Consider the following 286562-nt stretch of genomic DNA (forward strand, 5'->3'; position numbering starts at 1 on the left):
GCACCACCCAGGGATCCCTGTTCTTAGGAATTAAAAAGCAGCACGGGGCACCTGGGTGGCTCAGTTGGTAAAGTACCCGACTCTTGGTTTTGGCTCAGGTCATGATCTCAGGGTCATGAGATCAAGCCCTGGGTCAGGCTCCACGCTCAGCAGTGGAGTCTGTTGTCTCTCTCCCTCTGTTCCTCCCACCACCACCCCCCAATCCCTGCCTCTCTCTCTCTCAAATAAATAACTAAATAAAGTATTTCAAAAAATTAAAAAAAATGAATAAATAAAAGGCAGCATAACTAAGTGGCTACACACATAGAATTTAATGTGCCAAATGGAAATGGTGGTGGTGGTGTAAATCGTGTCATTATTTATCAAGTGCTTACAACCAAGCCCCCTGCCAGGCAGCAAGCTATCAAATACTCATAAAACCTTATGGATGTAGTTATGGTTACCATCCCCATTTTATAGACAATGAAACCAAGGCACAGAGAGGCAGCATAGTCATAGAATTCACTTACTAGGCTCGTGGAGAGTAATGAGATAGTGCATATAAAGCCCACATCCTAGTGCCTTCATGATACTGGTTAAGAACTCATTAAACTAGTTAATAATAATGACAATGTTGGCATTATAAGGGCCTAAGAGAGCGTCTAAATCAAGAATTCAGGGCAGCCCAGGTGACTCAGCGGTTTAGCACCGCCTTCAGACCAGGGCATGATCCTGGAGACCCGGGATCAAGTTGAGTCCCATGTCAGACTCCCTGCATGAGGGTTTATTTTATTATTTTTTATTTTTTAAGATTTTATTTATTTATGAGAGAGAGAGAGAGAGAGAGAGAGAGAGAGGCATAGACACAGGCAGAGGGAGAAGCAGGCTCCATGCAAGGAGCCCGACGTGGGACTTGATCCTGGGTTTCCAGGATCAGGCCCTGGGCTGAAGGCGGCGCTAAACTGCTGAGCCACCCGGGCTGCCCAGGCTCCCTGCATAGAGCCTGCTTCTCCCTCTGCCTGTGCCTCTGCCTCCCTCTCTGTGTCTCTCATGATTAAATAAATAAAATCTTAAAAAAAAAAAAAACAGGAATTCTAAAACTTTTTTCTCTTAAAAACTAAAATGTAATAAGGGAAGAAGGGGAAACTGAGTGGGGAAAAATTAGAGGAAGACAAACCCTGAGAGACTCCTGGCTCTGGGAAACAAACAAAGGTGGTGGAAGGAGAGGTGGGTGGGGGCCTGGGGTAACTAGGTGACTGGCATTAAGGAGGGTGTGTGATGTGATGAGAACTGGGTGTTATACTATATGTTGGCAAATTGAATTTAAATTAAAAAATAGGGGCAGCCCCGGTGGCGCAGCAGTTTGGCGCCGCCCGCAGCCTGGGGTGTGATCCTGGGGACCCGGGATCGAGTCCCACATCGGGTTCCCTGCATGGAGCCTGCTTCTCCTTCTGCCTGTGTCTCTGCCTCTCTCTCTCTGTCTGTGTGTCTATGAATAAATAAATAAATAAAATCTTTTAAAAAATAAAAGTTTCTTTTTATAACCAAAAACAAAACAAAACAAAACAAACAAAAACCCTAAAATGTGGGCCCAATAGTGGATGTTTGTGATGGGTGCCCAGCATCTTTGAACACCTGTGTCATGTGAAAGCAAGAAACAGACTTTCCCAGACTCCCTTGCAGCCAGGATGTGTGAGTATGACCCAGGTTCTCTCAGGCTAATCTGAAGGCAATGAGAACCAGCTAATATTATAAATGTGACTCTAGGTGCTCCTGGGGGGCTCAGTCAGTGAAGTATCTGCCTTTGGCTCAGGTCATGATCTCAGGGTCCTGGGATCGAGTCTCACATTGGGCTCCCTGCTTCTCCCTCTCCCTCTGCCCTTCACCCCCTGTTTGTGCACTCTCGCTCTCTCTCTCAAATAAATAAACAAAATCTTAAAAAAGAAAAAAAGTGACTCTAGTCACTGGTGTATAGTGGTGGTGTATATTGGTGGTGTATAGTGGTGTATGGTGGTGGGATAGTCATTAATTAAATTATTACCTGTTATCAACTGGAATGAATTCCCCCCCCCATTTTTTTAAAGATTTTATTTATTTATACATGAGAGACACAGAGAGAGGCAGAGACATAAGCAGAGGGAGAAGCAGGCTCCTTGCAGAGCAGGGAGCAGAGGTGGGACTTGACCCTGTGACCCTGGGATCATGCCCTGAGCTGAAGGCAGACGCTCAACCACCGAGCCATCCAGGTGCCCTGAAATGAAGTTCACATTGAAAGTACGGGACCCAATGTTCTCTGCTGTGGCATGGCACAAAAGGCACGAGGAATACAAGGATTAGGAGTGGAGTAACTTCTAATCGACTAGAGAATTTACAGAAATAAAATGGAAAGCTCAGAGTTGTTGTTTGTTGGCACAAGACATGGCCAGAGAGTCAGGCTTTTCTATGACTAAACTATAAAGAATCTCTCATCTCTTGCAGCCAAAGAGATAAAGGAGCCAATAATCAAAATAAAAATTTGGGTATACAAGTTGCCACATTACAATGCCGGTTAAATGTACAACCTTACTCCACACGCACACAGACACACATGAAAGGTATCTAAATAACCAACAAACACTTGAAAAGCGCGCACCACCACTAGTTATCAAAGAAATGAAAATTAGAACCACATGGGAGTCTAATAATCCTCCCTAGTGTGGCTAAAATTAAAGAGGCTGGCAATGCCAAGTGTTTTTGAGGATATAAAACAGCTGGAATTCCTATTCTTTCTAGTGGGGGTGTAATTGGTAAAATCACTTGGAAAACCTCTTTGGCAGTATTTAGTAAAGCTAAACATACACTGACCCTATGACACAGTATTTCCCCTTCTGAGTATGTATTCAACAGAAATAAGAAATAGCTAACAGAAATATGTCTACCAAAGACATGTAGGGGTGCCTGGTTGGCTCCGTTGGTGGAACATGCGGCTCTTGATCATGGGGTCATGAGTTCAAGCCCCATGTGGGGCATAAACTTACTTTAAAAAAAAGGAAACATGTACAAAATGTTCATAGAAGTTTCTTTACAGTATGCCAAAACTGGGAACATTCCAAAAATCTATCAACCATAGAAATGATAAGTAAATTCATGTATATTCTGTGGAATGCTACCCAGCAATGAAAAGAGCAAACTAATGCTAGAGAAATGTGAATGAATCTCATATATGTAACGTTGAGCAAAAGAAGCCAGACCCAAAATAATACTATATACGTATTTTATGATTCCATTTACATGAAGTTCAAAAACAAGCAAAATTAATCCATGCTGTTAGTCAGGAGAATCATTACCTCTGGGTAGGGAACTATTGCCTGAGAGGAGGTGTGAAGGAGCCTTCTGGGGTGCTGGAGATGTTCTACCTTCGATCTTGTTCTGGGCCATAGTAATAAAGAACACACACATTTACAGATATCCCCTGCTTTTTGAGAGTTTGCCTTAAATCACTTTGCTGTCATGAAAGGTGTATTAGTACCTATTTTTGCTAACTGAAGGAAATCCAAAGAGGATTTTTGCTTTTATGGGGAAAAAAAAGTCATTCAGTGTTTGTTCTGCAGAGGCTATTAGTTACAGAGGCAGAAATCTCCCGGAGCAGCCCCACCAAGCTCTTTTCCCTGGTGCTACACTCAGCATCTCAGCATCAAGATGCCATAGCTCTGAACTGTGTCTGGGATCATGTGTGCTTGATCTCTATTTAATGTGTACATCTGCTAGCAAGATGTGTCCTAAGGTATCAGAAAAGCCACAGAAATGTTATTTTTTTGGGTCTGGGAATGCTCAAAAATTTTTTCCATATAAATGAACAGTAATTGTTTCCTCTTTTTTTTTTGTATATTTTTTTTATTGGAGTTCGAATTGCCGTGTTTCTTCGATTTGTACCATTTCAGCTTAGGAACAGTCTGCTTCCTACTTTCAAATAGTGGGGCAAACCTATATGTTCTTTTTTTTATATGTACATATCTTCCTACATGCATACAGACATATATATTTTTGTATATATTCTGTGTGTATATATGTACAGTATATGTGTGTGTGTGTGTGTGTATTCATTTATTGAGCTATACACTTAAGATACAAAATATTATGGCCATGGTCTCTTATTTGAAAGTCAAGAGTTTATTTGGAAAGAGTGCATCCTAAAAGTTGTAATAAAGACATATGGGAAGATTGAGACATCTCAAATTACCTCAAACCCACAGAATACACCACACTTCTCTTGTCAGCATGATGAACCCTTTTTTCCTGGACTGCAAAAGCTCTTTCTCTCTAATGATCCCTATTATAAACTTATCCCAAGGTTATAAAGCAAGAGCCAAACTCTGCACCCTTACCAGTGCTTCTTCAACAGCACACCCCAATAGGACTGTGGGTTCTCTTGAGCTATGACTCGGTTCCACAGGGTAACCCTGCAGGGAGGCTGGAGAGAGAGCCATCCCAGAGGGATCATCCTACACTCACTCCTGCCTGAGGACACCCCAGGGGAGCAGAGTTTGCCTGTCCAGCCCCACCCCAAGCAAGACTTGTGTCTTGGGTTTCTGGGGCATGTTCCTACATAATTCAAAATTAGCAAAGAGGTAACTTCATGAACACAGACAATGGGGAAGAAGGAAGTCCCTACTTTGTGGATGAGGAAGTTGAAATTCAAAGAGGAGAAAAGGCTTGCTCAAGACACATCACTGATACAGGGCTGGGACTGACTCCAGGGCCTGCGTTCTTAGGTCACTGGGGCAAAGCGTTGCAACCCGGGTTTGAACGTGTGGGCCAAGTGGCAACTGCTTCCCTTGGGTTATTGTGAAGGTCAAAGGAGATGTCAACACACAGAACCCTTGGCATGTTTGCTGGCACATCACAAACACCTCACACATTTTAGCCCTGATGGGGACACCGGTGTCAGAGCTGTGAGGTCTAGGAAGATGCTCCAAGGCAGGGTTCCAGGTTTGACCTGTTGAGGCTGCTTTTAATTTGATATTCTTGAAAATTGAAAGGTTAAAAAAAAAATCATAAATGTCATCCAGCACTCTGTTCTCTAATGAACGTTGAAAGCTAATGACCCTTCAGAAGGCAGTGTCAAGGCAATGTTTTGGGGCACCCCTAAGGTGCCCCAGTACCTTTGATTTTCATAGATGGGGTGATGAGGCCATTGGCTGATACTTTCCAGGTCTTTTCTCTGACTGGAACAGGTCTTCCAGAGACGCTGAAGCAGGGGTCTGGAGCTCACAACTCAATGGCTACCTCCCTTGGAAAGCAAAAAGATCCTGGTTGCCTTCTGGAAAAAAGAGCACAGAAAATATTCCCAGTGATTTAGGATTCTCCACATGGCTGACTAGATCCTGTTTAATCTTGTCCTGTCATGGTCTTTCTTGCCTCAACGTGTGTCCTGGATCTCTCATCTCCTCCCCTGCAGTGCTGGTCTTCTTTCCAATAGATGTATTCCCCATGCCCCCTCTCATCTCACTGTCTTCATACCCATTCTTCCCTCTCTCTGTCCAAGTCAGGTTTCTTCCCTCTCTTTTCCCAGACAATGTTTCCCCATCATTCATCTTCTGGCTGCTAAGATACCAAATCATATGAAGGGTTAAAATCTGGGAAAATAAAGAAAATGTTGGGGTGCCTGGCTGGCTCAGTCAGCAGAGCGTGCAACTCTTGGTCTCTAAGTTGTGAGTTCGACCCCCACATTGGGTATAGAGATTACTTTAAAAAAATTTTTTTATTATAAAAAGAAACATTGGAAGCACTATTTGATAAACTACTCAGGGCGGGAGTTGTCTAAGAGGCATGCCTCAATGAGAATGACTGGTGGTAGGCTGCTTTCCTGGGGGACTAAGTCTGGGTAACTCCTAGACTTCCGCTTTGTATTTAATTAGGGTGTGCAAATGTGGGTCAGAGCTAAATTGTTCAGGACAGGAAAGGTGAAGCTGAGGGCCATCAACTTCTAAATTACCCTTCTAAATTACTCCATTCAGGGATGCTTGCGTGGCTCAGTGGTTGAGCATCTGCCTTTGGCTCAGGGCGTGACCCCAGGTTCAGGATCAAGTCCTACATCGGGCTCCCCACAGGGAGCCTGGTTCTCCCTCTGTCTATGTCTCTGCCTCTCTCTCTGAGTCTTTCGTGAATAAATAAATAAAATCTTAAACAATAAAAATAAAAAATACGTTACTCCATGCAATGCTTAGTCAGTCCTCCAAATAAGTGTTAAGTTAGAGTTTTAGTTGAAATTGAGAGCATACCCAACAAATGACAAAAAGGAACTCAGAAGAAACAGGAGAAAAATGCAAAGAATGGGTCATAAAAAGTTAAATGGCATCAGATGAATAAGAGATGTTGGATGTATATAGCAAGAATGTTGTGCTGTGGAAAAGAAAGAAAAGACAAGAAAGAGCTCTTAGAAACTAAATTGTTGGAACAGCTGTATTCATCATCATAGGCTCGCGCTATAAGAAACCACAGGATCTCAGTGGCTTGTCACAATGTTATTGTTTCCGTGACAGCTTCATTTTTCCTGAAGTCACAGGGAGGCATCTGCTCCATGCAGTCACTCAGGGCCCCAGACAACTTCTTTCACGAGGCCTTGCCATCTACCAGGTCACCAAAGCCCTCCACTGGCTCTTCAGCATCTAGCCAACAGGTGCGAGAGAGGACAAGAGGAGGTCCAGAAAGAAAACAAATTGATTGGCCACCACTGAGGAATCAAGGGCATTGACTCATTTCTCTGAAAATTGATAATTAAAAGGAAACCATGGAGCACAAAAGAACCAAAATGAACGAGGAAAATTCTTCTCTATGAAGGAATTCCAGCTATTAAATGCAGGAGGAAAGAGTACTAGAAATTCATCTTTTTTTTTTTTTTAACCCCCAGTGACATAACTGATTCAGGTAAGAGTTCTTCATGGTGCCTCCAGACAAGGACACTTTAATATAGGTTAGATATTACACTATATTAAGCAATTTTAAATCATGTTGGGTATGAGGATGGTATGGCAGTTACGTAAAAAATTATCCTCTGTTGAAATATACTTGAAAGTGTTTATGGTGGAATGTCTGGGTGGCTCAGTTGGTTAAGCATCTGCCTTTGGATCAGGTCATGATCTCAGGATCCTGGGATCGAGCCCCTCATTGGGCTTCCCGCAAGGAGCCTGCTTCTCTGGGACATAGGCTTCTCTGCCTATGTCTCTGCCTCTCTCTCTGTGTGTCTCTCATGAGTAAATAAATAAGTCTTTAAACATAAAATGAAACAAAATAAGAATAAAAAAATAAAGTATTTCAGGTAAAATAACATCTTTAGTTTACTTTCAAATGTTTTGGATAAAAAAAAGCAAAGTGTATGTGGGGAGAGTGGACGGGTGAAATAAATTTGGCAAACTGTTATGGCTGTTGAAATGGATGATGGGTTTATGAAGGTTTATTATACCCTCTACTTTTCTGTATGTTTGGAAATCTTTATTATAAAGAGTTTAAAGATCACTGGGACCATAACCATATGTACTCTGTATTATCATGAACACCTTTTCAAATAAACCTTTTTTTTTTTTGTCATCCCCTCACCATTCCTCTCTCTTCTTCCCATACCCCACCCCTCCCAGCCACCCATATAACTTACTTTAACCAACCTCCATAAGAAAAATGTCTTTTTTTTGCCTTTTATTTATTTATTTATTTTAAAGATTGTATTCATTTATTTATTTATGAGAGCCACAGGGATAAGGCCGGGACATAGGCAGAGGGAGAAGCAGACTCCATGCAGGGAACCCGACGTGGGACTGATCCCAGGAATCTGGGATCACGCCCTGAGCCAAAGGCAGGCGCTCAACTGCTAAGCCACCTAGGCGTCCCTGGCCTTTCATTAAATAATAGGATTGTAGGGATCCCTGGGTGGCTCAGCGGTTGGGCATCTGCCTTCAGCCCAGGGTGTGATCCTGGAGACCCAAGATCAAGTCCCATGTCGGGCTCCCTGCATAGAGCCTGCTTCTCCCTCTGCCTCTTTCTCTCTCTGTGTCTCTCATGAATAAATAAATAAAATCTTTAAAAAATAATAATAATAATAGGATTGTATTAAAAATACACATTTCTCTGTGTCTTGCAATTCTTACAACGCAGCATGAGAAATCCCTCCAAATCAACAGATCTGTCTGATTTATTATTTGTAATGCCTGCATCATATTCCGTGCCAAAGTGGCGCTACAACTTATTTAGCTATTAACTCTTTCTCTCTAGATGGGCATGCATTTTGTTTCTAGTGTTGTTACTATGAACAACGCTACTAACCAAAGATCTTCGCGCTTAAATGCTTCCATGTCTGTGTTTTAATTCCTTTTTTATGTAAATATTTGATTTATTTACTTGAGAGACAGTGAAAGCACAGAGGGAGAAAGAGAAGCAGACCCCCCACTGAGCAGGGAGCTTGCCGCAGAGACTGGATCACAGGACCCTGAGATCATGACCTGAGCCAAAGGCAGAGCTGGGCCACCCAGGCGCCCTTTATGTGATTTTAATTCTAGTAAGTGTTGCCAAATGGTATCGACCCCCAGTTCCAGCAGGTGCCACTTGACAATGTGCACAGTTTCCCTTGCACTTCTCACCCTGAACATCCCTCCCCAAGGGTTCTTACTTACACATTTTTGGTTGATGTGATGGATGAGGGGCCAGCTCAAACCAGCCTGCGTCTCTCAAACAGTGAAAATTGGTCCAAACCTGCCTAAACCTGCCTCTGCCTGCTGGTCTATAGCAGTTGGGTCCAGACAGAGAAAGCCGGGTGAAACTGGCTTCCAAACCAAATCAAACTGGAGTAGGTCAATCTAAGTTCGCAAATCCTTTTAAGATTTCAACTTTCTTCCAGTCCCGCTTCTGCTTTCCTAGAGCCACTGCTTGAACAGTCGGCACGCATGACCAAGCCTGAGCACGGAGCAGCCCCACTCAGGAGGGCTCCGCGCTGCACACTCTGCCAAAGGGTTCTGTATTCCTTTAATCTGTTCCTAGTTCTTCTGGTTAAGGAGAGCCACCTGCCCACTAACTGAAAGGGGGATTTCTTGGAAAGTGAGAGCCCAGGAAAGACAGAATCTGGAGTGGAAAGCAGTAGGGAGCTGAGGTGGTCTCCCTTTTCTCATTCATACATTTCTTCCGGCTTTGCTTTGAAGTGGAAGCCAAGGCCCAGGCAGAAAAATGGCTTGTCCAGGGCCCCCAGGCCGTTAGGAGCCTGGCCACATCAAGGATGCAGGGGCTGTCGGGGTCAGAGGTGAATGTTGGCTGGTGGGTTCTGGCTGTGGCGAGTGCCCTGACCTTCCCGGAAGCCCCCCAGGCCTTCACCAGCAACCCTGCAGCCACACGGTGACCTGACTTTCCTCCCGAGGCCTCCAGAACTCTGAGAGGTTTTGTGGGATCTGAAGCTGTACTGATTGGGGGCGCTCTTTATGATTCAAGGGAGGAAATACTAATGCCAGGAAAGTGCCAGTTATAAACCCAGACAAGCTGTTCACCCTGGGTCCCCAGGCTCTGCTCCTTCTGTTTCTCATCTCTGTTATGACCAGTCACCTGTTCTCCGGCCGATGCTTATTCTCATTCCTCTCTGCCCTTCACCGGAGCTGTTCCTATAGCCTGAACCACCCTTTCTTCCTGCTCTTCCCTCCCTGATTCTGCTGTCTTCAAGTTCCAATGCTCTCCCTCCAAGAAGCCCTCTGATCCTCCCAATGGCTGTGCTACACCTGCCCTGCCCTTGAAGAATAGCCCATGCTCCACCCTGAACTGCAGCCAGCTGGACCTGGTCTTTCTCATGACCTCGACGATCCTCCAGGTCTGGGTCTACACCTGCCTCAGAGGTCCCCCAGTGGCCAGCACACACCCTGGCATAGAAGAGGTGGGCTGGCCGGGGACACCCTACCCCATGCTCTGAAAAGGTTCAGAATGTGGAGGGGGTCGCAGAGACACTGAGAGCCCAGGATGAGAGCTAGCAAGAAGAGGGATGCCTAAGAAAAAGCTAATGCTAAGTGAGACATTCATCTGACTCCCAACACCCCAGGGGGGGAAGTTATTTTTATCTCTATTTTACAAAAGAGAAATGAGGGTTCAAGTAAGTTAGTTAGACTGTCCCATGTTGAGAGCTAGGAGTAAGCAGCGGTGTAACTCCAAAGCCTCTAGAAAACTGAAGTTCCCCACGAAAGTGATTAATGACAAAGGAACGAATAATGCCATTATTAAAAGGAAAATTGTCAAAATGGTTTCAAATAGAAAGATGGAGATACAGAACACAAGGTTCATGTTTTTGGCCCATGAAAATTTTTTAAATGAAAAAAAGCTTTAGACAAAACTTCTAGTCTGTTATCTTCCCTTTCGTGGCTATGCTCTGCGGATCTAGTGTGAGGAGACTATTGGCAATGCCAGGTGCCCTTGCTTCCCCATCTTCTCGGGGGTTCCCCACAAGTCTCTCTCCTGCACACAACAGTTCAGCTCCTCCCCACACTTGCATTTGTCAGAGCAAAACTCCGCAGCTACCTGTGCGCAATCATGCCTTTGAGGGCTCACCTCTCTCCCATGACTGAGCCACAGAATGTGAACTCTGTGAACAAGATTGATGTGCTCACTGCTCTGTCCTCAGGACTCACATCACTCTAGGCCTACAGTACATGCTTTATAGATATCTGTTGGATGAATGAACTGGATTCGAGGTGCACTGTCCCTCCCCTGCTGGGAAGGAGGGGGTGTGTTGGCCCCCAGAGACCATGCCCTCCCTGCCTATTAGTGTACACGTAGACACATACATGCACACAGGCTGGAGTATCTGCAGCAGTGGTTGCCAGGGGGCTACTGGGCCCCATCAGGCAGCGTGGATGGCCACTAGGATGTGGCTGTTTTCCAGAATATTAAAACCCTCCTCTGCTGGGTTTGTTTGTTTTTAAGATTTTAGGTGGGTTTGTTTGTTTGTTTGTTTGTTTTTTGAGACACAGAGAGAGAGAGAGAGAAAACGAGCAAGTGCATGATCAGGAACGGTGGATGGAGGAGCAGAGACAGAGGGAGAAACAGACTCCCCACTGAGCAGGGACCCTGACACGGGGCTCCATCCCAGGAACCTGAAATCATGACCTGAGCCAAAGGCAAATGCTTAACTGACTGAGCCACCCAGGTGCCCTTCTGCTGGTTGTTAAATATCTGTTCCCTTGAGTCCCCCAGGAGACTTGGTCTATCCTATGATCCAGCAACCAGAGGGGGTTCACTGTTCCAGTGTCCTTCCTCCCCACCCAGGTCCCCCTGACAGATGCCCTCTGGCCACAGCCAAGCTTGCTGTACTTTCAGGGAAAGTGCCTGTTTGCAGTTTCATAACCCAGTCTGCTCACTGAGATCCCGCTTTGCATCCATTAGGGTGGCTACTAGCCAAGCAACAGAAAGTAACAAGTGTTGGTGAGGAGAAACTGGAATTCCATGTGTGGCTGGTGGAAATGTGAAATGATGCAGCTGGTGTAGAAAGCACTATGGCAGTTCCTCAAAAATAAACACAATCAAGCAATTCCTGAGTATGTATTCCGCTCCCCCAAACTGACAGCAGGCACTTGAACAGATATCTGTAGGGCCGTGTTTCTAGCAGTATAATTCACAATAACCCAAAGTAGAAATAACCCAAATGTTTATCCTCAGTTTATCCAATCGGGATAAACAAACTATGGCATAGCCATATGGTAGAATATTATTCAGCCATAAAAGGAACAAAGCACCAACACACACTACACTACGGATGAACCTTGAAGATATCATGTTCAGTAAAATCGGTCAGACACAAAAACACAAATATTGTATAATTCCACTTATATGAAGTACCTACGGTAGTCAAATTCACAGGCACAGAAAGTAGTGGTTACTGGGTGTGGGCAGGGGTGGGGTGGAAAGGGTTGGAGAATCGACATTTAAAAAAAAAGATTTTTATTTATTTATTCATGAGAGAGAGAGAGAGAGAGAGATTGAAAGAGAGAGGCAGAGACACAGGCAGTGGGAGAAGCAGGCTCCATGCAGGGAGCCCGATGTGGGACTGGATCCCCGGTCCCCGGGATCACGCCCTGGGCCAAAGGCAGGTGCCAAACCGCTGAGCTACCCAGGGATCCCCAGAATCAACATTTGTTGATTAATAGGTACAAAGTTTTAATTTGGGATGATAGAAAAGTTTCAGAGATGGACAGTGGTGAGAGTTACACCCCAACCTGGAGGTACTTCATACCACTGCGCTGTACACTCCAAAAGGGTTAAAATAGTCAATTCCGTGTTATACATATTTTACCACAACTTTTCTTAAAGAATTTATTTATTTATTTATTTATTTATTTATTTATTTATTTATTTATTATGAGAGAACGAGAAAGAGAGAGTACTAGTGGGAAGAGGGGCAGAGGGAGAAGCAGACACCCGCCCCACTGAGCAGGGAGCCCGATGTGGGGCTCAATCCCAAGACTCTGGGATCATGACCTGAGCTGAAGGCAGATGCTTAACGGGCTGAGCCACCCATGTGCCCCACTACAACTTTTTTTCAAAGGTCCATTTGGGGCTACCAGGCTCACCAAGGGCAGTCTCTCATAAGCTGGAGACTTGCTGCCGCTGTCTCCCTGCCTTGGACCGACTCCTAGGCTCTTCTTCTCCAACACCTGCTTCAGCTACTGGCAGCAGAAAAGGGAAGGAGCCCCATTCCCCACTGATGCAGCCCAGAATGCCACCAGGGACCTGGGCTGGGGGGCACCTGGGTGCTCTTGATTTTGGTTCAGTGTGATCTCACGGTGGTGAGATCCAGCCCCACACTGGGCTCTGAGCTCAGCATGGAGTCTCCTGGAGAGTCTCTTCCTCTCCCTCTGCTCCTCCCCCGGCTCACGCAAATGGGCACACACATGCTCTCTCTCTAAATAAATAAATAAATAAATAAATAAATAAATAAATAAATAAAACCTTTAAAAAAAAAAGAATCTGAGCTTGGTGGTCTTCCCCCCCCCCCCCGACACACCATGATGCAAATGATGCAAGATCTATTGGGATCCCAGATCCAGCAAATGAAATTCCAAATGTTTTAGAGTTGATACCAGACCATACTATGTTTTTTATTCCAGTGAACCAGAAATCGTGAGATATGAGGAGTCTTTTAGATCCTGTTACTTACAATGCGAACTGCTCCCACATTTTCTTATTCCTTGTCTGAAGGAGATGGTCTTCAGTCACACAAAAGCAATGCATCCCCAGAGCTGGTATAGCCCACTTGCCAGCAGAAGCCAGCCAGGGCTCCCAGCACCCACAACCAAATCTGGGCTGAAGAGCTTGGGGGCAGGGCCACCCACCGTTCATTGTTTCATCTCAGAGGTGAAGTCAGGGCCTTTGGTGACAATAGCAGATTCCTTTTACTGGGACACTGATGTGCAAGCTCTTGAAAGGTGCCATGGATATTGACAGAGCACTTAGCAAGGCGAGCAGATGACTTAACTCAAGGGAGTGGATGAAGGTCCTCTATACGCCACATAATTATCCAGCAAGAAGATAATTGTCAACAAGGGGCCTCAAAACTATATAATTCCCTTTGTCATCGTAAATCTTCACAGAAGAGGTGCAGCAGTGCTTGTGTGGGGAACTCAACAATAGTCGCTCACAATCTTTTAATTCCAGCTGCTTCCCTCCCAGAGGGGAAAAGTGTCACTTGACAGTGACAGCGACAGGGGATCTCAGGTCACGTGTAAGGGCTTCCCTACTTGTGTTCTCAGTTTCCTTATCTTCAGAATAAGGGTAAAGAAAAGTGACCTGGCAGTTAAGTAAGTGCTTATAATCAAAGACACTTAGAATCACGGAAGCTTACGGCCAGACTTTCAGAGTCAGCAAGGACTGTGGAGGGTCCCTGGGAGGTTAGCGACGTCTCCCAGGACAGGAACTCCCTCTCCAACGTCTTCCCCACGTGTCCATCTTGCTGCCTCTGTTTGCACACTCCCAAAGACAGAGAGCTCACTTCCTTTCAGTTCTTGAGTGGTAGTTTTGGCTGATAGCAGTTTAGTTTCAAATCTCCACTTCTCGCTTCCAATTCTGTTCTTTTTTTTTTTTTTAAGATTTTATTTATTTTACTTATTTGACAGAGAGAGAGCACAAGCAGCGGGAGTGGCAGGCAGAGGGAGGAGTAGGTTCCCTGCTGAGCAGGAAGCCCAATGCAGAACTTGATCCAGGACCCTAAGTTCATGACCTGAGCCAAAGGCAGATACTTCACCAACTGAGCCCCCCCAGACACCCCCCAACTCTGTTCTTTGAAGCCATACAGTACAAATCAGTCTAAACCCCATCTGTCCATGGCAAGCTTCTGACAACATGAACGTCAAGACTGAGTTCACCTGAGCCTCCTGTTCTCTATAGCATGCACCTTGAGTTTATTTCACAGATGGGAAAACTAAGATCCCAAGAAGTCCTAGGATTTGCAGAGGTTCACAAACCCAAATTCATGCCTGACAGAGAGCAGAATGAGGGTCCTCTGCGAGTCTGACTCATTCCCAACAGAAATGAGGAGGAACCTTCTCCCCATGCTCAACACCCAGTCCTGATTAAGGGTGCAGCTTAGGTGTGGCCAGGACCCCTCCCTTCTCTCTTCTTCCCCACAGGGAAATCTTTAAATTGGTGGGCATCATTGCCATGCATGATTTGTACTTATGCATGTACTGCAGACAATGCAGAGTGTTATTTTTGTGCCTTAAAAAAAATGTTAACATAAATGGTATCACATATCATTTTGCAACTTGATGTTTTTCAATCTTTCATGTATTCTTAGGTTATCATTATTGGTTCATGGAGCTCTCCTGAAATTGTTTCTAATCCTATAGAGTGGTCCTTTATCTGTGTAAACTTCAGGTTGTTTACCCATCCTGAACTGAGTGCTAAGTTTTTCACACTTTTTACCATTAGGAACAGAGCTTCGATAACCATCTGGGGACACATCACCTATGCATCTGGGTAAGGAGTCTCGGGGGCAAACCTCCATCAAAGGAATTGCTAGATCATAGACATGTTCATCATCAAGGTGACCAGTGTTGCCTCATTTCTCTTCAAAGCAATGGCCCCAGGACACATGCAGCTATGTGACTTCCGACTCTCTGCATCTTGCCAACAACATAAAATGCCATCTGCCTTCATGATTAATTTTTAAGGAGTCTATTTTCCCACCTCTATCTCCATAAATTGTTGTATATGCCAGTCAGGTTTTCGTATTCGTACATTTTATTGTCTGAGATATCACTTACTGTGCAAGACATATCTAAAAACCCCATCTTAATTGTACATTTGTAGATTTCTCCTTGTATGTCTATTGATTTTTGCTTTATATAATTTCAGTCTACATTGTTAGAGCTGTAAAGGTTTAGGTTCATTATAATTTCCAGATAAACTTTTTAAAAATCATTAAATGATGAGTCTTAGACCTCTACTAAAGACTTTTGCCTGTAAATCTACTTTGTTTACACCAATACCAAGACACCGGCTTTCTCTAGGCTAACATCTGCCCATTGTGTCTTTTCCCATCCATTTACTTTCCTCTTTTACATCATTGTGTTTTACGTGTGACTTTTGCAAATGATATGTAGATGCATATTCCTTTTTTATTTTTTAGAGAGACAGAGAAAGAGCACTTGAGCAGGGGTGGGGGGAGGGACAGAGGGAGAGAGAGAATCCCAAGCAAGCTCCACATTCATAGAGGAGCTCCACCTAGGGCTTGATCTCAGGATCCTGAAATCATGATCGGAGCCAAAATCAAGAGTCAGACGCTTAACTGACAACTGAGCTATCCAGGTGTCCCGATGTATCTTTCTTTCTTTTTTTTTTTGTTTTTGTTTTTGTTTTTTGTTTTTTTTTAAGATTTTATCTATTTATTCATGAAAGACACAGAGAGGCAGAGACACTGGCAGAGGGAGAAGCAGGCTCCTCACAGGGAGCCCGATGTGGGAGTCGATTCCGGGACCCCAGGATCATGCCCCAAGCCAAAGGCAAACACCCAACCACTGAGCCACCCAGGCGTCCCATCTTTCATTTTTAATCCTATATGAGAAACTACTAAATTTTATCTATTTGCATCCATTGTGATGACTGACAAACATGTGTTTATATCTCCTATCTTATTTTTTTGTTTCTCGTATTTACTTAGTGAGATACCTTTTCCATACAATAAAATATACCAAATTACTCATCATTTTGTTGTCCACCCTTTTTCTTTGCTCTTTTTTGTTTATATATAATGTAGTAAATGAAACCTGAAGTGACTTGATATATGCAAAGTGCTTAGAAAAAGCCTAGCACAAAGTAAGGGCTCTAGTCTTTCTATTATGTAATAAATATTATAATAATTACAGCTGACCCGTAAACAACACAGTTAGGGGATACTGACCCCGCACACAGTTGAAAATCCATGTATAACTCTTGACTCCTTAGAAACTTTACTAGTGGCCTACTGTTGACCAGAAGCCTTACCAACAACAGAAAAAATCAATTAGAACATATTTTGCATGTGTATTATATACTATATTCTTACAATAAAGTAAGCTAGAGAAAAGAAAATATTATTATCAAATCATAAGGAAAATACGTTTACAGTCTTGTTCTGTATTTATTGAAAAAATCCACATATAAGTGGATCCACGTAGTTCAAAACTGTGTTGTTCAAGGGTCAACTGTATTGTTATTTACAGATGCTTCTTCTATATATATTAGTCTCTTGAGTGAGGTGGAAAGACAGAGGAAAATAAACAAAATGAATGCTTCCCTCAAGCATCCTGAAATCCAGCGCTAGAGGCAAAGATGTACAACAGGGAGCAAGAGGAAGGTATTAGGAATGGAAAAAAGAAGAAGAAAAAGAAGCCTCAAGGGGGCAAATGGACTTGCTGAGCTTTGCCAATGATGATAGAAGTGGGATTTAAAGCCAGGACTGTGACATTCCTAAACCTGGGTTCTTGAGAACAAGTCCTGACTTTATTGCATCAAAATGAAATTATGAGACAATGATGACCGTAACGATGGTGGTAGTGATAGTGATGGCGCTTAGGGTGACCAATCATCCCCCAATTTGCCCAGGACTGTCTTGGTTTAGCGCTGAAAGTCCTGCATCCCAGGATATATAGTTAAAATATAGTTCATAAAACTATAGTTTTACCTCTTTATTTGTACCAGCCTCCCACTTAAATTTATCATTTTCTCAACGAGGTATATAGGTAGCAAAGCACAGCCACATGAGCAGCACCTGAGTCATGGTCACCAATGGAAATCAGATACTCGTATCACATTACGATTGTTGCAGACGTCTCAAAATATCACCTGTTTGTCATTACTTCTAAATTAAGGTAATTATTAAACTTGCTGAACACACGTGATCAAAATCTTCTCATCTGATCTCCTGCAGCCCTGCTGGCCAATGTCAGGCAGCCAGACAGCGACGTCCCATGTTCTCACAATGGTGACCTGGATATGACAACTGGTTTCCATGACTCCCTGTCTACATAATTTGTTGATAACGAAGCGAAAGGAGGTGGGTCCAACATCACCTCTCACCTCTCTCTCTCTCTCTCAAATGTAAACAAAACAAAACAAAACAAAAAAACTTTTATCACTAGGTGTCACTAGACTGTCAGAGGTTTATAGCACAGAAGCTATTAAGAACCATTGGTTTGGGTGCCTGGGTGGCTATTCAGTTAAGCATCTCCCTTCAGCTCAGGTCATGATCCAGGGTCTTGGGATGGAGCCCCATGTCGGGCTTCCTGCTCAGCAAGGAGTCTGCTTCTCCCTCTGCACTCCCCCAAAATAAATAAATAAATCTTTTTAAAAAGAAAGAATGAAAAAACCCCCGCATGAATGAATATACCTGCTGTTAGCTCTCCAGGTCAGTTCCCTTAGTGAGGAAGACCTACAGACTGGTAAAACACTTGTGAAGTTTTGTAATTCTAAATATTCCTGAAGATCTCTGTTCCCTGGTGTATACAAGAGAAAGTCACGTAATATCTATTTAACAAAGCGTTATGTGAGGATTTAATGAGTTAAGTTACCTAAAGAGCTTAATCATAGTGTCTGACACTTAGAAGTTACTCAGTAAGTGGTAGTGGTTAGTACGCAGAATCATATTGGGTATATACGGTGTTTGTTATAGGTAGTCTACAGATGTAGTCATGCCAAACTGAATTTAAAACTAAGTGAAAAAAATGAAGCCAACATCAGAGAAGTCAAACCAGAGAGATGACAAGAAATCAGGCTCTTGGTGCCATTGTCGGGTAGCTTGATCAAGCCTCACCTGCAGGGAGACCTACCTCTAACCTTAGTTACATGAACCAATAGATTCTCTTTATTTTGTAAACCAGTTTGAACTGGGCTTTCTCTTGGCGATAATTGAAAGTATCCTAAATGAGGGGCACCCAGCTGGCTCAGTTGGAATAGCGAGCAAGGTGGGTAATGATGTGATCTCCCTCGCTTAGTGGACATTAAGATTTAGGGGGCACCTGGGTGGCTCAGGGGTTGAGCATCTGCCTTTGGCTCAGGCCATAATCCTGGGGTCCTAGGATCAAGTCTTGCAGGGAGCCTACTTCTCCCTCTGCCTGTGTCTCTGCCTCTCTCTGTGTATCTCTCATGAATAAATAAATAAAATCTTTAAAAAAAAAGAATAAGATTCAGATATTCATGCATTCTGCTACCAAAGACTGTGGCAGGCATGGTGTGCTATGTTAGTAGCAACCTCCCGATGATGGTGACTTCCTGGCTGGGGCAGTGATTCTGGAGCTGGTGGCTTTTTTGATTAGAGCAGTTCTCTTGATGGCCTAGTTCTGGGAGTCGTTCCTAAAACTTCAGCCCGTTTCTTCAGCTGTTTGCTCTGCTGGCCCAGGCATTCTGTGAGCCGCTGAACAGCCTGATAAGTTATTTCCTGCTTAAACTGAGCAAGCCTGCCCCTGAACCCTGACCGAATGACTGTGTGCTCAGTGAGATAGCTGCATTTTCTAGTAAGTCTAGAGAGGTCATAGGGAGTTCCAAAGAAAAGCCAATTATGGAACTGGACACTGGGGGCACCTGGGTGGCTCAGTTGGTTAAGTGTCTGCCTTCAACTCAGGTCATGATCCCAGGGTTCCTGGGATCGAGCCCCACATTGGGCTCCCTGCTCAGTGGGAAATCTGCTTCTCTCTCCCTACTTGTGCTCTGTTTCTGTCTCTCTCTCTCTCTCTCTCTCTCAAATAAATAAATAAAATCTTAAAAAAATAGAACTGGACACTGAATGAAGAGTAGAGGTTAAGACAAATAATAGCAGTCACCATGTATCACACACCTGTGGGTGCCACGCTCAATGTTTCAGGCACTTTATATACATTACGTTGATGTGTCCAAAAAGAAACTCTTGATCATGCCATACAAACCTGGACACCCACTGCTGCTTATTTCAAAGAATGACCCCACCATCGAACCCTTCCACAAACCACAAGTCTTTGAGAAATTTTTGACAACCACTCTTGCCAGCCCCACCCCATTTCCATCCCACCACCAAGCCCTGTTGATTTTATCTCCTAAATACCTCCATGCAGCCACTTCTCTTCACCTCTATTGCCACCACCCTTGTCTGGGTAACTGTCATCACTCTCTGGACTGCCACATCGTGTCCTATTCCTGAATCCATTCTGCCACCAATCCATCATCCACAATGCAGCCGGGGTAAGCATTTCTGAAATACGGATCTGAACATGTCACTGCCTTGTTTAAAACTCTTCAAACCAGAACAGAGAGCCCAGAAGCAGAATGACATATGGCTTATGGCAGTTCAATGGAGGGAAAATGATGTTTTCAATAAGTAGCACTGAGTCATTGGATTTCTTTCTTTCTTTTTTTTTTTTTAAGATTTTATTTATTTATTCATGAGAGACACAGAGAGAGAGGCAGAGACACAGGCAGAAGAAGAAGCAGGCTCCATGCAGGGAGCCTGATGTGGGACTTGATCCCAGGTCTCCAGGATCATGCCCTGGGCTGAAGGAGGCGCTAAACTGCTGAGCCACCAGAGCTGCCGTCATTGGATTTCCATATGAAAAAAAACAACAATGAACTTTGACTTCTATTCACACCACACACAAACAGCAGGACGAACTGGATCAGAGACCTAAATCTGACAGGTAAAACAATAAAGCTTCCAAAAAATAAAAAGTACATATTTATGAACTTGAGGGAGGCAAAAAGGTCATAAGGAGGGCAAAATAAACACCATAAAAGAAACAATTAGTGAATCAGATTCCACTGAAATCAAGAACCACTGTTCATCAGAAGACACCAGTGAGAGCATGAAAGAAATAAGGTAAAGATTAGGTGGAGGGGATCCCTGGGTGGCTTAGTGGTTTAGCCCCTGCCTTTGGCCCAGGGCCTGATCCTGAAGTCCCGGGATCGAGTCCCACATCGGGCTCCCTGCATGGAGCCTGCTTCTCCCTCTGCCTGTGTCTCTGCCTTTCTGTCTCTGTGTCTTTCATGAATAAATAAATAAATAAATAAATAAATAAATAAATAAATAAATAAATAAAATATTGTTTAAAAATAATGGAAAAAAAAGATTAGGTGGAAATGTTTGCAAAATACATACCAAAAAAAAAAAAAAGAAAAGAAAAGAAAATCTTACTCCCAAGTAGCTTCTACAAGTTGACAAGATAAAGATCAATCACCATGGGATGCCACAGAGTGGCACTCTTGATTTTGGCTCAGGTCCCAATCTCAGAGTCATGAGAGGGAGTCTCACGTTGGGCTCCACGCTTAGCACAGAATCTACTGGAGACTCTCTCTGCCCCTCTTCCCTGTGTGCTCTCTCTCTAAAATAAGTGAATAAATCTTAAAAAAAAAAAAAAAAAAGGCATTCCTGCCGTTTGTGGCAACATGGATGAAACTGGAGAGCGTCATGCTAAGTGAAACAAGCCAAAGAAAGACAAACACTGTATGGTAGGGTGTTGCTTACACATGGAATCTAAAAACGAAAGTCAAGGGGCACCTGGGTGGCTCAGTGGTTGAACATCTGCCTTTGGGTCAGGGTGTGATCCCCAGGTCCTGGGATCGAGTCCCACATCAGGCTCCCTACAGGGGAGCCTGCTTCTCCTTCTGCCTATGCCTCTGCCTCTCTCCCTGTGTCTCTTGTGAATAAATAAAAATCTTTTTAAAAATTTAAAAGAAAAAAGAAAGTCAAACTCCTAAAAGTGGCTGTCAGGAGCTGGGGGCTGGGGACTGGGGGGAGAGGCTGCCCAAGAAGTACAAACTTTCAGCTATAGGATGAGTAAATTCTGATGATCCTGTGCGCACTAGTGTATGGCATGGTGACTACGGTTAACAATGCTGTATTCTTGAAATTTGCTAAGTGAGTAGATCTTACATGTTCTCACCAAAGAAAGAAACAATGAAACTGTGCAAGGTAGATGCAGGTGTTCATTAACTTAATGTGGGAATCATTTTACATATATATTTGTATCCAATCGTCACCTTAGCAAATATATGTATTATTGTATGCATATCAACTATCACTTTATCAAAGGTACACTTGAAATATATTACAATTTTATTTGTCAATTATACTTCAATAAAACTGGGGGGAAATAGAGTTAAATAAGCACTTCACACACACACACACACACACACACACAGGTGTCAATAAGTTTATTCAACTGTCCAATAAGCACATAAAGCAGTGCCCTACGTCACCGGTGATCAAGGAAATGTAAATTAAGATCACAGGATACCTCTACACTCCTGCTTCAGCCCTCAGCTCAAGGATCACTTCCTCAGAGAAGCCTTCCATTCCCTTCCAGGCAGACTGGATCTTCCTGTCATGGAAGCTCCCGGCCCTAGACACAATTCATGTGGTTCACATGTGGTTGTGCAGCTATTGGGTGTATGACCACCCACCTCCTCCATCAGACTGTCAGCCCCACAATGACAGGTACGATGTCTCCTCCTGACCATTGCATTCTCAGTGCCTAGAACGAGGCCTGGCATGGAACAGGTGCATAATATATGGCTGGTGAATGAATGAAGAAGGTATTATCACTGCCATTTTATGGGTGAGGAACCTGAGTCTCCATTTGCTCAACAAATGTGTTCAGAGTCACCTTCTTAACCTGTAGCACCTCAGGGTTCATGCCTTACTGGTGAGTGGATCCATTGTCCCGTCTTGGTCACTAAATGTTTTAAAGACACCTAGCTGGGTGGAGGCATCCTTTTCAGAATCATAGGTAGTCCGATAAGATAAGGCCATGGCTCAGGCTGGTCTGTCTCCAGGCACTAGTTAAGATGTTGTCAGAGAAGAGATCTACACAGTGCACATTCCAATTTATCACCCTGAGGAGAGGCAGGGTACAGCGAGTGGTGATCCCCTACCTTGCCTCTCTCTGGGCAGCCAGGTGCATGACACAGCCTATCGGTGTGGGACAGCCACAACATTCACAAATGCACAAGTTTCACACCCGTTCCTAGGTATGTACGTGCCCAAGAGAAATGGAAGCAGGTGTTCAAACACACACTCGTACGTGAACATTCATGGCAGCATTATTCATAACAGCTTTAAAGTGCAAACAACCCAAATATTCATCAACTGGTTAAACAAAATGTGGTGTATTCATACAATGGAACATTATCTGTAAAAAGGAGTGAAGCATTGACACCTGCTACCACATGGATGAACCTCAAAATCACGAGGCTAAGTGAAAGAAGACAGACACAAAAATCACATACCATAGGATTCCATTTACGTGAAATGTCTGGAACAGGTAAATTTACAGACATGAGAGCAGATTAGTGGTTGCCATGGACTGAGAGGATGGAGGAATAGGGAGTGACTGCATGATGGATAGGGGGCTTCCTTTGGGGTAATGAATGTTCTGGAACTAGAGAGAGGTGATGGCTGTGCAATACTATGAATATATTACATGCCACTGAATTGTATACCTTAAAATTGTTAATTTCACATCATGTGAATTTTACCTCAGTTTTAAGAATTTGTTTTCAATATCTAAAATCTGACCGTGAACTTGTTGCAGAATAGTCAATGAGCTAATATATTTGAAGCATTTAGAAAAGTATCTATTCTATTTCATACACTCAATAGGCACTTATTATTATTATTATTATTACGACTTAATTCTATACCCATTTAACTGATGGAAAAATGGAGGCAAAGGATGGTGGGGTGACTTGCTCATGCTTACAGAGCTGAAGAAACAGACAAGCTCGCACGACAATTCAACCTGGCCTGGCTCCAGAGTCTCTGCTGTTTCTGCAACGCAAGTGTCACTCTCTGTAGGTGGCTTTATCAACAGCATTCCATCAAGAAAACGAAAGCCACTCCCCAGGAACTTCAAACAGGGAGGAATTTAACACGAAGAATTAGCTATTTCCAAAGAGGGAATCTGAAGTAAATTAGGAGATGCCATCAGCTTCTAGGAGCAAGAGTCAACACAGCTAGGTGTGAAGAGTCGGTGTGTGCTGCTGCCACCTGGAGTCAAGAAACTACTGGACAGGGGCACCTGGGGGGCTCAGGTGGTGAAGCCTCTGCCTCTGCCTTCGGCTCAGGTCTTGATATCAGGGTCCTGGGGTGGAGCCCCTCATTGGGCTCCCTGCTCAGCGGGGAGCCTGTTCTCCCTCTCTCTCCACCTGCCACTCCCCCTGCTTGTGCTCTCTCTCTGTCAAATAAAATCAAAGAAAGAAAAGAAGAAAGAAAGAAAGAAAGAAAGAAAGAAAGAAAGAAAGAAAGAAAAGAAAAGAAAGAAAGAAAGAAAAAAGAAAGAAAGAAGAAAGAAAAGAAGAAAGAAAGAAAGAAAGAAAGAAAGAAAGAAAGAAAGAAAGAAAGAAGCTATAGGATATCATGAGCCCTGTTGCCATCAGCACTGTCCTGCAGGTCCCCAGCAAGTGACTGGCAGTGGGACAGCGTCATCCAGTCACTGCAAAAACTCCCATCTGCAGAGGCCCACACAGCTACCACTGCAGCCATAGGATGAAGAGTGGCTTCTACCCCTCTTCCACCTTCCAAATTGATGTGAAAACATTTCTTCAGGACGCTCTGACCTCTATCTGTAAACTTGCCGGTAAAAAAAAGCCTGGAAAAAGTGGTTCCTGAATGTCCGGCCCCCACCCACGATGAGAACACAGAAGGGGGAGGTGTGGCGGCTTGGTGACCATCCCCGAGTTAGGCACACATTCTTTCATCCTTTCCACTACTGTTCACATTTACGGAGGGTCTGCTATGTGCCAGGCCCTGTGCTGAGCCCTGAGAACATTGCAGCGAGTGGGCCAAAGCCCTGGCAAAGTCTGTGGCGGAGGGAGACGGAAGCTCTGGGGGACCAACATGGTCAGATGTGGTCAGTCTGGCCACTAGAGGGGAGCCTTCTGCGGAGGGAAATTCATCCACTCAGCACACATTCCTTAGGCACCTACTGTATACAGACTGTGTGAGGCACTTGGGACACAGCGGTGTATTCAACAATATGCATGTCCACATGCCTTTCGATATTCTCTCCCAGAAAGAATTCATCCAATCTGGGAACTGTACATGTGTCTTCATAAGTCAGCGCCTCCAGCCCTGGCCTCCATCCTAAGCTCTAGACTCTTGATTCCAACTGCCTACGTGGCCTCATCGACAGTATCATCATCATCAACCAACAACACGTAGAATACACGCACTTGAACCAAGCCCTGTTCTATGCACTGTATGTAAATCAACTCATTTTATCCTTGTTCATCCTGTGACATGAGAACCAATTATTATTTTCATTTTACAGATGGTAAAACTAAGGCATTAGTTGAAAGTAGATTAACTTGCCCAGTTATTAGGTGGCCAAAAATCCAACCCAACGAGGTCTGGCTGCCGAGCTCTTGCTCAGGATCTCCCCCCACCCCCCACCCCCGATGTTCTCACAGGCATCCCAACGGAAAATATGATCACCTCTCTGAAACCAACTCGTCTTCTGCATTGTGATGATGACATCTGCCCAGTGGCTCTGTCCAAAAGTCAGGAGTCATCCTCGACTCTTCCCTTTTATTCATGCCTGCCTGTCGAACTCACCAGCAATTTCTAGTGGTTTTGCCTCCAAAATATTCCCCAGCTCTGTCCACATCCCACCATCTCCACTGCTACTAAGCCAGACTCCTTCATGATGTGCTAGTCACCTCCCAAACAGCCATTGTGCCCCCTCTCTGATCTCCCTCCACCCCTGACATCCTAAGGGTCTCTTAGAATCTAAATTGGGCACTTCCTGTCCCTCCTCAAGGGCCTCTGACAGCCTCTTGTTGTACTTAGAATATAATCTGACTCCTCACCGTAGCCTCCGAGGCCCTACATGGTGTGACCCAGCCTACATCTGCCTCCTAGCCCTTACTCTATCCCAGCCACATGTCCTGTCCACAGTTCCTCAAACATTCCAAGCTCCTTCTGCCCCGGGGCCTCTGCACTTGCCTGGAATAATCTTCCCCAGCCCCTCCCCGGCTGGCTCCCTCTTGGCCTCAGCTCAAATATCACCCCCTCTCCAAGAGGCTTCCCCAAACCACCCTTGCTCGAGTAGAAGTTATTCCAACTCTAAGTCCCTCTGCTCCTTTCTATTTTCATAATGCTTCTCATGATCTGCGGTTACCTTATTTATGAATTTGTTGACCTGTTTAGTGTGTTGTATGTGTGTTTCTGGGTTTCTGTTGTTGTTGTTTTAGTGCACGTTTCCTTAATATTTACTAAGCCTCTGCTTTGGGCTACCTTGTGAATGGCTATTCTCTCCAGCACCAAGAAAAGAGTCCACATGTGTCCAGTATCTGTTTGCTGCAAGGACGTGAATACAGTCCAGGCTCTGAGAGCATGGACATTTGTGTAGCTACACCCTGGCAGATGCTCAGCTGTGGGCGGGTGAGGCCCCAGCAAGACTGAAGGAATGACCCTACCCAGAGGAAGTGATGGAGCCCTGGCTTCATTAGGGGTACTTACCTCCGGGGAGCGGGATTGGCCACCTGGACAAAGCATTCAGGGCTGGGACGTGCATGCAGCAAGCCTTTAGAGTGTAGCAACTAGCCTGGCATCCATTCGGAGCCCTTCCCTTCCCTGCGCAGCCAGCCCTCCAAAGAGATCGAGGCCTGGCACCCAGACATGCTTCATCCCCAGATTGGCAACTTCCCGGAGCCCTGGATCTTGAATGCTGAACAACACGTTTTTCTACGTACTCTGATGAGAATGTAAAGGGGAGATGAGATCTGTACATTCCTAATATGGTGACATGATGGGGGGCATTCAGGGTGTGCTTGTACAAAGCAGCCGTCCCATAGGCACCATACAACCTGGGTCGATGTCAAAAGGCAGGTGTGACCGGAGAACGAGGAGCCCATAATGGAGGATTCTAGCTCAGGAGTCGGGGCATGGGAGCCAAAACCAGGAGGATTTAGGTAGAGAGGACACAAAGTGCTCTAGCTAGTTGAAATAGAAAATATGGTTATTACAGAGTATTACATGTTGTAAATAGTCAGCAGACCTGAAAGAAACAAATTTAACACTGAGCTTTCAGGGACGCCTGGGTGGCTTAGCAGTTGAGTGTCTGCCTCTGGCCCAGGGTGTGACCCCAGTATCCAGGATCAAGTTCCACATCAGGCTCCTTGCCTGGAGCCTGCTTCTCCCCTCTGCCTATGTCTCTGCCTCTCTGTCTTTCATGAATAAATAAAATATTTTTTTAATACTTAAAAAAAAATAAAATGCCTCCTGTGCTTTAAAAAAACAACAACAACATTGAGCTTTCAGGCTCCCATAATCACACGTGGAAGTGGGCCACTGAGGGAGCTGCCTCTGTCTCTAGACCCTCACTCACCACCCCTGCTAAAGCCACCAGGTTGAGAGAGCCCCTGCTGCTGCTGCTGCCACTGCAGGGCCACACTGCTCCTGCCAAGATCAATTAACTGATCAGAAGGACCGGCATACGCACCAGCACACAGCCCAGTCCCACCTCCCACCTGCCTGGACCTGGTGCCCATGTACTGGAAATGGCCACAGAAAAAAACATCTGGAGACAATTCTTATCTGCAAAAACTCATTTCCACCTTCTAAAGGCCATGTGTCTTCAACTGGCTGAAACTAAGTCACCCAGAACTGCAGCTCCAGCTGAAAGGGGCTGTGGGAAATGTGTTTTCAGCTTTTGAGCTCCTACTGGAGGGGCAGGGCCGAGAGGTAGGGTGGACAGATATTGAGCGACAGTTCGCTGTGTGCATGCACATGTGCTGTGTACCTGTTTGTATGCTTGTGCTTGTGGATCACGTATGCACACGTGTGCTTGCATATATGCATCTGTGTGATCGGGGGCTGCTAGGGGAGTAACAGACCATCCAGACCAGAGAAGGAAGCAGTAATCCAAAGACCATCACAGGTGTTTCCTCAGGGAGGACCTGGACCAGAGCTCCTGAGGGCCATTCAGCCAACGTAGGAAAACAGGCTGTAAACTGTCCAATGGTATAGTCCTAATGCATATTTTCCTAATGGGAAAAGCAAAGGCCAAAGGAGTTACGTCCTGTGCCCAAGGTCACACTGCAAGTCGTGGCATTGACCGAAACCCTGCTAAGTCCCCTGGGGGTCTAAGGCCCATGTTTCCCACTTGAGGTGTGACCAGGTTCCCAGGGAGGGTTTTACCTGTGGGTTCCTTCCACACTGGGCACCCAGCCCTGAGGACACCCGGCAGGACCTGCTTCTGTCTGCTTAGCAGGACTTGCAGAACTTGACATTGCTGCTGGCCTTTTGGGGGCACACTCTGATGTGTTTCAGTAACAGCACACCAGCAGCGTGGCAGGTGGGGCATGAGGTGAATGAGTAAGTAAGCTGCAATTCCTCCCCTCCGGCATCCCCTGGTCTCATGGGGAAGTCGGGTAAATATCTCACAGAGTCAGAAGACCAGCAGGAGGGAGAGGACACTGTAGGGACGTCCAGCAGCTATGTTGTCAATAAGGAAATTGAGACTCAGAATCCCTGACCTGGCCAAGATCACACAGCCTATTAGTGTCTGGGCCCAGAATCTGAACCTAATACATTTGACTCCAAATGCGTAGTTTTATAATCTATGAGGCAGAACAGCGAGAAGGTGGACTTGAGTGTCACCCAGACCAGTGTGCAAATCTTAGGCTCTCCCCTTACTAGCTGTGTGCCTTGGGTGAGTTGTAAACCTCTCTTTGCCTTGGTTTTCTCATACACAGAATGATGCCATGAATATTTCCTGCTCATGGAGAAGATAAGAGGGGTAGATGATGTAGGCTCAAAAAGGTTGAGCCTGTGCTGGCCTGTAGGAAATCCTCATTAAGTGTTTGCTGTGTTTCCTCATAAGTCCTCAACCTGCCAGCCCCAGACTGCTCAGGCTGTAAGTGTGGGCAGAGGCAAGGTGGCTCCTCGGGGTCTCCAAAGTTCCAAAAGTCACATCATTTTTCCAGACTGATCTTGTAAGTAATAAAGAATTTAATGGTAGCAGGGATTGACACTTGGGGAGATGGGATGATACTAGTCAAAGGGAACAGCTTCCAGTACAGGATTAACAAGTTTGGGGGATCTAATTTACAGCCTGGTAATTATAGCTAATAATACAGCATCATATAATTGAATGCTGCTAAGAGAGTAGATCTTAAAAGTTCTCACCACAAAAGAGCAATGGCAACTATGAGATGGGGTGGACATGGTAACTAGTAGTATGGTGGTAATCATTTTGCAATTGATAAATGTATCAAATCAACACACTGTACACCTCAAACATCTACAATGTTATAGGTCAATTAGATCTCAATAAAGCTGGAAAAAATAGACACTAACCTTGCAAAAAGAGGTCTGACCTTTGCCCTCAGCTCCTGGCCAGTAATCTTTGCTTTCTTGGGCCTTTTGGACTAGCCAGATAGTAACAATGCAATTTAGGGTGGGGGCTGGCCACACCAGAAAGACCAACCACATGATTTAGGGTAGGGGCTTTGAGTCGCACATCATTTGACCCGGAGACTGGGATTAATCAGTCATCAATCAACCATGCCTACATAATGGAGGCCAATCAAAACTCTGCCAAAGTTCAGGTGAGCTGCCCTCGTTGGCAGTCTTCCACGCAAATTGTGGCTCGTGGACGGGGACGCAGGGAAATGAATGCAACCTGGCTTCATGGGGAGAAGACAATGGAAGCTTAGCATCTGATGCTTCCTCGGATTCCACCCTACATGTTGCTGACCTTGAAAATAAAATAGTTATTTTACTCTTTGGGAGTATCAGAGAATTACAATTCAGGACAAGCAAGTTGTGGCACATACCATAGGCTAGGCCAACAAACAAGAGACGAATGTTATTTTACAGAGCAGAAGGAAGTTAGGAGAGATGGGGTTTGTTTTGTTTTGTTTTTGTTTTTTAGAGAAAGAGAAGGGGGGCAGCAGTGGGAGTGGGAGAGAGAATCTTAAGCAGACTCCATGCTGAGCTTTGCAAAGCCCAATGTGAGGCTCAATCTCAGACCCTAAGACTCACACCCTGAGCCAAAATCAATCAGAGGCTTACCCAACTGTGCCACCCAGGTGCCCCAGGAGAGATGGTTTTGAACAAAAGTCCACTGGAGGAAAGCAAGAGTTCAGAGTGATGATGGTTTCTCATCGGCTGAGTTGCTGGGGTAGTCGATTTCTTGTAGGAAAGTACATGTACAGCTTTTCCTTTTGGGGCCTATAATTAATTATTCTTTTTTTCTTAAGATGATTGATTTAGCATGAGTGGGGGATGGGGGAGAGGGAGAGAGAGAGAGAGAGAGAGTCCCAAGCAGGCTCCATGCCAAGCATAGAGCCCAATTTAGGGCTCTATCCCATGGCCCAGGGATCATGACCCGAGCCCGAACAAAGAGTCAGCTGCTCAACCCAATGAGCCACCCAGGCGCCCCTCTTTCCTGTTGACTCTTCTGTTGGGGTCAGTAATTGACAATTCCCCCGGGATGGACACTGACTGGTAGGTGGCCCATGAAGGCTCCCCCTTCCTTCTGGCCTCCTGACTCCACTTCAGTGAGATTTCCTTTGATTCTTTTCACAGTATCTTCCTTTGGCTGATTTTTTTTTTTTAAGATTTTATTTACTTATTCATGAGAGAGAGAGAGGCAGAGACACAGGCAGAGGGAGAAGCAGGCTCCATGCAGGGAGCCCGACGTGGGACTCGTGGGACTCCGTCCCAGGTCTACAGGATTACACCCCGGGCCGAAGGCGGGGCTAAGCCGCAGAGCCACCCGGGCTGCCCTCTTTGGCTGATTTTAATCTTTGCCCTTTATCTACAATAAACCATAACCACGAATATAATAGCTTTCACTAAGTTCTGTGAGTCTTTCTAGTGAATTTTCAAACTTAAGGAAGGTTTTGGAAACCCCCAAACTTGCCTTTGGTATTGGAAGTGGAGAGGTCTTGCGGGCTGCGATCCTTCTAAACTATCCAGTTGGCTGAACTCTCACCTCCTGGCACATTGGACGGATGACTAAGTGAGCAGGTTGCCCAGAACAGCTCTCAGCTGAGTTCAACAAGACTTACCCCAAACCCTTCAGGGCAGGGACTTTTGTTTACAGGCAAGGAAGCTGAGGCTCAGAGAGGGAAGGCAGTGGAGGGGCTGGGCCGGGAGCCAGGCCTGCCAGACTCCAGACTCAGGATCTGGCCACCACAGGGTGCCGCCCCTCCCAAGGGCCCTTGTACCCTCACCAGCCTGGGACCTCTGGGGAAGCAGAACCCATAATGTCTGAGGCCAAAGCCCATCATCCTTGAGCCATTTCAGAGGAGGAAGGGCAGGTCTAGGCCTCTCCGGTACCCCAGCCACAGTTCCCTCACCCCCGAATCAGGCTGGAAACGGAGGTCTTTGTGGGCCAGGCTGGGCACTTACATGATGCACAGGTCGACACAGAAGAGGAGCAGCAGGGATGGGGTGAGAGAGGGTGAGCTCTGTAGCAAGACACCATAATCTTTGTGATTTTTTTTTTCCTTAAAGATTTTATTTATTCATTCATGAGAGACACAGAGAAAGAGGCAGAGACATAGGTAGGAGGAGAACCAGGCTCCCAGCAGGGAGCCCAATATGGGACTCGATCCCAGGACCCCGAGATCACACCCTGAGCCAAAGTCAGATGCTCAACCACTGAGCCACCCAGGTGCCTCGTCAATGGTTCTTGTTTTAAAGGCAACAAGGCTGAACCAGATGCACTTTCTCCAGTCTGCAGTCTCAAAACACCGTAGCCTGGGCCTTCCCAGCTTGGCTATGCACCCCTCATCATGAGGCTGCAGCTCCTCAGCGCCTGAGCTGGCCACCCTGTCACCGCAGAGCCCCTGCCATGCCCTGCTGTCAGGAGACTGCCCCTCTTCTGTAAGTCTCAAATCTAGAGCTCTGCCTTGGAGTTTGCTTCTGGCCCCCGCACATCTCTGTAACCCTGCGCACCTCTCAACCCAGCCCATCCTCCTACTCAGCTGCACATCCTCCAGCCCCCGGGCTTTCCTGTGGCTGTTCCAGAACCAACTAATATTCATTGCAATGGTTGGTCAGTCAGTCAACTAATATGGCTTTGGCCTGTTGTCTCAGGTCCTGAGGACTGACAGCCACAGAAAGGAAAGAGCCACTGTTCCTGTGGCTCCCACTCTGGGCCCAAAATGGTAGCCAGCCCTTTGTGGAGATGCTTTCACTGACTGTGACAACATCCCACGGGGTGGGTGCTACTACAATCCCCATTGTGCAGATGGGGAAACTGAGGCCCAAGGAGGCCACACCAGCTGGGGGCAAAGCCAAGGTAAGAAGTTAAAGGCTTTTGGCTCTGGAGTCCATGCTCTTCCTGCAACCCAGCAAGCTGCCCTAATAGACACAATGGCAGCAAAGGCGAAATACAGGGGAACGGAAAAAAGAAAACCGCTGAAAACAAGGTAAATGCCCATTAAGAGAAGATTAATGAACGAAATGATAGAATGTCCATTCAACAGGATCCTCCGCTGCTGCTTGCAAAAGTGAAGCAGATGAGTGCTTTTCACACTCTTGTACTGTTTGCCATGAACATACCTTGTATCTAAAATGATCTGGAAGTGGGTATGAAGCTCAGTTCACAGGTGTGCAGGACAGGGCATCTGTTCATTTGTTTCTTTCTTTCTTGTTCATTTGTTTCACGTCATCTTTCCTTCTATCCAAAGCCCCATCCCCTCAGGCTGGTGGGAAAATCAACCTCAGCCATCCTTCACTGTCCTCCCCACCACATTCGGGGGCTCCTCCAAGGTAGTGCAAAAGTCCTGGGGTCACGTAGCAGTGAGGCAGTGAGCAGAATGGGAGAGACGTCCTGCTGCCAGGTGGAAACTGGACTTCCACCCCCCAACACACACACACTTCCCTCCCCAGGTCTGAGCAGCTCCCCCAGGCTCTGCCCGGCTCCCCCAGCCCAGCAGAAACTGGGACCCCCACCCTTGCTCAGGGACTCCACTGCCTTCTCTCTCCTCTTCCAGCACAGAGAACATCTTAGGGTCTCGGAGAAACGGCCCCATCTCTCATCAGGTTCCTGCAGGGCACCCCCCCACAACCTCAGCTGCCCCCTTACTGCCCCACCCCCACTGCCCAGAAGCTTCTCAACAGACTGGGCTTTTGGTTACCAAAGCTAGGAGGGGAAGTGTTATTTTGCAAGTAACCTCCCTCTCCTGCTTCCCACACTTCCTCATACCTCCCCCAAGGCAGGGAGATCTAGAACTTTCTTCTCCAGTGTATTTCATAGGGGAGAAAAAACTTATTATCTCAAAAAACTATTTTGTCACAGTTTCTCTCCTGCTACTCAACACAGATGTAGGTTATACAAGCACATATAACATACAGTTATCTATAAATACATACATAGACGCGAGTGTGCGCTACACTAGCACCACCCGACAGTCCGGAACCATGGAGAGCAAATTCTCCTGTTTATTTTTATTATTATCACTGATCTGAATGATCGTCTTGCATGTTCTATCAGAAATACATTCAGCTGCAAGGAACTTAATACCCAACTAACAGGGCCTTTCACACGTTGGCGTGTGTTTTCCTTGCACAATGCAACGCAAGGAAGAGCGAAGACAAGTGCAGTGGGGCTGATGCGGTGGCTCATCGGCGCGGGGAGGACCCGGGGCCCCTCCAATTCTCTGATCCGCGAACCATGAGCCTCACCTTGCTGGTTTCTCATCCTCGGGCTTGTGCCTCAGTGTCCCAAGATAGCTGCTGTAGCCCCAGCCATCTCATTCATGTTCAGACAGGAAAAGGGGAGAATCAGCAGTGCCTTGTCAAGGAGAAGCAGCAGCTCTTCTAGAACTGCTCCTGAGCCTTCTCCCCTTGGGTATCACCAGCCAGCATGTTGTCAGGTGCCCACTTCTCTCAGGGAAGCTGCAAAGCGATCAGCTGATTTTTGCAGGCTTCGTGATGGTGGCCGGAAGGGGAGAAGGGGATTGGGAATGTCTGTGGGTGAAGCACCCTGTCTGGCTCACCCCGGCACCACGCCTCGTGATTTACAAAACTGCTACTGTTGCCATTTTACAGACGCTGCAGTTGAGGCTCAGAGACAGGACCCAGGTGCCCAAGATGACTTGGGGAGGGGGAAGGGGCGGAGTGGATGGGGGGCAGGACCAGAGCTCAGCCCAGAGAGCTTTCCAGTCCACCACACTGCCTGTTTCCCCTTCACACTCGCCCTGCCCAGGTGGTCATCCTACAGGCAGGTCCAGGGCTGCTCCCCAGTGGAGGTGGCCCTTCCCCATCACAGTCTGGTCTGTCGGGGGCTGGCAGACAAAAAGGGCCGGTGTCCTCTGGGCCTGGCCCACAGACCCACGAAGGGCAGGAGGTGACAGTATGAGAGGAGAAAGGCGACAGAGAGGATTTGAAGGAAAAGATGAGAATTGAGAAAGGAAGCAGGTGGGGGTGGAGGAGGGAGGGGACTGAGGGGAGGGAGGAGGGCAGGAGAGAAAGGGAGGAAGGGAGAGAGGACATGTGGAAGCCACAGGTGCTGGGCAGCAGTCAGCCCTGGCATCCGCCCCCCAACCCCACCACACCGCCCACAGGTGAGTGAGTGTGACCACCAAAGGGCAGAACGGGTCCTGGGGGAAATATGGCTGGGGGAGGCCCTTCGCCCTCTGTGGGAGGCGCTCAGAGGACTTCTCAGAGGTAGCGCCCTCCGAGTGGGAACCTTAAACTCCATAGCCAGGCATTCAGACTCTTGGGCCTGGCCTCTGCCTCCTTCCCCACCAGGCCCACCCTGGCCCAGACACTGGCCCAGAACTCATACTCAGTGCATGTTTGTTGAGTGAATAATTTGAAAACTATAGAGCAACGCGATACAAAGGCAGGACAAAATGGTCCACTTCCTCAAATTGGTTAAAAAAAAAAAAAAAAGGTTATCGGGAGCACAGTGTGGCCTTTTTTCTCCCAAAGGTGAAAGGAGGAAAGAAATGAAATCTTAGGGGGACAGGGAGTGGGAGAGGTTCAGATTGTTCCATGGAGAGGGTTTCCTTGGGCTGGAAGGCATCCAGGAATGTCCCAGAGTTGAGAGATGCCATCCTCCGTCCCTGCCCCAGTCTGCACACCACCCCCTCCCTTCATTCCCGGGCCCTGGCACCTGTCCCAGCTACACGGCCTCCGTGTCATCCAGGGAAATCCTTCTAAAATAACAACCTGGCCATGTCACTGCTCTGCTCGAAGCCTTTCAGGGCTTCCCCCATGACCTCATCTTCACTGCTTCTACCCTGCTCCAAAACCCTCCATGGTTCCCCTCTCCACTGAGGATAACACCTGGTCTCTTCACAATGGCCCTCAAGGGCCTGTGTGATTGCGGCCCAGCCCGCCCCACCCCCAGCTCACACCAACTCCTGAGCCCCAGGGCTCCCAGGAAGCAGGCTGTGTCTCTGACCACTGCACCCCCAGCACCCAGAAAACCCAGTCATGTCCATATCTAATTGTTATACTCACAAATGGAGATGGCACATGGCCTGTGATCAGTCATCATGTCTAGACCAGGCTCTGGGGTCACAGCCAGGAGCCTGTCACCGCTGCATCACCTTCAGAGATGGAAACTATCGAGCACCTGCCGGGCACTTCACACAGGCTGCTTCTTCCAAGCTTCACAACAGCCTGGGAGTGGGGGGCACTTTCCCGGCCAATGAATGAGGAGCTAGGGCCTGGAGCAGGACTTGCCTGGAGCCCCGTGGCTTCCAAGATTCACCAGATCCACACCTGCTTGGCTGACTCAGTGTATGCTCTTCCCACCGTGCCCTGGGTGTGGGTGTGGCTCAGATTCTTCTCTGCATTCCCCAAGGCACCCAGCCCAGAGCAGGTGACAAGGACGATGGCTATGGCGGGAAGAAGGGGTAGAACCCTGGTAGCAGGCCAGAGATGGGCAGAAGCTTAGGAAAGGACACCGGTGGGATGATGAAGATGGCCCCCTCAGTCACCCCCCAAAAACTCTCCTCTCCATCTTGACTCTGGCCTCACCACCCCTCATGTGGACACTGCTCCAGGGCCTTTCCTGGCCCCCAGATTCCCTTTTCCCAAAGCCCCTCCTTCCCCTATCACCTCCCCCACCCACCCCAAGGCTCTCCATGCCCTACAAAACAGAGCCCAGTTCTCATGTCTGGCCTTCCCAGCCCTGACCATCCGTTTCCACCCCAACAGTGGCCTCAGATGGCAGGAGGGCCATGCCCAGGGTGCGGAGCACAGAACATGGAAAGGCACATGTACTGGCTTGTTTATTGCGCAAAGTCGCGAAGACCCAGTAAGGCACGGAGTCCAGGAAGGGGGCGGGGTGCCCTGAGGGATGTGGTCAGGAACACCCCGGGCTCAGTGCTGGGCACCCCATCCTGGGGAGTGCTCCCACTCTCAGAGTGGCTCTGAGTGCTTCTCTCCTTCAGGTCCCTCCCAGGGAGCATGAGAATAAAGGGGCCTTTTTTTCCCCAGAGGATGAGTGCAGGTGATGGGGGACAAGGGCAAGGAAGAGGCAGCTCTGTGGTTTGGGGGCAATGGGAAGGTAGGGCTCAGGCCAGGGACCTGATGCTCCCCCCCATCCCCGAAGGCACTAAGAACAAGGGGCCCAGCTCAGGGGCAAGTCCTGGAAGTGGGTGCAGGCAGAGGCTCAGCGTGGCTGACTCCCTGAGCCCGGAGGCACCAAGAGGGCAGGCTGCCGGGGGCCGCCTCAGCTAAAGTCGCGGTTTGGCAGGAGGAGCGGGGCCACCAGAGTCCACAGGTAAAGGAGCAGCCCCGCCCAGCTGGCACAGATCTTCACCCACACAGCCGTCCACGTGCTGATCATCTTCCGGGTCTCGCCAGGTCTGGAACACACCGTCATCCCAGTGAGCCTGGCTTCCACCCCGTGTTGTGATGTCAGTTCTGGTCCTGCCCTGATGACCTGGTCGTGAGCCCTGACTTTGACTCCTGGCTCTAGCCCATCTCTGATACTTTTGACACTTGGCCTTAGCTGTGCCTTTGACCCTAGATGTAGCTTTAGATTAACACCACAGATCTGACCCTGACCTCAATTTCAACACTGACCCCGGTCCTAGACTATAATATTATAACCTGACTCCTGGTCCCTGACTTTGGGGACCCTGGGGCTCCTGACTGTAGTCCTGACCTCCAACCTTGACGCTGACCATCAATTCTGTAACTCCATCCCTGACCCCTGACCTCAGGACCAAGTTCCCATATCTCTGACCTTAATTCTAACCCTTAACCCTCTAACCCTAGCCCTAGGCCCTGACCTTGTTACTCTGATCTTACTTCCTTGACCCGGCAACTTCAATCCTGGCTTTATGACCTGCTAACCCCAATTATAACCAAATGACCCAATCTGTGACTTTATATGGCCCCAATCCCAACCCTTGAGCTCATGACTCCTATTCTTGACCCTGTGACTTTGACTCTAACCCCATACCTTAAATCCAAAAGCTCCAACCAGGAATCCCAACTCTGACCTTAAAATCCAAATTGCCACTCCTGATCTGTAGGCCCCGTCTGCCCTGCACAGGCCCAGTGGCACCTCCTATGACCCCCACTTCTCAGGCACTTACTCCTGAGCAGACTAAGGCACTGGCTGGGAAGCCGGGAGGCATGGATGGACAGGCTCCATGGAGGGTCCTGGACAGACACCTCTATGCCCAAGCCTTCAGCAGTTATCAGGATAAACCAGGGGCAGGGTGGGGTGGGGGCAGAGGAGAGGAGGCATGCCCTCCATGCCCTCCATGCCCGGCCAGGCTGCACGCACCTGTACCAGTTGGTGAGTGTCATCATTATGTGCAAGGATGCGAGCACCAGGCAAAAGTGGAAGAAAGAGTAGCTGTAGGTGACACCATCCTGCTCATTGTCGAAGGCCCGGCCCTGGCCGACCACCACCTGCTGCTGCTGTGGGGCCTCCAGTGCGGACGGGCACTCTTCCGTCTGCATCAGGTTGTTCACCTGCCGGTGGTCCGAGGAGCGCAGACTGTAGGGGAGGGAAGAGGAAGACAGGTAGGAAGCTCCAGGGGGCCCCTGGAGCCACAGCATTGGTCATAACAATAGGCACGATGGTTCCAGAACCTTGAGGCCTGGTGACCCACTGCTTAGGCTCTGGGCCCAGGGATTAACTAACTGTTTTGACTCCGAACTCCACCCCTACTTGCTGTGTGGCTTTATAGTCAAGACACTTAACCTCTCTGAGCCTCTGTAAAATTGGGGATTATAGTACCTCCCTTGAAGAGTTGTCAGGAGGATTAGTAACGTAAAGCTCCCAACACTGTGTCCGGCACAGAGTATAAACTCAAGAAACAGGCACTATTATTCAGGTTGCCCATCTGCCATTTCCATAAACATGTACTAAGTACCTAGTACTGCAAAAGACCATACCAGAGATGACGTTCATTGATAATATTAATGATTAAAAATACCCATTTGCCATTAAGTTTGTTTTCCTTCTATTAGGTGAGTAGTTTTACCAACGACATCTCCTTTGTTCAAGGTTTATTATAGAAAAATACTAACAGTGAAGAGATTTTGGTCATTTCTGTAATGAAGTCTTGATGTTTTTAACAGTATTTAAAAGTTTGAGACACAGAGTCAATTTTGAAAATCCAATTTGCATTTGGGGAAAATGTGACTGAGAAGGAGATCTGGACCCCAGCTCCCACTACCTCCATCAAGCTGAGGAGTCACCCACTGAGCTTCTGCTGCCCCTAATCACCAAACATCAGGCCAATATCCAATGCGTGGGAGCCCAGATCCCGGTGACATAGCTGGGCATGGGGGCCATTCTCAGGGGTCCCTGCCCTTGTGGCTGCTCCTGCTTCTTTGCCTCCTGGGTTTTAAGAACTGTGCTCAGGGGGCACCTGGATGGCTCAGTCAGCTGGCATCCAACTCTAGATTTCAGCTCCGATCATGATCTCAGGGTCATGGGGTTGAGCCCTGCATTGGGCTCTGCACTCAACAAGGAATCTGAGATTCTCTCTCCCTCTCCCTCTGCCCCTCCTACTGCTCATGCTCTCTCTCTCAAATAAATAAATAAAACTTAAAAAAAAAAAAAAAAAGGAACTGTGCTAAGAACAGACAGGCCCTTGGGCTCTCAGAGGCCCTGCCCAGGGACTGCAGGCCAGGGAGGCATGCGTCTGGGGAGCAGCAGAAGGCACAGCTCTCAGCCTGCGTCAGGGGGGCCGGGAATGTGTGCTCAAGCTCTGCGGCCACCATGTGCACATGGTCTCAGACAAGCGGCGGCCCCTCCTGAACCTCTAGTTTCCTTATCTGTAAAATAGACATAATACAGACCTTTCCAGGTTGAAAAAGGGATCAGATGAGGTGACAAAGAGAGATGTCTGTGAACTGCCCAGGCTTGACTTGGAGGAAGTGTTTTGGAAACGGTCAAAACAAAATGTGAAACAGCCTCAAAATGTTCAGAGGCAGGTGTGCTGCTCTTAAGAAAAGAGGCGCTGCTAGGGAGGGACCACTTGGGGAGGCCAGAGGAGCAGGAAAGAGGCTCCCTCCTGGCAGTCAAGGAGAGACATAGAAAGTGGCACTTGGAGCAATGCTGGGCCACGCAGAGTCAGTCATCGGTCTGCCAGATTTAGTGTAAACAGCAATTATACTCAGTATTATCATCTGGTGACTCTTACACAATGGCCAGTCACTGCCACCCAGCTGTGCAAATGTCCACAGTTACTTGCAATAAAAGCAAACGCTTATTTGGTGCCTACAACTTGCCAAGTTCTTTTCTAAGTGCCTCCAATGAAGTAGGTACTTTTTTTATCCTTATTCTACAGATAAGCTAACCAAGGCACAGAAAGGTTAAGCGACCTGCCCAAGGCTGCACTGCTGGTCAGTGGCAGTGCCAGGTTCAAACACAGTTTGGTTCCAAAGTCCACACTGATAAGACCTGCTAAGATGTCTCTTAAAAAAACATTGCGGCAGGATCCCTGGGTGGCACAGCAGTTTGGCGCCTGCCTTTGGCCCAGGGCAGGATCCTGGAGACCCGAGATCGAATCCCACATCGGGCTCCCGGTGCATGGAGCCTGCTTCTCCCTCTGCCTATGTTTCTGCCTCTCTCTCTCTCTGTGACTATCATTAAAAAAAAAAAAAAAAACAACATTGCGGGCGCCTGGCTGGCTCAGTGGTTGAGCGTCTGCCTTTGGCTCAGGTCATGATCCTAGGGTCTTGGGATCGAGTCCCTACATCAGGCTCCCTGCATGGAGCCTGCTTCTCCCTCTGCCTATGTCTCTGCCTCAGTGTGTGTGTGTGTGTGTCTCTCATGAATAAATAAAATCTTAAAAAAAAAAAAACATTGCTATGTGACCTTAGATCTAAGCTGCCCTCTCTCAGATGAGACTATGGGGTCCCCACTGCCCCAAGCATTGAAGGTTACCATCCTCCTTTTATGAGGAGGAAATTGAAACTCAGAAAGGTTAACCCACTTGCCCCAAGACCACACAGCCGGTGAGTGACAGAGCCTGCACCTGCTGACCCCCATCCATGCTTCTGCCCTGCTCCCACAGGTGCCTGCACCGCACCAAGCCGGACACAGCCAACCTGATGTGCAGGAAAGGGCTTCGGGCCAGGAGGCAGTGTCCAGCCATGCCTCTGCTACCCTGTCACACTGTTCCCTCAGAGGGACTCAGTTTTCCACCATCAAAGGGCTAGACATGTCCTTGCCAAGGGCGCCTCCCAGCTTAGTGTCCAGACTCCAGACCCTCTCCTCTCCCTTCACTTGTGCCTTCAGGCCCCCAGTAACGATCCCTCCCCAGAAGTCAGCCCCCCACCATACCCGATGAAGAGGGTGCAGAGGATAAAGATGATGAGTCCCACGATGTTCGGTGCATCCCACCAGTGGGTCTCGTAGCCATCAGGGCCTGCCAGGACCGTCTCGTTGCTGAAGCGGATCAGCAGGTGGGGGTTGCATTTCTGGTCTGGGGATGGGAGCACAGTCACCCTCAGCCCCTGTGGGCCAGATCTGAGGAAGGGCAGAGAGCCAACCCCAGTGGACAGATAGACATACAACTGACCATTCGACTCCCAGCAACAGACAGAACTTAGCAGACAAATGACAGAGAAGGAGATCCAGGAACAGACAGGGTCCTCTTACCTTCCCGAAGGACTAAGAAGGATAACAGGCTGGGCTAAGATGTCCCTGTCACCTGTGAGGGTCCCCAGCACTCCCCAGAAGGCTGCTGCAGACCCAGAAATGAGCCAGTCTTCCTTGAACCCAGGCCTATACTCACCGGGGACACTGGACAGGGCCAACCAGGTGACAAACATGGTGTAGAGCGTGATGACAGAGGCCTGCAGCAGACCTGAGTTGGGCTGGGCATCCTGGCAAGAGCAGTCCATCAGCAAGACCCTCATCTGCCCTGGGGGATACCCCACCTGCACCTAGCCCACCAGAGACCTCAGGGACCCCCACCACCCTAGGGCCATCCCACCCCCTACCCTCTAGGAAAATACAGTACCAGGATCATCGACCACCCACCCTGCCCATTAAAGGTGGAATCCTCATTCTTTCTCCTAACAGATAATTCCAGCCTCTCCCCTGCTGGGAACGCTCCCAGGGCAGCATCCCTTCACATTCGGAATTAAAGCCCTCCCTAGTTTGCCCCTGCCTTTGTCTCCTGCCCCCTCCCCCACAAGCTCCTGCTGACGACTGCCCTCCAGCCAAGGTGGCCTCCCCTCTGTCCACAGAACCTACCAAACCCTCTCCTACCTCAGGGCCTTTGCACTTGCTGTGCCCTCTCTCTGACACGGTCCTCCCCAAAATCTCCACACAGCCAGCCTCTCCTTAGCATTCAGGCCTCAGCTCAGAGTTCCCAATGAGGCCCCGAAACCCTGACCCCAGCAGCAGCTCCCCACCCATCCACTCACCTACCTTTTGTCCACTCTCTTTAATTTCCCACATAGCATGTATTATCCCAAGTTATCTTACTTGGCCTCATCTCGTAGCAGTTGTTCTTTCCCACCCTCACCACACACACGCTTGGAATTAAGAATCTAAGCTCCATGATTGAGAGCACAGGCTCCAGAGCCAGTTGGCCAGCTCTGCCCCTAGCTGGGCCCCCACTAGTTGTGTGACCTCAGGCGTGTCTCTTTCTTCCTCTAAGCCTCCCTTTACTCATCTGGAAAGTGGGGATGATGGCAATGCATGGACTACATGACAGGACAGGTGCTATCAATGGGCAGCTCTTGTCACTCGTCCTCTCTTTCTCACAGCTGCATCCCCAACAACCCCACGAGGGCCTGGTACACTGTCGGCACTCTGGAAGTACTCACTGAATGAATACTGATTGCTGTGTGAGCTGAGACAGAGGCATCACCCTCTCTGGGCTTTAATCTTCTCCGGGAAATAGAGGCTCAGACTAGATGGGAGGTTCCCCACCTTTCTGCTAAAGACTCTCAAAGGCTCCCCAAGCTACCTGTGAAACCTCTGGTGAGCTGACATCCCCAGTCGCAAAGCACCCCTGGGCTCATAGGGCTTTCTTTCTGAATAGCATGTGATGACCTGGGGAGCTGTACCCATTACCCCAGACGGTCTGGGACTGAAAATTGTGCAATTGCACTTCCCATCACCACTTGTTGAGGGGTCTAGGAGTCATGACTCAGTGGTCCTCCCTAGCGGTCTCCAATAACAACAGTTAATGTCTGATGAATATCTATATGCCAGGCCCTTTTCTCTACACTCACAAACACTCGTGCCATCCTGCGAGTAACTCCAAAGAGTAGGTATCACTCTCATTTTACATGACACAGAGAGGTTAAGGCACTTTCCCAAAGACACCCAGCAAGTAGACGTGAAAGCTGTGACTCCAACCTAGGGAGGCTGACTTGGGAACGCACACTCTTAGCCCAAGCCTCTGTGACTGATGGCCCTGCCCCAGGACCCCAAGGCTCCTACCAGCAGTCCCCCACACCCCGGGGCCTGGCATCAGGATGGACAGGCTCACCTGGACCTTGGGCAGGACGGCGACAATGGAGACACAGACACAGAGAGTGAGGTTGAGGCCGATGAAGATCTTGCCCTCGTAGCAGGTGCCGGGCTGGGTGTAGTAGATGAACAGCAGTGTCACGGCCGCAATGGACAGCGTGTAGAAGAGGAGGGTGAAGAAGAAGAGGCCTGGGCAGGAGGGGTGGCAAGCGCTGGGTCAGGAGGCACGGGGACCCTGCCCCAACCCTTGAGGGGGCTGGTCGGGCAGGCCCCTGTGTGGGCCCTCGGCTTCCTCGGAGGAGGAAGGATACCCCGTGTGCCTCCGTGAGTTTCTGCCCCATCCTGAACCAAGATGACTCACTTGCCACAAATAAGTTAACCATGAAAAGACAAACAAGGAATACAAAACAGTCTTTCTAAAAGTCAACTGGAGGCACAGTGACCTGCTGAAGCACCACCCTCTCATCAGAGAGACCAGCCACTTCCGAGAGGTGTGGAAACCAAACCAACACCTACATGAGCCTTTCACCTCGATCGACTCAGGACTGAAAGAGAGCCAGACAGGGATCTGTTCAGCCACTGGGGCTTCAGGGACCCACTGTCATTGGGTTTGGTCTGGACTGGCTGTGCGTGGCCCATTCTGTAGGAACCGCCAAGGCCTCTCTGGTCCGGCTCTCCTCTGAACCCCCCCACCAAAGTCCCCCCAGAACCAGCCACCCCTCCCCACACACACACCTTTCCCTCTATCTGCCTGGGACAGTCCCCTGTTGCCCTAAGGCAGGGGACTGCTCGAGAAGCCCCCCATGCTCTCCTTAAGCTTTAAGGACCCCCTGCTGTCAGCAAGCCCCAGGCCCACCTGGAGGCTGACCTGGCTGACCCGAGGGCACTCACCAGCATACCAGGCCCGGGAGTCACATTCCTCAGCCTTGCCCAGCCACCGCTGGTTCCAGGAGTGTGCAAAGTCGATGAACAGCACCAGCTGGATGAGGATGAAGAGGAAGGAGCCCACGACACCAAAGTAGAACCAGACTGGGTGGGGAGAGGGGAGAGGCGTGAAGGGTGAGGGGACAAGGCCATAGGGGAGCAGCCTGAGTGCCAGGCTCCCTGGGATTCGTGCGGCAGGCATACCCCGTGCTGTCTCCCTTGCACACGCATTTACTCATTCAACAGTCGTTGATGCCATGCCCTGCAATGGTGACACTGAGAAGAAGCAAAGTCCCTGCCCCCTAGCTATGTACAGAGATGCAGTATGGCAGGGTATGGGGCAGAGGTGAGGCATGTTTCACCTGCCTGCCCCCTACCCCCACCCTGGATGTTGTCCAGACAAGGCCATGTGACCAAGCACCAGAACTCTATCTCCTTGGGTGGGGGTGGTGGGGGCTGAGGACCCGGCCAGCAGCCCAGGGTCTGTGTGCCAAAGCAAAGAGCAACCCCCACCAGGGCTCCTCCCTCCAGAGACCCCACTTCCCTCCCGGTAGCCCCCATCCCTCCCACCAAGGCCACCTACTGTCAGAGAAGGAGCCGTCGGGGATGTAAAACGCGCCCACGGTGATGCCCACAAGTATCAGGAACTTGAAGAACCAAAATCTATTGGGAGTGGGGGGGACAGACCAGGGAGCTAAGTTGGGGGAGGGGACCAGGCCCGGCTCCTAGGACCCCCACCCTCAAAGAGCAGGTATAAGTGAAGATGGTCTGATGGCCATAGAAAGTCTTTCCTGGCTCTAGAAAAAACCCTAAGGGAAGGACTTAGTCGGAGTGATGGTGGTCACCCAGGTTCTTGTCCCAACTGTGTCACTAAAGACCTGTGTGGTCTTAGGCATGTTCTCACCCTTTCTGACTTCTATTTCTTCCTCTGAAAAGTGAGAAGAACTAAATGAGCTGATCTCTGTGCTTGGGTGGCTCCGGAGTCTGGGAGCAGGGCCCGGAGACGGTTGGAGGCCGGCAGGGGGCAGAAACCACAGTGTGAGGGGGTCCCAGCTGCAGGCGGGGGTGCCCTCACCCGTTCTGGATGGCAGCCCTGGGGTCCCGGCTGCTGCGCACGCAGATCATAAACAGGGTGAAGAGGAAGAAAAAGGCTGCTGTCGCAAAGCACATGCGGTAGACAGCGCGGTGGCCGAGCAGGGAGCCACAGTCGATGTGTCCCTGCAGGATGATGGAGGTCCCGGCCCCCTCCTCGCACACCCATGGCAGCTATGGGGAGAGAGAGCAGTGTGAAGGCCCCCAGAACCCTGGGCTGACTTTGCCAAGGCTGGCCAGGAGGAAAGCTCCCTCCTACCCCTCCATCCTCACCCCCACCCACCCTTGGGGCTGAAGTCCTGTGAGTGAACCTGGGACTGATGGGGACACATGGTTCAGTGACAGATCCTTACTCTCTGCTTATTTCCTAGAACCCCCAGGGACTCTGGGGGAAGGAGAGATTCCAAGAGGACCTTCTTGGACAGAACCAGAGTCTCTGAGGTGGGGGCTGAGAATCTGCATTTCTAGCACACTCCTCAGGACATCCATACCTTCTCACACATTCAAATGTCAGAACCATTGGCCTAAATGTCACACTGGGTCTGTGCCAGGCTCTGAAACGCTGGGATGAAGGGAAGAGTGAGGACCCCAAACAAGGTTTGAGCACTAAGATAGGGAAAGCATGGCCTGGGGCTAGTGTCCTGGAGACAATGATGATTCATCAGATTCTCCAAGGGGCCCACAGCCTATGAGGGACAAGAATTCCCATGTGAGGTTCGAACTCTCCTCCCCATGTGAAGAAACGCCCCCATCACCAACCCTGGATAGTGGGCACGCCAGGATATGCCCACCCAGCCTTCTTGATTAGCTGGGGCCTCAAGCCCAGGCCCCCCAGCCTGGAGCAGCAGGGCCTTTGCTGTGGGCCGGGGTCCCTCAGGTTGGCCCCCTCCCCTGCCTGTCCCCGGGCCACTTACCTTGTAGAGCTGGCTCTCCACGCCAGGGCTCAGCATGATGACGGACACCAGCACTCCCAGGAAGAGAAAGGCCGTGAAGATGAGGCGGGTCACGGTGGAGTTGGGGCTGGAGGGGCAGCAGCCGCACAGGATGCAGGGGGCAGAGCCGCAGAGGCAGGACGCCTGTGGAAGGGCAGGACGGCGCCCTGACTCCCTGCCTCCTCTCCCCACCCCCGCCCAAGCAGGAGCACCCACCACCCACCCATTCCATGTCTCCAAATCCTTGCCAAGCCTGCCCTCCCTGTCCCGGGCAAGAGCACATCTCCTCCTCAGACATTATCCCATTGCACTTTCAAGCCCCAAAGGGCACTGCAGAAACCAAGCTGCAAAAAGGTCAGGTCTCAGTTTCTTACATAAGAGGAGGCAGAGTGGTAAAAAAAAAAAAAAAAAAAAAAAAAAAAAGATAGATAGATAGATAGATCCAGAAGACCAGTTCCAACACGGATAAGCTGTGTGGCCCTATACAACTCACTCAACCTCTCCGAACCTCAGCTTCCTCATCTATAAGATGGGAAGCATAATGGTCCCTAATTCTCATAGGAATTTTACATTGTAACGCCCTTCCTTTTCCCCCTCCGTGTTTGGCTCTTCTCCACAGGACTTACTATCATCTGACAGGCTTTCTATTTTGCTCATGTTTGTCAGCCCCCCTTTTCTAGCATGTAAGTTCTGCCAGGGCAGGGGTTTTGTTCACTGCGGTAGACCCAGGAATTGGAATGGTGCTTGACTCACAGCAGGGGCCTAGTGACTATTGACTGAACAAAGGTAAAGTGTCTGGCATGGCCCCAGACATATGTTAAGACTGCAAGAAACAGCAAGCACATGATAAACATCCACTGAACGAACAGAATGCGGAGTTGTGATTTCCTGCTCTGGGGCCAGACCTGTCCTAGACAGCAGGGGCCGTCTCATCCTCTCCCTCTCCTGGCTCCTCTGCCCAAGCCGGTGTCAGCCCCTGCACTCCCTGGGCTGGCCGAAATTATTTGGGGGCTGGTGGTGCCACTCTATTCACAGCTGGCATCCCGAAAGAGGACTCACCCCTCTGGGAACTGGGCCTACATCCGGATACATCGGGTCATCAGTTTTCTCCCGCCCAAGACAGCCCAGCCCTTCACTCAAGTGTTTAAGAGTCAAGAACAAGAAAGATAGTGGCTCTGCCCTCCCTCAAGAAAGACACTCAACAATCATTCCACCTGTCATGGTCACTGCCGCCCGGAGAGTCACAGACAGGGGCTGACTTCAGACGGGGGGTAGTGGGTCCCTTCCAGGAAGAAGTGACAACTCTGCTTCCCTTCTTCCCAAGAGTGGAAACGCCCCTGGAAATGCTCCTTGTTACCCATCTCTCTCATCCATGAAGCCAAGGACCAGTTTGCTAAATGAAATGCCTGCAGAATGAATTTCCTCTTCATGGTCCAATCATAACTGGTCCAGCAATGTCTGGTTACATCTTGCGCCCCCACCCCAAACCCTGCCTCCTACCCGACTGCCTTTTGTGGGAGAAGGGATAAGAAACGTATTTTAGAAACCATAAAGAACACTCTGGCAGACAGACAGACTAGCTATTAGTCCCATTTTACAGATAAGGAAACTGAGATTAAAGCAGTCAAGAATGTGCCAGAGTCATCCAGCAAGCAGACAGCAGTGCTGAGATTCAAGAAGTAACCAGACGGCATTCCTTTAGGAGTTGCTCCGTCCCAGGCACCACGGAAAGCACCTTATCTACGTTAAGTGTCACTGACACTGTGCAATAAGTGTGTTATCACCTCCCACTCACAAATCGGGAAAATAACTCAGAGAGGTGACACGACCAAGGTCATAGCAGGTAAGCTGAGGAGCTGGGGTCTGAACCCATTCTGTCTGTACCAAGGGCCCACTAACTCATTGATGGCAGCTTCATTTAATTTCAAAACACCCCAGGGATGGAAGCAATCCCTCTGATGCCAGACAGAAACAGTGGAGGCCCACAAGCACTGATCTCGGGAACCACGTGTGGACGAGCCCAAGTCAGGACCGGGCTCTGGCTTGTTACCACTTCAATTTGAGACATCTGAGACACAGGAAAAGCTGTCTCACTGCAGTCAGGGAGCCTGGTCTTTCAACTCGCTCTAATTCTTGGAGGTCAAAATCCAGGTGTTCCTGACACCCGAAACTTCTGCATTTCCAAGGGCTGGTAGCCAGAAAGACCAGGTCAGGGAGAGAAAAGCACACGCCGGCCCCACCACCAGCTGCTTCTGGTGCATCCTCAGAATCCATCTTCGGTTCTGACCCAGTCACTCCACCCCTGAGGCATCGCTCCTGCAAGAATCTCTTTCTGCAGAAATACCAGCTCACAGGAGTAAGGGCAGCTGCGTGTACAGACACACGCGCGCGCACGCGCCAGTTCATAGTGGCACTGTTCACACCCCAGGAAGGTAATGGAGGGAAATTTAAAATGACTAAATGCTCATCCATACATTGTGGTCCTCCCCTAAGAGTGCTCTCTGCTAAATGCAGCCGATATGTAATACTTAAAGGGGTACATGTAACTAAATATAATTAAATATAAATTATATCTCAATAAAGCTAATTTTATTACTAAAAGAGAAAAAATTTAAATTAAGACCAAAAACTATAAAGCACAAAGCTTTAGGTTTTTTCGAGCTTAGTAGAATCTCAAGAAACTGGGCATCTGGGTGGCTCAGTGGTTGAGCGTCTGCCTTTGGCTCAGGTCGTGATTCCCAGGGTCCTGGATCGAGTCCCGCATCGGGTTCCCCACAGGGAGCCTGCTTCTCCCTCTGTCTATGTCTCTGTGTGTCCCTCATGCATTAATAAATAAAATCTTTAAAAAAAAAGAATCTCAAGAGACTGCATGCAAATCACCTAAAGGTCCTGCACCAGGGACCAGTGGTAGTCCATTTATCCCATGGAACGTTACAGGGGCAGGAAAGAAAGTCACCAGGCTGCAGAGCAACATGAACTAACTTTTATGACACAATGTGAAAAGCCAAGGCACACATAACATTGCTCCTGTGCTAAGATTACAACCACCTCCCACCTCCACGTGCCCACAGGGGAGCGGCAGCAACAGAGAAGCACCAAAACTCTGGCTGTGTTTTAGCAGCAGCCAGGTTCTTGGAATGGCAAATCAGAACTTCTAAGCTCTGCAAGCTGAAGCTTCTAGCTTTCAGGCTGCGAGGCTCCTAGACATTCAACTGGTCTGACTTCTCTCTCTGAGGAAGAATCACCCGGAAGGCAGCCTCTGCTGCTTACGCACTGCCAACGACAAGGAGCTCACTACCTCCTAGGGCAAGCTGAACTGCTCTGGAAGCATGTGTGGTTTGGCATGGTGGCAAGAGGCTGTCACTGATCATTCATACTCTCTCCTGGCTGTCCCTAAAGCCAGGGACGTGGGTTCTCTGGACCATTCCTGGGGCACTGGGGAGGCGGGAGGGGGGTAGGCAACTAGGGTTGTTTTGTTTAAAATTAACTGACCCTCCACTTCTGGATATTTGTCAAAAGCAAGTACTCAAGCAGATATCTGCACACCCAAGTTTATAACAGCATTATTCACAATAGCCAAAGGGTAGAGGCAACCCGGGTGCCCATGACTGATGAATGACTAAACCCCATGTGGAATATACATACAAGGGAATATTATTGAGCCTTAAAAAGGAAGAACATTCTGACACCTGCTACAACACAGACTACCACACAGACAAACCTTGGGGACATTGTAGTGAATGAAATACACCAGACACAAAAGGACAAATGCATACGATTCCACTGATAGGAGGACCTAGAGCAGTCAAATTCAAATTCACAGAGACAGAAGTAGACTGGGGGTTCCCAGGGGCTCGGGGAAAGGAGAATACTACTATTGAATGGGTAGAGAGTTTCATTTGGGGAGGATTAAAAAGTTCTGAAGATGGATGGTGGGGATGGGTGCACAACAACGAGAATGTAGGTAATGCCACTAAACCGTATAAAACTTTAAAATGGTTAAAATGGTCAGTTTTATATATTATGTGCATTTTACCACTATAAGGAAAAAGGAGGGGGCAGTTTTCAAGGATGAGTAAGAAGTTAGCCAGATGAGGAAGGGAAAGGTGTTCCTACAAAGGGAACAGCACGTGCGAAGCTGCCACAAACACTATCTTTGGAGCAGCTGTCAAAGGAAGAAGCAAGAAGGATGATGTAAGTGATGACCAGGGTCCCTGTGGGCCATGCCAAGGCTTCTGCTCTTTATCCTGAAGGCAATGAGCAACTACTGCTCCAGGAGAAGCAGAGCATCAGATCTGTGTTACAGAAATACCACTTTGGCCGCAGATGGAAGACAGATCCGGGGGGTGGTGTGCAGTACCTCCGGGAACAGAGAGAGCAAGCTAGGGGAACAGATTGCAAGGGAAAAAAGACAGATCCTAGAATTTTTGCTGTGTGTTTCAACCCACCATATTTCCCCCTTCAGACACTACACTTCATTTGGGATGATATCATAAAAATAGATATCCATTTTAAATATATATATATATCATATTTCTGTAAGATAAATTACAAACTCCTTAAAAACAAAAAAAAATGTTCAATTGAAATTTTAAAAAAGATTTTTAAAAAAAATTTTTAAAGATTTATTTATTTATTTATGGTAGACATAGAGAGAGAGAGAGAGAGAGAGAGAGGCAGAAACACTGGAGGAGGGAGAAGCAGGTCCATGCCAGGAGCCCGACGTGGGACTCGATCCTGGGTCTCCAGAATCGCGCCCTGGGCCAAAGGCAGGCGCCAAACCGCTGAGCCACCCAGGGATCCCAAAAGATTTTATTTTTAAGTAATCTCTACTAGACCCAACATGGGGCTCAAACTCACATCCTTGAGATCAAGAGTCATGGGCTCCCGACTGAGCCAGCCAGGAGCCTCTAGAATGGTAATTTTTTATGTTATTTACATTTGCCACGGTGAAATTTTTAAAATTCCCCATAAGGATGGGGTGCACCCTGTAGACTTCACGAATAGCCCCAATACCAGCTGAGCTGCCCTAGGACTAGACCAAACTACTCGTGCACACCTACTTCCCCATGCAGCACAAAGAATAGAAGGCCGAGTCTTGGCTCTGCCACGAACTTGCAGTATGACCTTAGACAAATCCCTTTTCTCTGCAGGGCTCAGTTTCTTCAGCCATAAAATGGGCTCCTGGGAAGGACAGTGCAGTGGCTCAGAGCCCAGGCTCTGCAGAAAGTCCCAGTGTCAGTAGCTTCACCAATTCCCCAAATGTGGTCTTGAGCACTTTCCCATCCTGGGATGCTTAGAGTGGCCACTGCGCACCAGCTTCGTGCTCATCTCTACTTATTCCCTCAGTCCCAGAGAAAAGAGGAAGAGATTGCCTGCTGACTTCCGGGGGGTGGGGGGAGGCCATGCCAAGATTGGAGTCCCATCGTCTGACCCTTTCACCTGCCCTCGCATGTAGTTCACAGAGAATTTGATTCGGCGGCATGCAGATAGTACAGAAGGCCCTCCCTAAACATCTGCTGACTGTCCAGCCCACCAAGTACTGGCTGGGCCTGGGGACTCCCACCCCATTGTGGGCCCATCTGATCTCCGAGGCAGGGCTTACCCTCTGCCCAATACAAACACCAACTTTAAGGCATGATGAGCAGATGCAAATGCATCATGGCTGGAAGTCTCCTCCATGAATCCACAAACTCCAGAATGTTCCCCCCAAGATGCCCAGGAACTCCCTATTAGCACTTTCCTCCAGTGCAGCAAATCTCCATTGAAACCGGTTGTTTTTAGTTTGTTTTTTGTTTTAAGTAGGCTCCACGCCAGGCATGGAGCCCAATGCAGGGCTTGAATTAACAACCCTGAGATCAAGACCTGAATTGAGATCAAGAGTTGGACACTTAATCGACTGAGCCACCCAGCCACCCCTGAAACAGGTTATTATCGGTGCCCAGTAACACCCAATTGCACCACCTAATACTGTGTGGCTGTGGGGAAATCACTTTCCCTCTCTGATCCAGATTTGTCATCTGTGAAATAGGAATAATATTAACTGCTTCACTGGGGTCATAGTGAGGACTGAATGAGAGGACACATCCAGAGTACCACCACTGGGCAGCGCTGGGCCCTGAGTGAGGGCACAGTGATGGTGGCTGTTGTTGGTGTCTTTATCTGAAATAGGAGAACTATGTCACAGGGCTGGAGGGAGAACCAAGAAGACAGCATGGTGAGGGGCTGAGCACAGCGCCTGGCATGTGGTAGGAACTCAGTAAATATCAGAGGTCAGAACCCCAAGGGGAGGCCACCGAAAGGAGGGACAGGTCTCCTGCAGATATTAGATACCCAGTTCTACCCTAGACCCACCCTGTCCCTCGGGCACCCTGGATGTGAAGGGAGGGAAGGTGCAGGCCCGGACCAGGAATCAGATTTTAATCTTGACTGTGCAGTTCCCTATCCGTTCTCTGTGCAACCTTTGGAAAGTTGGCTAACCTCTCTGAGCCTCAGTTTGCTGAGGGTTTCAGCAAGCCTGTCAGGTGCCTCTGGCCTCAGCATTGTCAGGTTTAGTGACTCAGCCGCCAGCTTAGGCTCCAGAGGGAGTTCTCCGCCCACCTTTCCAAGAAGGTAACAACAATAGGGCCACTCACAGTCGCCAGGAAGTAGGTGGGGCACTTTTCCATCTTCCTCAAACAGAATTATGAAGGAGGCAGATGGGGAGACCGAGGCACGAGGGGGGTTGGTGGGGGGCTTGGCGGGTCACCCCTCAACATGTGCCACTCCCAGGCCAGCCCGGCCAAATGGAAACCTGGTCAACGTGGAGGAAGCTCTCCCTCCTGCACCAGGAAGCAAACCTTTCTTGGCCAGAGACCAGCCCAAGCCTAGAATTCGCCGGGCAGAAAGGGATCTCAGAAACCAATTCTTGATTCCTGGGATCGTGGGCCCACACACGCGGGTGCACACACACAGTTCACAGGCGGGTAAATGGAGGCCCAGAGAGGACAAGAGACTGTCCAGGGACCCTGTCTACAGCCTCTCTGTGCAGCCAGCATTCTCAGAAAATGGTTGTAAAGTACATCTCTAGATCCCGAAGCCTCCACTCCTCCGCCCCATCCTAACACACCCGCACACGCACAAATCAGGAACAAAGGAAAGCAAGTCCTGAGATTCAGCAGCCACCAGACCACCCCCCCTTTCTCTCCGCTTCTTTGTGTAGAGCAGAGGGGGAGGGAGCTGCCTGAATGAACCTCAGATTTAATGAGGGGAAGAGGGAAAGGAGAAAGGGCCTCCCAGCCGGGGTCTGGCTGAAGCTCCTCCCCTTTGCTGGCTGCGGCCCCAAAACAGAGGCTGGTGCCCCCGAGGTCCCTGCGCCCCAGCACCAGATGCTCTCCCCACCCACGCACTCCAACCTCCCCCAGTTCCTGGGTCTCCAACCCGGAGTTGGGCCCGGGGCTGTGGCGACCCCAGCCGACCTCACTCAAGGGGGCCTCCCCCACGCCCATTTCAGGCTCCGGGGGCCCAGAGCGGAAGGGTCTGGGGTCGCCGGGGAAGGGTCCAGGGTCTAGTGTGCGCCAGCCTGAAAGGGGCGGACACAGGATGCAGACAGACAGACAGACTGGACGGCAGGCGAGACGGGCAGACAGACAATGACTGATGGAGAAGCCGCGGACCCACGAAGACAAGTGGGATAAAGAGACGTCGGACAAACACAAGTGGACCAACTGGGGCCGGCGGGCGGGCGACGGACTGACGCACGGACTGCCGGAGGGACAGAGAGACACCGGCAGAGTGGGGCTGGGGCAGGGCCAGGCGGGCCACACAGAGTCCGCGTCCCAGAGGGAGGACGGGGACGGGCGCGCCAGGACGGGCGAGGGGCGCCGCGCGCACGCCCAGCCCCGGCTCCGGCCTCAGTCTCCCCGGGGCCCGGGGGCGCCCGCCCGGGCCCGCCCCTCCCCCGCGCCCGCGCCCGCGCCCGCGCCCGCGCCCGCGCCCAGCCCCAGCCCCAGCCCCTCCCCCGCGTAACCCGAGCCCCGACGCCAGTTGTCCCCGGCGCCCGCGGGTCCGGGATGGGGGGGCCCGGGGACGGGGGGCCCGAGGGCGAGCGGCGGGGCGCGGGCCCAGAACACAAGTTTAGAGGAAGGGGAACGGAGACACTATTCGGAGGAAGACGACGGGACAGAAGTGCGGGGCCGAAGGAGGAGCCGGCGGCGCGGGGGGTCGGGACTCACGCAGCTAAGCAGCGAGCAGGCGCCCAGGCAGGCCCCCATGGCGGCGGCGCGGGCGCGGGCGCGGGCGCGGGGCGCGGGGCGCGGGGCGCGGGCGGCGGGATCGCTCGGCTCCGGGGCGCCCGGTCCTGGCGCCGCCCCCGCCCCGCCCCCGCCCCGCCCCGCCCCGCCCCGCCCCGGCGGCCCCGCCCCGCCCGCCCCGCCCCGCCTGCCGAAGCCGCTCGCCGCTTTCCGGCGGCGCTCGGAGCCTCCCGAGGGGCACCTGCGGCAGGTGCGCGGGGCCGGACAGGTAGGGAATGTGAGGGGACCCGGGACTCCCGCGGCCCGGCGAGCCGTGCAGCCGCACCCGACCCTGCCCCGGTTCGAGTCCTGGTCCAAAGTTAGGGTTCGGAAAATCCCGAGCTCCAACGAGGCCACCGTGTGACCTTACAACACTGTCCCCCTCCACGGCGGGGCAGAGACCGAGTGCCGGGCACTCCAAACGCCTGGTGTAGAGCCTCTACCCAGTGCATCGCTGTTGAATGGTGCACGATCGGATAAAGAAACCTGGGCAAGTCACTTCACCTCTCTGAGCCTCAGTTTCCCCATCTGTAAAGTGTAGATACCCACGTCATGGGGCTGTTACAACACATAGTAGATGCTCACAAATGTGAGCTCCTCGTCATCCTTGTTTCTCCTAAGACCGCGGACTCACACTCTTTCAGCCATCCTTCCCTCCCTCCACCTGTTCTTCAAGCTCTACTGACTCCTGTCTTGGGCCACGAGTTCCCCTGAGCCTTCTTGCTGGCTGGCTCATTGTTCCCGAGAGATGCCCAAACTCTGGCCCCCAGCTAAGGAGGTCAGAAGGGGTGGGTGGGTCACATTCCCAGCCAACCGTGCTGCAAGGGTAGGTGAGAGAGACCCAGAAGCAGGGCTCTGTAATTACTCTCAGTTTACCCCCTGGCTCTCTCCTCCTCGCACAACCCTAGATACATAATGTTAGGGCAGGAAGTCCAAGTGCCTCACAGCTGGCCCTGGAGCCAAAGTTCCGCCCTGACTGCCTCCTTGGGTGATTCATGGAGTGCCAGGCTATTCACTGCTACCAGGACAGTTCCACAAACACACCCTACAGCTTCCCTCCTCTTCACTTTTGTCCACATGATGCCCTCCCCCTGGAAAGTCCTTTTTTCCCCCTCACCCCCTCTCTCTGCCCTTGGAAACCTTGCTCACATCCTGGATCTTCAGTAAAGAGAACCACCACCACCCCTAAGCCACTACCAAGCCCCATTAGGAATGAATATCCTCCAGCTTCCCTGTGTTTCTACCATGTGGGCTTCTGTTTTGGCCTCACAAATAACTCAAGTTGCCACAAAGCCCAAGCAGGTACCAAAGTCTTTTCACCTACATGGGCTCGTCCAAGCTTCACAATCACCCTAAGAAGTAGATTCATTCCCCGCCCCACCCAATTTACAGATCAGAAAACTGAGGCTCAAAGTAAAGTGCTGTGCCATCTGTAAACCGAGCCCTGAAGGAGCAATGGCTGTGACTATTCTGATTGTTGTTATTGTTGCTCTAAGGCCACACAGGTCAGAAGGACAGAGCTAGAAGACCACCGGGCCTGGCCTTGACCTTGGAACCCAAGGCCTGTCCTGACACCTCATTGCCTCTCTTCCCTGGTCAGAGACCCTCAGGAGACTCTGAGCCATGAAGGGACTGTCCAAGTCATGTGTGGCCACCCGTCCCCTGACCTGCGCCCAGCACCAGGCCTGGCATAGTAAGCGGCTGGTGCTTGCTGAATGAAGGTGCATCTGAACTTCCACCAGGAACACAGTTTCTTCAATTGGTGGTGATCGATGCTCTGATCCCCAAACAGCCCATTCACAGTCCTCTTCTCCTCAGCAATCCTCTGTGTCTGCGATGCCACCAAGCAGTCTGAGGGGAGCCCTTCCCACAGCCACCCCCCACCCCAGGGTCAGCACCTTTGACATCAGTGCCCCAAGGGTGTAATTCACCCTTCTTCTCCCTCTTCCATGGCCTGATCCAGGAGGAAGAGCCCAAGACCAAGACAAGCAACAGCTGAGACTCTTCATAGCCTGTGTCACCCTCTGCCATCCTGGGGCTCACTTCACCTCCCTCCCTTCCCCTGAAATGGGGATGCTTATCCTGCTTAACCTCACAGAGCAGTTGTGAACATCTAGAAAGCATTCAAAGAAATAGGCAGTTGTCTGAAAGGAGGGAGGGATTAGTGAAACCACAAGTACCTGACCCTATCTGGTTTTAGATTGCAATTTTCCAGAGCACTGCTGTTATCCTGGCCCAACCCTGCCCAAGATCCCCAAGACTTAAGCTAGCAGCCCCCTGGGCCCCCATGGCACCCTACACAGAAGGGCCAACAGTGCTGCAGACAACTCACCGGGCTGACTCGTTCCGGTGACTCCTCCTCTTTCAGCCTCATGCTTCTCATCTGTAAAACGGAGACCATCATTTTTGCTTGTGCTGTCTCAGGGGATTATTGAGAGATAAAATTTGGAGGAAGATAAAGAGGCCTCATTTCTTGTATCTTGCTCAGCCCGCCCGCCCACCTGTCTCCCGGCCTTGAACCTCCTTTGTGGGCCAGAGTCACTCTGTCTCTCACATCTCCAGAGGTAAGATCACAGTCAGCAGCTGTGTGACTATGGCAAGTCACCCAGCCTCCCTGAGCCTCACTGGAGGGTGGGATTTAGGATCATCACAACTCTTCCAACTACACCGTATCATGTAAACTCTGCCCATTGAGAGAAATATGCAAGAGTCGTTTTGTCCATCCTCTGTGCCCATCACCCGGCCTCCAGATCCCAAAGGAAACAGCCTCTAACTTCTTGGCCACTCATCCCAAGGGTTCTCCAATCTGATCTCATTTGGGTCCCAGTTTTCAATCCTCAATACACCGATAATCCCTTGCTCCAGCTCCCACTGCCCCTCAGGGTTTCCCCAGCCCGTTCTTGCCCCATCCCTGCTCACCATCCTCCCGTCCATGAGGACTCAGAATCACTCTGGCTTTGAGCCTCCTCTCCACTGGGACTCCCTCTCCACACTGGCCTCCACTTCCTGCTTCTGATCCATTTACAGAGTGGGGCTGAGGCTATCTCTTATGAATATGCATGTGGGATAATGAGGGCTTGGGATCAGGGGAGGACCGAGGAGAGGCGTTCACTAGGCGCCATCCACCTGCCCTCCCCATACACAGCCCCCCACCAAGGCTGCCCTCCCTCCCAAAGGGCACATGGGAGTTTGGGGCAAAGAATGAAATGACAATAATAATAGCACCCCCAGAAATCATCTTTTAGTGCCTACAATATGCCAGGCACCCTGCTAAGAGTATCTCCTATAAGATGCTTTTAAGGTGGAAACTATTCTTCCCATTTAACAGATAAGGAAACTGATGCTTCAAGAAGTTAAGTAATGCACACACAAACCAGAAGTAGAATGTACACAGTGATTACATGCAGAGCAAGGATGGAACACAGATTTCATAGGACTCCAGCTGGTACTCCTAACCCCTGCCACACAGATGCACAAGACCAAGCCAGGAGCCCTGAGCACATGGTCATGGGGTCACATCTGGACCTCACACCCCAGCACATGAGCTCATAGTGATCTTAGGTGACCAAGGCTTTGGGAAAGGACCCAAGTACGGGAATTGACTCCATCCAGAGAGTACAGAAACAGGGAAACAGACAGACAGGTGTGTGCACACAGTGCATATCCACACGCGTGCAGATGCATGCATGGTGCACGTGTGAGCACAGATGAACTCAGTGTGCTGTGTGTGCATGGATGTGGGTGTGATGGGGTGCCCCCGAGGCTGCTTGGTGTATGTACTGCTATGCTGTTTGTTCCTTTTCAAACCAACACTTGGAGGGGGTCTGCTGTGTGCCAGGTGCTGAGGATGTGCTGTGAACAAAACCAACACAGTCCCTGTCCTCCTGGATGGACAGGCTGGTGGGCTTTGCCTCCATACTCAGTAACACTTGGAAGGAATCTTTATGGGAGATAGTCTCTGTGGGATGTGGCTAGGAGGTGAGAGGGGAGGTGGAGGAAAGCAGGAAAGATGGAACGTGGCAGGGTGGGGACTGCAGGGGAGCCCCTGACACTTGCTGGAAATGAGGAGTGGGGAGTCAGTGAGGACCTGGCATGGACTCCATGAGAGTTACAGGTCTAGGGATTCTAAAAGGTCTTTGGATGCTTCCCTCACAGACATCAAGGGCCTGCCATGAATGCACATGTGGGCACTGTGTGTGTGTGTGTGTGTGTGTGTGTGTGTGTGTAGCTCTACACGTGTGTACATGGGTGATTATATGTGGTGTTTGCACATGTGGATACGTGTGTGGAGTAGACAAGTGTGAATGGGGGACATGGATGAATCATACATGGTGTGTACACATGGGCGATTCACATGTAGGTGTGTGTGGCATACAGCTATGTATGTGGCAGGGCCTGTTCCTGTAGGGAGACGGAGAAGAGAAGAATGTCATTTGGCCCAGGCCTCACATTCATGAGCCTCAAAAATGCATCCAAAAATGGATGAATGGAAGGATAAAGAGATGAGTAGATGGAAGGATGGTTTCAGATGGATTGATGGTCAAATGGAAAGGAAGGGATAGAGCGACAAAAATGTCATAAAGCAAATATTGCAAAGTGCTCATTGGAGATTCTGGATGGTGAGTGTATGGGTATTCACTGTGCGATTCTTTCAACCTTTCTGGATCCTTGACCTATTTCTCAAAAACGTGTTAGGAAACAATGCACATGCCAAGGGGGCTGGATGTCTAGTCCCAGAGAGCCATGCAGGAGATGGAAAGAACAGGATGCTCATAATACAATTTAAACTCACCCCCCAAAAAATAAAAATAAACTCATACCCCTCGGCTGGACTGTGCAGTGCTGAACTCGTATCTTTCATAATTCCTGCAATGATCTTATGAATCTCTCAATTGCACTGCGCTAGGTTTGTGAGTGAGTGTGTGTGTGTGTGTGTATGTGTGTGTTAAAGAGGTTAATTCATTAAATAAAAGCATGCAAAACACCACCAGCCTGATTAGGCATTTCTTCATTTTTAACTTATGGGGGTCCTCAAAAAACCAGAACTGCCCAGGCCTCTCAGACCACGGGAGGCCCAGCTGCATGAGGGGTATGTGCGTTCAAGCATAAGTGCATTTGAAGTGATGTGAGCATATGTGGGTGGTTGAGACCAATGCCCGTGTGAGATCCCCCACCCAGGAGCTCAGCCTCCTCCAAGCTCCTATGAGCCCAGCACTATTTCCGGGGCGAGGGGATGTCTTGGGGATGAGGAAGGGCAGCCGCCGGCCCCAGGGTAGCCTTGGGCATGGAGAGCTCTGTCATCTGAAGCTTGGACACGCTCAGGCCAAGCAGCGTCCTCTGGCCAGCAGTGGCAGTGTGGGCGGCCAAAACCAGGTATTTCCCGGAGGAGATGGGGCACAGGTAGTGTGTCCTGGGGCTCTGCAGCTCCTCCCTTCCTCCCCACACATGCGTTCTCTCCTGTCTGGCCATTCCTCTTCCCCTGCCCAGGGGCTATAGGCCCAACTGTCAGCACCTACCCACTCATTGTACAGATAGAGAAACTGAGGCCTGAAGAGAATAGAGTCACCCAGGTCACACAGAAAATCAGCAGCAGAGTCAGAAAAGAGACCCAGCCAGGGCGCTATATTCTCTGCACCCACTGCCTACCATCTCTCTGTGCCCCTCCTTCAGTGATTGAAAGAGGGGCTTCCGGGCCCAACAGACCCAGCAGGTAAGGCCCCAGAGTGCCCTCCTGCCTGTGCCGGTCACATATGGGATCCAGGAGCCATGTGGGCACTAGAAACAGCGTGCAGCTGGGAGGCAGGACCTAGGTTCTAATCCTAGCTCTGCCATGAACCCTGTCAGAGTGACCCTGGACAGCTCCCTGTCTCTCTCCAGGCCTCAGTTTCTCCATCTGTTAAATGTGAACTATAGCAGTGGCTTTCACAAGTGCTTTGAAGCAAAACCCCCAAGCAACTTGGAGAGCCGCTGCCCTGGTCACGTAGGGAAGGCAAGGAGATCTTCATCCACCAGGCCGCTCATCTCCCCTACCCCAAGAAATTTGCCAAAGAAAGTCCCACCTGAATAAGAGACAGGGCTTCAGCACAGAACCAGGGACCAATCCTGACTGTACCATTTACCAGCTGTGTGGTCTCAGGCAAGGCTCTCCAGGCCTCAGTTTGTTCCTCTGTAACATAGGGGTAATGATACCACCCTCCTAGGGCTAAGAGTAAAGATTCATGGTCAGTGCTTACACATAATGAACATATTAAAACTTTGAGCAACAGTGTCTGTTACCCCAGATGGGAATCTCACACGAGCCCACTGTCTTCACCATGAGTTGTATCTGTTGTTCTGGACCCCAAAGCCAATGCACTTGCCAAATGCTGTTATCCTAAATTCCTCAGCCCATCTGTCTCCACAGCTGTTCTAGAACAGCTGGGCATGCAGAGGTTGCTTCGAGGTCAGGCCCAGGCCCAGGCCCTGGGGAGGAGAAGCGCAGGGCTCCCTGTAATCAGGCCAGGCTGTGGAGCAGGGTCCATTTCATCTGGACAACCAAGTCCCCAGTAGGCCATCATTAGCTTCCCCCACCCCTGCCCTGCCCCAGGCCCAACCTGGCTGCAGAAGCCCCAGAGAGAAGACAGCATGTATTTAGCCAAAGCCTTTCATTCCCATGGCCCTCCCCCAGGGAGGGTGAGAAAGTCTGCCCAGAGGCAGGGCCCCCACCCCACCAAGCAGCAATCTTCCCTGCAAGAGGACAGAGACCTGGCATTGAGAATCCTACCATGTCGGATCTGCAGGAAGCTCAAATGCCACTTAATGTACATACGATGTACATACAATGGACTATTATTCCATCTTTGAAAGGAAGGAAATTCAGCCCCATGCTGTAACATGGATAAAGCATGAGCACATCAGGCTAAATGAAATCAGCCAGTCACAAAAGGACGAACACTGTGTGATTCCACTTATATGGGGCACTTAGAGTAGTCAAACTAACAGAAGCAGAAAAAAATAGAAGGGTAGTGGCCAGGGGCTGGTGGGGGAAGGGGATAGGGAGGTATAAAAAAAACAGAAGCCATATCTCATGTCTCTTCTTTAATAGATGGGGAAGCTGCAGCCAAGACAGGGGAAGGGACTTACAGAGGGGGTGTCGGGAGGTGTTCCTTGGCTTTCTGCTCCTTCCCAAGGAGGGCCATCCCCACACCCTGGTCAGCCCAGCTGCCACATGGCCTCCTGACAGGACTCCAGGCTTCCAGCTGCTTCCTTGGCACACCTTCCAGCATCATTTTACTTGTTTTCTTTTTAAATAACTTTTCTTCTTTACTCTGGGTTACATTTCTCCCAATTATAAAATCATACCTGTTCTTCCAGAGCAGGGACTTTTCTTCTGTCCGGTTCGCCTCGTTTGCATCTGGCGGGGCATTGCATGGACACAATGCACAAATCTTAGGAAATTGGGAAAATACAGGAATGCTTTAAAAAAAGAAGAAGAAGAAGAAGGGCAGCCCAGGTGGCTCCATGGTTTAGTGCTATCTTCAGCCTAGGGCGTGATCTTGGGGACCAGGGATTGAGTCCCACATCGGGCTCCCTGCATGGAGCCTGCTTCTCCCTCTGCCTGTGTCTCTGCCTCTCTCTCTGTATGTGTCTTTCGTGAATAAATAAATAAAATCTTATAAAAAAAAAAAGAAATCGCTGGTGGGTTCCCACTCTCTCTATATCTTTTTTCTAGGGGCACCTTGGCTGGCTCATTCAGTGGAACATGCAACTCTTGATCTCTGGGTCATGAGCTCGAGCCACACATTGGGTGTAGAGATAACTTTAAAATATACATATATCTGGGGCAGGTAACTCAGAGGTTGAGTGCCCAACTCTTGATTTTGGCTCAGGTCATGATCTCAGGGTTGTGGGATCGAGCCCCATGTGGGGCTCCCTGTTCAGCCTAGAGTCTGCTTGAGATTCTCTTTCCCTCTCCCTCTGCCTCTCCCCTCGCCACTCACACTCTCTTTCTCTCTCTCCACCCCTCAATAATTAAAAATATATAGTTATCTTATTCTAATCTATTTTAATGCTTAGACACTTTTTGAAAGCCATCTGGGTTCATACTCATAAATAGCTTGTGTCCTGCCCTGTTCATGTGACATTTCACCATGCGCACTTTTTGCCATTGGAATGATTTCTGAACAGCACTGAGAGAGGCTCATTGGTGCACATCAGCCACTCAGAAGTCATCTTCTTGGCAAGGCTCATGGGAAAACTCAGGCTAAATCAGCCCTCTGACCACACCACTTTATTTTCCTTGTGACAGTATCATATCTGAAACAAACTTATTCCCTCAGCTGTTCACTAGCCTGTTGTCGATCTGCTTGTTACACCGTCCCCGGAGCAGATTAAGCTCCAGGACTCTAGCTAAGGCACACTGGTACCTAGCATGTGGCTCCCCTTCAACAGACATTTATGGAGTGGGTGCCAGTCATAGTCTGGGCCCCGAGGGTACACCCGTGAATAAAATAGACAAAAACTCTTGCCTTTATAGAGCTTTCATTCTAGTGGGGAAGGAATGAATGAATGAACAAAAAATGAATAAATGATCGAATTTAACTACCTCGCTCACAAGGTGATAGATATTTAGGTTGCTTCCACTTTTTGGCTATTATGAGTAACGCTATGAACGTTCAGGTACGAGTTATTGTGTGGCCATAGGTATCTGTTTCTCTTGAGTTTATACCTACGAGTTGAATTGCTGGGTCACATGGGAACTCTGTTTAGCAATTTGAAAGCTGCCAAACTGTCTTCCAAAGTTGCTTGTTGTTGGACATTTAGGTCAGTGCTCCTTAAACATTTCCCTACATTACATTTAATGGGCTATTAGCAGGAAATTCCTTTAAAATCTCATATTCTATCATTAAAATGAACATAAAGCAGGACGCCTGGGTAGCTCAGTGGTTGAGCATCTGCCTTTGGCTCAGCGCATGATCCTGGAGTCCCGGGATTGAGTCCCGCATCGGGCTCCCTGCATGGAGCCTGCTTCTCCCTCTGCCTGTCTCTCTCTCTCTCTCTCTCTCTCTCTGTCTGTCTCTCATGAATAAATAAATAAAATATTTTTAAAAAATAATAAAGTGAGCATAAAGCTGGCATTCTATGCAGGGCAACCAACTCATCCTGTCTTGCCTGGCACTTTTCTTTTTAAGATTTTATTTATTTATTCATGAGAGACACAGAGACAGAGGCAAAGACATAGGCAGAGAGAGAAGCAGGCTCCCTGTGGGGAGCCCGATGCAAGGGTTGATCCCAGGACCCCAGGGATCACAATCTGAGCCAAAGGCAGACGCTCAACCACTGAGCCACCCAGGTGCCCCTGCCTGACACTTTTCTGGTGTTAGACACTGAAAGTCTGTGTCCCAGGAAAACCTTCAGCATTGAGCAGACTGGGACTTGTTCTATACCACACTGTGTCCATGATTATTTTTTAAAAAGTTTTATTGAAATACACACCATGTACCATAAAACCTACCTATTTCTAAAACGTACACACACACACACAAAAACATAAAGTCCAGTGGTTTTTAGTACATTCACAACATTGTGTGATGACACCACCATCTTATTCCAGAACATTTCAGCACCCCAAAAAAGAAACTTAAACCCATTAGCAGCCACTCCCCATTCCCCTCTCCCATAACCCCAGACAGCCACTAAGCTACTTTATGTCCCTATGGATTGGCCTATTCTGGACATTCCATGTAATGGAAACATACACAGTGTGTGGCCCTTTTGTAACTGACTTCTTTCACTTAGCATCGTGTTTTCAAGGTTCATCCATGCTGTGACAGCATTTCCCTGTCTTTTATCGCCAAATAATATTCCATTATGTGGATACAGCACACTTTATTCGCTCACAAGGTGATAGATATTTAGGTTGCTTCCACTTTTTGGCTATTATGAGTAACGCTATGAACGTTCAGGTACGAGTTATTGTGTGGCCATAGGTATCTGTTTCTCTTGAGTTTATACCTACGAGTTGAATTGCTGGGTCACATGGGAACTCTGTTTAGCAATTTGAAAGCTGCCAAACTGTCTTCCAAAGTTGCTGCACCTTTTGGCATTACTGCCTTATCGTTAGGCAGGCCAGCAAGGCGTGAGCTTGCTTGTTTCTCTACATTCTTGTCCAAACTTGCCATCGTCTGTATTTTTAATTGGGGCCACCTTTGTGGTATGAAACACCATATTTGTTCCAACATAAAAATTTTGTTGGAAATTATTTATCATCAAGTAAAATCAACCCCTTTGAAAGTGCCTGACGTCAAGCATGTGGCTCAGAGGACCCCGGCACACCTCTCAGTACCTGGGAGGACGAGCACCAGCCTGATGTGTTTGAATTAAAGTTGCTTCCCAAGTTTTGATATCGTAAACACTTTTTTGATAATAACAAAAAAAATTAGCTTTAGGTTTTTTCTTTTTTCCCCGTTTTTTATTTAAATTCTATTAATTAATATATATGTATTGTTGGCTTCAGTGGCAATTTAGTGATTCATCAGTTGCATATAACACCCAATGCTCATTCCATCAAGTGCCCCCTTTTTCAAAAAATTTTTCGACATTTAAAATTTTTCTTATTTTTTACATTTAAATTCAATTTGCCAATATATAACACCCAGTGCTTGTCTCATCATGTGCTTTCCTTAATGCCTACCACCCAGTTACCCCGTTCCCCTGACCCCTCCCCTCCACAACCCTCAGTTTGTTTCCTATAGTTAAGAGTCTCTTATGGTTTGTCTCCCTCTCTAATTTCATCTCATTGTATTTTTCCCTCCCTTTCCCTATGATCTTCTGTTTTGTTTCTTAAATTTCATATATACGTGAAATCATATGATAATTGTCTTTCTCTGATTGAATTATTTTGCTTAGCATAATACCCTCTAATTCCATCTGCATCATTGCGAATAGCAAGATTTCGGGGGGGGGGGGTTTGTTTGTTTGTTTTTTGAGGCTTAGTAAAATTTCATTGTATATACATACATACCACATCTTCTTTATCCATTCATCTGCCAATGTCTATCTGTGCTCTTTCCATAGTTTGGCTATGGTGGACACTGCTGCTAGAAACAGTGGTGGGGTGCAGGTGCCCCTTTGGATCACTACATTTATATCTTTGGGGTGAATATCTAGTAGTGCAATTGCTGAGTCATATGGCAGTTCTATTTTTAACTTTTTTGAGGAAACTCCATACTGTTTTTCCAGAGTGGCTGCACCAGCTTGCATTCCTACCAACAGTGTAAGAGGGTTCCCCTTTCTCCCCATCCTCATCAACATCCGTCATTTCCTGACTTATTAATTTTAGCCATTCTGACTGGTATGAGGTGTTATTGTGGGTTTGATTTGTATTTCCCTGAAGCTGAGTGATGTTGGGCATTTTTTCATGTGTCTGTTGGCCATTTGTATGTCTTCTTTGAAGAAATGTCTGTTCACGTCTTCTGCCCATTTTTTGACTGGATTATTTGTTTTTTGGGTGTTGAGTTTGGTAAATTCTTTATAGATTTTGGATACTAGTCCTTTATCTGATAAGACATTTGCAAATATCTTCTTCCATTCTGTAGGTTGTCTTTTAGTTTCATTGACTCTTTCCTTCGCTGTGCAAAATCTTTTTATCTTTTTTTTTTAAGGTTTTTTATTTATTTATTCAGGAGAGACACACAGAGAGAGAGAGAGACAGAGGCAGAGGCGGAGGGAGAAGCAGACTCCCCAATGCAAGACTCAATCCCAGGACCCCAGAATCATAACCTGAGCCAAAGGCAGATGCTCAACCACTGAGTCACTCAGGTGCCCCAAAGTTTTTTATCTTGATGAAGTCCCAATAGTTCATTTTTGCCTTTGTTTCCCTTGCCTTTGGAGATGCATCTAACAAGAAATTGCTGCATTCGAGGTCACAGAGGTAGCTGCCTAGGTTTTCCTCTAGATTTTTTTTTAAGATTTATTTATTTATTCATGATATATATATAGAGAGAATGAGAGAGGCAGAGACAGGAGGAGGAAGAAGCAGCCTCCATGCCGGGAGCCCGACGTGGGACTCGATCCCGGGACTCCAGGATCGCGCCCTGGGCCAAAGGCAGGCGCTAAACCGCTGAGCCACCCAGGGATCCCCCTCCTCTAGGATTTTGACGGATTCTTGTCTCACATTTAGGTCTTTCATCCATTTTGAGTCTATTTTTGTGCATGATGTAAGAAAATGGTCCAGTTTCATTGGCTGTCCAATTTTCCTAGCACCATTTCTCTTTTTTTCCATTGGATATTCTTCCCAGCTTGGTCAAAGATTAGTTGACCATAGAATTGAGAGTCCATTTCTGGGTTATGTATTCTGTTCCATTGATCTATGTGTCTGCTTTTGTGCCAGTGCCATACTGTCTTGATGATCACAACTTGGTAACAGAGCTTGAAGTCTGGAATTATGATGCCATCAGCTTTGGTTTTCTTTTTCAACATTTCTTTGGCTATTCAGGATGTTTTCTAGTTCCATACAAAAAAGTTAGCTTTGTTTTAACTTGTTTGATTACTGGTGAAGTTGAACATTCTTCATGTGTATTTTTTATTATTTATACTTTTCATATGTTTATTATTTGTATTTCTTATTTAGTGTCAGGGTAATCTCTTTAAAAGAAAAATCTGAGAGTGGTGGGTGGCTCTGTTGGTTGAGCATCTGACTCTTAGTTTGGCTCAGGTCATGATCTCATGGGTAGTGGGATGAGCCTCAAGTCAGATTCTGCGCTCAGTGAGTCTACTTGAGATTCTCTCTCTCCCTCTCCCTCTGCCCCTCCCCACAGTCATGTGTACTCTCTTTCTCTGTCTCTCTCAAATGAGTAAATAAATCTTTAAAAAAAAAAAAAAGGAAAATGTGATCACACTGTTACTTGGAACTCTCAGTGGTTCTGCACTGTCCAGGGACTAAAGACCCGGTCCCCTAATGGCAACCCCCAAAGCCCCACCCCAGCAACCCCACCTGCTACTCTGGCCCCTTTTCTCACTGATGTCTGGACAACTTGTAGTTTCCAAACAGAGTCCTTTGACCTCTCTGCTCCTGCTTTTGGCCATTTGTGGGTATCACCTCCTCCTGAATGACTCCCAGGCTCACTTGCCACCACACATGTCTAATGGAAGCACTTGTTTGCAGGGCCAGCTCCATGGGCATGCAACATCTGCATAAGGGCCCTGTTGTCAGAAAGCACCACTTGATTGACTTGATGTTCTGCGGTCACTGTTTTGAAATTTTTTAAAAAGATTTATGTATTTATTTAAGAGAGAAAGAGAGAGCATGATGGGGAGGGGCAGAGAGAGATGGAGGGAGAATCTCAAGCTAACTCTGCACTGAGTGCCATACCCCATGTGGGGTTCAATCCCAGGACCCTGAGATCATGACCTGAGCCAAAACCAAGAGTCGGACACTTAACTGACTATGCCACCCAAGCACCCCTGTTTTGAAATTCTTAAAAAAATTTTAATAAGTATTATCACATTTTTATTAAAAATTTATTTATTTATTTATTTGAGAGAAAGAGCAGTGGCAAGGGGCAGAGAGGAAGGGAGAGAGAGAATCTCAAGCAGATTCCCCAGTGAGCACAGAGCCTGAGATGGGGCTCAATCCTGGGACCCCAAGATCATGTCCTGAGCTAAAATCAAGAGTTGTTTAACCGACTGTGACACCCAGATGCCCCAGAATCCCGCATTTTTATTTTTCACTGATATCCACCAACTATATAGCTGTTCCCACTTATTTGCCTTCTGCCTCTTGCACAAGATAATATACTCCTTTAAAATTTTTTTTTTAAATTTAAGTAGTCTCTACACCCAATGTGGGGCTCAAACTCCCAACCCAGATCAAGAATTGCACATCTTCCAGCTGAGCTAGCCAGGCACCCCACGATAATTATACTCCTTGACCTCGGGTCTGTCCTACCCTCTCTGTGCCCCCAGTACTTGGTGGAACCGGATGAACGAATGCCCAACATGTATGAATGAAATTAATAAATGGATAGAAAGGGAAAGAGGAGGGAAGGAAGGAAGGAAGGAAGGAAGGAAGGAAGGAAGGAAGGAGAGAAAGAGAGAGAAAGGAAAAAATAAGAAGGAATTAGTCTGTCAGCCCTTGTAAAATAAAGTAGGAGGTGTTTTCACTACAAAAGGAAGTAGAAAGGACATTCCAAGCATTCTAAGTGAACAACGTGAGCAAATGCACCCATGGGTGAAATTCCCCATGGGCAGAACCAGAGGACCTGAGAAATGCGGTTTCATTGACCTCAGCTGAACCCCCAAGATTTAGGGGAAATGGAAGGGGAGGAGGTAATACCTGCTTTCTGGAAGGAGCTTTTTCCTTGTCTGTAGGCAGAGAGAAAGCCCTGGAATCCAGAAGAGGAGGTGCTAATTAGGGCCCTCACAGGGCCTCTCCTGTTCACTGGGGGAAGAGGGTGGAGAAATCAGTCCAGGAAGTTGAGGGGAGTCAATGGGACAGCTTGGCTCAGGGCCAGGCCTTCCAGGCTGGGTGATCTTCATGACTCCTATCAACATGCCTTTGCCACCACTGGGCCAGAACTCAGGGCCTCCGACTCAGGAGTCAACATCTCTTGCCTGGCACCTCATGAGCAAAAAAGGCTTCTCTGGGCCTCAAGCCCCACCTTGGCGCCCTTCCCCCAGAAACTGATGGTTACCAGCAACCCAGAACCAACAAGAGGTTGGAAGAGGCCCCAGCCGTGGGGACTCAGCGACCGGGCAGAGAGATAATGACCTCTTGGGGTTTATGGGCCAGGGCTTGGCCCTGCCTGGCTGCAAACCCTCAAGGGGTTTATATTGCCAATCTGGGTCCCTCTACTCCTCCCTACCTCCCACCGCCCTCTCTCCTTCATTCCTGTCCTCTTGCCCACAAGGGCTTTTTTTCCAATGGGCTGGAGAAGTCACACTCATTCTTATTTCAGGGTCTCTGCACTTGCTCTTCCCTGCCTACGATGCTTGTTCCCAAGATCTAGCAGGTCCCTCCTTATCATTAGGCAGGTCTCAGCTCAAACACCACCCCCTCACCAGGGAAACCGGAAGTGTCCTCCCCAGCTGGACGCATAACCAGCCTCTTGGCCTCATGACCTTGTTAAATTTTCAGACTGCCCGGGCCAGCATCCTACCCCTATGATCTCCTAGCTTGGGCAAGTTACCAAATGTCTCTGTGCCTCTGTTTCCTCACCTATGAAGTGGGGATACCTGGAGCACTGACATCATTACGTTGTTTGAAGGAGTAAAAGGAACAACAACTGGTCTGGCACATAGTAGGGCCCCATAAACCATTGCCATTATGACCATCACTATCTGCAGTCTTCAGCTCCCCCTGAGAAAAGGGACTGTGTCTGCTTGCCTGTAGCTGCAACCCCAGGCCCTGGCACAGTGCTTGGTACATATACAAGGTGCTCCAGAAATAAGTACTCATGTAACCCATCTGTTTTTTTCTTTCCTGCTATTCTGCTCTTTTCCTAAGCTCCCCCTCCCAATGCAAGCAGGTGGTCTGTGAGGCAGGAGAGAGGCTTCCCCAGGGTGAAAGGGAGGGAGGATGGAGCAAGTGGTGCATACAGAAACCTCTGTGGCCCTGTGGAGGGCAGCAGAGTCCAAAGGGAGGATCTGCCAGGAGGATCCCAAACCACAGTGCGAAACCCACCTCAGCAGAAGGACTCTGTGTCCTCCAGGACAATCTGGAAGTGCAGAGAGATGTCAGTCATTCAAAGCAAAAAGGACAATGTCACCCAGGTGACCTGTGTGGACACAGGACTGGGAAACACAAGGGGCCACCCCAGTCTTAGCTCTCTATAAGTTCATCAGCCAACCTCAATTTAGACAAAACCCCCTGAGGAAAAAGAAAGTTCTATCTGTTACACCCTTGGATGGTGGCCTGGCAGTCCTACCTGGTGCCCAGCAGAACATGACATTATTCTTGCTCACTGGGCTACTCTCTGCGCCTCGGTTGTCACCGGTAAGGTGAAGGTGGTTTTGCTCCCATCCCAGGATGCCAGTGCAGGTTTCAATCGTACTAGAAAGCTCTTGGGGACTCGCTGTGCCTCTCATTTATTTAATCCTTTCAAACAGCTCTGAGATAAGAAATGCTATAATCCCTATATGTTACAACCAACTTGAATTTAAAGAAAACCTTAAACACACACACACACACACACACACAATCATCTCTGCTTTGCAGTTAAGGAAGTGGAAGCACTAAGAGATGGGTAACCTGGTTTGAGGGTGAGTAGCCGGTCTGACTGCAGCTCACCTGATCTAGCCCCAGATCCACCTTCTCCTGCACGCAGACAAAGCAGACACACAGAGTGCCCATGTCCCTAAACCAAAGACCTGGGCTGACAGGGATGGGGGATGTCACTGGACACAGCCGGGAGGAGGCAGGACATGGCTTGGCACACATCAGTGTGCCAGGGAGGAGAGGTGCGCGATGCCAGCCAGGGGTGTGGTTCGGCACAGCCTGACCCAGGAGGGCCTGCAGAGGGCTGTAGACTGGGAAGGAAAGGAGAAGCCCCACCCTCAGGCCACATTCAGCCACCCATCTGACCAGTGTCAGGAGGCCCGGGTCAAGTAAGTGCCACTTCTGTGGCATCCGGCCCTCAGGATGACCTTGGCAAGTCCCTCTCCTCCTAGGACCTCGGTTTTGCCCTCTGGCCCCTTACAGATGAATCAGGCTCCAGGCTCCAGGCTCCTGAGCCCACCACGCTCCTAGCTGGGTTCTGTAGAGCCCCCTGGTGGACAAACTGGTGCGTGCGCTCTAAAATCAGGAACCCCCCAGAATCGCCTCTTCACCCTGAGTGTGTGAAGGGGACACCCTCAAGTTTCATTTCCAGGTCCCAAGAGGAGGAGGACGGCCCCGAGGAGATCCGGGTAGGCCAGGAGAATTCTCGGACCCTGTCGTGTGTGTGTGTGTGTGTGTGTGCTCACCCTCTTCTCTTTAGATCTGTTTTCCTGTCTCCAAAAAGGGAATCCTGATCTGGAAGGCATAAGGTTTGGTTTCTAGTGTATGAATGAGCTGTGTGAGCTTAGGCAACTCCCTGCCCTTCTCTGGACCTTTCAAGTTGGTGGGGCCAAATGGCCTCAGGACCCCTCTGGCTCTGACATTTAGGGGTCCAGGTGGGAATTCTGTATTTACGAAGATTTTTTTTTTTTATGATAGTCACAGAAAGAGAGAGAGAGAGAGGCAGAGACATAGGCAGAGGGAGAAGCAGGCTCCATGCACTGGGAGCCCGACGTGGGATTCGATCCCGGGTCTCCAGGGTCGCACCCTGGGCCAAAGGCAGGCGCCAAACCGCTGCACCACCCAGGGATCCCGTGTATTTACGAAGATTAAGAAGAGTTGCAAGGAGCCCCAAGAGGAGCTTCCTTGAGGGAAGGAACGAGTCCAAATCATCTCCCTGGGCTTATAGGAGTCCATGTGGCATTGAACATATACTCAGGTTTGTTAATTTGACATATTTATTGAGAAAATATTCAGTGCCAGGCCCTGTACTAGTCACACAGTAGTGTGACAGTACAGTAGCCCTGTACTGTCTACACAGTAACATACAGCATTCACCTAGTCCTTGCCCTTGAGGAAAAATTTACAGCCTAGTCAAGGGCACTGATTAGTAAGCAAACATTCACATTCTTATCTGAACAAGTAACAAGAGGAACATGGACAAGTCCTAGCCATAACACTGTTGAAAGATGAGATGTCAGAAGAGGGTGACATGTGAGTAGGGTTTCGAAGAATGAGAGGAGTACAACAGGCACTGCTTTCTTTTAAAATTAGTCCCTCCTGTCACATTGGTTTGTGCAAAGATACTGATCCTAGAGATAGCTCTACTTTTTTCTGGAGAAGACCAGTGAGTTGTGATGGGGGTGGAAAATCCTCACCGACAAGAAAGGCTGTTTCCTCTGGGTGTCTGGGGTGAGCACAGGCGACTATCAACCATGATGAGTGGGGTGAGTTTGAGACACAGGGTGGGGTGCAGAGATGGGCTGGGGCCAAGGATCAGAGATATCTGTTGAGTGCTTAATAATAAAAAATGACAATCTAACATTTCAGTGGGGAGGAATGAAAATGGCCATGATGGACCGGCCATGTGGGTGGTGTGTCCTGACCAGAAATTGGCCCTTAAATCTCTTCAAGTTTCTTCCTCTGCTCTAACACACAAACCAGCTTAGCTTTACCCAGGGCAAATGGCTTCACCACAGTCTCTCCAGTCGTGGGGTCTCTCTTGTTGGCAGTGTCCCATGAGATGCCTTCGGGTGGAGATACGTCCGCAGGGTGCCAGAGCTATCCTAGCAGCTCACAAGAGCCAGTTGCTGGAGGTCCGGGAATTTTGCAAACCAGTTGTTGGTTAGTCATTGTTAAAATTTAAATTACCTAAATGCACAAATACATTTTATTAAAATAAAGATAATACAACTCGTCACTTCCTCGTGATTTTGCAACATTTTACCATAATCAAGTCTCTTGAGGTCATCCACATCTGTGGTATCTAAGGGAAACTTGACCTAATGGTGTGCTTCTGCACATTTCTTCCAAACTCTGTGTTTGCTGATATCACGCTGGTAACTTGAAATTGGTGGGAATATTTACCACTGGGGAATCGATAAAGGCTGCACATCAGGGCTCGATTTGCTGTTTTGACTTTCTAGACTAAAGAAAGTGATGCATAAAATGCTAATAGCACAAACTACACTGAGGAGCTAAAGCTCAAAGAAGTTTCAGTTTAATGAATACATTCATAGGAGAGTGGGATATAGTGTAACCTAGCTCATCAGATTTAATAACAAAAATTTATTGGGAAAAGAGTTAGTAGCCTGGAATGCAACCCCACTGCAAATTTTGATTCAGTTGCAACCAGGGACCAACTAGAGACATAAGAGTTTGACAATTAACACAAGCATCCTGTGAAATCAATGGACTATATGGAATTGACAGTCAAGAGTACCTGCAGTGTATTTTTATTTGTAAATTGTGTGCTACACATCCTTTACAACAGTGAAATTTATAATAAATGTACACGCATATAAAATGCGTATCTTTGGATTGTTGAAGAACCAGTTGTCAAGCATTTGCCAGCACACCACTGAACAGATGCAAATCCAAATTTAATAAAGTCCTTCTCAAAGCAGATTTCTTCTTGGGGAAGAAATGTGGTAGGTGCTATGGGAAGTAATAACAGGACGAAGAGACAGATGACTGCATGCTTCCATTGGGGACACCCCCTCACACAGGTAGCTCTGTGACTTTGGGGTCCGCAATTTTCAACAAAGACAAGGAAACCCACACATTCAGGGGCTTTGTGGTACTTTGTTTTCTTACGTTTTCCGACTTAAGTGCCTTAAAGAAGGCCATTGGACTACCAGTAACAGCATTTTCTCAGGCTCACTGAAACAAAAAGCAGGAATTACCCAAAGTGTTGACGTAGGGGAGGCAGAGTGGGAGAGCTCTTCTCTGCAAACCTTCATCACTACTTCACCCTTCCCTTGTCGGTTCACAGCTTCCTGCTTTTTTCTTGTGCAAACAGCGGTGAGGGTACGGGCAGTTGCTTTACAGGCAACAAGGTTACCTGTTCTTAGGTCAGGGACTGGCCCCAGCCAGTTGTGCGGATCCACAATCCCCAAAGGATCTGATTGGCCCGCTTGGATCAGGTAGGTACTCCTGGACCAATCCGTCGTGGCCATGGGCGTGGAGGGGCGGGGCCACGGGTGGGCGGGGCCACCTGGGGAAGGCGGGGCATGGGCGGAGCAGGCGCCTGAAAGCTCAGGTATCCGAGGAGGTCAGAGGAGGTCAGCGGTGAGGCCAGGCTAAGACTGGGGACTCCCCGGCAGGGCGGATTCCCCTTGGTTCCCATCAGTGAGGCCTTCTGGATAACAGGCCAGCACGTGCACCGTCCGCTCTCCCACCACCTACACTGTTGTCACTGAAAATGCTTTCCTTACATACTTGGGCGCCAGGGTGGCTCAGTGGGTTAAACCTTGGACTCAGGTCATGATCTCAGCTCCCAGTGGAGTGGGGCTCCAGGGTCTGCTTCAGATTCTCTCTCTTCCTCTCCCTCTGCCCCGCCCCCTGCTCTCTCTCTCTCTCTTTCTCTCTCTAAAATAAAGGGATAAATCTTTTTTTCTAAATGGCCTTAATTACATACAGGTGTATGTCTCTCCCTCAGACATCTTCTAAAAACTGAGATTGCAATAGAAGACACTCATCTCTGTTTCTGCAGTCTGCTGACCATCCAGGGTTGCCCATGGATCCCGGTCAAGGTGATGCTGCATCATGATCACCTTTTTCATTCATTTCACAAGAGACCCTGAGCTCCCAGGGGTGGGTCACAGAACCACTGGGCCCACGGGGCTGACACACTCTTGGTACCCAACCACAGCCACAACTGACAGAGTAGGCTCTCTGGACCAGATGGCCTGGGTTCGAATCTGGATTCCTTTTTTTTTTTTTTTTTTTTTTTATTTATGATAGTCACAGAGAGAGAGAGAGAGAGGCAGAGACACAGGCGGAGGGAGAAGCAGGCTCCATGCACCGGGAGCCCGATGTGGGACTCGATCCCGGGTCTCCAGGATCGCGCCCTGGGCCAAAGGCAGGTGCCAAACCGCTGCGCCACCCAGGGATCCCTGAATCTGGATTCCTTATCAGCTGTGAGATGTCAGACAAATGACAACTTTTTTGTGCCTCAGTTTCCTCATCTGTCAAATGGGGACAAATCACTGTACTTACCATATATGGTAAGTGAGGACTGCATACGTCTGTATTTATAGCGTTAGAACAGTGCCTAGTGCATGGTAAATGTTCAAGTCGAACGTGTTATTATCATTATTACAGGATTATTATCAGCGTTCCACTCTCAGCTGCACCCCTGCAGACCAGGATGCAGAGTGGCTGGAGGAGCTAGCATTGCTTTCTCCTCTGTCATCTACTCCCACACCAGCAGGCAGGCTGGTCTGTGTAGAGGGAGGAGTTATGTGAGGTAGAGGGCAGGAGAGAGCCTGCAACCCAGGTAAGGGGTGAGTGTAAGGGCCCTGGGGGTGGCTGGCCCTGGCCAGCTGGAAGGGGCTCTGGCTCAGTGTGAGGCTCCAGCTGCACAGGGGCTAGTGCAGTGGTGTATTCGGGGTGTGTGGCCTCAGTGGTGGTGAGTATAGGGGTGTGAATATCTGTCTGCGAGTGAGTGTGTCTCTGGTTGGATGTCTGTGAGACTGTGGATCCCTGAGGGAGTGTCCTGGGGACGGGACCAACTTGAGGGAGGTGCAGCCCTCTGCTCAGAAGGTTTAATGCTCGACTGTTACCTTCTTAAAATTCTTAATAGTTTTTTTTAAACAAGGGGCCCATATTTTCACTTTGCAGTTGGCCCACCAATTATCTAACCAGTCAAGGGTAAGGGATATGTGTGAATGTGTCTGGGTGTATGTAAAGTCACATGTGGTTTTATGTGTCTGTGTGTGTTTGCATGTGCATGTTTGATGTGTCTTCCTCTGGACTTGGGGACCAGAATGCTGGTCTCTGTGGGAATAACCCACCCCCACCCAAGACCCAGGGGAAAGCCTCTGTCCTCAGTTCCTCCCTGCACCCCCTAGCCTAACCTCACACCCACACACCAAGACCCCACTGTCTCTGCAAAATCCCAATGCCCACTGCACCCCTAGTCCTACTTGTGGGAAGTAGGGAAGAGTAACAAAATCACCAGTTCTGGGGAGAGGGCAGGGTGAGGAGAGGAAGGGGAACCCACCCAGCTGGGTTCACACTCCACAATCTCCACCAGGTGTCATCGTGTCATCTCCTCCCTCCCTCACCCCCAGGGTCAGGGAGGTGTCAGTGTCCCCACTTCCCAGATGAGGCTATTCCCTGCACCTCCTGATCAGGGCTTCCTGGGAGGAGAAGCTGAAATGGGTACTCAAAGTCCTGCTTCTGGTCCTGGCTCTGCCCTCAACCCCTTCTGGGACTTTGGGCAACTGGTTGCCTTTCTTTGGCCTCAGTTTCCCCATCTGTAAACCAAAGTTGTGACCTCTAAGCTCCCTCTGTACTCATATCCTCCCTGACCCTCAGTGTCCCCCCTGCCTGTGACAGCCACTTCTGGCTCCGCACGAGACCCTGGCCCCAGGCCAGTTGCAGACCCCTGCCCTAGTCTCTGACTCCAGACACAGTCGCTGACTCCTGGATCTGGTAGTATCTGGTCCCTTTAGGCCAATGGAGATAGTGCAGCCCTGAGAAGGGACAACACACCAACTGAGCAGCAGAGCCCATGCACAGGCTATGTCTTCCTGCCAACCCCTGGCCGCCCCACGCCTCTGAGGCTGTGCCCACCGTCACTGCTTCTGAAGGACAAGCAGCACTCCGTCTTTCTTGGGAAGTTCAGCACCCACAGCCCGGTACCCATCTTTCCTTCGGCCACAAATGAGAACAAGTCTGAGGACTTTGACATCATAGCGCTCATCCCTCATTGTTCAGATGGGGAAACTGAGACCCAGACGGTACAGCGGCTGCTCCAGATCACTTAGCCAGGTGGCATCAGGAGCTTCCTGACCCTCACTTCTCCTTTCTCCAGCACTCCAAAGCCTGCTAAGCATCCAGAGGCCCTGGCACCTGAGGGCCCTCTCAGGGGCCCCTCCCTCCAGCCCAGGGACCCAAGGTGTGTTCATGAGCTGTGCCAGCTCCCAGGGATTAGAAGGGCAGCCCGGGGTGGGGCTCAGCCTGCTGTTTGCCCTAGCTGCTGACACCCATCCCCACCCTATCCCTCCACCCAGGCCCTTAGGCTGCAGCAAGAGCAGATGGGGGCGGGGCAGCCCTGCCCACTGAGGCCCAGAGATCCATCTGGCACTCTTCACAAGGGGCCTGCTGGTCCCCGGATCCACACAAGCAGAGACTGGGCACCTCCTCAGCTTCCATTGGTACAGTAGCTCCCTCTCATTTGTTTTAAGTCCTGGACGTCCACTAAATGTTTGTTTGAAGACAGGCCCCTGGTGTAAAAGCAGCTCACTTGCCCACCCGCACCCACCCTCCATTACCCAGATGTGGAGGCTGCTTCAGAGGGCAAGCAATTTGTCCCAGGTCACTGAGCAAGGCAGTGAGATAAGGGAGCCTAGCCTGGGACCTGGTCTCTCGCCGCCACCACCCAGCTGCCTCTCCTTCCCCCCCAAAGGCTGCCTTTTAGATCTTCCCCTAAGCAGGGCCTGGGGGGGTGGCTTCAGGCAGGTTGGGGGCTGGGGGCTCAGTTTGGGGTTTTCTATGGGGGCCTAGGTGGTGCCCTGTGAAGGGGACAGAGCAATGTCTCAGGCACAGCACCTGACTATGGGGAAAATGGGTCCTTCCAAGGTAAACTCTAGAACCTCACCCCTCACTGTAAGCTCCTTGTCTTCCCTAAATCTTATCGCTCTGCCTTCTCCCTGAAATGGCTTTATCTACTTCCCAACCCTTTCTGGGCTCTTTTCCTCCCCCTCCCACATTAGCTCTCTGGTCCCACCCTGTTTTACAGTCACCACTAGCCTGGGAACAGGAGCACAGGCCAAACAAGGGAGAAGGCAGTACAGAGCTGCAATGCATCCCCCTTTCTGGGAGGGGTCACACAATCGCCTTCCACGACCCACCCCTCCTGGGCATTTAACCCTACAGGTACAGCCCAATTTCAGAGCCAGGACTAACATATCATCTCCACGGCCACATGGCAGGAAGCAGGGATAAGTGATCTCCAGCATCTGGGTGGGAAGACCCCAGTGCAGAGAGAGGCGATGCTGGCTGGAGGCCTGGGGCCACAAAGCAGCTCCCTAAGCCCTGTTTCAAGCCTCTTTGACTCAAAGCTAACCACCTCCTCCTGCTTCTGGGGGATCTGTTGTCCAGTGAGCAGCTCTGGGCTGAGTTGCCTCTGGAACTCCTGAGTCTAAGGGGTATCTTTTCTTGGGCCGTCTGTTTGTGAATTCCCTCCAAAAGCAACCTTTTTTTCCCCAGGGCCCCCATGCCCTGTTCCCAGCATCCTTTGCCTCAGCTAAATCATTGATGTCAGGGGATGGGGGCTGGAGAGTCCCAGCTGCCATAGCCATACATCGACCCCACTGGGCACCTCAGCTCTACCAGGGGACTCGAGCAGAGTCACAAACTAAAGACAGCTCCAGACCTCACTATTACCAGGCTCTACTCTAAGACTTGGCACATTAGCTCACTGTACCTCAATGAGGCATGGAGGCACAGAGAGGGTACGTAATCTGCCCACAAAGCTGGTAAATGGGGGCACCTGGGTGGCTCAGTTGGTTAAACATCTGCCTTTGGCTCTGGTCATGATCCCGGGGTCCTGGGATTGAGCCCCACATCGGGGTCCCTGCTCAGTGAGGAGCCTGCTTCTCCCTCTCCTTCTGCAGCTCCCCCTGCTTGTGCTCACTCGTGCTCTCTCTCTGTCAAATAAATAAATAAAATCTTAAAAAAAAAAAAAAAAAACACCTGATAAGTGGTAAGGTAGGACTTTAGCCCAGGAAATCTCATTTCAGAAAGAAACTTTTAACCACCGTGTCACAGACTTCCTATCCCCTGATGGCCATCCTCTCTGTTTCCCAGATTTGCAGGCAGGCCAGAATAATGACCATGTTTCTCCATCTCGCTTATATGTGGCCAAGTGCCTAATTTCTGGTGGAGAGAAGAGATGTGTGCAGCTTCCAGGTCATGCCTTTAATTAGGAGAAGAGTGTCCTCCCCGCTTCCCCTGCCTGCTGGCTGGTGTGGTGAGAGCCTGGGATAGCTGCCACAGCCTCCTAACTGACCAGTGACCAGTCCAGCTTCCACACAACAGCCAGGAATTACCACGCTCCAAGTCAGATTGTGATGCTCCCCTGCCCAAGCCCTCAATGACTCCCCATCGCCTTTGGAAGAAAGGCCAGACTCCTTGATGCTGGGCAAGGCCTCCTGTCTGGACTGAAACCATCTTCTACCTTGTCACTAGCCACTTTTATCCTCTGCCTTCATCACCAGGAAAATCTCATCCTTCCTTAACTGTCTTTTCCTGCTCCGCCTTCCCAATTTCTCACTCTACACTCAGCAGACTTCTAGGTATCCTTCAAGCCCAGTCCGAAGTGTACCTCCTGTGTGAAGCCTTTCCTGACTGTCCTAGCAGAGTGGGTGGCTCCCTCCTCTGGCCTTCCGTGGTCCGTGTGCAGTCTGCATGTGAGACAATGACAGCCTTTCTGTATCGTCATAATCTGTAGACACATCCACCTCTCCTCTCTCTCTGTGAGGGTGGGGACCGAGTTTGGGCCATCTGCTGGTTGTCAGTACCCAGCACGGGTCCAGGCACCAAGCCAGTGGCAGTCGAATTCAATGAGCAAAAGAGGAAGAAAGAGAATGTATATGTGTGCATGTCCTGAGCTGGCTGGAAGCCCAGGCCAAGGAGACAAGGAGGTCATCTAGAAATAGCCACATGCCTGGGTCTAGACCAGACCTGGTCCCCAGAAAAACTGGCCCTGAATGAGGGGGTAGAGGGCAGTGGAGACCAAGGGCTATGACTCAGGCAGGATGCAGCCCTACTGCCCTCTGGGGTCTGCTAGCCAAGGCAGATGGGCCCTGCCTGTTAGTGGATAGTCTTGGCACTCAGACCTCAGTGACCTTCAGTGACCAGTGAGTATTTCAGGCTAGGACTGAGCATCACCTGCTCTCTTGGCCCCACAGCTTGTAGGGCAAAGGGGAGCCTGCCAGCCTACCCCCTGAGGAAGCAACAGGATTGGATCAGGGACACTGGAAAAAGTTTGTCCTCTTCTGGTTCTTGCCCCACCTCACCCTCTTCCACACTTGGAAGTTCCCTTCCTGAACCACCAACTGCCAGAGCTTGAAGGATTAACGGGTTCATCTGGCCTAACCTCCTGCCATGGAGCTGAGGGCGCTGAAAGGAAGAGACTGGCCCAAGGTCACAGAGCAAGGGAGGGCAAAGATTACCCTAGGGATGGGCAGTGTGGAATAGTGGTCGCCGTACAAGATCTAGGGCCAGGGTCCTGGGTGTACATCCTGGCCCTCCCCTGTAAGTGGAGGGTGGGAACAAAAGCATCTGCATCCCTGGGCCACTGGGAGAATTATAACATTAAAGGCTGAAAGCTGCTGAACCCAGGACCCAGCACTTCCTAAGAGAGCAATCCATTTATGCACCACACTACACCGCATATGAAGGCTCTCCTACCCTCACGATCTCATTTGCTCCTTCCTCCAACCCTGCATGATGTACATTACTATTCCCGTCATGCAGAAAAGGGAACAGGAACAGTGAGATCGACTGGCCAAGACTGGTATCATGTCTCCCAACTGCCCTGCCAGTGGTCTTTCCACCTCTTCCTCCTGGCCCCTGACAGCTCATCCAGTGACTCATCAAGTGGAGAGAGTGACCATCAGCCAGTTCTTGCCTCCTGATGCCACCCTAGGCTCTTCTGACCCCTACACTGAGCAACATCATTGCTCATCTGACACCACCCGTTCCTGACCCTGGTCCCATCCTTCTTATCTCTTGGTTTTCCCACCTTCCACTTCTAGGAGGGCTCCTCTCTTACCATAGGCTCAAGCCCACTCCATTCTTCCTGTCCATGGCTTCTTCCTCTTCCTATCTAGTGTCTTTGTTTACTACAGAACCCAGAGATGCTGCCCCCCACTGGCCCCAGCCAACCCCAAGATCCCAGGTTCAAAAAAAAGCCAGAGGGATCCCTCGGTGGCGCAGCGGTTTGGCGCCTGCCTTTGGCCGAGGGCGCGATTCTGGAGACCCAGGATCAAATCCCACGTCGGGCTCCCGGTGCATGGAGCCTGCTTCTCCCTCTGCCTGTGTCTCTGCCTCTCTCTCTCTCTCTCTATGTGACTATCATAAATAAATAAAAAATTAAAAAAAAAAAAAAGCCAGAGCTAGGCTGACAGCCTTGACTGTATACCTGCTTTCTGGAACACACCTGACCCCAGACTCCTGAGTCCAAGATCCATTCTCTGCCAGGTCTTCTGCCAAGGCTTGCCAACCAGCTCTCCTCACCTAAGGACACCTGGTGGTCCCCTGTCCACACCAACTAGGCTCATCTGGTCTCCTGGAGCTGCCTGAGTCATTCCAGAATCTTGAGCAAGCTGTTCCTGAATGAAGTGTCCTCTGAGGAGTGACCATTGAACCATCTGTTTGGTGCCAGGTCACATGGCACATGGACACGCCCCAGACCTCAGGGTGGTGTGAGGTGCTGTTTTATAAGCATTAGGTTTCCTTTTCTAATTATGCTTTACTTAATCTAATATTATTTGTAGCTTTGTGGAGGCAAGTTTTTCATCTGATAGAGGAGCAGTGGGGAAGGAGCCAGGGGCAGCCCCAAATCTGGGGTTTGGTTTGATTAGTTTCTGGGAATGGAGCTCCCAGGAACAGAGCTACTGAGGGGGAGTCTGGCTGGCTCAGTTGGCAGAGCTGCCAACTCTTGATCTTGGGGTCATGAGTTCAAACCCCATGTTGGGGGTAGAGCTTACTTAAAAATAATGATTAAAAAATAAATAAAGAGGGGATCCCTGGGTGGCTCAGTGGTTAAGCACCTGCCTTCTGCCCAGGGCGTGATCCTGGAGTCCCGGGATCAAGTCCCATATCGGGCTCCCTGCATGGAGCCTGCTTCTACCTGTGTCTCTGCCTCTCTCTGTGTCTCTCGTGAATAAATAAATTTTTTAAAATCTTTAAAAAAAAAAAAAAGAACCTATTAAAAATAAATAAAGAGAGCTACAGTTGAGATCCAGGCTACACCATGCACTAAGAAAGCCAATTCTCACCTGGGAGTACTTGGAGCCCCACCACCCACTAGAAATGACCCCGTCTCATTGGCCCTCAGGGATGGAGTGAGAAAGCCAATACAAGACAGGATACTTCAGCAGGAGAAAAGTTAAGAGTCATAGGAAAGGGGGACCAGGGGCAGAATTTTCAAACAGAACACGAAGAAGACAGGTGATTTTCTTCGCTCTAGAGACTGTCTCCTCCACAGATCTGTGGCCTGGCAGGCCCTGTACTAGGCTCTGTGGACACGGGGGACAGCCACACCAATGGGGTCCTGGCCCTCGCAGGGCTTCCAGTGTAACAGGAAAGGCGGACTCCAGGCCGAGCAAAGACACGGCTTCTGGCCAGCCCTTTCCTCTTCACTCATTGAACAACTAAACTCATTAAGCACTTGCTGTGTCCTAGCCATCATCCTGGGTGCTGCAAATACTGTGGTGAACAAGACACACAAAACCTCCCTGCCTCCAGTTCATACTCAGTGTCAGACTGCAAATTTTAAGCAATAGTAATAAAATATTACCTGTTTTTTTGTGTGTGTGAAAAAAAATGACCACATGAAAGCAGCGTCAGTGCTCTGATAGGGAGGATGGGGCTTTTTAAGCTGAAGAGTGAGCAGGAGTAACTGCAGAGTGGAGGCAGTGTGGGGGGCTGGGAGAGGCGGGCGGGGCCGGAGCCTGGGGGTTGTGGAGGGCCGCAGCCTCAGGGGAAGGAGGCTGAGAAGAGGAACAATTACTTTGTAATGCATTCCCAAGCTCATCCTGCCTTATCTTCCCAGAGTCCTTGGGAGGTGGCTGGGTAGGAATTGTGATGTGCTTTTACTCAGATAAAGAACTATAGACCAGAGAGATGGTGACTTGCCCGAGGTCATACAGCTGGTCTGTAAGTAAGGCACCAGATTAGAAGTGAAATCCCACTCCAGAGCCCCTAAAGCTACAGGGGAGACAGATTTACTCGCTCACTCACACATTCATTTACTAGTTGTTCAATATTCCATATACTCATTCATTCATTCATTAATCCATATATTCATTCACTCATTCATTCGTCCAATATTCCATATACTCATTCATTCATTCATTCATTCATTCAATATTCCTTCATTTACGCCTACTATCTGCCAGCCACTATTCTTGGAACAGGATTTCAGTAATAAATTCGACTAATCAAACAGATAGAGCAAGGAGGAACAGTTTGGCCTTTATTCTGCCAACAGGGAGGACAGCTGCTTTCTGGGAAAGCAGAGGTGACTGCCCCACAACTCTGAACTGGCCCCTCTCCTCCCTGGGCAGAGAGAGCCATTGTGCTCCTTCCAGGGAGCATGTGCCACAGGCAGCAGTTTCTCAGAAGCAAACTGGTGTTGAGTAAATCCCTATCTTTTACCATCATTTGTTCTCTCAGCCCCAGAGTAGCTAGAACTCTTGGGGAACGAGGAAGTGATTTCCTAGTGGCAGAAAGAACACTGCATTCCTGCCACAGTGGCTGCAATCCCCCACCCAGCGAGCTCAGGGAGGGTGGGGGCTGTGGCTCTCCCCTAGACCCCCCACTGAGCCCAGCACAGTGTCTGGGCACAGGAGGTGCTTGATTAAGATTGGCAGAATGAATGGATGGATTATTTAAAGAGAGAAAGGGAGAGATGTGCAAACCTCTCTGGTATCTGAAGGCACTCAATTAAGTGAGGAGACAGATATACTTGGATCCTTTGCTGTTGGTTCAATGTCTCAAAGAGCCTTGGTTAATTCATGTGTATCTCTGGGACAACTGCCCTGGGGAGACCCAGAGAGAGAAAGGAATCACCCTTCATTGAGTATTCATGTGTGTTAGACTTCCACATGTCACCTCTTTTTTTTTTTTTTTTTTTTTTTTTCATGTCACCTCTTTTAATCCGCATGTCAACTCTGAGAGTAGATGGCTTTCCCCTTTTGGGAGGAAAGGAGAGGAAGGGGAAGTGAGAAGGGACTGGCTCCTCCTAGTCTCTAGTTAGTAAGTGGCTGGCTTAGGATGTAGAGCTAGGCTTCTTTCCAAAGATCCTGCTTCTGAACACATCCTGCACCAGGGGAGGGTGTGGAGAGAAGGGTTAAAAGCTTGAGTCCATGGCAGAAAGCCGCACCACCACTACTATCCAAAGAAAAAATTCTCAGTTGCAGGTACCGGGGGTGGAGTGAGGCATGGGCAGTCAGCATTCACGGACTAGGTCCTGAAGGGGCGAAGGAGGGTCTCCATGTCCCTGGGTCAGTGGAGGCTCCAGCTCAGCCTCCTTGGCCTCTACCTCCCACATCTCTCCCTGTGCCAGCAGCACATCCCCTATTTGAGATGTCCAGATGGCAGGGAGGGTCCAGGGAAGAGCCAGAGATGCTGAGTAGGCCTCCCTGCGTTCCCCCCAGCCCCGCCCATGGCCCCATGGATCATCCGGTGCAGCTGGCCATCTCATTGGCTCTCTCATGGTTACTCAGCTCTCCTCTTCTCCATCTTCCCAGCCGGTAGTTGCCATGGAAACACAGAACAGTGACATCATCATAGGGCGAGGGCTGGGGAGATGCTGCTCTTGGCAAGGACTGGTTCTGCTGCCTGCCAGATGTTGTAAATACATCTGGATCTGCCAAGGGCAAGAGAGAGGGGCAGGAAGAGGGAAGGGCTCGAATTCCTTCCCCTTGCCCCTCATTCCCCAAGGCGGTGAGTAGAACAGGGCAAGGAGGATGCAGGTAATGAGAGGAATGAGAAGGCGTGCAGTGCACACTTGGGAGGGAGAATGAAAGTCCAGTGGAAAACAGATAGAGTGTGGCTTAGGAGTCCACTTCAGTGACCCAGATCGGTGTGTGGTGGGGGTTTGGGGGTGGCGCAGCAAGGCTAGTGGGTCTAGGCTTTGTCTCCATAGTGCTCGGCCGAGGCAGGGCCCAAGAGAAGGGGCAAAGGACTTTCCAGCAGTGTCCCCCCCTCAACCCATCCTTTAGATTTCTGCAGCCCCTTCCTCACCACTGCAGCAGGTTCTAATCCTGTCTCAGAAGCAAAAAAACTGAGGATTAGAGAAGCCAAGCCATCTGCTGTGGGGGGCCTGGCAGGTGAAGGGCAGGACTGAGAGCAGGTCGGAGAATCCTGCACTGTCCGAGGACAATAGGAACAATAACAGCAGTGGCAGTGAGCATGAAGTCCACCATGCTCAGCATTTTAAATGCATTATCTCATTTGATCCCCAAACACCACTAAGGAGTAAATACTGTCATTACCTACATCTGCAGTATGAAACTGAGACTCACAGTGGCTTAAGTGAATTGCCCACAACCACACAGTGAGTATCCCAGGGAATCAGAACTGGCACACAGATCTACCTGCCCACAGCTACCTGCCCCCACTCTGGCTCTCCCCATCAGCAGTGGTGGCATAAGGACCATGTAGGGTGACAGCTCTGGCCACCGGGCCTCCAGCTACTCAGTCCTTGAGAGAGGAGGCTCAGTGTCTAAATGTTGTGACCTTGACTTAGAAACCATCCCACTCTCCCCCCTACCCTCCCTTGCACCTGTTCCAGCAATGAGGTCACCAGGGCTCCATGCCCAGCCCTAAGGCCTGTCCCTGCAGCTTTGGCAGAAACAAGCCCCTGTCTTCTGGCAAGTGGACCTGTCCCAAAGAAACAAAACCTTGGGCAAGAGAGGGCTCTTCCTCCCTGGCTTCTTCCCAGAAAGTCAGAAGTAGGGGTGGATGCTTTCCACTTCCACATGGAGAAACAGAGGCCAGGCAGGAGGGTCTACCACACTGTACCCAAGTGGCAGAGCTGGCGGAACCCTGGGGCTAGTGTGCCTGCGGCTCCGTCAAGCCTCCCCCCGCCTCCTCTGGACCTCTGCTGGCTGAGGTTCAGCTGGGCACCACTCCCTTCTGCAGGGCCTCCTATCTGTTAGGCATCCGCTTACCCCTCACTTCCTCTAGGAAGTCTCCCCTGAACTCCTAGATCAGGACAGGCCTCCCCTCAAGAGTCACATTAGTTCTGTGCCTGTGTACACAGAAGTGAGCAATGGGAGTGTGTCTCCATGGTTGTCTCTCCAGAGCCTAGCCCCAGGCCCGCAAAAAAGTAGGCAGTTATTAATAACCGCTGGATTAAGAAATGAATGGACTCCTCCAGGCTTCAGTTTGCTCATCTGTAAAACAGGGGTAATTATAAAGCCTACTTTGTTCTGAAAACATGGACTTTGTTCTGAAAGTTCAATGAGAAAATGTACTTTAAGGTTCTTAGCATGAAATAAATATCAATACAAGGTGATCTTACTATTAAAAGCGCTTTGTTAAAAAAAAAAAAGCGCTTTGTAAAGTGTCCACCGCAAGGGAGGCTGTTTGAAGGAAGTGGGTGACATTTCGTGAAATTGCAAGAGGCCTGCCTGTGTGCAGAGGTCAGGGCAGGGAAGCAGGTGGGGAACTGCCCTGGGGCCTGTAAGAGCATCTGGAGGGACAGAATTTCTGCAGGAAGGTGTGGGGGGAAATGACCTGATGAAATGCTCGGCACCACACTCTGGTCAGAGGACAAGGTGAGGGGGAGGAGCATGGCAGGGCTGAAAGGCGCGCAGGCGGCCTTCCACAGCGAGGGGCGAGCACGTGCGGGAGGGAAGGGCAGGACGGGATGCGTCATGCCCTCTCCTCGGGCGGGCGGAGGGCACAGGGGCAGCTCAGCAGTGCACGGTGCCCCTGCCGACTTTTCCCGCCACCGGCGAGTGGGGAGTGGCGTGGGGAGTGGTGAGACAGCCACTGCTTCCGGGGCCAGCCAGACCGGGCTTGCAGGCTGGGTTCCAATGAACCCTCGCCTCATTTCCTGTGACCTTGCAAGCTCCCCGCTGCGCCTTGGACTCCTCACCTGCAACCTGAGGACCAAGATGCCTGCGCCACGGAGAGCCAGCCGAGCTGTCCCGGCGTGGGCATCAGCCCAAGGGCGTTTCCTTTCACCTCTAGTCTCCCATCTCTGCTCTGACCCCCAGCTCGGGGAGACACTGGGGGACGACGATGTCCGTGGCGCGCGCCCTAGCTCGCGGGCACCGTGCCCCCGGCTGCTTCCTTCTCGGATTGCGAGGAGCGCCTCGAGGCCAGGGAAGGGAGCAGGTCCTGCCAGCGCGGGGCAGGGACTCGGAGGCCGGGCCCCCGCGCTGACGCAGGCGAGCCAGGCGCCACTGGCTGCCCCCTCCCGCCTGGCGGGTCGGGGGATGGGCTGCCAGCTCCCGGCGGGTGAGCGCCAGCCCGAGGCTTCCTATTTCGGGAGCTGCGGGTGTGGGCCACGCCTCGCCACGTGACACCGGGGCTATTTAAGGCGGCAGCGCGGGCTGGGAACCGTGGGTCCTGGAATCCTTGCACGCTTCTTTGTCGCCTGCTTTCTCGGCCTAGCCCAGCCTCACCATGGTGGACGCTTTCGTGGGCACCTGGAAGCTAGTGGACAGCAAGAATTTCGATGACTACATGAAGTCCATTGGTGAGCGTGACTCGGGACCCCGTGCGCGGCCCGGCGCAGCGTTCTGGCGCTAGCTAGTACCCTGCACGCCTGCTGCGTGCGCCCCTGCTGCTCACGGCTGGGGGGTAGGGGGACGCCGACAAGGCGGCAGCCTGGGTTAGGGCACGCGAGACCCGTTGGAAGGGGGGCTTTCTGGTCTGAATTCGGCCAGAGGGATTCCCAGGTAGGGAGGGGCAAGGAGGTAGATGTGCCTGCCGGTAGATGTTGGGGCGGGGAGGCGCTTTCGAGGAAGAGGATCTGGAGATAGATGGGTTTGTGTAAGAGCGTCCATCGCAGAAGGTGGGAGGCTCGCCGGAGGAGGAAAAAAGAGGAGCACGGGTGGTTTTGGGATTGGAAAATGTGAATACAAAAAGGGAATGGGGTGGATGGGGAGTGTACTATGGCATAAAGAAGTGGAAACTCCTAGGAGGAGGGAGATGGAAATAGGGGAACAAGGGGTGAATGGGATATGAGGAGGCGGTGAGATAGGGGCTCCTCACGGTTAGCAACAACCCCTGCCCCTCCATGTTGAACTAGAGAAAGGATGGTTGCTGGAGGATGCCCTCTCACCATCCAGTCTGTGACCTTGTGCTGCAGTGGTGTGTAACCAGGCTTTAATCACTGCCTCGTGGTAGGGCGCTGCAAGAGGACCCATCACCTGCTGGTTCAGCCACTTGTTGGGGTGGGGTCTGGTGGGGAAAACCACTGGGCTCCCAGGGTGCAGCAGGGTCTTGGAGGAAGGCCAAGATCTGCTGAAGACAGAGAGGGTCTTTGGTCTAGGAAGGTGTGGTTGTTTGGAATAAAAAATAAAGATTCAGACTCCTTAAACATGAGGCCCTTGGAGATCCCTCCTGTTTGCCTAGTTTGACAGATGGGGAGACTGAGACCCAGAGAGAGAAACTGGTCACATAAACCCCATGGCAGGGCAGATATGAAAACCTAGATTTCTAGATGTGCAGCCCAGAGTAGTTTCCACTATAGACCCTGGGGGTGGGAGTGGTAGGAACTGCTAAATGATTGACCTTGGCCCTTCCCCTCCTCAAATGGGCTTAGATGAAAAAGGTGATACCCTTTCTCTTAATTCCCAGCTATGAGATTATCCTAGTGGCCCAGGCTGGGACAAGGAAACCAGAATATTGTTCATAGTTGAGCTACATTCTATGCCTTCCTACCAGGGAAGGGGGGCTGATTCTGGCAAACACCCAAATAAGGGGTGGGAGACCCACCTCTCCCCTCTGTTCCTAACCCTTTCCTGAAATAGGGACAAGTGTTGACTTTTGAGGTCACAGCTCTCATGCCCCCACCATAGCATGCTGGGTGCTATGCCTACTGACTCCCGGAAAGTAGCCACTCTTGGAGCAGCAGGCCCTGGGCAGCTGTTGGGAAGTTGGGATGCCCCTCCTCCCAAAGCGGACATTCCAACTGAAGTCCTGTGTCCCTGAAGTGAGCTGCAACATCCTTACCACACTTGTTCCCTTATTTTGACCAAAGTAAGGGGCAAATTTGAGCTACAGGGCTGAGAATACATCCAGCCTGCTTTTCTCCATACACAGATGGAAAGGATGAGAGGTCCATGGAGGAGAAAAGATCATCCTCAGCTCTCTGTAAATAGCTTCCACTTCATTTCTAAGTAAAACCCACTCTTTCTGATCCCCCCAAATTATCAGCCCCATTTTTTGGTCTCATTTTCTCTTGACTCAGTCCCTCACTCACCCCCACAGTAGTTTCCTTTCTCAAACACACCACACCTCTGGGTAGGTCCTTAGCAAACAGAGCTCCTTGTATGGTGACAAGGCCGTCTGTACAGGGGAGTGGGATCAGCCTGACTCACTCTGATAGTTGGGGCTAAGGCCAAATCCCTTACTGGCCAGGGCAGAAGCTGCCCTCGCCCCTCTCGTTTTAGACCAAGCTCCCTCAGGGGGCAGAGAGACGCAGCCTAGTTAGTACCAGTGATCACAGGCCTACCTGGTGGCCTCAGTGCCAGGAGGAAGCACATGCTGGAAGAATGGCCCTGGAGGAAGAATGAACAAGTTCTGGAGCCTAGATTCATACTAGGTCCATCACTCCCCCTCCTCCAAAGTCAAAATCTTTGACTTTGGGCAAAATCACCTTTCTCCAAGCCTAATTTGTAAAGTGGGGAAAATAAAGCTTACTGTTCAGGGCTGTTATGTGTTCTAAGCATTAAGTTGAAAGGACCCATGCGGGACATGGGCTAAGAACCTAGCTTCCAGCAAGTGCGGTGTATGTAGCCTGGCATGCCAGTTCGCCACACTGGGCTGCTTCTGCCTCACCTCTACCCTGTGACACAGCTAACCACAGCTGCTGGGGGCAGAAGGGCAGGCAGTTGATGGGAGGTTGGAGGCAAAAGGCCAGATCACGAGGAAGCTATAACCTGAAGGGGTTAAGGCTTTGCTGTTCTTTCACTCTTGTAGGACACTCAAGGCTTTGCCCAGCAGCCAGGGAAGAGTGCTTTGTTCCGGGATGGGAGGGGGGAGTCCCCTGAGGGCCTCAGACTAGGAGCCAGGAGACCTGGATTCGAGTCCTAACTGCATAGCACCCAGGCCTCTCCTAAAGCTGTACACGGAGACACACACTCCCTTCTGCCTACCTCCTAAGTCCTAGAGAAGAGGACTTGGAAATATCCCGCTGCCATACATAGGGTACAAGTACACCAGTGCGTTTCAAGGCAAAAACTTCCAAAGGTGGGAAATGCTCAGGCTTTGGAAGGCAAAGTCTGCATTTCTCTTTCCTTAGCCTGTGGCTGGAAAACTCGAGGTTCCGGGAAAGGAGCCCTGTGCTCCATCCTTGGGAGACAGTATAGCTAAGCAGTTGTGTGAATTTCTTCAGTCAAACAGTTCTGGGTTGGAATTCCAGACCTGTGACCCTGAGCTTGAGTGTGAAGTGGAGATAACTACATCGTGCCTTCAAGGGAGAATGAAGGGCTAAATGAGGGAACACAAAGAAAGTAGCCTGCTCTAATCTCAGATCTGCCATGACTTGCTGTGGTATGCCTGTCCCTTAAACTCCTTACACCTCTCATCTGCCCAGTGAAATCAAGTGTCTCTTTGCCACACAGAGCTAACAGGAAAGCCGAATTTAAAAAAGAGCTGGAGTCTCTGGAAGTTCCCGTACTCCACATCCAAGCCTGACAGTTGTGCAGAGATCCTCATGCCTTTCTGCTCCACTCATATGCTTATCCTCTTCCCCCTGCCCTCAGGTGTGGGTTTTGCTACCAGGCAGGTGGCCAACATGACCAAGCCTACCACAGTCATCGAAATGAATGGGGACACTATCATCATAAAAACACACAGCACCTTCAAGAACACAGAGATCAGCTTCAAGTTAGGGGTGGAATTCGATGAGACAACAGCAGATGACAGGAAGGTCAAGGTGAGTCATGAAAGGGGGTGTAGAGATTGGAGACCTTAAGACTTGGTACCCTATTATTGTACCCTGAGGGGTAGGTGATTTGGGGGGATTGAAATGAACAAGGCGCATAAAGCATGTGTGGTGCTGGGATGCCCCAGCCCTGTCCTCCTGCATTCCTCCCCCCTTCCTTGAAGAGCATCTGGGGCCTTTGGGAGTGGGCAGCACAGAACCAGGATGTTCTTCTGACCTCTCAGTGTCAACTCCAGCTCCAGCCGGGTGACGTTGTGCATGGTATGCAAGAGCTCTGGGTTTCTTTCCAATCCATAGACGGGAGAGTTATGTGGCCATGGCTGTGACCTCAAGTACTTTAGGAACAATGCCCAGGAGAATTCAGAGCTCTTCCCCCTGAGTGAGCAGGTCATTCTGGCCTCCAGCAGCAAAGGAGGCAGCTAGGGACAAGAGGTGGAGACTACTCAGATGCTTCCTTTTTGCCAACATCCACCTTGGAGGTCTCCTTCCAGGCTTGGCCAGGGAGCCTGAGGAACTATTTCTAATTCTGCCGGCCCGCAGGCAAGAAAAGCTATGTTCTGGAAAGAGCGTTGTCTAAGGTGTGTTTCTGTGTCTTTCCACCAAGACTTAGCCCTCTCCTCCCAAGGAGGGAGAGGACATCCACTTCCAGTCTCAGGGCTTGTCACCCTGTGGTGACTCTGTCTTTGCTGCCCGCCTCAGGCCTCCCAGCCCCTGGGCCAGGCATGGCAGAGAGAGAACTAAGGGACTTGACCTCTAAAGGGAGTCAGTCCCTATAGCAGTATCCTCCAGAAGACCCTATTAGTCAGCCCCTCAGCTGTTTTTGCTTCTTTACAACTGCCTCAAGAAAGACACGATAGGGTCTGGTCTCCTTGTGGAGGAAGCTGGAGCCCTGTCCAGAATCAGTAGGAAGTTGGCAGCAGAGTTGGGATGGTACCAAAGGTATCATTCTACCTTAGAGAAAGGTATCGGCCCTATCACATGCGTCTGTGTCCTTGACTAGCCCACCTTTTTGAGGGACAAGAACCCTAATTAAACAGTAGTGCTCTGGGATGCCTAAGCTGAAAATAATCTGTTCTGAATAGACAAAAAGCTTGGGGGAGGGACATGAGTAAGGTGGTAGCAAGGATGAACACCCACTCCTCATGCAGCCCCAAACATATACACAGCCTTCTCAGATTCTCCTACTGAACCTTGCTCAGCCAGGGTCCCCTAGCCTGACCTAGAGCCCCCAAATTCCTAAAGAGACGAGACCCAGGAAAGCTGCCAAATGAGAACCAGCTGATGCAGGCTGGCAAAGTCCAGAAGACTAAGTGGGCATCTGACCAGGGCTTTGGAACACTCCAAGGGCATCCGGTCCCTGGACCTGGCAGTTGCTGTCTACTTGTCAGCTGAAAGGGCCACATGATGTGGACCAAGACGAGGTAGGAATAAAACGTGGGAAGTCTTATTTTCCAATACTTTCCATCCCCAAGGTCTGTTAGATGATATGTGTGGTCACCACTAGGCAAGAGAGTCTCAGGACTCCTCCTCACTGATCTTCCCCAGGGATATAGGATGGTAGGGCTCTAGGGCTATGGGTATCATTTAGAGGATGAGGTAAGTACCCATTCTGAAGGTTGGTAGCACTTCTCAGAGCCAGGCTGTCTGGTCCCACCATATTGCCTGCCTCTCCCTACTTGCCCAATACCTGGAGGCCCCTGCTCCAGTCAGGCAATCCTGGAGCAGAGCTGGAGGTGAATAAGACAGCCTGTGGGGCCAGGTTGGAAATAGGCCACCTGAGCACTGAGGCTGGCACCATCATTAGTTTGGGGCAGAGGCGGAGTCCTCTGTGGCTCCAATGGCTAGACACCATCTTGTCCCTCAGTCCTGGCTCAGATCACAGCTCAGGCCTCTATCCTCTTTCCACAGTCCACCGTGACGCTGGATGGAGGCAAACTTGTCCATGTTCAGAAGTGGAATGGGCAAGAGACAACACTTGTGCGGGAGCTAGTTGATGGGAAACTCATCCTGGTAAGATGGACAACTCTGGAGCCTCACCCGGTTGGTTACCATTATTGCCCTTTCAGTCAAGCCTGTTGTGAAAGCCAGGGTCTTCCCCTGGGAGTAATCAAAGGTAGAGGCAGGGCTAGGGTGGGATCAGGTAGGAAATTTCTCTGTGGTAGCTTTGTACTCACACAGGCTTGGGTTCAGATCTCAGTTTACAGGCTACATGACAAGTCACCTTCTCCAAGTCCCACTGTAAAATGGGCATTAACACCACCAAGATTGTGGGCTGCTTGGGTGGCAGGAGACCATGGTGCAGAGCACAAGGCATCACAGAGATGGGACAGAGGGCTACCATAGCTGCTCCACAGCCTTAGTGTCCTCTTGTGTTGCTACCTTGCCCCACCCCAGGAGAGGTAGAAAGCAAGCCCAAACTGGATCACAGGCCCCTAGGAAAGGCTCCCGTCTCCTCCCTCAGACTATGCTGCCACATAGAAAGCCTCTGGGCAAGGACAGGCTGGTGATGGTGGGGCAATGACAGTTCAGTCCTTTCCACCTCATTCCAGCCCCATTGCCTCTCAGTACCTTCCATGCCTGGCCTACTGCAAGTACCCTGATTGCAGCCTGGGTAGGAAGGGACAACCAGGCTGGCAAATTAGTCTGTTTAAGGACAAACTTGGGGACTTCACTAGAAGAAGATAGCCATGACTGAACCACCCCCAATCTGAGGCAAAGAGAGCTCAGTCTCTGCCTCCTAATTCTGTAGGATCTCAGGTTTTTGCCCCAGCATCTTCGCTGCAGACCTTCTTGGGCCACTATAACCTGCTCTCTGCCTTCTTGCATCACCATGGGGGTAAGGGGCCCTGCAGACTTTAGAATGAGGTGTTTAGCTTTAGTGGGCCTGTGATATGCAGGATCAGCTACTCACTGGGCAGTCAGACTATGGTGAGACCATGAGCCTGGCTCTATGATGCCAGGCTGGATGATGGTGGCTCAAGGCTCTGGCACTACCCTAATTCAGGGAAGGAATGGAGAGAATTGGTAGCCTAGCACAGCACTTCCTGGACATTCTTATTCACCTATTTGTCTACGATGTACCAGGCACCATCTGAGGCACTAGAGGAATGGTGCAAGAGAGAGACACCCTGAGATGTTGACTAAGTCAATTCACCTCTCACAGCTCCTTTTCCCAAATCTCTAACAGAGCAATTAAGTGCCCAATTAAACTAAAAGCTTGGTGTAAGTATTTGAAAAAAATACATGTAAAGTACCTGGCACGTAGTAGGTGGTTAATAAATGAATACTACTGGGATGAAGGTAGAAGCTCTCTCCATCAGAATGGAGAGTGCCACAGTACCCTAGGAGCCCTCACCCCTGCCCTAACCTGGCTCTGTCTTTCCTTCCAGACACTTACCCATGGCAGTGCAGTTTGCACTCGTACTTACGAGAAAGATGCATGACCTGCCCACTCCTTCACTGTCTGCTCCTCTGCCAATCGGCTAGCCCTGGACTCAGCACCGGATTGCCTCATTTTTTTTCCTCTGGCATTTTGTATAAATCTGCCTTGGTTGGGTTGGGGAAATTCTTCTGCAGTCAGGTGGCACCAGCCTGGGTCCACTTCTGGCTCCTACTGTGTATGTTTGTTTTTTTAACTGCATCCGAAGGGTGCTCTAAGGTCAATAAAGCAGAGCCAAGGTCACCAAATTGCCTTTTTGCCTTTGGTGACATGACTCTGGGAATCTCGGGTTCCCTGGGTGTCGGAGAACAGGCAGAAATGACTGCCTGAAGGTCACTTAGACGCAGCCCTGCATGAGACTGAAATGGACAGTCTCCAGGACAGTGGTAGCTGGTCACTTGAGACACATAGTAATAAAACAGCTGTACCTACAATTTGCTTTTACACTGCTGCTCCGCATGGCCAAATGAGCTGGTCCAACCTGGAGTAATCAATCAGTGACAGGGTTTCCCCAGGCTCAGCTACTAAACTATCACCTCAGGCCCATCCTGCATTGTATGCCCTTAGGTTTGGAAAGTTGCTCTTTGTAGGATGCTAGGATGCTGTGGTCTCTCTTTCCAATTGAATGTAGGCTCAGGACACAGGATGCAGGCTTGTGCCTTAGAGGTGGGAGCAAATGCCCACTGGCCAAGATGACTGCTAAGCTCCCATCTATGCCCTTGGCCATCCATGGTTCCAAATTCTTACTGGTTCTCTAATCAGCTCTGGGGGAAGAGGTCATCTAATCATATGGAACGGAGGGCTTATAAGTGATCTCCTAAGAAGGCTGTGACCTGTTGGTGCCTCTGGCTCTGTACTTCATCTGGGCCTCTCTCCAGGATCTGAAGTAACATATTAAATGTTTTTCTGTCAACTAATGCAGACTCAGTGACTTGTAAGTCTGTAAATTACCAAGGAAGAGGGATTATAGCAATAAGAACATTCAGTAAATTTAAAACCAAACACACTTCCATTTATGCCAGGAATTTAAGCAGAGACCTGAAGTGGAACCAATTGACTCACACAGTAGTAAATACAAAGTAAAGCAATGATCTTGGCTTGAGCTATGTGGTTCAGGGGTCTGGCCGAGTGTCCCACATAAGCTCAGTCGCTGCAAACAATGGTTTTCGGGCTGTCCCTTGTAGCCTGGTAGAATCACACTGGGGGAATGGAGAAAGTGAGCACCACTTCTTACCATGTTCTCCCTCCGCCTGCTGGTCTCCCTCGGCCCCTGTGTCGGACGCCGCAGGGATTACTCACCAATCAGCCCAGGGCAGACCCAACGGCGGGGGGGCCCATCACTGTTCTCCCAACTACAGCCAGACTCGCCTCCACAGCAGTACCTGTGGCTGCAGCCTGGACTCCCGTGTAGGAGTCCCATGAATCTGGCTCTGGCAGTGGCAGCTGGAGAGGGTAATAGGACCTCCTGCTGAATGAAGGAAGTTGAGTGAATGAATGGGTGAGCTGCAGGGGTCACTTGCAAAGGGACCAGGAACGATAAGTTAACAACAACTCATTCAGGCAGATGCTTTGACATCTAACTCCCAAACCTGCCTGCTGCGTAAGGGGAAGCCATCTCCCATGGGTGAAAAGTCAGTGGGGTGGGAGGCCATATTCACACTACTGAGTCTTTCCCGGAGCCAGGGCTTCAAGTCACAAGGCTCCTGGTTCCTCCTCCTCTCACCACCCCCTCTACTCTTTCCACTCTCACTCCTTGTGTTTCTTCTTGTGCTTCTTCTTCTTCTTCTTCTTCTTTGCTGCCTTGCTGTCTTTTGATGTGTGCCTTGCCCTCTTGCCTGTGTCACTCTCAGAGTCTGAGCTGTCAGAGTCAGACGACTTCCTGTCTCTATGTTTTTTTTTCTTCTTTTCCTGAAAAGAAAATTTAAAAGCAATGTTGCATGTATACATTTAAAGTATCATGGCGTAATCAACAGGAGACCATTTAATAAATTATAAAGCATTAATTAAAAAGAATAAGTTAAGAGGCGCCTGGGGAACTCAGTTGGTTGGGTGTCTGCCTTTAGCTCGGGTCATGATCCCGGAGTCCTGGGATCAAGCCCCGCATCAGGCTCCCCGCCTAGTGGGAAGTCTGCTACTCCCTCTGTCCCTCACCCCGCTCTGCTCTCTCATTCACTCTTTCTCCCTCAAATAAGTAAATCTTAAAAAAAAAAAAAAAAAAAAAAAGAGTAAGTTAAGTCTTCAGGTATTAACAAGACAATATGCCTCAAATGGGTGAAAGGACCAAGTCATGATACAGTATGTACTCTAGATTCTGGTGTGCTTACCATACTACATATGTGTATAATATATATATACACATACATATTTACTCATACCTGTATATATTTAAAATACACAGAAAACAATAGAAAGGACACAAACTGGCAACAAGTTACCTCAAGAATGAATGAATGAATGGAGGAAAGGATGGAGTCTTTTTTTACTTCATATAATTCTGCCAGTTAGATTTAAAAAAAGGGCATTTCTACTTTTATTTTTAAAAAGCAGAGGATATTAAAAGGTGGAAGGAATAAAAAAGTGGAAGGAGTCCTTAGAGGTCATCCAGTTTACCTGGAGACAGCCCAGGGTCACAAAATAAGGGGGTGAGCGCTCCAGGACTCTGGACTTCCACTCTGGTTTCTAGCAGAGCCCGCTGCCAAGGAAAACAGCTGCCATCAATTAGTAAGGCTCCAGCTATGTATCATCTCCAACACAACAACCTTTTAAGATTATACTGATAAAGAGAAAAGCCCAGAAAGAACTTTCTCCAAACTATAACCACCATACTGTGCTGCCAAAGTAATAACACAAACACACAAAAGAAGGGAGGCAGGTTCCTAGCTTCTGTGTGGGGCTTCAAGCAGCTTTTAAGCAATGCATAACCTTTCCTTTGAATTTCAAATGTTTATACTACCTCAATAAGGTTTCTAACAGAGAGAGATTAGGCGAGAAGAGAGAGACAAAGCTGAAGAGGCGTGGCTCCTGCTCCCCCTACAGGCTCCTAATCAACACACTGAGAGCTATTCATTTGCCTGAGTGCTACACAAGGTCTTAGGAAACAGCCATAAGAAAGGAGGGACAGACCACCGAACTCGGCATTAGACCTAGACTTGAGTTCTGGCTCTGCCACTGCCAGTTACTACTCTGTAACTTAGGGCAAGTCATTTTATCTCATGAGGCTCATGAGGCATACGTACTCTCCTCAAATGTAAAATGGAGATGAGAACAGCACCTATGCCACATGTCTGTGGTGAAGATGTAATGAGATGGTATCTGTGGCTCAAGAAGTTGAAAGCCGCTTGCCCCAGATCCCATGGGCAGGGTAGGGGTTTGCATGCACATTACTGGAAATCTCTTGAGTTTTCCTCTGTAGCATATGGCCCCTCCTCCTGTAGAGCAGTGGCAGGCCTTGTGGTACATTGGTCAGTGCCAACGATTTTGGAATAAGAATAAAGTTCAAATTCCAGCTGCCACTTAATAGCTGTGTCACTTGGAATACAGACTTTAACTTTTTTGTTGTTTCTTTCTTTTTTAAAATATTTTATTTATTTGAGAGAGAGCGAGTGAGCGAACACAAGCAGGGGGAGCAACAGGCAGAGGGAGAGGAAGAAGCAGGCTCCCAGCCAAGCAGGGAGCCCACTGTGGGGCTTGATCCCAGGACCCTGGGATCATTACCTAAGCAAAAGACAGACACTTAACCAACTCAGCCACCCAGGTGCCCCAAGACTTAACTTTTTTGAACCTCTGTTTTCAGTAAACTACAAATAATAAATATTTACTTCAAAGGATGCCATGAGGATTAAACAAGATAAGTATTAATTATCAGGCACTAAGTGCCTGATATACAGCAGGCACTCGGCAGTAGCTTCAAGTATTATTCTATCATTTCAGAGAACTCCCAGAATGTTCTGACCGTCTACCAAGTATCCACAGGAGATGAGTCAAAGTTTTGAGAGGAGATTACACCACAATTCTTTCTTGAAGTCTCCAGTGGAGTAGGAAGAGGGGAACAAAGCTTCCCAGCCCCTATTACCAAGCTGTAGGAAGCACAGCTGGGGGGAGTTGAGAGCTAGCAAATCGCTGGTTTGGCTTATGGCACTATACCTTCCTAATGACAAGATAATGGAAGCCCATCACAGGATATAAGGCCTGGGGAGCCTCACCAGGTTCTGCCCCTGAGGTGTAGAGTCTGGCACATGGCCCCTCCAAGCTTGGCCCAGCTTGGATAAATAAATGAGGGAGGAGAGTAGGAATCTTTTTTACATCGAAATAGCACTTTATCAAACTTTCTGCATCCTTTATCTTGTAACAATAATTTGATAAGGCCAAAATCCAGGAATTATTATTCCCATTTTATAGATGAGAAAACTACAACTCAGAGAAGTAAACTGGGGTGATCAAGGCTCAGGTGACAAAACAGTGTGCTTCCTAACTCAGAGTCTGGCATTATTTCCACTTTCCTCCCTCTCGGAGATGCAGGTTCAAGAGGAGAAAAGAGGAAAACAAGTCCTAGGCTGCAATGTGGACTCCAGCTAGAAAGGAGGACTCAGTAAGGGGAGGAGAGGAAATGGCCTTCTAGACCTCAATCTCCATGCAGAAGCCCTTTCACAAGTTGAACAAAGAAAATCTAGTCCTCCAGCAGGTGGCGTTGGTCTCTTCAGCAACTGGGAGTTGGGAGGGGGAGAGATGGAGTAGGAGAGGTGATGACAGCTCTGGTCCCCTGACTTCATTGGGGAGAAGTAAAACAGAAGATAAAGGGTAAAAAAAAAACAAACAATTCTGGGTGTGAGCCCCTGCCAGACAAACCAGGAGGGTAACGGGAAAGAAGTCACTACTCAAACTGCTCTCCAGGAAAAACCAATGTCTGGTGACAGCAGCTGGCCCACTCATTTTCTCTTATTCTGCAGCAGGTTAGCAGCAGCCCAGCATGAGAAACACACACACACACACACACACACACACACACACACACACACAGAACTAGGAAAGGGGAATAACAGCAGCTAACATTTATTAATTACCTAATTTTCTAGATGCTGAACTGGGCACCCTGCACACATACCTCCTCTACCTTTCACAAAAATTCGGTGGATATAATTATCCCTTATCTCCAGGAAAGAAAATGGAACTTCAAAGAGGCTGACTGAGACGAAGTGACTTGCCCACGTGGTAGAACCTGGATCGGACTCAGGCTGGGCCCAAAGTAGATGTTCATTTTAGCCCTGTCTGCATTACAGGTAGCACCTAACTTAGTATCTCCCAATCAAAAGGCACTGATCTTGGCCCAAAATCAATTAAGCAAGCATTTATTCATTTTTATTTATTCTTAAGAATTACTCTTCAGGGGCAGCCCGGGTGGCTGAACAGTTTAGCACCACCTTCAGCCCAGGGCCTGATCCTGGGGGCCCGGGATGTGTCAGGCTCCCTGCAGGGAGCCTGGTTCTCACTCTGCCTGTGTCTCTGCCTGCCTCTCTCTCCCTCTCTCTCTCTCTCATGAATAAATAAATAAAATATTTTTTTTTAAAAAAAGAGTTACTCTTCAGAAATGACTGATTCTCAAACTGAGAAGTTCACTGGTGTAAACTTTCGGGAAGTAAAAGAGAATGTGATTCCTGGATAGAATTTACCTATAATGTACCAGTTTACCATGGCTTGGAAAGGTAAGACCAGAAGAAAAAGGTTTATCAATCAACTCACAAATATTTAATTTTACTACCTACAAAGCACTTTAGAGAACCACAGTTGCATCCAGTGTTTCTTGGGAGACAAGGAAAACACACCAATTTTTAATAGAATTCAGAATACCCACTATCCCAGTGAGTAGTGGAGCCTGACACCATTCCTCCAAACCTGAGCCAACCTCATCAAACCAGGGAAAGAGTAACTCCTTGTAACTATATAGTATATTCATTTAACAAATATTTATTGAGTACCTTTTAAGAGCCAGGAATATCTATTAATTAATCTCTCTTAAAATAGTTGAGTGAAGTCAGAAATAAAAAATAATGAGCCTTCAAGAAACCAATTATCTAATCAAAGATAAAAATTAGGGATGCCTGGGTGGCTCAGTGGTTGAGTGTCTGCCTTCAGCTCAGGGCATGATCCCGGGGTTCCAGGATCGAGTCCCACATCAGGCTCCCTGCAAGAAGCCTGCTTCTCCTTCTGCCTATGTCTTTGCCTCTCTCCCTGTGTCTCTCATGAATAAATAAATAAAATCTTAAAAAAAAAAAAAAGATAAAAACTTATTAAGATACTAGGGAGTCATGGCAGTAATGTAAGAAAAGCACAAAAAAACATGCCATTAACACACAGGGAAAAAACCACCATGTCTGAGGAATCTGAGGCTGGCTTCATGAAAGATATGTAAAGCATTATACTTCTGAAGCATGAATATGGTTTTGGCAGGTAGAATGATGGTGGTAGTGCTGATGGAAGAAGAGAAGTGAGGTGGGGGCCTTCCAGCCAGAGGGAAGACAGAACAAGGCAAATTCTTGAAATATCTTTCAGGGACTGAAAAATCACATTCGGTGTAACTATTTACTATGCACTGGATCCCATCCCTTCTCTTGTACTAAAAAGCCATGGATCAGAGCCCTTCTCTCCTGTATCCCCTCTTCACTGGCTCACCCCCTCCAATAAACAAATAGGCGGTAATAGTTCCCATTGAAAAAAAACCCTCTGAACAACTTTAATCACATTGTCACACTACTAGTCTACTGAAATAGCTCTTGTCCAAGTTACCAATGACCTCTACGAGGCCAAATCTGTGGTCCTCATTTACTTGATCAAAGAGTCGCATCTTGACACAGTCTATCTTCCATAGAACACAATCCTTCCTAACTTCCACCACATTCTTGTACTTCTCTGCTGACTTCCCTGGCTGTTCCTTTTCAGTCTCCTTTGCTAGGTCGTCCTCACCTCCATAACCTCTAATAAGCTGGGACCCTTTGGGGCTCAGGTCCCCCAAGCCCTGCCCTCTCCCTATACTTACTCTCCAGGTGATCTCATATATTTACTTAAATGCCATATGTATGCACTGACTCCCAAATGTGTATCTCTTACCTCTGAACTCCAAACTATACCTCCAACTGCTTACCCTGGGGAGGTGCACATGGATAACTGACAGGCATCTCTATCCCCTCCCACCTCTGCTCCCTTCCAGCTCTCTTTCCTGTCTTCACTTTCTTTCCTTGCCTTCTGACCACCTAGTTTCCACAAAGAGTAATTCTCCCAAAAGAGAATCCAGATCACATCGTCCCTCTGGTCAGACTTCTAATGACATCCATCTCCCTTTAATAGGAGGACAGCTGCAGTCCTTGTTCTCCAGAAGGCCCTCCATGATCTGGTTTCCCCCTAACTTCCTCTTGTTACTCGCTTCACTCCAGCTACTCTGGCCTCCTTACTGTTCCTTAAACACATCAAGCTCATTCCCAGCATCTGGCTATTATACTTGCTGAAATAATCTCTTTTCACTTATTGAAAGAACTTGCTTCCTCTCTTCCTCCAAATATCCATCCCAATGACGCTTTGAGAAAGGCCTGCCCTCACCATTCTATCTCCCCTCTACTTTCATTCCAGCACTCTGTAGCTCTCATAATCAAATTCATTTTTCCCCATAGCACTTATCACTAATTGGCGTATTGTATTATTTTGTATTTGCTTACCAGTTGATTGCCTGTGACCCACATTAGAGTGTAAGTGCCATGAAGATAGGGACTTTACCTGTTTTATTCACTACTGAGTTCACTACCTGCAGTGACTAGAACAGAGCTTGGCACATAGATGCTCTTTTAATGAATAAGGTTAAAGAAGAGTTGTGTGTAGGAAGGAACTGGTCAAAGAGGATGCTGGGAAGTTGGGAGAGATTGTGGAGAGTTTTCAAGGAACTCAGACTTTATTCCATAGAAGGGGAATTATGCAAGGCTTTTGAGCAGACTACCCTGAACAACTCTGTTTTCTATCAGAACGGGCCCAGGTCTGACAATCTCTCTCTCAGACAGGCACCTGAGGAAGTTCTCTGGACAAGATAATAAAGCCAGCGCTGCAGCCAAGGGATGACATTCCTGTATCTGTCCTTTTATATATATAGTACAGCAAAGAGTAATTATAGTAGCCACATTAGAAGAAAATTATATTCTGGATTAAGTATAGCTATATATCACTATAATTAGTAGGCAGCCCAATCCTCAATGCACATGCTTTCTCATAAATAGCACTGATTCAGAAAGATCCATGATGGCATACGATAAGTGAAAGAAGCCAGCAGTGTACAGACCACAGACTCAAAGAAAGATTACCCAGGGCTTCACTACAAAAATCTCTATTCCTATTTTACCAACCACTTCATATCCCACTTCCATTTTCAACACACAGTTTCTTCTTGTTCTAATTATGCCCAATAAAAATGACTTACAATTTTCAGACACTTGGACAAAAACTGTCATGATATTGAATGGGTATATAGGACCAGACCAAGGCATACTTGATGTCTGGACAATACGTGCATTCAATACATGTATGTTTGATAAAAAGAGGTGGGGGCCTCAGGGCTATGAGGATCCCATGATCCTGCCTCTGTTCTTTTCATTATTACCTATCAGTAGTAACAGAAGTCAGTCTCTGTCACTCTCCAAATTGAGGGCGCGTCTCAATGAGTGAAGGATCCAAATTGAGGGCGGGTCTCAATGAATGAAGGATCTCAATGAGTGTTATGGACACTGTCTCTTCAAAGACAGCTGGTGCAAGCCTATTATGTGCTAGACATTATGTGGAACAGGTGACATCCTTTCTTTGTCCTGGGCCATTTCCTGGGTTTCCCAACATACGTACTACCTTCTCCAGTCTTAGAAGCTTTATATTAGGGGTGCCTGGGTGGCTCAGTCAGTTAAGCATCTTGGTTTCAGCTCAGATCATGATCTCATGGTCCTGGGATTGAGTCCCACATTGGGCTCTGTGCTCAGTGCAGAGTCTGTTTCAGATTATTTTTCCTTCCCCTTCTGGCCTGCCCCGCTTATATACTCTCTCTTTCAGATAAATAAAAATCTTTAAATTAAAAAAAAAAAAAAAGCAGCTTTACATTAGACATTCTCTTCACTAGACTGCAAAAAGAAGTGGGACAATGAAGCAGTCTAATAAAGAACCAGAAGTGGAAACCCAGTAGCCCGTTTCTGACTTTCTGGTTCCAGTTCTTTCTGAGGGGCCCAACCACACTTCATTCCCTGTCGATGGATTTCTATGTGATCTAATAACCCCCTTGGAGTGGATGTCTGTCTTTCCCCCCCCCAAAAAATAGACTGGGTGTTCATCTTTCTCCTCATGATATTAGTTGCTTGAGTGTTATAGGTGTTGTGTATAACCTTTAATTCATGTGACTGGCCTATCACATACATAGGCCTTCCACACACTAGACATTTCTGCTACCCACTAATTTATTTGGCAACATGGACTGCTGAAGGCATTTCCCTTCAAATGAACCTACTCAGTTCCACTTATAGTTCCCAGAGCCAATTAGTTCTGGAACAGGTATCTGAATCTACCTACTCTCACATATCCCAAAACACCCATTTCAAGTACAAGTTCCCATTGGTAAGAAAAAACTAATCTCTTGTTGGAATCAAAGATTCAGAGGACAGTTGGAGGAGCATGTGACGCTTGATCTTGGGTCAAGAGTTTCAGCCCCACATTGGTCTCAGAGATTACTTAAGGAAATTTTTAAAAATTATTTAAAAAAAAGATTTAGAGGGTAAAAGGAAACAGGAGGATCTTTATTTATGGAATCTTTATTTATGGTTGTGAACAGAAATAGATCCACAGAAAAAAAAGAAATATATCAATAGATAACATCAAATGGTCACTAAGGGTAGCTGGCAATGCAGAAAACTGGCAAAAAGGTGATCATATCATGAGTCCTGATAAATCAAGTACCTACAATGCACAATAGATATGTATGAGGCACTCAATATATATTTGCTGAGTAAATAATTGGAGCACTAAATGAATTAATGGTTTAAGCACAGAAAAGAACACAAGGTTAGCAATCTGAAGCCTGAGTTCTTATTTTAGCTCTATCTCTGGTAGTTGTGTAGCTTTAGGTAAGACCATTTCTCTTCCTCTCCATTTTCCTAATGTGTAAAGTAGAATAATAACCTATTCTGGCTACTTCACAGGAGTGTATACAAGTATATACAAAACAAAATTTAAAAATATGAAGATAGTTTATAAACTGTCAGCACTACACAAATATAAAGCATAAAAGATCAGAAGGGATTAACAATGAGGAGAAAAGACAATGATGCTAGATGTGATCTTGGTAGAAACGGGGTGGGAAAATCAAGGGAGATGTTTTAAATGTTTCAACTCCCTAGAGCACTTTTCAATCAAAGACAATTCATGAGTTAGAAGTTCAAATACACAAAGGTACTTTAGGACATAATAAGGTATGATTATTGCTGCCATGGTTCATCAGACCATTCCTCTAAGTAAAGAGCAATGGGGAGGTAGGATAACAGGTTGACTAAGCAGCTCAGAAAAAGCCTCATATCTAGCAGACCCTCAGTAATTGTTCTGGTGAAAGGAAATACATAGTTCAAAACAGCTTTAGAAATAAAGCAATAATTGGGGCACCTGGGTGACTCAGTGGTTGATGCCTAACTTTCTTCGGCTCAGGTCGTGATCCCGGGGCCCTGGGACTGAGTCCCACATCAGGCTCCCCACAGGGAGCCTGCTTCTCCCTCTGCCTATGTTTCTGCCTCTCTCTCTGTGTCTCTAATGAATAAATATTTTTTTAAAAAATAGAAATAAAACAATAACTAATTGCACCAGATGCATTAAGCAGTGCAAACTAACTAAGAACCAGAAGTGAAATATCCACAGAACTACTTTAGGAATCTGAATCTGAATCTAAAATATCGTTTACTCACTAAAAAGGTTAAAAGAGAATGAACAATCTTTGGAACATATAAATAAATAGAATCGCTGTTAAATATCTAGCTCTATTAAAAAGTCAAATTACCTGTTTGTAGACATGATCCTAAATGCAGAAAATCCTAAAAATTCCATAAAACAATTGTTAGAATTGATAAGTGAATTCAGCAAAATTGCAGGATACAAAATCAACACCCCCAAATCAGTTGCATTTCTATACACTAACAATGAGCAATCCAAAGAGAAAATAAAGAAAATAATTCCACTGACAAAGCATCAAAAAGAATAAACTTAACCAAGGAGGCAAAAAAACTTGTACACTGAACACTACAAAACACTGTTGGCGCCAGTGGCTCAGATGGTTAAGCGTCTGCCTTCAGCTCGGATCATGACCCTGGGGTCCTGGGATGGAGCCCCACATAAAGCTTCCTGTTCAGTGAGGAGGCTGCTTCTCCCTGTGCCTCTGCCCTTCTCCTCAACCTGTGCCCTCTCTCTCTGTCTCTCAAATAAATAAAATCTTTAAAAAAACCCAAAACACTAAACCCACAAAAGAAAAAGAAAAAAAAATGTCCAAAAATAATTAAAACAAAACAAACACTGATGGAAGAAATTAAGAAAAACACAAATAAATGGAAAAATATCCATGTTCGTGGATTGGGAGACTAATATAGTTAAGACGTCAATACCACACAAAGTAATCCATAGACCTGAGGCAATCCTATCAAAATCCCAATAGTATTTTTTGTAGAAATTTTTAAAAATCCATCCTAAAATTCATCTGGAATCTCAAGGGGCCACAAATAATCAAAATAATCTTGAAAAAGAAGAACAAAGTTAGGGGACTGATATTTTCTGATTCTAAAACTTACTACAAAGGTAGAGTAATCAAAATAGTGTGGTATGAGCAGAAACACAGATGTACAGACCAATGGAATAGACAGCCAGAACTAAACCCTCACATATATCATCATTAAATGATTTCAACAATGCCGCAAGACCAGTAAGTAGGGAAAGGACAGTTCTTTTAAAAAACTGGTACTGGGAAAACTATAGAATCACATGCAAAAAATAAATAAATGAATAAAAATGAAGTTGGAGCCACATCATATACAAAAAACAAAACAAAACACCTCAAAATGGATCAAAGACCTAAATGTACGAGTTAAAACTATAAAGTCCGGGACACCTGGGTGGCTCAATGGCTGAGCGTCTGCCTTTGGCTCAGATCATGATCCCATGGTCCCAGGATTGAGTCCTGTATCAGGCTCCCCAGAGGAAGCTTGCTTCTCCCTCTATGTCTCTGCCTCTCTCTCTCTGTCTCTCATGAATAAATAATAAACTCTTTAACAAAAACAAACAAACAAAACTATAAAACTCTTAGAAGAAAACAGAGAGTGAAAGATTCATGACATTGCATTTGACAATGGTTTCTTGAGTATGACGTTGAAAGCATAGGAAACATAGGAAAAAATAGGTAAGTTGGACTTCAACAAAATTAACATTTTTGTGCATCAAAACACACAATCACAAGAATGTACTTAACACTACTGGGCAAAGCCACTTAAAAGTGGCTAACATGGTAAATTTCAGTGTATTTTTTAAAAATGTAAATCTGGAATAAAAACAGGACACTAAAAAAAAAAAAAAAAAAAAAAAAAAAAAAAAAAAAAAAACAGGACACTACGGGGATCCCTGGGTGGCTCAGCGGTTTGGCGCCTGCCTTTGGCCCAGGACGCGATCCTGGAGTCCCGAGATCAAGTCCCACGTAGGGCTCTCAGCATGGAGCCTGCTTCTCCCTCCTCCTGTGTCTCTGCCTCTCTCTCTCTCTCTCTATCATAAATAAATAATAAACAAACAAACAAATAAATAAATCTTTAAAAAAAAAAACCAAAAAACACAGGACACTAGCCCAAGTGGCTCAGAGGTTTAGCGCCACCTTCAGCCCTGGACCTGATCCTGGAGACCCGGGATTGAGTCCCACGTTGGGGTCCCCTGCATGGGGCCTGCTTCTCCCTCTGCCTGTGTCTCTGCCTCCCTCTCTCTGTGTCTCTCATGAATAAATAAATAAAATCTTAAAAAAAAAAAAACAAACAAACAGGACACTATCAACAGAGTAAGGCAATTCACAGAATGGAAGAAAATATTTGCAAGAAGTCAGGTATCTAATCAAGGATTGGTATCTAGACTATATAACAAACTTCTTGAACCTAGGGTCTACTCGGACCCAGTCTCTGACCACGAAGCCTCTGTTTTTAAGCATCAGCCCCTCGTAGCTGACATGCACTGGCTGTACTGTATGTCACCCCGGTGCTCAGAGTTTTATATGCATCCTCATCCTAACAACCTTATGAGGTGGATGCTTATGATTCCTATTTTACAAATAGGGAAACAGATTCAGAGAAGTTAGTAATTAGACTAAGTTCCACAGCGAGGAGGTGGCTGAGCTGAGATCAGAACCTGGGCAATATGTCACACAGTCAGGTTCTTAACTCTACTACCTCCCCAAATCCCTCTGTAACCACCTGACATAATACTATCTAGCACTACAAATGAGCATTATAAGATGGTGGCAAAAATGGAAAGATGCTTAAGACAAAGTAAAAAAAATAGGAGAAAAACATACATAGATTTTTATTGCATCTAGGTAAAACTGCATCTGAAAACAGCTGGTAGAAAATACGTGTCCCAACAGAACAGATCCTGGTAAAGTAGTGTGGTTATGGGTTACCTCTCTTTTGTACATTTCAATAATGAGGTTATAAATAGTGGAAACTTTCCTTTTCCCTCTTTATTTTTTTTTTTTTAATTTTTATTTATTTACGATAGTCACAGAGAGAGGCAGAGACACAGGCAGAGGGAGAAGCAGGCTCCATGCACCGGGAGTCCTATGTGGGATTCGATCCCAGGTCTCCAGGATCGCGCCCTGGGCCAAAGGCAGGCGCCAAACCGTTGCGCCACCCAGGGATCCCTCCTTTTCCCTCTTTAAATCAAGTCCTCAGACCTCTACGAAGAAGGCTCTAGAAACATTAGCATGAAAAGTAAAAGTATGTCCAAGCTCTGTGTTCAAAAATAAGCAATCTACTGCAGGATGGGTCTGGCGCTGCCTCTGGGAGGGAGCTGGTCTAAATCTGGCAATGCTGAAGGTTTGCAGAGGTCTCTGGAAGCAGTGCTTAAAGTAGGTAGGGGCTTTTGTAAATTTATATTTCTTTGGTTCAGAGGAGAATAGTACCAAACTAAAATAATATCCCCACTATTCTAAATCAGTGTTTTCCACATGCCAATCATTCCTATATTGCCACAATTTTATTCCATGTGTTTACAACTGCTAACTTTTTACTTAAAATTTTTTTTAGACTTATGTATATATTTTGAGAAAGAGAACATACACAGGGGGAGGGGCAGAAGGAGAGGGAGAAAGAATCTAGAGCAGACTCCCCACTGACTGAGGAACCTGACACAGGGCTCAGTCCCAGGACCATGAGATCATGACTTGAGCTAAAATCAAGAGTCAATGCTTAACTAACTGAGCCACCCAAGCACCTCTTAAAATTTTTCTTAAAATTTGATTTCTTTTTACTTTAAGAAGTTTTACTTAAAAAAAAAGTTTTACTTAAAAGGGAACTTTATAACAACAACTATAAACAGAAAGCCTACATCCCATGCTTTAAGTAGAAGATAATGATAAAAATAAATATATAAAAAAGACAAAACAATGCTTTGGCTAGATATAATTTACTGCCTGCTAAAAGCAGTAGTTGGTGGGGTTAGACAGTTTGTTTTCACAGGAGGCAGTTTGGATTTTATTTTAAGTACAGTGGAAAATCACTGAAGGATTTTAAATAGGAAGACACGTGGTCTGATTGGATCTTAACAACCCTCTCTTGGAAATTTTTTTAAAAATGAGAAAAGAGGGATCCCTGGGTGGCGCAGCGGTTTGGCGCCTGCCTTTGGCCCAGGGCGTGATCCTGGAGACCCGGGATCGAATCCCACGTCGGGCTCCCGGTGCATGGAGCCTGCTTCTCCCTCTGCCTGTGTCTCTGCCTCTCTCTCTCTCTCTGTGACTATCATAAATAAATAAAAAAATAAAAAAAATAAAAAAAAAATAAAAAAAAAAAGTTTAAAAAAAAAAAAATGAGAAAAGACACAGAAGAACTGAACAACTAACTGAACAATACCATCATCCACTTTTACCTAAATAACAATCGCCAAACCCTACACCCTAATGGAATCCTTGTGCACTACTGACAGGAGTGTGAAATGATGTAGTCACTATGAAACACACAGTACAGTGTTTCCTCAAAAAAAAAAAAAAAAAAAATCAGAACAGAATTACCACATAACCCTGCAACTCCAATTCTGGGTATATACCCAAAGGAATCGAAAGTAGGTTTTGAAACATTTGTACAACTATGCTCATAATGGCATTAATTACTATAGCCAAAAGGTGGAAGGAACCCAAGGTGAACACATGAATGGATAAGCAAATGTAGTGTGTGCACATAGCAAACTATTACTCAGTCTCACAAGGGAAGGAAGATACCCATGCAATAACATGGATGACTCCTCAGTACACTTTACGAAGTCAAATAAGCCAGTCACAAAAAGACGAACGTGTTATTCCACTTATAGGAGGTACCTAAGGAGTCTAAATCATAGAGACAGAAAGTCATGTGGAATTGTCTAAAGTTTCTAGACATAAAAGATTCCATTTTCCTTTCCAAACTGACGGACTCTTGAACAGAGACAGAAGCAGGAAGTGCGGGAATCCCTGGATGGCTCCAGCGGTTTAGCACCTGCCTTCGGCCCAGGGCATGATCCTGGAGACCCGGGATCGAGTCCCACATCAGGCTTCCTGCCTGGAACCTGCTTCTTCCTCTGCCTATGTCTCTGCCTCTCTCTCTCTCTCTGTCTCTCATGAATAAATAAATAAAATCTTGAAGAAAAAAAAAAAGCAGCAGGAAGTGCTGTACAAACAGTTGCTCATAACATTTCAATAGAGCAACTGGTATGCGGATCACATGAGGACAGTGAAATTATTACATACCAGCGACAGTTTTACTTGACAGCACTGATAAAATAATCGAGAAGATAGGAATCAGAAGTGGCTCAGCCACTCAGCACCAAACTAGGAGGGTTCTGTCTTCTTTTCTTCATCTAACTTATGGAACTACCCCTTTCCTTTTCTCTCAAAAAAACCCCTGGCTTTCCCTAAATGAGTGAGGCAAATCCGTGGTCCCCGAATTACAATTCTGAGATCCCAAATAAAGACCTTTGTTCTTTTTCAGTTTTGCCTCCTTTTCTCAGTTGATGGTAGAATGGTGGTTCCCAGATGCCAGGGAAGGAGAACGAGTAGATAGTGTATAATGGGGACAGCTTCAGTTTTGCAAAATGAAGAATTCTGGAGATGGATGGTGGTGACAATTACACAACAATCTAAATTCATTTAATGCCAAAGAATTGCACACTTAAAAATGGTTAAGGGGCACCTGGGTGGTGCAGTAGGTTAAGCATCGACTTTTGGTTTCGGCTCAGGTCACAATCTCAGGGTTGTGAGATCAAGCCCCTTATGGGGCTCTGCCCTCAGCATGGAGTCTGCTTGATATTCTCTCTCCCTCTGCCCCTCCCATTCATGAGTTTTCTCTCTAAATAAATAAATAAATCTCTCACACACACACACACACACACACACACACACAAAGGTTAAGATGGTGAGTGCCTCACAGGCTCAGGTGGTCAGGAGTTCAACTCTTGATTTCAGCTCAGGTCCTGATGGGTAGTAAGATCGAGCCCTGTATTAGGCTCCAGGCCCAGCAGGGAGTCTGCTTGAGATTCCCTCCTTCTGCCCCTCCCATACATGCATGCATGAGCACTCCCTATCTAAAGTAAAATAAATATTTAAAAAAAGAATGAAAAAATAAATAAATAAAAAAAGAATGATTAAGATGGTAGACACCTGGCTGGCTCAGTTAGAAGAGCACATGACTCCTGATCTTGGGACCATGAGTTTGAGCCCTACACTGGGTGTACAGATTACTTAATTTATGTTATGGATATTTTACCACAATTTAAAAAAAACAACAGTTACACCAAACCCAAAGCCTATAGATTTTGGCTTGAGTAACTCAGTAAATGATCACCTACTTACTAAGATAGGGCAAAATGTGGAAAGAGCAGCTTTGGGAAGAAAAATTAAAGAGTTCTGGGGTGTGTTAAGCTTGATGCAACTTGATAATTAGATGAAGATGTCAAATAGGCAGTTGGATATCTAAATTTGAAGTGTCAAAGAAAAAGTCAGCAATAGAATTACAGATTTGGACAAAAATAAGGATATGAATACTTAATTTGGGGATTATTAGCATGTAAGTAGTATTCAAAACCATAGGACAGGATGAGATTACCTAGAGAGGAGATGGTTAGAGAATAGAAGGGAGTAACAAAACAGCCCTGGAGCACCTCAACATTCAGAGTTAAAGCAGAGGGTAAAAAATCATAATAATGCAGAGAATCAAGCAGTGAGATGAAGGAGATGCTATAAAAAAAAAAAAAAAATCAGATGCCTAGACTCAACCTCAGGGCTTGGAACTAAGAGGTGAAGGGCAAATAAAATGTCCCAGGGCTAGTTCAACAGTCTGTTGAATGAGAGATGGGAGGGAGTACAACACAGAGTAGGGGGAGTGGGAGGAAGGAGAAGAAAAGAATACTTAGATGGTACCACCAGTAAGACTGGGTATGGGATGGTGACTAGATGTGGAATGGAAAGCAGAGGAAAATAAATGACATGCTGGTTTCCTTCTGACAGGTTATTGTCATTAAAACAAATAATACAATATAGAAGGATAGAAACAAAGGTCTTGATATTGTTTTTATAGTGGTGTGTGTGTGTGTGTGTGTGTGTGTGTGTGTGTTAGGAGGAGGGTTACAGAAGAAAGAATGGTAGTCCTGATAGCCAACATTAGTTAAGCAATTAACTTGTCAGTGCTTTCTATCTATCTTGGGGAATGAGACGTCCCCTCACAAGGCACACTGTCATCAAAGACTACAACAATTCTACTTTGAAAATTAAGAAACTGAAGTGAGGAGGGCCCAAAGTGACACAGGTGGTTTGTAGCACAGAGGGCCTCTGAGTCTGATGGACTCTGAGCCAAAGTCTCAGGTACCCATGGGATACTAGTTAGGGATGTGGGAGTCATCGAGGCAGTTAACATCTTAGGAGGTCACCCAGGGAAAGAATATACAGATCAATAAAGTATTATTCATATACTTGGCTAATTCTTATAATGGTACAATGGGCCTTTTTCTCACCTATAAATGAAGTAATGATTCATTATAGTAATGAAACTATGTGTAAACTGCTTTTCAAGTTTTTGAACACATTATAGTAATGAAGCATTACTTCATTTATAGGGAATGCCCACTGAGGGCAAGGACCTGATCACAATTTTTGTATTCCCACGCTTGTGCTACCTGGAATAAAAAGACCACTCAACAAAAGACTGTTAAAGCACTGAAAAAAACAAAACAAAATAGAAGCCAAATAACTGGACATTAATAGAAATACTACACAATATGAAAATAACCATTTCCTGACCAAACTACAGCATACTTTTCTTCTGTTCCCTCTCTGGGTGGCATGTGACAAATGCCCTGTCTTTTATTGCACCACAATAATGTCTGTTTTATGAATTGTTCTGTTGTTAGTACTACATAGGACTCCGAGAGACAGGCACTCTTATCCACCCCTGGGCACAGATAAGTACTTTCTGGAAAGACAATTTGATAAAATGAATCAAAAGCCTTAAAGCCCCAACTCAGTAATCTTATTTAGGGATTTATCCAAAGAAAACAGTAAGAAATATGGCAAAAGATTTAGGTTGGAAGTAATAAAAATATCCAACCATAGAAAAATTAGTAAATAAACCATCATACAGCCATAGGGTAGAATATCTTATGTTGTTCTTAAATCAAGTTTTTGAACACTTAAAAATAGAAGATGATTTTGATAAGTACGATGAAAAAAATAAAATATAAACTAGACCATAGTACGACCATAATTTTGTATCTAAATGGAGATGTAGCTATCTACATATTATTACCTCGAAAAAAGATGGGTACGTACCAAAAGTACTGTAAGAAGTCTCTTTGGTGGAAAGATTACAGGAGATCCTATTATGTTTTTCAGGATTCCTAAAAATTTCTGCAAAAAGTACATCTTTATTTCAAAACTCAAAAAAATATGGTAAGTAAAAGCAAGACAGCACTCACCTTCTTTCTTTTTCTAGAAGAATTCCTTGTGGGGTCAGGCTTCTCAAACTCTGCTGACTTTGCCTCTTCCTTCTCTTCCTCATCCGGTATCAGAGAATACTTGGTCCCTCCTGGTTGCATAAAACAATCCTTTGCAAAGTGGCCTGCAGAAGAGAGGTAGAAAAGGTAGGGAGGGGAGAAGCAGCCTCTCTTAGCAGGTGGATCTTCCCCAGAGGCTCCTGAGAGGGGCTAGCTGGTTGAGGAAATATTACTGAGTTCATTCAGAGCAGCTGCTGGATTCAGAACAGATTTTCTGTCTCCTCAAGATGGCATTGCCCACTCAACCACAGCCAGACCAGCAGCTGGTCCTAGAGCTGTGGGAAATACTGGCACCGCTCTGGAAATGGCAGAAGAAGCAGGCTTGTGCTGCCTTCCATTAGCAATGGGGCTTAGTAATTTTTAAAGATCTGTTTGGAACTCACTCCTGACATCGAAAGGCTGCTCCAGAGAGCAGAATGCTTAGCAGAGGGAGCCAAGTGGCAGGCCAAGCACTACAGGAATATAGCTCTTAGGCAGCTGGCAAGAAGGCGGCATTCACATCCAAGCTAACACACTGAGAGACAGGCAGTCGCCTAGGGGCACTCAACATTCAGACTGTCAGATCTGGCAAGCGCCTTAGAGATCATCAAATCCAACACTGCATGTGCAGAAGATATAAAGGCCCAGAGCAGAGAAGTAGCTCAAGGTCACAAAGAGAGCAGCAGAGCTAAAACTTACGCCAAGTCTCGTGCCTCCCTGCTCTGAGCTCTTCCAGCTGCACCAAAACCAACCACCTCGGGCCTGACCTTTGCTGACTAGGCCAAAGTCCATCTCTCATTATGCTTCTCTGCCTCATGTGGTACCTGGTAGACATAAGCTGAAGGTAAGAGGACCTCACCCTCCCTGTGCTTTTAGTGCTATCAAGGGGCCATTGAACAGCTGCTACAAAGCTGGTTTTGTCTAAGCTTGCACAGACCCTGTTTCAGGGGCACAGACAATCCCATGAGATCATCATAAAGCTATGTGTAAACGGCTTTGCAACTCTGAATCCAGAAGCTGGATGATGCCTGGAAGGGGAATACAGCATACAGTTTTCCAAATATCTGGAATGTTCCCACGATTCCCCTGAGGGGAATTCTTTCAATTTTATTTTTCCCTTCCTCCCTCTACATTAGTGGTTAGTAGGGGCTTAATCCCCACAACATCAATCAGGGCACAAATATGCTACCAACTGTTGTAGAAAAATCAAGAGAGCAGGGTAAATGCAAGGCAAGGGAGGTGTGACAAATTGAGGTCACTCTGAAAATGAGACGCTGGCAACCCCTCTCATGATAGCTCCAGTGAGAAGTCAGGCTGAGAGCACTCTTGAACACCTGAGTAAGACCAGAAGAAACCTGAGCAGGCAGCTAGGCTGTGTTCTTTATTACTAAAAGGCTACTGTATTCAGAAGTCTGAAGTTAAAGAGACAAAGAGAAGCAAGAAAGAGTTTAACTTGGATCCTTGAGGAACATATTTCCAAGTCACTTCAGTTTTGCAGCAGAATAGTAATGGTCCTTAGAGATAAAAATTTTGGAGTGTTAACCATAATCCAACACTCTCACTCTTCCTGACATAGTACATGGGGATCCTGCCCACACAGGACATCAATAGTGAAGAGGGGAAGCAGGGTGACAGTAGAGTATCCAGCATTCAGAAGAGGACACAGAAAGGGAATGAACTCTGCTAAGAGCCTAGCAGGAGTTACAGCATGAGTAGGTGAGGCCATCATTTGACTAAAAAGCAGGGTGAGCCACACCCAAACCAGGTGGCCTCCCCCACATAGTAAAGGTCCATCACAGGGAGGAAGGACTGGCATGGCAGAGGCTTCACCTTACCTTTACAGCCACACTTCTTGCAGGTGGTGTTCAGGACAGCCTCGAGGGTGATCTTCTGCCCAGTGTAATCCTGGAAGGACCGCCGCCGCCTCTCTTCTTGCCTGTAATGAAAAAGATACCAACTGTTGGCCCTCTCAAGAGATATGGCCAGAGATACTAGAAGGTAATGCTGTATGCTGGGTTTTTGTTCTGTCTTTGGCAGGTAGAGCGAAGAAAGAAGGAAAAGCGTCCTGCATGGGGAGACAAACAGTGAAAGCAGCAACTTGAAACACATTATTTCATTCAGGACAGGCTCTGAATTAATAATCATGAATGAGACGACTTCATCTCACCAATGCACAGAGTATGAAGATACAATTACTCCCCTCGCTAAGCCCCCTGTAATCCTGATGATGTCAGGTTTAAGAGACCTTCAAAGACTTCCTAGAATACCAAGTCCAAATTCCTTACTTTGGTACTCAAGGCCTTGCACAGTCTGTCTCTAACCTGCTTCTCCAGCCCCAACCTTACTTGCACGAGATGCTCTAGCAAACAGGACTAGTTGAGCTTCTCCAAATGGTTCACTGCCTTTGCTTGCACAGTTCCCTCTCTCTGAAATGCTGCTTCCCCTCTTTCCTCCCACCTCACCACCCCCAAACATTTCAAGGTTCAGTTCAGTCACCACCTCTCCTTTTCTACCAAGCCTTCTCCTGAGCCCCTCAGCCAGAATTTGCCTATTTGTTCACAATCCTGTAGCATTTCTTAAAAATTCTAAACTTATTACTAAAGTATAATATACGTACAGAAAAGTGTTCATAAACATATAGCTTGATTGGTTTTAACAATTTGTTTTTTAAAGATTTTAAAGATTTTATTTTTTTTTGTGAGAGAGAGCAAGAGAACAAGCACAAGACAGGGGGAGGGACAAAGGGGAAGCAGACTCCTCTCCTGAGCAGGGAGTCCGATGCAGGACTTGATCCCAGAACCCTGGAATCACGACCTGAGCTGAAGGCAGACTCTTAATTGACCGAGCCACCTAGGCACTGTGGTTTTCATAATTTAGACATACCCAGGAAACCATCACTCAGATAGGAAACAGAACATTGCCAGCATCTCCAAGGCCCCTCTAGTCATCAGGCCTCCCCCAAGGGTAACCACTATGTTGACTTCTAACAGCAGAGATTAGTTATATCAGTTTTTGTGAATTGTATCAATAGAATCATAGAGTATGGACCTTCTGTGTCTGGCTTCTTTCACTTGTTTATGAGATCCATCCATACTGTTGTGTAGTTGTGGATCACTGATTTTCACTGCCATAAAATATTTTGCCATTGATCTGAGTAGTTTCTACTATGAACAGTGCTTCTTCTGTGAACTTCCTAGCATGTCTTTCAGTGAACATATACATATGCATATGGTGGGAAATGCCTAGTTCAAAGTAGGAGTAGAACAGTATAATGGGTTGTAGAGCATTAGCTGTCACAGACACTGCTACCAGTTTTCTGTAGTGTGTTTACCAGTTACACTCCTGCCAAAAGCAGAGCCTAAGCACCCCAGCTGTCATGGCTTTTTCTTTGACCTTTACTATAATACACGGTACCTGCACAGAGCAGGTACTCAGAAATGTTTGATCAAAGAGTGTCACCCTTTTTATCACTCTTTTTATCAAACTCAAACAGTAATCTATACACACTGCAGTCCTAGCACATATCACACTTTATTGCCAATACATTCATGTTTCTTTTCTAGATTGTAAGCCCTTTCTACAAGATTTTACTTATATGTGTTTCCCCAGCACCTTAGCGCAAGGCTTGGCAACAGCATCAATAAATGTTTATTGAAATTTCTGAGCTCATGGGGCCCTGGGTGGCTCACTCGGTTGAGCGTCCTTCTCTTGGTTTTAGCTCAGGTCATGATTTCAGGGTCATGGCATTGAGCCCCTCACTGGGCTCCGAGGTCAGCAGGGAGTCTGCTTGATATTCTCTTCCTCTGCCCCTCCCTCCACTCATGCTCTTTTTCTCTCTCTCAAATAAATCTGTAAAGAAAAAAATTTCTGTGCTCTTGGCACCAAGTATTTTTCCTTTACCTGAACCTTTTTTCTTTTTTTTAAGATTTTTAAATTTATTTATTTGAGCAAGAGAGAAACAGGTGCCCCCTTAGCTAAACCTCTTTAACTTTGAATTCTGACTTCATCTAAGCTTTTCCAACTACTTGCCAGGTCTCTATAGAGTCCAGCAGAAACAAATATTTTGTCAAAAAAGCCATATTACCCAGAGAAATGCAGGATGACAACACTGAAGCAGAACAAAGTACCCACCTCATGTTTTTTAGCTAACAGTTTCATAGGATACACTGGTTCCGGTCATTCTTCAGCTCACCCCATCTTTTCTAAAATGATCCCTACCACCAAAAGCATTTTGTGTTCCCATAGCATTTTACTCTCTGGTCATTTTTTTTTTTTTTAAGATTTTATTTATTTACTCATGAGAGACACACAGAGAGAGGCAAAGACACAGAGGGAAAAGCAGGCTCCTCGCAGCCCAATGTGGGACTCAATCCCCCGACCCAGGATCATGTCCTGAGCCACCCAAGTATCTGATCATTTTGTTAGATTTGTTCACATTCTGGCTCACCCTCTATGCCATAAGCAGGCCTTCAAAGATAAAGTCTATGTCTGGGGCACCTGGGTGGCTCAGTTGGTTAGGTGTCCAGCTCAGGTTATGATCTAGGGGTCATGGAATCAAGCTGCACATCAGGTTCCACGCTCAGTACAGCATCTGCTTGAGATTCTCCTTCTCCCTCTGCCCTCCACTCCCGCTCACACTCTCTTTAAATCAATCTTAAAAAAAAAATAATGTCTTCTTTTTTTCTGTATATAAGCAGTAAGCACACTATCCAGCATACTACCAATCATATTCCACAGAATATGATGGACAAGTTCTATAAATTTATGTTTATATGCTAATATTTAGGTCTAGGGCTACTGACTACTTAAAATGTGGTTAGTGTAACTGAAGAATTAGACTATTTAATTTTCATTTACATTTAAATAACCGTATGTAGCCATATGCAACTTAGTGGCCACCCAAGGGGACAATACAGACAAGCATATGATTTAAGTCTTGAAAATGCTCAAATCCCCAGGTTTTGCCCAGCATAATCTTACTCAAAGGACAAGGGGGTCAGCTGTCTGCTCTGTTAGTCAACAGTACTATACTGTACATTAAAAACTTTTTAGGAGGGTAAATCTCATGTTAGGTGTTCTCACTACAATCAAATAAATTAAAAAAAAAAAAAAAAAAACCAGCAGGATCTTAGGGGTATAACTAGGACAAGTCACCAACTCCATGGCTTTCAGATGTCCTCATTTGTGGAGCTGAGTTTCAAATGGCTGTAAGTTGCAGTTTAAACAAACTCTCATTTTAATCCATTCCAATATTCTGTGGATTCTAACATATGACAAGCCAAATCATAATTCCCACCTAATACTTAACAAATATATCACTTGCCTACCCCCTTCCTTTCTGTGCTCACTGCCTTGCTGGTTTAGGCTTCACTACTTTGTATCTAAATAGTAACAAATTTCCTCCTCCAATCCATCTGGCACACATAGTTGAATTAACCTTTCTTTTATTCAGTTCAACTACTTAAGTGGCAAGCACCAGGGCTACTGATGAGTAAGTGAGTTGAAACAACAGAGTTCTTCTCAAGGAGCTTACAGTCTAGTGGTGGAGGGAGACATACACATGGCTAATTATGGTGGTGACCCATAAGCACTCTTCTAGGGGCACCTAGGTGGCTCAGTGGTTGAGGGTCTGCCTTTGGCTCAGGTCATGATCTCAGCGTCCTGGGATCAAGTTCCCCATCAGGCTCCCCATAGGGAGCCTACTTCTCCCTCTGCCTATGTCTCTGCCTCTCTCTCTGCATCTCTCATGAATAAATAAATAAAACCTTTTAAAAAACAAAAAAACAAACAAAAACAAAACAAAACAAAAAAACAAACAAAAACACTTCTAAAAGACTGCTATACTGGCTAAAACTACCTGGAAACTGCCTTTCCCTCCTTCCATCTACAGACTTCCTTTAATGCTCTGGGACTGAGGGGATGAAATGTATGACCAATATTGATGGAAAATGAAAGGCAGTTGACATATTGTGGGTGGCTGGAGACAGCTCAAAGATACTGAGCATAACAGGGCAAGGTCAGAGATTAATCTGATCAGGAGCCTCTTCCCCCTTAAGGGCTTTAAAAAAAAAGTATGACTGAAAGTCAAAGTTCTCCACAATCTGCCCCAATATACCATTCAAGCCTTACACTCTAGTACCTGGCTGCACCCTCCTCTTTCCTTAAATAAGACTCTGAAACATGCCCTGCTTCGTGCCTTTCTTTAAATCATTTCTTCTGTCAGGAATACCATTTCTTCTCCTGATGTCTGACAAAATCTTACCCGTTCTTCTAGAACTAGTTTAAATGTCATCTCTCTTCTAGCCATCAGAGCCCAAAATCCATTCATCCTCTTCAAGCTAATTCCTAGAAACTTTTCTTTAACCTACTGTTAGCATTTAAGACATTTGCCTTATATTAAAGTGATTTGCACAATTATCTCACTACACTAGTCAGTAAGGCCCTTAGGCAAAAACCTTGGTATTGCCATTGTACCAAATGTAGAATATGAACCCCCAAAATATTTGTTGAATAAGTGAGTTAATGAAAGCACTAACAACTGCTACACATCAGGCACCCTGGGAGATAAGAAAGAGCCATGTCTTCTGTTCTCCTAGGTCTTATAAAAAGAAAAGGAGTGTTCATATGGGAAATATAAAAAATAGTAAAAGGGATTATAGGCGAAAGGAGAGACAATGAGTGGGAAAAATCAAAGAGGGTGACAGAACCTGAGAGACTCCTAACTCTGGGAAACGAACAAGGAGTAGCGGAAGGGGAGGTGGGTGGGGAGATGGGGTGACTGGGTGATGGGCACTGAGGGGGGCACTTGACGGGATGAGCACTGGGTGTTATTATACTATATGTTGGCAAATTGAACAATAAAAAATATATACAAAGAAAAAAGAAAGGGTGTGAAAATCACAGAAGAAAAACAAAGAGATCTTCTAAAACAATAACCATAAGTAGCTACCATCTATTAAGTTTCCACTATAGACTAGACACAAATCTGGCTCTTTACAAACAAGCCCATATTTAAATCATTCCATCATTTCTAAGATGTAGGCATCATCTCCTCCAATGATAGTAAGAAGCTGAGGGTCAGAGAAGTGAGGGTGTCTGCTCAAGGTCATACACTAGTTTGTAGCAGAACTAGAACTCTTTCTGATTTACATCTAACTCAAAACCTCACATCATTCCACTATATCATGCTCCTTTCCTGGATGCAGCTCTAGAAATAGTTTACAACAAAAGTTACTGTTTGGCCACTTGGTAATTACCAGAAATAGCCTCTACAGAGAGACCTGTAAAGCCCAAAATCAGGGAGCCCTTTCCCCTCCCTACCCTTATTTTAAGACAGAGAAGTAGCCTTTTTATTTTACTTGTTTTACATTTTACCCCTACAAGGGTGACTTTGGGAAATTCCATTGCTTCTTAATGAGTCTGTATATAGCACAGGATTTCTTTGGAGCAGAAGTAATTTATTATAATGTAATCAGTAAATGCCAGACTTAAATAACACTACTGAGCTCTGAGTTATAAAACATTTCTACTACAAATGAAAAGTGTTTTGTCAATAATCAGACTTATAAACATGTCAATATTTAAGGATAAAACTACAGAAATATGGAAAAATCCTAAGTCACATGTAACAGCTAGAAGAATCATATAGTAAAAAGGGCACTAACTTCAATGTCCTTAGTTCAGGTCCTTGACTCACTATAATTTCTCATTAACCACATGGAAATTTCTTATCACCAAGCATCAAGATAGAAACTAGGAATATAAAGACATCTGGCTGGCTTAGTCAGTGGAGCATGTGACTCTTGATCTTGGAGTTATGGGCTCGAGCCCCAAATTGAGTATGGAAATTAAAAATAAAATCTTTTTTTTTTTGAAAGATTTATTTATTTTAGAGAGAAAAAGAGAGAAGAGTGAGCACATGGGGAGAGGCAGAGGCAGAAGGAGACAAGCAGATTCCTCCCTGAGTGGGAAGCTTGACACAAGGCTCAATCCCAGGACCCTGAGATCATGATCTGAGCCAAAATCAGAGTTAGATGCTCAACTGACTAAGCGACTCAGGCACCCAAAAATAATATCTTAAAAAAAAAAGGGGCGTGGGAACAGAAAGAAACAAACTAAGTAACTAAGGGTGTACCTGGGGGGCTCAGCCAGTTAAGCATCTGTCTTTGGGTTAGGTCATGATCTCAGAATTCTGGGATCCAGCCCCATATCAGGCTTCTCTGCTCAGCAGTCTGCTTCTCCCTCTCCCTCTGTTCTCTCTCTCAAATAAATAAATAAAATCTTTAAAACAAACAAACTAGGAATATAAAGTAAAATGGAGAGATAATATCCACTTTGGAGGTTGTTATAGGAATCAGATACATAAATGTACATAAATTGCCTTGCATAATGCCTGGCACATAGTACAAACCCAATAAATATCAATTTCCTCCCTTTTAGGTAAAATTATTTTGCATCCACAGTGATTTTGCTTAGAATTCTATAAAGAATAAGGTTTCCAAATTTTTCCTACCAAATCTGAAACATTTATTTTTTTTAATTAGTCAATAACTGCCACTGAGATCACCTGATTAGCATGAGATAAACAATGTGATATTTTAACATCAAAAGCAATACAACAAAGTCATGGTTAACCTGAAGGTAAATGTATGACTTTGCTTACGTTTTCTGAAACACTGGAAACAGTTCAGAAACCATTCGAGGAACCTTAGGGAACTAGGAACCCCTGACCAGAAATCACCGGCATACATTCAAGAAAGACTTTCAAAGAGATAGCAAATTCCTTATATCACCAGACATTGGCCTACATGGATAGCAAATCCTCCATTCCTATACGAAAGATCAGAAGAGCCAATGAAAGTAAAGATGTAATATTCAGAACACAGTTATCTGAAGATGCACTAAACCCCACTTGAGTGGCTTCTAGATCACTCTACCCTTCCACATGGTCTCTATCTTTTTGGAGCCCCTGTGCTAGGAGAGAGACAAGTAGCAGATGCTTCATGAGCTTGTTGGCTAACTGGTTAAAGGGCAAACAAAGAATAAGGGGAAGGAAACAATACCACTGATGGAGCACTTCAATGCTTTGCATGTTAGCATTCAATCTTAGAACTCTATGCATATTCAAGGATCACCAGGGCTACAGAATTCATCAATATCACAGACTATAAATGGTAGAGTTCTTAGGTCAGCTTGATTCACTATAGCATTCTGTAGTTTGAGAAGTAGGATGGTAACCTTTCTAAACCTTTTACCTACTCAATGATAACGTTGTTGGGGTCAAGGTCTTTCCCAGTTCCTTGGTTGACGACTTTCATGGATAGGGATACTTTTATCCTATCATTTTTCATCTGTAAAAGACAAAAGCAAAGTCACCAAAAGCTAAGACTACATCATTTGGACTTCTCGTCTAAAATTATCTAACTAGGGATCCCTGGGTGGTGCAGCGGTTTAGCGCCTGCCTTTGGCCCAGGGCGCGATCCTGGAGACCCACGATCGAATCCCACGTTGGGCTCCCGGTGCATGGAGCCTGTTTCTCCCTCTGCCTGTGTCTCTGCCTCCCTCTCTCTGTGTGTGTATCATAAATAAATAAAAATTAAAATAAATAAATAAATAAATAAATAAAATAAAATAAAATAAAATAAAATAAAATAAAATAAAATAAAATAAAATAAAATAAAATAAAATTATCTAACTAAAGGGGCAGCCCGGGTGGCTCTGCGGTTTAGCACCGCCTCTGGCCCAGGGCCTGATCCTGGGGCCCCGGGATCGAGTCCCATGTCAGGCTCCCTGCATGGAGCCTGCTTCTCTCTCATGAATAAATAAATAAATAAAATATTTTAAAAAATTAAAATAAAATAAAATAAAATAAAATAAAATAATCTAACTAAGCATCAAAATTTTTATCATCATAACAAACACTGAACTCCTCTAATGGCTGAGGTCCTATACTAGGAACACTGGGGGTACTAATGAGCATTATAAATAGATCTTGTGGCAGAATAACTTTAGGAAATGTTTTTTTCCTCATTCTTATCCCTCTGGGGAAGAAAGACAGAAATGATTGCTAAGAAATTCAAGGCCTATGGAGGTAACCAGGCAGAAAATATAAGCTGTTTTTTCCAGATAAGTTCAGCATAATGATGAGTTCATAGATCCCTGAGCTCAGAATACATTTCCCAAACATTCCAGACTAGAGTAGATCCCCTTTTAGATTTGGTCTAGAGTATTTTTATTGTGGTGGTTTTTGTTGTTGTTTTGTTGGGGTTTTTTGTTTTTGTTTTTGTTTTTTGCTTTTTAAAAATTATTATTTTTTTAGTGCATTTTTAAACATGAAGGCAATTATTAGCCATGTTGGTCCTCTTTTGCTTCCTCCAGCACTTGACGCCCTTTCCCACTTCAGGATCTCTGCATGTTATTCTGCCTGCCTGGAATATGCTTATTCCAACTCTTCCATGACTGGAGCCTTTTCCTTTAGGTCTCTGCTAATACGTCATTTCCGCAGAGCCTGTTCCTGACCACTTTATCTAAATCTACCTCTGATACTGGCTTGAGACCATTACAACACTTACTATAATTTATAATTATTTTATATGTGTGCTTGCTCACTTTTATATTTGTCTCGTCCTGTTATACTCTAAAGTTCCATAACAGCTGAGGTCACCTAGGTCTGGCTTCACTCTTACATCCTTCAGACTAGAACATGTTAAGCACTCAAGGATTAAAGAATAATATCTCTTTCAGACCTATCTCCCCTGCCATTCTCTGATGGAAGAGCAGGCCTCAGTGTATAATCACATTTGTCCTGGAGGTCTACCTACATCTACAGCTCTTACGCACTCAAGGGAGCTGCTGTTAACAGGGTCCTTCAGACCTTTCTCACTTCCCTCACATTGCATGGTGCCAGGTATTAGGAACAATAACCGTAAACTCTGCGTCTTTTGTTTTGTTTTGTGTTGGTCCAAACTGAAGTGTACCTGGCAGCTATTCTTCGAAATTTATGGTAAAGACTAGTCCCATAAATTAAGTTTTCTTCTCTCTTTTTTTTTCTCTTTTTTTTTTCCACCCCAGATTTGGATAAACTTCAGGGAGTTTCTATAAACATGTTCTATAAACATGTACTTATTGCAGCACACTTATTATAGTTTACACCACATCCCTTCTGAATTTACAGGACAGCTAGCCAGAAGGTTTCAATTCAGGACAGAATACAGTGGCAGGGTTTAAAAATAAGATCATCAGCCACAGTTAACAGCATACACACACTGGTCATTATAAAATACCAACACTGCCTTCTCCAGCCTTTCCTTGGTCTTTCTAACCACATGAAAGTTGCATAGAACCTTACCTCCCGGCCAATAAGCTTCACCCACACTTTGTCTCCAACATCCACTATCTCAGAGGGTTTATCCACACGACAGGATGACATGTGAGTTCGATGGACCAGACCTGAGCACAAGAAGAAATGAAATAAAGCACAGGGTATATCTTGTATTTATAATTCTAAATAATGAGGTAAGGAGAAGATGGGAGTTGAAGAGTCACTAAAAATGTCAACTTAAAATTGTTAATTAAAACAATTTGAGGGATCCCTGGGTGGCGCAGCGGTTTGGCGCCTGCCTTTGGCCCAGGGCGTGATCCTGGAGGCCCGGGATCGAATCCCATGTCGGGCTCCCGGTGCATGGAACTTGCTTCTCCCTCTGCCTATGTCTCTGCCCCTCTCTCTCTCTCTCTCTGTGACTATCATAAAAAAAAAAAAAAAAAAAAAAATTAAAAAAAAAAACAATTTGAGATCACTTTTTGTACTTAACCAACATATATTATTTTTTAATTTTTAATTTATTTTTTTAAAGATTTATTTATTTATTTATTCATGAGAGAATGACAGAGAGGCAGAGACACAGGCAGAGGGAGAAGCAGGCTCCATGCAGGCGTCCCCCAACATATATTCTTTAAAAATAATGGCCAATGTTAGCAAACATGTGATACATGAACATCACTTACATTAGTAAAAACAGAAGTCAGTGAAAGTCTTTGAAAGCAAGGGTGTCAAAATGTTTATACCTTTGATACAATAATATCATTAGAAGTTTTCTAAAAGAAAAAAGTCAATAGAGGCAAAATCCAAAAACCTGTGGGTATATAAAAATACCTGTAGTATTATAGCCTACAAAGGTTTAGGGATGCCTGGGTGGCTCAGTGGTTAAGTGCCTGCTTTCAGGTCAGGGTGTGATCCTGGAGTTCTGGGATCTAGTCCCACATGGGGCTCCCTGAATGGAGCCTGCTTCTCCCTCTGCCTGTGTCTCTGCCTCTGTGTGTGTGTGTGTCTCTCATGAATAAATAAAATCTTAAAAAAAAAAAATAACCTACAAAGGTTAAAAAAAACTATAAAGCAATCTAAAAGACAAATAATTGGAAAATTAGCTTGTAAACTATGGTAAACCAATCAAATGGAAGAGTAAGCAGTCAATTACAATTACAGCAAATAATTATGATAGATGTTAAGTGAAAAAAGAAAATCTAAACAAGGTGTCACTTTTTAATATATTAAATTAGTAAAATATTCAGAAAATAATGCCCATGGATGAGAGTATAGTAAAACAAGAAATAGTGCCAGGGCTAGTATAAAATTTTAGAAATCATTTAGCAATCACTATCAAGAGTGGCAAAAATACTTAATAAAATTAATTAAAAGTTAAATGATGGTTTAGTTATTAAATAACTTTAAAAAACATTTATAATAGATATCCTTTCCTGTCTGTCCAAAGACTTTTCCTAGGAAACCACCTTCCCTACTTTTTTTTAACAGACCATTCTAGATTTCTGTGAAAAAAATTATTTAAGTATTTATCAACATCACCTTCTACACATTCTAAAATAAATCTGGTCTTTCTATGTGATTTGGTTGAAGCTGAGGTAACCCCCAACTGTGGGCACATGACACATGCTTAATTAATCAAGATACTTCACCCCACTGAGTGATTAGCTAAATCAATTCATCTTTTTCAAACATCTGTCAGGATTATCAATCACAAAAATTTACCAATGCCCATCTTTACCACCAGGTGGCAAGAGTTGGCCAGAGGTAAGAGACAAAGCCCTAAGGGTGCAATGTGAGCACCTGCTACAACCCTGAGGAAGCTAGATTTATCCTGCATCCCCCAGTGAGAATAGTCAAAACGTTTCCTAACTATGTTTCTGTCCCTTGGCACCAAGAATTCTGACTAATAATTAACTGGACCCATAGTCGCTTTTGGGTATCTGTTCTAAAGAAATAATCGTATACACAGAAAAAGAAAAAGCTATATGCATCAGGAAGAGTGACATATACAAAAATATTCACATATATATAAATATTCAATGTATTTAATGGTCCATCAAAAACGATGCTCAGGGGTGCCTGCGTGGCTCAGTTAGTTAAGCATCTGCCTTCAGCTCAGGTCAAGATCCCAGGGTCCTGAGCTAGAGTCCCACGTCAGGCTGCCTGCTCAAGAGGAAGTCTGCTTCTCCCTCTCCTCTTCGCTCATGTAGACTTTCTCAATCTCTGTCACTACCTGTGTCTCTCGGTCAAATAAATAAAATCTTTTAAAAACAACAACAAAAACAACGCTGGGGACACCTGGAGGGCTCAGTTGGTTAAGCACCTACCTTCAGCTCAGATCATGATCTCAGGGTCCTGGGATCAAATCCTGTGTGGGGCTCCCTGTACAGCAGGGAGTTGGCTTGCTTCCTTTCCCTTTGTCCCCTCCCTCCCCCTCTCCTGTCCTCTCTTGCTCACATTCTCTTTTTCTTTTTTAAAGATTTTACTTATTTATCCATGAAAGACACAGAAAGAGAGAGGCAGAGACACAGGTAGAGGGAGAAGCAGGCCTCCTGTGAGGAGCCTGATGCAGAACTCGATTCCGGGACCCCAGGATCACGACCTGAGCCGAAGACAGACATGTTTAACCACTGAGCCACCCACGCTTCTGTTGCTCTCACTCTCAAATAAATAAAATAAAATAAAATTTAAAAAAATTTTTAAATGCTCAAAAGATTATGTAAAAATATGTCCATAATTCATCTTTAGTAAATATTTGACTGCCTACTCTGTCAAGCACTGAAGACACAGCATTTTCCCATGTAAATAACAAAAGTACAACACAAAATTGTATACAGTATAATTACAAACGCTTAAAAAAGACTTGAAAAATCAGAAAGAATGATCTAAAATGCTGTAACAATGGTTATACTAGGGTACAGTATTACACACGTTACTCTTTTTTTTTATTTCAAGTGTTTTAATAATACAGAAAATTCTCTCTATTCTGGGGGAAATAAATATAATATATAATAATTTTTAAAGATTTTATTAGATTTTTTAATAAGAGATTTTTTAGATTTTATTTATTTATTTGAGAGAGAGCAGGAACATGGAGACCTGGGATTTGATCCCAGGCTCAGAGAAGTTACTTGGCTTGTCCAGTGTCCCACAGGAAGTTAACACATGACCTAAGCATTCTAATCATGGTGACTCCTGCTTGGAGTTCTGCAGATAGACCGTTTCACTGTCGCTACACAGGATTATATGCCTGCAGGTCCATCTTCCTGGCACCGATTTCCCCTTTGGGTCACTCTAAATAATGCCCTTTCTCCCCTGAGAACTGCCTACGTTGTTCCAAGTCATGCAGCAACATGTCGGGGGAAACCTTTGCCTAATAGAGTAGTGATGACTATAACCTGTTGAGATTTACAAAAAGCTGTTGAAGATTCTAACTAAGCCTATTGGAAACAAAATTAAAAAAAAAAAAAAAAAAAAAAAAAACCTGAGTCAAAAGCAAACACTCAACCACTGAGCCATCCAGGCACCCAGTTATTTTGAATGAACATAAACCAGGAATATAAACTAGAGAAAAAAATGACTAAGTCAAAGAGTTACATCTAAGATATGTGTCCTCCCTTAAATTGTTTGGGAGAGGGGCATCTGGGTGGCTCAGTCAGTTAAGGATCTGCCTTCAGCTCAAGTCATGATCCCAGGGTCCTGGGATCGAGCCCCACGTTGGACTCTCTGCTGAGTGGGGAGCCTGCTTCTCCCTCTCCTGCCTGCCACTCTCCCTCTTGTGCTCACTTGCACTCTCTGTCAAATAAATAAAATCTTTTTTAAAAAATTGCTTGGGGGAATTATTAGCCTATATTCTCTCACATGTGTGGATCCCCAAGGACACTGGCACAGCCGGCACATATCTGTAATTAGAAGTATCTGCCCCATGCTTGGAACTTCTATTGGAAGTCACTGCTTGCTCTGATCATGGTCACTAGGTCTCATATACCTACTTCACCTCATTCTGGAGGTTGACAGCCTATCTCTGTGAATAATTCTGGGGCCTCCAAAATGTGTTATATACCATCATATAACTTATGTTTTTAACTTTACACCATATTGCGTAATCTCCAAATTAGATAAAATGAAGCTGGGGTTTCCTCCTCAGGATGGTATAATGGGCAGAGCAGCCTAATTGGGAAGTCTGAAGAGGAAATTCAGATGCCCTAAAAGGGAAACCTTACACTTCGACATTTTGGGGTTGCAACTGTCCTCTCATTCTAAAATTCACTTCCTTCCTCTATTACTAATGAAAGTTACAAAGGAAATTAATGTTGGGATGCTTGGGTGGCTTAGCTGTTGAGCATCTGCCTTCAGCTCAGGGTGCGATCCCGGTCCAGGGATCTAGTCCTGCATTGGGCTCCCTGAGAGGAGCCTGCTTCTCCCTCTGTGTCTCTGCCTCTGTCTCTCATGAATAAATAAATAAAATTTTTAAAAAATTTAAAGGGGTAGCCCTGGTGGTGCAGCGGTTTAGCGCCGCCTGCAGCCCGGGGTGTGATCCTGGAGACCCGGGATCGAGTCCCACATCGGGCTTCCTGCACGGAGCCTGCTTCTCCCTCTGCCTGTATCTCTGCCTCTCTCTCGCTCTCTCTGAATAAATAAATAAATCTTTAAAAAAAAAATTTAAAGTGAAGGAAATTAATGTTGGATCTACTAATACTTGAGATAATTTTTTTCTTGAAACAGAGGTCTGTACCACAAATAAGGAAATAATATTTGTCCTCCCACCTGATCCCAAACTAGGATATTCTTTGGTCTGTGCACCATTCCTGACTCAACCCGCACTTATCAGTAATTAAAAATTGGAACTTTAAAATGATCGTGTACACCCCAGGTGGCTCAGCAGTTTAGGGCCACCTTCGGCCCAGGGCCTGATCCTGGAGACCTGGGATCGAGTCCCACGTCAGGCTCCCCACATGGAGCCTGCTTCTCCCTCTGACTGTGTCTCTGCGCCTCTCTCTCTCTCTCATGAATAAATAAATAAAATCTTTTTTTAAAAAATTTAAAATGATCTTATAGGGGCCCCTGGGTGGCTCACTCAGTTAAGTGTCTGCCTTAGGCTCAGATCATGATCCTGGAGTCCTGGGACCAAGCCCAGCATCAGACTCTCTGCTCACTGGGGAGTCTGCTTCTCCCTCCCTCCTTCTCTCTCTCGTCCCTCTTAAGTAAATAATATCCTTAAAAAAATAAAATAATCATGTGGCACATCTGAATGACAGACTCTTTAAATGTTTGCAAAAATACGTTAAAAGATGGAGAAATGTTTAAGGTTCATTAAGTGTAAAAAGCTATAAAATACATATATACAGAATATAAATTTCATCTCAATGTTAAATTTTATGTATGTATGACTTATAAAAAACATACCAAAATGTCAATAGCATCTATCTGTGAGGTAGTAGTAACACATAATTTCTTTAGTTTTTCCCCTTATTTTTCTATAATATGCATGCAATATTTTTAATCACGAAAATATCTTGGGCAGCCCAGGTAACTCAGTGGTTTAGCACCGCCTTCAGCCCAGGGCCTGATCCTGGAGCCTTGGGATCGAGTCCCATGTCAGGCTCCTTGCATGTAGCCTGCTTCTCCCTCTGCCTCTCTCTCTCTCTCTCTCTCTCTCTCTCTCTCTCTCTCTCTGTGTGTGTGTGTCTCTCATGAATAAATAAAATATTAAAAAAAGAAAATATCTTAAAATAGAAAATGATATGTACACTATGATTAAAATAAAACTATGTCTCATATGGACAGAAACCAAAGGGAATATAAAAATAGTTATGCTAGGGTGCAGGATTTTTATAATTGAGACATTAGTGGCTTATTATCCAAAGACCTTAGTTTACAGCTTCCCTTGTTCCCTTAAACAAGAGAAATTGGTCTAGCCCTCAGTCTTGAAGGCAAATGTCAGGTGAGGAGTTGGGTATATAAGTCCATAGCTCAGAGGAGGTGTATGAACTGAAGATACAAATATATGTAGGAGTCTGCAGCACATAGATGTAAATTTATGTACTAAAATATACTACCTAGATTGTCAATTTAGAGATTGGTACAGGGACAGACACGTTTTGCCAATTTATTAATTTACAACTAAGGATATACTTTTTGCTTTTATTCCCAGTCCTTACCTAATAGTTAAACTACCCACTGTTCCCAATATCAAATAACTAAAAAATTGGATAAGTCATCAGAAATTGCTTCAAAAAACAATCAGAACAAAATGGATGGGGTGCCTGGGTGGTTCAGTCGGTTGAGTATCTGCCTTTGGCTCAAGCTGTGGTCCCAGGGTCCGGGGATCGAGCTCCCAGAGCTTCACAAATGGGTACACTCTGCTCAGTGGGAAGCCTGATTGTCCCTATCTCTCTGCTGTTACCCAGTCCTCATGAGTGCACATGCTTTCTCTAACAAAAAACAAACAAAAAAATCTCTAAAAACAAAAAAAAATCCCTAAAAAATTAAAAATAAGGGGTACCTGGGTGGCTCAGAGGTTGAGCACCTGCTTTTGGCTCAGGTTGTGATCCTAGGGTCCTGGGATCGAGTCCCACATAGGGCTCCCATAGGGAACCTGCTTCTCCCTCTGCCTCTGTCTCTCTTTGTCTCTCATGAATAAATAAAATCTTTTTTAAAAATAAAATAAAATAATAAATAAAAAGAACATAATGGAGACAGATGTTTTAAGATAGGTTTCCAGTCTACAAGCTTAATGGACTATCACTTCCTCATAAAAGAATCCATCTCTCTCTAGTTCCTAGCATCAGATTCATTTCTTCCTAAATTAGGCAAGATAAACACCACCAACTTCAGATTCTCCCACCTCCCAGGCTTTCTTTTATTGTGATCCAGGCTGACACCAACCCCCATCACCATTCATGTAATCTCCTCTAGACAGAATGACACAATTAGATTTCAGTTTCCTAAATTATAATTTCACTCCAATCCCTTTTCTCTGGAATCACACCCAAATTATCTTGTCACCATCTTGAGTGCTCTCATCTCTTTAGTCACAGATTTATAGGCAATTACCTGATATATTTCTGTCTATGGCTATCCCATACACTGTATGGAGAATTCATCACCAGTTTCATTCTCAGAGGACAGTCTATATTCTTGGGAGGTATTTCACTGCTACCTACATAAACCACCCATAGTTGGATTAAGTGGATATGGTAGAGGGCACCAAATAGCACACTTGAGGCACATTTTGTGCTGGATACTTCACTAAATATAGTACATCTACCCATTCCTTTAACCCTCATATCAACCCTGTGACATAGGGTCACATGAGGAAATACTATAAAGTTAAATATATTGTCCAAGATCACAAAGCTGATACAGAACTGCAATTCAAATAGGAGTCTGTTGCATCTTCTACAACATATTTATACTTCTCCATTTTTTTAAAAGTTTTTTTTTTAATTATTATTTATTTATGATAGTCACAGAGAGAGAGAGAGAGAGGCAGAGACACAGGCAGAGGGAGAAGCAGGCTCCATGCACCGGGAGCCTGATGTGGGATTCGATCCCGGGTCTCCAGGATCGCGCCCTGGGCCAAAGGCACGCGCCGAACCGCTGTGCCACCCAGGGATCCCACTTCTCCATTTTTTATTAGTGATCTGTGTTATCTTTTCATTTAAAAAAAAAGAAAGATGGTCTCATCTACACGTAGTAAAAACACATCTAATTCTGCTCCAGCATAAGCTTCAAAATGAACAGGAACAATGAAAATGTTTTGCTTGTCTGTCTACGTGCTACTCAAAAGAAGTCTGTGCCTGGATTTCTGACATAAAGCCATAAATGCCCAAAGGGCATATCGAGTCCATCAACACGTTCAGTAAACCCAACATGACACTTAGTGACTGCTGGTAAAAGAAGAAAAATTCTGACAACTTGGAAAGAGCCAGCATCTCAGTCACTATATATAAAAAACAAACAGAGATAGTGTACTATTGTTCTCTTAAAAGTATTCTCCTGCGATCCCCGGGTGGCTCAGTGGTTTAGAGCCTGCCTCCGGCCCAGGGCATGATCCTGAAGTCCCAGGATTGAGTGCCATATCAGGCTCCCTGCATGGATCCTGTTTCTCCCTCTGCCTTTGTCTCTGACTCTGTGTCTCTCATGAATAAAATCTTAAAAAAAAAAAAAAAAAAAAAAGTATTCTCCCAAATGTGTTGTTCAACCTTAATTCTTTTTACAACTTCCACTGACTATAAAGGAAAGAAGTAAAAATTACAAACCATTAGAGGACAGCTGCAGCCCCAAACTGTCAAAATAAAAGGTCTCCTTTATATTTGGGGGATCTGAATTCCCTTTCTAGATTTTTTTTTTTTTTAAAGACTTTATTTATTCATGAGTGACACAGAGAGAAGGCAGAGACATAGGCAGAGGGAGAAGCAGGTTACCTGCAGGGAGCCTGATGTGGGACTCAATCCAGGAACTCTGGCATCACACCCTGAGCCAAAGGCCGACACTCAACTGCTGAGCCATCCAGGCATCCCCCCTTTCTAGAATTTTCAAATAAGTTATCCCCAATCAGTGGTGTATGACAATAATGTAAACCCACAAGTTAAAGTGGGCTTTTGGGATCCCTGGGTGGCGCAGCGGTTTAGCGCCTGCCTTTGGCCCAGGGCGCGATCCTGGAGACCCGGGATCAAATCCCACGTCGGGCTCCCGGTGCATGGAGCCTGCTTCTCCCTCTGCCTGTGTCTCCGCACCTCTCTCTCTCTCTGTGTATCTCTGATGAATAAATAAATAAAATCTTAAAAAAAAAAAAAAAAGTGGGCTTTAACTTCATCTTGCTGGGATTATGCATTCATTCAAATAGTTACTAAATATCCACAATATTATAAGCAAAAAAGGATTCAAGGACAAGTAAGACATGATCCTGCCAGTCAAGAAACTCTAATATATGCACCTCATTCCCATTTCACAGATAAAAAAACTAAGGCTCAAGTCCAAAGCAACTGAAAGTCAACAGCCAAATAAACGGTAGAGCTGGGACTAGAATTTATTCATTTAACAAAAGGTATTGAATACCCACTATTCCTCAGTTACTGTTCTGGGCCCTACATTTCACAGCTCAGTGGATAACTGTAATCTCACTTATATTATTACACTACATTGTAATTTGTTTATATCTCTAGACTATGAAAAATCTGAGAGCAGGGCCTACGTTTTCTTACCTCTGTGCTCCCACCTAACATAGTGACCAGATAATAGAACTCAATAATTATTTGCTTAACTAACTTCATTGCTAAAAATATTAGAGCCTCAGGGTACCTGGATGGCTCAGTTGGTTAAGCATCTGACTTTGATCTCAGCTCAGGTCTTGATCTCAGGGTTGTAAATTCGAGCCCCATGTTAGGCCTACTTAAAAATAAAAAGGTAAAAAATACTTGAGCTTCTACCATAAACAAGACACTTTAAAAGTATAACACTGAGCACTTTCTTTCATGTGCTGGTAGGGGAAAGGACAGTAGAGAAAAAAAAAGAATTTCATAAGAAGGTGCACTGACACTATGATAGTCACTAGCTATCTTGTTAAATTTATATTTAAAATAAGGTTAAAAGTCAGTGGCTACACTATGGGACAGTGCAGATGTGCTATAATACACAAATATATTTGGTCTTTGTCCCTGGTTCCTACATAGCCTGCACAGAACTACAATTCTTGGAATCTCTCCAGTGATAGGAAAATCTTTCGTTATTTATAAGACCCTTCTGATCCCACCAGAGTTTGTGCCAATGAGGTGATTTCGGGTAGGCACACCAGAATTTGTGCCAATGAGGTGATTTCGGGTAGGCCCCCTAGATGTTTCTGGATGGGGCAAGTCTCCAAAAGATTAAATGATGAGAAGGTTGGAACCTTCAGCCCTATTGGTCTCCAGGAAAGAGGGGGAGGAACTGGAGATCAAGCTCTATAAAAACTCCTTTAACGATGAGTTTCAGAGAGCTTCCAGGTTAGTGAACACATCAGCTTGCTGGGAGGGTGGCGTGCCAGAGAAGACATACAAGCTCAGAGTACATCCCCCACCCATACCTTGCTGTTCTAACAAATTATCAAACTTGAGGAAGGGGGCGTGGGAACTCTTGCTTTATAGCCCACCAGTCAGAAGTATAGGTGGCTCAGGACTTATGAGTGGCATCTGAAATAGGGGCAGTCTTGTGAGTCTGAGCCTGATACTCCAGGTAGATAGTGTCAGAACTGAACTAAGACACCTGCCGTTGGAATCTGGAGAACTACTTAGCGTCAGAAAACACATTGGAACAGATACAGAGCATCTCCATCATCACAGACAGTTCTATTAGGCACCACTATGAGATGGGAAAAAAATCTAGATTTGAGTACTAGGAAGGGGTCGTCTTTTTTTTTTTTTTTTAAGATTTTATTTATTTATTCATGAGAGAAACAGAGAGAGAGAGAGGCAGAGACACAGGCAGAGGGAGAAGAAGCAGGCCCCACACAGGGAGCCCGATGTGGAACTTGATCCCGGGACCCCAGGGTCAGGCCCTGGGCCAAAGACAGACACTAAACTGCTGAGCCACCCAGGGATCCCTAGGAAGGGGTCTTCAATTCAGTAGTGGTAAAAATTCTGAGAATAGAAAGCTGAGAAAAACAACTCAAGTTAGTCTCCCTTCCTGAGTCAGAATGTTAAAATCTGGAGACCAGAATTTCTTATAGCTCAGTCCTTTTGGCATGGGACTTAATGGTCTCCCCACTTTAAGAGCAGAGAAGCTAAAATGTAACTGCTCGAGTTATGCAGTAAACCAACAGAAAAGCCCAGGATTAGAGAGTTCCCACCTAATTACTTGGCTTCCTGAGCTCTCCCTCTGAGGCTTGTCTCACCAGCTGTCAGACTAACAGATCACTTGTAAGCAGGCAGCCACAATCAGAGGCATCCCCTGACAGGGCATGGACATGAATGAGTTGAAGACTGACTGCTGGGAGGTGGCAGGCCTTTTATCTCCACATAGTCCCCAAAGTGCCGCATAAATGCTCAAGTAAGGATGGGACTTTTCAGGTACTGGGAGCTATGGTGAGTACACTACCAAGAAAATCTGTCTTCAGACCAAAAGAGGTACATTCCTGTAGGGACCAGGATGAGTTCCCTCTCATTAAATCTCAGACAACACAAAATGAGAAACTTTATTATAGATTGCTGACTGCTAGCTTGGAAACCACTGTGAGCCCTTTCTAATTCCAAGATGCAATTTGTGGCACAGTAGTCTCCAAGGTTAGAAGCATGGCTTTATTATCCAAAGATCAGCTGTTGGACTTTTTTTTAAAGAAAAATTCTGTTTGGGGGTGTCAGGGTGGCTCAGTCTGTTAAGCATCTGCCTTCAGCTCAGGTCATGATCCCAGGGTCCTAGAATGGAGCCACATCGAGCTCCTGGCTCAGCGGAGAGCCTGTTTTTCCCTCCCCCTCTGCCTCTCTCCCTGCTTGTGCTATTTCTCTGTCTCTCTCAAATAAACAAATAAATAAGAAAAAAATCTATTTTAAAAAACTTCACAAAGGAAAAGTCCCATTTCTGCATCCATGGCTCCTCTAACAAACTGAACCCTCCAGAGGTGACCACTGTCAACGGTTCATTGAGTATGCTTCCAGCCTTTCTTCTAAATATATGCAATAATTCAAAAACCATGCAAATATACACATGCTTTAAAATGTAGGCAGGGAGGGGACACCTGGGTGGCTCAGCGGTTGAGTGTCTGCCTTTGGCCCAGGACATGATCCTGGAGTCCCGAGATCGAATCCCACATCGGGCTCCCTGCATGGAGCCTGCTTCTCCCTCTGCCTATGTCTCTGCCTCTGTCACTGTGTCTCTCATGAATAAATAAAATTTTTTAAAAAATAAAAAATAAAAATAAAATAAAATGTAGGCAGGGAGGGTCATGTTATTCAAACTGCTACAGCATGCTTTTTCATCCTATCTTGGATATCTTTCCATTTCAGTAAGTTGGGATGTACTCATTTCATCAATTCTAAGACATACTTTCCCACCCTCACTTTACCATCTCTAAAATCAGAAGGCTTCTTAGAACCAGCACTATCTTACAACAGCTTTCAGTCAGACATCAGTGATGGGGAATTGTATCAAAACTTTCCACAGATCCTTTCTGGTAAAATGAAGAAGGCACCAGCATCAAAGTAACATGCTTCTTGGGCAGCCTGGGTGGCTCAGCGGTTTAGCGCCACCTTCAGCCCAGGGCGTGATCCTGAAGTCCCGGGATGGAGTACCAGGTCAGGCTCCCTGCAGAGAACCTGCTTTTCCTTCTGTCTTTGTCTCTGCCTCTCGCTCTCTGTGTGTTTCTCATGAATAAATAAATAAAATCTTAAAAAAAAAAAAAAAAAGGTTAACATGCTTCTTTATCATCTGCACAGTACACTGCAAAAATGTACACAATTTAACTAAATCTATGCTACAAACTAAATCCCATAAAGGACTGCTGGATTAAAGGGAAGCACATTAAAATGTGAATAGGCATTGCCAAAATCTATAACAATTTACGCTTTCAACAGTAAATAAAACTATTTTTGGAAATACCCATTTCCAAAATTGGGTATTAATACCAATTTTTTAAAGTTTTTATTTAAATTCCAGTTAGTTAACATACAGTATAACAGCAGTGTTTTTAATATTTGCCAGTCTCAAAAATCTTATGAGTGTTTTAAATCACTTTATTTTTTTTAAGATCTTATTTGAGAGCGTGAATGGGTGGGGGGAGACAGAGAGAGAGAGACCGTGCACAAGCTTGGAGACAGGAGGCAGAGAGTGAAGCAGTCTCCACTGAGCATGGACCCCTGATGTGGGGCTCGATCCCAGGACCCTGGGATCATGACCTGAGCTGAAGGCAGGTGCTTAACTGACTGAGCCACTCAGGCACTCCTTAAATCACTTTTTTTTTTTTTAAAGATTTTATTTATTTATTCACAAGATACAGAGAGAGAGAGAGAGGCAGAGACATAGGCAGAGGGAGAAGCAGGCTCCTCAGAGGGAGCCCCATGTGGGACTCAATTCCGGGACTCCAGGATCACACACAGACCCAAAAGCAGACGCTCAACCACTGAGCCACCCAGGTGCCCTTAAATTACTTTTAAAAACTATTTTGAGGAAAAAAAAAAAAAAAACTATTTTGAGGGGTGCCTGGGTACCTCAGTCAGTGAGGAGTCAGGGGCTACCTCTGGGCAGTTAGCGTCAAAATTGAATTGAACTGTAGGATACCCAGCTGATGTCAGAGAATCAAAGAGATTTGGAGAACTAGTTAATTACTTGCCACATTTTGCAATGGCTCTAACAACTGCAGAACTGATGCATGCCACAGAATGGCAGATCTTCAAACATGCTGAATGAAAGAAGCCTGTCACAAAGGACCACATGTTGTGTAACTCCACTTAATACGAAATGTCCAGATGAGGCAAACATAGAAAGACAGAAAGTAGACTAGTTGCTGCCTGAGGCTTGGGCAGGCAGGAAGATAATTTGGAGTGACTGCTAATAGGTACAGTTTCTTTTTGGGGTGATGAAAATGTTCTTGCATTAGATTGTAGTGATGATTGCAAAACTGTGAATATACAAAAAAAGAAAAAAAATCACTGAACTGTACATTTGGGTGAAATGTATGGTACACGAATTACTTCTCAATAAAACTGCCAAAAAACGGGGGGTATTACACAAAAGGAATCATAAGATATATAACCTTTTGGGATTAGCTTTTCTCACTCAACATAATTCTCTGGAGATTGAACCAGATTGTTGTGTACATCCATGCTTCATTCTCATTCCTTTTTATTGCTGAGTAGTATTACATTGCATAGACATGTCAGTTTGTTAGTTTTATTTAAATTTTTTTTTAATTTTTAACTTTTAAAAAATATTTTATTTATTTGACTAAGAGAGTACAAGATTGCACAAGCAGAGGGAGGATCAGAGGGAAAGGAAGAAACAGGCTCCCCATTGAGCCTGATGCGGAGCTCAATCCCAGGACCCCAGTATCATGACCCAAGCTGAAGGCAGATGCTTAACCAACGGAGGCACCCAGATGCCCCTACATTAGTTTTATTTTTTAGAAAGATGTATTTCTTTTAGAGATAGAGTGCATAAGAGATCACACACATGGGGAGGAGTGGCAGGGGGAAAGTGAGAGAGAATCCCAAGCAGGCTCTACCTTGAGCACAGACCCAGACCCAAGGGCTTAATCCCACCACCCTGAGATCATGACCTGAACCGAAACAAAAGTCAGAGCTTAACCGAATGAGCCACCAGGCATCCCCTAGGTTAGTTTTATTTTGTTTTTTCCCCTTAGTTTTATTTTTTTTTTAAATAATTTTTATTTATTTATGATAGTCACACACACAGAGAGAGAGAGGCAGAGACACAGGCAGAGGGAGAAGCAGGCTCCATGCACCGGGAGCCCGACGTGGGATTCGATCCCGGGTCTCCAGGATCGTGCCCTGGGCCAAAGGCAGGCGCCAAACCGCTGCGCCACCCAGGGATCCCTCCCCTTAGTTTTAAATCAATCTGGAGAATGAGTATCTTTTAAGATATTTATCAATGAATTGCTATTCTTTCTCCTGTGAATTCTTTCCATCTTCTTAGCCCCTTCTCCTACTTTCCCTTTTTTTTATTAGTCTTTGGTCATGTGTCCCACAAATTCTTTCTTCCAATTAAACTTTGTGATTTTTTGAAATAAAGGTTTTTACTTTTATGCAGTCAAATATTCTATATTTTTCTAATAATACCCTTGTAGTTACATTTTTTACATTAAAATCTTCAATAAATCTTTAACTTATTATAGCACAAGGAATTAGCAAGTTGAGTTTTTGGATCTACTAGCACTGTGATATGGTAGAAAGCCCACTGGACTAACAATCAGGACGCTCAGGTTCTAGACGTAGCTGTGCCATTACCTAGCTAAATCACTATGAGCAGGCCACCAGTCTATAGAATTTTCTTTTCTACTTAACACAATTATTTTAAGAAACAAATAAGATTATAGATATAAAAGGATTCTCAAAAAATATTCAACAAATGCCTATCAGTTTAATTTTGTTTTTTTTTTTTTTCAATTTTTTATTTATTTATGATAGTCACAGAGAGAGAGAGAGAGAGGCAGAGACACAGGCGGAGGGAGAAGCAGGCTCCATGCACCAGGAGCCTGATGTGGGATTCGATCCCAGGTCTCCAGGATCGCGCCCTGGGCCAAAGGCAGGCGCCAAACCGCTGCGCCACCCAGGGATCCCTGCCTATCAGTTTAAAAAGAAAAATTAAAACATGATATGCAGAATATATTCATATTGGTTACAACGCTATTCCCATTCTATGTGCCATATACTAGAAAATTCACAGTGTCCGTGTCAAAGAGGAAATAGCTTGCCCTATCCCAAATCCTAAGACCAAAGAGGCCAAGTGCCTTGCCTAGGGCCACAGGTAAAATTTAGGCAAGAGCTGGTTCCAGAAGTGAACTCAAGTAGCTATGCCCAGCCCCCCACCAAATCAGAGAGCACCATTCTTCTGAGTTAGGACGTACGAAAACATGGACTGTCATCACCTGCCTATATTCATATCTCTATGCTAAAGACAAAAACAAAACTACTGTTTGAAAAATAGTCTATAATCAGGATGTGGTAGGGGTGACAGAGACAGTGGAACGGGAGGGGTGAATTTCAAATGATAGGCTCCCACCTTGCTTCCGACAGCCAGGGATTTTGATGAAGGCTCCATAGTCTGTAACCATAGCAACCTACAAAGACAAAGAAAAAAAAGGAATCAATGTCACACAAATGAGAATCTCTCTTCCATAGCATTTAACCTAGTCTCTCCGAATTTCTACTTACACTGCCTGCTGCAAAGCTGCCTAAAAGTTATGTTCTGTCAAATATTCTTTCTGTTCTTTTTGAAATTTAGACTGGCAGGTATGTGTGAAGACATTAAAAATACTGGTGAGAGTGGAGTGTTGTCAGATGGTATGACAAGATCTAGAGATGTCCAAATCCCACACCTACTAAAATCCCCAAAGGAGATATTTGAAGAAAAGGAACACACAGCAGAAAATCTTGTAATAATGCTACATTTTCTTTTAGATGGAACTGAAGCCCCCAATCCCAATACAGAGAACTTTAATAATTCGGGATGGATTATATAGGACATCCCTTTTTCCTAAATTTCAAGTCAAAACAGACCATATAGCCTGCTCTATTTAACTCCAAACCAGTCTTGGGTTTTATAAGACAACTGCAGAAAAAGCTAATACGTAGACATCTGACAGAACCTAAAAAGATATAATTAGAAAAAGAGCTGTCCCAGAGTCTTTTGTGGAGTTGACCTAGGATGGAGAAGTTAAAAGCTTAATAGGTCGATTTAATAGGTAATAGTAATGAAAGGCCTGGAACCTCTGCCAGATAAATCATTATCCCAAATTCTATCTCTACCTCTCATCCATCCTCTAGCCCACCCACCAACCTGGACTAGAATTAAAATTGTTGCTACATCCTGTATTTATCTCTAAATTCATTATTATTTATAAAGTATTCAATACAATCTTATAAGCTTTATTTTTTCAGTGACTTTAATTAGTTGTTTCATCTTAGTACTCACTGTTTGAGCTTTAGCATAACTAAGAGGAGTGAAAAGGACAAGCCCTAATGCACTGCTCTTCACTAATACGTATTGATTACTCACTACGTGTAAAACACTGTTCAAAGTCTTTACATATTCCTTGTGATACCATATGATATTGATACTCTTACTATTCTCATTTGATAGATGACAAAACTGATGTATGGACAGACTAAGTAATTTACCCAGTGTTCAAAGTTAGTAAGCAGTAGAGCTGGGATTTCTACACTAGAGCTGCTCATGCATTCCCTTTAACTATAAAATTCTAACGCAGAGACTATGTGACATTTGACATTTTATCTGCTCCTGGGAACGATCTTCAAAAGTATACATGGTAGGTCTCCGTGCTGCAAATGAGGTAGAATAGTACAGGTGTGGAAAGAATACACGCTTTGGAGTGAAAGATGTGGCTTCTAATCTCACCTCTGTCAATCCTTACCTGTGGGATGTTGAACACAACTTACCTTTCAGGGCCTAAGTTCCCAAGTATATTTACTTTCCTGCTGCAAATAACAAATGATGTACACAAAGTGCCTTGAAGTGGTATCTGCCACCTAATGTACATTCAATAAATTGTGGCTTTTTAACAATTTAACAGAATTCAAGACACTTTAACAGAGTTCAAGACACTGACGCACAAAAAAGGTTAGTGACTAGCAGAAACACAATTAACTTAGACACAAGGCACAGACTCTAGATCCCTTGATGCCTATTCCAATGCCCCTTACTCCACCATTTATCATTACTCACCTCGATGCTAGGATGGACATAGACAAAAACTTCCATTTGCCACATTTTTTAAATGGACACTTAAAATAACTCTATGATACAACATTAAGGAGTTAAGAACCCAAAGCGTTTTAAAAAAAGATTTTAAAAAGATTTTTAAAAGATTTTAAAAAGATTTTGAGAGTGTGCATGAGCACGGGGCAGGGGGTGGGGGTGACAAGCAGACTCCCTGCTGAGCAAAGCCCCACATGGGGCCCAATCCCAGGACCGTGAGATCACAACCGGAGTTAAAGGCAGATGCTTAACCAACTGAGCCACCCAAGAGCCCCTAAAGTTCTCTTTTATATTGATGAATATGCTATAGTGGGGTAGGTACCAGACAGTTCCCAAAGAAACAGTACAGTGAGGCAGATACTAGTACTTAAAATCAAGGTAAGGTGGAACTGGTGGAAGGACGTCAGAGATTAGCTGGTACAATCCTATCATGTTTCAAATGAGGAAAGTAAAGACCAGAGACACAAAGATCTTACCCAAGTTCATAAAGCAAGTCATTTTTTATAAAACAGGGCCAACCAGATAAAGGTAAGACTGTAAATTTTTAATTATGATAAAAGCAAATCCCTAATTTCTGGACAAATTAAAGGCTTTTGCTTCTAAACTTTTTTTTTTCTTTTTGAGAGAAAGAGAGCATGTGCAAGATGCAAGAGATGGGGAGGGGCAGAGGGAAAGAGAGAATCCTAAGAAGGCTCCACCCCAAGCACTGAGCCTGATGGGGCTGGATCCCACGACCCTGAGATCATGACCTGAGCTGAAATCAGGAGTTGGACACCCAACCAACTGAACCACCCAGGAACCCTGGCTTTTGCTTTTAATTTAACTGGCTTCTGCTTCACAGTTATAGAAAGATAGCTGAGGTGTTTCATACTGCGTAACAACATTATTAAGGGCATAGTTATCTAATGAACTTCAAAGAAGCATCTAGATGTTGGAGCCCAACACACTTTACTGCTATAAATTAAGACCATCTCACTTTTCAATCCTGAAACTTCAGTGTCACGTTATGATCTTTTGAGGAAATATCATTAACAGACCTTAATTTGGCCTCTCCCAAAAGGAAAAGTTAATGTGCTCCAGAATGGATGCACTCAACTGTTTAGTCAGGAAAAGGCATTCTCACCTAATTCCAGTACCAGGTGTTTCCATCACTATGTCTCCTAGGATGCACTCAGAGTTGAAATTAACAGAATGGCACCTGCTGTAGATGATCGCACAGTCTGCCTGGTGTCCCAAGAATAATTAGTCAAATAACTCAGGGGAAAAAATTCAGTAATTATCTCAACTGAACTCCAGGCTGAGGTAAAATGAATTTACCATCTTTGGAGTAGAGGTTGCACTGGCCTTGAAACTAGTTAGCCCATAATGTGAATGAGCAACTTGAGGCTCAGAGACCTAAGATACTTGTCCCAAGTCACAGAAGTAGAAAGCAAGAACAGAAATCTTTTTACTTCTAGTCCAATGCTAGTTCCACCTCACCAACACCAATCTCCCCTCAGCATTTCTTTGGCTATGGTTGGGCTGAGCCAAATCCCAACTACCACTGCTACACTTGTACCGGCTACCATGCTTCACTGACCCCAGCACCAGGATAACCTCTCAGAGGATGAGAGGATGAATACTGGCTTCTCAGATATTCAATCGCTGAGCTCCCCAGCCCTGCTGAGCCTGCTAAGAGAAGAACTGCTAAGTTATGGGCTGCACCACCAGTTTCTTCAAGGGTGATTGGTCCTACGAGGCTTTGGTTCAATTTTATCCAAACATTTGCTGAGTACCAAATGCAAGATACCATGATAAGTACCGTGAAATAAAAACCCTTAAAAAAAAAGTGCCCATCTATTTTTAAGTAAATTTGAAGTAGTTACCAAGATATATGAGATAACCATGGCCCTTGCTTTCCAGTAACACACAATCTAGTGGAGGAGACATATATATACACAAGTAACAATTATACAAAACAGACTGTGATAAATGCTGTAATTGAGAACCAAACAAATGACTGTGAAACAACCAGATTTACCATTTACCCTCCTCTGTACCTCAATTCACTTAAAAGAGTTCTCTTGAGAGGCCTGGGTGGCTCAGTGGTTGTGCATTTGCCTTCAGCTCAAGGCATGATCCCAGAGGTCCTGGGATCGGATCCCACATTGGACTCCGTAGGGAGCCTTCTTCTCCTTCTGCCTATATCTCTGCCTCTCTCTGTGTGTCTCTCATGAATAAATAAATAAAATCTTTAAAAAAAAAGACATCAAAAAAATAAAAAATAAAAAATAATTTAAAAAAGACTTCTCTTAAGGTTCCTCTGGTTCCTCCATGCATTTATGTACAGCTGGACAACGCCATGTGCAGTTTAGCAGAAAGCAGCCTAGGAGAAGACCTGATTTAAAATCCTAGTTTCGGGAACTCTTGGTTTCATGACCTCTAGGTTGTGAGACCAGCCATAATGGAGCTCTGTGCTCAGTGGGGAGTCTGCTTCCCCTAACCCTGCCCCTCCTCCCACTCATGCACTCTCTCTAAAGTAAGTACATCTTTTTAAAAAATAAATAAAATAAAATCCCAGTTTTGTTATTTATTAACCACTGGGCAATTACTTAACTTTTGAGAGGAGCTTCCTTACCCGTAAAACACGGTTAACAATTTTTTTTGGAGAGTCAATGACACAGAATGTGTAAAAGTGCTGACCTATATTAGACTTACAAATTTTTTTGAATTTTAATGTAACTGGGTCTTCTTTGAAATATTAGGCACTCATTAAATGTTTGTGGATGAATATTCTGAAAAATAGTTTCTTCCTTCTGATGTATCAAACAACTTCTCTCTCCCTAATTCCAATCATTTCTAAACCATCATTTTTCAAAATGCGTTCCTGAAATACAAAGCTAGAACTACTGAGTTCTCCCCCCAAACATTCCCTTAGCCCATCCCTCCTTAACAGTAACATTTAAAACCTACATTAATTCAAATCCCACCTCATTTAAGCAGCTGTCAGGCAGGAACCACTGTAGAAATCTGACTCAGTTTGTAAAGGGCATGGCACACTTCTCTGTCTTTTGTGCTTTTGTGTAACACATGACAAAAGAACTTCATCAGAAAAATTCCTCTTTTTTTTTTAAAGATTTTATTTATTTATTTGAGAGAGAGAAGAAGCAGGTTCCCTGTGAGGAGGGAGCCCGACGTGGGGCTTGATCCCAGAACCCAAGACCACAGCCTGAGCCAAAGGTACATGCTTAACTGACTGAACCACCCAGGCACCCAAGAAAAATTCATTTTGTTTCTAGTGCTACCCACTTCCTTTTCTGAGCCCTAGTAGTAACTCACTGATCTTTGGAGATGCCACAGGCCTTAAAGAAAAAGGACAAGGCTCTGAAAGGCAGAACTTTGTTCACTATTTGCTAGAATGTTATTATCTTTTGTATCTTGAGTTTAGATTACAAGTTAGGATGGACTTAACAGAAGTCAAGCAACTGACAGATAAAGTCTGCAACTGACAGATAAAGTCTGCCCTCAAAGGCCTCCCATCATTAGATGAAACTCTTGTCAACCATAAAACAAGTAAGAATAATACTGTTAAAATACTACAGGTACTCATAAGACACTGAAAAATTTTTGGCTCTACTTTTGCTTTGAGAAGATAATGGTAATGAATTCCTACTCTATCTCAGGCATAGCTTTTATAGATAATAGCTTATTTAACCATCACGGCAATCCTATAGAAAAAGTTACTATCTCCATTTAATAAATGAGAAAACTAAGGCTCAGAGAGAGTAAATGGCAGTTTCAAGAATCACACAGTAAATAAAAGGACTATGACAGGAATCCAGGTTTGGTCTGTTCTCCAAATACAATGCTTTCTTCCTCAAAAGCTGATCATTTGGGATGACTGGATGCCTCTAGTTGAGCATCTGCCTTTGGCTCAGGGCATGATGCCACGGTCTTGGGATCAAGTCCCATATCAGGCTCCCTATGGGGAACCTGCTTCTCCCTCTATGTCTCTGCCTCTCTTATGAATAAATTAATAAAATTTAAAAAAAAAAGCTGATCATTCAGTCACCAAAGATGTAATGAGTACCTATTATTTTCTACCCACTTACCTGGGACTAAGATCTACAACCACAAACACCACCACACAGGGCTCTGCCCTTATGGAACTTAAGCGTCCTGTGAGGAAGACAGACATAACACAGGTACACAAATACAGGTGAGCCTATTTATTTATGGTGAGGAAAAGATCCTTGAGGAGACATTAGGGCTAAGACTTAAAACATGAAGAGAAGTTAGTGGGAGAATGGAATAGTTAAACATAGCATGTGCAAAAGTCCTGAGAAGGAAGCAGGCATAGAATGCTTAGAGTGAGGCACGCGTGGGTGGCTCAGTCAGGTAAGTGTCTGCCTTTGGCTCAGGTCATGATCCTAAGGTCCTGAGTTTGAGTCCCACATTGGGCTCCCTGCTCAGTAGGGAGCCTACTTCTCCCTCTAACTGCTTCTCTCCTTGCTTGTGTACTCTGTCAAAGGAATAAATAAAAATCTTTAAAAAATCTTAAAAAAAAAAAAAAATGCTCAGAGTGGTAAAAAGGCCAGAATGGTTTGCGTGTGCATAGAATAGAACAAAACCACATTGTCTGGGTAGGCAAAGTTCAAGTCACGTAGAGCTCATGAAACAAGTTTGAATGAATTCAAGTACAATGAGAAGCTGTGAGAAAGCAGCATATTTGATCTGTTTATTAGATGTTATTCTGGCTACAACAGAAAAATTAGGTTGAAGAGGGACTACCATAGATGTAGGGACCCCAATAAGGACAGGCAAGAGATGAAGAGCTTGAACTAATGGGGTGCCACAGGGATAAAGAAATATACAGACAAGAGATATATTTGGGAGGTAGCAATGGTACAACTTGTTGATGGACTGGAGGGAGAGAGAAAATCAAGATCAAATCAAGAGGAGAAATGAAGGGATGCCTGGGTGGCTCAGTGGTTGAGCATCTGCCTATGGCGCAGGGCATGATCCCAGGGTCCAGGGATCGAGTTCCGCATCGGGCTCCCTGTGTCTCTGCCTGTGTCTCTCTCTGTCTCTCATGAATAAATAAATAAAATCTTTAAAGAAAAAAAAGAGGAGAAATGAAGGATGACACCCAGACATTTAGCATGGATACCCAGAAGGATAATGGTTTCATTTACTGAGATGGGAAAGACTAGAAGAACATATTTAGTTAGAAAATAAAAAATTCAGGGGCACCTGGCTGGCTCAGTTGGTGGAATAAACTGACTCTTGATCTTGAGATTATGAGTTTGAGCCCCATGCTGGGTGTAGAGATTACTTTAAAAAAAAATAAATTTCTCCAAAAAAAAAAAATCATTTTAAAACATAAACTAGACCTGCTGTGAGGTATCCAAATGAAGATATCAAGTATGCAGTTAGGAGTCTGGAGCTTAGAGGAAATACAAATAATAGCCAGATGCTCCACTAGCCCCTTCTGTTTGAACTGTGATACTCCACATATTCTCAAGTGGACAGGAGTTCCAAACCCAGCTGCTTTTCACCTCCCATCTATGCTTAACATAAATGGTAGGTTTTCTTTTCAAGGTCAAAAGAGTATACCTCTCCTTGGAAAATAGTGTAGAGAGCAGGCAAGTTCTCCATGGTCTCGGGTCTTCCTGAATTCATCCTTAATGTTCTATGGCTCCTCCATTTCTCTTCTGCCAAAGTTAATTCAAGTGTCCTATCACAAAGAAATAAGACAGGCAACAATATGAAAGACATCTGCATTAAAAAAGAAATGTGCATATAATCCACAGCTAGTCTCTACAGAATAACAGCATTAGATTTAACACTATGCACTTTTATCCACATCTCTTTTGCCCACTGTGATCTTGAGGAGTTGTGGAAAATTTGATCTTATTTTTTTCAATTTGATACTTACCCAAGACCATTAGTCTGGGTTTTTTTTCCTTTCTAATTGCTATTGTTACTATCCTTTTGTCAAGGGAAGGCTTTTGAGATGTGTGTGAGACTGTATCTTTAAAAAGGGAATAATAATAAAAAAATAAAAAATAAAAAAAAATAAAAAGGGAATAATAATAGTAATAAGAGCTAACACTTATCAAGAACGTACTATGTCCAGGTACTTTGCTAAGCACTAGACATCTAATATCTCATTTAATCCTCAAAACTCTCAAGATGTAGTTTGTTTTTTTTTTAAGATTTTATTTATTTATTCATGAGAGACACAGAGAGAGAGAGGCAGAGACAGGCAGAGGGAGAAGCAGGCTCCATGCAGGGAGCCCGACATGGGACTCGATCCTGGGTCTCCAGGATCAGGCCCTGGGCTGAAGGCGGCACTACACTGCTGAGCCACTACACTGCCCTGTTTCTTATATAAACGAGAAAACCATGGTTTCCAGAGGTCAAATTACTAGGCCTATGTCAAAAAGCTAGGAAATAGTGGAGTCAAACTCTGGCTGACACCTGAGTCCCTGCTTTTAAGCCCTATGCTAGGTGTTAGTCTGACGTAACTTCAAAAAGAGAGAATAGCTTACTTTTTTCCTTATAAAGTTAAAACACACATGTTCATTTTAAAAGTCCAGACAATAATACATTCATAATAAAGAAAAAAATCATCCAAAATTCAATTTTGTTTATATTCTTTAAAACTTTCTCATATGTAGATTTTTTTTATTTATTTTTAAAGATTTTATTTATTTATTCATGAGAGACAGAGAGAGAGAGAGAGGCAGAGACATAGGCCAAGGGAGAAGCAGGCTCCCCACAAGGAGCCTGATATGGGACTGGATCCCAGATCCCAGGATAACACCCTGGGCCAAAGGCAGATGTTCAACCACTGTGCTACCAAGTGTCCCTATAGAAGAGACTTTTTAATTGAATTATGAAATTACAAATCATTAGCAGCCATTTTCTTATATATTTTAGTAATTCATATACACACATACACTTTTTTTTTTTTTTTTACAATTTATTTGAGAGAGAAAGAGAGAGAGAGAGAGGGCACACATGCGCCACACAATGGGGAGGTGCAGAGAGAGAGGAAGAGTCTTTTTTTTTTTTCTTTTTTAAATTTTTTTTTTTTATTTTTTATTCTTTATTTATGATAGTCATACAGAGAGAGAGAGAGGCAGAGACACAGGCAGAGGGAGAAGCAGGCTCCATGCACGGGGAGCCCAACGCGGGATTCGATCCCGGGTCTCCAGGATCGCGCCCTGGGCCAAAGGCAGGCGCCAAACCGCTGCGCCACCCAGGGATCCCAGAGAGGAAGAGTCTTAAGCCGACTCCAAACAGTGTGGAGCCCAATGCAGGGCTCAATCTCACAACCCTCAGATTACAACCTGAGCCTAAGCACCTCTACACCTCTTTTTTTAAATACCTACATAATAATCCATTCTTAGATGCACCAAATCTACTTAACTATTTATGAATCATGTTAAAATGCAGACTGCAATTCAGGAGGTCTGAGGTGGCACTTGAGACTGTACCTTTCCAGCTCCCAGATGATGCTGATCCTGCCTGAGTCGCAAGTCTTACAGCTTTGGAATTGGAAGGGAGCTTAGAGATACTCTTGCTCAGTCTCCTATTTTAAACAGAGAGGGAACTAGCAGTCTAGTGGCTCTTAATCATGCTACTGTACTCTGCTGGATAAATCACTGCTACATAAAGATAAATCCAATGGTACTGCCCTTGGTTCTCGTTTTCCTCCCAATTACAACTGATGACAATAAGACTTGAAACACTATTTTCCTTAGGTTTTTATAACCAAATACTTTCTTCTCACCTCAATCCCCTCACTTTCACGTTTTTTTTTTTTTTAAGATTTCATTTATTTATTTGAGAGTGAGAGAGAGAGAGAAAGAGAGCAGGGGAAGGGGTAGAAGGAAAAGCTGAGTAGGGAGCCTGATGTGGGGCTCAATCCCAAGACCCCAGGATCACAACCCAAGCCAAAGAAAGACGCTCAACCAATGAGCAACCCAGGCACCCTGACCCCACTCACTTTCATATGACAACTTTGGGTCCTAGTTTTGGAAAGTCTTCCTTTTTTTTTTTTTTTTTTTTTAAAGATTTTATTCATGAGAGAGAGAGGCAGAGACGCAGGTAGAGGGAGAAGCAGGCTCCATGCAGGGAGCCCAATGTGGGATTCAACCCCGGGACTCCAGGATCACACCCTGGGCCAAAGGCAGGCGCTAAACCACTGAGCCACCCAGGGATCCCCAAAAGTCTCCCTTATCTACAGGAACATCCATTACTGAATTGCCTCACTTACAAGAGAAATGAAAGAAAATACTATCAGCCTTCCAAATCCTGGTGCTAGTATCATCTCCGGGTTCCTACATCCTTATTGTTGAGTTCCGTAACACAACTTCGTATCCTTATAACAAACTTGCCCTTTTCGGCTTAGATCACCCACAGGTGGTTTTTATTACTTCACTAACAGTACATAGAATGGAGGCAGATTGGTCAGTTCTTGAGAAATGGCTGATAAACAGGTTAAATCCAACTATCACCACCTGGTTGGATTCTGCCTCTTCTACTTCCCAACTATGCAAGATCATCTCCAATCTTTGCCTCCCTCTGACTAGCACTTCTCACATCTTAGAACAAAGGTTACTGACCTGAAGCCAGTGGCTATATCAAGAGACCTTAATTCCTCCAGCTCTTGGAGCATTAGTGAAGTATAGAATCCATTTGGCATCAGCAGCTAGGACACCTAAATTGAACTCAAATATCTTACTCTAGCACCTGTCATGGAAAGAGCAATAAAAGTAGAAATAATCTTTAGTTTCTTGATTCTTACATATTTGTTTGTGGTAAGTATATGGCCACGTAACTTAAAGCTCTCCTGTTGGCTCCTTCCATAGAACAGTAGCCTGAGAAACCCTTTGCAATTCTTCAAGAAAGTGGCATGCATTATTGTTCATGAAACCCTGAATAGATAGAACAGTAACAGGTTTAGAAATTCAGGAAAGTAGAAGGTTGCCATTTTAAAAACTGGAACTTAAAACTTTCTTTCAAGTTATGTTCTGTAGAAACCTGGAGTTCTATGGTGGTTATTCAGAAGCTCCTTAGTTATCTAGAGCTTTTTTTTAAATATTTGAGAGAGGGATCCCTGGGTGGCGCAGCGGTTTGGTGCCTGCCTTTGGCCCAGGGCGCGATCCTGGAGACCCGGGATCGAGTCCCACGTCGGGCTCCCGGTGCATGGAGCCTGCTTCTCCCTCTGCCTGTGTCTCTGCCAGTCTCTCTCTCTCTCTGTGACTATCATAAGTAAATAAAAATTAAAAAAATAAATAAATAAATATTTGAGAGAGAGAGAGAAATGTGCATACCAAGAGTAGCTGTGAAGCTAGCAGGCCCGCTTCAGTAATTTTTTTTTAACGATTTTATTTATTTATTCATGAGAGACACAGGGAGAGAGAGAGAGAGAGAGGCAGAGGGAGGAGCAGGCTCCTTGCGGGATTCGATCCTGGCACCCCAGGATCGCTCCCTGAGCTGAAGGCAGCAGCTTAACCACTGAGCCACCCAGGCATCCTTCTCTTCAGTAATTAAGCACTGACTGATTATTGCTATTTCCCACCTGTCTACCCAGCCTTGGTGGTGGACCTTGGTAACAAGGAGGAGTGGGGATTACAGGAGGAGGGCCTACTTTTAATAATGTGTATTCTGCTTTGATCCAATTTACCTATTAAGCGTCTATATAAGAGTTCATTTGGGAAAAAAAAGAGTCCTGCTGTTTTGGAAGTTTGTAAAAACATTGGAATAGAGTCCACTCAAATAGGGCTATATCTCTAGACTTTAAAGAGCAAGTAAATTGAAAAAGATTGAGGTACACCACTTAGAGTTGCTTTGCAATAATTCTGGAAGCAGAATATCTACCTAAGTGCTTGATTTTCCTTGAATGTTTTAAACAACAATATAATATGCAGGAAGGCAACAGGGACCCAGTTACCACCCACCTACTTCCCAAAGCAAGGGACAGAGCAAGGAAAGTACACTGTGGGAATGAGAGGTGTGGCAGAGGAATAGTGGCCCAAAGTGAGGTTAGAGCCTAGGTTGGTGAGGAATAAATTTACAAAGAGCAACCAGTGTGGAAAGGAGCAGGGTAATGATGATATCCACATATTGGGTTGTCCAGAATGATGAATCAGTACCCAAGAATGGAGAAGCAGGGCCTGGAGACTAGAGGTAGTAATGCAATGTTAACTTTCTGATTATACTAGTTATATTGTGGTTATTTGGGAGAATGTCTTTGTTTAGAGGAAAATTAAGTATTTAGGAAGATAGAGGCATCTGGTCAGCAACTTTAACTCTCAAATGATTCATAAATGTTATTTGTATTGTACCTCCACAATTTTGTTATTGTTTCAAAGTTGTTTTTTCTAATGTGCATGTAATAGGAAAAGAAAAAGAAAAAAACATATCCTGCTCTCCCTTTCTCTCAAGCAATGAGAAGTCCATAGAACAATATTAAATTGGTAAGATACTTCAAAGTACCTTCGGAACTTCACTTCATGTGTCACCTTACTGATCTGGCCAAGATTTTTGTTGTCGCATTTAAGTTTGTTGGGATTTAGATTTATTATGGTTGCTACAGAATAGAACTAACTGGATAGAACCTTGAGAGTTGAAGGAATTCTTATTGATCTTTAATCTGTGTATAAAAATTGAGAGGAGAATCAATTGACAGGTAAAAATACTAGGATATGAGCAAAGACAGAATAATGACTGCAGAGCCTGCATTCTCAACCACTATTCTACACTGCCTTAAAAAGAATTTGCAGTGTACATCTAAAACTTATAAGAATTTCTTTTTTTTAATTTTTTATTTATTTATGATAGTCACAGAGAGAGAGAGAGAGAGAGAGAGAGAGAGGCAGAGACACAGGCAGAGGGAGAAGCAGACTCCATGCACCGGGAGCCCGACGTGGGATTCGATCCCGGGTCTCCAGGATCGCGCCCTGGGCCAAAGGCAGGCGCCAAACCGCTGCGCCACCCAGGGATCCCCACTTATAAGAATTTCTAACACGAATTAAGTCCCAACATTAGAGATTCCAATGGAGAGTCATCATCAGAAGGGTATCATTCATGGAGGAGGTAATGATGAGCTGGATTCATTCATCCAAACATGTAATCAAGGACCATTTCTCATTTGGTTGTCTGTTCCCAGTGTCTGGTATACAGTTGGTACTGAAAAATTTTTTTTAATAAGTGAATAGAGCCTCACTATGTGCCACACACAGGTAGAGAAAGAAGGGAGAAAGCATTCTGGTCTAAAGAATGCAGAGGAGGGGTGCCTGGGTGGCTTAGTCAGTTAAGTGTCTGCCTTTGGCTCAGGTCATGATCCGGGAGTCCAGGGATCAAGGCCCGCATCAGGCTCCCTGCACAGCGGAGAGTCTGTTTCTTCCTCTGCCCTTCCCCCACTTGCTCCCTCTGTCTCTTTCCCAAAATCTTAAAAAAGAAAGAAAAGAAAAGAAAAGAAAAGAAAAGAGAAGAGAAGAGAAGAGAAGAGAAGAGAAGAAAAGAAAAGAAAAGAAAAGAAAAGAAAAGAAAAGAAAAGAAAAGAAAAGAAAAGAAAAGAAAAGAGAAAAGCAGAGGAAATGAGTTCTGCCCAATATACTGGCCAGATCAGGTGGGAGTCTTTCAAATGTCAAACTGGAAGCCAAACTTCCTCCTTCCCACCAATTTATTGAATGACTATCTTAGATAGATGTTTCTTCCTTTTTAACTTCAGTCATGATCAATTGAGAAAATGTCCAAAAGCAGGAGAGCGAAAGAACAGTAAAACACAAAACAAAAACAAAATCATCTCTCACACACACAAATAGTCTCATAAAATGGGAAAGCTGAAAAGGAATTCTGGAGTTCATGCAGCCCTCTTATTTAACTGAAAATGAGGCTAACAGGTCAAGTGACTCGACAAAGGCTATTGGCTCTAGACCCCATGACCAGTACTCACTCTCCTATCCCACACTTATAATCAATAAACCTAGAGAGGTCTTATCCAAGTCCTCTGATAACAGCTAGTATTTGAGTGTTTTTTTTTTTTAAGATTTTATTTTTTATTTATTCATGAGAGACACAGAGCGAGAGAGAGAGAGAGACAAGAGACAAGAGACAAAGAGAGACTGAGAGAGAGAGAGAGAGAGAGAGAGAGAGAGGGGCAGAGACACAGGCAGAGGGAGAAGCAGGCCCCATGCAGGGAGCCCGATGTGGGACTCATCCCGCGTCTCCAGGATCACAGCCCGGGCTGCAGGCAGCAATAAACCGCTGCGCCACCGGGGCTGCCCTATTTGAGTGTTTATTTGCCATCCATTAACCTAAAAGTTTTACTTCTCTTAACTATTTAATTCTTTTTGACCACTCTACAAGATAGGCAATTATCATTGACATTCCATAGATGAAGAAACTAAGACATGAGAGTTTAAGTAATTTGCTTAAGATTACAAAACTAGGGATCCCTGGGTGGCGCAGCGGTTTGGCGCCTGCCTTTGGCCCAGGGCGCGATCCTGGAGACCCGGGATCGGGTCCCACGTCGGGCTCCCGGTGCATGGAGCCTGCTTCTCCCTCCGCCTGTGTCTCTGCCTCTCTCTCTCTCTCTGTGACTATCATGAATAAATTTTAAAAAAATTTAAATAAATAAATAAATAAATAAATAAAAAACAAAAAAACAAAAATCAATATAATCCATTATATCAACAGGCTAAAAAAGAAAAATCACATGACCATATCAATAGGTGCAGAAAAGACATTTGCCAAAATCCAACACCATCTATGATAAAAGCCATCAGTAAATGAGAAAGAGAAGAGGGACTTTCTCCATTAAAAAGAAAAAAAAAAAAAAAGATTACAAAACTATGAAGAGGAGATTCAAATACTATGAACATCTTTCCTTTTCTTTCTAGACTATGAAATTCCTCTGAGCATGCCCTTGTGTTACACGTTGTCACTGTCCCAAAATCTCCAGTGTTTAGTACAGTGTAAAGCATATTGAAATTTATATCTGAATACTGAAGTACTTCATTTTATCCTATTTTAAATTGTTAGTTAAGGGGCGCCTGGGTGGAGGCACTTGGATGGCTCAGTCGGTTAAGCATCTGCCTTTGGCTCAGGTCATGATTTCAGGGTCCTGGGACTGATCCCCTCATCAGGCTCCTCTCTCAGCAAGGACTCTGCTTCTCCCTCTCCTTCTCCCCATTCAAGCTTTCTCTCTCATTCTCTCTCAAATAAATAAATTTTAAAAATTAAAAAAATAAAAATTAAAAAAATATATATTATTAAACTGTTAGTTAACTCATCAATTCAGCATATTTATGATGTTTATGTCAGGCTCTGTGCTAGGCACTTCATAAACCTTTCAATCTTTAAAGCAACTTATAAAGTAGATACCCCTTTTTACAGAGATGAAGTAATTTGCCCAAAACTCATAGCTAAAAAGAGACAAATATTAGGCCATTTCAAGACCACATACATGCCACTAAATCACCTCTTTTAACACAGTCCTGCCCTCAAAGACTTCCTAGTCTGGTAGGGATAACGGTAACCAATTACAATGCAGTGTGATCAGAGCTATAGTGGCTAGGTTCAAAGTACTGGGAAAAAAGAGAGCAAGGGTTTGGGGGACACAGGGCAGTTTAAGAGGTGACAACCGAATAGGACTTCAAAGATAAAAGGAAATACTGTAGCAGAGGATACTGTTCTTTGACCTCATTAGAACCTAATCTATTGAACTCTACTTTCTTCCAACCTATTAGCCCTCTCCAACTTGGATTCCACAACCCATCATTTCAGTAATACCCTGACCTCCTTTTAACTCCGTGCCTTTACAGCTCACCTATCTGGCAGGAGTAGAGTATAGCTGCAGACAACAGAACTCATGCTAGCTAAGTTAAGCAGAAAGGGAGTTATTGCCAGATATTATGTGGCTTACAAAATTACTCGAAGGGCTAAAGGAGCAGGTCTCTTAGAACTTACAGGAAGAAGTTGTAACTCACAAAATAAGTTTTTGCCATGATCAAGAAAGTTATGGCTATCATTGCAGAAAGTCACTGAACCAGAAAGTTGTTGACTAAAAAAATCTACTGCCTCTGTTATGACACTTGCCAGCAAAACTGGATGGCTCTCACCCTCTTTGTCTCCACATCTAACTCAGTTCCAAATTCAATTCTCCCCTTAGGTACAAAGGAATCTAGGAAATCATTTTTAGCATCCTAAACTGTTCAGTAATAGAAAGCACATTAAGAGGTAGAAAAGTGTGTTGAACATGTCAAATCCACAGTCCTCACCATACCTGGATACATTTTCTCCATGCCCACACTGAACAGCCTCCTGTTGCTAGGAAAAAACATTATGATCTCCAACCTCAAATGGGTCCTTAATTTTGCAAGACAATTGTACATTTCTCTCGTCAACTCAATCTCCCACAATCTACAATGACTTTCAGACTTCCTACAAACTTCTAAAATTTCCGCCCTCCTCTCACTCTATGTATATGGTCCCATCACCTATGTAACAGAAAATATAAAAGCTAAGAGATAGGAACTCATTTTACCAGTACAAAACACACGAACAACCTGTATCTGTTGCCTTCATTTCCTTCTTCCTTTCTATTAACTGGACAAACTGTCCTATTTCCTAAGATTGCTCTAACTGTACTTTGGATTCCATCCATTCCCATGTTCTCAGAACAGTATCAATGACCCAATTCCTTTCTTGTGTTTTCAATTTCTCTGTCACTCTGGGTCCTTGGTGACTTCTCATCTCCTTCAGCTTCCACATCCTTTCCTCTACAATTGTATGTATGAAAAATACTCTCTAGATTCACTGCCTCCATTTCCTTCCCTGAATCTCTGCCTCATATCTGGCTTCTAGTCCCATCACACCAACTTTCACGAAGGACACCATAAGCTCTACAATGATAAAGCCCATAGGTATTTTTCAGTTCTCATATTTTCTAATTCAGGCCATTTCCTGTTGCTGAGACAACATTCCTCTGGTCCTCCACTCTCGTGCTTTTGTTTCTCTTGTGGACTCATGCTCCCATTCTTGACCATTACATGGTGGGACCACTCAAGGTTCTTGGTTGATCTTAACCACACCCATGGCTCAATCACCTATATGCAAATAACTCCCACTAAACATTTCCCAAAACATCTCAGAGTCCCAATGGTGTATTTCAAACTGCCTCCTGGATGTCAGGAATGACCTCTCCCTTCCCCTTCCAAAAAAAGAACTGCCTTGTTGTGGGGCGCCTGGGTGGCTCAGTCAGTTAAGCATCTGCCTTCGACTCAGGTCATGAGCCCAGGGTCCTGGGATCGAGCCCCATACTGGGCTCCCTACTCGGCATGGAGCCTGCTTCTCCCTCTCCCCCTCCCCCCTGCTTGTGCACTTATTTTATTTAAGTAAATAAAATCTTAAAAACAACCAAATAAAAAAACACAAAAAACTACCCAGTTGCATAAGCCTGAAACCTGAGATTTGATTTCTCTTTCACTCCCTGAATCCACTCCATCACTAATTCCTGATTTTAGCTCCTTTTTATCTAGCATCTGCCCAGTTCTCTGTAGTTGTACCAATACCTCAGTCCTCATTGCTAATATCTCTCACCTAAATGGTCTATCTGCATCTATCTCTCCTCCAATCTGTTTATGCTACTGAGTGATCAAGCCACCACCTGTCCCATCACACCACTCTCTCCCCCCACAAAAACAAAAACAAACAAACAAAAAAGCTCGGTCGTTTCCCATCAGTCCTGAAGTAAAAATCCTGCACCTCTACCCACCTCCAGCTGCATCCTGTACCAGACCCTCCTTCATTCCCTCTAAGTAGCCATAGTGGCCTCTTTCTGCCTTTCAGTCATTTTCCTCCCATTTGCCGCAGGGCCCCTGCACATGTTGTTCTATATGGAACGCTCTGCCTTTCTCCCTTGACCCAAATAATCACAATTCTCCCTTCAGGTATCAGTTCGGGCATCTTTTCCTCACAGAGGCTTTTCTGCTTATTGCAGACACTCATAACATCAGGCACCTCTCCTAGGCAGCACGTATTTTAAAGCTCTTAGTGAGATCACTGTTTAACATGCTCGCCCTCTCGGATTCAAATCCCTGAAGTCAGGGACCATCTTTGTTGTTGTTGTTTTTTTTTTAATGTATTTATTCATGAGAGACGGGGGGAGGTGGTGCAGAGACACAAGCAGAGGAAGAAGCAGGCTCCATGCAGGGGGCCCGACGTGGGACCATCTTTGGTTCACAGTGTATCCTCTCAGGGCTCTTTCCAATAAACACCAGTTGGACGATTAAGGAGACCTAGTTCCCAGATATGAATCCGAATTTCTCAACAGGACTGTGCTCTGGAGAAGCAGCAGTCGGATACTCCTCTCATCCCTGTCTCTCCCAGAGGCACAGAGCAGGCCCTCGTAAAAGGCTGCATGACCAGTGGCAGAAACAAGCCGGCCTCCTCAGTCAGAGAGAGGAGCCTGGTGGAGCTGGGAGACAGGCCCTTCCTCCCTGGGGGCGTTCGGCACAGGCACAGGGCTGGACACGGCAGGCGCTGGACGAACGAGTCGGCGGACGAGGGCCCCGGGCGGCCGCAGAGCCCCCAAAGCCCTGCTCCAGCCTAGAAGGGGAACCCAGGCTGCTACGCGCCGACGCCGGGACCCCGGGGCCCGCCTCAGGCCCCTGCAAACCTTCATCTGAGAAGAGCCAGGCTCACGTCACACAACCGAGGCGCCGTCTCTAGATGCCGCAGCCACCCACCCTCGACCTTCCTTCACTTACTCTGGGTCAGCTCCCGGTCTCCCGGCCGCAGCATTGCGCGAAACGCCAAAACCAGACAACGCTTCCACCCACAAGACCCAGCGCGCCTAGGTGGGACTCCAGCTCCACCCACCAATCCCAGCACCGCACTCCCGTGACGCCAGAAAGATCTGACCAATAAAAGAAGAGTATTCAGGGAGGCGGTGCAGAGGGGATTGCTGCAGACCGATTGGTTACTCCAAGCCGGAAGTTCTGGGGGAAGAACTAAGTCGGAACCAATCGCGCGCTGCCTGAGGGTGTCGGCGCGGTCAGTGGCGGCGCTGAGGAGAGCGGTTGCCGCCATGATAGAACAGCAAAAGCGCAAAGGCCCGGAGTTGCCACTGGTCCCAGTCAAGCGGCAGCGGCATGAGTTGCTGTTGGGAGCGGCGGGGTCGGGCCCCGGAGCTGGGCAGCAGCAGACGGCGCCGGGAGCTTTGCTACAAGCGGTAAGTGGAGTCGCAGGCGGCCTTCGGCCCTCAGCTCATCTTCCCCTTAGAGAGCCCGCACCCGGTGATCCCGCAGTGCGGGGTGGGAACGGGAATAGCTGCCTGCAGTTCACACAGGAAACACTGTAGAAGCGGTCGACACCCCCCCCCCGCCCCCCCGGGACGCTCCGCTCGTTACCTGGTTGGACGCCCGCTTTCAGCGTCTCGACCACCCTGGGAGGTGGCTTTACATTTAGCGTTAAGGACCTTGAAGTCAAAACCCGGACCGGGGCTTTTTCGTATTAAATCTTCCACAGGGACCCAGCGTGGAGTAAACATTCAGAAAACTTTGTAGAATGGCTTTAAAAAATGAATGAATGAATGGGGATCCCTGGGTGGCGCAGTGGTTTGGCGCCTGCCTTTGGCCCAGGGCGCGATCCTGGAGACCCGGGATGAAATGAATGAGCCCGGCTTGCTTTGGTCAAGTTGCCCCCCCCCCCCCCCCCGTCTCAGCACTAGTACTGTTATTAACAACAACCGAACGAGAGCTGACCTTCATTTAATACCTGTCCTAAGGGCTTTGAGTATGAAAACCCCATTAATATTGGTAACAGCTTGAGAGTTAGGAACTCTCAGTGCCCTGTTTTGTAAGCTCTTAACCCGGTAAATGATAGGAAACAGATTTTAAAGCCGAATCCATGCTCTTCACTGCATTTCTTGTAAGATGGAGGTAATAACGATCACCCCTCTGCTCCTGGGCTGGTAGGCTCAGATCAAGAAGTAAACGTCTCCACTCTCAACCTCTCCACCAGCCGGTGAGCAAATCCTGCTGGCACACCGTCCTCAAAATATGTGCCAAATTGCTAATCCTTGTGCCACCTCCATCACTCGCCCCTGGTCTAAGCCGTTATTTTTCTCATCTGGCATTATTGTAGCGAGGTCCTAACTGGTATTTCCTGTTTCTGTTCTTTTATGGTCCATCTATTCTCAGTCCAGTGGCTAGAGAATCCTGCTAAAGGTCAGCTCATGTTACCCTCTGCTAAAAACTTTTGATGGCTTTCCATTTCACCCAGGGTTAAATCCTTAGAATCCTTAAAATCTTTTGCCCATTTTTCCCTTTACCTCTCAGATCTACCAATTTTCCGTTACTCCCCCTGCTCCAGTCACACTGGCTTCCATGCTCTTGCCTCAAAGCCTTTGCATTTGCTGCACTCAACTGGAATGCTCTTCAAAATATCCGCGTGGTTTACACACTCAGCTCCTCCAAATCTTGGTTCAGATATCAGTTTTTCAGTAAGGGCCTTCCTGACTACCCTGTTTTAAATTGCAATACCCCGTATGTATTAATCCACCTCGCTTTTTTTCTTCCGTAGCACATACCAACCTGCTATATGTTTTGTTTTCTCTCTTCGTCTCTTCTCTTCCTCCTTTCCGCTGGAACACAAACTCCATTGTTTATTTTGTTCAGTACTGTTTTCCCAACGCCTAAAACAGTGCCTGGCACGTTAATATTTTTTTTTTTTTTTAAATAAATGAGTAAACTGAAAGCTATTAAGGATGTTTGGGGATTATCAATAGTGTACCAGATCTTCTCTGACTGGAATGTCAGCCCAGGTTCCAGTGAATTGTCCAAGCCTAGATTTAGTGTCAAGACCATAGTCAAAACTACTTTCCTGGGTAATATGTACCTTGCAGGGTTGTTGGGAAGCTCAGTTCAGTCGTTAATTAAATGTGCTAGAGACTGGGAAAAGTGTTGAATGCAGGGTCCCTGCACTCACAAAGCTGCTTTTCTACCGGGGAAGAGGACAAAATGTGTAAACCAATACAAAGGAAGGTGATTTCAGGTAGTCTTAAGTGCTGTGAGGAAATACAGTAGGATTAATGGAATACAGAGGGGAGGTGTGATGCTGCTTTGAGTTTGAGTGATCAATGAAAGACTTTCTGAAGAGGAAACATTTGGAAAGAGCTAAACACAGGACGATCAAGGGTAGAGGATTCCGATCAGGAGCAAGAAGTGTAAAGATCCTGAGACAGAAATGAGCTTAACATATTTGAGCAATTTAAAGTTGGCTATGGGACAGAAGGAGCCTGAGGGAGTAGTTAGTATAACTGGTAGACACTGGACACTTGAGTAGGAGGGTATCAAATTGGAGGCCTAAGTTAATGTGAGAAGAGTTACCATTCTCTAAATCAGGAGAAATCTACTCAATGATTGTTTACCGTGTCTTTTGTAGTCTCCTTTGCCGGTATGTAGTAACTACCCTGTACTTCTGTCTTTTGTTTAGGGACCTCCAAGGTGTTCCTCCCTTCAAGCGCCAATCATGCTTCTCTCAGGACATGAAGGGGAAGTGTACTGCTGCAAGTTTCATCCCAATGGATCCACCTTAGCATCTGCAGGCTTTGATCGACTGATATGTAAGAGATAGTTTTTGAAGTTGGGATAATCACTCTCTTTTAAATAGTGATTATTTTTTAAAACCTTTAGTGCCACAGAGTTTATCAGTCTGGATTGTTCGCATCACAAACTACATAGCTAAAATAGTGTAAGGAGAATGTTGAATGATCTTGAATATAGACCTCAAGATCCATGTGGTAAATACAGAGGAGATTATGTTACTAGTTGAAAAGTGAGTTGCTCTTCTTTGAGAATATCTTCCTCATGGAGGCAAATCTTGAGCTTATTCAGCCAGACAATAGATCTAGGAATAGTAGGTTAATGGAAGTAATGGGGAGAGAGATAGCTTTTCGTTCTCCCAAGGATGTAAGGCCTTTCTCTTGATTCACTCATAGAATCCTGCATATGGGAAAGGAGGGGGAGGGGATCCTAAAGTGGCAACTCTATGGGATAATTTACCTGTACATTATTAGGATCTACATCCAAGAGGCGCCTGGCTGTCTCAGTCTATAGAGTATGCAACTGTTGCTCTTGAGGTTGTGGGTTCGAGCCCCATGTTGGGTGTAAAGGTTACTTAAAAATAAAATCTTAAAAAGGTGGGGTAGATCTATATCCAGATTCTCAACTACTAGTTGGGAATACTTTGAGAAATAAGTTGAAAAAAAAAATCACTTTGGAAGAGTCATGAGAAAAAGCAAGAGAGAAGATATCAGGACTTTGTTTTATTCTGGCACCATTTGTTACATTGTAAAATGAAGCAAGTCCTTTAGCTTTTTGCTTTTAAGTCTGTACCTCAGGGTACAGAGGGTACAGATAGCTGTCTTCACTGTCTTGATTTAGGTTTTCTAGTTCTGTGATTCTAAACAGTGACCAAGCATTTGGAAGACTTGGAATCTTAGCAAAACATCCTTGAATCAACATGCTTATTTCATCAAACAAAAAAAAACAGTTTATCAACAGAAAAATAATTTATGTATATACCTTATTATGTATAGAGGTGCTCCTTTTTTTTTTCTTTAAAGATTTTTATTTATTCATGAGAGACAGAGGCAGAAACATAGGCAGAGGGAGAAGCAGGCTCACTATGGGGAACCTGATGCAGGGCTGGATTTCAGCACACTGGGATCACAACCTGAGCCAAAGGCAGACACTCAACCACTGAGCCACCCAAGTGCCCCTAGAGGTGCTCCTTAATAACACTAATCAAACTTCAGTCCCTGCTAGACGAAGCTCCCTGAGGAGCTGTGTCTTGTTTACCCCATTTTACCCCAGCACCTAGCATGTTATAGGTACATAGTACATGTGGAATGAGTAGACATAGCATAGTCCTTGCCATGTGACCTTCAAGTCAGTCGCAGCTTCGTGGGTTGTCTATATAAGTGCCATCATTTTGCAGTCTGCTTATACTCAACCAACATGTAGTAGAGGGTACTAACTTTGTTCACATTACAGCAAACAATTTAAGATTTAAAAATTTTTATCATTAACTAATTTTTCAACCTTATTAAATATGAAAGTATTGCATTATTTTTGTTTATAGTGTCAGGAAAATTGGTCCCACCAGTAGAACCAATAGTGTTCCAGAGGAGTATAATCTCAAAACTGTTGTGGTAAATTTGTGAGTACCTTTTCTATGCCTAATGATGAGTTTTCTTTTGCACAATAATGATCACAGAACCCCCATCTCCCTAACAGTGTTGTGGAATGTCTATGGTGACTGTGATAACTATGCTACACTGAAAGGACACAGTGGGGCTGTGATGGAGCTGCATTATAACACCGATGGCAGGTGAGTAAGTAGTCTGCATAGTGGAATGATGGTTGCTTCTCATACTAATCTTTTTTGGCATACTTTCACATTTCATCCTTAAGTTTTCTCCCTCAGGAGTCTTTGCTGTCAAAAATAACCGCATTTTGGGCAGCTACTTTATTATCCTATTACTATTACTGTCAATCCAAGTAAGGTGTTTTCTTGTTCCATGTATGCATTTATAAATACATCTTTAATATCAGCAGCCCATACAAATTTGTTTTTTTTAAGACATAAAATGTAATTTTTATAAGCAGAAATCAGCTACTTTTACTATAAAAACAGTAAAATGTTAGTTTTGAGAAACTCAAAAACAAAAAATAGCCCATATTGCTACTACTCCAAGGATAATCACGGATAATATTTTGATATGTTTTTCCTAAGTTTTTTTTTAAAGTTTATTTATTTATTTTTTTTTTTTGGAGAGAGAGAGAGAGAAAGTGTGAGCAGGGGGAGGGGCAGGGAGCCTGATGTGGGATTCAATCCCAGGACTCCAGGACCATGACCTGAACTGAAGGGAGATGCCCAACCAACTGAGCCATCCAGGCATCCTCAAGTTTTTTTCCTATTTTTTTTTTTCTTTCAGATTTTTTATTTATTCATAGAGACACAGAGAGAGAGGCAGAGACTCAGGCAGAGGGAGGAGCAGGCACCACTCAGAGAGCCTGATGCAGGACTTGATCCAGGGTCTCCAGGATCACACCCTGGGCTGCAGGCGGTGCCAAACCGCTGCACCACTGGGGCTGCCCACGTTTTTTTCCTACTTAAAGCTCTTTGGTTTACGTTTATATTAGAGCTTCATGTATGATCTTCTCCACTGCTTTTTTCCTTTAACATTATTCACCTAATAAGTCATTTATTATAACATACATTTATCATAAACATTTTAATGATCACATAATTTTACAATTAACTGTAGGTAATATAGAAACGTGATTATACCAAATTAATTAATCTGATTAGGTATTTCAGTAAACATTCATTGTTTTATAACTGACCTGTAAACTCTAAGGTCCCTGAAATCAACTGGTACATAGTCTTGTATACATTTTTTCCTGTTGATATTTGAGTAAAGAAAGCCTTATAAAATCAGTTATAACTTGAAATCATTATCATGGGCTCTTAGCTGGCTCAGTCTGAGGAGCATGTGATTCTTGATCTTGGGGTCATGAGCTCAAGCCCTTTGTTGGGTGTAGAGATTACTTAAATAATAAAGCTTTAAAAAAAATCATTTTCAGAGATGAAATAAAAACCTTTGATTTTTAGAGAAAGGGCTAGAATTACCAAGTCACTGGGTCAGGAATTGCCACAGTCTGTCTTCTCTTTATAGCAGGAGTGATTAAACATTTCCAGACGGGAAAATGTCTAAAGTGTTGTGTATCACAAAGGAGGAGAAGATTGAGACAACTACTATATTAGTTTGGAATATATAATGGGGACTGACAGAAGGAATTTTTTTTACATTTTCATAGGGTAGACCTCATAACCAGGTCTAGAGTACCAGTAGGATTTTGGTAGGTAGGGTGAGGCATTCCTGCATCATGTGTCACACTGTCAAGAGTACAACGTATCAGTGGCCTTAAAGAGTTTGGCACATTTTGGCAAGTGGGGAAGATAGAAGGCTATTGTTCATCTTCACTTACTTGTTTTTTGTTCTTCCTCTCGTAGTATGCTGTTCTCTGCATCCACAGATAAAACTGTGGCAGTGTGGGATAGTGAAACAGGTGAGAGGGTTAAAAGGCTGAAAGGACATACTTCCTTTGTGAATTCCTGTTATCCGGCCAGGAGGGGCCCCCAGCTTGTCTGCACTGGAAGTGATGATGGAACAGTTAAGGTGGGTGTTTGTGTTACAGTTCTGAGGTTCTGTAATGTGAACTTACCTTGCCTTCCACCTATGCTGTAGCTTCTTCTCCACAACTTGTTTTAGCAGTTATTTCCCAAAACAGAGGTCTTTTTATTTTTACTTTTTTTTTAAGGTTGCTGAGTGTGGAGCCCAATATAGAGCTCAATCTCATGACCCTGAGATCAGTGAACTGAGCTGAAACCAAGAGTTGGACACTTAACTGACTGAGCCACCCAAGCACCACAAAAACAGAGGTCTTTTTAAATAGCAGGCAACAAAATGGGGCAGCCCCGGTGGCTTAGCGGTTTAGCACCGCTTTCAGCCCGGGGCGTGATCCTGGAGACTCGGGATCAAGTCCTGTGTCAGGCTCCCTGCATGGAGCCTGCTTCCCCGCCCCCCCCCGCCCCCCCCCCCCCGCTCTGTGTGTCTCTAATAAATGAATAAAAATTAAAAAAAAAAAAGTCTTAAAAATAAATAGCTAGCTAGCTAGCAGGCAATGTTTTTAAGTCTCTTGTAGAATGTTAGAACCATATTGAGCCACTATGCCTTGGAATGAAATGGACCACCTGAACTGCATTCTTGACTCAGCTGTTTACCTAATTATGTGATCTCAGGCAGTTCGTTTTTCTGATCCTATTTCTCAGTCTTTAGGACAGTGACAGTAATATACATGTCCTACAAAGCTGTTGTAAAAATAATAGTCACTATATGAAAGCATCAGTATATGATTTAGTAGCAATGTCACTTAGTCCAGTGATTTCCAACTTGTCTTCATGTCAGACTACCTGAAGAACCTGTTTAAAATACCCAGATTCAAAAAAAAAAATAAATAAATAAAATAAAATAAAATACCCAGATTCTAGTTTTAATAGGTATAGAATGAAAATTTTTGTTTTTAAATTAAGGCCCTTCTTTAATAGCAGTTTTAGGTTCACAGCAAAATTGAAGGGAAGATACAGAGATTTCCCATGTACCCACTGCCCTCATACATGCATAGCCTACCCTATCATTGCCTACCAGAGTAGCACATTTTTTACAATTGATAAACCTACACTGACACATAATCACCAAAGTCCACCAAAGTTGTGTTTTTTTTGTTTTGTTTTGTTTTGTTTTTTATTCATGAGAGACACAGAGAGGGAGAGAGAGAGAGTCAAAGACATAAACGGAGTAGCAAGCTCCATGCAGGGAGCCCAATGTGGGACTTGATCCTGGGTCTCCAGGATCAGGCCCTGGGCTGAAGGCGGCACTAAACCACTAAGCCACCCGGGCTGCCCCACCAAAGTTTATATTAGGGTTTGTGTTTAGTGTTAATACATTCTTTGGTTTGCGACAAACATAATGACATGTATCCATCACCGTGGTATCATACAGAGTATTTTTGCTGCCCTAAAAATCCTCTGTGGTCCTTCTAGTCATACCTCCCACCCCTGGCAACCACTGATATTTTTTTTTACTGTCTCCATAGTTTTTGCCTTTTTTGAGATTGGCTGCTTATACTTAGTAATATGTATTTAAGATTTTTCCATGTCTTACAGGCAGCCTCTCCTCTGCTGTCCTGCCTACCATTCCGCCTGCAGTGTATTCAGGAAATTTCTATCTCCTTTAAAAAAAAAAAAAAAAAAAGATACTTCCGCATCTTTTCATGGCTTGGTAGCTCATTTTTTTTAGTGCCAAATAACATTCCATATTCTAGATGTGCCACAGTTAATTTATCCATCCACCTCCTAAAAATGTCCTAAAGGACATCTTGGTTGCTTCCTAGAGTTGGCAGTTATGAATAAAGCTGCTGTAAACATCCATGTGAGAGTTTTTGTGTGGACCTAAGTTATTCGACTCTCGAGTAAATACTGAGGACCATGATTGCTAGATCACATGGTAAGAGCATGTTTAGTTTTTAAGAAACCACCTGGCTGGCTTAGTCAATGGAGCATGCAACTCTTGATCTTGGGGTTGTAAATTTGAGCCCCACATTGGGTGTAGAGACTACTTAAAAATAAAATCTTTTTTAAAAAAAGAAAGAAAGAAACCACAAATCTGACTTCCAGAGTAGCTGTACCATTTTGCATTCCCACCAGCACTGAATGAGAAGTCCTGATGCTCCACCTCATCATTTGTTGGTGTCAATGCTTCAGATATTGGCTTCTCTGATAAGTATGTAGTGATACCTTGTTGTTGGTTTAATTTGTATTTTCCTAATGACATATGATGTGGAGCATCTCTTCATATGCTTTTTGTGTCATGTATCTTCTTGGGTGAGGTGTCTGTTAAGATCTTTAGCTCATTTTCTAATCGTGTTTTTTTTTTTAAGATTTTATTTATTTATTCATGGGAGACACAGAGAGAGAGAGAGAGGCAGAGACACAGGCAGAGGGAGAAGCAGGCTCCATGCAAGGAGCCCGATGTGGGACTCGATCCTGGATCTCCAGGATCACACCCTGGGCTGCAGGCGGCGCCAAACCGCTGCCCCACCGGGGCTGCCCAATCCTGTTGTTTTCTTATTGTTGAGTTCTTTGTACATTTTGGATAATAGTCCCATATCAGATGTACAAATATTTTCTCCCTGCCTTGTGGTTTATCTTCTCATTCTCTTGAAATTGTCTTTCATAGGCAGAAGTTCTTAATTTTAATGAAATCTGGTTTATCAGTTATTTCTTTCATGGATTGTGCCTTTGGTGTAGTATCTAAAAAGTCATTGCCATACCCAAGATCATCTGTGTTTTCTTCTGTTACCTTCTAGGAGTTGTGTTTTACATTTAGGTCTATGATCCATTTTGAGTTAATTTTTGTGAAAAGTGCAAGGTCTGTCTCTAGATACATGTTTTTTACATGTGGATATATAGTTGTTCCAGCACCATTGGTTGAAGAAACTCATTTGTTCCATTGCCTTTGCTTCTTAGTCAAAGGTCAGTTGGCTCTGTTTATGGGGGTCTATTTCTGGGCTCTCTGTTCTCTCCCATTGATATATTCAACAGAATACTGTAACTTTACAGTAAGTCTTTTTTTAAGTAATATCTACACCCAACATGGGGCTCAAACTCACAACCCCAAGATCACAAGTCACATGTTCTTCCAACTGAGTCAGCCAGGCACCCCTACAGTAAATCTTAAAGTCAGGTAGCATCAGTCCTCCAAGTTTTGTCTTCTCCTTCCATATTGTGTTGGGTCTTTTGCCTCTCCATAAGAACTTTAGAGTAAATTGCTTGATTTCCACAAGACCACTTACTAGAATTTTGGTTGAAATTGCATTGAATCTATAAAATTGAGAATGACAGTATTGAGTCTTCCTATGCACAAACGTAGACTATATCTCAATTAATTTTGTTCTTTGATTTCATTCATCAGAGTTTTGAGGTTTTTGTCATATAGGTGCTGTACATATTTTGTTAAGTTTATACGTAAATATTTCTCCTTTTTGGTTGCTAATATAAATGGTATTGTGTTTTTAAGAACTAGAATTTTTAAACCTGTTCCTCATATGATTTGATGTAGCAGGTCTCATAATTTGGGAGCCATTGATCTCACCCAGCATCCTCATTATACTTTTTTATCATTATTTTTATTTGAGTATGTTGATACATAATGTTACATTAGATATAGGTATACAACAGTGATTCAACAAATTTATATATTGTTAATATTCACCACTGCACCCTCAATTTCAGAGGAGGAAAATGAGGCCTGAAAATGTTAATTTATTTCAGGGGCACATAAGGACGCATTACTTTGTAGGACCAACCATTTTATTCTTTCTTTGGCACTAATTTTGGATTCTGGATAGTCATATAATGATTAAACCAGGAGGACTTGAAAGAAGTATATCTGAGAAACCACACTAAACCTATGATTGTTGTTTTTTTAAATAAATTTGTTTTCTTCTCATAGTTAAAGGTGGTCACATGGACATAATGAATCATCTACTTTGAGATATTTTTTTACTAAATCTTTTTTTCCTACTAAATCATTTTTATAATAAACCCAGTCATTTGGGGCCGCTTGATGTTTGGCTAGGAGGAGAGTCTGCAGCTTAGGAATGATTCCAAAGCCCTGAGCTCCTAAACTATATGTGCCATATTTAGAGAGTCTTAACAGTAACTGATTTGCTCATTGGCCTTTTGAAAGGCAGTGAGATAAGAATACCCTGAATTTTGTTTAAATTCACAAGCGCTTGCTATAATAAACATCTAGGAACTTAATCCTGTTTATTTCCAGCTTTCCTTCCATTACCTTTTCTCTGACTTTCTTTTACTTTGTCTTTTAATTCTTTATCTCTTTCCTCATATTTATCTTTCAGTCTTTGCTTTTGTTTTTTCAACTACTCTCCATTGTGAATGTCTGCCTGGTTTTGTTTTTTGTGTTTTGTGGGTTTTGTATTTATTTGAAAGAGAGAGGGTGTGAGGGAGAGAGGAGCTTAGAGGGAGAGGGAAAAGGAGAGAAGCAGACTCCCTGCTGAGGGCAGAGCCCTACTTAGGCTTCATCTCACCACCCAGAGTTCATAACCTGAGCTAAAATCAAGAATCAATCAGGTGCTCGGCTGACTAAGCCAGCCATGCACTTCTGTATGTCTGTCTTTTCTTTCTTTCAATTTCTTGCTTTTTCTCTTAATTAAACATAAATATTTTAAGTTTATTAGTGAAGGTGATATTTAGCTTAATGTGTCACATCACCTAAAGGTGACTGCTTTTTAACTAGTTCCTTATTCTTAATTTCAACATACTATTTATAATTAACTCTTTGTTGAACTGCCTTTTACATATGCCTTTTAGTTACTTGCCAAGTTGGAATGCTTTGTTAATTGTTTTCTGTTCTAGGTTTATAAGTGTAGGAATTTAATAACCTCTGCTTATCTAAGGGGAGAAACACTGTGTTACATTTTACTCATAAGAATTCGCAACAGAAAACAAAGCTTTCGGTAATTCTTGAATTTTCAGTCTTGAAGTGGTATCCTGAGCATTCTCCATGCTAGTAGTTTTCATACTGTTTTTAGCATTTCGTTGTTTCTAATAAAGCTATTAGGAAATCATTTTTATATTACCTATATATTTAATGCATATTATTTTATATATAATATTTGTGAACATATATATAAATACAAATTGTTACCTTTTATAAACAACTCAGTTCTGATGCCATTACGTAGACCAAAGTGGGGAAGGTGTTCAAGTTAGAGGTGAGAGTGGGCTATCGTGGCCCAGAGTGGAGTGTTAGGGCCCAAGTGAGGTAAGGAGAGCATCCATGCAGGATGGGAACAGTCTATTATAGGGAGATGGGGACTGACAAAGGCAAGGAGAGCATCCACATGACACAGAGTAGGGAGCCCAGCACAGGGAATTAGAGATGGGGGAGCAGCCCAACATGGAGAATCCTTGCCCTAGCGGGATAAAAGGTCATTTACACATTGGTGGGGGAGAAAGTATGGGTGTCAGAGCTTGAGCTGAGGGTGTCCGCATGGGTGGGAGCTGTTTAGGTAGGGAGTCTGAGGCTGAGAATAGATTCCTGAGGAAAGGCAGCCTGGAGAGAGATATTAGAGGCAGAGCAGAGTGAAGGGGGCATTCATACAAAGGGATAATCCACATGGTGTGAGGAGGAGATCCACATAGGGAATGGGAATCACAATTCAAACCAGGAAAGGAAGACATCCACGTAGGAGAAGGTAGAAAAGGATATGGGAGATTGGTTGTATATGTGAAGCTTGATTAGACAAGTTAAATATAATAAAGAAAACAGGAAGCAGGGCAGCCCCAGTGGCACAGCAGTTTAGCGCCGCCTGCAGCCTAGGGCATGATCCTGGAGACCCTGGATCGAGTCCCACGTCAAGCTCTCTGCATAGTGCCTGCTTCTCCCTCTGCCTGTGTCTCTGCCTCTCTCTCTCTCTGTGTGTGTCTCTATGAATAAATAAAAATTTTAAAAAATAAATAAAACAGGAAGCAGATTTTTCATTGTCAGAGAAAGGAGTTAACCAATGTAGGAGAGAGAACTAAAACGCATCTTGAGGTGGGTACCTGGGTGGCTCAGTCAGTTAAGCCTCTGCCTTTGGCTCAGATCATGCATGATCCCAGGGCCCTGGAATTGAGCCCCACACTGGGCTCCCTGCTCAGCAGGGAACCTGCTTCTCCATCTCCTGCTCATGCACGTGCGCTCTTGCCTGCTCTCTCTCTCTCCCCACCCCCTTCCGTGTCAAATAAATAAAATCTTTTTAAAAAATAAAAAGAAGGGACGCCTGGGTGGCTCAGCAGTTGAGTGTCCGCCTTCGGCTCAGGGCATGATCCCAGGATCCAGGATTGAGTCCCACATCGGGCTCTCTGCGAGGAGCCTGCTTCTCCCTCTGCCTATGTCTCTGTCTCTCTGTGCCTCTCATGAATAAATTAATTAAATAAATAAAAATTAAGAATTAAATAAATAAAAAGAAACACATCTAGTGTTGTTGGCATTAAACTGGAAGTATTAGTGTGAACTCATGACATTCAACATAAACAGGTATAGAAAAAATAATAGATGTAAATGTATGTTTCCAGATATGTGTGTGCCTGTGTATGCATATATTGGCAACTGTCCACTAAGGGGGCTTAAGAACAATACCCTGATAGCAGTGAATACATCTACTATGTACATCTTGGCCTTTAAATACCATTTTCCACTAAAGAAACCAGGACTCCTTATTTCAGGCTTGGGCAGGGAAAGTACAAGTTGAACCTGGAACATCTTGTGCAAGAATGATTGTCAAAAGAACATCTTAATCAAATGATCAAACTGAACATTATCCATAATGGGACAAATCAAAATTATGAGCCACTCAATAAAATTATGAAACTGCAGCATCACTCCAGTGAGATTCTTGCCAGAGAGGAATAACTTGAATCTAATTGTGAGGAAACATTAGACAAACCTAAACTGATGGACATCCTACAAAATAACTGTCCTTTAATGAGAAGTGTCAAGGTCAAGAAAAGTATGAGATACTCTATCAGGCTGAGGGAGACCAAAGAAACATGACCACTAAATTCTACACATGATTCTGAACTGCAGTTTTATTTGTATTTTATTTTATTCTGCAATAAAAGACATACTGGGACAAGTGGTGAAATTTAAATGAGATCTGAGGACCAAATAGTAGTAATATCTTGGTGTTAACTTCTTCATTCTGATTGGTTAAGATTATATAGAGTTTTATATATGTCTTCTGTATTACATATATCTTTATAGGCAAACACTCATGTATTTAGGAGTGATGAAGCATTAGGTCAGCAATTCTTAAATGATTTAGGCAACAAAAATGTTCTTTTACTACCAACTTTTTGTATTTCAAAGTAAAATAATCTCTTAAAAATGATGGTTGTCTGAAACTAATAATTTAAAATATTAGACTTGGGAGTGCCTGGCTGGCTCAGTGAGTGCAGTATAACTCTTGATCTCAGGATTATAAGTTCAAGCCCCACATTGGATATAGAGATTACTTAAAAATAAAATATTTTCAGGGCACCTGGCTGGCTCAAATGGAAGAGCATGAGACTCTTGATCTCGGGGTCATGAGTGGGAGCCCCACATTGGCTGTAGAGATTACTAAAAATAAATAGACTTTAAAAATAAAATAAAATCTTTTTTAGAAAATGTAGATCCATGTTATATATGTCTATTTAATTTTTTTTGTATATTTTTTTATTGGAGTTCAATTTGCCAACATATAGTATAACACCCAGTGCTTATCCTATCAAGCGCCCCCCTCAGTGCCCATCACCCAGTCACCCCCACCCCCCCCGCCCACCTCCCTTTCTACCACCCCTTGCTCGTTTCCCAGTTAGGTGTCTCTCATGTTCTGTCACCCTCTCTGGTATTTCCCACTCATTTTCTCTCCTTTCCCCTTTATTCCCTTTCACTATTTTTTATATTCCCAAAATGAATGAGACCATATAATGTTTGTCCTTTTCTGATTGACGTGCTTCACTCAGCATAATCCCCTCCAGTTCCATCCATGTCAAGCAAATGGTGGGTATTCATTGTTTCTAATGGCTGAGTAATATTCCATTGTATACATAGACCACATCTTCTTTATCCATTCATCTTTCGATGGACACCAAGGCTCCTTCCACAGTTTGGCTATTGTGGACATTGCTGCTATAAACATTGGGGTGCAGGTGTCCTGCCGTTTCACTGCATCTGTATCTTTGGGGTAAATCCCCAGCAGTGCAATTGCTGGGTCGTAGGGCAGTTCTGTTTTTAACTCTTTGAGGAACCTCCACACAGTTTTCCAGAGTGGCTGCATCAGTTCAGATTCCCAACAGTGCAAGAGTATTCCCCTTTCTCCACATCCTCTCCAACATTTGTTGTTTCCTGTCTTGTTAATTTTCCCCATTCTCACTGGTGTGAGGTGGTATCTCATTGAGGTTTTGATTGGAATTTCCCTGATGGCAAGTGATGCAGAGCATTTTCTTATGTGCTTGTTGGCCCTGTCTTTGTCTTCCTCTGTGAAACTTCTGTTCATGTCTTTTGCCCATTTCATGATTGGATTGTTTCTTTGCTGTTGAGTTTAATAAGTTCTTTATAGATCTTGAATACTAGCCCTTTAAAAAATAAAAAAAAATTTTTTTTTAATAATTTTTTTAAATTTATTTTATTTTATTTATTTATGATAGGCACACAGTGAGACAGAGAGAGAGAGGCAGAGACATAGGCAGAGGGAGAAGCAGGCTCCATGCACCAGGAGCCCGACGTGGGATTCAATTCCGGGACTCCAGGATCGCGCCCTGGGCCAAAGGCAGGCGCCAAACCGCTGCGCCACCCAGGGATCCCTAAAAAATAAAAATTAAAAAAATAAAAAAACGCGATCCTGGAGACCCGGGATCGAATCCCACGTCGGGCTCCCGGTGCATGGAGCCTGCTTCTCCCTCTGCCTGTGTCTCTGCCTCTCTCTCTGCGTGACTATCATAAATAAATTTAAAAAAAAAATTTTTTTTTAATGAATACTAGCCCTTTATCTGATAGGTCATTTGCAAATATCTTCTCCCATTCTGTAAGTTGTCTTTTAGTTTTGTGGACTGTTTCTTTTGCTGTGCAGAAGCTTTTTATCTTGATTAAGTCCCAGTAATTCATTTTTGCTTTTGTTTCCCTTGCCTTCATAGATGTATTTTGCAAGAAGTTGCTGTGGCCTAGTTCAAAAAGGGTGTTGCCTGTGTTCTTTAGGATTTTGATGTATTCTTGTCTCACATTTAGATCTTTCATCCATTTTGAATTTATCTTTGTGTATGGTATAAGAGAATGGTCTAGTTTCATTCTTCTGCACGTGGCTGTCCAGTTTTCCCAGCACCATTTATTGAAGAGACTGTCCTTTTTCCAGTGGATAGTCTTTCCGGCTTTGTCGAATATTAGTTGACCATAGAGTGGAGGGCCCACTTCTGGGTTCTCTATTCTGTTCCGTTGATCTATGTGTCTGTTTTTGTGCCAGTACCACACTGTCTTGATGATCACAGCTTTGTAGTACAACTTGAAATCCGGCATTGTGATGCCCCCAGGCTCTGGTTTTCTTTTTTAATATTCCCCCAGCTATTCGGGGTCTTTTCTGATTCCATACAAATCTTAAGATTATTTATTCCAACTCTCTGAAGAAAGTCCATGGTATTTTGATAGAGATTGCATTAAATGTGTAAATTGCCCTGCGTAGCATTGACATTTTCACAATATTAATTCTTCCAATCCACGAGCATGGAATATTTTTCCATCTCTTTGTGTCTTCCTCAATTTCTTTCAGAAATGTTCTGTAGTTTTTAGGGTATAGATCCTTTACCTCTTTGGTTAAGTTTATTCCTAGGTATCTTATGCTTTTGGGTGCAGTTGTAAATGGGACTGACTCCTTAATTTCTCTTCTGTTTCATTGTTAGTGTATAGAAATTCTACTGATTTGTGTGCATTGGTTTTGTATCCTGCCACACTGCCGAATGGCTGTATGAGTTCTAACAATCTTGGAGTGGCGTCTTTTGGGTTTTCTATGTACAGTATCATGTCATCTGCAAAGAGGGAGAGTTTGACTACTACTTTGCCAATTTGAATGCCTTTTATTTCTTTTTGTTGTCTGATTGCTGAGGCTAGGACTTCTAGTACAATGTTGAATAGCAGTGGTGAGAGTGGACATCCCTGTGGTGTTTCTGATCTTAGGGGAAAGGCTCACAGTGTTGCCCCATTGAGAATGATATTTGCTGTGGGCTTTTCGTAAATGGCTTTTAAGATGCTGAGGAATGTTCCCTCTATCCCTACACTCTGAAGAGTTTTGATCAGGAATGGATTCTGTATTTTGTCAGATGCTTTCTCTTCATCTATTGAGAGGATCATATGGTTCTTGTTTTTTCTCTTGTTGATATGATCTATCACATTGATTACTTTATGAGTGTTGAACCAGCCTTGCATCCCGGGGATAAATCCCACTTGGTCATGGTGAATAATCTTTTAATGTACTGTTGGATCCTATTGGCTAGTATCCTGTTGAGAATTTTTGCATCTGTGTTCATCAGAGATATTGGTCTATAATTCTTTTTGGTGGGGTCTTTGTCTGGTTTTGGAATTAAGGTGATGCTGGCCTCATAAAACGAGTTTGGAAGTATTCCGTATCTTTCAGAACAGCTTTAGTAGAATAGGTATTGTTTCTTCTTTAAATGTTTGATAGAATTCCCCTGGGAAGCTATCTGGCCCTGGACTTTTGTGTCTTGGGAGGTTTATGATGACTGCTTCAATTTCCTCCCTGGTTATCAGCCTGTTTAGGTTTTCTGTTTTTTCCTGTTCCAGTTCTATTAGTTTGTGGTTTTCCAGAAATGCTTCCATTTCTTCCAGATTGCCTAATTTATTGGTGTATAGCTGCTCCTAATATGTTTTTAAAATTGTTTGTATTTCCTTTGTATTGGTTGTGATCTCTCTTTCTCTCTTTTTTTTTTCTTATTTTTTTTTATTTATTTTGATCTCTCCTTTCTCATTTGTGATTTTATTAATTTGAGTCTTTTCTCTTTTGTTTTTAATAAGGTTGGCTAATGGTTTATCTATCTTACTAATTCTTTCAAAGAACCAACTCCTGGTTTTGTTGATCTGTTCTACATTTCTTCTGGTCTCTATTTCATTGAGTTCTGCTCAAATCATTATTTAATTCTCTTCTGCTTGGTGTAGGTTTTATTTGCTGTTCTTTCTCTAGTTCCTTTAGGTGCAAGTTTAGCTGGTGTATTTGAGTTTTTGAGGGATGCTTGTATGGCGATGCATTTCGTTCTTAGGACTGTTTTTGCTATATCCCAAAGATTTTGAACAGTTGTATCTTCATTCTCATTAGTTTCCATGAATCTTTATAATTCTCTAATTTCCTGGTTGACCTTTTCATCTTTTAGCAGGATGCTCTTTAACCTCCACATGTTTGAGTTTCTTCCAAACTTATTCTTGTGATAGAGTTCAAGTTTCAAAGCATTATGGTCTGAAAAAGGAGACAATCCCAATCTTTTGGTATTGGTTGAGACCTGATTTGTGACCCAGTATGTGGTCTATTCTGGACCACAAAGTTACATGTGCACTAGAGAAAAATGTGTATTCAGTTGCGTTTGGATGTAAAGTTCTGTGAAATCCATCTGGTCCAGTGTATCATTTAAAGCTCTTGTTTCGGGGATCCCTGGGTGGCTCAACAGTTTGGCCCCTGCCTTGGGCCCAGGCCGTGATCCTGGAGTTCCGGAATCGAGTCCCACATCGAACTCCCTGCATGGAGCCTGCTTTTCCCTCTGCCTGTGTCTGTGCCTTTCTCTCTTTGTCTCTCACGAATAAATAAAATCTTTTAAAAAAAATAAATAAATAATAAAGTTCTTGTTTCTTTGGAGATGTTGGGCTTAGAATATCTGTATTTGCAGAAAGTGCCGTGTTGAAGTCTTCCATTATTAGTATATTATTATCTAAGTATATCTTTACTTTGGTTATTAATTGATTGATATACTTGGCAGCTCCCACATTAGAGGCATAAATATTCATGATTGTTAGGTCCTCTTGTTGGATAGATCCTCTAAATATGATATAATGTCCCTCCTCATCTCTTACTACAATTTTTGGGATAAACTTTAATTCATCTGATATAAGGATTGCTACCCCTGCTTTCTTTTGAGGACTATTTGAATGGTAAATGGTTCTCCAACCTTTCATTTTCAGGCTGTAGGTGTCCTTAGGTCTAGAATGAGTCTCTTGTAGACAGCTAAAGATGGGTCTTGCTTTTTTATCCAGTCTGAAACCCTGCGTCTTTTGATGGGATCATTAAGCCTATTCACATTCAGAGTTACTATTGAAAAATATGAATTTAGTGTCATCATAATACCTATTCAGTCCCTGTTTTTGTGGGTTATTTCTTTGGGTGTCCTCTTTCTTTTACAGAGTCCCCCTTAATATTATCTTGCAGAGTTGGTTTTGTGGTTTTGTGGTCACATTCTTTCAGTTTCTGCCTATCTTGGAAGCTCTTTATATCTCCTTATTCTGAATGAGAGCCTTGCTGTATAGAGTATTCTTGACTGCATGTTCTTCTCATTTAGGACCCTGAATATACCCTGCCAGTCCTTTCTGGCCTGCCAGGTCTCTGTGGAGAGGCCTGCTGTTAATCTAATATTTCTCCCCATATAAGTTAGGGATCTCTTGTCTCTTGCTGCTTTAAGGATTTTCTCTTTATCTTTGGAATTTGCAGGTTCAGTATTAAATGTCGAGGTGTTGAACGGTTTTTATTGATTTTAGGGGAGGACCTCTCTATCTCCTGGATCTGAATGCCTGTTTCCCTCCCCTAATTAGGGAAGTTCTCAGCTATGATTTGTTCAAACATGCTTTCTGGTCCTCTGTCCCTTTCGGCGCTGTCTAAACCCCAGTTAAGTGTAGATTTTTCCTTCTGAGGCTGTCATTTATTTCCCTTAACCTTTCCTTGTAGTCTTTTAATTGTTTTTCTCTTTTTTCCTCAGCTTCCTTCCTTGCCATCAACCTGTCTTCTATGTCACTCACTCTTTCTTCTACGTCATTAACCTTGTCGTTAGGACCTTCAGTTTGGATTGCATCTCAGTTAATTGATTTTTAATTTCAGCTTGATTAGATCTAAATTCTGCAGTCATAAAGTCTCTTGAATCCTTTATGCTTTTTTCCCGAGCCACCAGGAGCTTTATAATTATGCTTCTGAATTGGCTTTCTGACATCGAACTGTAATCCAAATTCTGTAACTGTGGCAGAGATTATTGTTTCTGATTCTTTCTTTTGTGGTGAGTTCTTCTTTCTAGTCATTTTGCTCAGTGCAGAGTGGCTAAAAACGAGTTGTACTTGTTAGAAGTGTAAACTCTTCTCTTTGTAGCGTTCCAGCTGTTCTGTTTAAATCTCGGCCGAATTCGTAGGTTTTCAGGATGATTTGAAAGTTAATCTAGGTAAGTTGGTGGGGACAGGTGACTTGGGGACCCTACTCTTCTGCCATCTTCTATATATGTCTATTTAAAAAAAAATAGAGCCTAGTTGTTTAGAGTACAGGGTTCTAGAATTGTTCTACCTACTCTTTATCATCTGTTATTAATAAATCAGACAGCAGGCAGCCCTGGTGGCTCAGCGGTTTAACGCCACCTTCGGCCCAGGGCATGATCCTGGAAACCCGGGATCAAGTCCCACATTTGGCTCCCTGCATGGAGCCTGCTTCTCCCTCTGCCTGTATCTCTCTTTCTCTAATAAATAAATAAAATCTAAAAAATAATAATAATAAAAAAAATAAAAATAAATAAATCAGACAGCCATTGAAAATAAATGTTGACTTGTTAACAAGCATATATTACTTTAGTAATTACAAGAAATTAACACACATTTTAGTAAATACAAGAGGAATGTAATGGAATCAGACAATACTAAATTCTAGTTCTTGTTTTGTTATTGACCTGCTGGGTATTTTTCTTCAAGGTAGTTGATTCTTTAAGCTTTAGTTTGCCCATCCATAAAAGTTGAGATTAAACTAGATGGTCTAGGGCAGCACCAGTGGCCCAGTGGTTTAGCACTGCCTTCAGCCCAGGGCCTGATACTGGAAACCCGCAATCAAGTCCCAGGTCAGGCTCCCTGCATGGAGCCTCCTTCTCCCTCTGCCTGTGTCTCTGCCTCTCTCTTTCTCTGTGTCTATCATGAATAAATAAATAAAATATTTTAAAAATAATAAAAATAAAAATAAACTAGGTGGTCTAAGCATAGTAATTTTTAAATGTTTTTTTAATCACAATCCGCATTAAGGAATACATTTTATACTATGACCCAGTGTATATTCCCTTTAGTACGTCTGTGTTTATGAACCAACTCTTTCTATATGAGATGTTTTCTTCTATATATTTTTTAACTGGGGTAAAATTCACAAACAAAAAATTCACCTTTTTAACCATTTTAAAAGGTGTACAGTTCAGTGGCTTTCAGTACATTCACAATGTGTGTGCTCATCACCATGAGCCAATACCAGAACATTTTTATTACCCCCAAAAGAAACCCCATGCCCACTTAGGAGTCAGTACCTTTTTCCCTTTCAGTCCTGGCAACCACTAATCTTTCTGTCTCTATGTACTTACTCTTCTGGACATTTCATTTTGTGTCCAGTTTTTTTCACTCAGTTTAATATTTTCAAGCTTCACCCTTGTTATAACATGTATTTAAAAAAAAAAAACATGTATTAATACTTCATCCCTTTTTAACACTGCTACAAAGATTAGTGCACAAGTTTTTGTTTGAATACCCATTTTCACTTCTCTTGGGTATATTTCTAGGAACAGGATTGCTGGGTCATATATTAATTCTACTTTAACTTTTTGGGGAATATCCATGCTTTTCCACAGTAGCTGCATCATTTTATATTCCCACCAGTGATGTTCAAGGGTTCCAACTTTTCCACATCTTCACTGGCACTCATTAGTTTCTGTGGTTCCTTTTTGTTGTTGTTGTTAATTATAACCATCCTAGTGAGTGTGAAGCAGTCTAATCATTTTGATTTGCATTTCCCAAATGATTTATGATGCTGAGCATCTTTTCTCGTGCTTATACCTTCTGAAAAGAAATGTTTACTCAGGGCCTTTGCCCATTTATTGGGCTCTGCATTATTGTTATTGGACTATGGGTTCATTATTCTAGATACTAGATCTTTATCAAATACATGATTTGTGGGACGCCTGAGTGGCTCAGCGGTTGAGCGTCTGCCTTCGGCTCAGCATGATCCTGGAGACCTGGGATTGAGACCCATATCGGGCTTCCTGCATGGAGCCTGCTTCTCCCTCTGCCTGTATCTGTCTGTCTCTCTCTCTCTCCCTCTATGTCTCTCATGAATAAATGAATAAAAATCTAAAAAAAAAAAAAAAAACATGATTTGCAAATATTTCTCCCACTGTTGGTTGTTGTCTCATCTCATTTTTTAGATACCATCTATCCTTTGATGTACAAAAGTTTCTATTTGGGATCCCTGAGTGGCTCAGCGGGTTTAGCACCGCCTTCGTCCCAGGATCGAGTCCCACGTCAGGCTCCCTGCATGGAGCCTGCTTCTCCCTCTGCCTGTGTCTCTGCCTCTCTGTCTCTCTCTCTCTCTCTGTCTCTCTCTCTCTCTGTCTCTCATGAATAAATAAATAAAAATTTTTTTAAAAGTTTCTATTTTTATGAAGTTCAATTTATCTGTTTTTTTCCTTTGGACACTTGGTGCTTTTGATGTCATATCTAATAATTCATCACCAAATCCAAGGCCATGAAGATTTACCTTCATGTTTTCTTCTAAGAATGTCATAGTTTTTTATGTTTAGATCTTTGATCCACATGGAGTACATTTTTCCATATGGTATAAGATAAAGGTGTGACTTCATTATTTTGCATATGGTTATCCAGTTGTCCCATCATTTTTTTAAAAGACTTCATTTCTTTTTTTCTTCTGTATAGGCCATACTTTTTTGCTTCTTTTTGTGCCTCATAATTTCCTTTTTTTTTTTAAGATTTTATTTATTTATTCATGAGAGACACAGAGAGAGAGGCACAGACACAGACGGGGGGAAAGCAGGCTCCATGCAGGGAGCGCAACATGGGACTTGATCCCTAGTCTCCAAGATCACACCCTAGGCCAAAGGTGGCGCTAAACCGCTGAGCCACCCAGGCTGCCTGTGCCTCATAATTTCTTCTTAAAAACTGGACATTTAAATATTATAAATGGTAACTCTGGAAATTAGATTCTCCCCAGGGTTTGTTGTTGCTGCTTGTTGTAGCTATTTGTTTAGTGAATTTTCTTTTTCTTTTTCTTTTTCTTTTTAGATTTATTTATTTAGAGAGCATGAGCAGGGAGAGAGGCAGAGGGAGAGAGAGAATCTCAGGCATACTCCCCACTGAGTGTAGAGCCCAACACAGGGCTGGATCTCAGGGTCCTGAGATCATGACCTGAGCCAAAACCCAAGAGTCGGCCACTCAACCAACTGAGCCACCCAGACACCCCTGTTTAGTGATTTTTCTGAACTAATTTTGTAAAGTCTATATTATTGGGGATCCCTGGGTGGCTCAGTGGTTTCATGCCTGCCTTTGGTCCAGGGCGTGATCCTGGAGTCCCGGGATCGAGTCCCATGTCAGGCTCCCGGCATGGAGCCTGCTTCTCCCTCTGCCTGTGTCTCTGCCTCTCTCTCTCTCTCTCTATCATGAATGAATAAATAAAATCTTTTAAAAAAATAAATAAATAAATAAAGTCTGTATTATTTGCCATGTGTAGCCACTGAAATCTGTTTTATTAGCTTAGTGACTCACTACTGATTCAGCAGAGTTTTTCTTAATTGCTTATGGTAAAAAAAAAAAAAAAACCTCTGCTAGTCTTTACAGATTCACTGTGGGTATGTTGGGTCTGTCTTTACCGGGCAATTTACAATTTTGCATTAGCCTTCACTCCCTGCTTGTGCAGAGCCCAGGCAGATCAGTGAGAAGAGAACTTAAGGCCTTCTCAGGTCTTTTCTGAGCATGTACCAGACACCGGCATGCAAATGGCCTTCTAGAGTCCTAGGAATACTTCAGCTTTGCAGAGCCGTCTTTCTCCAAGATTGTCTCATTCCTAGGTTTCCTCCTGGGCTTTTTGGTTTATCTGTGGTTTGCCCCAACTGTCATCCTTGGCCTCAGACAGCAGAGGTTAATGCATTTGCCTTTCAGTGTTTTAGACAAATGCCTCTGCTCTGGCACAGTTCCAGATTAGGCAAAATAAAGTCAAACTCTTTAGGTTTATCCTTCAAGGAGCCACCAGACAGTGAAAAACAAGCACAATTCTTTGAGAATAAGGTCCATTCTGCTCCCTCTGGTACTAGGAACCAATACTGGGAATATGGGCCATTGTCTTCAAAGCTCTTGCTGAGTAGGAGTTAGAGACAGAGTGAGTTAAAACACTATAAAACTCTCTAAGACTCAGGAGGGTTTTTCCCCTCATTAAACATTTGCCTCGTTGCTGCAAACTTTTGATTAGTTTCTAGAGTTCTGATAAAGTTGATTCTACCAATTCTTTTGCCATATAATTCTCTGCTTTTGTAGGACAGCCTTTTAGCTTTCCTTACTTTGCCATTTTCGCTTATGTAACCCCTCTCTATTTTTTAATGTAAGCCATAGCCCATTGATCTACAATTTGAAAACACTGGTCTAACATCCTTGCTGTGCTAAGAGCAGATGAACTAAGCAAGTAGAGGATTTCCATTCTGAGGGCATGTTGATGAGCTATGTTCATTCATACTTTACCAAAGGAGTCTGAAAATATGACCAAAATGATTTGTTCTCCCAACTTTCAGATATGTTGGCAAAATTGTGGTCACTTCACCATGTTACTAGAATATCCAGACAAGTTTCTGAACAGAATCCCTGTTAAAAATATGTTTGCACAAAGTCCTTGGACTTCAGCATGTATTATGCAATTACTTCTTATAATTATGTTTGACTATAGACCCTCCTGTTCTTCTGCTTCAGCTTTGGGACATCCGGAAGAAAGCAGCCATCCAGACATTTCAGAACACCTATCAGGTGTTAGCTGTGACCTTCAATGATACAAGTGATCAGATTATTTCTGGTGGAATAGACAACGATATCAAGGTATGTTTAAAGTTTGTGTTACATTTCTTTTTCACCTGTCTCTATTCACAGAGGTAATCTCTTCAGACTTCTGAGATTATGGTAGCTTTGCACTTTGTACCAACTACAAGGAAAATAGTAACTTAAATCTTGTTTTCTTTCTGTCCTTTCCTTGTTGACTTCTAAGTCAAGAGTTGCATTGCAGCTCATATACATACCATCAGGGACCAGACAGTTATGTGATGTGTGAAGCCCCATATATGGAGCCTGTGAACGTGAAGAATGCATTCCCTGCCTAAAGACTTCCACAACCTTTTTTTTTCCTCCACTTTGTTGGCTTGCTGAGATAGCATTGAGTCAATTTGTGATTCTCAACTCTGATCTCTCAGTGTGTCTTTCTCTTTGAGACTGTGGAAAGGAAGTTTTGGGGCGTCCACAGCTGAGAAAGAGAGAAAGTGATAATGATGTGAGAGTGGCAGCAGTCCATGCAGCAGGATAGTGTAGCTCATGCTTTTGAGTAATTGACTTGGATTCTAATCCCAGTTATATCATTTTCTAGTTTCTTAGGACTGTAAGCAAATTCTTTAACTTCTATAAGCCTCTTAATAACAATACACCTACCTCATAGGGTTGTTGTAAAGGTTAAATGAACCTAATGCATTAGAACAGCTAGCAGAGTTTCTGGACATAACAAATGCCAGTGGATATGAAGTGTTTGGGGGATAGAGGAGTGGGTACACAGTTTGTGTCTCTTGGCTTCCTTAAGTGTTTCAAAGATTTTGACTTCAGCTTGTGTTTTACCTTTAGAGTGGTAACCTAAAGGTTACCTATTTTACCCAGCTTCCTGTTGTCCCTACCTAAAAATTGTGCCATGCACCCTTCCCTCCCTGCCTCCTCTGCTGCTACTATGGATCAAATGTCCTTGCTTTTGTGTAAAGGTAGTCCCTTCAGTGGGAGGATTTCAACTTTTCCTATCTGGGTCCTAACACTTTCTGTTTTCCCAGATCCTCTGTTTTCCACCTGCTCTTCTGCTGTCGTCTTGTCAGCATCATGCTCAGGCCTTGGTGTTGAATAGGAGAGTCTTCCTTTTGTGCCACTTCCTCTTGTCATTGCCCTGTCAGTCTTCCCTTTCACAGCCAGGCTTCTTTTGTGGTGATGGTAGTAATAATGTTATCATTACCATGTGACACATAGTGCTACCTCTGTGTCAGGCGTCGTTCTTAGAGCTTTCTATTATTCATTTAAACTTCACATGAAATAAATGGTATTAATGCCATTTTACAGATGAAGAAACTGAATTAAGAGAGGCCCAGCAAAACCCAGACTTGGGTTTCAGAGTCCTGCTCTTAATACCTGGGAGAAATGCCCCCTGATGATTGTTTTACACTCACTGTCTTCAGTTCCTCACTTCATCTCATTCCTCCACTCCAGGTCTCCTGATCACCCCTCATTAGTCTGGCTTTTGCCTCCATTGTTTCACTAATACTCTTCTCCTGAAGGTCACCAGTGATCTTCCTCTCTGTTCCTAAATTCAGTAGATAGTCATCTTGTCTTTTTCTTTGTCATTATTCCCCAAGGTCCTATCCTAGGTGCTCTTCTCATATATACCTTTTCCCTGGATAATTCTCATCCACGTCTGTGACTTTGTCATCTCTATGCTGATGACTGTATTCCCAGCCTGGATCTTCAGTTCTAGACCCATGTATACAACCAGCCTCTCAGCATTACCCCACTTGGATGTCCCATAATACTTGAAAATTGACCATTTCGAAAATTTTTAACTTTCCATCCCTTTTCTACCTTATAACTATATGGAGAATGTGGAATCAGGGCATGGGAACTTAATCTGATTGTCTTAATAGCTAATACAATATTTCCCAGAGAGAAGTTTGGGAGCCCATTAGCTTTAGAATCACTAGAGGGCATCTTATACATGTGACAGTAAGTTAGTGTCATTAAGCTATCATAATTTATATACTTCTAAAATTATTATTAAGGGTGCCTGGCTGGCTCAGTTGGTAGAGCATGCAGCTCTTGATCATGAGTTCGAGTCTCCCACATTGGGCATAAAGCTTACATTTAAAAAAAAATTCCCAAAAAAAAACAAAAAAAAAATAAAAAAATAAAAAAAATTCCCATTAAAAAAATAAAATAATTATTATAAGGTTTGCATATGGCAAAATTGTGTTTGTTTAGTGTATAGTTCTATGAATGTTTATGCTTGCATAGATTAGTGTGCTACCACAAACAAGTACAGAACAATTTCCATCACCCTCAAAATTTCATAGTGTTCACTTAGGTCAAGCCTTCTTTCTCTTCCTAACTCCTTCCAACCATTGATCTCTTCTTTGTTCTATAGTTCCTTTTCTAGAATATCATACAAATGGAATCAGACAGTATGTAGCCTTTTGAGACTGGCTTCTTTTATTTAAGATCTGAGAATTTGATGCCACTCTTGGGATAGACTAGCTTAAGAATAATACTCTTGTGCAAGGAAGGCCTTCTTACCACATACAATGTGGCTTATTCTTCCTTCCTTATCCTAGACTGTTCCTGGGTCTTCTATAAACAGATATATTTAATTATGCTATAGTCCTTAAGGGATACTCAATCCCTTTCTAGGATTTGAAGGTTTTCAGTGTCCTCTGAGTCGTACACTGTATGTTATTCCTTCTCTTGGGATAGACAGTTTCTACAGGTAGCTAATCTCAGTCATTTCAGTTTTGTTCTGAAGGCCAAATTTATCTCATATATAGAGAACGTGTAAATAAAGTTCCATAAGTACAATAATTACATATATCATTAGCTTTTTTATAAAAGGATATTCTTTAGGAGTGCCTGTGTGGCTCAGTCAGTTGACTGACTCCTCATCTCAGCTCAGGTCTTGATCTCAGGGTCATGAATCCAAGCCCTGCATTGGGCTCCATGCTGGGTATGGAGCCTACTTAGAAAATGAATGAATGAATGAATGACCAACCTTCATATTTCTTTGAGAAGATCCCATATTCTAGTTTTGTATAATTTGGTGAATAGTTCCTAATTACCCTATATGTTGTTTTTTTTCTCTTTTCCTTTTTTTTTTTTTTAAGTTTGTTTATTTTTTATAATCTCTATACCCAATGTGAGGCTTGAACTCATGACCCCTAAGTCAAGAGTCATATGCTTCTCCAACAGCACCAGCCATGGGCCTTGACACTATATGTTTTATAAGTTTACATCATAGCCTTGTAGTCTTTATCTTTTTAAACTAAAAAGTTTGTTTTATCTATAAACATTCCAATTTTTTTCTGCCAGTGCTTTGTTTTCAGGAAATATTTTTTTATCAGAGTGTACACAGTAGGGTGCCTGTGTGGCTCAGTCAGTTTAGTGTCTGCCTTCGGCTCAGGTGGTCCTGGGATCAAGCCCCACATCAGGCCTCCCTGCTCAGCGGCAAATCATCTTCTCCCTCTCCCTCTCCCCCTCCCCCACACTCATGCTTGCACTCTGTCTCTAAATAAATAAAATCTTAAAAAAAAAAAAAGGTAAACAGTACTCCAAAAACTTGGGAAAACTTTCTACTCTATACTGTTTCTAGCATGAAAACAGAGTCGATGCCCACTAACCAGATGCCCAAACATTCACTGAACAACTGATTTGGGCATTTGCAAAACATCTTGCTTAAATTAGTTCTTTCTGTAACAAATCCCAGATACACATTGGCTGTACACCAATAGTGTGTGCAGGCCTCAAGAAGGAAGGTCTGAGGGATCCCTGGGTGGCACAGCGGTTTGGCACCTGCCTTTGGCCCAGGGCGCGATCCTGGAGACCCGGGATCGAATCCCACATCAGGCTCCCGGTGCATGGAGCCCGCTTCTCCCTCCGCCTGTGTCTCTGCCTCTCTCTCTCTCTCTCTGTGACTATCATAAATAAATTTAAAAAAAAAAAAATTAAAAAAAAAAAAAGGAAGGTCTGAAAATGGTGTCCAAGTGCTACAAGGGATGGCACATTATATTCTCCTAAAAAGCTAAAGACTTCAACAATGCCTTCTCTGAAGAGGAAGAACAATAGCTTGAACAGAAAACGTCAGCCATTTCAAGCTTTCCTGATTATTGAGGCAGCAAACATCCTGACACAAAAATGATTGTTGGGTTCCACACATGAGTGAGTTATTGATGGGGAAAGTGGAGTTGTCTACCTTATGTATCACTTTGACATACAACATCAAACTCATTTCTAGGTAAGAGAAGTGCCTTACTTAAGTAGGGAGCAAAAACATTTATTTAATTTCACTTAGAAAAACTACATAGCAATATTAAATCAGATTTGGAGGAAATTCTATATTATACCAATGACCTTAGCAAAATTGCTATTCTTTTTCCATATGACATTCCAGACTATTTATATTACCTTTATATTTTTTATATACTTTCCATCTATGTAAATATAAATACTGTTTTGTATCTTCCTATTAGCTTAATAACTTATTATTGGAACATTTTTGTATTTGGTCTTCCGAGTTATTTTTAGGAGTTGCTTAATAATAGCTACCAATTATTGAGGACCTGCTGTGTACCAGGCATCTACTAAGCCTTCTATTTGTAACCTTCTCAACAGCCATAGGAAGTAAATGTTGTTATCCCTATCTTACAGACCTGAAACAGGCTTGGAGGAGGGTTAGTGGCCCAATAACACATAAGTCTTACAATTTACCCTTTCCACTCTGCTCTACTATCTATAGCATAAGATCATACAGTGTTGCAGTGTGTTTATGGGCCATAACTTAATGAACCATTTATTTTCCCTGTTTGACATTAGGTTATTTCTAGCCAAATTTTCTAATGAAAAATTTTAAGCAACTATATTTCTGTGTATTGCCTTGTTCTATACATGTGTGTTTCATCATAATGCCCTTTTCAAATGATGTGTTCACGTATTTTTCTGTAATTCTAAAAGTTAAGTCTTAATTGCTAAGATGCATAGTTTAAGCTTTTTTTTTTTTTTTTTTAAGATTTTATTTATTGGAGAGCAGCCTGGGTGGCTCAGTGGTTTAGCGCCACCTTCGGCCCAGGTCATGATCCTGGTGAGCCCGGATCAAGTCCCACGTTGGGCTCCCTGCATGGAGCCCTGCTTCTCCCTCTGCCTGTGTCTGCCTCTCTCTCTCTCTCTCTGTCTCTCATGAATAAAAAAATAAATCTTTAAAGATTTTAGTTTTTAAAGTTTTAATACATTTATAATTTGAAAAGAACTCCTGTAAATTCTTAATTTTTGTTAAACTTTATTATAGTATTTGACATTAGTTTATAGCCCTTTAGTCAGACATAGTCACTTTGACTCCCTTTTTAGAAAAACAAGAGGGGCACCTGGGGGTTCAGCTGGTTAAGCATCCGACTCTTGATTTCGGCTCAGACCATGAGCTCAGGGTCATGAGATTGAGCCCCATGTCAGGTTCCATGCTGGGTATGGAGATTGCTTAAGATTCTCTTTTTCCCTCTCCCTCTGCCCCTCCTCCCACCCCCCTCTCATGTTTGCTCTCTCTAAAAAAAAAAAAAAAAAAAAAAATTTGAAAAAGATAAGAGGTTTTTTTTTTCTCTTGGCCCATAGCCAGATTGAGAAGGGATACCAGTTTCTCAAGGCAGTTGACTAGTAACTATATATATTTTTTTTGCTATTCTCAATTTGATTTCTGGGAGCACCTCTTTTTTTTATTTTTATTTTTTTGTAGGTCTGGGACTTGCGCCAAAACAAGCTAACCTACACCATGAGAGGCCATGCAGATTCAGTGACTGGCCTGAGTTTAAGTTCTGAAGGCTCTTATCTCTTGTCCAATGCAATGGACAATACAGGTAACTTTGGAAAGGAAAGGGCCCAGTCACTGTAAACTACACGGAAAGTGGGCATTGGGTTTAGAAATGTATACTGGGGGATCCCTGGGTGGCGCTGCGGTTTGGCGCCTGCTTTTGGCCCAGGGCGCGATCCTGGAGATCCGGGATCGAATCCCACGTCGGGCTCCCGGTGCATGGAGCCTGCTTTTCCCTCTGCCTGTGTCTCTGCCTCTCTCTCACTGTCTTCCTATCATAAATAAATAAAAAATTAAAAAAAAAAAGAAAGAAATGTATACTGGGATAATGTGGATCAAAGGAAAGAGTCAAGGGTAGTTCGCAGGTTTCTACAAGGGCAATTAGGAGAACACATGGTAATAGAAAAGCTTTAGAAGATATGGTCAAAAAGCCACGATTCCTGTCCAGATCTGCCATCTAATCCCTAAGCAACTTTACACATAGCTTTTAAGACCTGTTTCAGCTCTGGTATGCTGTTGAGCCATGCAGTGTACTAGAAACTCTTGATGATTATTAGTTTGTTGAGATCCATCCAAAGCAGTTCTAGAACACCGAGTGCACCAAAGTTGGATGACCTGTAGAGCTGTTCTTAGAGTTGCAGTCTTTCTGCCAGTGTGTCCTCCCTCCCCATGCCAAAGCACTGGTAGGATGGAGGTCCTCAGTAAAACATCACAACATTCTGCATTCACGCAAAGAGACTTGTTTCTGCTTGTTTAGTGTTGCCACGTGGGAGAATGGGCTTACTATGGCAAAAAGGAAGATGGATTGTATGCTTAGTATTGAGAGAGCTGAGAGATGTCCACTCACCTCCCCATACAAGTTCATAGGCTTGTCAGAAACTGAAATGCTGGGAATCCCTGGGTGGCTCAGCGGTTTAGTGCCTGCCTTCAGTCCAGGGTGTGATCCTGGAGTCCTGGGATCAAGTCCCACATCAGGCTCCCTGCATGGAGCCTGCCTCTCCCTCTGCCTGTGCCTCTGCCTCTCTCTCAGTCTGTGTCTCTCATGAATAAATAAATAAAATATTTTAAAAAAAGGAAAGAAAGAAACTGAAATGCTTTTACTGACATTTTGTAATGAAAACCGTGCTAGCACTCAGCAGGTGCTGAATAAGTAGTTCTTGAATGAATGAACATCCTTACTTTCTGAGTGTATTCTCAGCTCAATAGCAAACTTTCACATCTACCTTCACCTTTCTATGCCTGTCTGAATCCTAGGATTGTTATGTTCATTACACTCAATTAAAATGACATCACTTGAATTCCACTATTGAAACAGCATTTGTTAACAACAGCTGTAGCCACTGCTTACTGCGCGTGTTTATATCCTGATTTTGATGTGTTTACTATTGACTAATTCGAGTATTGTTCACAGTGAGGAAAGATGAGGTTCCCTAAATGGCTATTAAAGTAATAAGAATTTGTGCTCGCTTCGGCAGCACATATATATACTAAAATTGGAACGATACAGAGAACATCAGCATGGCCTCTGCGCAAGGATGACACACAAATTCGTGAAGCGTTCCATATTTTTTTTTTATTTTAAAAAATAAAGTAATAAGAATTTTTTGTTATAGCTATTTAATAAAATGACAAAATCCTTATTTTTGTCTATTGCCTCTACCCTTTTAGAGCCCTGTCACATATATCTTCTTATTTGATACTTACAGTACTCTTGTAAAAAAAAAAAAAAAAAACAAGTAGTATTCTTATTTTATAGAAGAGACCAAAACACAACCTCACTTGTTACCTGATACCACCCATATGTATAACAGAGCTAGAATGAGAATCAGAGTTCACCTTTTCTGATTCTTAGTGTAATGCTCTCTTGATATATTTGACCTTGCTCAAATTTAGACTGTCAGGTATCCCTATGAGCAAAATTAATCAGTCCTGAGTTTGGATTTTATAGATTGAATATAGTCAGTGGTATTTATATTATCATAGTAAAGCTTTGTCAGATGTGACTTTTGGGGTTGGTAGAGGAGTCATTTGCAAATGTTTTGTTGAAATTAATGTCACATCCAGCTACTTTCTGTTGCAGACCCCCAGCCATGCATTTGGCATGTCCCATTCCAGCCCCCACAGGTTTCCTCTGTGGTCTTAGACCCTTTTTAATGGAATTTTAATGCATTTCATGTCTGTTGGGGGTGGCAGTGTGAAAGCCTTACCGTGTACCTTATAGTATACCATGTTGGCCTTCCTTCACCCAGAAAATAGCATTTGTCATTGACATGACACTGATCTCAGGTGGGTTCTCAGGAGGCCTCTGGCCCATAACTGTTTTGCTCTGTTTGTAGTGCGGGTCTGGGATGTCCGGCCATTTGCTCCTAAAGAGAGGTGTGTGAAGATATTTCAAGGAAATGTGCACAACTTTGAGAAGGTGAGTTCTGGGGCAGCCCAGGTGGCTCAGCAGTTTAGCGCCGCTTTCAGCCCAGGGTGTGATCCTGGAGACCCAGGATCAAGTCCCATGTCAGGCTCCCTGCATGGAACCTGCTTCTCCCTCTGCCTATGTCTGCCTCTCTCTCTCTGTCTCTCATGAACAAATAAATAAAATCTTTAAAAAAAAGAGAGAGAAGGTGAGTTCTGCATGGCAAAAGAGTTTACTAAGTTTACTGTCAGTTTGACTCAAAGATATATTTAAGATAATGCTAAGACCAGTATTTACATACATCAAATCATTGTGTTATACACCTAAAACTAAAACAATGTTCTATGTCAATTATATCTAAATTTGTTGGTGGGGGGAGGGGGGGTTTAAGGATAGAGGGCAGTAGCTTTACGAAGAAGGGGCTGCATTCCAGTTAATATTATTCTCCATCAAAACTGTTCTTGCAAAAAAAAAACTGTTCTTGCCAGAAATAAAATTAATGGAAACATAGTGCAGAAAGCAGTCATATAGGTTGGTAGTGATGGGGCCCCCTTGCAATTTAAGACTTCTGACTTCAACAAGATATTCTTATCCTTTTACTTACTTAGAAACTTTGACCCTCTTGGGTCAGTGTTGCATATGGGACCCAGACTTCCTGGCTGTTACCCAGTGGCTCCCCTCACCTTCCCAGTGATCAGCTCTTAGAGCCCTGAGAATAATATATCCCTCTCCTCAGGAAGGGCCACTGCCCAAAGTTTGAGAGAAATTTTTTCTTTACTTTCAAGTCCTAGCTCACCTCTTGATAGCAGCTTTTCTTCCAGATAATTTGTTAATAGAGACTAATGTTTTTATTTTGAGAGTCCATTTGATTCAGTTTTACTTTATAAATCAAATCTTATCTTTCATTGAATTCAGTTTTATTTTTATTTTCCTTCAAGATAAAATTATTAATGAGGATCAAAATAAATGGAGCAAAGGAAACCTTCATTTGTAGGTAAAATAAAATTTTGTTGCCAGGTCTACTGTTAATTTACTGTAAATTAATCATTTTCTGCAGTTGGTTTGTATGTTATATGAAATACAGTATATTATCTTAGGCCACAAAAAATATAAAATAATTGCAATTTAATGTCTCAGGGTGCCTGGGTGATTCAGTGGGTTAAGCTGCTGACTTCTGATTTCAGCTCAGGTCATGATCTCAGAGTTGTGGAATCAAGCCCCACAAAAGGCCCTGCACTGGATGTGGAGCCTGCTTAAAATGGCCCCTCCCCCGGGCCCCCCCTCAAAATAAAAAGAAATTTAAAGTCTTCCTTTCAGTGATTTTGTAGTCTAATAAGGGTTTGGTACATTACTGTATTCATTGAATTCCTGCTTATTCATCTTTATAGAATCTTCTGAGATGTTCTTGGTCACCTGATGGAAGCAAGATAGCAGCTGGTTCAGCTGACAGGTAAGGATTACCGGGTATGAGGTAAAGAATGATGGAGTTCTGCAGGTACCTTGTCGTGTGTAATCCATTAACTGCAGATACCAAGCTGGAGCAGACACTTAAAGCTGTCCTTAGAGAGGAAGCTGTGTGCAATGTGAGGGGCCTACGATCACATCAGATAAGCACATCATTTCTACTCTGTGGATATGTTTTTGACCTGGAGAGTAAACACTTTACTCACTTCTGTTGAATTCCCTTTGCCATCAAAGTAAAATCTAGACTCCTAGTCTGGTTCCAGTTTCCCTCATCAGATTCTTCTGCCATGCTTCATTCCAATATGTGTCGTGTACTCACCTCCCCAACCATCACCACATTGCTTCTCTCACATACAACTTTCCTTCTTCCTACACCCCTTGTGCCTCCAGGCTTCTCTCTCCTATCCCCTCTTCTCCATTCTCTAGACTTCTCTATCTTTTTAGAAATCATCTCTGTTCTGTCTATAAACTTTCCCTGGCCCTCTCCCTTTCCCTAGCACTAATCACTCTCTACTCTGCCCTGTCATCATACCTTATACATCTAACCTTTATCAGCATTCATTACATCTTACAGTAAGACAAACAGAGTGGGGCACCTCACTAAATTATTTGCTCCCAGGGGTCAGAGGATGAGTCTTAGTCATCTCTGAACCCGGGGTGGTATTTGACCTATTCTAAGCACTTAGTGAATATTATATGAATGAATTCCTAGCTGGAGGACATCAGTCACATCTCAGTCACATCTAGCATGTCAACTCAGCTATACATAATGGCTGCCTGTTTTGAGGATTCAGAGTAGGGTGTGGGTACAATAGGAAAGGTGTTGTGGGGGATGCCTGGGTGGCTCAGCGGTTTGGCACCTGCCTTCGGCCCAGGGTGTGATCCTGGGGACCCGGGATCGAGTCCTGCATCAGGCTTCCTGCATGGGGCCTGCTTCTCCCTCTGCCTGTGTCTCTGCCTCTCTCTCTGTGTCTCTCATGAATAAATAAGTAAAATCTTTAAAAAAAAAAAAAAAAAAAAAAGAAAAAGAAAAAGGTCCCGTGATTGCTAGATGCAGGTTCTGTCAGCATGTGAGCCAAGTATTTTCTGACCCTGGGCGGAATTCAGAGACTATGAGACTTCCTTAGCTGTCAGTTTAGACTGGCTCAGCCATTTGGTGATGAATTAGAAAGAGAAGGGGGAGAATTCTTGTGTCAGAATGCTGCATTTGGTATATGTGGTGACCCATCCTTGGGAGAGAGTCAGAGGTGGGGATGCGGGTGCCCATGCCCAGGCTGTTGAGCCACAGGTACAGAACGGTGATAAGAGTGATAAGACCCTCTGATAGCAGACTCTAGCTTCCATTGGAAGCTGTCTAAACCCTTTTTTTTTTTAAACCCTTTTTAACTTAACCCCATCTTTCTGTCTGTTTAAAGATTTTCCTGCTACCCTTCGGAAACAGGCACCATCTTATAAACATGAAGCCTTTCCTGGGCTAGCTTGGGCTCTCAGCATATTCCAGAGTTTTCTCCTCTACTAAGTGCCCTAGCACAGCCATAGAGAAGCCTCACCTTGATCTGTTCCCACACCGTGTTGCTTGTGAATAATGACAAACACACCTGAAGATTCCAGAATCCACTTTTTTAATTTCCCCTGGCAATCTGAATGCTGAGTTAAAGGGATAGGTAGTGGGCTGTTTCCTAGGAGTAAAGGGTCTAGGTGCCACATGGTGGCATCCTGGTGGTGTAGAGAGGTGCCTTGCAGAGGGAATCTAAGGGATTTTCAGTAGTCAATTGCTAAGGAAGACCGTAAGAAACAGGCCCACAGGCTAAGGTGCGTTTGACAGGGGAAGAACCATTCTAAGTGTTTTTACGTAATTTTCAGCAGAGATATCTTTTTTATGTAGTTAAGCTTTGAAATGATACTTGCCTAAGCTTTTCTTCTGAGCAGTTTGTTTCTGCCATTGGCCCTTTCTGATTTTCAGTGTCCTCTTACCTCTTTCCCTCCCCACTGTCCCTTAAGCCTTACATGTGGACAGCATGGCTCCGGTCTGGGCACAGCCTGCGTGGCTCCCTACTGGAGTTGGCCACATCTCAGGCTACCTCGCCAGTTAGCCCCAAGTGAGCAAGCAGCTCTGTTATGTAAGGAACCCGGTTCCTGCCCAATGTGGCCGTGCCAAAGCAAGGGGAGGACAAGGAACCCCTCTAAATTTAGCATCTAATTGGCAGCCATGGAGAGTGAGGCCTTCAAGTAAACCCTTGGAGATCTGGGGTTCTGCCGGCTTTTATGTGCCTGGGAAGTGTATCCTCAGAAAACTGCTTTTCAGCTTGTCCTGGATTTGGCAAGTTTCCCCCTCTCTTCTTGCAAATCACGTCCCTCCTCATGTTCAAAATCAAAACCCTTCAACAGTTCCTGTCCAGGACTATGGGAAGACTAGTCTGTCTGCCATGAGTACGTTAGTCAGCCTGTTGTCTTCATGTTCTTCTGTTGTGATGATGAATGTATCCGTCATGATAACAGCTGTTGTCCTGCATGCCAATTGCTTTGCATGTATCATCTCATTTCTCTCAACCAAGCTATGGGATCAGTGTGGTCTCCTATCATCACAACTAAGGAAAGAGGAGCTTAAAGAAGTTACTTGTCTGAGATTTCTTAGTAAATGGGTGCATGAGACTTGAGCTCGAGTCTTTCGGACTCCTGAGCTCATAGACTTTGTTACTGTACCATATCATCCTGGGCTAGGTTCATGAGGGCGTTATTTGTGCATAGCAAGAAAAAACACCTATAGGGAAAATGTGAACATCAGAACCAAAGAGTCTGGAGGTAGATGGGCTTCCTGCTTTCCTTCCATCTTGCTTGGAACTTTTATTTAGTTCCTGTGGAGCCTAGTCCTTGAGAGCTAAACAGTGCAAATAAGCAGCTCACATTTAGTTTTATTTTATACCAAAAATGTAATGTCACATCAACACTAGGCATTTTTTTCTTTTTAAGATTTTATCCATTTATTCATGAGAGACACAGAAAGAAAGAGAGGCAGAGACACAGGCAGAGGAGAGGGAGAAGCAGGCTCCATGCAGGGAGCCCAACGTGGGACTCAATTCCAGGTCTCCAGGACCCCGCTCCGGGCTGAAGGCGGTGCTAAACAGCTGAGCCACCGGGGCTGCCCAGCACTATAATCAAGTACTGGTGACTGTACCCTTTTAGGTGTTGACTAAACAAAACAAATATGGAAATAATGTTTATAACCTGTTTGAAAACCACCAGCCTTTTGAAATTTACCAACAGATTATTTTTGCATGGTCATAAGAAGATCATGTCTCTTTATTTTACTCTTCAGCCCAAAATGATCCAAGCAAGGTTAAAGGTCAAAAGAACTTCTGAGGAGTGATGGGAAATAGAAGATGTTGGAGGGTGGTAAGAGAAAGGAAAATACTGGAATATATTGAGTTTTCACCTTAGTTCTGCCACTGAGTCAGTGATGAACTATGTCACCTTGGAAGAGTTACTGTACCTTAGTTTTCTTATCTGTAAAATGAATTTAGACTAGCTGGTCTGGTCATGGGATTCCCATGAATTCGGTGCCAGATTGAGTCAAGTATATATATTTGGGTTGTGTTATAGCACAGAATTTTCCGTCCCTTCTCTGGGCTCTGTGATTTGAATGCAAAACTGAGCAGCTCAAGTGAATCTACAACCCTAGGCTCCCAGCCTCCTATAAGATATCCTAGATGAATATCAGGCATTCTTTGAAGATTTCTGTGTGGGGACCATAGGAAAAACTATCTTTCTTCTCCATGTTCTTTCCTATTCCAAAAACTTGTTTAAAATACCAGTAATAAAAAAATAAAATAAAATAAAATAATAAAATAAAATAAATAAAATAAACAAAATAAAATAAAATAATAAATAAATAAATAAATACCAGTAATGCGGGCAGCCCAGGTGGCTCAGCGGTTTGGCACCACCTTTGGCCCAGGGTGTGAGCCTTGGAGACCCGGGATCGAGTCCCACATTGGGCTCCCTGCATGGAGCCTGCTTCTCCCTCTGCCTATGTTTCTGTGTCTCTCATGAATAAATAAATAAAATCTTAAAAATAAATAAATAAAATACCAGTAATGCTTATAGTTTATTCCTGTATCTATTCAGTTACTCGAGGGCAGGATCCATCCCTTATTCAGAATCTATATTTCTAGTTTCTAAATATCAGAACACAGTTCAGTAAATATAGAGTAAATAAATAAATCTCTGCTTCCATTTCTCTTAAAAAGCCATGCCTCTACCCTACTCTCAGCTCTAGGAAGCTTTAGCATTGCTCCTCATGATACCTTGCAGGTTTGTGTATGTGTGGGATACCACAAGCCGGAGGATTTTGTATAAGCTGCCTGGACATGCTGGCTCCATCAATGAAGTGGCTTTCCACCCTGATGAACCAATCAGTAAGTCTGTCCTGACTTGGGGGAAAGGGAAACTGTGGAAATCTCCCTAAAGGGCCCCTGAAAATACAAAGGCAGAGGTGGATATCTGTCGTATGTGAATTTCCAGGTAGTCTTTATGGCTGTCCCTTGATTGTCTCACCATAGTTTTAAATGGTGACAGGAAGAGCATGTTCCATTTTCTTAATCTCAAAGGGAGACTGGTTAATCTGTTTCTAGTTCTCTTAAGTTTACTTGTTTCAAGTCTGTGTTTCAGTGATGTATTTGGATTTTTAAAAGATGATATTTCCTAATATTCAGCTATAAATTGCAACTTGATATTTATTGGCTAGCTAATTAAACAGTGGGCCTTGAATTTAAGAAGAAAGTATGACTTTCTCCAGGGCTAACTATAAACAAGCAAAAACACATTTACAAAATGACTGGCACAGACATTGATTCTTCCCTAGAATGGCTGAGAAGGTCTTCTTTATGGGGTTTGGCTGATGTGGGACATCGGGGTTTGGACCCTGATAATGCATTTTCCATAACACAGTCCACCCTTGTGGTTTCAAGAGGACTTGGATTGAAAAGCCAGGCTATAGTTTCCTGTGAGTGGTGTTGAAGAGGAGGGGAATTTAAGCTAAATCCAATTGCTCTTTTATACCAAAATTGGCTCTTGACACAAGAGCCCTTGAGCACCAAGTCTCCTTGAGCCTTCATTAGTTCCAGTTATCTTCTTCATTCTCTTCACCTCAGTTCTCTCAGCATCCAGTGACAAGAGACTGTATATGGGGGAGATTCAGTGAAGATATGGAATGGAAGACACCCGCCCCAACGGCTGCTTGACCCCTGAGACCTCAGGCGTCATAAGTGGCATCCAGCAGTGCCCAGGCTAGCAGCCTCCCTTCAGATGAAGACCATTCCTAGGAAAAAGCAAGGAGGAGGCGGCCATGTTCCAGCAACCACTGGTACCCCTTCCACCAGGATGATTAAGACAAGCTGACAGTGGCCTCTAAAACCACCGGCCAGATTTCAGGAACTGTTTGGGATTTTTTCCTCTTTTTTTTTTTTAAGTAAGATTTCTTCAGAGAGACAGACACGGGTTGGTTTGTAGTTTCTTGTTTCCTAATACAGGCCGAAGACAGGGAATGTCACTGAAATTTGTTCATTGGGGATTTTTTTTTTTTTAATTCAATAACTGGCTTGTATGATATTTTTCTTTCTGTGTTTCTCTGAGTCCTTTTGTATTAAAAACCAAATAGATGCCTTTTTACAAGAGCCATGTGGATTGGATTTATTGTGTCTTTTCTTTGAAGATCGCTATAAATCTGACCTGGATATGATGTGGCTGGGGGGATGCATTCCATTTAAATTTCCAAGATACTATTTTACAGGGATGTTTAGGGGTTTTTTTCTCCCCTTCTCATCTTTTTAGATTTACTCCCAGAGAATAATTATCCATAATAAATGATTTCTCTCCTGCTAGAGACATACCAGTCAAGTGGTGATCAAGTCTAAAAGAACCCAGTTTTTGTATACCTTGACATGATCTTTAATAAATAAGGTCTGTTTCTATTCTGCCTCCTGCCAAAAGCACCTTTCTGAGCAGCAGTCCCTATTAGTCAAGGTCCTTAAAATGGGCATTAGACTGGGGGCAGCCTCAGCCAGTAGGAGTGGCTAGCTGGAATGCTGCATCAAAGTCAGCTTGAGGGGGGCAGGCCGGGTGGCTCAGCAGTTTAGCGCCTGCCTTCAGCCCAGGGTGTAATCCTGGAGACCCGGGATCGAGTCCCATGTCGGACTCCCTGCAGGGAGCCTGCTTCTCCCTCTGCCTGTGTCTCTGCCTCTCTCTCTGTCTCTCATGAATAAATAAATAAAATCTTTAAAAAAAAAAGTCAGCTTTAGGGGATCCCTGGGTGGCTCAGCGGTTTAGCACCTGCCTTTGGCCCAGGGCGCGATCCTGGAGTCCCAGGATGGAGCCTGCTTCTGCCTCCTCCTGTGTCTCTGCCTCTCTCTCTCTCTCTATCATAAATAAGTAAATAAATAAATCTTTTAAAAAAAAAAAAAAAGTCAGCTTGAAAGGAATAGGAGCAAGTTGTGTAACTGGACCATGACATCCTCTGAGACTTTTTTGTGCTTCTGCTTCCTTGTCTGTCTTTCTTAAACAGACAGGGACATTAAGAAATGCTGTTAGTTCCTCAAAACAGGTTATTATCTCCTTGGATCATTGGATGACTGCACCCAGCACACAGACTGGCACTGATGAATCCCATCTGGCATAGGAGAGTGGTGTGTCTTTCTAAACCTCCTGTTTCAACACCGAGGTCTTCACACCTGCAGCCTGTTTGGTACATGTTTCATTTTATACATTTAGCTCCCAAACCCAAGTCACCTCTTTACCTCAGATTGTAAGAGACAGGGCAGCCTGGGTGGCTCAGCGGTTTAGCGCTGCCTTCGGCCCAGTGTGTGATCCTGGAAACCCGGGATCAAGTCCTACATCAGGCTCCCTACATGGAGCCTGCTTCTCCTTCTGCCTGTGTCTCTGCCTCTCTCTCTCTCTCTCTCTCTCTCTCTCTCTCTCTCTGTCTCCAATAAATGAATAAAAAATCTTTAAAAAAAAATTGTAAGAGAGGATAGTTTTTAAGTGAGCATACACCCAAGATTCATTTAAGTCATTAATGAAGGAGCCAACAGGATGGTAAAGCTGTCAAAGCAATTACTTTTAATACAGTGAATGAAATTTGAATAAAATGCACTGGAAACCGTAATTTCTTGTACCTGCCAGAGTTAAGGAAGTTGACTTAGGGAATGAGTAAGGGTGTTGCCAGGTAGACAAAGAACATGTGCCTTCCAAGAAACTACAGGCACGAGCTTTAAAGTTGAGCGCCTTTCCTGAACCAACGGAATTTCAGCTTGGTCAGAGATGGGGACAGGAAAGTTGCAGAGTTAAGCTGGAGCCAAATCCTGGAGTGTTTGTCCTTCATGTACTAGATCCTATAGGTTGAGGTTTCCTAAAGTGCATTCAGCCAGTTTCCCCAGTTAGGCACATTGGGGCATGAAGATCCCATGCTCAGATAAATTTGGGGGAAGCTGAGTTAAAGTGAAACCTGTTTCTTTGCTGCAGGACTGCTCAGAGACTTTAAAACACAAAATATAGGGCAGCCCCCGTGGCGCAGCGGTTTGGCGACGCCTGCAGCCCAGGGCGTGATCCTGGGGACCCTGGATCGAGTCCCACGTCAGGCTCTCTGTATGATGCCTGCTTCTCCCTCTGCCTGTGTCTCTCATGAATGAATAAATAAAATCTTAAAAAAAAAAAAACACACAAAATATAGTGGGATCTTCAAAGGGAATGGTGACTCAGATTTCAGGCATGAGCAGTAATTATATAGAAAGATGCCTTTAACCAGGACAGATTTGGCCTAAAGTAGTTTGCAAGCTACTCTTCATACCTCTAGCACCATCACTTACTCCCTGATCCCTCTTAAGTGCCAGGCCCCTCCACCCATCCTCATCTCTTGGCTTGGGGAGAACAAGGCTTGAACCTTAATCCTGCACTTTGAAAGCCTACCAGTGCCTTGAGAAGTTGGCTGTGATTGGGAGGAACCAAGGCCCTGGAAACTGAAAGGGCTTTCCTCTAACCTCAGCCTCTTGGCTCCTCCCAAGTGCGTTCTTCAAAGGCTGGAGAGAAGCCATTAGCAGGAAATAGCAGCACCACTTAGAATTTGAAGGGAATAGCGGCCCTAGCTTGGGGAATAAAGATTTGAGTATAAAACATCCCCAGAGGGTGCAAATTGTATTCTCACTTTGGGAGAGATAGATTGCTCCCGAATGAGTAATGGCATCTCTGGTTCTCAGTTAATTTCCCTTTATGACTTCCACAGTCTCTAGCACTTAATACCATTGGCACTTAAAGAGCCAAATCTTTTTTTCCGCTGGGTGGTTGAGTTTTGTGGGCTAAGCTCTGAGGGAGGTGGATTTGGACAGGTCAGGAATCTTACCAGAGTTGCTTCTTTAACAGCAGAACTCCAGTTATTTGTTTCTCACTGATAGACCTGGAGTCTGCTGCTTGTTGATATCTCGGGAAACTGAAGTGTGTTGAGAGCGCACACGAGTGCGTGCTGAGCAATTTGAGGTTGTAGGTAGTAGGGAAAGGCCATTAGGCCATTTGGGTTAGGAGAGAATTGCTCCTTCCAAGACACTAGGGATTGAGAACTGTGTTCCAGGACAAACGGAGGGGCCAGACTTAAAAGACAGCTCCTATTCCTGTGGGACTAAATGAAGCCAAGTCTGAGCTGTGAGTCTGCCCTCTGGTCAATTGTCTCAGGACCCCAGACCCACCCCCTCTGCATCAAGCCCTAAGCTATCCCAAACTCTTCCTTTCTTCTAGGCTTCAACTTCTTTTCCTCATTTGCCTCGGACACCCATCTTCCAGGTTTCACTTTAACCCAGCTTCCCCCAAACTTATCTGAGCATGGGATCTTCATGCCCCAATGTGCCTAACTGGGGAAACTATTTGGCTGAATGCACTTTAGGAAACCTCAACCTATTGCTCAAAGAATTAGGTGCTCTGAAGTGTCAGTGATGCTCTTGAGAAACCCTGCGCCAGAACAGTGATTCTCCAAGTGTACTCTGGGACAACAGCAGCAGCACCTGAGAACATGCTAGAAATGCACATTCCAGAGCCCCAACTGAGACCTACTGAACCAGAAATTTAGGGGGAAGGAAGTCTTCAGCAATTTGTTTTCACAAGCCCTGCAAGTGATTCTGATGCAAGCTAGCAAACCACGGCTCCAAGGACTCAGAGTCCTAATCATTCCTAGGGGAGCCACAGAGGCTTCTCCTGTTTACTCATTAATAGCTATCCCTAAGTATTTATTTAGCTGTTCTTTCTGGCTCCGTTCTGTACATGCATTATCTCATTTGATTGTCACAAAAAGGGCAACAGGTTCAAAGAGAAGCAACACCCAAGATTAACTAGCTAGTAAGTAGGAAAGCCAGGATGTAAACCTAGCTGGAGCTCTTACCCCATCACCACAGTGTAGCCTCTGTAGCTTTTAACCTTGAATGCACATTAAAATCAGCTGGGGAGCCTTTAAAACTCCAGATGCTTAGATCATAGCCCAGGCCAGTTAAAGCAGAATCTCCGGAATGACCATGAACATTTTTTAAAGCTTCCTGGTGATTGCAATATGAAATCAAGGTCAAGGACATTAACATTAGCCATGGCTACAGCAATAGCCAGAAGGGCAGCATAAAGCCAAATTGACTTCCCTTGCCACCCCTTGGCTCTCCAGGAAACTTCTGCTCGGACTCGTGGTCTGTGTGAGTTACACTCACTTCTCCCAAGCCCTTGGCTGAGCTAAAACTTCAGATCTTGGCCGGAGAGTAGAGGTGGATCCACTGTGATCGTCTCTGCCTGACGACTTTGGGGCTTTGCTTAGAAAAAAAGACCTGTGGCTTCCCTTTGGAACCCCAGGGACAGCATCCAAAGGTGCTAGAGGTAGAAAGGGCCTTCCAGGTGCTCCTCCTGTCCAACCTCAGTTTACAGGCGAGGAAAGAGAGAAAGTACTGATTTCCCAAGATCACGTGCATATTATTAAGTCGGGTCTTGCTCACTCAAGAGGGAGTTATTTAACACCTCTCTGTGACAGGTGTTGTGCTAGGTTCTAAGAATACAGAAATGACAGGGCAAAATGGTGGGGAGAAAAACAAAAGCCAGGGTCTGTCATAGTTTTCCCCTTAAGTGTCCTCAATGCCAGAGGAGAATGAACTGGGGCAGAAGGAGAGACTTGAAATTAATAACTTTGAAATTATACCTTGAATCTAAAATGTAAAACCCTCCCCCGTTTCAAACAAAAATTGAAAGATTAGGGCAGCCCAGGTGGCTCAGCGGTTTGGCGCTGCCTTTGGCTCAGGGCGCGATCCTGGAGACCCGGGATCGAATCCCACGTCGGGCTCCCGGTGCATGGAGCCTGCTTCTCCCTCTGCCTGTGTCTCTGCCTCTCTCTCTCTTTCTCTCTGTGACTATCATTAATTAATTAATTAATTAAAAAATATTAAGTAAAAATGAATAAATAAAATCTTAAAAAAAAGATTAATATAGTGAATATATACCCCACCCAGATTCAATAATTCAGTAATCTCTATCTCTGTCACACACACATATACACAACTTTCAATGATGACTGAGAATAAGAGACATCATAATTCTTCACTCCCAATATTCCCTAATTTTGGGGACTCTCCTAAGCATATTTTCCCATAACCACAGTAACATTACCAAACCTACAAAAATTAGCAGCAATTTCATAATACCATCTAACAATCGTATTAAAATTGCTTCCATGTCAAAAATGTCTTTGATGGGCAGCCCCGGTGGCTCAGTGGTTTGGCACCGCTTTCAGCCCAGGGCATGATCCTGGAGACCTGGGATCGAGTCCCTCGTCGCGCTCCCTGCGTGGAGCCTGCTTCTCCCTCTGCCTGTGTCTCTGCCTCTCTCTGTGTGTGTCTCTCATGAATGAATAAGTTGAATCTTAAAAAAAAAGTCTTTGATACTTATTTTTTCAATCTGGAAGCCATCAGGTTTCAGGTACCTGGCTATTCTGTCCCTCTCTAGTATCTCAACTCAGAGCAGTCCCCCTACCTTTTCCCTAGTGAAACTATTTATATGTATGTGGTTTTGCATGCTGCTTCATAATGTAGCTGTGCTTGTTTTACATTAATAAATGTTTTAAATGACTGAGCACACCAAGTAAAATTGACACTCCAGGAAAAGGTACCACATATATCTGCTTTGTGTCATCTCATGTACTTGTTTTGGGAACAGATACAAATAAGTAACTCAATTAGAATCTAATCTGTTGGGATCCCTGGGTGGCTCAGCGGTTTGGCCCCCTGCCTTGGGCCCAGGGCATGATCTGGAGTCCCGGGATCGAGTCCTGCATTGAGTCCCGCATCGGGCTCCCTACATGGAGCCTGCTTCTCCCTCTGCCTCCCTCTCTCTGTCTCTCATAAATAAATAAAATCCTTAAAAAAAAAACCAATCTTATCTGTCCTGTCAGAGGCGTACCTACAACCTAGGAGGCAGTACCTGAGGAATTAGAGGAAGTTTTACTGAGGATCAGAATGTGGGGGAAGAGAGAGAGAGTGGGGAGCGGAGAGGCACAGCCTGGGTAGTGGGAAAAACAGATCACCAAATTGGTTGTGTTCAAAAATGACACGCGGCACCGGGTAGAAACAGCATGTTGGGGGAGTGGCAGGGAAATGAAGAGGAGCCTGGGGAAGCATGGAGCCAGATTGCAAAGGGTCTTGAAAGTTAGGGTGGCAGCTCTGGGCTCCTTCTGTAGAAAGGGAGCCAGCGGAATGCCTGGGTGGCTCAGCGGTTAAGTGTCTGCCTTCGGCTCAGGGAGTGATCCTGGAGATCCAGGATCAAGTCCCACGTTGGGCTCCCTGCATGGAGCCTGCTTCTCCCTCTGCCTGGGTCTCTGCCTCTCTCTGTGTCCCTCATGAATAAATAAATAAATCTTTAAAAAAAAAAAAAAAAGAAAGAAAGAAAGAAAGGGAGCCAGCCAGCTGAGATTTCTGCCTACCTGGCACAGGAGGACAACCACACCTGAGGATGCTTGCGGTTCTGGGTACCCTCCCTGAAGACCGTTGTGAGGAACAGCTGTGGGAAGCAGGGAAGACAGATCACCGCTTCATACATCAAATGGCCACACTGGAAAAGAGAAAATGCTCTTATTCTGGGAGGCCTCAAAGTGCAGAGCCGAGACGAAGTGGACTATGAGAAAGCAGGTCCGCACTCAACAAAGAAAGCCACTGAATCAGAGCTGCCCACAGACAGCTCGATAGATGGTTCCTCCCCTCTGGAGGTGTGCAAGCGGAAGCTAGGTGACCACTAGACAGGAATGTCTGTGTTGTATTCCCCAGGGAGTATATTACAAAATACCTGTAAGCAGGTCCTGCCTGCAGACATTGTGTTTGACTGGGCTGGTGTGGGGCCCTGATTCGGGCTCAGGTGGTCTGCACGTTGGGAGCCACGCTATTAGAGGACTCCCTTTCCAGCTCTACTCTTATAGGATTGTAGATTCTTTTTGCCTCAGACTCAAAGATAGCAAATTGAGGATCCAGTGAATTATCTGTGGTGAAAGGATGCCTGGGTGAGGGGTGAGGAGCCAGAGGGGGCTGGGAATCCTGTCAGGGTCTGGGGGACCTGCTGGAGGCGTGAGGCCTGAGCTAATCCTGCCCGTCTTCCTATCCCCAAGGGGCTGGGGTAGGGGGAGCCTCTGGATGAGTGCAGCCCCCAGGGTAGCATAATTAGGCCCAGCCAAGTACGGGGCTGATAGGAGAGGCCATCATGGAGAGGCCATCTCGCCATGTCCCCAGCTCAGCTGGCCTGAGGGCAGACCTTAACTGGAAGCCCATGTGGCCACCAAGAGCTAGTGGAGAAGGAGATTTGTCTTGGGTATCCACAGATGCTGTGCTAGGTGTTCTGGACCCAGACATGGAGACGACTAGACCCTGCCCTATTCAGGTACACCCTGTTCCATCCTCTTCCTTTTCTCTCAACCATTCCTTCTTTTTTTTTTTTTTTAATTTTTATTTATTTATGATAGAGAGAGAGAGAGAGAGGCAGAGACACAGGCAGAGGGAGAAGCAAGCTCCATGCACCGGGAGCCCGACGTGGGATTCGATCCTGAGTCTCCAGGATCGCGCCCTGGGCCAAAGGCAGGCGCCAAACCGCTCTGCCACCCAGGGATCCCTCAACCATTCCTTCTTATCAGAGATTTCTTTTTCTTTTTTTTTAAGATTTGCTCTAAAACTGAGATTTTGAAGCCAGTTGGTTGGAGAGGAGTGGTGTCAGTAAGGAGGCAGGAGGAAGTAAAAAGTACATGCAGAAGTTAAAGAAAAGAAGGGGTCATAGTTCCTGAAACACACCTCCCTGTTCGCTGTTCGACGCTTCTGTGTCTGCACTTCTTTTTCTGCCTGACAGCCTAAATCTGAGTCAGCACCATTTTTTCTCTAAAGTGTTCCATCACTACCCAAGCCCAAGTAGAGTTAACCATTCTCTCCACCATCCTGTCTCTGCAACTTGTAGGCGCTTTGCCACCCTGCATGGCTGATAACTACCTGCTTATCTGTTCAGCCTCCCCAACAGGCCCAAGAGTCTCAAACTCAGATGCCATCAGGGGCCAGAGAGGGAAGGCAGATGGGTGAAGCTGCTGGGTTTAAGAAGATAAGCAGTTGCGGGGCGGGGGGGGGGGGTGCACCTGGGTGGCTCAGTTGTTGAGCGTCTGCCTTTGGCCCAGGTAATGATCCCAGGGTCCTGGGATCAAGTCCCACATAGGGCTCCCGGCAAGGAGCCTGCTTCTTCCTCTGCCTGTGTTTCTGCCTCTCTCTATGTGTCTCTCATGAATAAATAAATAAAATCTTTAAGAAGAAGAAGGAGAAGGAGAAGAAAAGCAGTTGGAGCACCTGACTGGCTCAGTCATGGAGCACACAACTCTTGATCTCAGGGTTGTGAGTTCGAGACCCACATTGGGTGTAGAGATTACTTTTAAAAATAGCAAGAAGAGGGAGATCCAAAAAAAAAAAAAAGAAGAAGAAGAAGAGGGAGATCCCTGGGTGGCTCCGCGGTTTAGCGCCTGCCTTTGGCCCAGGGCATGATCCTGGAGTCCTGGGATCCAGTCCCACCTCAGGCTCCTTGCATGGAGCCTGCTTCTCCCTCTGCCTGTGTCTGTCTCTCATGAATAAATAAGTAAAATTTTTAAATAAATAAATAAGCAAAAAATAGGAAGAAGAAAAAGAAGAGAAGAAGCAATAGACAGTGCCATCCCATTGGCCAGTGTGCTAACCCCCAAGCCCTTATCCCAAGGATTCTCAGGGGCACCTATCCTATTCGTTTTTGATCCCAGAGCTCCTAGTGCAGTGCCCGGCCATGGTAATGGAACTGACCTGGAGGTCTTGAGATCCAGCTCTCTTAATGTGTGGTGTGACTTAACAGAACTCATACGACCTCTCTGCCTTCCAGGTTCTCCCCTTCTTTATCTCTCTCCTTTCAGAAAAGGCCTTTTAAAGATCATCTGGGCCAGTAGCCCATGAGTCCCTGAGAGACTCTGGATTGAGGCACTGCTCTGGAGGCCTTCACAGGTGGTGAGGACAGACTACAGACTATCAGAGCAGGCTGCTGATCCTCTTTCCCCAAACGCACCAAAACAGTTCCACTTTTTGGTTTTAGACATGTATAATTTCTAAAAGGCTCTACTGGTAGGGGCACCTGGGTGGCTCCAAGATTAAGGGTCTGCCTTTGGCTCAGGTCGTACTCCCAGGGTCCTGGGATTGAGTCCCTCTTTGGGCTCCCCTCAGGGAGCCTGTTTCTCCCTCTGCCTGTGTCTCTGCCTCTCTCTGTGTGTCTCTCATGAGTAAGTAAATAAAATCTTGTAAAAATAAAAGAAATAAAAGGTTCTACTGGTAAAAAACAAACAAACAAAAAAACTTGAAAAGCACAAAGAACAGAACAGGAATGTTATAAATCAAGTGGTTCTGCTTGGGGGCAAATCTTGATTCTCCCCTGTGCCTGTTGTGTGACCCTGGGCAAGTGATCTAATCTCTCTGAGCCTCCGTTTCCTCGTCTGGAAAAAGGGGATGATGATGATTGCACCAACCTTAAAGGTTTGCTGGGAGGTTTAATGAGTTAATGTAGAGAAATCACTCAGAACAGTGCCTGGCCCAGAATGCTTAAGAGGTGTTAGCTATTGTGATACAATATAAAATATATTTGGTCTTTGTCCTCATTTCTGAGAGCTCCTAAAACTCCTGGAACTTCCTCAGTGATAAGATTGCCTTTTTTTTTTTTCTAAGATTTTATTTATGCATTCATGAGAAACACACAGTGAGAGAGGCAGAGACATAGGCAGAGGGAGAAGCAGGCTCCCTGTGAGGAGCCCAACATGGGACTTGATCCCGAGACCCCGGGATCATGCCCTGAGCCGAAGGCAGACAGACACTCAACCGCTGAACCACCCAGGCGTCCCTAGATTCCTTTTCTTATTTGTGAGTCCCCTTGGATCACATCTGCATTTATTATAATGAAGTGACTTAGGATGGGACCCCCATCTGAATCAGGGTATGGCTGGTCACCAGACAGACCAACTGATTACAGTGGAAACTTTCAGCCACTCCCACTCATCTGTGGGAAAACCTGGGTTTAGAGGTGCCCTGCAGACTGACCTCTATAAAATCTCCTGAGCAGTGAGATCCAGAGCAGTTTCTGGGCTGGTGAACCTGCTAGGAGGGTGGTGCACCCAACTCCACAGGGACAGAAGTGCCCAGGACCTTTCCAGACATCACCTTATATACTCTTCACCTGGCTGTTCATTTGTATCCTTTATATGAAGCCAATGAAGTAAGTAAAGTACCTTCCTGAGTTCTGTAAGCTGTTCTCAAGCAAATTATGGAACCTGAAGAAGAGGTCATGGGGACCCCCTGACTTGGAGCTGGTTGGTCAGTAGTAGGGGTGACCGGAGACTTGCAACTGGCATCCAAAGGGCAGGCGGTCTTGTGGGACTCACCCTGAGGCTGTGGGTCTGTGCTCAGTCTGAGTAGTCAGTGTCAGAATGGAAGTGAATTGTTGCACACACAGCTGGTGCTGGAGAATTGGGTTGGTGTCAGAAAATACCCCAGAAACTATCGTTAGTGAGCACGGCCCATCCTCTAACGTGGAAGGAGAAATTAATAGGCTTAACATTTCAGCTATCTTATGAGTGAACTTTCTCGGGAGCTTTCAGCATTGAGCCTCAGAGGGACTATGGTGGAAGATCCAGACCCTGTGACTTCAAGTGGTTCTGCTTGGGGGCAAATCTTGATTCTCCCCTGCCTGTTTGTTGTGTGACCCTGGGCGAGTGAGGGCAAAGGGGGAACTCCTTACCACCTCATAAATCTCAAGCCTGCAGCAGCTCCTCCTGTGCCTCTCTCCAGGCCTGACCATGACTGCCTCCTCACTCAGGAAGCGTGGGTATGCTCTGAATCATCTCTGTCCTTTATTTCTAAATCCTGCTTCGTTTGCCCCAATCTTTCCCTACTTGAGGGGTTAGTCATCCGTCATGCCTGCTATTACAAGCCCCTCTGGACGTCATCCCCAGCTCCTAAACCTCCCGTCTTTCAAAGCTGTTTCTGGCTATTCCTACAATTAGACCACCTTCCCCTTTAGAGCCCTGGACTTCCCAGGTGGTAGAGAGGGCACAAGGTGTGCTGACGCTTGAGACCAGGAAGGTTGGTCATTCATTCACCACATATTTGCTGACTCCTACCACGATCCAAGCCCTGTGGCATACAGAGATAGCTTATGACACAGTTGCTATTCCCATAGAGCTCACATCTATTGGAGGAAACAAGCAAAATCCAACAAGTACAGTAAATCCCGGGGAAAACTCTAATGAAGGTAGCACAGACCACTGCCAGCCCAAAGGTGGGGCACTGCCCTGGGACACAGGGTATCAAGGAAGGCCTCCGAGAGGAAGTGACTATTGAGCTGAGACTTGAAATTTGAAGTTCTCCAGGCTACAAATTTGGATGGGAGACGCACTCTAGGCAGAACAGAGTGTGCAAAGCATAGAAGAGGTCATGGTGTGGGCATGGTTTCATCCGGACAAGGCTTGGACTAAATGGAATGACCGAGGGCCAAGAGGCTAATTCTGCTGAGGTCAGACAGGCCATCCCTTGTCCCATGGGACAGACTTAAGAGTGACTCATCCAGGCCTTGGAACAGGGTGTCCCAGGTGTGATGTGATACAGGCAAGGGCTGGTCGCAGCCCCAGTGGAACCCACTGTTATTGTAAGGATTAAATGAGATAATGTGTGTCAAGCGCCCGGCTCAGAGTCAGCAGTCAATACATGGTGGCTATTATTGCTAATATTATTGAATCACATTGTTAGAGTCTCGGAAGAAGCTGGCAGAGGCTCATCTGGAAGAGGCCCCAAAGAGGATCTGCTAGAGAACCATTACATCTGCACCGAGGCTTCGTGGGGCTAGTTCTCATTCTTTTGTGGGAAACAGACTCTTTGAAGAATCTGATGAAAGCCGTGGAGCCTCTCCCCAGAAAAAGGCACATCTGCTCACATGAAGCTTTGCATATTATTTCAGGGACTTCACAGACTCCTGGAAGCCTGTCTAGTCACAGAACCTGGTTGGACACAGCTGTTACTCCCCAAGCATGGCTGAGAAAAGTTCCCACCGTTACCTCAGCTTATTATTCCAAGTGAAAACCTCAGCACAACTCTAGGAATATCCTGTGTGTTTTAATATACCAACGGCATGCCCAGGACTGACTGGTGGAGGGCGACCAGTGAAGAGACCGTTTTAACAGTCCAGAGAGAAGGCGGGGCTGGCTTCTGGCTTCAGGGGCACGATTGTGCAGGGCCCTCCCTGTGTTCGATTTCATGCTCTGCTGGGTCATTGCCCTTAGCTTTTTAACAAGAAGCCTGCGTTTTCCTTTTGCACGGGACCCCACAAATTATGCAGCCAGTCCCTGGAGAAGATCATAATAATGCATTTGAGTGCTTACCATGTGAACAGCATACAAGTGGCGGTGCTGGGACTAGAACCCAGGCTGTTTGGGTCCTGGACCACGGGTCTGAATCTGTATCATGGTGCCGTCTGGGTTGGAAGGGCTAGTGAGCATGGAGAAGGCAGGAAGAACCGGCAACTTTCTGTTTCTTCTGCCGGGACGCTGTACTCCACCCCTGGGCCTCTCCTTCCCTATTGTCTTCTCAGCATTAACACCATTTCCCCCAGGAGGCCCATCTTGGTCTCCACACCTGGACTGCACCCCCTTATTGTCTTTTACTCCTTATTGTCCTGTAGAGTACTCACCAGAATCTGTCATTATGTACTTATTTGTATGTTTTCTTGTTGTCATGACCATCCCTCACTGGGCTGTTCTCTCAGTGGCTACAGTGGTCCACCCCCTTACCCTCAGCGGAGAGCCTAGCACATAGGAGGAATTTCATAGATATAAGCAGGAAGGTGCCATTCACAGGATGGTCAGGTGGATGGGACAGAGAAGCCCGGAGGATGATGCAGGGATTCCCACCTGCGTGATGCTAACCAGCAAGGTAACTAGAGGAAGTTAGGAAAGAGGCAGGGAGGATGAAATGGATTTGGCACCTGTTTGGAAGTTGGAGTACTTTGGGGGGTGTCTTGAAGAAGGCAGTCTTCTGCTTTCTGACTTCCCACTGCAGCAGAGGCAGGGGCTGGTTAGGTGCTGGCCACAGTCCTCCGTCTCTGCCCTCAGGCATCTCAGCCACATGCCTCTGGGAGCTTGTCTATTCCCCGGACTGGGAGGCTCAGAGGGTTCTGGAACAGCACTGCAGGGCTGTCCTCTGGATCCTGGGGCCCCCAAGGGTGTGTATGCAGTAGAGGCTCAGTAAATGCCAGCAGAAGGAGAGAGGGAAGGACAAACGTATGACCAGCCCCTGAGGGCGTTGGACGTTGGCATGCGGAGCGGATCTGGGGACCAGGGTGCAAAGAGAGAGAGACAAGGCTGGAACCCTGGGGCCCCCGGGGCAGGTGGAGAGACCAGTGCTCCGGCACCCTCAGCAGGCCAGGCACAGGGCTAAGTGCTTTGTTGGCACAACTGCCTTTCACCTCCTTGGCAACTCGGAAGTGGACATCATTCCCACTTTGCTAGGAAAGCTGCGGCCCAGAGAGGGGACGCGACGCCCCCAAGGTCACACAGCGCGGGAGCGGCGAAGTCCGGGTCCGCCCCGGGGGCGGGGCCGTCAGCCCCGAGCGGGCGCCCCTCCCGGCCCCGCCCAGGGGCTCCCCGCTCCCCTGCCCCCTCCCCTCCCCGCTGCTCCGCGGCCGCCCCGCCCCTCCCCCTCCCCTCCCCTCCCCTCCCCCTCCCCCTCCCCGGCGGCGGCGGCGGAGCCACGTGGTGGGGCCGGGAAGCCGCGGCCGCCGAGCGCCCGGGCGGCCGCCCCAGCTGGGCAGTGCTGCTGTGCGCCGCGCCCCTCGCTCCGCGCGCCCCGCCAGCCGCCCCGGGGCAGGAGGCGCGCCAGGCGGCCGGGCGGCCAGACAAAGGAGCGCGGCGCGGCGGGGCCGGCGCGGGCCGACGGACCATGGACTCGCAGCGCGAGCGGCCGGCGCCGAGCACCCGGCGCCCCCGGGCCCGGCCCTAGGCGCCCGGCCCCGCCGCCCGGGGCGCGGCGCGGGGAGGACGCGGAGCCCGCGCGGCGCGGAGGAGCGGCGGCCGCCGAGCCGGGGGGCGCCGCGAGGACGGCCGCGCGGCCCCGGAGCCATGGGCAAGTGCAGCGGGCGCTGCACGCTCGTCGCCTTCTGCTGCCTGCAGCTGGTGAGCGCGGGCGGCGGGCCGGGCCGGGCCGGGCCGGGCCGGGCCGGGCGGTGGGGCGCGGTCCCCGTCCCCGTGCGTGCGCCCGCCGCGAGCCGGGTGGGGGCCGGAGTCGCGGGGCGGCCGGGCGGAGCCTGCGCTGCTGGCCGGGCTGCTCTTTGTGTGCGCTCCTCGCCCGGCGCTGCCCGGCCCCCGAGTGCGTCCTGCGCGCGGCGCGAGTGGCCTGCAGGGGGCCGGGGCCGGGGGCCGCGGGGGCCGGGGGCCGCGGGGGTGTGTCCCGGCTGCTCGGTCCCTGCCGAGGTCTTCCTCTGGGCGACTCGGCGGCGCGGCTCTCCCTTGCTCCGGGCTGTGCCCGCGGGCTTCCCACCGAGTCCCTGCTCCTGTGCGCGCCTCGGGCTTCTCCCGGGTGTGCCTCCAGACCCCGCACCGTTTCTGGTGCACGTTGGGCGGCGTGTGTTGGGATCTCAGCCTCCAAGACCCGTTCCCTCCTCCTTTCTGCCCTTCCCGCCCGCCTTCACCCTCCTGTCTGGGCAGGCCCGGGAACGGAGAGCCGCTCTCTGGAGAGGGTCACAGGGACCTGCGGGGTCCCGGGCGACTCTGGCTAACTGGGTGCTGGCTGCCCTCCCTCGCCGGCTGTGGCCACTGCAGCCGGGGGCGCTCCATCCGTCATCCGTTCAGCGGAGCGGCATGGGTGGGGACCGGCAGCCCAGCCTCGAGCCTGGGCTGGCACGGTGAGGGGTGGGGATACTTGGGGACCCCAGCATCTGAGAAACTGCGCAACCCCAGCTTAGGGAACCCCAGCTTAGGGAACTTGCCTCAGGGAGGCCGGTGGAGTGAATTTGGGGGACCAGTTCCGCTCTTCAATTCAAGCTCTGGCAGGTGAATTTGGGGAGCGGGTTAAGTAGAGGCCAGGGTCTCCTGCCCATCCTAGAGCTCAGGCGGGACAGCTAGAGGGTTTTGAAGCTGCGCTGAGCGTCTAGACCAGAGATGCACGGGGACGTGGGTGGGTAGAACTCCCATCTGAGTATGAGGCAGGGAAACCCAAGTGAGCCGCACTGATGCCGGACTCCACAGCCGGGTCTGCACGGTGCCTGCTTCCGTGCCGCTCCTCCAGCACAGGTGCATACAGTAATGCAGAGTGAAGCTTTGAGTCTGGATGTGCAGATGTCCTCACTTATCCGGCTTCTCTCCTCTGGGAGACGCCAGCCCCAAACTTGCCATCCACAGACTTGCCCTCTTGGGCCGTGGTAAAAACAGCCAGGCCCTGAAGATGGTAGCCCTCCCTGCTCCCAGCTGTGGGACACTGGCAAGTGACTTCCCTTCACTGGGCCGCCTTCCTCTGCTGGTCTGTAAATTGCTCATCCTTGAGGGTTGCAGAGGGGATTAATTAAAGTCAGGTAGAATGGAAACTCCAGAAGGGCAGAGATTATCTGTTTTGTTCCGTGCTAAATCCCCAGCAGCTGGAACAGTGCCTGACACTCCATTAATATTTGTAAAATAAATTAATGAATCAGTTATTCGGCAACTCCTGCTCACAGTAGAAACACCCTTCTTCATATACTTTGAGGAATAGAAAATGCCAAGAAATGATGAAACTTTTCAGAAGATTTTTGTTTGTTAATTCTTAAAATTTAAACGAGGACTTTATTGTTACAAATGTTATATATATATATATAGGTAAAAAATGAATCCATGAATAACCAAACAGAGCAGAACGCAAAGGTGCATTTCCTACTGAGCCCAGTCCCACACCCCAAGGAAGCACTGTTGGCAGTCTGGCACATTCTCTGCTGCTGCTGAAAACAATGGTTAGCTTTGGGGAGCATTTGCTAGGTGCTAGGTGCCCTTGTAAGCCCTTTTGTGTGTATTAACTCATTCATTCCTCATAAAAATCCTATAAAGTAACTTGCCCAAAGTTCTACAGTTAGAGCCAGGCTTTGAAACCAGGCAGCTGGCCAGCATATTCAGCATATTCTGTTGCCTTCTTCTTTATATTAAAAAAAAAAAAAAAAAAAAAAAGCAGTTCTGGCCTGGAGCAACCCCAGGTCCCTCAGGAGGTCCATACTCCTTCCTGCCTCCCACTCACCTGCCTCCAGAGCTCTCCAGCTAAGCTAACTCCGCCCTTCCACTTAGAAGTTTCGACACCCTAGGGGCTCTGGAGTTAGGCAAGACCTGGGTGGGATTCTGGTTCTCCTGCATCTTGGCTGGGTGGCTTCAGGTCACTTGTGGGAGTTATGTGAGATAATTTGTGGGGAGAGGGTGCTTCAAGGAGGATGTGGAAATTGATCTGTTGCCTCTGTTGTTCTGTCTGGGTGGATTGCAGAGTGGGTCCCTGCAGATGACACTCACTCCCAGGAGCCTCTGCTGCTTGACGGCTCTGTAAGGTCCTCCTGGAGAGCTGGAATCCACCAGCCTGACATCATCCTAGAGGGAAGGGAGCCTGTTTTCTCATCCAGTGGAAAGAGGCCGAGGAGGCAAAGGCTGTTAAATTTTACTCAGCTGAAAACTTTAGAAGAGGAACTGTCATTTTTCTCATTTGAATGGGGTTCGATCATTACAGTAAAACAGAGTAGTTGTAAACACTCCTGTAGTTGGGATAGACTTGCTGTGGGTGAGAGAGTAGGATGAATGTGTCCTGGGGGGGCGGGTAGGAGGAACAGATGGGGGCTGTACCATCCAGGTAGACATGTGTAGGGACACGGCTCTAGAGTTTGATAGGACAGACCTGGGTTCAAGTCCTGGTTCTGTCACTTCCTAGCTATGTGATCTTTGGCAAGTGGCTTACCCTCTCTGAGCCACAGTCTTATCATTGGTTAGAGATAATAGAAACAGTTGCCAGGGCACCTGGGTGGCTCAGTGGTTGAGCATCTGCCTTTGGCTCATGTAGTGATCCCAGGGGTCCTGGGATTGAGTCTTGTATCAGGCTCCCTGCCGGGAGCCGCCTTCTCCCTCTGCCTGTGTCTCTGCCTCTCTCTCTCTGTCTCTCATGAATAAATAAATAAAATCTTATAAAAAAAAAAAAAAAAAGAAACAGTTGCCAATTCTTAGGGTTGTTGTGAGGACTAAATGCATATAATGAATTTAGCTCCATGCCAGGCACAGAGTGAGCATTCAATGAACTATAGCTTCTTATAGTTACGTTAATGATATATATCATGGGGTGCTTTCCTGGAATTGTGGCTCACACATATCTAGGTACCCCCCAACCCTTGCACTCTCTTGGTGGAAAGCAGCAGGTAGTTGGGCACTGAGCTGAGAGGCAGGAGGTTTGGATTCAAGTCTAGCTCTGGCACTGACATTCTATGAACTCAGGCCAGCTTTGCGCCACTGCAAGCCTTGATTTTTTCATCTGTGAAATGGGGAGATCCACTGGTCTGTGTCTCTGGGGTCCTGCCAGTCCTGCGCATCTGGGACAGCGGGATGATGGCTGGGCTGGCCTAGAGATTTCAGGGCATCTCAGTCCTCCTCCATTCTGTAGAACACCTTGGGTCCCTTCCTCTCCTGAGTTTTACTTGATGTATCTTGACCTTTTTAATGCTATTCACCTCCTAATTTTTATGTACTCTTTCCCCTCCCCTGTCCAAACCCTCCCCCCCTTTTTTTTCCGGGTCCACCTCCTTCCTGAAACCTTACAGGTCACCCTGTTCTTCCTGTAAGAAGATAAACTAAGAAGATTTGCCCAAGGGAATCCTCATTACTTTCTTCATCATCATCATTATCACTCCCATTTCTGGAGTCCTGTGCTAAGCACTTTATATGCATTACCTCATTTAACCAAATGAGCTTACATATGTAAAGCGTTTGGCAGAGTGCCTGGTACATGTTCTGCAATCGATAAATGTTAGCTGTCTCACTGTTTTTATCCTCATTGTTCTTCCATACCAGGAGGTGGATGTTCTCACTCTCCCTTATTTCAGATGAGGAGAGTGAGGCTCGGGCAGGTGAGGAAGTTTGCCCGAGGTCTCTAAGCTAGCCAGTGATGGACTGAGGATGAGGATGTGTGTGCACTCTTCTGCTTGAGCAGAGAGCCACCTGTCTGCCAGCACCAGCCTGCTGTTCATGTTTATGTAACACGTGACCTCAGACAGGCCCCTTCACTACTTCCAGCCTCAGCTTCCTCATCTGAAAATGATAATAGTCCAGTAGGATCAGCCCTCGCCTGGCACTGCGGGCCTGTGAGTGCTCAGTAATACATCACTGCCATGGCTGTTCTTGTCCCGGCTCCGGGTGACCTTGGACATGTGCATTCACTCCTCTGGGCTCTCCTTTCTTCCTCCGGCAATGAGAAAGCCTTCCCTACTTTGTGGAGTTGTTAAAAGGGGCTAGCCAAATGCCACGCACATAGTAGGTATTCAGAAAAATGATGGTTTCGTTCCCTTCCTTTCTGGAAAGCTCTTTGCTTTCCAAATATGTAGCTTCCTGCTGAGCTGCGAGTAATGGTGTGAAACGTGGTCAACCTGATTGATGTCGTTATTAGCAGTAGTGATGGTAGAGACTGGAGGGAGATGGGCTCCTGCGGGGGGCCTGCTCTCTGAAGCAGCTATGCCTGCAAGCTGGCAGCCTCCTGGGGAGGGTCTGCTCTGCTCTGGGTGCTTCAGATCCTTAGGCCAGGCTTGGGAGTCTGAAGAACAGAGCACAAAAGTTGTCTAGGCTCCTGACCCTTTTAGCTCCTCATATCCTTTTGGACCACTGGGGTGGTCAGCTCCCTTTTGCAGATGGACAGGCTGAGGCCAAACAGCCTTCAAGACCCTTATGAGGTAAGCAGAGCCAGGTAGATGGTGAAGAGGGCCTCCAGGAAGCTTGGGGGACGGCCAGGGTTTGGCTCCTTTGTAGGGGTGGGTGGATGCGAGATCTGGGGATAAGCACCCCATAAACAGCAGCTGCTCTGAGATGTGGTGCAGGGGTTAGGAGCAGTATCTTTGGGGTCAGAGACATTGCTGCCTTGCTTTGTGACTTCCAGACAGTCCCTTCCCCTCTCTGAGCCAGAGCCTCCCTCCTATAAAGTAGTCAGGACATCGGCCCCTACCCCGTGGCAGTTTGGGGGATTTAGAGGTCAGAGTCATCTCCATAAACTCTTTAAGTCTTAGTTTTTTCATGTGGGAAGTGTAATGATTCAGAGGGAAATAATAAAAGCAGCTCCTACTTCCTTTTGTTCGGTGTCTCCAATGAGCCAGGCACTTTGTCTGCCTTGTCCCTGATTACTGTCTCAATCATCCAGGGTCACATGTAGAGTGGGCACAGAATAAGGATTCTTTTTTTTTTTTTTTTAAGATTTTATTTATTTAATCATGAGAGACACAGAGAGAGGCAGAGACACAGGTAGAGGGAGAAGCAGGCTCCCTTCAGGGAGCCTGATGTGAGATTTGATCCCAGGACCTTGGGATCACAACCTGAGCCGGAGGCAGACACTCAACCACTGAGCTGCCCAGGTGCCCCCAGAATGAGGATTCAAACCCAGACCTCGGACTCCATGGCTTCCACAGTGTGTGCCCCACTGTTCCCCCCCCCCCCCCAGCAGGTGGAGATGCTGAACCTGGATGCATCTGGAGAAATCTAACCCTTTCCTCCGTTGCTAGGGGTTGTTACTAGGTGCCAGATTTGCTGAGCTGCTTGTCCCTGGTTCCTCCTCACCCCATCACCGCGCTGAGTGTAAAGTTGCCATGAGGCAGGTTGAGGGAAAGTTACCCAGGGAAGAAATTAACCTGTATTGGAGACCTGTGAGCCCTCATCACAACTCTGTGAGATAGGTGTGGTTTTTATACCCATTTACCGAGGCCTGAAGCATGAAGGGACTTGTCACCAAGGAAACAGAAGATACAGCCTGGGCCTCAGATGAGTGATCAAGGGGAAAAGATTTGAAGATGCTTGTAAAATCTGGATCAAGCAGAGATGGTCAGCTGTGATCATTGACATCTCTTCTCTCCTCTAGCCTCAAGAGGGTGTGGGTGATGGGAGAGCAAGTTGAGACCAGAGATGTGGTTTTTGTTGTGTGTGTGTGTGTTTTTTTTTAATGTCTTTTTTTTTTTTTTAAGTAATCTCTAAGCCCAGTATGGGGCTCGAACTCATGACCCTGAGACCAAGAGTTGCATGCTGTACCAACTGAGCCATCTGGGAGCGCTAGAAATGTGTTTATTAAAAGCTACTTCCTGGGGCGCCTGGGTGGCTCAGTCGGTTGGGCATCTGCCTTCAGCTCAAGTCATGATCCCGGGGTCCTGGGATCAAGCCCCACAGTGGGCTCCCTGCTCAGCAGGCAGCCTGCTTCTCCCTCTCCCTCTGCTGCTCCCTCTGCTTGTGCTCTCTTGCCCTCTCTCAAATAAATAAATAAAACCTTTAAAAATTTTTAAAAATAAAAGTAAAGGCTAGTTCCAGGCTATAGACGATGGAGCCAGTTGTAGTCTGACAGAGCCCAGTTCCAGTGCCCTCGGCCTCTGGCCTTGACCTAGAGAGGGAGAGGGCTGGTGAATCCGGGACCCTTCTGCCAGCCAAGCACCGTACCCCACAGTTTTAGAAGAGCTGTTATTTTTTTTTTTAAGATTATTTATTTATTAGAGAGAGAGAGGCAGAGACACAGGCAGAGGGAGAAGCAGGCTTCCTGCGGGGAGCCAGACGTGGGACTCGATCCCGGAACTCCAGGATCACGCCCTGGGTCCAAGGCGGTTTTAAACTGCTGAGCACCCCCTCCCCCGGCTGCTCCAGAAGAGCTGTTAAACTGTGGCTGCAGGCTTGAACACGTTACCTGAACTCCTGGCCTCTGCTTCTCAAAGCTGCTGGGGAACCAGAGGTGGAGAGGTCAAAGGGAAGAGCTTGGGCTTTGGGGTCAGGCTGGGGTTTGAGTTCCATCTCTACCCCTTTGTAGCTGGCTGACCTTGAGCAAGATGCTTAACCTCTCTGAGCTTCCACCCGCAGTTCTCTAAATCAGGATAATCTGCCTCAGAGAGTTGTCAGGAGGCTCCTCTGAGATAAGATATACTGAGTAAAGCTCACAAAGGGTTCACACTCTTAAATGCTCCAGAAATGGGGCTCCTGGGTGGCTCAGTCAGTTGAGCATCTGCCTTCGGCTCAGGTCATGATCTCAGGGTCCTGGGATTGAGCCTTGCGTTGGGCTCCCCACTCAGCAGGCAGCCTGCTTCTCCTTCTCCCTCTGCCCTACTGTGCACTTGTGCTCTCTGCTCTCTCTCTCAAATAAATAAGTAAAAGCTTAAAAAAAAAAAAAAAGAAACGAAACGAAATAGGAAGTTCTATGACTTTAAATACCGTGGTATAGGAAAGGGGACTTGTTCCCTTTTCAATCAGTAGAAGATGGAAGTGAAGTGGAAGTTCTGCCAAATTTATGTGGCCTCGGCCTTACTGTTCCTCAGTCTTCTCTTCTATCAAATGGGAATAATAATAGCACACCCTCAAGGGACTGTAGTGAGGGTGGCCTGAGATAATGCAGGGCGAGTCTGGCCCCAGAGCCCAGTGCTCCGTTCAGAGAGCAACAAAGAGGAAGTTGTGGCGCCCTGGTCCCCTCTTTAGAGGGAGGAGGTTGGACTCAGCAGCTAAGAGGACCTCTCCAGCTCTAAGTCAGCAAGGAGTCCCATCCTTTCCCAAGTAGAGACCACACCTGCCACTACACCAGGCCATCCTGCTCTAGGCAGCTGAGAATCGGTCTCTGAGCAGAGGACACTCCTGCCTCCAACAGCCTGCCCAAGGCTTTACAGCCAGGTGTCAGGTTGTCGGCGCTCACATGACCTCTTCTTTCCTCTGTCTTCTGTTTGAATGAGAGTCGGTACTATCCCCATCGCCAATGCCCACTTGGCATATTTGGTTGTAAACTCAAGTCTCAGACCACAGCAGGAGGCTCTGATCCATCAGTAACCCTGGGCCACTGCAGGTCAGCTCCCTGAACTCATGAAAGATTAAAACCTGTTGGATCAGAGAGTAAGATTTGCCACCAGCTGACCCTACCCAGAGTTGTATTCAGCACATATTTATGAAGCACCCACAAAGTGCCAGGCACAATTCTAGGTGCTAAGTCACCCTAGGGCCCAAACTATGCCCTCAGTTGCAAGTCAGAATCCTGGGGTTCTGGACTGGAACTCACTTGCTGTGCAACTTTGAACTGGCTCTGCCCTTCTCTGGGCCTCATTATTTCCAGTCTGTGAAACTGGGGACTAGAGAGGAGAGTGTTGAACTCCATCAGTGGTTTTCAGGTTATCTACAGAGGCTCTGCAGTGGCCAGACTGACAGTCAGTGGTGAGTTCCCTGTCAGAGGCAGTGATTAAGAATTTATATGTGAGTTGGATGACCACTTGGATGTGTAATGGATCTGAGGATGATTCAGGTCTCTTGGAGCCACCTAGATGCTGGTTCTAGGTCCTGAGAGAACAGTGGCAAAAGCACAAAGTGCTACCTACTCTGAATAATGGAAATTGAGCATTTTTGTGTTCCTCCATGTCCCTTTGCCTTAAGCATGCTCCTCCCCATCCCATCCCAACCATAGATCCTGGCTGAGCTCCTGGCACGGGAAGTGGGGGAAATGGGAGTCTGTAGGCTCTTTAATCCCATGTCTACTCTGGCTACCCCTTGCCCTAGGATGGGAGGCAGCCCTGGGATTTTCAGGGTAGTGATGGCTCCTAAGCCTCATTTTTTTTTGGAGGGGGGAGGTTCTGCAGCCCCAGCCCGAATCAGAGATGTGGGTTTTCAATTACACAATTAAATGCACAATTAGGCATAATTACCAGTGCTCAGAGCCCGAGACTGCTCATAATAGGCGTGTAATCTACTGCAGCCTCTGTTTATACTACTCAGCGCGCTCCCTAATGATGCCAGGATGCCTTCACACTGCACCGTTGCCATGGAAACAAGCCCGCCACCACCATGCAGGGCTGACAAATGGTGTTCCAGTCCTGGGCCCCTGGATTGTTTCTGAGACCTCTGCAGCCAGCCCCGGAGTAAACGGGGCGGTGGGCCGGGCCAAGAAGGCTGTCCCTGTCCCTGCCCTCTGACACACCCCGCTGTTTGAGCCAGCAGGGAAGACAGGAGATGGGAGCTTCAGCCTCCCCCCTCCCCAGGGTCCCTCAAGTCCAAGCAAGGTGGCCCAGGTGCTGGGGAGGGTCTTGTGGTTATCATTCAAGCTCAGGTGTGCACAGGGGGCCCTGAATACAGCTAGCTCCCACGTGGGCCTGACTCTGCCGTGCGCTGACTCTGTGACCTTGGACAAGTCCTTGCCCCTCTCTGGGGCTGCTTCCCCATATGTGAAACAGACTGCAGGGCCTCTGCATGTGCGTTGTCTAGTAGATTTATTGAGCACTTCCACCATACTGCCTACTGGTGTAACTGCTTCACCTGTAGGAGCCCATCCCTTGCTCCACCCTGGTGTAATAGATTTATCATCCCCATTTCACAGAAGCAGATCTGAGACTGTGAGCACTTAACTTCAGGCAGTGGCAGAGCTGGGATTCAGATCCAGGCCGTCAGACTCCAAGCCCCCACTCTTTGCCTCTACTATAGGGTGGGGCCCTCCCCCGTCACCCTCGCCACAGCCCTAGAGGTGGCCCCTTGTCATCCCCATTACCTGGATGAAGGCTCTGGGCCTCACAGAGCGGAATTCACTTGCCCAAAGTCACACAGCAAAGCAATGGCAGAGCCAGTTCCGCCAATTGCCACAAGTCAGGATTCCTAACTTTGGCTTCTTAGTGGAAGTCATGAAGGAGTAAAAAAAGATTTCCTTCCACTAGCATAGGATCCCCAGTATCCCCACCTGGCCCCGGCTGCTGAGGAGGCACGGAGTCCTGGGGTCCCTCAGACCCAGCACTTGGCTTTGACCTTGAAAGAGGTCTTGGCCTAATTCTATCTCCGTCAGCCCACTCCCATCTGGGTCACTGGAAACAGAGCCTGTTTTTGTTTTTGTTTTTCTAAAGATTTTATTTATTCATGAGAGAGAGAGAGAGAGGCAGAGACATAGGCAGAGGGAGAAACAGGCTCCATGCAGGAAGCCCAATGGACTCCAGGATCACGCCTTGGGCCAAAGGCAGATGCTTAACCACTGAACCACCTAGCCGTCCCCAGCCTGTTTTTTTTTTTTTAAGATTTTATTTATTCATGAGAGACACAGAGAGAGAGAGAGGCAGAGGGAGAAGCAGGTTCCACGCAGGGAGCCCAACGTGGTACTTGATCCTGGGTCTCCAGGATCAGGCCCTGGGCTGAAGGCGGAGCTAAACCGCTGAGCCACTTGGGCTGCCCAGAGCCCGTTTTTTATGTTCATTTTTTCCTCTACATTTCTTTGTCGCTTGATACGTTATTACGGTTACCTACTGTGTGCCAGCTCTTGGGGACTGGTGAATCAACAGAGTGGAGAATCAAGACACAGAGACTTCAGGGTCCTGTGGTCCGGGGTTCAAATTCCGTCACCTCATTCATGATTTGGGGCAAGTTGCTTGACTTCTCTGTGTCTTTGTTCATCTGTCACGAAAGCACCCTCCTATACTGTGCAGGGTGATCACAATGTTAGCAGTAACTACACCGCTTACCAAGTGCTTACTGTATGCCAGGCCCTCGCCTAAGGCTGTTCTATGCCCTGGGGGAACCTTCCTAACACACAGCTAATCATTGCCACTTAACAGAGGAAGCACCTGAAGCGTAAAAAGCTTGAGTGCCTGGCCCGAGGCCTCAGAGCTGGTGGCCCTGGGAGCTGGAGCTGGTGGGTCGCAAGCAGGTGTCGGAGTCCAGGGTTCCTCCTGCCGCTTCCCTGGAGCGCCCAGCTGGTGGCTAGTTCTTCTTTGGGAATGAGGCATCTAGAGGAAAGGGCAGTCTGAGGGCAACAGTGCCTACCCGGCCTAGCCCGGGGTTCTCTCCAGCTGGAGGCTGCCCCCACTGACACCCTAAAGTCTGCGTTTTCTGAGAGGAGGCCGTTACCTTCACTCCCACACCATACAGGTGGGAGGACGAGGGTTTGCCCAAGACCACGGTGCAAGTCAGTGATAGCGTTGGGACCGGGACCCAATGCCAGTGTAGGAGACTTCTTGTCAACCTTCCTTTGACCCCCTACTAGTCCTTGGGGGAGAGGGGCTTGGGGCTGTAGTGTGCATGTTTGCGTGTGCATGTTTGTGTGTGTATGTTTGTGTATTCAGAACTGCACACAGCTGCATGCCCAAACATTTGTGGGGCAGACACTGGCACGCAGAGGTTTGTGGATCAATCAACATCTCTTCCCAAGTCCTCCCTCTTCATTTATTCATGAACTCTGAACTCCTTGGCTCCAGAGAAACCGCCTGGAAGAAAGCAATTAGAGCATAATTAGAACCACTCCTATTATCAACTCTCAACGGGAGGGGAAAGGGGGGCCTGGAGGCCGCGGGATGGGGGCGGCCCCAGAGTTCCAGTTCCCCTGCCGCCTGACCAGCTCCTGCTCCCCCCACGGAGCTCAGGTGCCCTGGAGCCCTAGGCACCGGCGGGCTTTCCGCAGGGAAGCGGCCTCCTCCTTGGAGAAGAGCGCTGAGAGCAGGGACGAGCAGGGACGAGAGCCTTTTGCCTGCACGCGGAGTGAGAGCAGGTGACTTCCCAGGTCCCTCCTGTGCTTCTCTTCCCAGGGGTGCTCCCCGCCAGGGCCTGGGCCAGGCGTTGCAGGAAAACTGAGAAGCGAGAAGCGCGACATGGCTCCCGCTTTCTAGAAAACATCCCTGCATCAGATGATCTCCAGTGCAGACGACTGCCCTGACAATAGGAAATGTAAATTACCTGGAGGAAGCAGTTTGCCAGGCGGGGCTCCATTCGCTGCCAGAGGATTCAGAGTAGTAAGAAGTGTCCCCAATGGGGCAGCCCTGTGGCTCAGCGGTTTAGTGCCACCTTCAGCCTGGGGTGTGGTCCTGGAGACCTGGGATCGAGTCCCACGTCAGGCTCCCTGCATGGAGCCTGCTTCTCCCTCTGCCTCTCTCTCTCTCTGTGTGTCTCTCATAAATAAATAAATAAAATCTTAAAGAAAAAAAAAAGTGTCCCCGAAGTCAGTGCTTGTGGGACTTTCCTGACCCCCAGAGCCACTGCTCTACCCTGCTAGGTGTCCCACCGGCAGGGAGGGGTCACCCAGGAGCTGGGGGTAGGCGCTCCTCCCTGGGGAGCGGGAAGACGGGACCCCGGAGGTGCCAGGCACTGTGCTTCTGGACTCCTCGCTGAGTCTTGCAGGAGCCCTTGGAGGTAGATGCAATGTCCTCTCCGATGTACGGGGGACGAGGCTGAGGCTTGAGGGACCTTCCCCGGGGTCACATGGTGTTGGCCCGTGGGACTCTAGACTCCTTGTGCTTTGCGCTCCACCAGGTGTGAGGGTGCGGTTTGCTCCCCCGCCCCAAGCGTCGAGGTGTTTAACGTGCCCTGCTGCATCCGTCTCCTCGTCGAAGGTGACACGTTGAATCCTCTTGTTCCACACCCAGTGTCAGCTAAAAAGAGTGGAGGGGGCCCTGCCACTGACTTGGGTCACTGCCCCCAGGACCAGCCTTGGCAAAGGAAGGCGAAAGCCTGGCAGATGAGGGTCTCAGGCCTCCTGAGAGAAGATCACCATGGCTACCACGGGAGTCAGGGCTGTAACCAAGGAGACAGCCCCCAGCCCTTAGGCTGTGACAAGGAGGGTGTGGCTTCAGGAGAGGGAGCTAGGGAAACTGCCACCTGGGGCCCAGATGGACAGAGGAGGGGATGATGAGCTGGATGCAGGCAGACGGGGGGGCGGGAGTGAGGGGCTTGGGGACCACCAGGCCTCCTTCCATTACCCTGTCCCACCTGAGGGGAGGTTGCCATGATAACCAGCTCCTCTTCATTGACCCTCCGTAGGGCGCTGCCCTCTTTCTCTTAGTGACAGGTGGTCACCCTGGCAACAGGCCCTGTGCCCAGCAAGGGGCTCGGCTTCCCGGTGGCCCCTTCCCTCACATGTGCAGATAGATGATTCTTCTGACACATGCAGCAGCTCTGTCCAGCTGGAGGTGAGGGGCCACATGGGGCCAACTTTCAGACATGGGCCTTTTACCAGCCTCTCACCAGACTCCCCTCAGTGACCATAATCAAGTGCGGTTCTGGTCCTCCCTGCCTCTGTTGACAGCAGTCTATGGCTCCTCATTGCCTTCAGGAAGAAGTCTGATGTGGTGCCTCTCAAACTTGAACATGCAGCAGAATCACCTGGAGGGCTTCTTTTTTTTTGTTTTTAAAGATTTTATTTATTTATTCATGAGAGACACACAGAGACAGAGAGAGAGGCAGAGATACAGGCAGAGGAGGGCTCCTTGCAGGGAGCCCGACATGGGACTCGATCCCAGGACTCCAGGATCACGCTGTGGGCCGAAGGCAGGCACTAAATGGTTTACCCACCCAGGGATCCCCTAGAGGGCTTCTTAAAATACAGATTTCTGGGTTTCTGAGTTTCTGATCGAGTAGGACTGAGATAAAGCCTGAGAATTTGCATCTCTAACAAGTTCAAAGGTGCTGCTGATAACTGCTGGTCTAGGGGGGGTCACACTTGGTCTAGCCAGTAGGACGCTGCCCAGGCTGGCCCGCCAACCCTAACGCTCACCAGTGCTCCCTGACCTTAGGCTGCATTGATTTAAGCCCACCAGCTACACCTCAGTGCCTTTGCATTTGCTGTTCTGGCCTCTGGAACTTCTTTCCCCTCTGTATCTTCTTAAGGCCAGCTAATTCCTCATTTCCCCTTTGGAGCTTCTCTACTCCTGCGCCCCCACCGCATATGGGTAGCCTCCTCTGGGCTCTGGCAACACCTGTCCCCACCACTTCTATCACGGCAGGCGTCACACTGTTGGAATATGTTCCTTTTTCCACCTCGAATCTCTCTCCCTGGACTGTGAGCTCTGTGTCTGAGCTGCCTTGCCCTCTGTGAATGTGTGATGCTTGATTGACCCCCGTGAGCAGATGGAAAGCCTCGGTGAATAATCACAGGGCTCACTCAGCCAGCCACATATTCCTGGGTGCTTCCTCTGAGCTAGGTGCTGGGGATTCAGTGGTGCGGGAGGTAGAGGGCTTCTTAGAGATGCTAGTCAATGTGGCATCAAGCAGTCTGCAAGCAAGGCATGAGCTGGGGTTGGCCTGGATTTCCTGATGTTAAATTTCAAGCTCTCTTCATCCTCCTGGGCTGCTTCCAGAGCCCAGGTACCTGTGTGGCCTGAGACTGCTTGGGAATGTGTCTCCAGTGGATTTGCCAGTTTGCTCACAATAGATCCTGATGCCCTATCCTATCAGCCCCAAGCCCACTTTACAGACCTGCCAGGGCGTTTCTAGAGGACAGCCTGTGTGGCTGGTGCGTGCACCCCCTCCACCGCCCCACCTCCAGACCCCAGGGACATAGGCCAACTGGGAGAGGGGAGGTGTGGATGTTGCTGACACAGGAGCCCAAGCGTGTCCAGACCTGTGTTTTAGGCCCCTGCCCGGAAGGGAACGAGGAGTGGGAATGCTGGCTAGGGCTGACTGGACACTACTACGCTCGAAGGAGTCAGAGGAATTTACATTCACAGCCTGGCCTTCCAGACCATTATGTCTAGGTGGAAAGATAGGACATATTTTATTTAAGAGTTTGTTAGCTTGGTTCATAACTTAAATATTTAGGTGCACGGTGTTCTGTTGGGACTCTTGCTCTGGTCCTGAAGACCCCCAAATGTTAGAGAAGGGTCTGGACTTGGGGTGGGGTGCAGGCAGAGGCTCCCAGGTGCCTGGTATGCCTCGGGCGGTGCCAGCTACTCCAGCCTGTCAGTGCCTATCTGCTGTCAGCAGCCCTATGAGGCATCTGAGCAGGCGGCTGTCCCCAGGCTGCCACTAGCTGTCATCCCCAAGATAGGCCACCAAGAACACAGGGATCCTCCCTCCAAAGTGAGAGACTGTTTGGGTCCCAGGCTGGGACAGACTGGGCTGTTGGGCTCCCCAGGCCAGCCAGACGGGACAGGATGGAGGGTGACGGGCCCTGTTGCTAAGGGCCTGCAATGGCCACATGTTTGACATACATGATCAGCTCTCACCCTCCCAGCTGTACCAGGTGATGGTGAGCCGCCCTGCTCCGGTCGTTCTGGAGTGAGTGCGGGCAGGTTGCTCAGCCTGACTTCTTTGTTCATCTGAAAATGGAGATGATTGAACCTGCCTCTTAGGGCCACTGAGCAAACTCAGTGAGACAATCCATGGAGAGCACACAGCACAGCACCTGGCACTTAGTCAGTACTTAGGACCCAGCTGACAGAAATCATGACCAGCCTTTTGGAGGGCGTCATGTCTATAAGGCACACAGCCATGATTGTTGGCTAAATGGGAAGCTCCCAGGCAGAGAATCTTGGAGTGTGGGGGCCAGGAGGGTCCCCAGAGAACAGCCCTCCAGCCCCTTGTACAGATGGGTACACAGAGGTCCAGGAAGGCAGTGGAGCCCTTCATGAACTGTTCTAGGAAGCAGGCTGCCGCCATTTCTGGAAAGGGATCGTGGTTGGGTGTGTGATTCCAGACAAAAATACCCTGAACAAAAATAAACTCTCCCAGGTAGGTGGAAACAGTTGGCTCCTCTGCTCAGTCTGGGCACCCGTGGGCAACAGTCTACAGCTAGAACCTTTCTCCATGCTCTTGGTGTTTCCAGACAGGAGCTGCTGGGGAGCAGGGGCAAAGGTGCCATCAGCCCAGGAGATGGGATCTGACCACCTCCTCCCACTCTGATACCTGGTGACCTCAAGAAAGGGCCCCACTCTCCTCCTTTGGAAAGTGGGGATGCCACTGCACTAGTGGGATAGTAAATCTGTTACTCTTGGACTCTGGGGCCAGGGGACGTGGGTCAGGTCTGTGTCAGCTGGGTGACCTTGTTACTTCTCTTCTTTATGCTTCGGTTTCCTCCTGTGCAAAGCGAGGATGATCTCAGACGCTACCTGCCATGTCTCTGTGAGGATTAAATGAATCAAAGCCTGCTAAGCATTCAAGAGACACTTGGCATATAATAAGTGTTAGCTATTATCTCTTAGTGTCACTCTGGGGATAAATCGAAATGCCACCTGTAAAGTGCGGGGCTCAGCATCTGCACTTAGTAGGTACTCCAGAGCCGTGCCTTTCCTTTCCTTCCTCCTGGAAACCCCAGGCCTAGAGAGAGGCAGGGCCAGGTCCCAGGAGGGCCCCCGCCCCTCCACCCCTCTTCCCTTCCCACAGACAGCGAGTACCTCTTCTGCCAACAGGTTCTTCCTGCAGCCTTCTGGCCCAGGGCCAGGAAATGATTGCAGGCAGTAGCTGAGCTCCTTCCCCTCTGCTCCTCTGCCTCCTCCCTCTCTTTAATCTTCCCAGCCTGCCCGGGGTGGGGGATGGGAGGAGGGGAAGGTCTCCTGGGGGCTGCAGTTACCTGTCAGAAGCTCAGGCTCTGGGGTCAGACCCAAGGTCTCAGGCTGTGCCCCCACCATAGAACAGGGACCAGGGTCCCTCCCTCACTCTGCCTCTGAGGCTTAGGGAGACGGTGCCTGCGAAGTGCTGGGCACAAGGCCTGGCCCAGAGTTAGCGCAGACAAAATATTAGCCATCATTAATACTACGGGTCAAGTTCAGAGCCAGGCATTTTGAAGGGAAACCCTGCAGCCCAGACACCTGGGGGTACTCTTCTCGTGGAGCAGGCTCTCATCAGCCCCACATGACTCCTGTCCTGAGCCTCTTGGGCTAGACCAGAACAGAGCACCCCCACTACCCTGCCCAGTGAGTAGATTCCCAGGAGAAGAAGTAAGGGACAGGCTGGGGCGGGGGGTGCGGTGGTGGTGACATGCTTCTAATACTTATTTATTCCTTTGTGCCACAGATGAATCAGAGCAGGATACCTGCACCGGTGAACAAACGTTTGCCAAGTGGGAGTCGGGAGTACAGTGGGAAGGATACCCGGCTGGTAGGCAGGGCCCCTCTGCTCTCCGAGCCTCAGTGTCCTCATCTGTCCAGTGGGGCTAATCCCATACTGCCGGGTGGTGGCATAAATCACAGCGTGAGCTGTGAAGGGCTGTCCAGATGTTGGCGGCTGCGGCGATTCCCTGCTGGAAGGCGCGGGGAAGCCGGGATCCAAGCCAGGCCTGCTGCTACCGGAAGGGGGATCCTGAAGCCCTGGAGGGGGGGGCTCCTGACGCCCCCCACGACTGCTAGGCAGGCTTCCCCGCCAGGCTGCCAGGCTCTTAGTCGGGAGGGTGAGTCAGAAGGGTTTGCTGTTGCCATAGCGGTGGGGCTGGTTTTCATCATTATTTTCTTCCTGGGAGTGTCAGTGCAGGAGGTGCTGCTAAATAAGCCAGGGAATTGGATTTTTTCCTCCCTCCATCAGGTCACGTGAAGAGTGGCACTGTCGGGAGACCTGACCTGCCAGCTCCCTCCAGCACTTGACCCTCTGCAGTAGGTGCCCGACACCTCCAATATGATGCTTGACCGGAGAGGGCACACCAAGGGCTTGGCGGTTCCTTTCCAGCCCCAGGCTGCTTTCCTGCCCAGCCTCTGACCCTGCCCTGTTGGCACTGGGCCACAGCACATAGTAGCCCTTCCAGCCCTTCCCTCTGGTGTCCCTCTCATTCCCCACCCTTCAGCCACAGGGGGCTTTTCTGGACCCTTCCACTTGCCAAGCTCCCTCCTACCGCAGGACTTTGCACATGCTTTCCCTGCTACCTGTTCTTCACTCTCCTCCTTACCTTGCTAACCCCTCTTCCTTCAGTTCACTTCCTCCAGGAAGTCTTCCTTGACCACTTCTGTCATAGCTCTCAGTCTTGTTACCCCTCCTTCAGACACTTAGCACAACAATAATTCTGCTGTGTGTGCGTTTGTGTATGTGTTTGGTTCCTTCTCCCTCCATCCCCTACTGAATGAGGCCGAGAGCTATGCTTTCTTCTTCTTCATTTTTTTTTTTTTTAGGTATAATTCCCATAACATAAAATTCACCACCTTAGGGAGTGTCTGGCTGACGCAGTCCATGGAACATGTGACTCTTGATCTGGGGTTGTGAGTTTGAGCCCCACGTTGGGTGGAGATTGCTTAAAGAATAAATCTTTTGGGGCCCCTAGGTGGCTCAGTCGGCTAAGCACCTGCCTTTGGCTCAGGTCATGATCTTGGAGTCCTGAGAGTGAGCCCCACATCAGGCTCCCAGCTCAAAGGGGTTCTGCTTCTCCCTCTCCTCCCTGCTCGTGCTCTCTCTCTCTCTCTGTCAATTAAATAAAATCTTTAAAAAAACAAAACAATTTATAGTTTTTATTTTATTTTTATTTTTTAAAGATTTTATTTATTTATTCATGAGAGAGAGAGAAAGAGGCAGAGACACAGGCAGAGGGAGAAGCAGGCTCCATGCACCGGGAGCCCGACGTGGGACTCGATCCCGGGTCTCCAGGATCGCGCCCTGGGCCAAAGGCAGGCGCCAAACCGCTGCGCCACCCAGGGATCCCTATTCCAGACATTTCCTATCTGGATTGGTCTATTCCAGACATTTCCCAGAAGTTGAGCCATACAATATGCAGTCCTTTGTGAGTGCCTTCTCTCACTTAGCATAATACTTGTTTCATTCATTCATTCATTCATTCATTCATTCATTCATTCATTCTTTCATGTAGGCTCCACACCCGATATGGGGCTTGAACTCATAAACTTGAGATCAAGAGTCACATGCTCCACCAACTGAGCCAGCCAGGCGCCCCACAGCATAATATTTTCAGAGTTGATGCTTGTTGTAGTCTGTATCAGTACTTCATTCCTTTTTATGGCTTCATGTTCCGTGAATGGGTATATCATATTTTGTTTACCCATTAATCAGTTGATGAAATTTGGGTTGTTTCCATTGTGACTGCTGTGAGTAATGCTGCTACACACGTTTCTGAACAAGGGTTATGTGAACTTCGTTTTCAATTCCAGGTATCTACCTAGGAATACATTTATTTATTTTAGAGATAGGGAGGGGCAGAGGGAGAGACTGTCTTAAGTAGACTCAGCCCAGCGCGGAGCCTGATGTGGGGCTCGGTCCCACAACCCCAAAATCACAATCTGAGCCGAAACCAAGAGTCAGATGCCTAACTGACTGCATCACCCAGGTGCCCCTTACCTAGGAATAAATTGCTGAGCCATATACCTATGTTTAATTTAAAGTTTATTTATTTATTTATTTAAGTAATCTGTATACCCAACATGGGGCTCAAACTCATGACCCCGAGGTCAAGAGCCACACATTCTTCCTGTTGAGCCAGCCAGGCCCCCTGTCTTTTTTATTTTAGCTATCCTTATGGGTATAAAATAGTATCTCATTGTGGTTTCTTTTCTTTCTTTTTTTTTTTTTTAAGATTTTATTTACTTATTCATGAGAGACACAGAGAGAGAGAGACAGAGACACTGGCAGAGGGAGAAGCAGGCTCCATGCGGGGAGCCCGATGTGGGACTGGATCCGGATCACGCCCTGGTCCCAAGGCAGCCGCTCAACTACTAAGCCACCCAGGCGTCCCCCATTGTGCTTTCAACTTACATTTTCCTAATGTCTAATGACATTAAGCATCCTTCCATGTGCTTATTGGCCTTTTTTTTTTTTTTTTATCTTCTTTGGAGAAATTCCTTTCAAATCCTTTGCTTATTTTTTTATTGGATTATTCATTATTTTGCTGAATAGTAAGAATTCTTTATATATTCTGGACTCTAGACCCTTATCTGATTTGCAAATATTTTCTCCTGTCCTGTGGGTTGGCTTCCACTTTCTTGATTATGTCCTTTAATGTTTAAATGGTTTTGATTTTGATGACATTCAATTTACCTAGTTTTTTCTTTCACTGCTTGTGCTTTTGCTGTCATTTCTAACACATGTCTATTCCAGGGTCAGTTGGATTTACACCTATGGTTTCTTCTGAGAGATTTATAGTTTTAGCTCTTACGTTTAGGTGTATGATCCATTTGAGTTAGTTTTTGCATATGGTGTGAGGTAGAGGTCCAACTTCATTCTTTTGTATATAGATTTCCAGGTATCCCAGTGCCCTTTGTTGAAAAGACTATGCTTTCTTGGGGGCACCTGGGTGGTTCAGTCAGTTAAGCATATGCCTTCAGCTTGGGTCATGGTCTCAGGGTCCTAGGACCTAGGGTCCTAGGCTTCCTGCTCAGCAGGTGGTCTGCTTTTCCTTCTTCATCTGTGCACTCTGTCTTTCTTTCTCTCACTGTCTCAAAAAAAAAAAAAAAAAGATTATTTTGACTGTTCAGGGTCCCTGGAATGTTCCTGTGAATTTTAGGACCAGCTTATCTATTTCTATGAAAAAAAAAGTAGTTGGAATTTTGATAGAGATTGCACTGAATCTATAGCTCACTTTGTGAATATTTTCAACCTGACACAGCTGGATGCGAATCCTGTCTCCACCAGTTACACACACCCCCTGGGCCTCTGTTTCTACACATGGAAAATGACAGCTCTCAGGAGTTGAGAGGAGGGAGTGAAATGGATGGACACAAAGCAGCGTGTCCATCGTGGGCTCCATGCAAGCCCCTGACGCGAAGTCCCTGCTCTCTTCTCTGGAGTTATGCCAAACTGACCCTTGAAGTCCGTGGGTCCGTGTAGCCAGTGCAGGCCTAGTGCAGAGTCAGTGTCCGTGAATGCTTGGTGGGTGAATGAGAAGATTCTGGATGGAGAAGGGGCCAGGCTGGGTCAGGCAGCTGCTGGACTGGATGGAATGGGTCGGGGAGAGGGCTTCCTGGCCTCAAAGGGGCATGTACCCGAGGACAGTAATGGTCTCTTCTTCAAAACTTGAGTCTTCTGGAGAGGACTCAAAACTTGAGTCTGTTGGAGACCCAGACCCAGTGTCCTCACTATGGGTAACTTACTGCAACTAATGTTGTTTTACCCGTGACAATGGGCCAGGCAGTGTTCTGAACATTTTACACATATTCCCTCATGTAAGTCTCAGGACAATCCCATGAAATATGTACTATTATCATTATCCCCATTTTATAGATGGAGAAGTTAAGGCACAGAGAGGCTAAGTGATTTGCTGAAGGTCACATAGCCTAATAAGTGTAAAGGTAGGATTCAAACCCAGTCTGGCTCCTAGGCCACACTTTCAAGCACTGCATGGTATAGCTTCTTGGGAAACAAGCAGCAGGAATCTGACCTTGGTATGAAACCAAGGACTTTATTATCCTAATAATGATGATGCGAGCACAGTACTTTACAATTTAAAAAGCACATTATAGTGTATAAACTGCATTCATGGCTGTGATATTAGTTGATCCTCCCAGTGTCTCTGTGAATAAGTCAGGACATTATTATTCCCTATTTGCCGATGAGAAATTAAGATCCAAAGAGGATAAGGGACCAGTCAAAGAGAATTTACTGAGTACTTACAATATGCCAAGGTCTGTACTCCCATCATGTTACTGAGTCCTCACACGATCCCAGGACGTGGGTATGAACAGTAGTTGTGTTCCCATTTTACAGACAAGGAAACTGAGGCTACAAGAAATTACTTCCTCAGGTCCTACAGCTTATAAGTGAGACCTAGGATTCCCTCCCCAGTCTACCAGACTCCAAAGCTTGAGCTGATAACTACTGGGCCATCAAATGCTGGCCCTTTTAACTCCTGGGTTTGCATCAACCTTCTGGTGTTTCCCTCACCCCACCTATAGCCTATAGCCACTCCTACAATTCTCAGGGCCTCCTCAGTTCTCCCTGCTTTCTGCCACTGGTTTTTGGCATAATTCTGTGGTGTCATTCATTGTACCTAATGGGAAATCTGATTAATCACCTTTTTATTTATCCAGAAGTCCATCGATCTGTAGCCGGTGTCTTCTGGGAGAGCCTGTGCGTTGCTGGATTTTCTCTGCCTGCATTGTCTTCCCCTCCATTCCTGAAGTGCTCCTCTTCAGAGGGCTCCTCATCCCAGGCCTTTGCTGCCCACTCCAGGGCCTGCTGGGGGTCTCAGCATCTGGGGCATGGGACTGGGGATACCCCAACAGTCTGGGCATGGGCACATAGGCAGAAGTAGAATGGACCTCAGCAAGAAGGGGAGAGTCCTGGGAGAGTGGGACCCTGGGCACAGAGAGGGATTCTGGGCCCTGCCCTTAGTCTTCCAAGTAAGGCCTTGGCATCCCCACCTGACCACCCACCTCTAGCTCCTCTTTACTTGGCCAGAGAGTACCATGCCCAAAGTGCCCCACTGCCTCATCCCTCTGCTGAAACTATTCTGGCCCCTAGGGGCCCGTGGGATGAAGCCTGGGTCTGAGGCCCAGCCCCATGTCTTCTCTGCCCTCCCACTCCTTACAATCCCAAGCCCCCAGGTGGTCCATACCCCCACATCTGGGATGACCCACTTGTCTGACTTTGCCCATAACTTTGGGTTTTATCCCTTAAAATGCTATGCCCCAAGAAAGCCCCAGTCCCAGGCAAACCAAAATGGTTTGTCACCCTGCCTTCACCTCCCCAGTTTTGCCCATGCTTGTTTGTCTCCTCTTAACTTCTTCTCTATTTTGTTTTCTCTTATGAAAGTCTTACTCCTCAATGTAAAACCCTTAACTCAGATATCTCTGGTTGAATCTTAAAGACTCACCCCTCATCCTACTCTCCAAGAGCTTGATAACTATTTTCCTTCTGCACAAAAATAGAATCCTACTACTCAAAGGGCCCTACAGCCTGCCTTTTCACACCAAACCACTTGGCCCTCTGCAAACCCTGTTATAGTGGCTATGTCATGTCCTGCGGTGTGGAGGTGCCATCATTTGCTGCATACCCTGAGGGACATCCAGAGCATGTTGTGTCTTTATTATAGCCAGTTCAAGGACAAAGCTAAAGATCATCTCTGTGAACCCTTCCTGGGCCCTTTCTCCTCCCTGTCATTATTGAAATAACAATAGCTAACATTTAAGGAGCGCTTACCGTGTCAGGCACTTGACAAACATTATCTCATTTAATTTTCACAGTATTTCCAGGAAGTGTGGAGAGTGTTATCCCCATTTTACAGATGGGGAGACTGAGGCTCATAGGGAAGATAAACTCAAGCACGCCCTCTGCCCACTGTGTTAAACCGCCTCTTGTGGTTTTCCAAAGAAGACCAAGTTTTCCAGGTTTTCCTGGAGCCAGTGGTGCTGGTGGGCAAAGCCAGGTCAGCCATCCCCTGCTACCCACTGTGAACCAGCACAAGGGCAAAGCTGGTGGTGATGAAAGGCCAGAGCTGGTAGCCAGCCAGCTTCTGATCCACTTCCTGCCAGACCCCAGAAGTTAGGGCAGGATGGCGTGGCAGAAGGCAGGGGCGCTGGAGCCCCAGATCCCAGGGGCAGCTCTGCAGGGCTCCTTCGGGCTTTTCCAGGCCTGGAAGAGGGGCCTGCTCCACAGGTAGAAAGTAAGGAGCTCCAAGAGTGGAGATTAGAGGTCAGAGAGCATGGGACAGGACCAGGCTTGCTGTGAAGTAGGCATCCTGGTCGCTGTCCTGCAGAGGAGGGGACTGAGTCAGACCAGCTGTCCTGAAGGCCCCTCTCTGCATGGCCCGCATGGCCTACCGCTGTGATGCCTGTGGGTTTGCGTCAGATTGGGGATGAAGAGAGAGGCCCAAAGATTCATTCGATTCAGAAGGACCCTTTGATTTTAGACTGACCTTGGTCTCACCCTGGGCTACTAGGCTGGGTTTATGCAAATTAATGTAGATGTATGCTAATAGACCACTACCGGTGTTGATCTAACGGAGCTGCCCGCTCAGAGGTGTAGTAGGATGGATCTGCCCAGAGGGGTCTAAGGAGTCCCCCAGCTGGGAAGGGTCACCAGTCACCGGGATGCGGGGTAGGGTTGCCATGGAGACAGGCCAAGCCTCAGTGGCTGCCTCTTTCAGGAACCTGGGCTGGCCCCGACCAGCCCTCAGAGACAGTCCTTGGCCTCCTTTAAGCTCCAGGCTGGTCTCGGAGGGCTAATTACGCACAAGCTAGTGACCAGCTGCTCCCTAGTTCCCCCAGGCCCAGCTGAGGTACAGGGCTGGGCCACAGCAGGAAGGCATAAGGACAGACAGATGGCAGGCTGGGGGCGGGGGTGGGAGGGGGGTGGGGGGGGTGGGGGGGTGGCTGGGAAAGCTGTCCTCAGGAGGAGGGAGCAGGGCTACAAGGGGTGAGCTTCCCAACTGCCAGGGTGGGCAAGCTACCCCGTGACCAGGCATCAGAAAGCCACATGGTAGGGAAGACAGAGGGTTTGGCTGCAGTCTCAGCTCTTCTGTGTGTCCTGGGGCAAGCCCCTCTACTTCCCTGGGCCTCAGTTTCCTCACCGAGCAATGAGAGTGAGATTAAGAAACCTGAGTATGAGGGGTGATATATAGTAGGTGCTCAATAATTGATCCCACTGTTCTGAAGCCCATTGAGAGAGGTCTTCTAATGGAAAAGAACATCCCCCTTGTCTTGCCCCTCTTCCACTGCTCCTGCTCTTGGGGTTGGGCAGGTGATTTGGCCTCTTCACTGAGGAGGCAACGGGCAGGACTGTCATCCCATGAGGACAGGAACCAGGTCTCTACATTCCCCACTGACTTCTCAGCTCTCAGCCCACGAAAGGCACTGGAGAGCTGTTTGCAGAATGAACAACTGGCCAGATGTGAAGTACTCAGGATAGTGTCTGGCACCGATAGGTTAATAAGCATTAGCTGTTATGTCACTGCCCTCGGAGCCGGGGCTGGGTAACTCTGCCCCTTCCTGGGGCCCCTCTGACTGGCTCTGGAGAGAGGGGTGGTAGGTGCGCCAAACGTGTGCCTAGGGACCACGGCGCTTGAACCTGAGCTCTGCCACTTTCTGAGTGACCTCGGGGGCCACTCTGAGCCTCCTCTGTGAAAAGCTTCATACTGGGGTGGCTGCCCTAGAGCTGTAGGGGGCCCTGGGCCCTTGTCCAGCAGAACCTGAGGAGAGGTGGGGACATTTGGGTGTAGTCAGGCAGAAGCAGGGCTGCATGACCCAAGCAGAACCTAGGCAGAACCAGCTTCTGCAAAAAAAAAAAAAAAAAAAAAGGAACCAGCTTCTGGGGAAATGGGGCCATTATCACCCAGCAGGGGTCACAGGACCCCAAGGCCCATTCCCTCTGCCCATAGGCAGGCTGTAGCACCACCAGGCCCAGACAGTGACTTGGAGCTACTGAGGCCCCCAGTGTACAGATGAGAACATTGAGGCCTAGAGGGAGAGACTTGCCCAGTACCCCACAGCACGTTCATGATGAAGGAGACCTCGGATCCTCTGAGCCACTTTAACTGCTTTTTCACATGAATCAACATTGAAAAACATTTCTTAACATTTTTGAAAAATCTTTGATGTAAAAAATTCCAAAATACAGAAGTATAAATAAAAGTAGAAGTCACCCCGTGTCCCCATTGTCACTCCTTAGAGAGGATTTCTCATAACCTTTGTTGTATGTTTCTTGGCCTCTTGATTCTGCATTGACACACACTTCGTATCTTTCTTTCTTTTTTTTTTTTTTTTGGCTTTGTTTTTTTTTGGTTTTTTTTTTTTAAACACATAAATGGAATCCTATTGTTCTGCAGCTTGGTTTTGTTTGCTTGTGTTTATTTATTTATTTATTTTTTTCACTTAACAGTGATAACCTTGTCCATTTTCTAGCAGGAATCAAGCTGGGGCAGAGAGAGGCTGCAGGAGCTCAGGAAGGGGCAAGGAGAGTGTGTGTGTGTGTGTGTGTGTGTGTGTGCGTGCGTGCACATGCGTGCATGCATGTGTGTGTGTGTGTGTGTTGAGTGCAGGAAAGAGTCCCTACAGGTCAGTACACACAGTGGACGGGGAATCTGGCAGAGAAGCCCCTGTCATCAGCTCCTAGAGGACTGTGCTGTTTGTGTCCAGACTTGAGCTCTCTGAGGAGGGCCCCACACCAGCCTGTTCATCACCATATACTCTGCACAGGGCCTGGTGTGTAATAGATGCTCAAGAAATATTTGTTCAGGGAACTGCTAGGCCAGCTTTCCCTGACCCTGCCGTAGACTGCCTGGTCCCTGTGACTTTCAACTCCTGCTCAAAGGGCATTGCCCTAGATGGACCTTGGAGATGGGAGCAGAGCTCAGGGAGAATAAGACCCTTCCTCTTGCAGAGCTCACTGCTGTCAGTTTGCTCACCTCCCTGATGAGGGGGTTGGACTGGTGGATCTCCAGGGGGTCCTCCTGTCTGGCTTCAGTCCCACTCCCTCATTTCATGGATGAGGGGCTGAGTCGGGTTTAATTTTGTCAGCTGCCTCAGAAATCCACTGGGAGAAAGGGAGCTTGAATTTGGGATTGCAGCAAAGGCTGTTGCCATATACAGAGTACCAACCATGTGCCAGGCGCTGGGCTGAGAGCTTTCCATGCATGACCTGAATCTTCAGGGTCAGGGTCAGAGACGGGGATTAATTTTTCCAAGGTCACACAGTGAATCAGAGACTGACTGGGGATGGACTCACATTTGCTTGACCCCAAATGGGGAGCCCTTCCCACCTCAGCCCTTGACTGGGCCAAACCATTCTTTAGAAACTTCAGGAACCGCCTCTCTCATCATTCCGTCTGATGGCCTGACTTCCATATCTAAGTGCCACCGTGACATGGCTGGAATTTTGGCCAAGAAAGTAGTTGACTTGCAGGATTGGCTGGCAAGGGCTTAGGCACCAGAGGCTTCTGATGGGTTCTGTGGCCCAGAGCCCGGCCCTCTCTCCACCCTCTCTCCCAGCCAGCTTCCTGGGGCTGGGGTGGGCCCACCTGCATCATTCATCCCTTGGCCCCACCTGGGGTTGGCGTCTAGACAGAGGAGAGCATCCTACTGAGAACAGAGGCAGCCCTGACTCGGGGCTGAAGGTTCCCATGGCAACCGCATCCCCCTTGGCTGGCAGCTACCCGATAAATAAATAATCGAGTGGGGGTGGGGAGCGAAGGGCAGGGGGAAGGGCCTCAGGGGAGCTTCGTGGTGGCTTCACTTGGGAAAGGAGAGGGGCGGGTTAGGCTTCAGGTAGGCTGGGGGGCCTGGGCTGGACAGGAGGGGAGCTGGTGGTATTATATGGCCAGATGAGAGGACGGCGACAGGAGAAAGTGACCAGATGTGAGGGATTCAGAAGAGCAGGAAGGAGACCAGGACCTGAAGTCTAGCTTTCTGGCTTTTGTAGCTGGACACATCATGGGGCCCAAACACTGGAAATGGACCGAGTGTGGATGTAAGTAAGTTCATGATGAGCCATCCAATGAGTAGCCAGTTATAAAGGGGCTGGAGGCTGAAACACGGGCAGGTAACCCCTGAAGCAGGGGTGGGCGTGTGTTTGCTTGGACAATGGAGCAGAAAGAGGGCCCAGGAAATGGCCTTGGGGTGTTCTGACACTTGGGGGCCTGGCTGCATGGGAGGATGATCTGCACTCGAATCAGCAGTGGCCAGGGAAGGGGGAGACCAAGTGCAACGTTGGCACCTGCAGTGTGCCAGGCATGGCTCTCAGCACCAGCAATGCAGCCGTGACCGCCTCAGGCAGAAATCCCTGCTCCCGCGGAGTTTACCTTCTAACCCAAGAGTCAGGGAAAGAGAGTGGGTAGTACGTTAGTCTAGGATAAGTGCCGTGGAGAGAGTAAGGCAAGTGGCGGGCATGGAGTCCTGCAGCAGAATAGAATTTTAAATAATACTGAAAAAGAAATGGGGGGCCTGGCTGGCTCAGTCGGTAGAACATGCACCTCTTGATCTCAGGGTCGTGAGTTCGAGCCCCACGTTGGGTATAGAGCTTACTTTAAATATATACAAAAATTAATATGGAATATGGAATCTTTCCATAACCGTGTGAGGGAGGTACTGTGAATTACACCCATTCTGTTGGTGAGAAGACTGAGGTTCAGGGGAGTTACCAGGATTCTCACCGAGGTTCCACTCCTAACCACTGAACCAAATCATCGTGTGCATGCGAGCAGAGGAGCTACTGGCAGAGCTGGCCGTGGAGACCCTTCAACACTTCCGGGCTTGGGAGCCTTGAGATAGATGAGGCATTCGCTGGTGGAGGAGGAGGGGCCTCTTTCTTTTATTATTATTATTTTTAAATCAAGTGGCTTGAGTGTGTTTGGGAGCCAGTGAGAAGTATCTTGGGAGGAGGAAGAGGTTGAGGTACAGAAAGAGTCTGAGGATGGTGGGAGCTCCTGAGAAGACAGGAGATGGGGTCCAGAGTGTAGGTGGAGGCAGTGGTCAGCCTGGGGAGGCAGAGGCCAGGTCCTCTGAGAAGAGGCTGCAGGGGTAGGAGGGTCAAGGACAGTGAGGCCGATCTGAAACAGTCAGTGGGGAAAGGGAGTTCCCCAGAGAAGCCTAGTTGGGTTGTGGGGCAACAGGGGGGGCGCTCAGAGCTGGTGATTACGGATCTGCATCTGTCCTGCACTTTGTCTGCCTGGGGGGTGACTTTCTCTAGCAGCAGTTGGCTGTTTTGCAAGCGGGGAGAAAATCGTTAATTGGGTTTGCGCAGGTGTGGGCTTTTCCTGACAGGTGTGATGGAAAGGCAGCCGGTATGAGAGCTTGGATTCCAGGAGAAGCTCATGTGCAAGTGAGGAAGCATCGTGTGGTCCCAGCAAGCCCAGCTGTGATGTGAGGAACCAGGGAATGGGAGGGGTGGAGGGTGAGAGGCAGGGCCCCTGAGGCACTGGGCCCGGGTCTTCACCATCACCGTCAGGGATGTTGGGAAGCAAGCTGGAGTGGTCCAACAGGGGCTGTCGAATTGGTGACTTTGAAGGCGGGCAGCTGTGGTGATGCCACAGTCCATACCGTGGCCGGTGGCCGTGGAGGAGGAGAAATGGAGGGAAAGGACACGGGAATGGTGTTTGAGATTTGAGAGGTTGAGCTGCTGGAAGGGGGAGGCCCCTGGATGATGTCAAAGGCAACCAGGATGATGCAGGGATGAAACTCATTTTCAGGGCAGGGCAGGACCCGGAGGCCAGCGGATGACAAGGTCAGTGGTGAAGGAAGTGGAATAGCCACAGGGCCTGAGCCCGAGAGGCACAGGGTTGCCCAGTTCTGCAAGCAACTTAGGGACCCCAGGGGATCTCACTTCACCCTTGGGCCCGAGGAACAGGGATATGAGAAGAGCACAGAGAAAGTACCATCCTTGAGTGCAAAACGTAAGGGAGGGGGACCTCTTGGGGAAGGAGCTGAGTCTTTTAGGGGCACAGGCTGGTTTGGAAGGGCTCATGAAAGGGGTGGGGGCAGGGCGGGTGGGTGAGGCGAAGCAGCACAGGGCCTTGAGGAGGGTGGAGAGGGCTGAGGGGCAGGCACGTGGGACTTACCCCTTAGGTCTAGACAGATCCAGACAGAATATGGGTGACTTGTTCTCATTGTCACTCTGGGATGGTCAGGCCACCCATCCTGCTCCTCGGGGGCATTGGCAGGCCCGAGGCCTCCTCCAGGATTACCCCAGGCTCTGTGGGCTGCCCTGATGACAGAGTGACTCAACCAGTTCTGTGTTTTAGAAAAACCACGCTACTGGGGACCTGAGTGGTTCAGCCGGTTAAGCCTCCAACTCTTGATCTCCGTTCAAGTCTTGATCTCAGGGTCATGAGTTCAGGCCCCATGTTGGGCTCCACGCTGCTGTGGAGCCTACTTAAAACAAAACACAAAACAACAATGCAAAGAAAAAGCACTTGGACAGGGGTGGTGGCCCGCCTCCTCCATCAGGCAGGAGGCCACATCAGCTGCCAACAGGAGCTCTGTCCTGGTCCTGGCCCACCGAGGTGAGGGACTCAAGACCTGGTTTACAGGCTGACCAGGTTAAAAACAAACAAAAAGCCCAGAGTCAGTTTTTCCTTCAGTGCATGTGCACTTGAAATTTTTGCAAAGGAGGCTGCCGTTGTCTTCACGCTATTCCTCCCAACAAACTAACAAGATACAGCAAGGCCCGCTAGGATTTACAGTCACTGCAGCCCTCAGATTATTGTTCTAAGTGGTGCAACCAGATGGGGAAGATATTCCTCCTAATTGTTTGTTCTTTATTTGTTAATTAGCCACAAATCACAGCTGCACAAGCAGAAGTTCTGGAATATCTGACTTGGTTTTCTAATAAAAACTCTAGAATTGAGATTATTTTTAAGACGCAGAATCTCAAAAAGTATATATGGAGGGGCACCTGGCTGGCTCAGTCGGTTAGAACATAGGACTTGATCTCAGGGATGTGGGTTGGAGCCCCATGTTGGGTATAGAGTTCAGTTTTAAAAAAAAGTTGGGGGGCGCTGGGGTGGCATAGTTGAATGAGTGGCCAACTTTTGGTTTCAGCTCAGGTCTAATCTCAGGGTCATGAGATTGAGCTCCATATTGAGCTCTGTGCTTAAGACTCTCTACCCCCTCCCTCTCTCTCTCTCTCGAATGAATAAATAAATCTTTTTAAAAATTTTAAAGTTTTTAAAAATTTAAAAAGGGACGCCTGGGTGGCTTAGGGGTTGAGCGTCTGCCTTTGGCTCAGGGCATGATCCCGGGTCTGGGGATTGAGTCCTGCATCAGGCTCCCTGCGAGGAGCCTGCTTCTCCCTCTGCCTGTGTTTCTGTCTCTCTCTGTGTGTCTCGCATGAATAAATAAATAATTTAAAAAAAATTAAAATTAAATTAAAATAAAAAATGTACATACATGGACTTAAATCTATCTTTGCTTTCAGCACTGGCAGGGAGACAGCAGCATTCAGGTCTGGGTGACCCCACTCACTAGTTTGTGAGTGGTTTGTGACTGTCACCCTTCCCTTAGTAGACTCTGAGTTCCCATAGGGTAGGGACCACAGCCTATTCCCTTCTGCATGCCAAGCCAGCAGGGGACCTGACGCAGACCACATGCTCTGTGAACAAGGATGGAGGAGGGTGGAGGGGGGCCAGAGTGATGCCTGCCAGGGATCAGATCCATATTCAGTGAGGAAAGAGCCAGCTCCTTGGGCCAGTCAGAGAGGTCTTCCTAAAAAGGAGGGAATAGTGGTATATTTTGAAGACCAAGGAGGACTTGCATATAGGAAAAGGGAAATGAAGGCAGGACTTCAACTGTCATTTCAGCCCCTTAAGGGGGCAGGAGCTGGCTGGGGATAAAGGTGTGGGCCAGCTCCTAGCAAGCCTTCGGTGCCCAACTAAGAAACTCCCACTGTTGAGTCTTCTACTAATGAGCCACCTTTTATTACATCTAGTTGTCTGTTAGTCTATGTGACGTCTCTGTATCCTCACAACAACTTCTCGGGGGAGGGATCGCCTTCCTTATTTACAGCTGAAGAAATAGTCTCAGAGAGGGAAAGTAACTCAAACTGAGTCACACAGAGCTGCAATTTGAACCTGAATTTTAGTGACTCCAAAGCTTTTCGTGGTAACTGTCCCCCTGCCTACTTTGTCAGTGAGGTCCCCGAGAACCCAGAGGGGTTGGAGCAAGGGCCAGGGGCAGGCCAGGGTGATACCATACTGTAGGTAGGCATATCCAGGCGAGATGTCTTCCCAGCTACACCATGAGCCTGGGAAAGTCTGTCTCAGCCACCTCCTCCATCCTCTGGTGGCAGCCTCCTTGCCAGGACCAGGTGCCAGCTGAGTTGAGAACATCCAGTGGGCCCCAAACCACCCCAAGGCTCCCCAAGGCCTGGCAGAGTCGGGGTGAGAGGAGAAGAACAGAAGCCGGGCAGGAGCTGTTGGGAGCAGGAAACAACCTGAGGAGTTTCTCCCCCACGGTCAGCTGGAATCAAAGCTGGAAGGGCCCTTAGAGGTCCTATAGTCCAGTGGCCTCTTACATACAGAAGAAGGAGCTTGAGACTCTGTGGGGAAGGTGGTCTGGTCACCCAGGAGTCTGTCAGACTCTCAGCCAGAACCCACACCTCTTAACTCCCAGGCCTGTGCCAACAGAGAAAGATGATGGGGTGTTGCTGCCAAGATGGACCAGGTGGCAGAGAAGAGCAGAATGACTGCCTGGCTCTGCCACCTACCTGCGGTGTGACCTTGGGCAAGTCACTTCCCTTCACGGAGCCTCATGGTCTCTTTCTTCAGAATGAGATAATGATCTCAGCTCTGCCTCTCTGCCAAGGAGTATCCAGTGAGAGATGAACTTGGAAAGCTCTTTACAATCTTCAGGGCCCCACAAGAGGAGTCACCAACAAGAGGCAGGCTGGTGCCAGGTGGATGGGTGCCAGGGCTGGGCCTGCAGCTTCCTGGGCCTCTGCCCATGCCTTGCCATCTGGGTGGTGGTAGCATCAGCTCCACTTCCTCCTGCCTCCCTGCTAGGAAAACGGCTTCTGGGATCTTCTCGATCAGAATCTTCCCTATCCCTTCCCAGCCAGATCCTCTTCTCTCCCCTTCTTTTTTAATCAGGAGTTTTGGTTGCAAATGACAGAAATCATGATTACAAGGAGAGAAAATTCATTTTCAGCATGGCTAGATCCTCAGACCTACAACGATGTGACCTGGACATTCCCCTTGCTTGTTCACTCTTTCTCCCTCTTTGTCCCTTAGCTTTGGCTTCCTCCTCAAGCACGTTGTCCCTCTGAGATGGCAAAGACGGCCACCAACAGCTCCAGGTGACACTCTACCCATTCAGATACCCTGGCAGATAGTATCTGCCCCAGTTGCTCCAGGGTGACTCTCAGGAACAGGGCGCAGGACAAGTGCCCAGCCCTGAACAGATCCCTGTGTGTCGATTATTTGGTTAGGACTTGGTCATGAGCCCACTGCTGAAATTAGAGGTGGGCTCAGCCCCACCCAAGCCACATGGACTAAAGGTCTGGGAGTGGTTCCCAAAACAGAGAGATGGGTTCGGGATGCCTGGGTGGCTCAGTGGTTGAGAGTCTGCTTTTGGCTCAGGGTGTGATCCCAGGGTCCTGGGATCAAGTCCTGAATCAGACTCCCTATGGGGAGCCTGCTTCTCCCTTTGTTATGTCTCTGCCTCTCTCTCTGATCTCTCATGAATAAATAAATAAAATCTTAAAAAAAAAAAAACACAAAGAGATGCATTCTGTCACCAGGAGAAGAGGTATTGGACAGTTAGTAATGATGTCATTGGCACTTTAGTTCTCAGCTGTATCAGCTGAAACATTGAGGCAGGAGTTCCTGGCAAGGGAGCGTTGATTGAGTCCTATATCAGCTAGCTTTTACTGGGTAACAAACTATTCCATAGCAGCAGTTGATTTTTTTAATTATTTTTAAAAGATTGTATTTATTTATTCATGAGAGACACAGGGAGAGAGAGAGGCAGAGACACAGGCAGAGGGAGAAGCAGGCTCCACACAGGGAGCCCCACGTGGGACTTGATCCCAGGATTCCAGGATCACACGCTGGGCTGAAGGTGGCGCTAAACCACTGAGCCACCTGTGCTGCCCAGCAACAGTTTAAAACAATCATTTTATTTAGCTCTTGATTCTGTAGGTCTGATGGATGATTCTTCTGGTCTGGCTATGTGTTTTTGGTCAGTTGGTGGGTTGGCTAGCACTGGAATGATCTACAATGGCCTCCCTCATGTGTCTGATGGTTGGTGGGCTGTCATCTGGCGGTGGGGGGCAGGGGGGCGGGGTGTTTGGTTCTCCTCTCACCCTCCAGCAGGTCACAGGGGCTCTTTCATATAGTGTCTTCCATGTTACAGAGTAGCAAGTAGGCGAGCTCCAGTGGACAAGCATTTCTTTTGGGTCTTCACTTGCACTGTGCTTGCTAAAGTCCCATTGGGCAAAGCAAGCGACATGACCAAGCATAGTGTTTATGTGGGAGGCTACTGCCAAAGAGCATGGAAAGAGGGAGAGAAAGACCTTGAGGGCAATTTTGCAACCTACCGCAGCAGCCCTGGGGAAGGGGAGTAAAAAAAATCCCTTTCTCTGCAGCACACGGATTCCATGGGCCAGGACTTCCAGAGAGGAGTCCTTGGAAGAGGTGACTCAGGCCCAGGGACTCTCCTGGGCCCTTTAGGGCCAGGGCTTGGCCCTTGGCCAGGGGTGGGGGAGGCAGTCTGGATCCTAACTCCACCCACTCAGAGCCCCACAGGGGGCAGCGGTGCTAGTGGGGAGGGCCTCTTGGCAGGGAGGAAGGTATGCTGAACCCTGGCTCCCTTCTCCTGTTAGCTGTCCCCAAAGTGATGATCGGGGCTGTCTCAGTTCATCCCCACAGACTTGCTTCCATCTCCCCAGATCCCTGTGGTCTGGTGGGGCCTGGATGGCTCTGAGACTTGTGTCCAGTCGGGCCATGGTGCCTCGTTACCATGGTAAATGGTGTCACCTGCTCTTCAAGGTCAAGGAGGATTGGCTGTCCTTCCCCTTTGGGCGGTGACCGTGGCCTCAGCCTGCTTTTTCCCACAGGTAGCTGCGCTGGAGCGGCAGATCTTTGACTTCTTGGGCTACCAGTGGGCTCCTATCTTAGCCAACTTCCTGCACATCATGGCAGTCATCCTGGGCATCTTTGGCACCGTGCAGTACCGCTCGCGGTACCTCATTCTGGTATGGCTCACTTGGCCCCTCCCATCCACCCCCACTGTTCATCCAGCCAGAACTGCCCCCTACCCTGGGTGCCCAGCCCCCTGCTCTGTCTTAGCTCTGGCCTGGCTCAAATCCCAATGCTTCACTGCTCAGCAGGGAGACAAGGCTGATATTCTCCCTGAAGAATTTCCTAGGGGAAAATCCAAATATTAACCAGCTCTGCCATGTAGTGAGTGCCTACCACGTGCCAAGCACACTGCTAAGAGTTTCGCATGTTTTACTTATCTTTACAACAGCCCTGCGAGGTATATCTTACCTTCTCCGTTTTCCAGACAGGGAAATGAGGCTCAGAGAGGTTATGAGGCTTCCTAAGGTCACACAGCTAAAAAGTGGCAGGATGAGAACATCAGATCCATAGCGAAGGCTCCCGATACATGGCCACGCTGCCTCAGTAAGCCAGTGGAGGGACAGACTTCATCTTCAGCTTCTCAGGTTGCTTTAAGAAGGCTGGATTGGCCTTCGTCCTTTGCTGTTCATCAAGAACATGGGCTAGAGTGGCCAGTGTGGCTTTGAGGCCAGTGTCTCCTGTGCTCCCATCCCAGGAGGGGATCATGTCCCTGGCTCCATCCTCCTGCTTCCTCTTTCCAAGCCTGGGGCCTTGATGGTCTCTGTTAAACTCCTGTTTTCAGCTGGGCTCACCCTTCTCCCCGTTCTCCCTCAGTGATCCATTCACATGCCTCTTTTGAGGGAAAAGGCTTTTCAGTAGCCTTACTACATAAATGCTTGACACCCGTGATAACAATGACATGCTTTGCCATGCTCCCGCCAGAGCCCTCTCTGGCTCACTCTTGGGCTCCTTCCACCTCCCACAGGCTGAGCTTCCAGAAGCCAGGTGAACAGGGCCCTTCCAAAGCTCTGTCTCACCTGGGATGGGAGAGTGCTCTCCAGCTCTCAGGAAAGCCCCAGGCACTCAGGAACCAAGTCTAGTTTCCCCACCCCTGAGGATTTCACTGTCTGGCGGGTGACCGCGCTGGAATTGGCAGGCACAGGACTTGGGTGGAAATACCCAGCTCCGCTCCGGCTCTGTGGAGCCAGGCTTGTCTGTTGTTCTCTGCAAAATGCATCGGATTAGCTGCCAGAGGACTGGAGCTTGAATAGCAGCCCTTTCTCTGCCTAGCTGTGTGATCTTGGAAAACTTCAACCTCCCCTCTAGGGCTTACATTAGTTATCTTTAGAGAAAGGACAGGGCCTTCCATGCAGGGCTGTTGTAAGGACCAAACAGATGTAAAAATGATTTTAAACTCTAAAGTGCTCTCTGAGTGAGATAGTGTCATAATTTCCCCTGCAAAGGTCTCCTCAGTCCCTGAGCTCTATCTCCATTGATGCGCCCCATCCACACTCCCCCAGGCCCACCCTGATCCCACCTCTCCTTTCCCCAGTATGCAGCCTGGCTGGTGCTCTGGGTCGGCTGGAATGCATTTATCATCTGCTTCTACCTGGAGGTTGGACAGCTGTCCCAGGTAAGCCTCAGGCCTGGCAATGCCAGAGGGCAGAGCCTGACCTTTCCTGTCTCCTACACAGGGGCTCCTAGTTTGGTCGGGGCATCATCTCTTGAAGAGACCTCCCTCCACACACCCGAATAATCTGTACTCCCCAGACTTACCCCCACATTTTTGTTTCTGGCCTCTTCTGCACTCCTCAGAAACAAATGATGGAGCAGATAAGACTAAAGGGCCATCTGGGTGAGAATGGGCTGGGGTCCCACTTGCTCACAGGCTCAGTAGAAACCAATCACTTTAGTGGCCCTAACAAGTGCCCCACACGTGTTCAGTACAAGGGAGGTGAAAATACTATGCACTTTGTACTGCTTAGGCCACAAAGATTTGAGTCCAGTTCTGATCAATATTTTCAGAAGGGGAAGGGATGAAGTACTTTGGGGACAATTGAATGGACCAGGTCTCACGCAGAACTATTGAAGAAGGGGGAAGTTTTTAGCTTGTGGAAGAGCAAGCCCAGAGGACACAACTTCTACTACTAGTATATAAAGAAGGGAAAAATTATGAATGAGAGCATTGGCTTTGTAAGTTCTGCTAGATCTAAATCCCGGCTCCAACATTTCCAAGCTGTGTGACCCTGAGCAAATGGCTTACCCTCTCTGAGCTTGAGTTTCCCTGTCTAAGCCCAGATAACCACTTTGTGTGGTTGCTGAGGGGATGAAATGAGATTATGTATCTCAGCAGCACTTGGCACCTGGACAGCACTCAGTGAATATTTATTAACAGGCTGCATGAGTGAATGGATCAATAAACAGAGATTCGGGCTGTGGGTGAGAACCTCTGATCTAGGCCGGCCCCTTCTCCACTTCAGGTGGGGGGTACCAAGGGCTAGAGAGGGCAGGTTTGCCCGGGGCCACACCCAGAGAGCAGTGGAGAGACTGAAGGGCTGTGAAGGTGTCGATATTGAGGATTTCACCCCTGGCTGGGAAACTAGACTTGGTCCCTGTTAGTGTCCCTTGCATCCCTGAAACTTTGGGGCTCCGGTGGGTCAGCCAGCCCCATCCATCTCTGATGGAACGGTGAGACCTACATAGTCATCAAGCGCCACCTACTGGCCAAATATAGACATGCAGAAACAGACTCCCTCCATGCCCTACAAATCAAGCCAGGAGAGGAGTCTGTCACAACAGTCCAGGTGTGACATAGATCTTCTATGGTTTCCTGGGGCCTGGGGAAGATGCCCCCCACCCCTGGCCCCAGCTCAGTATCCTAGGCCCCTCTGCCCCCAGGACCGGGACTTCATCATGACCTTCAACACGTCCCTGCACCGCTCCTGGTGGATGGAGAATGGGCCAGGCTGCCTGGTGACCCCTGTCCTGAACTCCCGCCTGGCCCTGGAAGACCACCATGTCATCTCTGTCACCGGCTGCCTGCTTGACTATCCCTACATCGAAGCACTCAGCAGTGCCCTGCAGATCTTCCTGGCTGTGAGTCCTCCTGCCCTCGTACCCCCCACACCTAGCCCACAGACCCCCAGAGGTGGAGTCTGCCCCAACCCCTTTGTTTAGCTCTAGTTAAGAAGGGGAGAACCTAGACCTTCCAGCCTGCCTGTGCCTCTGCCTGGCTCCATCCATCTTCACATCTTATATCTCCTCCCTTCACCCGTGCGACAGCCCCTATTCCAGGATGAGCAAGTTCGATGAATAGAATGAGTCAGACTGTGAGTCAACCCAGTTTCCAGTGTATCCGCTGTGTGACCTCGGACAAGTCACTTGCCCTCTCCAAGCTTATATGCTTATTCACAGAAAGGCATGACCACATCAGCTGCGTAGAGTTGTGAGAGTAGAAGAGTGGCCTCAAGATAGTAATATAGTTCCCAGTCTTGGCCTCAGCACTCCACACACCCAAAGCCACATAATCCTCTTTCCTCTTAAGTCAGTAAACTATTGCCCAAGTCCGGCTGGGAAAAACGAGGCTCAAAAAGATAAAATAATGACTGGTCCAAGTCCACTCGCAGAACAGAGAATGGAGCCAGCTATGTTTGACTGTAAGGCCCAGTCATTTAACTTGAAGCTGTTCCGAGTTGGCCTTCATCCTAGCCCACCCGGTCCTCCCATCCTACTGGGCCCAGCCAGGCAGGGGGTGGAGGAAGAGTCTCTGTCTTCTTTCCTTCCACCCCCAGCTGTTTGGCTTCGTGTTCGCCTGCTACGTGAGCAAAGTGTTCCTGGAGGAGGAGGACAGCTGTGAGTGCCCAGCCCTCGGGAACGGGGAAGCCTGGTCACGCACCACCCGTGCCTTCAGCACCCTGGACAGAGCCCCGCGCGGCCTAGGCGGGAGGGAGCCCGGGGTTGGCCAAGTGGCCCCTCTCGGTGGGGGTGAAGGGGCGGCAGGGGTGGGGGGGTCTGCGCGGCCAGCGCGGCCCGGGCTGTCACCCAGACACCCAGGTGCCCAGTGCAGGCTGCAGCGCTGCTCTCTACACACTCCTCTTAGGTTGCGCCCTCGGAGTTTGCTCCACGAGGCTCGCCCCTACCAAGCACCTGCCGTGCCCAGTCGCATCCCCGCTCTACCCTCCACCCCCACCTCCGAGGTCTTGCCCCCTTAAGTGGCTCAAGCCCTGCTCCCAGAAAGGACGCCTGCCCGCCCCCCTCCCCTGCTCTCCATCCACTTGGGCTGAGCTCCCGCATAGGTCCGACTCTCAGGATGGGGCTGCAGAGCCCCGCCCTAAGACCCTGTAGGGGCGGGGGGCGAGGGGCGGTCTGGCCCTCAGATACTTCCCTTTCAGGACCCAGCCTCCCATAACTCTTACCCACAGGCCCATCCCTAACTATGCGCCACCCCCCCTTCCGCAGTTGACTTCATCGGTGGCTTTGACTCCTACGGATACCAGGCGCCCCAGAAGACGTCGCATTTACAACTGCAGCCTCTGTACACGTGGGTCCTGGCTTGGGGCGGGGTGGAGGGACTGGGGCGTCCCGTCGGGGCAGAGGGCGGAGGGGGCAGCGCGGAGGGCAACCTTCAGGGTCCACCTCCCTAACCTGCCTTTGTTTCCTGCAGGTCGGGGTAGCTTCTGGCCGGTGTCCCGCGCCCACGGGCTGGACGGCGGCGGCTGGGCGCGCTCGGGCCGCGGTGGCAGGCGCGCCCCCTGGCGGCTCGCGGACCGACTGCAGCCTGCGCGGCCGGGTCTGCGCGGACTCGGACTCGGACTCGGACCGACCCGCAGCCCGACTCCAGGGGCGCGGCGGGCCCCTGGGGGGCCGGGCGGGGAGGGGACCGCGGGCTTTGTATTTTTTTTATCTCAGCCTTGGCGTGCGCCGGGGCCTCCCTCCCTTCTCCAGCCTCTCCCTTTCGAATCCCTTGACCCCGCTTCCGGCCCCTTGTCCAGCGAGAAATGGCCTTCACCAGGCCTGGGGGAAGTTACTGTGAACTAGGAGGAGTCCTGGGTTCCTCCTGCAGCTCCCTCACGGGCTCTCTGTGTGACATCCGGCAAGGCCCTTGCCCTCTCTGGGCCTCAGTTTCCCTCAATTAAAATAATCTCTTAGCAGATGGAGCTTTCCAGCCTTTTCATTCGACTCTTAATTCCCCGGGCTAGGCTGGGATTATAATTCCCATTTTAGAGTAATGGAAACTGAGGCCCGGAGATAGGAAGCAATTTGCTTGAGGCCACACAGCAAGGCTTTTGGTGGAGGCAGGCCTTGAACACAGTGTACCTTCTGTGGTTTCAGACTCCAAAACCCAGTGTCTGGTCTCTGAATCCCATTTCCAAACCCCCGTCCAGCTGGGACACTAGAACTCATGTGATCTACATCACACCACCCGCCACCATGACCACCACTTGTCAGCACCTCTCTTGAAGCAATACACCTGTTCTCCTGTTGGGAACCGGATGAACAGAGCCTAGAGCCCTGAATTCAGCAAGACCCACAGGGAAGCCCTCCTAGACTCGGCCCCTGTCCATCCTTGGCAAATCTTTCAAGCTCATTCCAGTAACGGCGCATGGGCAGGGGTAGGGGGAGCATATCTCAGCCACGCCACCCCCTTCCAGGTCCCTGAGGCCGAGTCTGCTGCAGTCATGATCCCCTATCCCCTCAGCAACTCCACCAACCCCTGATGGCTCCATCCACCTCTCCAGTTGGAAGACTTGTGGTTCCAGAATGGAAGACTTACAAAGATCACTAGCGTTTATGACCATTTCAGTTCCAAGAGAAACATCTAACAAGCCCAGAAGGAGTTCTTGAAGAGGCAGGCTGGGAGTGTGGGTCGTGGTGCGGAGCCAAGAGGCCCAGAACCCTTGAAAGCAAACAGAGATGAGAGCTCATTCTCACCATCTCCTTCCACAGACACCCCTGGAGGACCATACTTGCTGTGTACTGACCATGAGTCCAAGGGCAGGAGGGTCAGGTCTCAGCTTCCCAGTCTGTGAAACAGGAGTGGCCCTGGGTTAGAAGAGAAGGCAGGAGGCATGGGGGAACTGGAAGGAAACACAGATGGTTTGTACACCTGAGCCCGTGGTGACCACTCCATTCCTTGCTCTCTGCCATCGGATCTAGCAGTCCCTACCATCTAAGGCCAAACTATCCTGAGCTAGGACCACACCGCACCATCCCATCTGCAGTGCTGTGCTAAGGAGCCAGCCCCAGGAGTTCCACTGGTCACCCTGGGCCCTGAGGTCCCATATAGTCTGCCCAGGTAGCTAGGGGTTCAGCTCAAGAAGGGGGCAGCCCCCTTTGGACCTGGCTGCTATCCTGCCACTGGGCCAACTTCTGCCTCCAACCCTCTCCTCCCACCCCCACCCCCAGCCTCCTTTCTATTCAACGGGTTTAGCCACTGGTGCTTTGAAGCCTTTTGTTTTTATAAGATGGTTTTTGCAAGGGGACCAAGTTCTTTTCCCACTGGGACCTTGCAAGGCAGGGACTGTACCCTTGTTTCTGTGCAGGTGGGTTGATTAAAGATGGTGTTTTCTTCTCTGTCATTCTCTTCCTCCTGCCATGCGAGTGAGTCAGCAGGGTCCCTGCTTGAGGGTGAGCAGGGGCTGAGAGTCAATGTCACTGTCATTCCTGGGGCACTGGCCTATGCTTCTGACTGGCTGTGTAGCTTTGGGAAGTCACTCTCCCTCTCTCTCTCTTTAAAAAATATTTACTTATTTCAGAAAGAACACAAGCATGAGGAGAGGGAGGGGCAGAGGGAGAAGCTGAGCGGGGAGCCTGATGTGGGGTTCCATCCCAGGACCCTGGGATCATGACGTGAGACAAAGGCAGACACTTAACCAACTGAGCCACCCAGGTGCCCTTCTTCTCTTCTCTCATCCATAAAATGCAGAGGTGGGGCTAAATCAGTAGATTCCCAAACCTGGCCACAATCCCCTGGAGAGCTTTCTACCTATTTTTCTGATTAAGTGGATCATAAGTTTATGCTTCCAAATACCCTTTGCATCTCAACTCTGCCCTCTTCCTGACAGTTCAGTTCCTGACTTAGAATGAGCTGGCGGACAGTGCTTTAGACGCAGATTCCTGGGACATCCTGGATCTTTTCTGGCAATAACAGCCAGAATCAGTATTTTGGATATTAGAAATTTTATTTACTTTTGTGACTGGGTACTATATATATATGGTACAGAATTCAGAAAGTCCCAGGGGTTTATGTCTTATTACCTATTTTACCTATTTTTCATGTCTTTCCAAACATAGAGAATTCTCTGTTAGCTTACATAAATATTTTTTCCCCTTTTCACATGAATGGCAACATGCTCTACTCAATCTTCAACTTCCTCCTTCTTCTTCGACCTAACTCTGAATCTTGGAAACCGTCCCCCAATAATAACCTGTGGAGCTACTTCCCATTCTTCCCTGGTGATTTGGTAGTATTAGGACTTGTGTTAAGATTTCCAGGTAATCCCAATGTGGCTAGCAGCTAAGAAGCAGAGGGTCTACGCAAGATGCCTCAGGTTCATTCCACAAACTTCTGTGGAGCACTCCTGGTCATGGAGTTCAGAGGAAAGTAATCACAGACATCGCCTTCAAGGAGTTTATGGTTTAGTGGGGAGCCCACGGGTTGGGCCCACAGAAAGGTGAATGCTGCTGGCAGGTGGTCAGTGCTGAGGACAGGGTGGAGTGAAAGGCAGTTTTTTAAAAATATTTATTCATGAGAGATCGGGGGGGGGGGGCAGAGACACAGGCAGAGGGAGGAGAAGCAGGCTCCATGCAGGGAGCCCTATGCAGGACTTGATCCAGGGACTCCACGATCACACCTGGGCCAAAGGCAGGCGCCAAACTGCTAAGCCACCCAGGTGTCCCTGAAAGACAGTTGTCAATAAGAGCTCAGGTGAGAGGCCATCTGGACAGGGATGATAGCATGAGCAGAGATGTGGAGGGAGGAGAACACGTGGTGTTGGGGGGAGGAATAGCCAGGGACAAACTGGTTGGAGGAAGCTTTGATCTTTGATGGGAAATGTATTAGTGTCCTATTGCTGTCATAGATTACCACAACATTAATGTCTTCAAACAATACAAATGTATTACCTTATGGTTCTGTAGAGGTTGGACATGAGTCTCACTGGGGTAAAATTAAGATGTTTGGGGGATTGCATTTCTTTCTGGAGGGTCTAGGGGAGAATCCACGTCCTCACCTTTTCTAGCTTCTTGAAGCTACCTGCATTTCTTGGCTCATGGCCCCTTCCTCCATCTTCAAAGCCAGCAATGTCATATTTCTCTGACCCTCCTTCTATCTCTACCCACATCTCCACCCACAACCATGAAAGGGTCTCCACTTTTATGGGCTCATGTCATTAGACTGGGCCCAACCAGATAATCTGGGATAACCTCCCCATCTGAAAGTCCCTTTAGCCATGTAACTCATTCACACATGCCAAGGGTTAGAATGTAGACACCTTTGGGAGCCATTATTCTACCTTCCAGACTAGGAGTTATAATCAGGTCATAGCAGCCCTGATGTCAAATCAGAACGCATCGGCCTGAGTGTTGTCCGTGGGAGCTACAGAAGGATTTTGAGCAGAAGCTATTCTATTAGAGCTGTCTTTAGGGGAGAAGATATTTGCAAATGACATATCTGGTAAAGGATTAGTATCCAAGATACATAAAGAACTTATAAATCTCAACACCCAAAAAATAATTAATCTATTAAAAAATGGGCTGAAGACATGGGTAGACATTTTTTCCAAAAAAGACATACAGACACATGAAACGATGCTCAACATCGCTCATCATCAGGAAATTGCAAATCAAAACTACAATGAGCTATCACTTCACACCAATCAGAATGACTAAAATTAATAACACAGGAAGCACCTGTCGGTGAGGATGTGGAGAAGGGGAACTCTTTTTACATTGTTGGTGGGAATGCAAACTGGTGCAGCCACTCTGGAAAAGAGTATGGAGGTTCTTCAAAAAATTAAAAATAGAGCTATCCTACGACCTAGCAATTGCACTACTAGGTATTTATCCAAAGGATACAAAAATACTAATTTGAAGTTTTTAGCAGCATTATGAACATCAGCCAAATTATGGAAAGAGCCCAAATGTCTGTCAACTGATGAATGGATAAAGATGTGATATATATATGGTGAAATACTACTCAGCCATAAAAAAGAATGAAATCTTGCCACTTGCAATAACATGGATAGATGTAGAGAGTATAGTGCTGAGTGAAATGAGTCAGAAAAAGACAAATGCCATATGATTTCACTCAAGTGGAATTTAAGAAACCTGAGAGCTGTCCTTTAGCAAGAGCTGGCAGGGCTGGAAGCATGGGGTCGAGGAGGAAAGCTGGAAGCAGTGTTTTGCTTGGAAGAGACCTCAGATTTCTCACAACCCTCTGTAGATGTGTGTTCTTGAGGATGCATGTGTGACCATGAACTCTGTGCAAACTTGGGTGAGCTAGAACAGTAGGGTAATGGTCAGCATGAACCATGGAAGGCAGGCATACCTAGGACTCTGGAACCAGTTAATTCATGACTCTGGAACCAGTCATCAAGCTGGTCTGCCTACAAAGTCTGGTGAAGATCCCCCCAGCTCCTGTCATCCTGGGGCCACCTCCCAGCAATCTCCACACACTAGAATACTCCAGGTAGGACAGGCCATCTTCCAGTAACTGCTAAGAATGCTTCCAAAGCATTCTTTATTTTTTTTTAAGATTTTATTTATTCATGAGAGACACACACACACAGAGGCAGAGACACAGGCAGAGGGAGAAGCAGGCTCCATGCAAGGAGCCCGATGTGGGTCCTGGTCCCCAGGATCACACCCTGGGCTGCAGGCGGCGCTAAACCGCTGCGTCACCGGGGCTGCCCCCAAAGCATTCTTTAAAATGAAAAGATGAATTCCCCAAGCATAAGAGCCTACTGGGACTTATAGCACACTAGTGTTCTCTTTATTTTTTTATTTTTATTTTTTTAGTGTTCTCTTTAATACATTGGAATTGGATATTGTGATTTCTCAACAGATGGGGGTGGGGGTGGGGGTGGGGCAGGGGCTGACACCAAGGCCCCATTGCCTGACAGTATTCACTGCTCCACAGGCTGCCAGCCCAGGACAGTGTTTCTCAAGTTTCCAGAGCATAAGAATCCCTTATCCAAATTCCTGATCCTGGGCCAAAATGTACTGAACCCAACATCTCCTAGGCAGTGACAGGAAAACTGTTTTTTTTGTTTTTTGTTTTTTGTTTTTCCTGCAAGAGCCCCTGTGATCCAGTTTTGGGAAATCCTAGACCTGGGTAAAGAGGCATCCAGACATTTTTAGAACCCCCCTTGTTCCAATGTCATGGAGGTCCCACCAAATTATACCTGCCAGCTTCCTCATACTAGAGCTAGACTTTAAATCTTTCTCCCACTGAGCTGGATTTTGTTACAATCTTACAGTACGTGTGTGTGTGCGCGCACGCACATGGTTTAATGGGTCAGTCACTTTAAAGGCTGTGATCTACTCATAAATTTAAATACCGACATAATTTCACCACTAGGTTAATTTGGACAAAGGCAGGCCCAAGCCCTTGCCTTTCCCTCCCTCAGCTTCAGTCACCTGGAAGAGGTGAGGGCCCCTCCAAGTTGTTCCACTGCCATCTGAGCTGGGGGCCACACCCTGCCCTGAGTCTCCATTCCAGTGACTCAGCAGTTCTCTTCAGAGTCTGCCCTGGAATCAGACTGGGCAGGCCCAGGCAGGCTGGAGCTGCAGAAAGAACCCTGTGCTGGGCTTCCAGGACCTACATTCTAGTTCTTCCTGCCCTGCACCCACCCAGGGCCCCGAGGCAGCTTCTCTACCTCTGGCCTTCGTGACTTCAGGGGTGAAATGAGAGGGCTGGACTTTGCACAATATTCCTGGGATGCTTCAAACTGCTGACATTCTGGAACAGAGCTTTTCAACCCTAACTGTACTCAGGATGCCTTTTTAAAATACAGATTTCTGGATTCCACTTGCATACCAGGTTCTAATTCCCTGGGACCCAAACATCTAAATTCATCCTTCAAATATTTATTGAGCACCTACTATGTACCAGGAATTGGGGCTATAGCAGTGGACAAAGCAAGAAGCAATCCCTGCTCCGGGGAGGAGGGGAACGACATAAATAAACCAGTAAATACATGGTGTATCAGAGAGGTGTCACAGAGCAAAATGTTAGGGAAGAGAAATAAAAGACCTGAAGAAGGTTCGGTAGAAAGCAAAGCAACAGCAAATGCAAAGGCCTTGAGGTGGGAGCGTGCCTGAATATTGGAGGGAAGCAAGAAAGCCAGGGAAGTTCATAGCATGGAAAGGAGAGAATGATAGAAGATGAAATCACAGAAGGAGGGGGTAAGAGGTAGCCATGTCTGATACTATTGACCTTGAAGGATATCATAAGGGCTTCAGTGTTTAATCTGAGTGAGATGGAAACCACTGGAGAACAGAGCACAGAGCTGAGAGGATCCCTTTGGATACTATGTGATGAAGAGACTGGGATGTCAGGAGCTAGAACAGGGAGACCGGGTCAGATGCCATCAGGTCATCCAGGTGAGAGAGGCTGGGGGTTCAGTGAGGGTGGCAGCAGTAAAGAGGGTGAGAATCGACTGCATTTCAATACATTTTGGGGGTAAGACCAACAGGATTTGCTGATGGAGTGGATGGGGGAGGTGAGTGAAAGAGAGGGTTCAAACAGGACCACATGGTTTGTGGCCTGAGCAAGTAGAGGTTGGAGCTGCCCTTGAGATGGGTCGACCACAACAGGCGAAAGTTTGGGGTGGACTTCAGCATTTTGGCGTTGGACAGGAAAGTCTGAGGGATCCCTGGGTGGCTCAGCAGTTTAGCTCCTGACTTTGGCCTGGGGAACGATCCTGGAGTCCCCGGATCAAGTCCCATGCTGGGAGTCCTCCCGGCATGGAGCCTGCTTCTCCCTCTGCCTGTGTCTCTGCCTCTCTCTCTCTCTCTGTGTCTCTCATGAATAAATAAAATCTTTAAAAAAATATTAAGAAAAAAAGAGGAAAGTCTGAGATGCCTGTTAGATGTGCAAATGGAGATGTCAAGGGGGTGGTTGGATGTAGGAGGAGAGCTCTGGGCTGATGCAGAAAGTTTGGAATCATTAGTTTTGAGATGACGGTTCAAGGCGTGAAAATGGATGAAGTCACCAAGGAATAAACACAGACAGGGAAGAGAGTTGAAACCTGTGTCCTGGGGCACGTCTCCATTTGGGGTTGGAGAACATTCCATGGAGCCAGTAGAGAGGGCTGAAGTCAAGAAACCAGGGGACTGATACGACCTAGCATTTTTGAGTTGTCTCAGTTTACTGGTTCCATTCTCTGTCAAAAATATTTACTGGGCACCTGCTTTGTTCCAAGCACCATTCTAGACACAGAGTACAGCAGGGGCCAAGACCAGGGAGGCCCCTGCTCTCTTACAGCTTACCCTCTAGGCAGAAGTGACATATATTTCCATATATGTTGTCTTTGTAACAGTCCCAAGAAGATAGGGTCTTTTACCCCAGGGATGGGGGAGGATGGAGGAGTGTTTGGGCACTGGAATGTGTCCTCTCTCCCGCCTGGAGCAGGAGTGTGATACCGTAGCATTCCACTGGCCTGTGAACCTCTGAATCTTGCCCCCCTCTGGCACTTCCTGCCTCCTGAGAGATGACAGCTCCTGAGACCATGGATGGGGATGGGGAGGTCTCAGGGCCCCTGAGAAGGGAGTAGATGGGGAGCTGGAAGGAGTGGGGATGCGATAGAGCCCTGGGAGTGACCCGGATGGTGAGTTCTTCTCTGTTTAATGGGTCACTTCAGGCAGGTTAGCCTGCTGCTCTGAGCCTCAATATTTCTCTCTGTAAAACCACCCAAATAATGTGTGTCTTCAGGCCCTGGTGGGTAAGGGCAACTGTAAAAGCTGTCCACAGGGGGAAGAACTCATTATATTTGGAGTGGCTGAGGCCTTTTTTTTTTTTTTTTTTTTTTATGATAGTCACACACAGAGAGAGAGAGAGAGGCAGAGACACAGGCAGAGGGAGAAGCAGGCTCCATGCACCGGGAGCCCGACGTGGAATTCGATCCCGGGTCTCCAGGATCGTGCCCTGGACTGAAGGCAGGTGCCAAACCGCTGCGCCACCCAGGGATCCCTGGCTGAGGCCTTCTTGCCAGATCACACCTGGAGCAGTCTGGAGGGACAGGACTCTCAGCTCCGCCTCCCAAGGGGGCTTACAGAGGCCTCCCTGGCCCAGGGCAGCTCTCAGAGATGCTTAGACTTTCTCACCAGCCCCAGCCTTTCCCTCTCTTCCTCTGCAGTGATAGCAATGAGCAAAGGGCCTGTCTCACTGTCACAGAACGTGGCCCTGAGAACGAGCCACCATCTCCTTTTGCCTCTCTCCAGCCTGTGATCTGCTCACCTCCCTGCAGCCTTGCCCAGAAGCCCTGTGGCCCTGTGAAGTCTCTCCAAACCTCCACTGTAATAAGCAGTCCCACTGTCTAGAGGTGAAAACAGAGCCGTTGGAAGGGAGCAAATTGTTCCAGGCCCAGAATGATCATCTCCCCATCTCTTGTTGCCTGCAAGGACTGGCCATACTGGACCTCCTGGGCATGCTACTGCTGGGGTCACACCTTAGGTATGGTCCTCGGCCTGGTCCTGTCAGCACTCAGTAGGTATTTGTCGAGTAAGTGAGGGAAGGAAGGAAAGAAGGGAGGAAGGGAGGGAGGAAGGAATAGCAGGGTAGATGCTGTGGTTATTCCCTTTTTTGCAAATAAGGAAATTGAGGCACGGTGAGGCAGAAGGCCATCTACCTCGCCAGGTCATTCTCCGACTTGAAAGTCCTTCTTCCCCCTGCAGAGATGCTTCTCTGCCTGCATCACGCGGCGTTCCATGCTCTCCATGGCATGGTAAGAACAGTTGGGCTGATTCCCTGGGCTTTAAGAGCCCTGGGCTCCCCACACCACCCAAACTCCTCTTTCTGGGCCAGGTATCCCGGCAGGGGGTGCCACAGCCCCTCCTCCAGGGCTAGTGCATGGGTGCTGGGGACCAGCACTCAGCAACACACACCCCCCGGGGGGGCTGTGGTCACCACCACCGTGACATCTTCGAGGCCCTCTAACTCGAAGTTTTAGAGCTAGAGCCCAGGCTCCAATCCCAGCTCTGTTTCCCTCTCCAAAGCTGTTTTACATACTTGAAATGCAAAGCCAGCATTTGTGTGTGTGTGTGTCTCTCCCTCTTTCTTTCTCTCCTTCTCTGTCTCTGTCTCTCTCTGTCTCTCTCTCTCTGGATTATGCTGGGTCTGTAAAAGCAATAACAACAACAACAAAACTATGCATCACTGTGCCTGGCACATATTAGGAGCTGCATATAAGGATGCCCCTTCTGTCCTATGTCATCAGTGTGAGGTAAATCACCACCTCCATTGTGAGGCCGATGCCATGGACCACTAAGGACTCCCTCAGTGTGGGCCAGGGAGCGATGACGTGGCCAGTGACAGTCTAGACACAGCCTTGCCAGGGTGCACATGAAGCTCTCGGCGCTTTCCTTTTCCCACCAGAATCTCACTCACCTGCCCTCCTTAGTCCTGGTGGCTGCCTCGCCAGCATCCTTGGCCTGGCTCCCCAAGGGTCTTGTAATCTCTGTTCCAATTATCTATTGCTGCATAAAAAAACCAGCCCCAAGCATGGTGGCTTAAAACATATCAATATATCTCACAGTTGGGATCCCTGGGTGGCGCAGCGGTTTGGCGCCTGCCTTTGGCCCAGGGCGCGATCCTGGAGACCCGGGATCGAATCCTACATCAGGCTCCCGGTGCATGGAGCCTGCTTCTCCTTCCGCCTGTGCCTCTGCCTCTCTCTCTCTCTCTCTGTGACTATCAAAAATAAATAAAAAAATTTAAAAAAAAATTTAAAAAAAATATATATCTCACAGTTTTGTGGGGCAGGAATTTAGGCAGGGCTCAGCTGGGTTATTCTGCTCCAGATGGCATCAACTGGGGTCACTTGGCAATATTTAGTGGGTGGGTGATTTGATCTGAGGGTCCAAGACACCCATGAGGCTTCACTTCCATGCCTGGTGCTTTGATGGCATCAGCAATAAAACAGAAGCCAGCTGGACATGCTCTGTGTAGCCTGAGTCTTCCCTCATAGCCTCTCCAGCAGGATGGTTACAGTTTTGCATGGTGACTAAGAGCTCCAGGAGGACCAAAAAGGTCCTATTAAAAGCTAGGCACCTGGCTGGCTCAGTTGGCAGAGCATGCAACTCTTGATCTCGGGGTCATGAGTGGGAGCCCCATGTTGGGGCATAGAGATTATCTAAAAAAAAAAAAAAAAAGACTAGGTTTGCAACTGACACTGTCACTTCTGCCACCATCCAATCCGTTAGTCAAAGCAGCCACCAGCCAGCTCAGATTCAAGAGAAAGAATCACTGGCCCTACCTTTTTTTTTTTTTTCTCTTTAAGATTTTATTTATTTATTCATGAGAGACACAGAGAGAGAGAAAGGCAGAGACACAGGCAGAGGGAGAAGCAGGCTCCATGCAGGGAGCCCAACGTGGGACTCCATCCCAGGTTTCCAGGATCACACCCTGGGCTAAAGGCGACGCTAAAACACTGAGCCATTTGGGCTGCCCTGGCCTTACCTTTTGATAGGAAGCTTGGCAAAGAGTTTGTGACCACTTTCTTTGGCCCCACCACCTGAAGTCTCTCTCGAGGCAAGGCCCTCCATTTCCCTGAGTTTAATACAACACAGGCAGCCTCAGCTCCTCCTGTTCCAAGCCCTGTAGAGGGCACTAGTGATAAAATTGTCTTGGTGGAGGAAAGGGAACATTTACACCCAGAACTGTGTCCTAAGGAGTGGAGATTCCCTCCCATTAAAGGCCTCTGGTTTCTTCTGAACTCCTGTTAGAGTGCAGACAGGTTTGGAAGTAGGGGTTGGAGAGAATGGAATGTGTTCTGCATGACTGGGTGAGAATTTTGGAGGCTTAGAAGGACAAACTGGTTCCAAATAAAAAAAAGTGAGAAAGAGGACAGGGAGAAGGCCCGAGAAACTTTGAGGGGCTTTCCCAGGGGAGGATGAACATTCAAGCCAGATGTCTGATTCCACAATGATCCATTCCTTCCTTCCTTCCTTCCCTCATTCATTCAACAGTTGCCTACCTTGCACCTACCAGCGCTAAGCTCTGCAAACATGAAGGCAGGCAAGATCAGCTCCTACTTTGTAACTAGTGGAGGGAGCAAATAAACCAAGAAAAAGTTAAAAGACATACTAATAAAATAATTGCAAATTATTTTTTATTTCTGACAAGTTCTGTGAAGGAAACTCAAAAGTTGCTGAGAAAGAGAATAAAATAGGGATCAACTTTATGTATTAAAACCCTCCCCCCACCTCCACCAAATCGTCCGTTAAGTCCGCTACCTATGGTAAGGCCTGTGTGAGGGGGATTTGTGGAAATCAGAGAAAGAGGTTGAATTCTAAATCTCGTTGGACAAAATCTGCTCCAGACACAGGAGAATAGGATGGGGATGCTTCCATGAACTGAACTCACTAAGAATAAACATCAGCTGACCTCAAGAACCCAAAATCCACCCCCACCCCGGTATGTCCATCCAATCGTTTTGCAGACAAAGTGCAAGCACTATGGGCCTCCACAGAGTGTGAATGGAAGAATCAAATGATCCATTACAACCTGGGCTCAGAGTCCCTGGAGGGGGGTCCCAATCCAATGGGGGAGGCACCCAAATCATCACCTGAGCACTTTGGAATCCAATGGGGCTGTTAACAGAAGCCTGTAAGAAGGATTTAGGAGTATAACCTTGAAACACAGGTTAAAAAAAATTCAGGGGCACTGGGCTGGCTCAGTCAGAAGAGCAGGAGACTCTTGATCTCTGGGGTCATAAGTTCAAGCCCCACTTTGGGTGTAAAGATTACTTAAATAAATAAATAAACTGAAAAAAATTCAATCAAGTACATTTGAAGATCTAATCGGCTTTATTAAATGATTAATGAATCCGGCAACATCCCATCTCGCAAGTGGAAAGCAGCTCCAAGGTGTACAAAATGGAGGGTTTTTACAGGAAGGAGGGAGGGACAAGAAAGTTATGACCCAAAGAGAAGAAGGAATTGTTCACAAACCCTAAAAGACTCTTAACTCTGGGAAACAATGAGGGTGGCTGACGGTGAGGTGGGGGGGGTGGGCACTGGGGTAACTGGGTGCTGGGTATTAAGAAGGGCATGCAATGTGATAATCACTGGGTGTTATACTAGATGTTGGCAAATTGAATTTAAATAAAAAAAAAAAAAAAAAAGAGGAACACCTGGGTGGCTCAGTGGTTGGGTGTCTGCCTTTGGCTCAGGTTGTGATCCCAGGATTCTGGGATGGAGTCCTGCATCAGGCTCCCCACAGAGCCTGCTTCTCCCTCTGTCTATGGGTCTGCCTCCCTGTGTGTGTCTCTCATGAATAGATAAAATCTTTAAAAAAAAAAAAAAAAAAGGAAAAAAGAAAGAAGGGATTGTTCTAGGCATGGTCACTTTCCCTTAGGGGGAAGGGCAAGGGGTCCTATCATGCAGATGATCTCATCCTGCCCTGGGGATGTGTGACAGATGACCTCCCTGGTGCTCATCAGTAAGTTCCTGATTGGCCAGTTAAGCCTTACATTTCTGGGGGAGGTTGAAACTGCAATTAGATTAGGTATTAAGTACTGGTTTGGTGACATCGTTTTGGGCCTGTGATTTTTTTTTTTTTAAGATTTTATTTATTTATTCATGAGAGACATAGAGAGGCAGAGACACAGGAAGAGGGAAAAGCAGCCTTATGAGGGACTCAATCCCAGACCCCAGCAGACGCTCACCTGCTGAGCCACCCAGGTGTCCCTGTGATTTTCTTTTTAATGCACATGGCAAGGATAGTTCTTGTGGGTGAGTTCAGAGAGGACTTCATGGTGAGGGCACATTTGAGCTGAGCCTCAAACGTGGAGGAGGTCCCGAGGCCTCAGGAAGACTGAATTAATTGGTGTAAGGCCAGATTGCTCCTACAGAGACCCCCAACAATGCAAGGGCTTAAAGAACAGGGAAGCATCTGTCTTTCTCACAGAGTAGCCCTCATAAGAATAGTCCCTGTGGGCAGGCGGCTCTACTCCTTGTAGTCGTGCAGGGACCTGGGCCATTCTTGGTAAAATCGTCATCACGAAAGGTCCCTGCAGTTGTAGGGACCCTCACACCTTGGCTGCTTGTTCCTCTCCCGTGTGCCCGTGTCTCCCCCTCCATAGGCCTGTCTTGTTAGGCTGGCTCTCAAGAGATGTCACCAGGGATCAGTGTCTATCTTCATCCTACAGTGATAAGGCCTCTGGATTGGCTCAGCTCTCAGGTCCTCATGTGAATGGATGCTACGGCCTCCATCCTCCCTGGGCTGTCCTAATGTGTTTATTTGTTTCTTTATTAACTAATCTTTACACTCAACAGTGGGGCTCAAACTCAAAACCCCAAGATCAAGAGTTGCATATTCCAGAGACTGAGCCAGCCAGGCATGAGGAGGCTGTCCTAACTTCTGAAACACATTCTTTTTTTTTTTTTTTTTTATTTACTCATGAGAGATACAGAGCGAGTGAGAGAGAGAGGCAGAGACACAGGCAGAGGGAGAAGCAGGCTCCATGGAGGGAGCCTGATGCAGGACTTGATCCCAGGTCTCCAGGATCACGCCGTGGGCTGCAGGTGGTGATAAACCGCTGAGCCACCCGGGCTGCCCTGAAACACATTCTGATTGAACTGGTGTATGTCATGTGACCACGCATGTGCCAATCATCACAGCCAAGAGAATATGCTATAAAGATTGGCCAAGGGGCACCTGGGTGGCTCCCTTAAGTGTCTGCCTCAGGTGCAGGTCATGGTCTTGGGGTCCTGGGATACAGTCATGTGTTGGGGTCCTGCTCAGTGGGTCTGCTTCTCCTTTACCCTGCTCATGCTCTTTCTCTCTCAAATAAATAGTGTTTAAAAATAAATAAATAAAAATGTTAGGTTTTTTTAAAAAATAATTTAAATAAATAACTATTCATACTTTAGATCTCACATCAAACATTAATCTGAGAAGGTCTTCCCTTACCTTCCAAACCAGGCTGGGGCATCTGCTTGGAATCTTTTAGAGCACATTACCATTCTTTATAGCGCTACTCACAAGTACTATTATCTGCTCATTTGTGTTTAGCAGTCTCTCCACCAGACAGTAAATTCCCATGAGGGCAAGACTGGGGTCTGTTCTGCTTACCAGATGGTTTTACCTAGCACATCAAAATCTCAGCAAATGTTTGCTGAATGAATAAATTGGATATCTATGTACCTATTCCTCAATCCATGATGGAGAGGAGCCGTGTCAATACCTGTTAGTGTCACCATAACGCAGAATGTGACAAAGCAATGCTTAATTTGGAGCCAAATGGTACAGACACTAAGTTCAATGGCTGTAATAAAAGAAAAATAATTAATGCTGTATCCTTAGGAGACAGTGAGGCGTTCAGACAGACCTGGCTTTAGGATTCAGCTTTTGCAAGGTTTAGGACAACTTTAAGCAATTTAGGAAAAACAGTCCCAAGATGGCTTTTCTTATGCTGAAGCCACTGGAAAGTATGCTTTCTCTTTTGGGACTGAGAGCTGTAAAGTCAATGAAAGCATAGAACTGTTTTGTAGGTGTCTTGATTGGCTGCATGTAAAGAATGGAGGGATGCTGAAAGAGGGGGAGCCCCAAAAACTTCTCCTGAGCCTTCAGGATCCAGCCATACCCCAAACTTCTAGTTTGTCAGTAATTCTCTTCCCCCAGACCCCCCTCTTTGCTTTAGTTTGTGGTAGGTTTCTGTCATTTGCCACTGCTAGAACTCTGCTTAACACAATGTTGAAATGAGTCTGATCTTAAGTGGGCAGGAAACCCAAGTCAGATCATAAAGAGTTTAGGATAGAACCCAGCACATGATAGACACTCATCGTTCAGGAAACACCGTCCTTGTAGATCCCTATACTTTTCCACTAAAGTAATATTGCAATTTTAAGTGAGTAATTATTGTCATCAATTATTCACTGTCTTCCAACTACGTTGTAAGCTTCATTTGTGTCGGGACTGTATCTTGTTCCCTATATTCCTTACACCCAACCGATGACATAGCATAGGGGTGGTCAGTAAATATCTTTGAATGAATGAATGAATGCTAGCTATGAGCATGCGCCTTAGGGTGGTAAAACTCCCAACATGCCAAGAGAGACCCAAGGTTTAAGTTCTGCTTCTTGCCACTTACTTTTTTTCTTTTTTTAAGATCTTATTTATTTATTCGTGAGAGACAAAGAGACAGAGGGAGGCAGAGGCACAGGCAGAGGGAGAAGCAGGCTCCCTGCAGGAAGGATCCAGGTCTCTAGGGTGATGCCCTTGGCTGAAGGCGGTGCTAAACCGCTGTGCCACCCAGGCTGCCTTCTTTTCTTTCTTTTCTTTTTTTTTTTTTTAAATTTTTATTTATTTATGATAGGAACACAGTGAGAGAGAGAGGCAGAGACACAGGCAGAGGGAGAAGCAGGCTCCATGCACCGGGAGCCCGACGTGGGATTCGATCCCGGATCTCCAGGATCGCGCCCTGGGCCAAAGGCAGGCGCCAAACCGCTGCGCCACCCAGGGATCCCTCTTTCTTTTCTTTTCTTCTTTTCTTTTCTTTTCTTTTCTTTTCTTTTCTTTTCTTTTCTTTCTTTTCTTTTCTTTTCTTTCTTTTCTTTTTTTTTTCTTTTCTTTCTTTTCTTTTTTTTTTTCTTTCTTTTTTAAAGAGTTTATTTGAGAGAGACAGCATGAGAGGGAGGGCAGATGGAGAAGAAGCCTCTCCGTTGAGCAAGGAGCCCCACAAGGGGCTCTATCCCAGGACTTGATCCCAGGACCTGAGATCATGCTCCCAGTGGAAGGCAGATGCTCAACCAACTGAGCCCCCAGGCGCCCCGCACTGCCCGCCACTTGTCTTATTTTTTATTTTATTTTTTCGCCACTTGTCTTAATGTGGGCATGCCACATAAGCTCTACTGAGCTTCAGTTTTCTCAACTGTAAAACGGGGATGATAACATTACCTATCTCATGGATTGTTTTCTACAATAAATGGAAATGTGTGAGAGAAGTGTTAGTACAGCTATTAAGACAGTTCTTCCTAGCAAGTGCAAAATAGACGTCTGCTAAGGAGATGTCTGTTAAGGAGACTCCCCCTGGCTTCCGTTCTCTCAACCCACTCTCCAACACCGGCAACACAAGCCCCGTCACGTCAATTCACTGAGGAGGAAACAGGACCGTGCAGAAGGAGGCCTCGGTCCAGGAGCCAGCGGGAGCCGCAGAGCCTGGGGAAGCGCGCAATCGGGGCAGACGCGGCCGCGGACTGAGCGGGGCGGGGAGGCCCGGAGCCCACCCGGTGCCCCCTCGCGCTTTTGCCCCCACTCTGCCCTCTCCAGCGGCGGGCTCCCGGGGGAGTCCCCGCCCCCCAGCCCGGGCCCCGCCCCCACGCTCTCGGGCTCAGGCCCCGCCCCCGCTCTCCGCTCAGGCCCCGCCCCACTCCGCAAGGCCCGCCCCGCCCCCTCAGGCCCCGCCCCACTCCGCACGGGCCACGCCCCCCTCCGGGAGCTAGGGCCCCGTCCCCCCGCCCCCACGCTCTCCGCTCAGGCCCCGCCCCCACACCGGCCCCGCCCCTCTACGCGAGCTCGGGCCTCGTCCCCGCCCCCTCTCAGGCCCCGCCCCACTCGGCACAGGCCCCGCCCCCCTCCGGGAGCTAGGGCCCCGCCCCTCCGCCCCACGCTCTCCGCTCAGGCCCCGCCCCCACACCGGCCCCGCCCCTTCCCGCGGGCTCGGGCCCCGCCCCCGCCCCCTCAGGCCCCGCCCCACCCGGCACGGGGCCCGCCCCCCTCCGGGAGCTAGGGCCCCGCCCCTCCGCCCCCACGCTCTCCGCTCAGGCCCCGCCCCACTCCGCACAGGCCCGCCCCTCTCCGCGGGCTCGGGCCCCGCCCCCCGCTCTCCGGCTGAGGCCCCGCCCCCTCCGTCCCCCTCCGCCCCGCCCCCCCCCTCCCCCCGCCCGCAGCCCCAAGCGGACTCTCTTTGTTCCAGAGCCGCCCGCCGGGCCCCGGAGCCGCTGACTCAGCGGAGAGCCGCCAGCCCTCGGCGCCCGGCCCCTCCCCCTCTCCCTGGAGACCCGGAGGCCGGCGCCCGGGGAGGTGGGAGGGGCGGGCGGCCGGCCCCGCCCCTCTTTTGTTCCCGAGGACGTTCCTTTGCTCCGGCGCTCCCAACCTGGAGGGCGGCGGTGGCGGTGTCAGGTTCTGTTTCGGGAAGCCGACACCGAGTAAGCGGCCCCGAAACCCGGCCCCCGCCACGTCCTCGTTGTTGGTCTTCAGAGTCCTTCGACCTCCGCGAACCTCCGTGTCCTCGCCGGTACAGCGGAGCCGGGATGCGGACCGGAGGGTCCCCGTGGGATGAAACGCGAAAGCACGAAGATAACACTGGAGGCCCGAGGGGACGTCAGACACTTGGTCTCACGAGGTCTCCACCGACACAGAGCCCACATTTCTCTGTTGAAGTCGCCCCTCCCTCATCCTGCTTCCCCGGGACAGTTCGTCATCCCCTAGAGGCTTTGCAGCCTCCCTTGCTCAGCGAGGGCCTTCCCTGACCCCGGGTCCGCCCACACCCACGGAGTGACCCTGTCCTACATTTCCCTAGGCTACGGTAACTTCCCCTACTCAAACACTTTTTTTTTTTTTTTAAAGAAGTTATGATTTACGTTTGATGAAGTGCACAGACAGGACTTACACATGCAGTTCCAGTTTTGAGAAATGAAAACACCCCCTGTAACCCACATCTGTATCAAGACAGAACCTTTCCAGCCCCACAGAAAGTTCCCTGGAGTTCCTTCCCAATGAATCCCACACTCCACACCCCAGGCCACCACTGTACCCACGTCTCTGACCTTAGGTAAGTTTTTCCTGAACAATATAAATCGAAGCATACAATATGTTGCTTTTTTCTTCTTTTTTTAAGTGGACTCCCTGCGCAGCCTGGAGCCCCAAATGCAGTGCTTGAACTCACAACCCTGAGATCAAGATCTGAGATCCAGAGTCAGTGCTTACCTACCTGAGCCACCCAGGCCCTTTATAGGATGTTGTTTTCAGTCTGGCTTCTTTCGTTCCGCATAATCTTCTTGAGATTCACCCATATTCTTTCTCCTCCTCTTCTCCTCCTCCTTCTTTGAGAGTCATCCATATGGGTGTGTGCATCAGTAATTTTTAAAAGTTGATTGAAATCGATGAGTAGTATTTCATTATATAACTATAGCATAATTTGTTTATCCATTTTTCTGTTGATGGACAGATGCATTGTTTTCAGTTTGTGGTTGTTAGGTTGTTATCAACCCCAAATTTGCATGACATTCTTATACAAATCTTTTTGTGGACCTGAGTTTTTATTTATCTTGAATAAAGGAGTGGCATTGCTGGACCATAGATTTAATCTTGTAAGAAACTGCAAAATTGTCCTCTGAAGTGGTTGTAGCATTTTACATTCTCACCATCAGTACATGAGAAGTTCTGTTGTTCCATATCCTCCTGAGCATTTGGCATTGTCAATCTTTTTACTTTAACCATTTAAGGGATGTAGTGTATCTCTTTATGGTGTTACTTTTTTTTTTTTTTTTTAAAGATTTTATTTATTTAATCATGAGAATCACAGAGAGAGGCAGAGACATAGGCAGAGGGAGGATAAGCAGGCTCCATGCGGGAGCCCGATGTGGGACTCGATCCCAGAAGTCCCGGATCGTTACTTTTTTTTTTTTTTTTTCCGGATCGTTACTTTTAAAAAATAATAAATCAATGTTTTGGGGCACCTGGGTGGCTCAGTGGTTGAACATCTGTCTTTGATTCAGGTCGTGATCCCGGGGGTCCTGGGAGCTCCCAGCAGGGAGCCTGCTTCTGCCTCTGCCTATGTCTCTGCCTCTCTGTATCTCTCTCTGTCTCTCATAAATAAATAAAATAATAAATAAAAATGAGAAATCAAGTATATAATTCCAAAGGTACAAAAGGCTATTCAGTAAAGAAGAGGCCCAGGTGACTAGATTTCCCCCCCCCCAGAATGTATCAGTTTTATGAATGTCTTTTGTCAGGGATCCCTGAGTGGCTCAGTAGTTTAGCTTCTGCCTTTGGCCCAGGGCGAGATCCTGGAGTCCCACGTCAGGCTCCTGGCTTGCGCCTGCTTCTCCCTCCTCCTGTGTCTCTGCCTCTCTCTATGTCTATCATAAATAATCTTTAAAATAAAAAAAATGACTTTGAAGGTCTTTTGTCTCCATTCAAATTGTTCTTTTTGACTATCTTTTTTTCTGCTAGAATATACAAGCCCCAGGAGGAGAGGGATCACCTATGGTGTTCACAGCTGTGATCTGAGCTCCTCTCCAATGTTAATAAAAGCCCAATAAATATTGTTGAGTGAATGCTAGGCACTGGTCTAGACAAGATATATAACCTATTACATTATCCTATTTTGATTCAAGAGGGTAGCAGAGTTCCTTTGGAGGAAGCATGGAGGGACGCCTGGGTGGCTTAGAGGTTGAGCATCTGCCTTCAGCCCAGGGCGTGATCCCGTAGTCTCAGGATCCAGTCCCACATCAGGCCCCCTGCATGGAGCCTGCTTCTCCCTCTGCCTGTGTCTCTGCCTCTTTCTCTCTCCATGTCTCCCATGAATAAACAAATTCTTAAAAAAAAAATTTAAAAAGTAAAAAAATGGAGGAAGTGTGGAATTAAAAGATAGCAAAAAAATTGTGTTAAATGAATGAATGTTGATGAAGAAGACCCCTGGGGGTTCTTGCAGGCAGTGCAAGCTAGATCTTTCTTTTTCCTTTCTTTTGTTTTTTTTTTCCCATCACTTTTTTTTTTTTTTAAGATTTTATTTATTTGAGAGAGAGAGTGAGTGAGAGAGAGAACATAAGCCGGAAGAACACCAGAAGTAGAGGGAGAAGCAGGCCCCACACTGAGCAGGGAGGCCAACATGGGGCTTGATTCCGGGATCCTGGGATCATGACCTGAGCTGAAGGCAGATGCTTAACCAACTGAGCCACCCAGGTGCCACTACAGGGTTGTTTCTTTCTTTCTTTAAAGATTTTACTTATTCATGAGAGACAGAGAGAGAGAGAGAGAGGCAGAGACACAGGCAGAGGGAGAAGCAGGGTCCATGCAGGGAGCCCAATGCGGGACTGAATCCTGGGTCTCCAGGGTCACGCCCTGGGTGGAAGGCGGTGCTAAACCATTGAGCCACCCGAGCTGCCCTACATGGTTGTTTCTGATGACAATATTTGAGCCTCTAGATCTAGCTAAGCCTGAAGCGAGCTGTTCCTTCTGGACTTCTCAGTTATATGAGGCAATAAATTCTTTTTTTTTACAATTAAAGATAGATTGATTTGGGATTCTATCATTTGGAAGTAAAATGAGTCATGGCTATGGGTATTATTTTATTAATTCTCAAAACAAATCTTTAGGACTGCCATAATTAGCCCAATTTTGCAGTTGAGAAAACTGGAGCTTAGAGAGGGAAAGTGAATTGCCCAGGACCATATACAGATTAAGTGATAGAGATGGGATTCAGACCAAGTCACTACCCCCAAAGCCTGTGCAATTAATTGGGCCACAGATGATAAACTGCACTCGCCCACTCCTGCCTAATGCCATCTTTCTGACTGGCACTCAGCTCCTTTTGCCCTACCCTAAAGGACAACCCGAGGCCTTTTAGTTCCGTGGTGTGGCGTGAGACCTTGTGCTCCACAGGAACCTTCAAAGGATCAGAATCCCACTCACCTCTTTACATGGTACTTATGTAAAATGAGCAGGATCTTAAAGTTCTCAAGCAAGTTCTTAGTATTGACCCTGAGCTATACATAGGGCATCTTCATGTATGTGAGAGAACTCAGAGCACATGTGTCAGTATTGGAGACCATGATATATGATAGGACTGATTCTCTTAAACAGGCAGAAACTGAGATCAAATAAACTGAAGAAAAATTATACCAGGAAATGTAAAATATCACACTACTGATTTCAGGTATGGCTGGATCCAGGAGCTCAAATGACATCTTCCATTGCTCTTGCTTCCCAGGTTCTCTGTGTGGGAAGTGTGATGTCCTCCAGCAGTCTAAGAGTTAGCTTAGCAACTTCAGGAGAAAAAGACAATTTTCTCCAAAGGCTATGAGAGAAAATATCTCAGAAGGACTCTAATAGCCTCAATTAGTGTAAGTACCCATTCTTTGATCTAATCCCTGAGATTAGGCAGATAGGACACCCTACTGGGCAGGACATAGGATATGATCATGCCCACCCCAACACCAGGAATAGTATCAGTCAAATACAATCAGTATCAGTCAAATCGCGTTAAATGGTTCCTTATTAAAAAAAAAAAAAAAAAGGAGGCTTTTCCCCACAAAAGGATAAAGAAGGAGTGCTAGACAGGCCAGAACAACAAATGTACTTCACAAAACACTGGCCATTCTGTTATGATTTTATGCTGTTGAATCTGGGAATGTGTGCCTATGGTTTGTGCTGAAAAGAGGCCAGATTTTGGAGGCAAATAGGCCTGAGTTCAAGCCCAAGGCCTGATGCTGAGCTCTTTGAATCTCCATATTAGCTCACAGCATTGTTTTTTGTTTTTTAAATATTTTATTTATTCATTAGACACACAGAGAAAGGCAGAGACATAGGCAGAGGGAGAAGCAGGCTCCCTGCAGGAGCCTGATGTGGGACTCGATCCCAGGATCCCAGGATCACACCCTGAGTCAAAGGCAGACGCTCAACCATGGAGCCACCCAGGCGTCCCAATTCACAGCATTGTTATGTGGCAGTGATTCATTGTTGAACTTTTTGATAGCAACCTTGACAGGATTAAAAGAAGTAATTGCAGTGCAAGATGACCACACAACTTGGACATTGCATGATGTGTGCACAGTGCTCACAAGTATCCTGCTGGGCCAGGGCCTTTCGTACCATTTTACTGTTTGAGGACAGTTTCCTGCCTTCACCGTATTCTTTCATACTTAGAAGGCCACGGTCTTGCATATCACAGTCAGACACAGTCTCTTCCGGCCTCAGCTGAGGTTGCTGTATCTCTCAGCCATCTGTCTGCCAGACATCATCTAACAGTATGTGTGCTCAGGTAAAGCACGGTGAGTGCATTGCACGCATGATCCAGATTCAGCACCATACCCGTGAAGACCGCAGTGAGGGACAGTTGATGATGCCGGCATGAATCAGCTACAACGTTTTCTGTAGCCCAGAACGGGAATCCCAGCTGAAACTGGTTTAAGCAATAAGGATGCTTATTATTTCACATCAAAGAAGGTCCAGGGATGCCTGGGTGGCTCAGCAGTTAGGCATCTGCCTTCGGCCCAGGGCGTGATCCTGGAGACCTGGGATCGAATCCCATGTCGGGCTCCCTGCATGGAGCCTGCTTCTCCCTTTGCCTGTGTCTCTGCCTCTCTCTCTGTGTCTCTCATGAATAATAAATAAGATCTTAAAAAAAAAAAGAGGTCCAGAGGTAGGGAGAGTTTCTGGGCTGGGCAATGATAATAACTCCATAGTGCTACCCAGGATGCAGGTTCTGGGCATTTCTCTGCCCTGCCCATCTCCGTGTTGGCTTCATCCTCAGGCCAGGGAAGATAGAGCTGCAGTTCCTAGTGCACCACAGCATTTGGGGAAAGAGGAGAGTCCATGCCACTCTGTGGCTCTCTCTTAGGAGAAAACGTTTCCCGGAAGCTCTTGGGCAGAGCTTCTCAGGTCCCGTCGGACAGAATTGGGTCCCACAACCAATCTTGAGCCACCACGGTCTAAGGGATGTGATTGCCACGATTAGCTGGGACACGTCATCTGGGTGTGGAATGGATGTGGGAGGAGGGGGGCTGAGTACACCACCAGGGAACAATTCAGATAACAGATGTCAAGGCCTGGTAGGCGCTCAGCTACAAGCAGCTCCCTTCTCCTGTCTTGCAATGATACTGTGATCAGGTGATGCGTCTGAAGAAGGCCAATGTCAGATGGTCATCCCATCGAGGGATAGCAAGTCTTTGGTAGGGACCCGGTCAGTGGAGGCTATTTGTTTATGAGAAACTGAGCTCCATTCAACCTAGATCAAATAAAAAAGGGTTTGCAAAAAGATTTAGGAGAACTGCAAGACTTCTCCAGCCATCTCCCAACTCAGCTCCAGCCCTGGTGGCTCTCTCGATCCAATTACCACATTGCATTTATCTTATTTTTTTGAAAAAATATGTTACTTCCTGTGGATCTTTTTTTAAAAAAATATTTTATTTATTTATTCATGAGAGACACAGAGAGAGGCAGAGACATAGGCAGACATAGGCATGTGGGGAGCCCGATGCAGGACTCAATCCCAGGACCCCAGGATAACGCCCTGAGCCGAAGGCAGACGCTGAAACACTGAGTCACCCAGGTCCCCCTCCTGTGAATCATCTTAGACCTAAAATTCTTTCTTTTCCTTTTCATAAGCTATAATCTGCTTTTTGGTTCAATGTTTAGGAAGATAGAAGTACCAATCAAAGAGAGGTAAAAGGCTTCTGCAGAAGATGCTCTTACCTGAATTAAATAAACTGCCAGGATTTTCATAATTTTTAGTTGGAGTATAACTCAGGTCTATGGAAGGCTATTGGCTAATAACTATTTAAAAATTTGGGGGTAGGGATCCCTGGGTGGCGCAGCAGTTTGGCGCCTGCCTTTGGCCCAGGGCGCGATCCTGGAGACCCGGGATTGAGTCCCACATCGGGCTCCCTGCATGGAGCCTGCTTCTCCCTCTGCCTGTGTCTCTGCCTCTCTCTCTCTCTCCCTCTCTCTCTCTGTGTGTGTGTGTGACTATCATGAATAAATAAATAAAATCTTAAAAAAAAAAAGTTGGGGGTGGTGGTGGTGTCTAGCTGGCTTGGTCAGTAGAGTGTACAACTCTTGATGTCGTGGTTGTGAGTTCAAGCCCCACCTTGGGTGGAGAGATTACTTAAACATTTTTTTTAAATCTTTAGAAAAAATGGGGCGCCTGGGTGGCTCAGATGGCTAAAGCGTCTGCCTTTGGCTCAGGTCACAATCCCGGGGTCCTGGGATCAAGCCCCACATCGGGCTCCCTGCTTAGCAGGGAGTCTGCTTCCCCTCTCTCTCTGCTTCTGTGCCCTCCTTGCTTGCGTGCTCTCTCTCTGTCTCTCTTTCTCAAATAAATCAATAAAATCTTAAAAAAAAAATAAAATCTTTTTTTTTTTTAAATTAACTTTTATTGGTGTTCAATTTACCAACATACAGAAAAACACCCAGTGCTCATCCCGTCAAGTGTCCACCTCAGTGCCCGTCACCCATTCCCCTCCAACACCCACCCTCCTCCCCTTCAACCACCCCTAGTTCATTTCCCCGAGTTAGGAGTCTTTATGTTCTGTCTCCCTTCCTGATATTTCCCAACATTTCTTTTCCCTTCCTTTATATTCCCTTTGACTATTATTCATATTCCCCAAATGAATGAGAACATACACTGTTTGTCCTTCTCCGATTGACTTATTTCACTCAGCATAATACCCTCCAGTTCCATCCACGTTGAAGCAAATGGTGGGTATTTGTCGTTTCTAATTGCTGAGTAATATTCCATTGTATACATAGACCACATCTTCTTTATCCATTCATCTTTCGATGGACACCGAGGCTCCTTCCACAGTTTGGCTATTGTGGACATTGCTGATAGAAACATCGGGGTGCAGGTGTCCCGGCGTTTCATTGCATCTGAATCTTTGGGGTAAATCCCCAACAGTGCAATTGCTGGGTCGTAGGGCAGGTCTATTTTTAACTCCTTGAGGAACCTCCACACAGTTTTCCAGAGTGGCTGCACCAGTTCACATTCCCACCAACAGTGTAAGAGGGTTCCCTTTTCTCCGCATCCTCTCCAACATTTGTGGTTTCCTGCCTTGTTAATTTTCCCCATTCTCACTGGTGTGAGGTGGTATCTCATTGTGGTTTTGATTTGTATTTCCCTGATGGCAAGTGATGCAGAGCATTTTCTCATGTGCTTGTTGGCCATGTCCATGTCTTCCTCTGTGAGATTTCTCTTCATGTCTTTTGCCCATTTCATGATTGGATTGTTTGTTTCTTTGGTGTTGAGTTTAATAAGTTCTTTATAGAAAAAAATAAAATCTTTAGAAAAAAAATTTATTTAACTGTGTATAACCTTGGATCAAGCACTTCTATTATTTTTAAATAAGTGCTTTATTTATTTTACAGATTTTACTTATTTATTCATGAGAGACACAGAGAGAGAGGCAGAGACATAGGCAGAGGGAGAAGCAGGCTCCTTGGAGGGAGCCTGATGTGGGACTCGATCCCAGGACTCCAGGACTCCTGAGCCAAAGGCAGATGCTCAGCCACTGAGCCACTGAGGCGTCCCAGTTTGTTTTGTTTTTTTTTTATAAAGAGGGTTGGAAATTTATAAATATATATGTATATATAAAATAATATATATAAACACACACACATATATATAAACATACATGATTGTACATGCACAGAATATCTCTGGTAACTTAGTTCTTCTGAAGCAAAGCAAAAATGGCTAGGAACAAGGTACATGCTTTTGCACCAAGTGAATTTTTTATTCATCCATGTACACATGTTAGCCATTGAAAACTTTTTATTTTTATTTCATTTTTTTTCATTGAAAACTTTTAAAAATTAATGTTGTACTGGCCACTGTTATGCTTAATCCGGAGTCCCTTGGATCCCAGCCTGGGTGGGGGTGAGGGGGCCAAGGGAGCTGTCTGCAGCCTGGTCTCAGCTACTAGAGTCACTGTGTCCTCAGAAGAGCTGGAGGTACCAGGGAGTTTTAGTTCCTACCCTGGCCCCATGCCCTGCCCACGTCCCGCAACAACAGGCATGCTCTAGCCAGCTACAGATCAGAGTAGAAAGGAAGGCCCAGCTTCATGGCTTCAGGGCAAGACGTCACAGAGGTTGTACTTCCACGCCAGAACTCCCAGTTCCCACTGGATCAAGCAGAGGCTTCCCCACCCCCTTCGGGATTTTGTCTGAAACCACATCTTTGTTTGCTCTCTTCCCCATTCCTGTCCTGCGTCCCACACTCTCTTATCAGTTTCTCCTGGGGGTCCTTTCTTAATATATCACCTGTACTAGAATCTTCATCTAAGGCTCTGCTACTGGAAAAAACAACCTCTTTGTTCCTTGGCTTCTTTTAGAATGACATTTTTTTATTTATTTGGTCTTTTATTTAGTTAAGTAATACAGACATTTACTATCCCTGTAAAGTTCAAATAAAACTGAGCCCAAAGCAATGTTTAATTTCCCAAGTCCCAAGTCCACGGCTCCCTGAGAAGGCAACTTATGCTATTGATTATATGTGTGTCCTTTTAGACCTTCGACTGCGTTTTCACTCAGACTTGTATTTTGTCTGCTTGTTTTCTCATAACTGGGATAGCTCTGTGTTGCATTTGGCAACCTGCCTTTTTTCTTTAAGAATCTGTCTCAAAAAAAAAAAAAAAAAAGAATCTGTCTCAAATGTTTTTCCATGTCAGCACATCTAGTCCAGCTTCAGGGTGACCTTCCCAAACTGCCCGTGACATGAAGTTGCTCCCCTGCTTCGAGCCCTTGAAGTAATGCTTCCCACAGCTCTTGGAATAAAATCCAAGCCCCTTAACAGCACAGCAGGCAGGCCTGACCTGGCCCTGCCCACCACCTTTGCCTCTTCTCCACGCTGGATTCCCCTGGTTTGCTTGAATGTGCCATATACTCTTTATTGCCTCAGGGCCTTTGCAGAGCCCATTTCTTCTTTCTAGAATATTCTTCTCCCTTCCTCTCTGCCCAGCTAATTCCTACTTATCTTTGAGGTCCCAGCAAGAAAGCCTTCCCTGAGGCCCCAGGCAGGGGGACCTCTTACGCCATATGTCTTAATAATACACTGTATTTTACCTTTGGAGCCCTTGTAAATAATTAATTCATCTTGTCATTAATTCACATTGGTAATTATGCTGGTAATGAATGAATGAATGATCCCCATGACTCTGTTTCATGTTTTTCTCCCTGATGGAATGCAAGCTCCCTTCTGTCTTGCTTGCCCACATCGCTGGTGACCGGCACAGCTCCAAACGAGGAAGAAAGGCTCAGGGGTGGCTGAGTGAGTGGAAGGAAAAGTGAAAAGCCATCGGAAAGCTTCTCCCTGTCTCCCTCTCTCTGAGGCAGTTCTGTCTCTTGTCCTGTTGTGCTCTGGGGCCTCCTGGCTTCTCCTCTCCGTAGACCAAAGGCTACCACCCACAGCTACTCACTGTTCTTCCTCACATTAGCCTCTCCACAGCTTGCCCCTTGGCCAACGACAGTCTCACACTACACCAGGACCTTTCTACCCTGGAGTCCACACCAGCTGACCATGGCCCTTGGGTCTCTGCTCAAGTTCTTGGAAAAAGAGTCTCCCTTAGCTCTACCCTAAGATCGGTTTCCCTCAGGCCAGGGATCCGTCCTCGCCATTCCTGGCTGGTCGGGACAGCTGGAGGGAGGACCGTGGGAGCCAGGCCAGGTTAAGTCAGAAGGGAGAGTTGAATGTGGCAGGAAACTCGACTGGCATTTTTGCCACAAATGTAAAAGGGAACCAAAAATACAAAGCACTTTTTTGTTTTGTTTCTGGTTTAAGAAAGTGTAGATGTCAGCTACCACTTGTCTAGGTGAATTTTAGGTTGCTTCTTCACATTCACAGAGCCATTTGGGACCATCTGGCCAGCTCTGATTCTCTGGGAACTGACCCTACCATGGAGAAGTGTGTGTGTGTGTGTGTGTGTGTGTGTGTGTGTGTGTGGACTCTATCCCAGGGGCCAGAGCTGATAGGTCCCAGGCTGAAAACTTGGCTCAAACTAGGTCAGTCAGAGTCCTTGGGCTAAGATTTGGGAATTTATCACAAAGCTCTGGAAATGACCCAGCAATTTACCAGAAGATGCTGAGGAAAGCAAAGAGGAGGAAGAAGACAAGAAGAAAGAGAAGGAGGAAGAAAAGAAGGAGGATAAAGAGGAGGAGGAGGAAGAGAAAGCAGACTACAGTGGGAAAAGAGAGACCAGACTCTCCTTCACTCAATATTCACTGGATGGGTCACTTCCTGGCTCAGTCAGAAGAGCATGTGACTCTGGATCTTAGGGTCATGAGTTCGAGCCCTACATTGGGTGTAGAGAGTACTTAAAAATAAATAATTTAAATAAATACATAAATACTCACTCAGCAACAATCAGTGTGTCAGGCACTATTTTATACGCTCAAGATACATCTATGACACACGAAAGCGAAAATCGCTGCTCTCCTAGAGGGTACATTTTAGTAGGGAGGAGACCGTAAATGATACAAATAAGAAAAATAGTAAATGGTGGTAGGAGCTAAGGAGGAAAAAGAAAGAAAACTAGGCAGTGGGGTAGGAAGCGTAGGGGCAGGAGAGGGCAGGTAGTGACGTGTTTGTTAAGGTGTCCGGGGCAGTCTTCACCCAGTCAGGGATGTTTGTGTAAAGGTCTGTAGGAAGATGGGGCTCCTGGGTGGCTCAGTTGGTTAAACATCCGACTCTGGATCTCAGCTCAGGTTTTGATCTCTGGGTTGTGAGTTCAAGCCCTGCCTTGGGCTCCAGGCTGGGTGTGGAGCCTACTTAAGACAAAAACAAAAACAAAAACAACACATCTGAAGAGGAGGTGAGGAGGCGTGCCATGTGGCTCCTGGAGGAAGAACAGTCTCGGGAGAGGGAGTGGTAAGAGCCGAGGCCCCTCATGAGGGGCAGCGTGCTGGCTGAGTTCTGTGGCAGCCCCGACGTGGGGAAGGGGACATGAGTGGGAGGTGAAGGTGGAGAGACCACAGGGCCTTCATAGGGCCTTGTGAAGGAGAAAAGCCACTGGGGAGTTTTGAGCAGGAGTGACATGGTCTGAATTGCAGAATCTGGGGGTCCACTTAGAAGGCCACAGCCAGTTTCCAGGCTGGAGGTGACAGTGGCTTGGATCTAAGGGGTAGCAGTGGAGCTGGTGGAAAGGGTCAGATTCGGGACTTATTTTGCAGGTAAAGCCAGTAGCACTTGCCAAGATTACAGAGAGGTGTAGGAAACTAGGGCTAGGGCTGACTCCCAGGGGGGACAAGCACAGCCCACAGGTGACAGCGCGGGTGACTGGCCAAGGGCCTCTGCAAACAGGCCACTTTGCTGGCTTCTGCGTCCAGGGCCTCCGGCTCGCAAATCTCGCTCTGGAAACCCATAACCTGCTCAAGTCATTTTATAAAAACCCCACTCCCTGCGATGCCCAGGTGGCTCAGAGGTTGAGCCTCTCTGCCTTTGGCCCAGGGTGTGACCCAGGGTCCTGGGATTGAGTCCACTTCGGGTTCCCTGCATGGAGCCTGCATCTCTCCCTCTCCCTATGCCTGTGTCTCTGCCTCTCTCTCGAATAAATAAAATCTTAAAAAAAAAAAAAAAAGTAATCTCCAACGAGGGGCTCGAACTCACGATCCTGAGATTAAGAGTTGCGTGCTTCTTGGCTTGAGCCACCTGGGCTGCCCCCCAGTGGATTCTTGATACCTCTATACCATCAGGATAGATAGTCTACCCTGTCTATACCATTGGTACCCAGACTTACACAGTGTTTCCAAAATATCTCATGAGTTTCAAAGTATCCATTACCTCTTTGAATGTTTCATCCCAGCAGATTGTCTTGGATGGTTGGAAGTTCTTCCAGATGTTTCCCTTTCCGGCTCCTAATTGGTACCACATAAATACAGCAGTTAGTAAGCTCTAGTCATCAGTCTATACAGCAAGCTTTATGGTCACGGTATCTACTGAAGTAACACCTTGCTCATTTCCAGTGCTTCCTTTTTTTTTTTTTTTTTTTTTAAAGATTTTATTTATTCATGAGAGACACAGAGAGAGAGAGAGTCAGAGAGATAGGCAGAGGGAGAAACAGGCTCCCTGCAGCGAGCCCGATATGGGACTCGATCCCAGGACCTTGGGATCAGGCCCTGAGCTGAAGGCAGATGCTCAACCACTGAGCCACCCAGACGGCCCTCATTTCCAGTGCTTCCAAATGTGATGTTTCCTTTGGTCCAGTGTTCCACGCAGCATTGTCATTGACTAGTTCCACGCGAGCCAGTAAAATCAGCACTTCGGCAATTGCACAGTCTTGGTTTTAGCTGCTAATTGTGTGGAGTTGAAACTACTTTCTTTTTTTTTTTTTTTTTTTTAAATTTTTTTTTTAATTTGTATTTATTTATGATAGTCACAGAGAGAGAGAGAGAGGCAGAGACACAGGCAGAGGGAGAAGCAGGCTCCATGCACCGGGAGCCCGACGTGGGATTCGATCCCGGGTCTCCAGGATCGGGCCCTGGGCCAAAGGCAGGCGCCAAACCGCTGCGCCACCCAGGGATCCCTGAAACTACTTTCTTGAGTTGGACCTGATACTGTGAAAACAGAAGGAACTTGGTTCTGTGTTTTGCACGTGAAGATGCTTTTGAAAAAAAAGCCCAAGCCTTTCTTCTGTGTCAAACGATATTTTATGCACAAATAACACAGCTCTTGGAGTTACAACTCTGATAGCACCCAGGAAGATGAGAACAGAAGATCTGTAAAGGTGAGTATGGGAGTGTCGCAGAAAGTAGAGCAAAACCACCAACATGGAAAATAACAGAGAGAAATTATCAGAAAATTAGAAGGCCAGTCTAGGAGGCCTATTATCTCAGTTTCAGGAGTTCCAGAAAGAACAGAGGAAACAGAGAGGAGGAAATACTCCAAGAAAACAATTCAAGAACTCCAAAGAACATTCGTTACCATAGTGAGGCCCACTAAGTTCCCAGAAAAGTAGATGAAAATTGGTCTATGCCAAGTTACACTGGCAGGAAATTTCAGAACAATAGGGACAAAGAGAAGATGATACGAGATTCCAGAGAGAAAAACAAGTTTTCCACAGGCATGCACACGTGGAGAGTCTAGTGATGGTGTTAAAACTTGCTAAACAAAGGACATTGATTCTGTTACTATGCAAAAAGCCATATGTGCAAGGGTGTACTGTTTCTGGAAGTGAATGAAGAGAGAGCAAACTCAGTCATTTTGTCTGTCCAGAAGCACACGTCACACTTTTGGGAAATGGTTCTGTCCCTCCCTCCTCCACATATACCATGTGTCTCGAGTGGGTGCTCCCCGGTCTTATCAGCCCCTTCCTCCGTGGCCGTGTTATATCAGGACCACCTCCAAAATTCTGAAAACCTGGAGCTAGAAAGTCATTACTGCTTTCCTGCTGGTAAAGCTGGTAGAATCCGTAGCTGCTGGCCACCGTGAGCCCAGGAGATGTTTGAGAGACTAGAGTCCGGGCAGAGAGAAGCAGAGGTGAGATTTAGCAGTGTCACAGCCTTTGGATGTAGCTGGTGTAAGCTAGACCCTTACACTTCCTGTGGCAGTGTGAGGTCCTCCAAAACAAAATAAAACACATTTGTCTGACCTGAGTTTCCATCACTTGAAACAAAGTCTTGTGCCTAATAACAGAAACATAAAGGGCAACTATACTCACCTGTGTAGTAATTAATAATTAGCACTGACATGTATTGGGACTTAGGAGAGGTAGGTCCTTTTATCATCTCCATAAAACACAGAAAGAAACAGGGACACTGGGTGGCTTAGTGGTTGCGTGTCTGCCTTTCGCTCAGGGCGTGATCCCGGGGGCCCTGTGTCTTCTCCCTCTGCCTGTGTCTCTGCCTCTCTCTCTGTGTCTCTCATGAATAAATAAAATCTTAAAAAAAAAAAGAAAAGAAAAGAAAAGAAAAGGAGGACACAGCAGGCGTATTACTTCTTCACACTCTGAGATTAAAGCTCAGGAACCTAAGAGACCCTTGGAGACTCTTCCCTCTATGGGACACCTCCTCCTCCTCCTCCTTTTTTTTTTTTTTTTTTAAGGTTTTATTTATTTTTTCATGAAAGACACACACACACAGAGGCAGAGACACAGGCAGAGGGAGAAGCAGGCTCCATGCAGGGAGCCTGATGTGGGACTCGATCTGGAGACTCCATGATCACACCCTGGGCCGAAGGCAGATGCTCAACCGCAGAGCCACCCAGGTGTCTTGGGACACCTCCTTCTTGCCCACACTGCCACTCCTCACACTGCCCGCTGCTCTTGCTTTGTCTTCTTCCAGGATGCCCTCCCTCCCAGCTCTCTCTAGCAAAATCCTAGTCACCTTTCAAGACCCACTCAAAAGTGTCCCCCTGTGGCACCTGGCGGGCTCAGTCGGTGAAGCGTGCAACTCTTGATCTCAGGGTCATGAGTTCAAGCCCCACGTTGGGCATGGAGCTTACTTAAAAAAAACATACACTCACACACTAAGTGTCCTGCCCTGCTTCATCCTCAAATACAGATTACTTCCTAGCCTCTTCTCTCTCCTCACCCCATAGACAAAATATTATGAAATTAAGGGGATAAGCTCTGTTCAGATCAGCTCCTGCTATGAGCACCTGACATTACCATCAGCACACCATGAACGGGAGCTGCTGCTGCCAGAAGCCGATGTCTTCATCTATTTCGTGTGCACAGTGTGCTTTTCTGTGGCTCTGTCTCCATCCTAGCACTGGCATCTCCAGGGCAGATACCCTCTGTGGTGATGCAAGTGGCTGCTCACCAAAGACCTCTCCCCGCCTTCCAACTGGTTGGCTTCCCAGTTAGAAACTCAACAGTTAAGTCTGGTTAGGTTCTTTCAAAAATAGTTCCTGACTGCATACAAAACACACAAATCCAATCTCCTTATTAAAAAATGTATACATTAAAAATGTATGCATAGCCTTGGTGATAAGTAAGGCTAAATTCCCAGTCATTTCACAGGTTCCCGCTGCTCTCAGTTTGAGGGCTGATTTTTATTGAAGCTGCTCAGTACTTGGGTACTTTCAACCTGAAGATCAATGTCTTTTTTCTATTCTGGAAATATCCTCACCTCTTATGTCTTTGAGTGCTGCCTCTTTGCCGCTTGCCTCATTCTCCACTCCTGGAATGCTGGTTAGATGCTCTTAGTCTGGCCTCCAAATGTCTTAATTTCTCTGTCTTTTCCCTCCTCTCTTTTTCTTTTGGGTCACTTTCTCACTATTACCTTCATTTCCCTCCCCCCAGAAATTTGTGTTATAATAGGCAATAAAGAAAGCTTTAGACTCCAGTGAGGGTTCATATAAGTCTAACAGTTCACAACAATTTTGAAAAGCACATAATACTAATATTAAAATGTAGCAATATAAAATAAAAAGTTTTCAAAAACTGGGATCCCTGGGTGGCGCAGCGGTTTGGCGCCTGCCTTTGGCCCAGGGCGCGATCCTGGAGACCCGGGATTGAATCCCACGTCGGGCTCCCGGTGAATGGAGCCTGCTTCTCCCTCTGCCTATGTCTCTGCCTCTCTCTCTCTCTCTGTATGACTATCATAAATAAATAATAAAAAAAAAAATTTAAAAAAAAAAAAAAAAAAAAAGTTTTCAAAAACTAATGTTAAAAGTAAAATGTAATTGTGCTTCTTTTTAAAGTCTTTTGCATTTTGAAAAGATGGATATTGAATTAAAAATTTTTAAATGTTGGGCAGCCCGAGTGGCTCAGCGGTTTAGTGCCGCCTTCAGCCCGGGGCCTGATCCTGGAGACCCGGGATAGAGTCCCATGTCAGGCTCCCTGCATGGAGCCTGCTTCTCCCCCTGTCTGTGTCTCTGCCTCTCTCTATGTCTCTCATAAATAAATAAAATCTTAAAAAAAAAAAAAAGAATGCTTAAAAAAAAATTTTTTTTAAATGTGGAGGAGCACCTGGATGGCTCAGTTAAGTGTCCGACTCTTGCTTTTGGCTCAAGTCATGATCTCAGGGTCATGAGATCGAACCTGGTGTCAGGCTCTGTGCTCAGTGTGGCATCTGCTTGAGATTCTCTCTCTCTCCCTTTCCCTCTACCCCTACCCTCAGCCCCTGCACTCTTTCTCTAAATAATAAATAATCTTTAAAAAATTGAAGTACAGAAATAATATTTTTCACCAAAAAACTTCAGGAGCCATTGGCTAACATTTGTGTTTTAAGTGTCTTGAGTAAAATATGAGGAGATGGAACAATTTTTCAAAGGCCAGTAATGACATTCAGTTTGTGAATGTTAACTGGATTTAGCCCAAAGTGAAGTAAAGGTGAAATGTGCCATTTAGAAACAGCCAATTTGGGGCACCTGGGTGGCTCAGTGGGTTAGGCTTCTGCGTTCGGCTCAGGTCATGATCTCAGGGTCCTGGGATTGAGCCCCACATCAGGCTCCCCGCTCAGCAGGAAGCCTGCTTCTCCCTCTCCACCCCTGCTTGTACCCTCTCTCACTATCTCTCCCTCTCTCTCTGTGTCTCAAGTGAATAAATAAAATATTAAAAAAAAAAAAAAAAGAAACAGCCAAGTCACCCCTTGGTCTCTGATACGCCGTCCAGCACACGGCCCTGGGGCCTGGCCCAAGCACCCCCTTTGCCTCACTTGGGAATCCAGCACCGTAATGATTACAGAATGGCTGCTCAGATTACACCCTGTAGTCCCAAGGCTGGAGGGCCCTGAAAACTAGCCAGTGCCACCTGCTTCCAGCAGGAACGAAGATCCCCCTGCAGCTTTCCAAGACCTCCTTAACCTGTGACCCTAACCGTGTAAAGTCTTTTCTATTCCTGTTGACTAATTATGACTGCAATTTGTGTCAAGAGATTTCTTTTTCAGATATGCTTGCACGTATTTCTGCTTCCTGATGACAGAGAACACTGGCGGTACACGGGGCCATGAGCTATCTTCTTTCTCTCTTCTTAACCTTTGGTTTGGTCCCCTCATCAAGGCATTTTGGGGCAGAAAGAAAAACTGGGAAGTCCATCACAACACACACATTTCTCAAGCTGAGTAGCCTCCGATAGCCCAAGATCTAATTTAGCTTGCCCCTGGAGAAAATTCAAGCAACTTTGGTACTTATTCAGGCATTGAGATCATGGTGTCAATTTCTAGCATAAATCACAGCTCTTGACACACG

General features: G+C 46.6%; 5 protein-coding genes and 1 non-coding gene across 9 annotated transcripts; 4 read left to right on the forward strand and 2 right to left on the reverse strand.

Moving 5' to 3' along the window:
• Window positions 1-35661: 35661 nt before the first annotated feature.
• SERINC2 (serine incorporator 2) lies at window positions 35662-53642 on the reverse strand. The gene is made up of 10 exons (XM_041765021.1): window positions 53515-53642; window positions 45284-45445; window positions 44353-44543; window positions 43861-43940; window positions 43245-43382; window positions 42373-42542; window positions 40660-40750; window positions 40206-40347; window positions 37188-37403; window positions 35662-36255 (listed from the first exon to the last, which is right to left on the reverse strand). The coding sequence occupies exons 1-10, from the start codon at window positions 53551-53553 to the stop codon at window positions 36120-36122; spliced, it is 1365 nt and encodes a 454-aa protein (XP_041620955.1). The 5' UTR covers window positions 53554-53642; the 3' UTR covers window positions 35662-36119.
• A 32960-nt stretch (window positions 53643-86602) lies between these two features.
• On the forward strand, window positions 86603-93863 carry FABP3 (fatty acid binding protein 3). The gene is made up of 4 exons (XM_041767294.1): window positions 86603-86759; window positions 89995-90167; window positions 92085-92186; window positions 93566-93863. Exons 1-4 carry the CDS (start codon window positions 86687-86689, stop codon window positions 93617-93619), a joined length of 402 nt encoding a protein of 133 aa, XP_041623228.1. The 5' UTR covers window positions 86603-86686; the 3' UTR covers window positions 93620-93863.
• A 742-nt stretch (window positions 93864-94605) lies between these two features.
• ZCCHC17 (zinc finger CCHC-type containing 17) lies at window positions 94606-158533 on the reverse strand. Of its 3 annotated transcripts, XM_041767291.1 has the most exons (9): window positions 150259-150361; window positions 147239-147359; window positions 139928-139985; window positions 124244-124344; window positions 122155-122246; window positions 114732-114832; window positions 112840-112982; window positions 104666-104699; window positions 95360-95523 (listed from the first exon to the last, which is right to left on the reverse strand). In XM_041767291.1, exons 1-9 carry the CDS (start codon window positions 150336-150338, stop codon window positions 95501-95503), a joined length of 753 nt encoding a protein of 250 aa, XP_041623225.1. In that variant the 5' UTR covers window positions 150339-150361; the 3' UTR covers window positions 95360-95500. The 3 variants fall into 3 exon arrangements, with proteins under 3 accessions (XP_041623227.1, XP_041623224.1, XP_041623225.1); XM_041767293.1 differs by lacking the exons at window positions 104666-104699; window positions 150259-150361 and adding an exon at window positions 158413-158533 and having other exon boundaries at window positions 94606-95523; XM_041767290.1 differs by lacking the exon at window positions 104666-104699 and having other exon boundaries at window positions 94606-95523; window positions 150259-150301.
• Window positions 158534-158696: 163 nt separating this feature from the next.
• On the forward strand, window positions 158697-198259 carry SNRNP40 (small nuclear ribonucleoprotein U5 subunit 40). Its single transcript, XM_041768271.1, has 10 exons — window positions 158697-158876; window positions 161141-161270; window positions 162946-163039; window positions 164729-164894; window positions 182841-182963; window positions 188644-188764; window positions 191055-191137; window positions 192514-192575; window positions 196901-197004; window positions 197740-198259. Exons 1-10 carry the CDS (start codon window positions 158733-158735, stop codon window positions 197787-197789), a joined length of 1077 nt encoding a protein of 358 aa, XP_041624205.1. The 5' UTR covers window positions 158697-158732; the 3' UTR covers window positions 197790-198259.
• On the forward strand, window positions 190178-190288 carry LOC121498285. Its single transcript, XR_005989682.1, has one exon. It is a non-coding gene; the product is annotated as a U6 spliceosomal RNA (small nuclear RNA).
• A 13835-nt stretch (window positions 198260-212094) lies between the features above and the next one.
• On the forward strand, window positions 212095-253068 carry NKAIN1 (sodium/potassium transporting ATPase interacting 1). Of its 2 annotated transcripts, XM_041765173.1 has the most exons (7): window positions 212095-212330; window positions 246489-246626; window positions 248045-248125; window positions 249391-249588; window positions 250284-250344; window positions 250951-251032; window positions 251156-253068. In XM_041765173.1, exons 1-7 carry the CDS (start codon window positions 212277-212279, stop codon window positions 251163-251165), a joined length of 624 nt encoding a protein of 207 aa, XP_041621107.1. In that variant the 5' UTR covers window positions 212095-212276; the 3' UTR covers window positions 251166-253068. The 2 variants fall into 2 exon arrangements, with proteins under 2 accessions (XP_041621107.1, XP_041621108.1); XM_041765174.1 differs by lacking the exon at window positions 251156-253068 and having other exon boundaries at window positions 250914-250991.
• The last annotated feature ends 33494 nt before the right edge of the window (window positions 253069-286562 follow it).

This window comes from Vulpes lagopus, chromosome 8, assembly GCF_018345385.1.
Source record: "Vulpes lagopus strain Blue_001 chromosome 8, ASM1834538v1, whole genome shotgun sequence".
Taxonomy (NCBI): domain Eukaryota; kingdom Metazoa; phylum Chordata; class Mammalia; order Carnivora; family Canidae; genus Vulpes; species Vulpes lagopus.

Coding starts and splice junctions, on each gene's coding strand:
- SERINC2 (XM_041765021.1), bottom strand. CDS start 53,553: ATGGGGGCCTGCCTGGGCGCCTGCTCGCTGCTTAGCTGC. Junction 44,544..45,283: donor TGGAGAGCCAGCTCTACAAG/GTAAGTGGCCCG, acceptor CTCTCCCCATAG/CTGCCATGGGTGTGCGAGGA. Junction 40,348..40,659: donor GGCCCTGTCCAGTGTCCCCG/GTGAGTATAGGC, acceptor TCCCATCCCCAG/ACCAGAAATGCAACCCCCAC.
- FABP3 (XM_041767294.1), top strand. CDS start 86,687: ATGGTGGACGCTTTCGTGGGCACCTGGAAGCTAGTGGACAGCAAGAAT. Junction 86,760..89,994: donor TGACTACATGAAGTCCATTG/GTGAGCGTGACT, acceptor CCCTGCCCTCAG/GTGTGGGTTTTGCTACCAGG. Junction 90,168..92,084: donor CAGATGACAGGAAGGTCAAG/GTGAGTCATGAA, acceptor CTCTTTCCACAG/TCCACCGTGACGCTGGATGG.
- ZCCHC17 (XM_041767291.1), bottom strand. CDS start 150,338: ATGCCAAATGGATTCTATACTTCACTAATGCTCCAAGAGCTGGAGGAA. Junction 139,986..147,238: donor ACACTATTTTCCAAGGAGAG/GTATACTCTTTT, acceptor TTGTCTTTGTAG/GTTGCTATGGTTACAGACTA. Junction 122,247..124,243: donor TGAAGCTTATTGGCCGGGAG/GTAAGGTTCTAT, acceptor TGTCTTTTACAG/ATGAAAAATGATAGGATAAA.
- SNRNP40 (XM_041768271.1), top strand. CDS start 158,733: ATGATAGAACAGCAAAAGCGCAAAGGCCCGGAGTTGCCACTGGTCCCA. Junction 191,138..192,513: donor ATGTGCACAACTTTGAGAAG/GTGAGTTCTGGG, acceptor TCATCTTTATAG/AATCTTCTGAGATGTTCTTG. Junction 192,576..196,900: donor GCAGCTGGTTCAGCTGACAG/GTAAGGATTACC, acceptor GATACCTTGCAG/GTTTGTGTATGTGTGGGATA.
- NKAIN1 (XM_041765173.1), top strand. CDS start 212,277: ATGGGCAAGTGCAGCGGGCGCTGCACGCTCGTCGCCTTCTGCTGCCTG. Junction 248,126..249,390: donor AGGTTGGACAGCTGTCCCAG/GTAAGCCTCAGG, acceptor CTCTGCCCCCAG/GACCGGGACTTCATCATGAC. Junction 250,345..250,950: donor CCTGGAGGAGGAGGACAGCT/GTGAGTGCCCAG, acceptor CCCCTTCCGCAG/TTGACTTCATCGGTGGCTTT.